The sequence below is a fragment of the Myotis daubentonii genome, chromosome 11 (genome assembly GCF_963259705.1).
Source record: "Myotis daubentonii chromosome 11, mMyoDau2.1, whole genome shotgun sequence".
Taxonomy (NCBI): Eukaryota; Metazoa; Chordata; class Mammalia; order Chiroptera; family Vespertilionidae; genus Myotis; species Myotis daubentonii.
This window is the reverse complement of record NC_081850.1, coordinates 21,083,920-21,352,936: the sequence shown is the minus strand read 5'-3', so window position 1 is coordinate 21,352,936 and position 269,017 is coordinate 21,083,920. Positions and strand designations below refer to the sequence as shown.

Genomic DNA, 269,017 nt, shown 5'->3' with positions numbered 1-269,017 from the left:
CAATCTGCTTCAAAATTTCGAAGTATAGCATCTTGAGAGACATGCCCAACAATTGGAAATGGCAACTTAGGGTAAGTGGGCACGGATTGTAAAAAAACGTCTACTCTTCATATTATATATCTCTTAAAACACTTGCAAATGTTTAATGAGCCTCTATTTCTATTTTATTTTTTTAAAAAATAATCTTATTTTATTATTTCTTTCTTTCTTTCTTTCTTTTTTTATTATTATTTTTAATCCTCACTTGAAGATATTCTTCCATTGATTTTTAGAGAGAATGGAAGAGAGAGGGAAAGACAGAGACTAATAACGATGTGAGAGAAACACATTAATTGGTTGCCTCCTCCACTTGCCCAAACAGGGCTGGGGCTGGGGAGGAGCCTACAACCAAGGTACGTGCCCTTGACTGGAACAGAACCTGGGACTGTTCAGTCTGCAGGCTGATGCTCTATCCACCGAGCCAAACTGGCCAGGGCTATTTCTACTTTTAGAAGCAGAAAGCATAACAGAAAATTAAAAAACAAAAATGCATAATAATGTGAAAAACTTGAAGCTTTTCCACTAAGATCAGGTACAAGGTAAGGATGCCCCCTCTCACCATTCCCTTTTAACATTGTACTTAGAGTTTTAGCTAATGCAATAAGACAAGAAAATAAAATAAAAGGTATACAGATTAGGAAGAAAGAAATAAAATTTTCTCCATTCACAGATGACATGATAGTCTATGTAGAAGATCCAAAATAATTGACAAAAGAATTCCTGCAACTAACAAACAATTATCACAAAGTTGGTTGCAGTTGGGGGTGTTCAGAGCTAGTCACCCCAAGATGTGCTTCTGTAGTATGTGGATTGTTTTGAGTTAAGGGCAATTTGATCTTTTGACTCTAGAGAAACTTTTGCCCCTCCCTTTAACTACTTAAAAGAATTTGAATTAGGGACCTTGCCCATAATAATTGACCCACTATACAGCAGGACAAGCTTCTATTTACTAAACATCTGCTCTTCTTATCATTCTGCAATGACCCTTTGAAGCCCCCAAGACACATTACTTCATATGTAGCTCAGAATATACCTCAACCTTACTTTCTTATCTTTGAACCTTTCGTGTATGTGGGGCCTCTGACTATCTCATGTATGTGGCATTCCCATACATATGTACATATTAAATTGGGTTATTTTCTCTCATTAATCTATCTCACGTCTATTCCATTATTAGAATAGCCAAAAGAACCTTAAGAGTAGAGGAAAGTTTATTCCTCCCACAAACAGGATACAAGGTTAATATTTAAAAAGCAGCTTGCATATCACTTAACAATGGATCACATATTACCATCATTACTTTAATGCTAGACTTCCTTGTGATATTCCTATCTTTGAGAATCCCCAATACAATCTCCAAGCAGCTGTGAGAGTCCCTGAGGAAATCTGGCAGCCCTTTACCAATTCTCTGAAGAGGTAGGAAATTACGCAGATGTAAAAATCTTGGAAAAAGTAGAAGCCCCTGGGCTTCCTTTTCCAGTGACTCATTCGCTTAGGTGTGCTGGTGCTTGTCTTCACCCATCAGATGAGCAGTTTCCCTTCAGGCCCTTGCTTACCACCACCTCCAAACACCTACTCCCACTGTCCACTCTACATCTTTCGTTTACAGTTGATTCCCCAGTCCTATCAGAAAGTGGCTAATGGCCATAGGGGGTTTAATCTAGTACTGACTGTTGGCAACAATAAATAGCAAGCTTAATCAAAGGCGTCAGGTAGAACTGGACTGTTAGGCAGACTGGAGGAAGATTGTCAGAGGTAAGGTGGGGAACTTTGAGCTCCTGGGAATACAAGGACAGATTGCCAGGAAGCCAAGAACTCAATTTCTTTGACACCCAAAAGAGCAACACACTGTATTCAAGGAGGCCCTGCCATGCATGCAGCTCTGTGCTGGGAAATACTGGGACACAACAGAAAAAATATATGACTCCTGCTCTTGAAGAGCCCAAAATATAGTTAATATCTGAGGACTTGACTGTGTTATAAAGGGACAAGGTAATATTGTTCCTTCTTTCCCTTCATCCCCACTCCCACCCCTCACTCCCTGTGTGTATGCATGCACAAGGATACACGTGCTTAAGGTGCTGATTCCTGCTAATCACCACTCTGCTTATATACACAGTTCTTTTATTTATTTATTTATTTATTTATTTTGAAGGATAGTTTGTTGAGAGGAAGGGAAAGGGAGAGAGAGAGAGAAACATCAATGAGAGAGAAATGTTGATTGGCTGCCTCCTGCATGCTCCTTACTGGGAATGGAGTTGAAACCCAGGCATGTGCCCTTGACTGGGAATCGAACTGGCAACCTCCTGGTGCATGGGATGATGCCCAACCAACTGAGCCACACTGATCATGGCTATACAGTTCTTTAAAGATATTCTTCACCACATCAAGTATTGCTGGTCAAGCTCTCAATTTGGCTCTGGCTTTGGTACTCTCCTCCTACTCTCCAGCCACACCTCTTGTCTCCATAGGAATAAATGAGCAGAAAATAAGCATTATTATGATATAGTCTGCTGTCATGAGGATTGTTTCCACGGACAGTTTATTCTAGTTGCTTCAAACTCCTCTCCACTCTCCTTACTCTCTAGCCCTCTTCCACACACCACTTAAGGGTCAATCACTCCTAGAATATTGGCCCCTGAGGGGTTCCTGCTTTCTTTCTCAGCCAAACACACTTTAGGAATGAAGGCCTAATTGTTCTGACAATTATTCTGTTTATTCAGAATGAACTCCTGATAGAGTCCTGGGAACTCGGCAAATAGCCAGCCAGATTGCGGCCAGCCAATTCCAGGAAGGACCTAGAAAAGCCTGCTGATTCCTCTGCCTCCTCCCCACCCGGTGTTAAATGGCATCCTGCTCACAGCTTACAATGCCCCCGTTCTCCGGGTGACACCAGTTCAACAGACTTAAAGAGCTTCCTCCTTAGACTAGCATTGTGGGATTTTGACATTTCCTGCGAGACTATAAGGGCAACCTACAAATGTTAGTTGTTCTGGTCTACATAAATTCCTAGAATCTCTAGGTTGGCCAGCATAATTATAAACCCTAGAGAGTTAATAAGGACAATGAAAACTGAATGCCCTAACTGGTTTGGCTCAGTGGATAGAGCGTCGGCCTGCGGACTCAAGGGTCCCAGGTTCGAGTCTGGTCAAGGGCATGTACCTTGGTTGTGGGCACGTCCCCAGTGGGGAGTGTGCAGGAGGCAGCTGATCGATGTTTCTCTCTCATCGATGTTTCTAACTCTTTATCCCTCTCCCTTCCTCTCTGTAAAAAAATTCAATAAAAATATATTAAAAAAAAAGAAAAGAAAACTGAAGCTGGGGAATGGTGGAGGACAAATGATTAAACAAAGAACAACAAAAGAAACCTCCAGTCTGCACATAAACAGCAAGCTTTGCGAACTGTTTTATAAAGTTAGTTACATAATGTAATAAAGCACCATTACATATTTGACAAGATAAAATAATTTTCATTCATATGCCTATGGAATCTGCCAGACATAATCAAATACACATAAGTATTTTTAATAATAAAGTATTAAAAAGGATAGCAAGCTGGTAGAAAAAAAGGATGGGCCTATCTGGTGACTCAAGTCGAAGTTCATGAAAAGAAAGACATTAAAAAGAGCATTTATGAGAAGCACAGCCTGGAACCACTCAGATCTGTGTTTTATGCCAAAATGGTATTAACTTGCAGGAAATGCCTCGAAGAGGAAGTGGGACAGAGCCAGGAGAGGCTGGGAGAGCCATGGGACAGATGCAGGCCTCACCAGGAGTGAAGAAGAGAGGGAAGAAAAGTTGGGCGGAAGCTTATTGGATTGGGGTGTACTCTGGGGCAAGTTCAGCAAGGCTGTTAGGGAGCACTCAAGCCAGCAGAGGAGTCCCACATTTCCAAAGAATGGGCCTGCCTCAATATCCCTAATATCCCTGCTCCACTCCCCACTGACTGGGAGCAGCCCATCCATGGGTAGCACGGCCTCAGCCAGAACACACTGATGGACTCAAGGCCTTACAGAACTCAGTCCACTGCCTCATGGAACTGGAAGGGTACCTGAAAGATGTATCTCATGGTCGTCACTTAGTTTCCTCTTCGATAAAACAGGACGAAATCCATGCCCACTTACCTCCTGGGACAGATGTGTGGCTCAAAGGAGGCAATGTATATAAGCACTGTGTAAACTATAAAATCTGGAGTATGTAATCTATTAATCACACAGGACTGTGCCCACGTCATGAGGTGCAGCGCTTCCCTCCCTATCTCCGTCTGCCTCCTTTAATGCAAGCCTGCAGCAGTGGACCAGACCTCCAGTCTACCTCCAAGCCCCTCATTCCTCTGGGCTTCCCAACCGAGTTGCTTCCCGAGCCGCAGAAATGGAAACCACAGTCCTTTGGCTCATAGCTAAAAACGTCCTCAAGCGGACAGAGCCAGCTTGTCGCTGCGGGGTTGGTTCAGCCCCACGATGCCCCAGGTCACGAAGCTGGACATCGACTTCCTTGCTAACCAAGAGCCGCACGCAGCAAGTTCTGCAACTTAACACTCACTATCCTAGCTGGAAGAGAGGCAGACTCTGAGAGCCCCCGTTTGGTTTTTTAAATTTACTTTTGAATAGGTATTGCATACTTTTCATCTGATATTCAAAACTCACAGGAGGGAACTCAATGACAGTCTCCCTACCATTTTGTCCTCTAGTCACACAGTTCCCTTCCCACAGATATTTTATGTGTACAGGGTGGGGCAAAAGTCGGTTTATAGTTGTTCATGTAGAAAATAATACAATAATAAACTATAATACAAGAATAAACTCTGTTTTGTGTACTCACAACTGTAAGCCTACTTTTGCCCCCGCCGCTGTATTTATGCTTCTAAAATAATTTCTAAAACTGCTAAGAGAAAGTCCCTCAGAGAGTACCCACTGTTCAAACGAGGCTAACGTAATTCAAATACATGCACTATGTTTGAGTTTCTCTCATTTCTACCTATGGAAACCCTCAGAGGTAGGAAGCATAATTTTTTCAACATTTTTTAACAAAGATTTTCAAATATACAGGAAAGTTGAAAGAATTTTGTTCAGTGAATACCCATATAATCACTACTTAACTTCTACAATTAATAATTTGCTATATTTGGTAGTTTAACTGAATTCACGCAGTTGACACTGCGGGTTGGTACTTTTTCCAACTCATCACACTGCCTTTCTCTAGGAGCAAGGTGTCAGCGGTTTGCTGCAGAAGTCCGACATGCTGTCTCGCCTCTCCTTCATTCCTTTTCTATCCCAGCATTTCAAGCAAGATCCAAAGAGATTAAAGTTCCTCAAGAAGCATTTACATCCAGTTTCTTGTGTCCAATTATGGCCTGCAGATAAGCCCCACAGAACTCAAGTGCTCTGTTTTACTTATAAATTCCTTGCCCTTTGGTCCTATCATCCCACGTGGTGCTGCTCTCCCTGACAGACTTTAGCCTCCCTGAGCTGGCCTCTTCCTTCTTGAAAGTTCGGGAGTATTTAGGCATGTGAGAGAAGCAGACCAGACAGCCCAGCAGACCCATCCATCTTTCTTTCTCTCAACACCCTACATGGATGAACACTTTGTTACTCACAGTGTGGTTCATGGACCAGCAGCGTGACATCACAAATGTCCATTCTCAGGTCCACCCAGACCCACTGAATTGGAGTCTGCATTTTAACAGGTCCCCAGGCGATTCCTGGGCACATGCCAGACCACTACACTCTCACTTCAGCCACAGGTTAGAAAGGAGGCCAGTGAGGTTTGCTGGATAAATCCCAGGTGGAAAAAAAAGAAAAAGAGCAATTAATGACATTTATCTTAAAGCCTACCTTTTTCTCTTTTTATTCTTGGCTCTCCTTTGTCTCTTCACTCCCTTCTTTACTACATATAATACCACCTATTGAGCCCCTCCTCTATCCCAGAGAGATTTCTAACCCTTAGAGAATTTCAAAAGGTGTATTTATTCTTAACATGAAGACATGACTTAGAGCAGCGGTTCTCAACCTGCCTAATGCCGCGACCCTTTAATACAGTTCCTCATGCTGTGGTGACCCCCAATTTCAAATTGAACATAATGAAAGCATAGTGATTAATCACAAGAACAATATGTAATTATATATGTGTTTTCCGATGGTCTTAGGCGACCCCTGTGAAAGGGTCGTTCAACCCCCAAAGGGGTCGCGACCCACAGGTTGGCGACCCACAGGTTGAGAACCGCTGACTTAGAGGGTGGCATAGCCACCCAAAGTTGAAGAGCTGTACATTTTAAGCGTGGGTGTGTCCATTTCCAAGGCTTGCTGTTCTTGCCCCACTGCATTACATTGTCTCTCAAAACCCTGGCAAATGCCCCCGCCTGGACCTTGCCCACCTGGGCCAGAGGCCTCTGTCTGCCCATCACCCAAGGCTTCTGGACTTGTCTTTCCCTCTCAATCCCCCCCCCCTCATGTTCCCTTCCCTGCAAGTTTACCTGGATCTTATTTGCTCAGCTCCCAAGCACCAACCAGGTATTCTTACCGCCTCAGAACAATGGGAAACACCTGTGCGTTCTAACTGAGGCCTTCAGCAGGCAGCGGGAGGGGAGAAGTGAGAAGATGTCAGGCAGGTGAAGACATATTTAGACAGGTAGGATGCTCTCGGCATCCAAATAAAGAGCTCATATGGCTGCTCTGAATGTGGTACTGATCTGTGCCTGTGCTGGGTGGAAAGATCTGTAAAATGGGATTTCGGGCCTATGAGGAGCACATTAATCCAGCTGGGGAACTGGGACCTGGGGACATAAAAGCTGCATGAGAAAATGACACAGGCACAGAGAGGAGACTGCTTCTGGGTACTGAAATCACAGACCATTCCACAGAGCAAGTGATAGGGAGGGGCACGGAATAGAAATAGAATCACAGTTGTTTATAGCTATGCACACAGAAAAGAGATTTTTCTTACAGAGCCTGGGAAACTGGAGGACGAGTTGCAAGAAGATAAACGGGGCTGTAAAGATAAGGCGGCCTGAAGCCCAGATGGGTCCATTACTCAGAAAAGAAGATACGTGTTAAGGACAGGACTTATCTGAAGGGAGGCAGTGTCCCGGGGTAATCTTTGCAAGGACAATGACAGAAAACAGACCCTGGGGGACGCACGTAGTTTTAAGTTTTATTCTTTTTCCCACCCTATATAAGGGCTGGCTTGAAATGTCAGAGCAGTTTCTTTCAGGGTATTTCGCTTGATGCTCTCTTGGATTGCTGGCCATCTGAAATGATTACCTTGCAGCAGGAGGTCCCAGTTCAATTCCCAGTCAGGGCACATGCCTGGGTTGTGACCTGATCCCCAGTAGGGGGTCGTGCAGGAGGCAGCCAATTGATGTTTCTCTCTCTCCATGTTTCTGTCTCTCTATCCCTCTCCCTTCCTCTCTCTCTAAAATCAATAAAAACACATATGTATTTTTTAAAAGAGCAACATAAAGATTCAACCTTGTCTCTATTTGACACGGGTAGCGACAAGAGTAGACCGTTTGTCCGATTTCACCAAGTGGAAGGGTGGGGAGGGAGGGAGAGGGCATCTCAGTCAAGGGGAGAACACACAGAAAGACAGCAGTGAAAGCATCTTTGGGGAGTATCAGACATAAAGCCCCGTAGGGCTGATCTAGATGGTATGTGAGACGCTAGTAGGGTGAGATGAAGGAGGTGGGTAGATTAAGGAATGGCTCACAGGAATCACGGAAGTTTGAGACGTGACAGGGTCAGAAGTGGGCAGTTGTATTTGGAAACATCTCGTCTGCATGTTCTCTGAAGTTCATTCTCAGTATGAAACTGTCATCTTCCTCAATCTAGCCACTGTCTGCTTTGATCCATCTTCTCCACCAAAGTAGTAATATGGGGACATTGTACATAGTGCAAAGCAAGGGGATCATATATCTTGTATCATTTAACCTGCATTCCTAGGATGCAAACTTTCCCAGGCTTTCGGAAGAGAGAAAAATATTTCAGAATGTTTGATTAAACATATCCAGCTATGTAAACAAACTGGATTAAAGTTAAATTGCTCTTGCCTAGCTGGTTTGGCTCAGTGGATAGAGTGTCGGCCTGCAGACTAGAGGGTCCCAGGTTCGATTCCGGTCAGGGGCATATGCCCTGGTTGCAGGCTTGGCCCCCAGTGGGGGGCGTGCGAGAGGCAGCCGATCAGTGGTTCTCTCTCATCATTGGTGCTTCTATCTTTCTCTTCCTCTCCCTTTTTCTCTGGAACCAATAAACATATATATATATTTTTTAAAGTTAAATTGCTCTGATTGGTATGAGTGGGAGGAAAGCACTCTGTTCTTCCCAACCCCTCATTCCCTTCTTTCTCTCCAAGCAGATTCTGAAGGGGCTTCTTGCTCAAAAATCAGGGATCAATAGGAATCAGCGAACTGTAACTAAATCCTGCCTGTCGCCTGTTTTTGCAGGTAAAATCCTATTGGAACACAGCCATGGCCATTCAAGGACATATTGTCTGTGGCTGCTTTCATGCTACATTAACAGAATTGAGTAATTAGGGCAGAGACTGAATGGCCCACAAAATTGAAAATATTTACTGCCTGGCCCTAGAGTCTGGCTACTCAAAGATGGTCCTTGGGCCTGTTGTACTGGCCTGCACACATTGTCCCTCTATACACAGAGCTCAGCATGCGAAAGATTCAGTAGTCATTACCTTGGAGGGATGTTGGAATTAGGAGTTGTGTGATATGGCTAGGGGTCCAGGGAGACAGGCCAGACAAAAAAAAGAGGGTCTGAGAAGACCGTGAGGAATACCTAGATTTAGGGAGTGGGCTGAAAGAGTGAGGAGAAATCGTTGGGAAAAGTGCTGACTCTTATTGGTATCAGTAAGTTATGACACACTGAGAGACTTTCCTATAGTTTTTATCAAACATTCTGAAATATTTCTCTCTCCTCCAAAAGCCTGGAAAAGTTTGTATCCTAGGAATGCAGGTGTTGTGCCCAGATTTCAAAGTTCCCAAGACCTCCAGGGAGCCAGTCAGTCCGATGCAAAAGCAAAGAGTCATTTATTTTCAAACCTAGGTTGGGCTCCCCTGCCACACTCACCGATGCAACGGTAAGCTCCAATGGCCGAGAGAGAGAGGCCTGATGGGACAGGAGGTTTTATAGGGGGGTGGAGTGAGGGCAGGAGAGGGGACTGTGGGCCCCGCTGATTGGCCAGGCGCGAGTCGGGTCATCTCTATGGCGCGCACGTCCCTTGATTGTCATTGGTTAGTTTAAAGAAATCCTGGGCGTGGCCAGCAGGGGCCTGGGCTTCCGGGAAGAAGGCACTCTCCTGAGCACATGGCGGCCGCCCCAAAAATGGAGGACCCAGGGCAAGATGGAGGGCGCAGTCCTAGCCCCCCCCAGGGCGAGCTGAGCCCGGGCTCCAGGGGCCAGTCCGGTTGCTGGGGGTCCAGTAGATCGACCAGTTCCAGCCCAGGCAGGAAGTCCACGTCCTCCGTCTCGTTCCCGGGGGCCTCGGCGATCGCCTCCTCCTCCATCTCCTCAGGCGAGGGCACGCGCCCCGCCGCCGCTGCTGCCGCGTGGGTCCGGTCCGGGGGCGGCGGGCGGGTGGCAGCCTGCGCCGGGCTCCCGCCGTGGGCTGGGGAGTCGGTGCCGAGGCCGCCAGCAGCGTGGTCAGGCCCCGAGACGACTCGCCCTTTCAGCAGGTTAAATGATACAAGATATATGATCCTCTTGCTTTTCACTGTATACAATGTCCCTGTATACACTTCTCTTTACCTTCTTCAAAGCAGTGTTTTTTTAGGCCATTAATATTTATTCTTAAAATGTAAACTCTTAAACTTTAGACAATAAAAAAAAACTTCAGTCAATAAAAATTATTGTAAAAAATAATTGTAAACTCTTCTCTAAAAAGAAATGTGCATGATGATGTGTTTATCAAATGTCTGAAAACGTATGGTAAATTTTTTCTCTTATTTAAAGGCATATCCTATTTTTTAAGTTGACATACATGTCAGGAAAATTACAATACAAACTCACAAATGAATGAACACCCTGTTAACGTAAAAAACCATTGAAACCTGTAAAGAATTTTGTGAGTTTATTTGAGCCAAACTGTCGACATATGCCGGGAAGCAGAACCTCAACGAATTGAGATAGTGCTCCGGAGAATGGCAGGGTTACATCCATATTTATACATGAAATTCATTGGTGACAGATTTAAGGAGGTGGGATTAAGCGAAGCGGGGGTGGGGTGGGGTGGGGGGGGGAACCTCTGTGATAGGATAAAAAGTAAAATGATGGACATGTACTTAGGTGGGTGCAGGAACAATTAACATGATAAAAGAATCTGCTGCATCTGTCCTGGGCTTAGCACACCTGGTTGTGCCCCAGGGGCTCCAGATACAGGGAAATCACAAGTTACCCAGACATTTCAAGGGTATGTTATCATAGATGCAAAAAGACAGATAGGCTCAGTTACAGTAAAGGTTGACCTTATCAGTGAAGATATCGGCCTAGGACGTAACTGCCCACCATAACTGCTTTTAGTTAAGGTTTAATTTCAAACCATCCTTTGTGGTTACTTTAAGTCTCCGAGTCTGCAAAACTGCCATGCAGGCCTCTCCTGAGCTTGTCAGGTCAATATGTGACCCCTTTCGTCCACAACCCTTTTACAATCCCAGCCTCTATATGCCTACTTTTTACTCTGTATATATTGCAAAAGGCCTCAGAGATCTGATTTTGATAATTGTTAAGTTTACTTTTAAGATTCTAATTGCTGAGGTTTTCCTCAAAGCAATTTCCAACTTGTTTTACCAAAGACTTATTTTTTTTTCTTCCTTCCCTACTGTAAACCTGGGCCACTGACCAAATGTTGAATATCCAAACGTAAAGCATTCACAGACATTCTCTAAGATGAAATTATTATCAGTGTTATCCTCATGTGCTCACAACAATGGTTTCTGAATAGATGGGTAAACTTTATTTTAACTCCACTGATCTGTACCAATGATCATTCTAGATCGATGCTGTCCAACAGAACTTTCTGCAGTGATAGAAATGTTCTGTATCTGTGCCACTCGCTCACTAGCCACTGGCCACATGTGGCTATCGAGCACTTGAAGTGTGGATAATTTGACTAAGGAAAGGAATTTTAAATAATGTTTTAAATTAATAAAATTTTAAATAGCCACAGGTGGCTATGGTTACCGATTGGATGGTGCTATTCTAGATTCTTCCAGCCACATCTGAAAGATATATAACTCTTATTAAAATGAGAAGAGTATGAGTAATATCATCTGTTGCTTTTACTTACCTCAAATACAAACAATTTAGCAAATGTTGCCTGGCATTTTTTTTTATTCATAAGAAACAGATCATTTAGGGCATTTCCAATGAACACTATGTGCCAGGTACTTGGGATATAGAAATGAAATAGATAGTGGTAGCTACCAATCTCAAGGAAAGAAGATTGTAAACAACTAAATGTACTCCATTGATGATGCAATGTGATCTAAACAGAGAATCATGAGCAGGTCTCCAGCCTGGGAGGATTCTCCCCTTTCCCTCCCCCTCCTTTCCCCCAGGCACGTGGTTACCTTTACCCTTCCTCTTTCCTGAGCTCCAAGGATCTTTCTTTTGCCTCTGTACTTTGTTTCCTGAACCCATTTCTTCTATGGCTCACTTTCACCTCTATGACTTCCTTTCCCTTCCTTCCTTCCTTCCTTCCTTCCTTCCTTCCTTCCTTCCTTCCTTCCTTCCTTCCTTCCTTTTTCCTTCCACCTCTATGACTTTCTAAGTAAATTTTCTCTTATAAAAAACAACAACAACAACAGAGAATCATGCCCCAAAGACATAGCTGAAGATGCAGCTCGTTCAAATGGGTGGAGGGATTAGGGCAGTGTTCCCAGGAAGCTCTCATAAAGGAGGTGGCTTTGGAGCAGGGTTTTGAAGAACAATGAAAACTAGGGAAGAGAACCATATCAACAAAGTGCTTGATATACTTAGGAAAAGCTTGTTGCCCAAACAATGGAGTCTCACCCCAGCCCGCATTGCCTACCTCCCCAGGCCTGTAATTCCTACCTCCCCATGTAACCTTTGTCCTACCCAATATAAGCAGCTGGTTTATGGGGGACTGCAGAGCAGATTTTTGTGGATGACCTGCTGCGCTCCCATACTGCCAGCAGTATTGGAATAAACGGCTCACTATATGATTCAACCCAGTCTCTGCTTAACTGGCTCAAGTAATGACAGGCAGCCCATCCCCATTAGCTGTCCAGCTTCAGAGGCAGAGACCAAATCAACAAGGCTTGGTGTACTGAGCTCAGGAGTTTAAACTTTATTCTGAAAGTGATGTTGGGGAGTCTATGGACAGTTTATACTGGGGTTATGTTGCCTCTGGTGATGAGGATGAATTAGAGAGAGATCAATAAGAATTCAAAAAATACTCAGAAAGCACAGCTCTTTTGGAAAAGAAGAAAGACTAATTTTGTCTGGCTCCCGTGGAAACGCTGAAGAAGTTTGAAATCCCTAGGAAGCCAGGGGTGGGAAAATAAGTATTCCACAGCTGGTCTATCAGTACATCACATTGGGGGTTGAATCATATTTGAGCATTTATTCCAATAATGCCAGCAGTATGGGAGAGCAGCAGCTCATCCATGAAAGTTACATGGGGAAGTGGGCAAAAGGAGTAAGAATGGGAATAATGGTTACAGATTACAGGCAATTGTGGGCAGTGTGGGCTGGGGGTTTGCAAAGGGAAGGGGGCATCCGGGACTCCATTGTTCCCTTTCCTCTACAAGGTTGTTACTCTTTCCATGATAATAGGCAGCTACCAGATGGGGAGGATGGGCAGCATTTCCAGGTGAGCTCCCAGGTCCCCCGCGTAACTCCCAGCCAGGGTAGAATGTGCTTTCTTTAATCAGAACAAAGTAATCCCCGTTAACAGACCATGATTAATATATCTTATAATTATTTCTTATAACTGACTAGGGGCCCAGTGCATGAATTTATGCACCTTGAAAGGAGCTGTGGGCTGGGAGGCTGTGGTGGGCACAGGGGTGGGTCTTGGCCCATCCTCTGTGCACCCACCCAGTCCCTCCCACCGCTTCCCCCAGTCCCCTGTCTGACTGCAGCCCCACTCCCACTGCCACCACTCCCATGCGCTGACACTGAGCGATTGGGACTGGCACCGGGCACCAGCAGTGGGTGAGAGCAGGGCTGGCACCAGCAGCAGGTACAAGTGCCTGCTGGGACCGCGGCGCACAGGAGAAAAGAATTTTCAGTAACCACCAGAGCACGCCCTGATGACAGTGACTGGTGCCGCACCTTGGTCTGACGCCCTTGCTCACCTGCTCCACCATCCCACCACGGCCGATGCCCGCCATGTTCCACACTCTGCCTCCTGCTGCCGACACCGGCCATGTTCTGTGCATGCCCCCTGGTGGTCAGCACATGTCATAGCGACCGGTTGTTCGGCCATTCGGTCTATTTGCATATTGGGGTTTTATGTATCTAGATAGCTAAACCCCAATATTCTATTTCTGCCCCTAACAGATTGACTTCCTTACCAGCATTTTGGTCCCTACACAAGGCCTATGGCACTCATTGAAATGCTCTTCACTATTGTTGTGGGCGGCGGGAGAGGCAACAGATGTTAGACAGGTGGGGTCAGACCAAACCTGAGTTCAGCAACCTCAGTACTTGAGTTCTGGCTAGGAAAGACTTCAGAACCAAGACCCAAACTGTAAGAGAACATTTATTTAATAAATCACAGAGATAGCCGAAGTAATTCCTAGAAAAAAATGTGCTTAGGAAATAAGTTATAGAGGTAAAGGAAGGGCATTTGGAGCTTGGGAGTAAGGAAGCTAATGGTGATTGGGGATTGATGGGAGATGTGGGTAGAAGATGGGGCATGCTCCCCAGAGGGAGAGCACACTGGGTTCTTGGTCCTAAGCGCTTAAGGGTAGAGATTTTAGGGGAGGTCCCAGGAGAAGATCTTAATAGAATATTCAGCAGTTTTCCAGGTGTGTCCTTTCAGTGTTGTGGTCTCCACTGATTGGCCGGCACCAGGGCGGGGAAAGGGGGGGGGGTCATTATTCAATGATGCTGGTCCTGAGGCTGGTTTTGTTACTTATCTGGGTCTAGAACCAAAATACAACTAAGACATAGATATTATCTAGGGAGGAAAGGTCAGGGGGTCCTGGTCCAAACCACATGACCAGCAATAAGCTAGGGGAGGAAAAGTCACCTTGGGGGCGAATTCCCACCCTGCAATTGATTGTCCTTTGCCAGGCATCTGGGACTTTCCACCCTGGTGACCTTCTGTACCTGGCCAATCGTCCTTGCTCTGTTCCTGTCTGTCGAACTGCCTACCACAGTGATATTATCATTTCCCAGTCAGAGAATGATGACATTCTGGTACATCATGGAATTGGATTACTGTATTCTGGCAACTGGTTCTCCAACTCAGCTTTGCCAATGTTTGGCTAAGAGTAGAGGGCAGATGGTTGTTAAAAGTAGAACAAAAAGACAAGAAGGGGAGGTAGAAAATGGCTGTAGCAGTAAAATAGATGGAGGGCTTTGTGTCCTAAAAAGTTCATGGCATAGTGCAGTGATGGCGAACCTATGACACGCGAACTCATTTTTTTGGTTGATTTTTCTTTGTTAAATGGCATTTAAATATATAAAATAAATATCAAAAATATAAATTTTTGTTTTACTATGGTTGCAAAGATCAAAAAATTTCTATATGTGACACGGCACCAGAGTTAAGTTAGGGTTTTTCAAAATGCTGACACACCAAGCTCAAAAGGTTCGCCATCACTGGCATAGTGGTTAAGAGTATGGGCTTCAAAGTCAGACGCCAGGGGGTCCAAGACCCAGTTTCCCTGTCAGAGTAGTTATCTTAAGCAAATTAACCTCACTGTGCTTTAATTTCCTGGTTATAAAATGGGACAATAATAATAATAGAACCCACCTCTTTATTACCTAAAGGGTTTACAATACCTAGCTTGTAGTCAGAGCTCAATAAGTAATAATTATTACTATTTCCAGAGGATGGGCAAGATAAGCAAGTGCCATTTTCTATAGCTGAGATGGAAGAGTGGTTTTAACTTCAACTGTACATGCAAATTATGTTTATATATTATTTATGTATCTAAAATATCAATAGATTTGAAAAGAATTATTAAATCCACTCAAAGTACTATTAATAATTGCAGGGAATCAGATATTTAGGTGAAAGTTCACTGAGGACTATACATCATTGCAGCACAAACTAGACCAAAGTTCAGAGTTAGATAGAGTTGCTAAGTTACTCATTTACTTTATCATAAGACCGGCACCCGCAAAGCAGAGATAAAAGCCATTTAACAGGAAATGACTGGAATCTAGAACAAAGTTAGCCCCATGCACAATGAAAAATTGAGCAAGACAAAAACAACGAGTGTTAAGTGTCATGCATGATGTGGTGACTCAGTATATTGCTTAAAGTGCTGGTGTGCAATTAGTCTTGGCAGCGGTCAGATCATCATCTCACTTTAGAAAAGGTTTTCCATCTGCCCTATACACTTTCGCTCTGTGGGTTACTTCCTAAAGTACATTTACCTTAAGCCAATGAGCAAAGAGAACCTTTCAAATACACGGAGTTTATTATCTCCCTTTTCTAGACTCTGTCATCAGGGTCATGTGAGTGTGGACGAGGCTCCCAGAAGAGATCCCCCTGAGGAGATTCAGTGTTTAGGAATTTAAGAGGTATTCAGGAGTGGCTCTGCCTGGGGCTGTAAGCTGAGTGTCACAGGGGTTCAAGACTTAAAGTATTCTTGCCTGGCCTGCGTGGTTCAGTGGTTGAGCATCGACCTATGAACCAGGAGGTCACAGTTCAATTCCCTGTCAGGGCACATGCCCGGGTAGTGGGCTCAATCCCTAGTGTGGGGCAGGCAGAAGGCAACCAATCAATGATTCTCTCTCGTCATTGATGTTTCTATATCTCTCTCCCTCCCTCTCCCTTCCTCTCTGAAACCAATAAAAATATATACAAAAAATATAATTAAAAAACAACATAAAGCACTCTCATAATTTGAGTTAGTTAAGAAGAATCATCCTCTAAAGCCAATCAATAACATATGGGGAGGCAGTGTGGCATGGAAGCTAGCTAAGTCAGACATATATCCTATATAATAAAAGCCTATTATGCAAATTGTCCCTTCGACCAGTAGTTCCACTGGGAGTTCAACCGGGAGACCAGGAGTTCGACTGCTCGCTATGATGTGCGCTGACCACCAGGGGGTGGAGCGCAACATGGTGGGCGTCAGCAACATGGCGCTGGCAGCGGGCGGCAGTGGAGTCACTGCCACGCTTTAATCGCTGGCCAGGCCTAGGGATTGCACCCATGCACGAATTTCATGTACCGGGCCTCTAGTTTATTATAATGACCAGCTTTGCAAAATGGCATCTGTACAAAGCAATTCACCTCAGTACTGTTTATGATAACAAATAACTGGAAATATACTAAGTGTCTATCAACAGGGAACTAATTAAATAATTTATGATAAAAAAATAAATAAATAAAATAATTTATGATATAACTATGTGGAAAGTCATCCAAGTGGAAAAACAAAGTACAGAGCAGTGTATAAAGTATGTTACCTTTTGTGAAAAAACAAAAAGGGGGGAAATCTTTTCTATTTTGTATCTGCTTGTTTAGAAAGTAAAATATCTCTGTAAGACCATTGAAGAAACTAAATGACTGATTGCCTGGGAAAGGGGAAGTGGATGGTTGAGGAATAAAAGGTTGAAAAAACATCAAATTTTTTTCTATTTTAAACTACATGACTTTGTCACCTGTTCAAAAATTAAAGCAACTGTTTTAAAAGACAAGGTAAGAAGCTGTACATTTGGAGAAAACTTAGAAAAAGAGAATAAAGAATTCCCATTTTCCTTTTTACTAGCTATACAACCATGAACAAGTTCTTTAACTTCTATAGGGCTCAGTGTCTCTATGTATGAATGGGGGTAACAATAGGACTTAATTGGTTTGTGTAAGGATTAAATGATCTGAAGTGTTCATTAAAGGGATAAATTTACATTAATTGTACTTTCCCTGCCATGTAAATACTAGAGATACATATTCGATATTAACATTATTATATTTGTTGGGATTCTGATTATAAAGACACTATTGAGAGGAGGCAAAGAAACAGAAGATACTGGCTATGCTGATAGGGAGCTCACAGATATATATTACACATGCCCTTCTTAGTAATCAGTAACTCCATTCTTCTAATAGTTTAGGTAAAAAATCTCAGAGTCATCCTTGAATCATTAGATATCCAGAATCCAGACCCCTCTTATCTCTTCCTACCATACCACCCGGTCCAAATATTATCTTCTCTTGCCTGGCCTTCTACAATAATCTTTTTTAACTCCTCTCTTACAAAACCTCCCACCACTACATCCCCCTTTTTATTCTCAACATAGTATCAGTGTAATCCTCTGATCAGAACTCTTCAAAGATGGCTCAACTCAGTCACAGTAAAATCCAAAGCCTTTAAGACAGTGGTTCTCAACCTTCCTAATGCTGCGACCCTTTAATACAGTTCCTCATGTTGTGGTGACCCCCAATCATAAGATTATTTTTATTGCTACTTCATAACTGTAATTTTGCTACTGTTATGAATCATAATGTAAATATCTGATATGCAGGATGTATTTCCATTGTTACAAATTGAACATAATTAAAGCAAAGGGATTAATCACAAAAACAATATATAATTACATATGTGTTTTCCGATGGTCTTAGGTGACCCCTGTGAAAGGGTCGTTCGACCCCCAAAGGGGTCGCGACCCACAGGTTGAGAACCGCTGCTTTAAGACATGATCTGGCCCTACTGCTTCTTTGATCTCAACTCCTACGCCTCTCCTCCTTATGCCTTTGAACCACCCACTGGACTCCATGCCATCCCACAAGCATGCCAAGCTAGAAGATTGTAATATATATCTTAAAAAGAGGGGCGGGGTGGGGGGGGGGGTAGAATTCAAGCCAAAAAGAAATTTCCTAAGAGTATGACATTTGTACAACACAGAACACTTCCTCAAATGATTGGTATAGAACTGTTGAGAGCAAAACAGCACCAGGTGTCAGACCTGTGGAGTTTGATCGAACCTCAGTTCAGCAACCTCGGTACTTGAGTTCTGGCTAATGAAGAATTCAAAGCCAAGACTCAAATACAAGCAAAAGTTTATTTAGAAAGTCACAGAGGTAAAAGAAGTGAGCTGTAGAAGAAATGGGCTCAGGAAACAAGTTACAAAGGAAAAAGAAGAGTCTTTGGAGCTTAGGAGAGAGAGGCAAGGAAAATGCACCTGGGGAACCGGGTGGGGAAAGGCCTGGGTGTGATCAAGAGAGGTGAGGAGCCCTAGTCGGTTTTTCTCAGTGGTTAGAGCATCAGCCTGCTGACTGAAGGGTCCCAGGTTTGATTCAGGTCAAGGGCACATACCTGGGTTGCAGGCCCCAATCCAGGCCCAGGTCGGCGCATGTGGGAAGCAACCAGTTGATGTGTCTCTCTCACATCAATGTTTCTCTCTCTGTCTCTCCTCTTCCTTTCCACTCTGAAAATCAGGGAAAAAATGTGGAGAGAATTAACAAAAAAATAAAAAATAAAAAAATTTTTTAAAAGAGAGGTGAGGAGAGGAGGGGTGAAGGGAAGAAGGGTGGGCGAGACAGAGGAGGAGAAAGAGAAGAGAGAAGCGAGAAGGTGAAGAGAGAGAAGACAGAAGAGAGAAGAGAGAGCTGTTCTGGGTCCTTCAGTCTTAAGGGCTGGAATTTTAGGGAAGGTCCGATGGGAGGATCTCAAGAGAATATTCATCAGCTTTCCACAGGTGTCCTTTCAGGGTTGTCGTCTCTACTGATTGGTCAGTGTCAGGGCAAGGGGGTCATTAGTCAATGCAGCTGGTCCTGATGTCAGCTGTGGCATTGCTTGTCTGGTTTTGCTGCTTTTCTGGGCCAGGAGCTGAAACACAACTGAGGCCTAGATGTTATCACTGGGGGTTACTGCTCAAGGGAGTGCTCATGCAAGGGCCTGCATAGAAGTTGCATGAGGCCAATCTTCGGCCCCTTGTTCCTCCTCTAAGGGGTCTACGGCATGACTAGCAACATGACGGGGAGGAAAACTCAGGGGAGCGTCCGAACCAATGACCAGCGACATAAAAGGTCAGAGGTTAAAGTGCATGACTAGTAATATGCTAGGGGAGGAAAGGTCACCCTGGGGTAAGGTCCTTATTTTCCCAGTTTTGCCCGTTGCTAGGCACCCAGGGCTTTCTGCCCTGGTGACTTTCTGTACCTAGCCCATTGTCCTTGCTCTGCTCATGCCTGTCTAACTGCCTACCACAGAACTCTGCAACCAACAATTAGAGAAAAAACATACTTTTGAAGCACATGAGGATCATTTAAAAAAACTGACAATGGCCCTAGCCGGTTTGGCTCAGTGGATGGAGCGTCAGGCTGCGGACTGAAGGGTCCCAGGTTTGATTCCGGTCGGGGGCATGTGCCTTGGTTGCGGGCACATCCCCAATGGGGAATGTGCAGGAGGCAGCTGATCGATATTTCTCTCTCATCGATGTTTCTGGCTCTCTATCTCTCTTCCTTCCTCTCTGTAAAAATTAATAAAATATATTTAAAAAAACTGACAATGTACTAATCCAAAAGGAAGGTGCTCTAAAACAAAATAGCCAATATTATATAAACCAAATCCTCAGATCACAACATGATAAAATTAAAAACAAAAAAGATACAGGCCTAAGCCGGCAGTCAAACATCTTTAGCACTGCCACGGAGGTAGGAGAGGCTCCCACCACCACCACTGCACTTGCCAGTGTGACTCCGGCATCTGGCTGAGCAGTGCTCTCCCTGTGGGAGCGCACTGACCACCAGGGGGCAGCTCCTGCATTGAGCGTCTGCCCCCTGGTGGCAGTGCACATCATAGTGACTGGTCGTTCTGCCGTTTGGTCAATTTGCATATTAGTCTTTTATTATATAGGATTCTATTTTTATTTTAGACCACTATTGTTTTAGGTCTATTGTTGAAGCAGCAAGGAATATTCAGGATGTTACTGTGTTTCTCATCTTCTGGTATCAACCATGTGAGAAGCAAATGAGAGCCTTTTGCTGAAGAGCTTTTTAAATCGGTAACAATGAGAACAAATATTAAGTAATCCAATTGTGGCTAAACAAAACCTCAAAATGTTGACATTTAGTCAAAACCAAGTTCACCATGAAACCATGATTATACTCCTGGTTCTGTACAGAGATATGGTGTTAGGCTGGAACACTTTGTAGGAAAGTCTCCAACTGTGCCTCAGTTTCCCTGTATAGGTTGTAAAATGCACAACCAACTAAAATGATTTGAAAAATGTCTCAAGTATAAACAGCAGCATTCTGGAGAAAGAGAGAGGTTGGAGGTGGTGAATACCAGGACATTTTTTCCAAAGGGGAGAAAAAGATACTATAGAGGATGCCAATTTAACCCTCTTGGGGTTGTGGGGATGACCCATAGGTATTGATGGTGTAAGTGATATCCTACCTGCCAGCTGTCATACTTACCACCACACCTCCTCCCTCAGGCCAACATTCCCTCTCCCCTACTCAAGTCTGCCAACAATGCAATCTTGCTACTGTTATTCTTCATCATCCCAAGTCTTACCAGTTCATTAACCTAGGACCTGTAAATCACTGACCTGGTGTGAACTTGTCTTCTGGTTTCGTGACATGTATCCTACTTTTTTTCCCCTAGTAAAGCCTTTACTGGAGTTTTCTGGAAAACCCATTTTTAGCTGCTTTATGTCAATAAAAGAGAGAACAGAATTGTGACTAATGAACTTAAATAATTTCTGAGAATGTTTTATGTGTAAATTTCTCAAGAGTTTTAGAAAATCAGCTCTTTTGTACGATGAGATCACAAAGGTGCTTTTGTGCAGAAGTGATATGATGAAGGAGGGAGGAATGATGATGTCAGGAAGATAAAAAAAATATATATTTAAATAATTTTGTTGATCACTATTTTAACAAGAAACAAAGCTGATAATTTGTTTTATTATATTAAGGACATGTTAGGCCAGAGAAGTTTTTATATTATTATAGGAAATAGAATGAACTCACTTAAAGATTTTATCAGGTCATGAGTAATATGTCAATTGAAGTGTATATATTAAGGATTTAGGGCAAAACCCTAAATGTTTGGTTTTTTGCTAAATAACCAGTCTAATACACCAACTTTTAGTGAGGTACTTTTTCACACGATAAAGAAGCTTGTCAACAAGGAAACTATGTTCTGCAGAGCTCTGCATCCTAAGACAATGCTCCTTTGTGAGAATCTTTTTAAAGTAGCATTATTGTTAAAAAAAAAAAAAAAGTTTTTTCAAATGGTACAAGAAGGTATAGAAAGTGGTTCTTACTGCCCACTTCACACTTGAATCACCTGGGAAGCTTTGAAAAGCCAGTGCACAGTCCCTCTTCCCGGAGATTCTCATTTAATGCACCTGAAATGCGCCCAGGCAAAAGTATTTTTTCAAGTTCTCCTTGTGATTCTAATATGCAACCACAGCTGAGAACCACTGGTGTAGAATGGAAACTTTTCTTAACCTTCAGCCCCAATTCTCCTGCCAGACGCAGTTGCCATTACCAAGCTGTTATGAATCCAGATATATATGGAGCATATATATAAACTTGATACTTATATATCACCTACACTACTACACATAGAGGTACTGTAATGACTAAGAGAAAGGACCCTGAAATCAAGACTACCTGGAATTAGATATCAGTTCTTCCAAACAAGAGTTAGAATCTGGACAAATTATTTAACTCCTCTCTGCTTCAGATTCTTTCTTAACGTGGCGATAATGCAAATGCCTACTTCCTAGGGCTTTTACAAATAGTAACTGAGAAGCTCCGTTTTAAAGTGCACCGTAAGTGTTGACTATTACATCTTCTGGTAATAATTCACTGTAAGATGTACAATTTAACCAGTCCCCTGTTGATGGACATTTAGGTCATGTCTAGTCTTTTCTACCACAAATAATTGTGCAGTGACTATCTCTTTACACAAATACGTGTGCATCTCTGTACACAGATATGTGGAAAGTACTATATATCTTTAGGGAAACATCTAGAAGAAAAATTGCTGTGTTTAACATTTTGATGTGGGAGATTGCCAAACTGTCTTTCAGAAAGCATAAACCAGTATACATTTCCAAGAATGGATGAGAATTCCTGTTACCCTAAACCAAATATATTATAAAATTGTGGATATTTGCCAAACTCTAAGTGAAAATGGCTTCTCTTTGTAGTTTTAGTGTGCATTTTCTTTATTATGGAGACTCGGATCTTTTCCAGAATGTGGGGAGACAGATTTGTAAATACACACAATACAAAGAAGTATTGTGACAAAGACTGTTCTCCAGTGCTCTGGGTTCGGAAGGAAGGCGAGATAAGGTTCCCCAGAGGAAGTGGCATTTGAACAAGGTCTGGAAGGATGAGTGGGGGTTATACTATGGAGGGCCTGAGATCCTGGTATGTAGTAAACTGGATGCTCAATAACTATATATTGATTTAAATGGCAAAATTAAGACGTTACAAAAAACACATTTTCTGGTGGCTGAGAGGATTTTTGGTTTCAAACAGCAAGACACTGATGCACAAATACCAATACATGACTAAGCAAACCACAGATTCAAACAGTGGGAATGGGGGCGGGGGAACACCCAGGACCAAACCAGAGTTTTATAATGCATGCTTGGTTTCTTCCACTTCCTGAATGTTTAGCGACATCTAATGGCCAAATAGAAAAAAGAAGTCTATATTTTCAGTATTTTATTTTCAAGGAAAAATCCCTTATAGTCTCAGAAGCACAATAAAAAAGTTAACGAGAGAGAGAGAGAGAGAGAGAGAGAGAGAGAGAGAGAGAGGGAGGGAGAGAGATACAGAATCCCTTTTTCTCTGTTAACAGAGGAGAAAAAATGAACAAAAATGAATCTGTTTGGTCTGGTGCATTGAATGATACAAGGGAAAAAAGATGTCAGAATTGGAAAAGAACTTAGACCAGAAGCCAAGCAATTCATTTTATCAATGAGGAAATTTACTTCCAGATAGATACAACTTATCCAAAGCTACACAGCTAGTGAATTATTGGTGCTCTAATATAGTTATGATTTTGGTATAACAAAGAGAATAGTGAATATTTACCCATCCATTTGCAAAAGCCCAAGACAAAAAAGACTAACACTTTTGATTACACTAACACCTATTAATTCACAACATGGGCATGTATGAAATTTAATACATATAATATTTGAGATAATGAAATAACTGGTTACTGACCAGTAGGATCTTGATTTTTCAGACCAGTCATGGATAAACAGGAAAGTTCCTATGGATTACAGACTATATTTTTAAAAATCCAACTTAAAGATTTGACCTCTATAACCTAAGAGTTGCTTCCCTAATTTTTCTCTTTGCCTTGTATCTGACACCAGGTAAAGTTGGGGTAGGAGATGAGGATCAATCCATATCATTCAGTCAACCAACCCCTAAGCTCTTATTGACCCATAGTGTATATGTACAATCACAGCGATTATGAGGAACACAATACTGTACAAAGCCAAGATGAAGTCTCAGTGAACTCACTTTTCCAACCTGTTGATCAGAATTGAATCAAGAGCACCTTCAAGATGGAAAGAAATTTACAACAGTACAACCACAACTCTGGGAAATATATTTATTAATTCATCAAATACATATATTTTTAGCCTCTACCAAAAAAAAAAAAAGGATACTGCAGGAATCCAGACTCAAAGTGGAGCTTATAACCTGGTAATTATATGCTAACAATTGTGATGAGTGCTACAAAAAAGAAAGTACAGGTACCATAATTATAAAACATAGCTAATATTTATTGAGTGTTTGCTATGTACCATGCACCACTCTTAGCATTTAATACACATTAAGTCCTTTAGTTGTCAAAATAGTGCTATAATAAAGGTCCTTTATCCTTATGTTATAGAAGAGAAAATTGAGAAATAGAGAGGTCTTTTTTAACTTGCCTAATTTCACACAGATGGATAAGGGTATCCTTGGCTGTGTATCCTTGGATAAAAAGAGAATGTCAGGGATATTTTACCTAGTTTGGAGAAGCATAATTACTACCCATCTTGCGTAAGGAAGATTGATTATGTATATGTCCAGTTCAGAACTCTTTGCTGAGCTCCAGATTCATGAATGCCTACATACTAATTCCATCGGGATGTCCCATAGGCACCTCAAAGCAATACAGCTAGAATCAGTCTTCCTTTTCCCTTTGACTGTACTTTCTATTTCATTCCTACCCACTAAGTACCCAGGCCATAAATTTTACCCAACATTGATTTAAAAAATGTATTTTTTAGTTGATCTCAGAGAGGAAGGGAGAGAGAGAGAGAGAAAGAGAGAGGAAGAGAGCGAGAGAGCGTGAGAGAAACATCAATAATGATCGGCTGCCTCCCGCACACCCGCTACTGGGGTCTGATCCCGCAACCCTGGCATGTGCTCTGACTGAGAATCGAATTGTGACCTCCTGGTTCATAGGTCAACACTCAACCACTGAAACACACCAGCCAGGCCCAACATTGATTTTAAATAATGAGTGCAAAAGTCAACACATGAACCCTAACCGATTTGGCTCAGCGGACAGAGCGTCGGCCTGCAGACTGAAGGGTCCCAGGTTCGATTCTGGTCAAGGGCACATCTGGTTGTGGGCACATCCCCAGTGGGGAGTGTGCAGGAGGCAGCTGATCGGTGTTTCTCTCTTATCGATGTTTCTAACTCTCTATCTCTCTCCCTTCCTCTCTGTAAAAAATCAATAAAATGTTTTTTAAAAAAAGTCAACACATGAAAAAGGCAAATAAAATTTTTGTGTTATTATAAAATACTTTTGATCTGGCAGACCCCCTGAAAATTCTCAGAAACTCCATGGGTCCAGAGACTACACTTTAAAAATTGCTGTTGTAGCTATTAAATGTAGTTATAGACATTGCAAGTATCTTCTCCCAATCTACTGTTTGCTCCAGGCTCCAGGTCAGGAAACAAATGATACCCTAACATGCCCCTAGACCAATGATGGCGAACCTTTTGAGCTGGGCGTGTCAGCATTTGGAAAAACCCTAACTTAACTCTGGTGCCGTGTCACATATAGAAATTTTTTGATATATGCAACCATAGTAAAACAAAGACTTATATTTTTGATATTTATTTTATATATTTAAATGCCATTTAACAAAGAAAAATCAACCAAAAAAACGAGTTCGCGTGTCACCTCTGACACGCGTGTCACAGGTTCGTCATCACTGCCCTTGACCAATCTGCATTAGAATCACTTCAGGTGCCTTCACAAATGCAGGTTCCCAGAGCCCACACTACCCCTCCTAAATTAGCGTAGAGAAGGGCGATGGGCATTTTTAACAAGCTTTGTGAAAGATTAAGCATTCTGGTCCATTGCTTTCTAAAAAGCAGTCCTTTTAGAAATGCCTATTTCTAAGGCATTTGTGAAATCTTTTTTTTTTTTTTAAACTGGGCTAAGTGGCGTTTTTAGAGAAAGCCAAGATTACAAAGAGTGGCCCTGGAGCCCTTCTTCTTGCCAAAAGTGGGCACAACACTGACGAAGCATCTGTGTACTGCACGGTCTGTCTTCTTCTTTTCCTGTGTGGCCACCTTGGGAGTCTGACCTCCCACTTCCCCAGTACAGGCCAGGGATCCAGTCCAACACCAGCACAGTCGAGAGAGAACATTGCTCTTAGCTCAGCTCCTACTCTTTCCTCTATTTCCTTCTGCAGCGACCATGCAACAGTTCCAGAAATAGCATTTTTGGGGAGTTGGACAAGGAAGGAATAGAGAGGTGAGGACAAGGGGAGACATTAACAACGTTTCTCTGCCCCAGGACTGTCTTCTTGGGCATTAGCAAGGAAGGCCTGTGAACTCTGAGTTAATTTTGTATATAAAAACCAATTGTAGTGCTTGTTAAAATCACAAATTATTGGGTGTTTCTCCAAAGGTAATTATCCCTTAACCTTTAGGATTCTAAGTGGCCCCGAGGCCGTATTTTGGGTTAAACTGGGCAAAGAAAACCTACAAGAAACCTTGAAAATGTGTGGTCTCTTTTGAAATCTAGAGGTTGGCTACTGAATATAGATATTTAATTTCCCCAACTATTGAAAATTGTCCCTGCTGGAAGGAATAGATTCTTTTTGTAAAAAGTGTGTTCAGTAATCTCTGAAGCACAGAAACATTTTTTCCATTCTTGGTGCGCAAATACACTGTTGGCCTTTTTCGGGGAAGAGGCCCAGACAATATCTCAGCAGGCCCTCTGGACAGCATTTTTTCCACAGATGAAAATTAGGTCAAAGAGCAAATTCAGAGCAGTTTGAGAAGGGGGGGGGAAAAATCCCTGAAGAGCAATGTAACCAGGGGGAGGTTGGGGGGGTGTGCAAAGAAACGCCCCACCTGCTTGGTTTGCCCTGGCGAAGGCACATGATTTGTCACATGAATCTCAGGCCTTCCTGTTATCTGCAGCTGCCTTCTGAGTCACTGTGGGCAGCAGGGGAGGGCCCTCTAACTGTCAGGGAACATAAGACCGACCGGCTGACCAAAATACTTTTAGGTGAGGCTACTGGGCTGGGCCAATTTAAAAATTAAAGAGCAACTACATCATTGCCTATATTCATTTATTTGAAGAAGTTCTTTAGTTTTGTCTATTGCTGCAAATTAGCAGAAGGCACAAAAAACAAGCCGGTGAGTGGAACTCACATCTGGTAAGGGAGAACTGGGGCCAGTCCTATTAGTCACTAAGATCATTTAAGGGTGGAGTGCACTATTGGCATAAACATAAACCAAAAGCAGCACTTCCTTGTAGCAGTTGGTTGGGGTTTCCTAAGAAATGTTGAAAACAAAAACCTAGATGCCTAGGCAGGCAAATACAATTGTTAGAAAAGTGGACCTTTTTCTGCTGTCCTCAGTTGTTGCAGAATGGTGTTGGGTATATTATACTCTGTGAAGTAAGATGTCTCTATTAAGCATGTTTACATTATAAGAAAGCCTCCCCAAATTTTAAAATATTCAGTCTTTTAAACAGAAGCTTTCAAGAATCACTCCACATAATAGAAATACCATCGAAATACAATGTATTTGGACTTGAAGTCCTGTCTCTTCCCCTCAGTGCAATACCTGGATGAAAGAAGTACTTAATAAAGACCTAACTGATGGTGTGATCATCTTATTAGTTGTAAAACAGTTGTAATGATTGATTAACTTCTCTAAGCCTCCATGTTCACTTTTGTGATCAGGGAGGAAACCTCTTCTGCCTAGATCACAGAATTTTTGTTAGGATTAAGTTTTTAAAAAGTATATTGAAGTTTTGCTTTATATATATGTATAAAGCATGTATATATATGGATAGATTTAAAAAACAGGGACTAGTGTCCTAGCTGGTTTGGCTCAGTGGATAGATTGTAAGCCTATGGACTAAAGGGTTTGATTCCGGTCAAAGGCACATGCCTGGGTTGTGGGCTCAATCCCCAGTGGGGGGAGTGCGGGAAGCAGTCAAACAATGATTCTCTCTCATCATTGATGTTTTTATCTCCCTTCCTCTCTGAAATCAATTAAAATATATTTTTTTAAAAATGAACTGCCTTAGGACCCAGTGATTACACTTCTGGGTATCCGGAGAAACCCAAACTCTAATTAGAAAGAATATATGCACCCCTATGTTTATTGCAGTGTTATTTACAATATCCAAAATATAGGAGCAACTCAAGTACCCATTAATAGACAAATGGATAAATAAGCTGTGGTACATGTATACAGTAGAATATTACTAGGGCATAAAAAGGAATGAAATCTTAACATTTGCAAGAAGATAGTATACTAAGTGAAATAAGTCAGACAGAAAAGTTAAATACCATATGAACTCACCTATATGTGGAATCTAAGGAGCAAAACAAACAAAAATGAAACAGACTCATAGATACAGAGATCAGACCGATGATTGTCAGAGGGAACACAGTCAATAATCCTATCTAATAAAAGAGAAACATGGTAATTAGCCGTATCTCCGCTACCCTTCCCATTGGCTAATCAGGGTGATATGCAAATTAACTGCCAGCCAAGATGGCGGCCGGCAGCCAGGCAGCTTGAAGCGACCATGAGGCTAGCTTGCTTCAGTGACGGAGGACTCCAATGTTCCCCGCCTGCCGCTGCTGGCCTCTGAGCTTGCAGTTTGAAACATTATTACAAATATAGAAGCTAAACAAACCCCAGAAACCTGCTTTTAGCCAGCCGGGATCTCAGAGCTGGAATTGAAACAGTGGTTTGATTATAGAACCCAAACAAAGCAGATACCTGCTTTCAGCAGCTGAGACCTCAGAGTTGGAGCCAAGCCTCAGAGCTAAAGCTGGCCCAGAATAAAAAAAAAAGAAAAAAAGGAGCGGTTGGGAGCTTCAGTCACCCACCAGCCTGAAAACAGCCCTCAGCCCCTCACCCAGACTGGCCAGGCACCCCAGTGGGGACCCCCACTCTGAAGGGGGTGTGCCCAGCTGCAAACAGCCATCATCCCCTCATCCAGGCTGGCCAGGCCCCCCAGTGGGGACCCCCACCCTGATCCAGGACACCCTTCAGGGCAAACCAGCCGGCCCCCACCCATGCACCAGGCATCTATCCTATATAGTAAAAGGGTAATTATGCCTCCCAGCACTGGGATCGGCATGACAGGGGGCAGCGCCCAAACTCCCTGATCGCCCTGCGGCTCTGTGTGTGACAGGGGACGGGCCACAACTTCCCTATCCGCCCTGCTCTGTTCATGACAGAGGAAGGCACCCCAACCCCCTGATCAGCCCTGCTCTGTGCCTGATAGGGGGGAGCTCCCCAACCCCCTGATCGCCCTGCAGCTCTGTGTGTGACAGGGTGCGGCGCCCCAACCCCCTGATCGGCCCTGCTCTGTGTGTGACAGGATGCGGTGCCCCAACGGCCCCCCCCCACAGGCCCTACTCTGTGTGTAACAGGGTAGAGCCATAACCTCCCCATCGGCCCTGCCCTGAGTGTGACAGTGGCGGTGCCCCCAGCCCCTGATCGGCCCTGCTCTGTGGGTGATAGAGGGCGGCGCCCCAACCGCCCCGCATGGGCCCTGCTCTGTGTGTGATGGGGTAGAGCCATAACCTCCCCATCGGTCCTGCCCTGAGTGTGACAGGGTGCGGAGCCCCAACCCCCTGATCTGCCCCGCTCTGTGTGTGACAGGGGGCGGTGCCCCAACTCCCCTATCGGCCCTACTCTGTGAGTGACAGGGGGGAGCTCCTCAACCCCCTGATTGGCCCTGCTCTGTGCGTGACAGGGTGAGCTCCCCAACCCCCTGATGGGCCCTGCTCTGTGAGTGACAGGGGGTGGCGCCGCAACCTCCCCATTGACCCTGCCTTGAGTGTGACAGGGGGTGGTGCCCCAACCCCCCAATCGGCCCTACCCTGAGCGTGACTGAGGGTGGCATCGCAACCTCCCGATCTGCCCTGCTCTGTGCACGACAGGGGGCGGCGCCCCAACTCCCCAATCAGCCCTGCTCTGAGCCCGACCAGGGGCTGCACCTAGGGATTGGGCCTGCCCTCTGCCACCGGGAGGAGGCCTAAGTCAGCAGGTCGTTATCTCCCGAGGGTTCCCAGACTGCGAGAGGGCACAGGCCAGGCTGAGGGACCCCCCTTCCCCCCGAGTGCACAAATTTTTGTGCACCGGGCCTCTAGTACTGTAATAACTATGTATGGTGCCAGGTGGGTACTTGAAATATTGGGGAGACCACTTTGTAAAGGATATAATTAACCACTATGCTGTACACCTGAAACTAATACAAAATAATATTGAATGTAAACTTAATTGAAAAAATTTAAAAAAAGTGATTAGTATGAAATTTAGGCTTTAATAAAATCTTCATTAAAACACAGAAAGAAGCATGTTATTTCATTTACGTTCAGATCTGTTATGTTGACTGCAATGCCTTGTAACAGAGTCTGAATTAGGTGTGCTCTATGTGAGAATTAAAATTACATGGTAGAAGGCTGCACACCTTTTAGGGTTACATTTCTTGTCTTATGAAAGTCAATGTCCTTAAACTATTTCATATGATGGAAACATTAGTTCAGAGACACTTGAAAAGGCAAGAAAGAAAGAACAGTATGAAAATTATATACTGGAAGCTGATACAGTATGTATAAATCTAAACATTTTTTATCCTGGGAAAGTCAGACATAGAGAAAACAAGACTACTGTAATAACTTAACCCAATAGAAAATATACCATAACCTTATTATGTGTCAAAAATTTCACTCATTTAGTATTTTGACATACCTACAACTTTTTTTATTAGAGATTTGAAGCTGGGGTGGGCTCACTGAAAATTAGAACTACATCAAAGAGTTGCATCATCTGAAATATACAAACTTCACCTAGATGTTTCAATAATACAGCAATAACTACTCTAAATCTTTCAAAAATTAAATCTGATTAGAAGTGATGGTGAAATTTCTCCTTAAGGTCCTCTTTCTCAATAAACTCTAATTCAGTTTGAGAATTTGAATCTTCAGTTACCCAGAAAAGGATTGGGTAATAAATGTGGTAATCACAGAGTAGACAGTCATCAGCACTGTTCAAAAGATCATGTACCCCCTTGGATAATTCAAGAGGAAACTAAGAAGGAAAAATGTGGGATTTGTTTCCCTATAAGCAAGACACAAGAATGTCCATAACCATTACTGAGCATTAATCATGTGAGGACCTCTTTCCCATTAACCTCAAGAGATTATCATGTCACTTCCTTACTGTCAGGAGAGCCAGAGTTGTCTTGGCTCTGTGCCTACAGTCATAAGTTGATCTTATCCTTAAAACTTTAACACCCTTGTCTTTATTTCAAAACCAGAATAACAGAGGGACACAGTGCTATCGTTGCAAAAATCACAGACTCTTGAGCTGAAAGAAACTTAAAAGACTACCTTGTTATGTAACTGCTGTTGTTACTGTTGAGAACTCTTATTCAAACAAAAATATAAGAAGTAAAATAAAATCTCAACAGCTTTGCTTGAAGGAGGGTTGGAGTTTGATACCTGCCTGCTGGTCTCCCATGCCCTCCTTCTAGTCCTTTTGGAGAACCCGAGGGCTCCACAATACAACTTAAACCATTGACCTAACTAGTCCAACTTCATTTCACAGATAGGTAAAACCGAAGAGTCTTCTGAAGCCTTTGCAAATTAATAGCAGACTCAGGACCCCTAGTTCATTGCTGTATCCATATTCATAACAACAAACATTTATTGAATGATATATTTGGGCTAAGCACTGCTCTAAGCTCTCCAATTGCATTATCTCACATTCCTTACAATATACCCTCTGAGGTCGAGGTACTGCTAAGATCAATTCAATAGATAAGAAAAGTAAGGCAAAGAGAAAATAACTGCCCAAAGTCAAACAGTCACCATGTTATCTTCCCAGGTGTTGCAGCTGTTTCCTCTGTAAGGAGCCGGATAAGATAATTTCTGAATTGCACACTACTGTGCACCTCTAAAATTCTATAACCTTGTGATTCCAAGATCTAAGACTGGTTCTTCTTCTATGAGTTGTTCCTTCAGATTTAATTACATTTCTCTGAGACCCTTAAATATTTGAGGCTCACAGAAGGACATTTTAAGATGCAATTGTTTCAATTCACCAGTCCAGTGAGTCTGATAATCTTCTACCTGTGAGCACCTGTGAGCAAGTACTGCCGTTGGCCCGGCGTTTGTTGAAGCAATAAGTAGTATTGTGGTGGTACTTTGTTCTGGTCTTGATCTTTGTGCTCAGAGAACAATGAGGTGGTGGGAAGAGGTGAAACAAAAAGCTTCCTTTGAGACGATTATCTGGCAGTAGAAGTGGCAAAGAAAGTTGCAGGTGGGGCGGATAAACAGGGAATTGTAAGAGAAGTTTAAAAATAGGCAAGTGGCAACAACAGCTGGTAATGACCAAATCAATGTGATAATGGTAAACTGGAGAGCAATGTTTTTTAATGAATGCTCAAGTGTTGTTGTTCTTTAAAAATATGTTTTCATTGATTTTAGAGAGAGAGGAAGGGAGAGGGAAAGAGAAACAAAGATGAGAGAGGAACATCAACATCATCAGCTGCCTCCTGCAAGCCCCCTGCTGTGGAGTAAGCCTGAAACCCGGGCATATGCCCCAACCTGGAATCGGACCAGTGCATGGTTTGACAGTCAACCAGTGAGCCACACCAGTCGCGTGGGGATCAACTGTTATTACGCAAATGGACATAGTTCATTAACAATATGCAAAAAAATATTTACAATCAACTTGGCTAAAAACATCACTTTTTGCATGGGAAACAAGACTTATCTAAATAATTCTGGAACCGTTGTGATGGCCTTGTAAAGAGTAGTATTTTTATAAAGATAACCAGTTCTTGAACTTTCACCGATGTATCTGACATCAAAGTAGCATGACTCATTAATCTTCCTTATTTTATTGTTTCAAGTAACATTTAAACTTAAGGATAATTCACGACTTCCCTTGGTTTGAATTTCCTGCAAACAGGGTTAGATTTCTCATCTCTCCGTGTATACATGCCAACCTAAAGAATGTGTTTTTCACTCAAAGAGTAAAATTACTGTGATTTTTAAAACAGGAATTAAATTTTGTTCTGCCTCTGACCTTTTCCTCCTTTCCAGCCATGTCCTCCCCACCCCTACTCCACCCCCTTGCCCCATTAACAGTATATCTTTTACTCTAGTTATTCCCGATTTCTTACATGTTGTAAACGGTTCCCTCCACGTCCCGTGTGGTTCAGGGTTCGGGATCTGGAAGAGGAGCCCACACAAATGAAAGAGAAGAGACAAAAGATAATTTGGGAATATTGGGGGCCAGACAGGTAAGTCCAACTCAAGGGGAGGTGCTCAGGACCCACCGACCTTTTATAGTCAGAGGTAAACAAGGCAGTGGTTACCATAGTTACAAAGTTCTTGTGAGTTTCACCTGTTTTGACCATAGTTACACTTCCTGCACTTCCCTCAGCCTATTAGCTTCCCAGGTAAGATCTGGGGAGTGTTATAAGGTCAAGCCTAATTATGCTAAGAGAACTGAGCCCTCTAAGCTGGGACTTGTTTGCGACTTTGCCAGCAGGTCAGTCCGAGGCTCAACCCTATATCGGTTCCCCACACTTACAATTCCTCAATGCACCAGACTGTCACATCTCTGTACCTTGGTACACGCTGTTCCCCATAGCTGGAACATCTCCTCTTTCTACTCCCTGCCCAATAAGCCTGGTTAATTTCTATTCACCCTCTAAGGTTCAGCTCAGATATCTGATATCCCTTCCTCTTGGATTTTACTGTTACAAAACTGCAATGAATACCCTTGCATATATTGTTGTTGTTGTTGTTCTTGTGTTTGTCTTTACTCACATTTCTGATTGTGCCCTTAGTGGAAATTATTAGAAGTGAAATTACTGTGACAAAGATTATTCACATGTATGAGGATCTTAATACAAACAAGAGCTTTTTCCTTTAACAGTCAGGAATGATACCATGTTTATAAAGTCGATCCGTTCCTGGCTGGCAGGTGACGGCACAAACCAGCGGCTCCTCTGCTTCACTCCTCTGGCCCTTGAGTGCTCCGGTGCTGATACTGCTTCCTTTTCATAAATGTCCCCGTTTCTATTTCTAGGGTGGCCTCTAACATCGGGCCAGCGCCTTTTCTTGTGCTATAAACTTCTCCCTCCGCTTCTGTTGCCCGGGAGCTGTCCACCTGCCTTACCCAGCTCCTACTGCTCATGCCAGAGGAAGGCTCCAGGCTGTAGAAGAGCAGACTAAGAGAAGCCAAATGGTCAGAGTTCAGGGACATCAGGGGGCACTGAAGCGATGATTTACTACATCAGTGGCTTCCAAGATAATGCCCTAGGATTCTTCAGAGATGCTTTTGGGGCCTCTAAAGGAAGAGAGGGAAGGGAAGACAGGGCCAAAGCTCCAGGTGCAGCTTCCTGCACATCAACCAGGGACTGGTTTGTTTTATATGCACTGTGCTCAAGTAAGGTTTCATTTAAAGAAAAAACAAAAACCACAAACAAGCAAACAAACAACTCCAAGGAGTAAAAAAGTTTTAACAAGAGTTATGAGTTTGCCAAGCATTGATGGGCTGACCTAGGAATATCATCTCACTGTTATGTTTCAACTTCAGTCTCTTTTAAAATTTTATTATTATTATTCCTCACCCAAGGATATTTTTCCATTGGTTTTTAGAGAGAGTGGAAGAGATAGGGAAAGACAGAGAGAAATATCGATGTGAAGCGAGAGAAATACATCAATTGGTTTCCCCTTGCACTTGCCCCAACCAGGGCCTGGACCATTGAGGAGCTTGCAACCGAGTTACATCCCCTTGACCTGAATCGAACCCAGGACCCTTCAGTCTGCAGGTCAACGTTCTATCCACTGAGCCAAACCAGCTCGGGCATGGTCTCTTTTGGAAAATGCATTAATTCACTTATTCCTAAAGTGACCAATTTATCCTAGTTCACCTGGGAATTTCTTGGTTTAATACTGAAAGTTCTGTGTCCTGGGAATCCCATTGGTCCCAGGCAATGTCATCCTATTCCATTTATTCTTTACACCCATTTTTTTTTTTTCAAACCTCACTCGAGGATATGTTTTGTTTTATTTTTTTAAAAATTGATTTGAGAGAGAGAGAGAGGAAGGAAGAGGGAGAGGGAGAGAGAAAAAAAACTCCAATGTAAGAGAAAAACATTGGTCTGTTGCCTCCTGTGAATGCCATGACCAGGGATCAAACCCGCAACCTAGGTATGTGCCCTGACTAGGAATCAAGCCCTCAACCTTTTTGGTGTACAGGATGATGCTCCCCTGAGCCACCCAGCCAGGGTCACCCATTTATTAAAAAAAAAAAAAAAAAAATCACAGAGCCCTGGCCGGTTTGTTCAGTGGTTAGAACATTGGCCTGCAGACCAAAGGGTCTCAGGTTCAATTCCTGACCAAGGGCACATACCTTGATTGCAAGTTCAATCCCTGACCACAGTCAGGGTGCGAATGGGAGGCAACCAATTGATGTGTCTCTCTCATGTTGATGTTTCTCTCTCTTCCCCCTCCTCTTTCCCTTCCACTCTGTCTGAAAATCAATGGGAAAATATATCCTTAGGTGAAGCATAGGAAAAAAAATCACTGAACAGTTACCATGTGCCAGGCACTATATTAGGCACCTACACTAATAAAAGAGAAAGATGCAAGTTGATCATACCTTCATGACACCCACCAGCCAATCAGGAGTGAGTATGCAAATTAACCCAACAAAGATGTCAGGTTAATTTGCATACGCAGGTGCCAAGTGGCTGGGGGCGGGGCAGGATGCTTGCATCGCCATGGTGACGATGGAGGCGTTCTGCACTACCCCAGCCGTTCTGGGCCTCTGAGCAGTGTGGGAAGGCGGAGAGGCAGCTCCGGCCTGAGCGAAGGCGGTGCTGGCAGCCAGGAGAAGGAAGGCCCATTCTTGCATGAATCTTTGTGCTTTGGGCCTCTAGTTGGACTATAAAGAAAAACTTTGACCAAGTCCCTGACCTTGAGGAATTCAGAGTAGTGGGTCCAGAAGAACACTAACACTGAACCAAATGACACTGAAGAGCAGTCTTCAAGTATTGTATTCTCCATCATAAAGAAAAATGGAGTTCACACCCAAATATATTCTTTCCATAAATTATATTCATGTTCATAAAAAGGAGCTAAAACTATATGGCACAACTAAGTGCCTAGCATTATTCTGAGCACGTCACAAGTCCTAAAACAATTAATCCTCACAACTCCTCCCAGGTAGGGAGTATATTATACCCAAGGTGGATTAAAAATGACTGCAATTTCTTTGACATGCCTCCTATCAGGAGGTCTTGAAGTATGACTGACAAGCCTGGGCAACCAATTAGATAGCAGATATATGAGAGAGGACACCCTCTAAAATGACTTAATGTCTCTAGCTTGGCTGACTGGTTGAAGCTTTACCTGTAGCTCAGTGATGCTTCAAGAGTCAGAATGTCAACTCCTTTTTGAAGACAAACAGGTGTTCAAAGCAAAACAGGTGTTGAGAACAGAGTTACAACTCAAAGGGGGTCTGTGAACCAAACTATTTATGAAAAGACATCTCATGTTCATGGATTGAAAGATTTAATATTGTTAAGATAGCAGTACTCTTCAAACTGATCTACACATTCAACAGAACCCCTAACAAAATTCCAATTGTCTTTTTTGCAGAAATCAACAAGCTGATCCTAAAAATTGTTTGAAAATGCAAGGGACCCAGAATAGCCAAAACAACCTGAAAAAAGAACAAAGTTGGATGAATCACATATCCTGATTTTGAAAATTAATACAAAGCTATAATAATCAAGACTGTGGTACTGGCAAAAGGATAGACAGCTCAATAAAATAAAATTGATAGTTCAGAAACAAACCCTTATATTTACAGTTAATTGATTTTGGACAAGGATGCCAGACAATTCAGTGGAGAAAGAAGAGTCTTTGTAACAAATAATGCTGGGACAAATATATATCACATGCAAAAGAATAAAGATGGACCCATACCTCGCAGTATACATAATAACTCAATTATTATTGAGCTGAAACCATAAAACTCTTAGAAGAAAACATAGGTGTAAATTTTCAGGACCTTGGATTAGACTATGATTTTTTTTAGATATGACACCAAGAGCACAAGAAACTAAAAAAGAAATAGATATATTGGTATACAGATAAATGTATAACTTTTTGCTTCCAAAGAAAATGAGAACACAAACCACAGAATGGGAGAAAATATTTGTAAATCATATGTCTGATAAGGGCATTTTTTATATATCCTAGATATGTGGTGAGAATGTGGAAAAATTGGAACTGTTGTACATTCTTACTGTGAATGTAAAGTGGTGCAGCCACTGTGGAAAACAGTTTAGTGGTTCCTCATAAAGTTAAACAGAGAATTATCATATAACCTAGCAATTCTATTCCTAGGTATATACCCAAAAGAACAGAAAACTGGTACTCACATAGTTGTACGTCATTGCTCATGGCAGTATTATTCACAACAGCCAAAAGGTGGAAATTCAAATGTTCATCAATAGATAAACAAAATGTGGTATAGCCACACAACAGAATACTATTCAGCCATAAAAGAAATGTAGCAATAATTCTTCAACATGGATGAATCTTGAAAACAATGCAAAGTGAAAAAAGCCAGATACAAAAGACCACATATTGTACAATTCCATTTATAGTAAATATCCAGAATAGGCAATGCAGAGAGAGAAAGTAGATTAGTGGTTGTTAGGGGTTGGGGGATAGGGAAATGAGGGTGGCTGCTAATGGATACAAGGTTTCTTTTTGGGGTGATGAAAATATTCTGAAAGTAGATAATGATGATGGTTGCACAACTCTATGAATCGACTAAAGTCATGAATTCTACACTTTAAATAGGTGAATTATATGGTGTACTAATCAGGATTCTCCAGAGAAACAGACTATATATCTATAACAATAAAAGTATAATATGCTAATTAGACTGGATGACCTTCCGGATGAAGCCTCGGCTGCAAGGGCCGAGCCCCTTGCACGAATTTCGTGCATCAGGCCTCTAGTATATATATGATACATTCCTATAATAAACATATATATATGAATTGGTTCACGTGGACTTGGCCCATGTAGTTACGGGGGCTGAGAAGTCCCACAATCTGATATCTGCAAGCTGGAAAACCAGGAAAGTAAGTGGTATAATTCATTGAGTCTGAAGGCCTGAGAATGAGGGGAACTGATGTTTAACCCCTAGTTTGGACAGTCCAGCTCAAGAGAAAGGGAATTCAGCTTTTCTTCCTTTTTATGTATTAGTTCAGCCCTCAATGGATTGGATGATGCCCACCCATATTGAGGGCAGATCTTTTCTCAGTCTACTGAATCAAATGCTAATCTCTTCCAGAAATATCCATGCAGACACACCCAAAAATAATGTTTTGCCAGCTATCTAGGCAGCCTTTAGCCCAGTCAAGTGGACACATAAAACTGACCATCACATATGGTATGTGAATTATATCTCAATAAACTTACCAAGATTTGGGTGAAAATTTAAGTGGAAAAAAGCCAGATACAAAAGACCACATATGCATAATTTCCAATGTAAGGGTTGGAAAATGTCATGAAAATATAACAGAATTTGGATGGGATAGGGCAAGTTCTATCTTTCTAAGTATAAAATTTATATTTTCATAGCATGAGTTAGCATGAGACTAATATAAAATTCCCTTATTAAGTATTTAAATATTACATTTACATGTTCTAAGTGTCAGACTTGCTTTCCTTAGCTTTTCTACAGATATAGAATTTTAGCCCTGGCTCAAACTCTACCATTAAAATGGGAATACAAAAATTTGACTCTCTTAAACTGTAGATATGAAATTAAGATTCATTTGCAGGCAGCATGGTGAAATGGTTTAAATTTTTTTTGTAGATATAAAACTCACCCTTCAAATAAGACCTAAGTTGGAACAGATGAAAATATTATAAATGGAACTTCTCTGGTTGAGATATGAGAGGAAGGAAGCCTCCAGTCCCCCAGATACTCAGTGCAGCCAGATCTAAGCAGCTCCTTGGTGTGCCCTGGAACACAGTGTAACGGCATGGGACTCGGCATCCCAATCTTTGGCAAAATACAGAAACTCCACGGGCTTCTGTTTTCTATCTGTCAGATGAAGGGGTTGAACTAAAACTATTGAAAACCCCTTCCTCTTCTCAAAGTCTACAATTATGTAGCCTGAAAACAGCTAACCCAAAACCTAGTAGGGACTTGCTTCTAAAATGTTTACCAATAACCCCAGGGCTTAAGGAATTTCGAGATCAAAACAAGCCTTGAGCTATAACCACTTCCCCTATAAAATAAACAGCAAGTTTGGATGAAAAGAGAGTGAGGGGAAAGGCTTATTTATATCAAAGCCAATGAAATAGTCTGAGCAAAGGGCAGCTGGTTTCCAAGGATCTTTCTTATCTTTTAGATAAAGGTAGCTAATGGGCCATAAATACAAACAGAGAATCTGGTTTCCCAGGAAGAGGGAGGGGAGACCTTCCCTCCCTGGGTGGCAGCACCTCAAGGAGAAACAGAACGAAGGGTCTCTACTGGGACCTAGAAGTGGCTGCAGGTCAGACAGCTGTGGGTCCTGCACTTGAAGTCCTAAGAACTAGAAACCAGTTGAAGAGCTGGGGGGGGGATGGAGGGGTTTGAGGGGGTGAAGCAGTGATTGTGCTGCCAATAAGGGGAGAGGCAGACTTCACACAAACACCTGAGGGAGAAAGCAGATTTACTCCTAGACACGTGGTCTCTTTAATAGGCAAAGTGGAATCCCAGGACCAGTGGCGTGGGCAGCACTATTGAGTTTACTAGAAATGAAGAATCTCAGGACCAATCCACACCCATTAAACCACAGTCTGCATTTTAACAAGGACCCTGGTGATTGTGCATCAAATTCATACACTCATAGTAAGATGAGAGTATTTGGCTAAAGTCATGCTAAGTAAGCATATGCCGATGCCTCATGCATTCACTTGTTCACAGATATACCTGGGCTGATGAGTGGTGACAGAATCAGAAGGGTTTTAACAGTGAAATGACACACCAGAACAGAACTAAGGAACAAGAAAATCAGCTCATTCTAATAAACTATCCATGAAGCAGAATGGCTATTGAGCAAATGTCTGTATCTGGGAGGTAAATGAGGAGAATATTAAATGAAAGACAGGTCTCAAGTGTGTATCACATGGATGCCTTTTCTAACTGACAGATGACAACTAGTCTAGCAGGTTCTTCGTGTTCTGTTGGGGGAAAACCTGTACAAACAGATAACTCTTGCGCAATGTTTTGAGGATGAACACATTTTGGGTTTTATGTGAGGACCCTCCATCTCAGAAGAGATTATATCTAGAGATCATCTTTTCTAGCTGAGTTAATATTTCCCCTGTGGTTCAGTCTCTAGGAATTAGGAAATAATATCTCAGTTTAAGAGGTGTGTGGGTGGAGCTTGGGGGGTGTCAAGTTCAGGAATTTGAGTTGGGACACAAGTTCAGGATGGAACAAAAGTTAAGAAACAGCCCTGGCCGGTTTGGCTCAGTGGATAGAGCGTCGGCCTGCGAACTGAAAGGTCCCAGGTTTGATTCCAGTCAAGGGCACATGCCCGGATTGTGGGCTCGATCCCCAGTGGGGGACTTGTAGGGGGTAGCCGATCAATGATTCTCTCTCATCATGGATGTTTCTATCTCTCTCTCCCGCTTCCTTCCTTTCTGAAATCAATACAAATGTAAAAAAAAAAAAAAAAAAAGTTAAGAAACATACCAAAGGTAGGATCCAAAATATGAGAAACCAAATAAACTAAAATCAGAATCCAAAGCTAAGTTCACAAATCAGTGTCATGGCAGAAAAAGCCAACAAGTAGGATTTATAATACAAAGAAAGTACAAGAGAACTGGTATCAAATAATAAGCTTCTATACATTTTTCTAAAGAGGACTAAAAATGTAAACAGTTGCCAGCTTTGAGGGGGATGAGGTTAATTCATCCTTGATGAGGCCAAAGTCTCATATCTGGCAACCAATCTTGACTATATAGTATGTTATCAATTAAATCAACTAGTATAGGCATTTAGCAAACAATGTTAAGCAAATAAATTAATATTCCTTACATTTGTTTAAGTTGTTATAATGAGAGGAGGTCCTGAGGATTACTTTTCAGTTATGATGTCTTTAGGTAGAAAAGATTGTGTGACTCAGTTGAAAAGTCATCACTTACAAATTTATCAGAGAACTAGAGGCCTGGTACATGAAAATTCATGCACTGGAGGGGGGGGGTCCCTCAGCCTGGCCTGCCCCCTCTCACAGCCTGGGAGTCATCCAGGATGGGAGGCAACCCGGTGATCAGGGGAAGGCGACGCCCCCATCACACCTCTGCTGCTGCCACTGCCAGCAGCGCAAGCCTTGGCTAGCCCTGGTTACCTGAGCCTTGGGTGGCCCTTGGCGGCTGAGGGGCTGGGGGACTCCAGAGGCAGGTGTGAGGCGGGGCTGAGGGGACTGGGTGCCACCATCTTGTGGCTGTGGGCACCGCCATCTTTGAGGGCAGGGAAGTCAATTAGCATATTCCCACCTTATTGGCTGTGGGGCCACCATCTTTGCGACGGCATGAGGGTCAATTAGCTTATTCCCTATTTATTAGATAGGATTATCAGTTGTATGCTATAACAATCTATTGCCAAACAACCTAAAAACAATAGCTCAATCTTACAAAAGTCACTTACCCATTAATTGTGGGCTTAATAGTTTTGCTGGGTTTGATGTTCCACTATAGCTTTAGGTTTCAAATTCACTCTCCTGGTCACTGTTCCTTTGGTTTTCATAACTGTAAATTATATGTGGTGCTATCTTGATTAGGGTCACATTGTTCAAACAACTGGACTTTAAGAGCAGGAATGGTTAACCAAGAGGCAGATTAACACATTTTTATACTCTTCTTCTCTCTAATATAAAAATACATACGGGGCTATTGCTAAACACTCTATTTAGATATAAAAATCTATCAGGCAGGATTTTATTGAAAACATACTCCATAGGCTAAATACAATACTTTTACCACATTTCAAAATACATCACATCTTGGTTTTATGCCCAGACCGAATAGGAAGGCTTCTCTGTAATAGACCCTAAAGGTAAGTCTTATAAAAGGTCTTCTGCCAATATGGTCTCCACAGTTCAGGCCAATCTAGTCTCACAATTCCTTTGGTAATAAGAGCTCAATGAGGTTTTTCTGTAGCTTCATCAAGTCCAGACTATGTTCTTGCTACAAAAAATTACTTCAAGAGTTCATTGAGGTTTAGTTTCCTTAGTTCCCCTGTCCCCACCCCCATCTGTTAAGGGTCCCGATCAGTTTCTTTTAACTACTTTGTTCTCTTTCCACTTGGCTTGAGAATAAAGACATGACAGTCACAAAGACACATCCTTATATTGACAGAGAAAACTCCAATCCACAGGGAGCCATTTGCTATTCTCCAAAATAGAGAGCAAACCTTCCTTACCAGCAGCTCTATTTGCTTTTTTTTCCTTCACAGTCTAATTCTGATAGACTGCCTTATTTTTTAATTTATACTAATGCATATTCTTTATTAAACAGTTTGTAAAAGCTTTCATTAGATGACTGTAATATGCATTCATTGGAAATATGATTAATCAAATTGAAAATAACTTTTCCATAACCTCACCAATCTTAGTGGCAGTATTTTTGTATACATACCACGTATATGTAAGCATATGCGTATTCACAGTAATTTGAAAAGCAATCATCTGTACTTATAATTTACTAGAGGCCTGGTGCACGAATTCGTGCATGGGTGGGGTCCATCAGTCTGGCTGGCGATTTGGGGGCCGGGGGAAGGGACTGCGGGAGGTTGACCAGCTGCAGAAGGTTGGCTGTGGGAGCTCACTGACCACCAAGGGGCAGCTCCTGCATTGAGCATCTGCCTTCTGGTGGTCAGTGCGCATCATGTCGACTGATCGACTGGTCATTCGGTCGACCGGTCGTTAAGGTTGCTTAGGCTTTTATATATATAGATTAGCCTGCACTATTCCATATAAAAATATTTCTCAATATCAGTCTTAATATGATGCATGCAGTCCCTCTCACAGATGTCCTAAAATTCAGTTGTTATTTTATTTCATTTTATTTTTAAGGGTGAAATTTAATCTTTATTTACAGGATACTGCAAGATATGAAATTGCACACAGGAATAAGAAACCTATTGGGAGAGGAAGCTTCATATAGTATCTATAGTTTGGAACTGTTCAAGTATAGTATTATTGTAAAAAGTGCTACAATAATCAATCACATTTAAAAGAGAGCTCTTAGTAGAGAAACAGTAAGGCAAACTTATACCAAACATAGTCTACAACAACTTTTTGTCCTAGTAAAGTTCCCAGGAGTGCCACCTGAACTTGGAATGTACAGCCTTCAGAGGTAGTTTCTGGCACAACACTTTGATCTTCCTCTCCTCTACAAAGAAACACTTCTCATACACAGACTCATTTTCATGCTTTTGCAGAGCTTCCATTTCGTCCAAATCTCCACATTCTTCAATCATTACACTGTTTCTCAGTTTCACCTAGTTTCTCAGCAGCCTGCAAGATCTTTGAAATGGCATCCAGAATAACCAGAATAATTCTGGTATCTTTCACAGCTACGATATCACAGGTTCTATAATGCCACAATGAACAAGGTATACAATCTGTGCAACTGTTCCATCACTTGTAGAGTTGGTCACAGCCCACAGCTCCCTTTTCTGCCTTAAAGGCTGCCTTAGAGAGAATTCCAGTGAGGAATGGGACTAATCCATGATTCACAACTTGCTGTATCTGGTCCTGGTGGCCAGCTGTGATTTTTGACATTGTCCACACAGCTTCCTTCTGGAGTTCGTAGTACAACCTGAGTCTGTTCATTGGCTCATAGGTAACAATATTTCCTATGGCTCTTAATCCATTCATTTGGACCATCAATAAAGTAGGAAATGGCTCCACCACTATCTGCTAATAAATACTCCTGGATCACGTTGCAGGAGACAAATTAAAATAGGAAGAATTTGCTCAGCACCATCTAACAGGGCTACAGATTTCTTGTTGCGTCAAAGGTTTGAAAGTGTCCAAGTAAAGTTACTAAGTATCCACATGCTAAAGATGACATATCAGGGACTGTAAGAAGAGCCAACAGTGGGTCAACTGCACCCTATGTGATAATTAAGTCTTGGAAAACTGAACCATCACCTGCAATGTTTCCTGGAGCTCATACAGCTTGTTCACTGATGTGAGCATGGGGAGATGCCAGCAGAGAAATGAATGCTGGGATAGCAGCTGCATCTACTACAGCCTTGGTCTGTTCTGAGGTCCTGGAAGCAGTGATAGTGACGGTCTCAACAGATGCAAACTGAATGGGACTATAATCAGTTTTGCCCAAGAAGGACAGAAATTTTGGAATCAAACCAGCCTGGATTATGTTGTCTATTGGTGGCTGTTTTTCCCCTAGAAGCAGTGTCCTAGCAGCTTGAGTAGTTTGGAGCTGGTTTTCCAAAGTGTTGCTATTTATGCCTTTGACAATGTCCTCAACAGACCAAATTACTGTGCCCTGGTTGTTGCTGATTTTTGGAGTGAATGAGAGAGGGAGAGACACAGAGAGACAAACATCAGTGTAAGAGAGACACATTGATTGGTTGCCCCCTGGATTGAGCCTGCAACAGAGTATGTGCCCTCGACTGGAATCGAACCCAGGACCCTTTAGTCCAAGGGCTGATGCTGTCTAGCCACTGAGCCAAACCAGATAGGGCATTGCTGTTTTTTGTTTTCTTTTGTTTTCCTCCCTCAGTGGAGAAGTAGCATCATCAGGAAACGAGCTTACCTGTCTCCTATTTAGCCTCTGGTCATCCTTCTTAGCTCAGCTTCAGATTTAACTTCTATTCGGCACCACCTCATGGCTATACTGTCTTTTGCCTTGTTCTTGAATCTGTTAAGGTGGGCAGCTGGTGAATTAGCATTCCCCTTGGTGGACATGGTTATGAGACAGAGAGAGGAAGCTACCCAGCTGGCTCAGGTTTCACAGACCGGGAGGGGTGGGTGCACAGTTTGTGGGTCCACTGCTCTGAAAACATCCACCACAGACTAGCCTGAAGATGCTGTGCAAATATTTGCTACTTTAAACTATAGGATTTAAACAATCATATAATGACCTTAACTAAAAATTAACTAAGAAGTAGCCTGAGTTATTAAAATTTCTATAGATGAACTAATTGAATAAAAAGCTATGCATAGTTTTAAGGCATTTAATAAACACTCATACTGCACTGTTGAAACTAGGTATGAAATAACTCTTCTAGATTACTTTGTAAAAGTACCTTTTTCCCCAACACCAAAACTTCCTTTTTTTTTCTTTTTTTTTTTTTTATCCCTCTTCGCTGATGTGCTGGATAAAAGGCAGTATCTCAGTTTGCAAATATTTATTTTTTTTATTGCCTTTGCATATATTTATTTTTATTGCCCTTCATGTTACTGTCTGTCCATTTTCCCATGTAAGTATAATTTTTATGTCATTTCTTATGTAAATGTGCCATTTGAATTTTTAATTGATTTGAAAGAGCCATTTATATAGATTACTAATAGTAAACCTTCATATATTTATTATAACTTTCTCTGTAATAAAGTCTTTCAAACTGGAAAAATCTAAAACATTAACAAATAGATGATTGATTTAAATACATTGTCATTCATTCATGTAATAGAATATACAAGGCTAATGTTAGAAAAAGTAAAGTAGCTCTATATGTGCTGACAAGAACAAATGTCCATGATACACTATTGAGGGAGAAAGACTAGGTGCAAAGTATCACTCAAAATGATTCTTGTTTGGAAAAGGTTGTGTATTTAGGCACACACAATATACGTGTATTGAGAAAGGTCTGGAAATATATGAACTAATTATTAAAAATAGTCACCTATGGAGGGAGGGGTTGAAGAAAGTAAGGGGACACTAATTATTTTTTACATAAAATAACTAGTTTGACAATTAGTATTGTTCGGTGTTTTTATATCAATATACAATGAATTCACGATGAATATGTATTACTTTCCCAAATGAAAAATGCTAATCGATAAAAATGGAACACATTTTAATTTTTGTGTAGCTATATCTTATCTTGTATGGTTTTTACCTTTGGCTTCAAACCTAGAAAGATCTTTCTTGAGCCAAAATTATATTGTTATTTTTTATTTTAACATTTTTATAATTTTGCTTGTTGACACTTATAACTTTAATCAATTATAATTTATTTTGCTGTGGTATGACTCACAAACAACAATAAAAATTCACCTTTCTCCAACTTTATCTTGTTATAAATTATTTTGTATATATATTATCTGTGTCTGAGTTAAATATTCTGTTCTACTGATCTATCTTTCTAATTAAATAATAATATCACACTTGTTTTAATCTTTATACCTTTAAATACATTTTATTTTTATTTTTAAAATATTTTTATTGATTTTAAGAGAGAGGAAGGGAGAGGGGGAGAGAGAGAAACATTGATGTGAGAGTGCAATGTGGATTGGCTGCCTCCTGCACTCTACCCACCCACTGGGGATCAAGCCAAAACCCAGGCATGTAACCTGACCAAGAATCTAACCTGCAACCTTTTGGTGTGAGGGATGACGTCCAATCAACTGAGCCACACCTGCTGGGGCTTAAATACATTTTATTGTCTGATAGGTAAACAAAAGATAACCTATGGTCTGAAAGGAAAATATTTACAACACATATAATGGAAACGTTGTAAAGACCCTAAATATGTCAAGAATGCCTTTAAGAGGCTTTTAGCTGCAAGTATCAGACATTTATCTGATATGGCTTTAAAAATAAAAAAATTTACTGACACACAAATGGAAGTCCAGAGGTGGGTAGGGCTTTAGCTTCCGTTTGATCACTCTGGCTCCATTTGGCTGTTATTTTCTCTGCCCCACCCCCTCCCTTGTAATTTGGCTTTGTCTTGAAGACTGACTTCCCTCAAGAAAGCAAGCTGGCGTCCAGCAGCCCCTAGGGTGTTTCCTCCCAAACCTTCTCTTCCAGATCATTTCCTTCAGTTCAATTGTGCCAAACTAGGTAACGTGCCCAACCCTGGGCCAAAAACTGTGTCCAGGGTTAATGCTTTGTGAGCATGAATTACTCCCTGGCAAGAGATGAGTTTTCTGTAGCATTGGCCCTTTAATGCCTGTCCCAAGTTACTTCCCTATAGAATTCTTCTCTCGTAAGCAAAAATCTCCAGAACTCCAGAATATGGCCCAGTTTCATGATAGACCTGTTTTATTTTATTATAGTATTTTTATAATAGTTTTGTTTCTATGGCTAAATTACATTAATGTGATCTATGACATCAAAAAAACAGATATATTTATTAATAATTTCCTTTTAGATATTATAGCCAATGCCTAACAACATAGCCTCACTTAAAGGTGCAAGTTGAGGGAATGTCAATGAATATAGGCCAACATATTATCATTTTGAATCTTCAGTTAACTATTAAATGAAATTTATTCAGCATACTACTTGAAATTTACTGGGGAGGAAAAACCAACTTAGAGAAAAATTTAAATTATAAAATATGTCATGTAATGTTCCAATTTTTGTCTGTATTCAATAACCTGGAACTAACAATAATAACCTGCATGAGAAAAGGTAAATACTATTAAAAACCAAAACACTGAGAAATACATAAATCCAAATAAAATAAATTAGAATAATGTTATCTAATGTGCTTTAGGTATACTATTATTGGATAATAATGTAAAGGCAAAAAGCTATATTACAATTTGTTTGACAGTTTTATTTAGTTTTTTTAATAGAAGTTTGCATGTATTATGTGAATAGCCTAAAATTAATGATCTGTAATCAGAAGAACATATTGAGGATTCTCTTGCATCTGTCAAAGTTAATGAATATTCATTTATTATCATTACAGCTAATAATATTTTTAATTTAAGTAAGGAGTGACTGATCCAGGTATATAAACTTTGGGGTAGATGGGGGTGACTGGAAGTCATCTGTTCAAAATCCTTGCTTTCACACACAATGCACTAAATTCTCCCCTAATCTTCTCTTGGCAATTTCTTCTGCCTGCGTTTAGCCCCTTCATAAGAAAATGTTCTTGGGAGAGCTATACTGATAATAAGCCAGGGCTCCAGAATCAGATAGACCTGGGATCCAATTTACTCTCAAGATCTCTGTGGACTTGAGCAAGTTATTTAATCTCTCTGAAATACAGATTCCTAATCTATAAAATGGAGGAAATAATAGCACCTACCTCATGGGGTTCTTATAAGTCATAACTAAGTTAATATACATAATACACTTACTAAACCTCCTGGCAGCTATTATAATTATCACTAGAGGCCGGGTGCACAAAAAATTGTGCACGCAGGGGGGGTCCCTCAGCCCAGCCTGTGCCCTCTCGCAGTATGGGACCCCTCGGGGGATGTCCACCTGCTGTCTTAGGCCCGCTCCCTGGGGGATCAGGCCCAAGCTGGCAGTCAGACATCCCTCTGGCAGCCCGGCAGCCCTCGGGGGATGTCCACTTGCCAGTGGGGAGCAGGCCTAAGCTGCAGTTGGACATCCTTAGCGCTGCTGAGGCGGGAGAGGCTCCTGCTACCACCACTGTGCTGGCAGCCGTCAGCCTGGCTTGTGGCTGAGCAGAGCTCCCCCTGTGGGAGCGCACTGATCACCAGGGGGCAGCTCCTGCATTGAGTGTCTGCCCCCTGGTGGTCAGTGTGTGTCATAGTGACCAGTCGTTCTGCTGTTAGGGTCAATTTGCATATTACCCTTTTATTATATAGGATAGAGGCCTGGTGCACAGGTGGGGGCCGGCTGGTTTGCCCTGGTGTCCTGGATCAGGGTGGGGGTCCTGCTGGGGTGCCTGGCCAGCCTGGGTGAGGGGCTGAGGGCTGTTTTCAGGCTGCCCACAGCCCCTTCAAGATGGGGGGTTACCGCTGGGGTGCCTGGCCAGCCTGGGTGAGGGGCTGATGGCCGTTTTCAGGCAGGCCACACCCCCCAGTAACCCAAGCGCCCAGCTTCTCCTTTTGGGCTGGAAGCAGGTATCTGGGATTTATTTATCTTCTATAATTGAAACTTTGTAGCCTTGAGTGAAGCCCAGGGCTGGCCAGGGCAGGTGGGAAGCTTGGCTTCCTCCATCGCCGGGGGCAACCCAAGCCTCCTGCTCACTGCAGCTCTGTGGCGCTGCCATCTGGGTGGGTTAATTTGCATACTCGCTCCTGATTGGCTGGTGGGCGTGGCTTTGGGGTGTAGTGGAGTGGTGGAGTGATGGTTAGTTTGCATGTTTCTCTTTTATTAGTATAGATTATCAAGTTTTTATTCATGTATAAAGCAATGCAATACCATGTTCCCTAAAATGTTGCTCTAAATTGACCTTTTATAGCCCTTGTTGGTTTGCTCAGTTGGTTGGGGCATCATTCTATATATCAAAAGATTTTGAGTTCGATTCCTGGTCAGGGCACATACCAAGTTTTCAAGTTTGGTCCGGGTCAGGGCACATACAGGAGGCAACCAATCGATGTTTAACTCTTTCTCTTTCTCTTTCTCTCTCTCTCTCTCTCTCTCTCTCTCTCTCTCTCTCTCTCTTTCTCTTTCTTTCTCAAATCCTCAGGTGAGGATTAAAAAACATTAAATTGATCTTAATATAAATATTCTAATATTTATTTTCAAATATTTCTTTTTTTTTTGAAAAGGGTTTTTTTTTTAAAATATATTTTATTGATTTTTTACAGAGAGGAAGGGAGAGAGATAGAGAGTTAGAAACATCGATGAGAGAGAAACATCGATCAGCTGTCTCCTGCACATCTCCTACTGGGGATGTGCCCGCAACCCAGGTACATGCCCTTGACCGGAATCGAACCTGGGACCTTTCAGTCCGCAAGCCGACGCTCTATCCACTGAGCCAAACCGGTTTCGGCTATTTTCCAATATTTCAATGCCATTTTCTATAGAAATAGGACAAACAATCCTAAAATTTCTATGGAACCACAAAATACCCTAAAGGGCCAAAGCAATCTTGAGAAAGAAGAACACAGTTAGAAGCATTACAAAACTATAGTAATTAAAACAGTATAGCATTGGTATAAAAATAGACATATAGCCCTAACCGGTTTGGCTCACTGGATAGAGCATCGGCCTGAGGACTGAAGGGTCCCAGGTTTGATTCCAGTCAAGGGCATGTACCTTGGTTGCGGGCATATTCCCAGTAGGAGGTGTGCAGGAGGCAACTTATCAATGTTTCTCTCTCATCGATGTTTCTAACTTTCTATCCCTCTCCCTTTCTCTCTGTAAAAAAAATCAATAAAATATATCTAAAAAAACAACAAACAAAAAACGAAAAATAGACATATAGATCAATGGAACAGTATACAGAGTGAAGAAATAAGCACACTCATTTATGGTCAATTAATTTATGACACAGGAACCACGATTATAAGGGAAAAGGACAGTCGCTTCAATAATTGGTGTTGGGAAAACTGGACAGCCACATGCAAAAAAATCAGACAGGACCATCCTCTTATAGTATAAGACTTATACCATATACAAAATTAACTCAAAATGAATTAAAAACTTGAACATAGGCCCTGGCCAGTTTGGCTCAGTGGATAGAGTGTCAGCCTGGGGACCGAGGTGTCCTGGGTTTGGTTCCAGCCAAGAGCACATGCCCAGGTTGAGGGCTCGATCCTCAGTGGGGGGGGCGTGCAGGAGGCAGCTGATCGGTGATTCTCTCTTATCAACACTAATAAAAGAGAAAAATGGTAATTGGCGTACGACGATACCCTTTTCATTGGCTAATCAGGGCTATATGCAAATTAACTGCCAACTATGATTGGCAGTTAACTGCCAACTAAGATTGGCAGTTAACTGCCAACAAGATGGCGGTTAATTTGCATATGGAGGCACAATGCAGGGAGGCGAAAGGGAAAGCAGGAAGAAGCCCCCTGCCACTGACAGTGATCGGAAACCCAGGGGGGAGCTAAGAGCTGGGGGGCAGGGCAAAGGCGGCCCCAGGGCCCCAGCCATGATCAGAGAATCAGGTGCCTTTGCCGCCCTGGCCAGTGATAGCAGGAAGTAGGGGTGGAGCCAGCGATGGGAGCTGGACACGGTCGAAGCTGGCAGTCCCAGGAGCTAGGGGTCCCTTGCCTGGGCCCTAAAGCGGGGCCGCTGCAGCTGCGGGTCACCGCTGCCCGGGCCGGACGCCTCAGCCAGAGGCGTTAGGCCTGGGCAGGGGCGGAGCCTGCAACCGCGGGGAGCTGGGGGTCCCCTGCCCAGGCCTGACACCTCTGCCGGAGGCCCCAGGCCTGGTCAAGGGGCCGATCCGGTGATTGGTGATCGGAGGGTGATGAGGGTCAACTCCTCTGGCCGAGGCATCAGGCCTGGGCAGGGGGCTGAGCCGGGGATTGGGGGGATATGATGGTCCCCTTGCCCAGGCCTGAAGCCTGGGTCAGAGGTGTCAGGCTTGGGCGGGGGTGGAGCAAGCGATCAGAGGGAGATGGGGGTCCCCTGCTCAGGCATGATTCATGGGCCAGAGGCCTCAGGCCTGGGCGGGGGCCAGAGCCAGTGATCGGGGGGAGATGGGGGTCCCCTGTCCAAGCCTGACACCTCTGGCGGAGGCGTCAGGCCTGGACAAGGCGCCGATCAGGTGATCGGAGGGTGATGGGGGTCTACACCTCTGGCTGAGGCATCAGGCCTGGGCAAGGGGCAGAGCCAGCAATCGGAGGGGTCTGGGGGTCCCCTGCCCAGGCCTGATGCCTGGGCCAGAGGCATCAGGCCTGGGCTGGGGGCAGAACCAGTGATGGGGGGAAATGAGGGTCCCCTGCCCAGGCCTGACACCTCTGTCAGAGGCATCAGGCCTGGGCAAGGGGCTGATCCTGCAATTGGAGGGTGATGGGGGTCAACGCCTGAGGGCTCCCAGTATGTGAGAGGGGGCAGGCTGGGCTGAGGGACACTCCCCCCCCACACACACCCAGTGCACGAATTTCGTGCACCGGGCCCCTAGTCCTATATAATAAAAGCATAATATGCAAATAGACTGAACAGCAGAACAACAGGTTGGTGGATGGTGGAGCTGGCCATGAGAAAGTGGCACCAGGCCAGCCAAGGTATGTGCCAGTGGGCAGAGAGAGGGGATGGCGGCGACCAGTGGCGGTGGAGGGGCTATCTGGGGGGCAGTGGGGAGATAGGGGGCCGGGCCAGCTGATCACTGCCAGTGCCTCCCCTGATTGGTCCACTGGTTGCCTCCCACAGAGGGAGGCCAGACTGTGGCTTAGGCCCACTCCCTGTGGGGAGCGAACCTAAGCTGTCAGTCGGACATTCCCTGAGGGCTCCCGGACTGTGAGAGGGCACAGGTCGGGCTGAGGCTCCCATTCCCCGCTGAGTGCATGAATTTTCATGCACTGGGCCTCTAGTATGTAAATAAAAACAAAACAAAAAGAAAGAAAGAACCTCAAAGGTACAGAGAACAGATCTGTGGTTGCAAGAGGTAGGGGGTGGGCACCCTAGCCAGTTTAGCTCAGTGGATAGAGTGTCAGCCTGTGGACTGAGGGTCCCATGTTTGATTCCAATCAAGGGCACATACCCCAGCTGGATCTCCAATTGGTGGTTGCAAGAGGTAGGGGGTGTGCAGGAGGCAGCCAGTCAATGATTCTTTCTCATCATTGATGTTTCTATATCTCTTTCCCTATTCTTTCCTCTCTGAAATCAATAAAAATATTAAGAAAAAAAAAAAGAGGGTGAGGGATGAGAGAAATGGGTAAACTTTTTTTCTTTAAATTAGTGAATAAAAATTTTAAAAAATATATAAATATTCTAGTTTTCTAAAGCCATTTAAATTTTAATCAAAATTGATATTAACTTACACAAATTACTTTAATCTTTTCTATATTTTAAGATCTACCTTGATGTAAAATATAAATATATTTAACATTCTGATACATGTTTCTAATGATAAACATTCCTGGAGATCAAAGACTCATATAAATCAGTCATAAGGTCCACATTCTATTTATTCATACACAAAACCCAGCTTAATCTTTTTTGTCACATATATTCACTTCCTGAAAAAAAAGGGAAGCTTTATTTTACCTAGGTTTATGTAATTAATGACTTGAATTGATTAAAAGCAAAAATCACACCACATTTTACAGTTCTCAGATGAGGAATGGGGACCTAAAAAGCTAAGTGATCTATTCAGGTTTCACAGGTAGGCAGTGGCATATCTGATACCAAAAGCCCAAAACTTTTAACTCATTTATTTCCAGGATACTGTGCTATATTTCAAATGAAAAAAAAATTCTAAAGTGGATTCAATCACTAGTTTATCTGGATAGCAAAAACTAGGGGACTTTTGCTTTTACATGGTTTCTATTTCTCGAGCGCATTAGAATTTATATTTTTTAAAAAATGCATCAGGCTTAAAATAGAAGCCAAAATAGTGTTTTAAAAATTTTATTGATTTCATAGAGATGAAGGGAGAGGGAGAGAGAGCTAGAAGTATTGATGAGAGAGAAACATTGATCAATTGCCTTCTGCATGCCATCCAAGGCATATGCCCTGTCCAGGAATTGAACCTGTGACTTGCTCATGCATGGGACAATGCTCAACCAACTGAGCCACACAGGCCAGGAAGTTTTGAGTTTTATTTTATTTCTTTTTTTAACCTTAATTAGGTATATAAAAAACAACTGGCAGGGAAGAAGTAGTAGTGGGGGTGGAAGAGCCAGGGAAGGCTGGGTATGAAATAATGTTCTGGCTATGCATAAGGTCTTAAGTAATCTGATGATTGGGCAAGCCACCACTAGTCCTAATTCCTGTCTCTTGGAACCCTCTTCAAGATTCTAGCTAAGTGTCTAGTAAGTCCCAAAGAATTCTGAATAAATTAAGAGTGCTCAAAGCTGACTATAGTTCCTACTGAGAATTGCAAGCACGCCATCTGCAAAAGCCCCCTTTCCACTTCCTGGCATAACTGCTTTTCTCACATTAACCTTCTTTTGTCATATTATATATTTTTCCTATTTATTTTGTTTATTGTTTAACTTTCCCCACTAGAATATAAGCTCCTCAGGGCAGGAATTTTTGTCTGTTTGTTCTTGTTCTATCCCTAATAACTAAATAGTGTAGGCAAGCAGCATTCAATAAATACTTAATTTAATGAATGAAAAATCACTGGCCCTTTGCCTTCACCTTACTTAATATGAATGGTAATTTAGGCTAGTTTCCTGGCTAAGTTATATACATAATTTTGGGTCTTTCTCCAAAAGCAAAATCCTTTTCTAACTTTTTACTAAAACACTCACCTTCAGCATACCAGGACATTACTAATAGTGTTTTGGTTTTATTTTATTTTTAAATATTTTTATTATTTATTTTTTTTATATATATAATTTTTCTTCTTTACTGATTAAGGTATTACATATGTGTCCTTATCACCCCATTGCACCCCCACCCCCGCTCATGCCCTCACCCTCCTGGTGTCTGTGTCCATTGGTTAGGCTTATATATATGCTACAAGTCCTTTGGTTGATCTCTCCCCCTTGCACCCACCCTCCCCTACCTTCCCTCTGAGGTTTGATGGTCTGATGGATAGTGTTTTGATTTTAGGTGCCTTCTGAGCAAACCAATCTATAAGTCCAGTTTTAAAATAACATTTATATGTTTAAAAAGTGAAACAGCTAAGGAATATTAAGATCAAAGTTAAAAAGAAAATAAACTGTTATTGAACTAAATCTAAACAGATAAACTTAAAAATACTTCTGAGTTTTGTCCCAAAATAGGATGGAGTCTTCAGAAAAGTTATCCTAAGGTACTGACTCTATGAATATTAAACAAGTTAGCACTCTGCTTGAAAATTCTTGTGATGCCATGACTTGCCAAATATGTAGTGAAAAAGGCTGTGACACTAAGTGATTAAAAAAATCTAGTAGAGATGAAAGGAGAGTACATATTCATGAGTCAGAACCCTTGAAACAACCCTGGAGATGGTTGCTTGTTTTTTTTTTTTTCCTTAAGCTTTCCAAAAATCACGATACTTTTACACGACTTTCCTACAATTAAAAAAAAGTACTTTAAATGATGATGCTATGTTAAAAAATAAAAAGAAAAAACATACCAGAAGACAAGATAATAAGGTTTTACTTTCTTTTTCCTTTTTAACCACTCATATATTTTAACTCACCTCTCTGCAATCTGGCATATTGATTGCCATAATTCCAACAGGTTAAAGAATGAAAAGAGCCCTAGCCAATCTGCAGGCCAACAATTAGTGGGTAGAGCGTTGGCCTGCAGATTGAAGGGTTCCAGGTTCAATTATGGTCAAGGGCACATACCTTGTACCTAGGTTGCAGGCTCTATCGTGTGTGCAGGAGGCAACCAATAGATGTGTTTCTCTCACATCAACGTTTCTCTCTCTGTGTCTTTGCCCCTTCCTTCCACTCTCTAAAATGGGAAGAGAGATGTCAGAGAATGGCGGTGTAAGGGCGCATCTTTTCCTCTCCCCCTGACACTTCAAGAAGTTAACCACCTGTAATTCAACAAAGAAGTCCCTGATCAACACAAACTCACGCCTGAGAGACCTGAGCACTCAAGACCTAAAGGTGGGCATCTGGGAATAAATGGGTAAATGAGACGGGAGGAACGTGCAGACGGTTTGTAGATGCAGCCCTGCAGCTGGGAGTTGGTGGGAGAGGGAAGAAAGCCAGTGTAGCAGGCACTTCCTTTGACCGGGAGGAACAGAGAGGAGAGCTGGGGCGTGGGAGGCGAGAGAGCGAACACTATCTGAGTCAGCAGACACCTGACAGATCATGGGGCTCTGCCATGCGGGCCAGGCTGTGGTATTTCAAACAGAACAGAACCGCAGAACCCTGCTGCTGCTTGGACTCCCAAAACTCGCTTCCAGTTGCCCTTGGAGTTGGCTCCAGGAGCATGACATTTTACTGTGAACCAAGAGCTGTTGCAGTAGAATCGCCGTTTCCCTCTGTGACTGATCCCCAGAAGCAGTACCTGGAGCAGGATCCCTCGGAGGAAAGGGGTTGCCATTATGGTGAGGCCAAAACAAACCGCATCCCCAAGCAGCGGGGCTACTGTCTTACGGAAGCCAAGAAGGTTCAAAACTGTGAGACCACAGAGGTAAAACTCTTGTAACTCAGCACCACCTACTATAATACAGTATAGTAGAAAGATCTCTTCAAAGATAAATGGGAAAACAAAGGAGGACAGCAAACACCATGAAGAACCACAGTAGCGATGATGACCAGAAAGAAAACGAAAAATCCCCAGAAAGCAGGCTGGTACACATGGGAATATGTGATATAAATGACAGAGGTTTCAAGATTGCAGTTCTGAAAATACTCAGAGATGTGAGAAAATATTGACAGGCAATTCAGTGCACGCAGAAAACAAATCAATGAATAAAATGAGTATTTCTCCAAGGAAATTGAAACTTTAAAAAATAATCAGAAATCTTGTAAATGAAGCATGCAATTAAGGAGATTAAGAGTAAACTGTTAGGATAGAATACAGAACCAACCAGTTAGAAGAAAGAACTAGTGATATCAAAGATAGGAATCAAGAAATAACTCAGAGGGAAGAAGAGAGAGACCAGAGAATAAAGAAAAATAAAAGAGCTCTGCAAGACCTATCTGATTCCATCAGGAAAAGCAATATTAGAATAATAGGCATTGTGGAGAAGAAAGAAAGGGAGCATGGAATGGAGAATATATTAAAACAAATAGTGCATGAGAACTTCCCAAATCTATGGAAAGAACTAAATCCTTGAATCCAAGAAGCTAACAGAAAAAAACCTAGTTACTTCTATCAAAAAGGCCCACTTCAAGGCACTTGATATTAAAACTGTCAAAAATTATTGTCAAAGAAAAAGAAAAAATTCTCAAAGAAGGAAGTAACCTACAAAGGAAAACCCATCAGAATTTCATCCAACTTCTCAGCAGAAACTCTACAAGCCAGAAGAGAGTAGAACCAAACACTCAAATGTCTGAAAGAGAGAAATTACCAGCTATAAATAACATATCCAGAAAAATTATCCTTTAAATATGAAGGAGAAAGAAAGACATTCCCAGACATACAGAAGCTGAGGGATTTTTATCACAAGAAAACCTCCATTGTAGGAAGTATTCAAGGAAGTTATTCTACCTCAAACAAAGAACATAAGGTCACAACACTACAAGTAAGATCACCATAAAATTTAAAACAGGGATAATTTGTGACAACAAAAACATACACGGGGATGGGAGAAAGGTCTGAACTGGCAAAGGAAGATGAAGATCAGATGCACACAAAAGGGAAAAAACTATGGTATATATGCAACTTCATTTTTTATAAACTTAATAGTAACCACACAAAAAAATCTCCAAACCAGGTCATATAGCTTAAAAAAAGAGGAAACAGAGGAAAGATGTATGGAATAACACCAAATAAAATCAACATATAGAAACATAAAGAAAAGAAAAAACTAATGGAGGCATAGAGCTACCAGAAAACAAAAGATAAAATGGCTATAGGAAATCTTCATATACCAATAATTACCCTAAGCATAAATGGTCTGAATTCACCAGAAAAGAGGCACAGAGTAGCAGAGTAGATCAAAGGAAAAAACATAACACTTCTTAATATATATGCATCTAACCAGGGAGCACTGAAATATATAAAACAACTACTCCCAGAACTAAAGGGAGAAACAGATCAAAACACAATCATAGTTGGAGACCTTAATACTCCAGTGACAGCTCTAGACAGATCAACTGGACAGAAAATCAGTATATATATATATAAAGCCAGTAAAGAAATAACAGTCTTAAATGAAACACCAGACCAAATGGACATAATTGACAATTACAGAACATTTCATCCCAGAACATCAGATTATACATTCTTCTCCAGTGCACACGAACTTCTCAAGGATAGACCATATGTTGGGTCACAGAACTAGCATTAACAAATTTAAGAAGACTGAAATTATACCAAGCATATTTTCTGACTATGATGCTTTGAAATTAGAAATGAACTGCAAAAAGTAAGTAAAGAAACCCACAAATACGTGGAGATTAAACAACAAAGTACTGAAAATGACTGAATCAAAGAAAAAGATGAGGTCAAAAGATATATAGAGACATATGAGAATGACAATACAACATATCAAAACCTCTGGGATGCAGCGAAAGCAGTAATAGGGAAGTTTATATCACTACAGGCCTATCTCAAGAAACAAGAGAAATCCCAAGTAAACAACCTATCATCAAATCTTAAAGTACTAGAAAAAGAAGAACAAAGGCAACCAATGCAAAGTCAGTAGAAGAAAGGAAATAACAGAGAACAAAAAGACTATAAAAAATTAATAAAACAAAAAGTTGGTTCCTTGAAAAGATTAATAAAATTGACAAACCCTTGGCTGGACTCACTAAGGAAAAAAGGGAAAAGATCTAAATTAAAAAAATCAGAAATAAGAGAGAAGTCACCACACACATCACAGATACACAAAGGATCATACTAGCATATTATGAAATAATATTCAATAACCTAGAAGAAATGGATAAGTTCCTAGAAATATATAACCTTCCTAGACTAAATCATAAAGAATTGGAAAATCTAAATAGACTGATCAGCAGTGAGGAAATTGAAACAACCCTCAAAAACCTCCCAAAAAAGAGAAGTCTAGGATCAGATGGCTTCACCAGTGAATTCTACCGAGCGTTCAAAGATTTAAAACCTATCCTTCTCAAATTCTTCCAAAAAATTGAAGAAGAGGCAATACTTCCTAACACATTCTACAAGGCCAATATAACCCTGATACCAAAATCTGGCAAAAATAATACAAAAAAAAAAAAAAAAAACTACAGACCAATATCTCTGTTGAGTACAGATGCAAAAATCCTAAACAAAATACTGGCAAGTCGAATATAATAGTACATCCAAAAAATAATACATCACAATCAAGTGGGGTTCATTCTGGGGGATAAGGATGGTTCGACATACACAAATCAAAAAATGTAATACACCACATTAACAAAAGAAAGGATAAAAATCATATGATTTTATCAATAGAGCAGAAAAAGCATTTGATAAGATAAAACATCCATTTTTGATTAAAACACTCAATGAAATAGGAATAGAAGGAAAGTACCACAACATGATAAACTCTCAGCTAATATCATACTCAGTGATGAAAAACTGAAAACTTTTCCTTTAAAATCAGAAACAAGACAAGGATGTCCACGCTCATCACTCATTTAAAAAAAAATTTTTAAATTGATTTCAAAGAGGAAGGTAAAGGGAGAGAGATAGAAACATCAATAATGAGAGAGAATCATTGATAGGCTGCCTATTGCACGTCCCACACTGGGGATCGAGCCTGCAACCTGGGCATGTTCCCTGACCAGGAATTGAACCGTGACCTCCTGGTTCATAGGTTGACCCTCAACCACTGAGCCATGCTGGCCAGGCCACTCTTCACTAATCTTACTCAACATAGTGCTGGGAGTCCTAGCCAGAGCAATAAGGCAAGAGAAAGTAATAAAAGGCATCCAAATAGGGAAGGAAGAAGTTAAACTGCCACTTTTTGCAGACAGCATGATTCTGTATATAGAAAACCCTAAAGACTCCACCAGAAAACTATTAGAAACAATAAACAAATACAGGAAAGTTGCAGGATACAAAATCAATGTGCAAAAATCCATTGCCTTCCTGTATACTAACAACAAAACTTCAGAAAAAGAAATGAAAAAAACAGTTCCTTTTGCAATTGTAACCAAAAGAATAAAACATCTAAGAATAAACTTAACAAAGAACGTGAAAGACCTATATACTGAAAATTGCAAGGTGTTACTAAAAGAGACTGAAAAAGACACAACAAAATGAAAAAATATCCTGTGTTCATGGATTGGAAGAATCAACATAGTTAAAATGGCCATATTACCCAAAGCAATCCCCATCAAAGTCCCAATGTCATTTTTTAAAGAAATAGAATAAGAAATCATCATATTTGCATGGAACCAGAAAAGACCCCGAATAGCCAAAGCAATCCTGAGAAAAAAGAACGAAGCTAGAGTTATCATGCTATCTGACTTAAATTTATACTATGGAGCTATGATACTCAAAACAGCATGGTACTGGCAGAAGAACAGACACACAGATCAATGGAACAAAATAGAGAGCCCAGCTATAAAACCACATGCATATGGACAGATAATTTTTGAGAAAGGAGCCGGAAATGCACAATGAAGTAAAGATAGTCTCTTCAATAAATGGTGCTGGGGAAACTGGAAAGCCACATGCAAATGAATGAAACTGGGCTACAGTTTGTCCCCATGTACAAATATTAATTAAAAAATTGATCAAAGACCTAAATACAAGACACAAAACAGTAAGTTACATAGAAGAAAATATAGGTACCAAACTTATGGACCTAAGTCATAGAAAACATTTTATGAACTTGACCCCCAAAGGCAAGGAAAGTAAAGGCAAAAATAAACAAATGGGACTATATCAAACTACAGGCAGTCCTTGGGTTATGTCGGAGATCTGTTCCTACGGCACGATGTAACTCGATTTTCTCTGTAAGTCAAACCTACATAAGCACCTATATCACTCACATGGAGCACATACACAGCAGTAATGAAGTGAAACAGGAAAAAAAATTTAAAAGAAAGATAACAATTCCTGATCTTTACTTGTGGTAAATAAATAATAAAAAACATAAAGCACATACGCCGAAATGACGGAACATGTTTTTTTTTTTTTAATAAATAAATGGGAGATGGCAACGTAACCACAAAACGATGTAAGTTGAGTCCGACGTAACCAGAGGACTGCCTAAAAAGCTTCTGCACCAAAGGTGTAAAACCTGGTCACTTCTTGCCTACAGTTTATAGATCAAGCCATCAGCTTCACCAGGCTACTGATTCTACTAGAGCCTGAGCTTCCCCCCAAGCTAAAGCAAGCATATAAGAATCTTTTTGTAATTGTGAAGCCAGATTATTCCACTATGTTTATAGTTCCCACCTTCATCTTCAGTCACTGTTCAAAATTTAAGTTCTTTTTTGTCATGCTATTTGTGCTGCTCACATCTTTGCTTCCCATTCCCATTCCCATTCCCATTCCTGACCTCTAGTGGAGCATACCAATGGGGCTTTCGGGAGTGGCTGCAGATCTCCCATGATCTCCTTCAGCTACATCCTTTCTTTAGTATGATGAGTGATATTTTTCCCAGCAATGATACACCCAAGTCCCTTCTGTTACAGACATTCTGGAGCCATCACTGCTCTCTCTTCTTTTACAAACCTTTCCCCTCTGGCTTCTGAGATTTTCCATGATGAACAGATTTCCCCTCTACATCCTTAACCTATTCACTGAATACTTTCCACCTGGCTCTTACCCTGAGGACTCCTAACTTAATGAGAATTCTTCCATGAGCACATTGTTTGTGCCTGTCTGTAGTGGAAGCTGTTCACTCTGTAGTAGGCAATGTATCTGGAATTAGGTAATATATCAGAAATTAGGGTCTCTATTTACCTACATTTCCAGTATTTATTCATTCATTTTTGGTAAAAATCTTTGCTTCCGTTGGACTTCAGTCATTTGTGATCCACTCTCTAGCCATGAATATCTGTTTTATTTTTTTGGCCTCCTCCCTGGATGGTAGAGTAAATCCAACTAACTTTTGTTAGTTTCCTAGTGGAGGAGTTGATAAACTTTTTCTGTAAAGGATCACATAGCATATATTTTTCTTTGCTGGCCATGTGGTCTCTGTTACACTCTTCAATTCTGCTACTGTAGTACAAAAGCAGCTACAGACAGTAGTAAACAAATGGGTATGGCTGTGTGCCAACCCCTGTCCAAATATATGCCAGTCAATATGACAGAGGCTTTGCATATATTATCTCATGAGAAACTACAACGACAATTTCCCTAAAGGGTTGGAGTAGTAAACAATGAAAGTTAAGCACCTAGCATAGTGACTGGCCTATTGTAGATGCCTGATAGATAGTTGCTGCAAATGATAATAATCTTAAATGACTCTGCAAGATGGATATATTATGCATGAGGAAATGGAGACTCAGGAACATCAAATAACTTGTGCAGAGAGAAAGTAAAAAACACTAGGATTCAAAAGCCTTGTCTGCTCTATTCTTTCCCAATTAATGCAGTTTTTAAAAATATATATTTTTATTGATTTCAGAGAGGAAGGGAGAGGGAGAGAGATAGAAACATCAATGATGAGAGAGAATCATTGATTGGCTGCCTCCTGCATGCCCCCACTGGGGATCAAGCCCGCAACCCAGGCATGTGCCCTTGACTGGAATCGAACCCAGGACCTTTCAGTCTACAGGCTGATGCTCTATCCACTGAGCCAAACCAGCCAGGGCCAATGAATGCAGTTTTGATTGAGTTAAATCTAACTGTATAAATCTAGGTGAAATGAATAGTAAATTCCAGGAAATATGGATCTGGAACTTAAGGGAGTAATGGTAATAGATTTAAATTTTGTCTTCTCCTTTTAGTTTCTTAATAATGATCCTCATCAGAGTTATTAGCACATCAAAAGAGTATTAAAATCACAATTGACCTTTGTTACTAATATAAACACAAACACAATTTTTTCTTTGACAAAGCAAAAAAAGCTCTAATAATTCTTAATGAAGGTAGCAGGCATAAATACACACACACACACAACTATTAAATTGAGAATTAACATGTTATTCAAGTCAGTTAAGACAGAATTGCTGGTCCTGGCTGGATAGCTTGGTTGATTAGAGCATTGTCCTCATACTTCAAGATTGTGGGTTTGATCCTCAGTAAGGGCACATGCAAGAATCAACCAATGAATGCATAAATAAGTGGAACAATAAAAATTGATGTTTCTCTCTAAAATAGATTTAAAAAATTTTTTTTTGTTTAAAGAAAGGCCTTCTTGCCCTGGCCAGTTTGGCTCAGTGTATAGAGCGTTGGCCTGCGGACTCAAGGGTGCCATGTTTGATTCCAGTCAAGGGCATATGCCCCGGTTCAGGGCTCGGTCCCCAGTGGGGGGCGTGCAGGATACAGCCAATCAATGATTCCCTCTCATCACTGATGTTTCTATCTCTCTCTTCCTTTCCCTTCCTCTCTGAAATCAATAAAAATATATTTAAAAAGGCCTTCTCTTCTGGCCCTGTCTAAAGTAGATTTGAATCCTGTATTAACCAATGTCACCCCAATAAATTCAATTAAAGAAAAGAATTTGCTAATTTGTTCTCTTTTAAGCATTAATCATTCCATGGTTATTGCTATCATAGAATTGTTCACAACCATATTTAATGCTGTAGACTCAATTCAAATAATTTTCTTACATCCATTGCACAGGGAAAAAATACAGATAAGATTCCCAGAGATTTGCAGATGTGCTCAAGCATATCTTCAGGATTGGAGAGGGGGCCAGCTGGGGTTAACTGATTCTAGGATTTAGAAATCTCAGGGATGGAACAATGACCAGGAACACGAAGGCTGAAAATTGGTGAGAACAGACTCGTGAAAATGCTGCTTAATTATTTGATTCACTAACAATTATTTACTATTACTATTGTCTAGGTACCAGAGGTACAGTAGTGAATAAAGTAAATTTCTTGTCCTTATGGAGCTTCTATGCTGGCAGGGAAGATGGGTAGGAAGCACATAAATAGACAGTAAATGTCAGTGGCTAGAGTATGGGAAAATTTTAAAACGGGCCAAGATGATATAATGTGAGTTCTGTTTTAAACAAGGTAGACAGGGAACACTGAATTAACAACACTAACCATTGCATGTAGCAGAAATAAAGTTAGTTTTCTGAGAGCCTCAGTTCACATTTGTGTCAATTGATCAACACAACCTTTTTTTAAAAAATATTTTATTGATTTTTTTACAGAGAGGGAGAGGGAGAGGGATAGAGTTAGAAACATCGATGAGAAACATCAATTCAGCTGCCTCCTGCACACTCCCCACTGGGGATGTGCCCGCAACCAAGGCACATGCCCTTAACCAGAATCGAACCCGGGACCCTTCCAAACTGGTCAGGGTAACACAACCTTTTTTAATGTTTTTTTCTGTTTAGACACCTTATTTAATACAGTATATGTCATTGACTCATTAACATTGAACTCATAGCCAAGAGCTCTACAGCTCATGCCTGAACACGGCTTATTGTAACACGTATTTTCTCCAAAAGGCAGTGGTTTCACCTCTGCTCTGTCCACCCAAGTGTTAGTGCTAAGTCTTTCCCTCTGGGTGTCAAGGTCACCCTGGCCTATATCCTGGAAAACTAAGAAGGGCAGGTATTTATATGAGCAGAATTACATTCTTTAGGTCAAAAGCCACAGCTATGTGCAGTGCTGTCACTAGAAAGATCACACCCCTCAATGACCAGACACACAACTAAGGTGACTGCTTCATATAACTTCACGTTGTGCACCAATGAATGGCAATCAATGGTCTGTAGGCCTTGGCCCTTATGTGGCTCTCTGGCACTGGCCCCTGAAAGTGCTGGGCAGTTCTCCCAATACTGACCCCTGCTCCATTTCTCCTCTGTCTTGCAAATGATGTCCTCCTTAACTCCCAGTTCTTTTTTCTTTTTAAAATATGTTTTTATTGATTTCAGAGTGGATGTTTCATTAAAAATTTAATATTTAATAAAACATTAAAATCTTTAAATGGTGAGAATAGCCTTGTGGTTACGGTTTTGTTTAAAAAAGATCTTTAGAAATACATGTTGAAATACTTACAGATGAAATGAAATGCCAAGTATTTGCTTCAAAATACTTGGGGAGGCCCTGGCCAGTGTGGTTCAGTGGCCTGCCAATCTAAGGGTCTTGGGTTCAATTCCTGGCCCAGGGCACATACCGGGGTTGCAGGTTCAATCCTCGGACCTGGTCCAGGAGCGTGAGGGAGGCAACCAGCCGATGTGACTCTCTCGCATTGATGCTTCTCTCTGTCTCTCTCCTTCCCTTCCACTCCAAAAATCAATGGAAAAAATGTCCTCAGGTGAGGATTAACAATAAAAACAAAATACTTGGGGAGGAGTGAGAGTAGGTATGGGGTTACATGAAACAAGATTATGAGTTGAAGCTGAGTGATGGATGCAAAAGAGTTCATTATACTACTATATTTATGTTTATATTTTGTTGTATATATGTGTGATAATGTTTTTAAAAATTAATCTTTGGAATAAAGAATGCAGGTATTTTTAAAAAAATATTTATTGTTTTCAGAAAGGAAGGGAGAGTTAGAAACATCAATGGTGAGAGAATCATTGATTGGCTGCCTCCTGCACATTCCCCACTGGGAACTGAACCCGCAACCTGGGCATGTGCCCTGACTGGGAATCGAATCTCCTGGTTCATAGGTCAATGCTCAATCACTGAGCCACATCCGGCCAGACAGATGCAGGTATTTTTGATCTATGGTCAGGACGATTTCCTCTGATGTGGGGAATACCAACACAGAGGCCCACAAAAAAAGAGTTTGAGGGAAGTAGGCAAGAGCTGAGCTCTCGTCAGGATAGCAACATTTCTGTGAGTTGGGAAACTAGGAAGTTATCTAGATGGATGGATACGGACAAGTGCCAATTCAGGAGAATGCCCATATTTGGACATGTTAAGTGCTAAAGTGGTGTTCAAGTTGGCACAGACAATGATCCCCAATAGTGGGGAAAGACTGAGGATAGCCTATGCCCTCTACTTAAAATACTGTAGGAAACTCATGAAAGCCAGCCATGGGTAGCGGGTCTTGGGTCTCAGATATTCATTTAGACTATCTTCCTGCTCAATCTCTCTACCCTTTATTTTTTCCTGTTTTTCTCCTTCTGCTAATCCCTACTCTTCTTTTTTTTTTAAAATATATTTTATTGATTTTTTACAGAGAGGAAGAGAGAGAGATAGTTAGAAACATCGATGAGAGAGAAACATGGATCAGCTGCCTCCCGCACATCCCCCACTGGGGAAGTGCCCACAACCCAGGCACATGCCCTTGACCGGAATCGAACCCGGGACCCTTCAGTCCGCAGGCCAACGCTCTATCCACTGAGCCAAACCGGTTTCGGCCCTACTCTTCTTTATGATCCTTAGGACACTGTTCTCAGAATCACTTACTCTCCTCTGACTCAAAACCAAGAGCTCTGCGTCAGTCCTTTCTACTCCTAGTTCAGCCATGTTTGGCCTATAGGTTAGAAACAGCAGCCGGATAAAGAATGTGCTGAGTAACCCCAAAAGGCTGTAGGAGAGTGCATTCTAATAATGCTGAGGCTGAGACCCAGCCAGAGAAGATATTGGAGTGGAGAACAAAGTACAGAATGTGCTTACACTCCCTGTGGGGAGTAGAACACACTGGCTCCTTTAGGTATTATATGAGTAAAGCAGATTCAATGTTTGTTGATGTCATTCTTACTTAAAACTATTTCTCAAAGAATAACTAAGAGCACCCATAGGTGTGAAGCACCAGGCCTTCAAACCCTGTTTTCAAAAATCGATGGAACCAGATAACTTGCCAGTCTGCAACAGGTGGCAGTGAAGAGCAGGCTCAGATTTTCATGTTGTGGAAGCGGTCCCAAGGAATCTGGAGCAAGTTATTCTGTTTGGGAAAATAAAGAGCTATGATGAATTTAGCAGTTTCTCCTCAATACTCAACTATGAAATCACCGAAACGGAGACTGGGAGACTCTAGGTGAGTCCTTAAATGTCACTGGGCCTTAAATTTCCCATCTAGCAAATGAAATAATTAAAATAGATCATCTCTAAAGATCACCCTCAGCTCCAAACCTATGATTCCATGAAATACTTAAAACAACTATTTATTGGAAAATTTCAAAAAGGCATACGAAGTAGGGAACAACATAAGAAACCCTCAAGCACCAATCACTCTACTTTAATATATGTCCAATTGTGTTTTACCTAAACTCCTACTTACCCTCTCATCCTTTTTTTCCCAATTATAAGAGAACATTTATTTAGAAAATTACAGAGATAGAAGAAGTAATTCATAGAAGAGGTGGGGTGAGGAAGTGAGTTATGGAGGCAAAGGAAGGGCCCTAGGAGCTTGGGAGTGAGGAAGGTAGTGGTAATACACAAAGGGAAAGGGGGAGGGGGAGGGGGACGGAAAGGGGCGTGGGGGAGGGAAAAGGCAAGGCAAAGCCTCCTGGCATGCTCCCAGGAGGGAAAGCCTACTGAGGTATCAAACCTGTGACCTTCCAGTCCACAGGCCAAAGCTCTGTCCACAGAGCCAAACTGACCAGGGCATGTATAGAAGTTTATGATAAGAACAAGTATAAGATAAAAATAATATGGCATGCTGCAGCATTGAAGATGACTGTCAAAAATCTCTTAATTGAAAAATAAAATTAAAAAAATAGAATTTTAAGAAAATTTCAACATTTCCATTCAACTCTTTTTCACTGCTGATCCACAAAAACCTGCAGTTACTATGCCCAGTCAGATGTCTGTATTGCCTTCTTTAAATGATGATTCTTTTATCTTTTATTTATATAGGCTCAACTGAAACTGCGATATTAAAGTGATTATGACAATTATGTTGTTATTGGACTCTCCAGCTCCCCTCCCACTTTTTAGACAAATATTTATATGTTAGCCCAGCTGGTGTGGCTCAGTGGTTGAGTGTCCACCCATGAACCAATTCCACTCCCACTCAGGCACATGCCCAGGGTTTGGGGCTCCATCTCCAGTAGGGGGCGTGCAGGAGGCAGCTGATCTATGATGATTCTCTCTCATCATTGATGTTTCTCTCTCTCTCTAAAATCAATAAAAGTATTATTTAAAAAAATTAAAAAATAGTTACATGTTAAAAATTAAAATGAACTATTTTAGTTCTGGATATATGAGTGCAGTTGAGAAGGTTGTTGAATCAAAGGCTTTTAGACTTAAGAATAGCTGCCTTAGACAAAAAATTAGGCCCAAAACATACAAATTCATTCTATAAAATTTGGGGTGGAAAATGGCAATGAAAATTTTATGGTAAATCTATAGGACAATTAAAATAATGAAAATAATTAAAGAAATTCTTAAATCTTACATTGCCAATTGAGAGAAATCCATCAATCAAATGGGAGAGATATATTGGCTTCTTTCATATTAATTCCTGTGGGTGCAAAAAAACAGGGAAAGGGGAAGAAACCTCTCAACCCATGAATGTCAATGAAATGTACCCATTAAGCCCAGTTGATTGAGTCTAGTCCCATGCACCAAGAGCTGGCCAGTTCGATTCCCAGTCAGGGCACATGCCCAGGTTGCTGGCTTGATCACCAACGGGAGCGTATAGGAGGCAGCTGGTGGATTATTCTCTCTTATCTATGTTTCTAACTCTCTCTCTCTATCCCTTCCTCTCTCTGTAAGATCAATGAAAACATATTTTAAAAAGAAATGTATCCATTAAAAATTTTGATCTATATTAGATGTTTCTAAACTATTAATTTCACCTTGAGAAAGGAACAATAAGGCCACAAGCTAAATTCCTAAGCATTAAACTTGTCTAGATTGTCACTATCAAAGATTGGTTTTCGATGGGCTCAAACTGCCTCCAAAATATGACTAATGGGCTCAAACTGCCTCCAAAATATGACTAAATAAGCTTTATTTCTATTGCTGTGCATTTCAACTGAACTGATTCTAACTGCTAATGTGGTTAGGAAAGCAGTTTCTGCTGTTGGCTACAAAATTCAAATTATCCATATATGCAACAAACTTCAGAAGTTGACAACAGGGCCTTCATGACCGAGTTCTAATCTCATACTTTTTGCCAGAAAATGCAGATTGAGTGAGAGATTAACTCTCAAGAGAAAAATGGTCATTATATATGAATACTCATTAGATATGCACAGATCTTACCAGTTCTAATTTTGACCTGCCATGGAACCTGTGAAGTCACTCGAAATATTTCTTAGTGGGGGGAAAGGTTAGTTGGCAGGTAAAAGTTCTCCAAATTCCAATAATTAAAAAAAAAAGTTCTCCTAATTTGTTTCAAACCATTTGCTTCTTACCAGATAACCATTCTTTTTCATTTACTGTAAGACCTTCACACTGTTGTCAAAAACAAAAACCTCGCCAAACTTGCATTCAGGCGAAACGACAGTGCCTGCGTCCCCGTAGATAAGGAAGCTGCACTTACTCAGGAGACAGGAGAGCACTGATTAGTTACATGAGCCATTTCCACATTCGCGGTTCCCATTCCGAAATCTCGGCCGCCGCGGCCACGCGGAGCGCAGCCCAGGACTCTCCTGGGGCGCTGCGGCCGGGAAGGGACCTTCGGGAGCGCCAGTCGGCGGGTCTCTCTCGGGTCTCGGAGGCCCATAGTCACGAGTGGAAATTCCAGCTCCCGCCTCGGGAAGGAAGGGAGCTCCTGGTCCGGGGACCTGCATCCCGCCCCGCACGCTCCTCTGCGACTCTGAGCGCCTGGGCGTCCCTTTCCCCGAGGAGCCGCCGCCGCCACCTGCCCGAGGCCAAGGCAATAACCCGCGGCAAACGGTGAGTCTGGGCCCCGCAGGGAGGGGTGCCGGGGAGCGCCCTGGGTCCTTTCTGTCCCACTGTTGCTGCTCCGACTGCAGCTCCGACGCAGAGCCGGGGATTGCAGGCTGGCTGGGCGGGTCGGCACCGCGCACCCGCGGGGGTCCCGGCGGGCGGGGGAGGAGCGCGGGCCGCGGCCTCGGCCTCCCGGGGGGCGTGGCTCCGCGGCGCCCCGCCCCCGCATCCTCCCCGCCCCGCCCCTCCCCCTCGCCCTTCCACCCGCCCCCGCAGTAGGAAAAGGAGAGGGAGGAGGGTAGGAAAGTGCTGTTCTGTGGAAAGGGGCGGAAGGAGGGGAGGAAAAAAAGAAAAAGGGAACAGAAACATGGCCGTCGGCGGTCTGGACGGCCGCGCCGCGGACAGCTCCTAGCCCGCACGGCCGGCCTCGGTGGAGAAGAGGCGCCGCCGCGAGTCCGCGCTCCTGGCCGTTACCCGCGCAGCGCGCGGCGCCCCCCAAGACCCAGCCCGGAGGCGGCGCAGGCGCAGAGAGGGCCGCGGCGGCCGCGAGAGCCAGTCCCCCGCCCGGCCCCGCCAAGGGCGCCCAGGCCGCGAAGCCGGTGCGTCCATGCCCCAGGAAGGGGCCGTGCCCGGGTGGCGCTGAAGGAGCGGCGGCAGGTGAGCGGCGGCGGAGGGCCTTTTGCAGAGGCTCCCCGCGCGCGCCTTCTCGGGGCCCGCGCTCCCGTGCGGGGAGGGCGCGGGGCAGGTAGCCACGCGGGGTGGGGAGCTCGGGAGGCCGGCCTGCGGGGGGTCTCCGAGGAGGCGGAGAGGGGTCGGGGCCGGCGTCCCGGCCTAGTTTCTCCGCGGTTTCCGGGGGCGGGGAGTCCCCGGAACCTGCGGGGCGTGATGGGGGGAGAGGCTGGGCCAGGAAGGGCCTCCCCACGCCACCGCCCGGGCTCCTGAGAACCACTCGCGGGGAAGCCCGGGGATCTGGGCCCTCGGGACTCCCGGGGCGCCTGCCGCCTGGGTGGGGGCAGGGTGGGGCGGGGATGGGGCGTTCGGGCGGGCGCTGCAGCCGGGCGGCGGGAGCTGGGGCTTCTCCGCGGCGAGAACGGGGCGCGCGCGGGCAGGTGTCGCAGGTAAATGGAGAGCATTTCCTCCTCTGCCTGCCGTGGCCGCTCCTGGCGACGTCTTTGTTGGGGAAACTTTTAGAAAGGCAGGTTCCATTCATCGCCGAGTGACTAAACACAAAACCAAAGAATGAGCCCCTAGTGCTGGCTGACTTTTGTAAAGAGCTGTAATGTAACTTTTCTGTATTGAGGATGCTGTTGTTTTTTCTCCCACCTCCCCCCCTTTTTTTCCTGCTTCGTAGACCTTTTCCCTCCCTAAGGCCGTGCCTCATCAGAACAAATAAGGAATGACCCAGTTTCTAAATAGCACCCCCCCCCCCATTATTTGAGTGTTTCACACGGCAAACTTTAGGGCAAGTTATCTCAGCTACGTGTGCGAACGAGAGGGAAAGTGTCACGTCCAGTAATGAACCTCCAGCCGTGTTTGACTTTTGCCTCGGAGAGATTGTCAAGCCTCGTAGTCTGGGAAATGGGCTGCTTCATTGAAGCCGCCTGCTTAATTGTGTGCAACCCCGCGCGGAGGCGTTCTCCCCAGGCCCCTGTTTACGGTGGAAGTCGGCCTTCCCTTTCCGACTCTTCGGAAGGTGAAAGGTCTAGTAAGAAAGGGGAGGATGTGGGTGCTAAGGCGCCAAGTTTTCAGGTATTTGATTCGAGGTGATCATGTGTATGAAGCAGCTCTCTGCAATGCAGAGCAGTGTTGTGTGTACACGTGATGAGAGCAAAATTAGCTAGAGAAGGTAAACATTTCTGAGCTTTAGTCCCTCTCTTCTTGATCAGTATAACCATGAACACTCCCCCCCCCCCCCCCCCCGCTGCATTTTATTTTGTTGGTACTTCAGCCGAAGAGTTGGTGAAGTGCCTTCTTGGTGTGGGACTGGGAACTCGGAAGTGAACATGGGTTTGTATTCACGAGGAAGCCTCTCCTGTATGGAGGCTGCTGTGACTCGTTTCTCTAGGGATGGCAAACTCAGGCCACGCTTTCCCCTCGTCGGTGTCTCCGGTGGACATACAGGATTACCCAGCTGATCTTTTGTATTACCGATGTTAGCGGACTGATAATGTTTCACTAGTGCACTACTGTTTAGAATTGTTAATTTGGATAATAGAAAATCCACGACGGAAATGTTGAAGTTGTATTTTGGAGCATTTTACTCGAGAACCATTTGTAAATTAGTGCGTTCTGTTGTGGAAGTACGTATAGTATTTTGTAGTAGAAACTGGAACTTTCAGCTGAAGAAATCGGCATGTGAGGATTGTTCTTAAAACGCAAATGTTTTAAATTACAAGGAACTGCAGTGGTGTGTAGGTTATAACAAGTCCTGGTGCCAGACTTGGAAGTTACTTGTTTGAAGTATTCTCTATAAAGAAACATGTTAAATATCTCTGATAAAAGCTAATTTGTAGCTACACATAGGATTTTGCATGATGAATAATAACCCAACCAGGTACCTTTGCTCTTTGTATATCTGTGAGTTAAAGACCAAAACATTTTGTATTTTCGTTGGAGTTTCTTGCCAAGACAGATATTGATTTCACATTGGCTTTGCTGCTCAGTTTTATCCTTGCAGCTTAAGTACAGGTTGTATGTAAAAAGAAAGCTGCTGAGTCAGAGACAGGTTGTCTCACTTGGTCTTTCTGATTTGCAAAACGCAATTTCTGTTCTAGTTTGAATTTCCAATATAATATGTTTACTGAAACTTAGGTAGTAAGGACAAATAAGCTTTCATAATAATACATAGATTAAAATTTTATCTTCTCTATGCTGGTGCCACAATTTATACCTCTTTCAGATTGTCAGTTTGACAGACTTGTAATAATGGGGTGCTTTGTTGGAATTGAAGATACCTTTATAAGAGTTAAAACTGGGAGAAAGAGTTGTAAATAGTACAGCTGGTGTGGAACAGTAGGTCTTTGGCATTATTATTTGAAATAAAAAATGTGGTGAAGGCCTGGGGTGGGGGGTCTTGTTAGAGGGTGGGCAAAAGTAGGGAGAATGGGTAACATCTGTAATACTGTCAACAATAAATAAATTAATTTAAAAAATTAAAACTATTTTTGTGCGACAAAGTTAGGTAGTTTATAAAGTTTAATGTTTTTCTACTTATACTTGACATAGTACTGTACTTATATAAATAGGAGTAATAGAGCCAAAATTGGTATTTGAAAATCTTTTTATTGGAAAAGAATGTAACATGATTAAAGGAAATTTAGAGGAAAATAATTAGTTCTTATCTTTACATTTTTCTGTATACTTTAATTCTATTGTACTTGCATTATATGTATTTTTTACGTTTTAAAAAAATTACTGCTTTTAGAGAGAGGAAGGGGGGAGACAGAGATAGAGACAGATAGACCGATCAACATTGATTTGTTGTTTCAATTACTTACGTTCATTCATTGGTTGATTCTTGTATGTGCCCTGATCAAGGATTGAACTGGAAATCTTGATGTGTCAGGACCAGGCTTTAACCAACTGAGCTACCTGGCCAGGGCTGTATAATATATATGTTTAATATTGTTCATTTATTTTATTATTTCTCAATATTATTTTGTATTAGTTTCAAGAGTGCATTGTAGTGGTTAGTACACGTGCATAATATATTAATTGGTATAATATTACTACTTCTATCTATACTTGTTTATAATTCTGTTGTTAATGTTCATATTGTTGTCTTTTTAAGCATAACATGTTTTACTGTCACAGTTTATTTAACCCTTTTCTATCTTTGACATTTTAGTAAGTCTACTTTTTATTCTTAAAATAATGCTATAATGAAATCACTTTGCTAACACGATGGTCCAAGCCAAATTACTTTTTACATCTTTGAAAAATAAAGATTTTTTTTTGCTGGAGTAGTCTTTCTAAAATTTTTCAATTACAGTCAGTATTTTCAAATACATTCAGTATTATTATGTATTAGTTTCAGGTGTACATTTTAGTGGTTAGACCAGTGGTTCTCAACCTTGGCTGCACATTAGAATCACCTGGGAATCTTTTTAAAATCCTGACTTCTGGGTCTCAATCAGGATTTTAAAAAGATTCCCAGGTGATTCTAATGTGCAGCCACGGTTGAGAATCACTGGGTTAGATAATCATATGCTTACTTTAAAATATGTTCCACCTGATGTTTCTGGGACTCATCTGGCACCATACATACATAGTTGTGGCCTGGTGCACAAATTCTTGCACATTGAAAGGAAATTAATTAGAAGAAATATTTTAGTATCTCTATTCGCCCTTTCTCTATAATAGAAGTGTCAACCAAATTCACAATCGACAATGACAAATGCACAAATCAATTTTAGCCTTTTATAGATATAGAATAAACTTGCTTAATTAGACCTGCTTTCTGATTTAGCTAAACTTTTTCCAGTCCAGTGAAGCACCCCAACTTCTTTTTCAGGTAATTGTCAGCAACACAGTAGTAAATATCAACATGAAGCAGATTGTTATTGTAGATTACGCAGGGAGAACAAAGGGTAAAATATTTAACTGCAGCAGTGTTTGACTATATTGTACGCAGTGAAAAAACCTGAAGTCATTTTCAAGGTCCACCATTTCTTCTTTTCAGTTGGGTCAAGTTTCTATGCTTTCTAAATCTCCATTTTCCAGCTAATGAAAAGAAAATAGGATTCTATTGAGCCTCCTATCTACCTACTCCAGGACTTCTGTGAGAATCAAATGAGATGAGGCATGGGAAAATGCTTCACAAACATTTGGTTAAGTGTGAAATGTCTCCACCTGGCTATACAGCAAGTTGTGTTCCTGGGCTGAAGAAACTCCAAGGAGGCTAGTTGCTAGGGAGAGGAAGCCGGATGTTGCTACATGACATCGTTACCCGAGCGCCCACAGCCACCATTTCTGGGCTGGCCTGGCTATGGGCGGCATTTTGTGCCATGGCAGCATCGGCTGCGATTTGGTGGGGTGTTGCTCTGGGCTGGTGGTGGGGCCTTGTGTCCCACTTGGGGGAAGCCGAGTGTTGGACCTGGCGCCGTTTATTTTTAAACTAGTTTTTTAAATTTGTGCACTCGGGGGCTAGGGGGAGTGTCCCTCAGCCCAGCCTGCACCCTCTCCAATCTGGGACCCCTGGAAGGATGTCCTACTGCTGGTTTACAGGGATCGGGCCTAAACTGGCAGTCGGACATCCCTCTCACAATCTGAGACTGCTGGCTCCTAACCACTCACCTGCCTAACTGCCTGATTGCCCCTAACCACTCTGCCTGCCAGCCTGCTTGCCCCCAACTTCCCCCCGCCACCAGCCTACTCACCCCCAAATGCCGCCCCCCCCAGCCTGATCAGCCCCAACTTCCCCCTGTACCAGTGTGCTCACCCCAACTACCCCCCCTGCCAGCCTGCTTGCCCCTAACTGCCCTCACCCCCTGCTGGCCTGCTTGCCCCCAACTGTCCCCTGCTGGCCTGCTCACTCCAAGTGGCTCCATATTCTATTCCATTTGTGTCCTTTCCACTCCTAAGTTAATGCCATGTCCTTAATATGTGGTTATGAGATGTCTCTGTGACTGAGCTGGGAAACCTTTCATGTTTCTCTTTTCTTTCCTTTCATCTCAGGATAACTGAGCTCTGCGGTTTGTATGGGACAAAAGGCCCTGGGACTACAATGCTGAGCCCCCTGAACTCATTTTATTCTTATTGTATTATTTGATTCTTGGGGCTGAATTAAACATGAAAACAGAAGAAAATATACCCTTAGATATAGAATCTGAGTCATTACCCGGAGATTTCTGTGGTAGTTAACACTGAGGCAAGAGACACCTGTGTTTATTGGTCAATTTCCTCAACTATGGAAGGAAGGTTGATCCTGCCCCTTGGATCCTATGGAGGTTGGATATGATGCATCAAGAGGGATTAACTGGCAGCTCTGAGAATAAGATCAGAAATCCACAGACACTTGTTTCCTTTACCCAGACAGAGTTAGAAAAACACAACTCCTTTTATCATAACAGCAGCCAGGGCCATGCCTGTGGGAGGAGGAGCAGGGAACCAGGGCTTCCCCCTTGCTCCTTCCCCGCCCTCCCTCCCTCTATCCCTGCACTGGTCCAGCTGCTATGCTATGGTGGAACCCCTCAACTCAGGCTCTCACCCTGCCCATGTCACAGGGAGGAGCATGCGCACTTCTTGCAGACACAGAAGCAGCTGTGGAGTAGGGAGGTGGTGGTTATTCCCCTGAGCAGGCTCTGAAGTCCTTGTTGAAGTCTCCACTCCGGAGCCTGCGAGTCCCAGTCCTGGGAGGCTGCGCAGTGGAGGCGCCACATTCCTTTCAGTAGAAACTGAAGATTGATAGGAGCCTGCCAGCTGAGGGGAAGGACCAGGAGGTCTGCCTTGTGCCCATTCCCAATCCACAGTCCCGCTTTGCTGGTGGAGCCTCCTGAGCCCAACACCCATGGCCTGGGCGCACAGGGGGCGGGGCTGCCGCCATCACCATGTTCCATCTGAGCCCTGCACCCATGGCTGGGGCTGCACTCAGGAAGGCTGAACACAGAGCGATGGCCTGGCCTTACATGGAGCGGGCTGCACACGGGGCGGGGACCCCTGCCATCGTTCAGCCTGAGCTGCCTGCCGATGGATGGCCTGGCTGCACACGGAGCAGGCTGCACACGGGGAGGGGGGGCCCTGTCATCCCCATGTTCCGCCTGATCTCCGTGCTGATGGCCTGGCCTTACCCAGAGCGGGCTGCACACGGGGCGGGGACCCCTGCCATCATTCAGCCTAAGCTGCCTGCCAATGGCCTGCCGGCACTCGGAGCGGGCTGCACATGGGGCAGGGGCCCTGTCATCCCCATATTCCGCCTGATCTCCATGCCGATGGCCTGGCCTTACACGGAGCGGGCTGCACACGGGCAGGGACCCCGCCTTCGCCGCTTTCCCCCTGAGCTCCACGCCAATGGCCTGGCCATACACAGAGCGGGCTGCACACGGGATGGGGACCCCTGCCATCGTTCAGCCTGAGCTGCCTGCCGATGGTCTGCCCGCACTTGGAGCGGGCTGCACACGGGGGACCCCGCCTTTGCCGCTTTCCCCCTGAGCTCCCCAAGGATGGCCTGGCCTTACAAGGAGCGGGCTGCACGGGGGGGGCGGGGCTGTTATCACCTTGTTCGGCCTGAGCTCCGCGGGGATGGCCTGGCCTTACACAGAGCGGGCTGCACACGGGCGGGGGGCCCCCTGTCATCCCCATGTTCTGCCTGATCTCCGCACCGATGGCCTGGCCGCACAGGGGGTGGGGCCCCACCATTGCCTCCTTCCGTTTGGGCCCCAGGGCCACTTTTACCTTGCCACTTCGGTTTCCAATCACCGTGTGGCAGGCGGCTTCTTCCCCTTTCACCTCCCAGCATTGCGCCTACATATGCAAATTAACCGCCATCTTTGTTGACAGTTAATTTGCATATCGTCCTGATTAGCCAATGGGAAGGGTAGCGGTTGTACACTAATTACCATGTTTCTCTTTTATTAGATAGGATGGCCAGTGTGCGTCATGGCAGCTCCTGCGTTGAGCGCCTTCCCCCTTGTGGTCAGTGCATGTCATAGGTACCGGTCAGATGGACACTTAGCCTTTTATAGATATAGATTGGCTTATTAGCTCTACATCTTTTTTTAAGTAGGTGCCCAATACAACTACTTAACTATTATATGGGTTTATATTTAAGTTACCAGAATTCAGCCTATATAATAAAAGGCTAATGTGCAAATCGAATGGCAGAACGACCAGTCACGATGATGCGCACTGACCACCAGGGGGCAGACACCCCCTGGTGGTCAGTGTGCTCCTTCAGGGGGAGCGCCACTCAACCAGAAGCTGGGCTCATGGCTGGCAAGTGCAGAGGTGGTGGCGGGAGCCTCTCCCGCCTCCGTGGCAGCGCTAGGGATGTCCAACTGACAGCTTAGGCCCACTCCCAAGCCGTCAGTCAGACATCCCCCAAGGGCTCCTGAACTGTGAGAGGGCGCAGGCTGGGCTGAGGGACCCCTCCGAGTGCACAAATTTTGTGCACCGGGACTCTAGTCTTTAAATAGTACTATAACCAGGACTCTAAATTCAGTACACTCTGTTCTCTATTCTCTTCCATTCTTCCTCATCATTAAAAATATTGAGCTGCTATGAATATAAAATTAGTTAATGCATGTAAAGTACTTTTAACATAGCTCATGCTTTTATTTATATTGGGAATAATAGTTGAAAACTTCATTAGAAGTTCTTGAATCTGCAGATTGCAAGTTTCTTTTCCAACCTGCCTCAGCTTCTCACTTCCATGATCACACCCAAGACTATTGGTTCTTAATCTGACTGAACATTACAATGGACTGGGCAGCTAAAAAATATTGATAGTTGTGTGCCATCCTCCGAAATTCTTATTTTATTGGTCTGATATTTTTAATGTGTTCCAGCTGGCTCTAATGTGTAGTCAGAGTGAAGAACATTGCCCTAGACCTCATTACCCACTCTATAACTTAAAAACTATAAGCATCTAATTTTGACTTCCGTCTCTTCTTTTGCCAACTCATATATTCTAGTTCCCTATTTTGACATTTCTGGCATTCCATCGAGACCTCCAGGCCATTAGCCAAACCACATTTTCATTGTCTGTCATCCTCTTATATATAATTCTTTCCTTACCCAATTACATTGATTCATTGAGTGAGAATTTTAATACCTGCTAGTGCTCTGTACTATTTTGTGGGGTCAAGTTATCAACTCTTTCTTTCATCTCTTCACTCTAATCAGGGCAAAACTTCAGAACTGATTAAATCCAATTCTTTGCCAGTTCTATGGTTCCTTGAACCTGAGCAGCTGAATGTGACTGGAGAAAGCAAGTAACAGTACTGACTGGTTTCACTTTAAGCTTATGGCCCAAAATATAAACATGTACCCTTAGCATTATCTAGTCATTTTTCTCTTCCAGTTTCATTACCAAGAAGTCTGTTTAATTTTTTTCCCTTTCTTACTGTTAGCCACATATATATGGCCCCTCCATCTGTGCTGTTGCCTCTTGTCTATTTAAGGATTTTGCTTCCGGTGTTATCCTTTTTCTCTTCTGTATCATCTTTTCTTTCCTGCTGAGTCATTTTTATAAGCATGTGAACATACTGTACCATCTCTGTTTTCTTTCTCACACACACATCCACTTTTCTTTCTCATTTACAGCAAAAAAATGTCAAAAAGAATTGCTCATACTCATTTTCTCTACTTTATCACTTTGTCTTACTCTACCTCTCATCAACATTTGACAAAGTTAATTGATTAGTCCCTATTATTTAAAAAACCTCAATAGTTTTCTGGATGCTATATCATCCTGACTTGTTTTTTTCTGAATTATGGCAGTTGCTTCTCAGTCATGTTTTCTAGATTCTCTTTCCTTACTTCTAAAGGTGGAGTGCCCTAGGCTTAGGCCTTATACCTTTTCTTTGTGTTATCAGAGAAATGTGTGGATGGTCTTTCTCCATTGCTAGTGGGAGTGGGGTTCTTGGGGTGCCATTGGAATAAGCATTTCCAGAGGTCCCTACGGGAGGATAAGATGTGCTAGAAAGCGTTATTTGTGTGGAATTACATCCCTGGTATTGCAAAATCTCATTTCCCTTAATCCAGTCCTGGAAGAGGTGCAGCTGGGGATTCAGCAGAGCTAAAAGTAAAGCCAGTGTCCAGAGTCTCCATTCCAGGGTGGACCTGGGTTTGGTTTAGCTTTAGGCTAGTTGCAGTCCATTAGTTCATTGTGTATGGCAGCGGTTCTCAACCTGTGGGTTGCGACCCCTTTGGGGTTGAACGACCCTTTCACAGGGATTGCCTAAGACCATCAGAAAAACCATATATAACAGTGGTTCTCAACCTTCCTAATGCCGTGACCCTTTAATACAGTTTCTCATGTTGTGGTGACCCCCAACCATAAAATTATTTTCGTTGATACTTTATAACTGTAATTTTGCTACTGTTATGAATCATAATGTAAATATCTGATATGCAGGATGTATGTTCATCGTTACAAATTGAACATAATTAAAGCATAGTGATTAATCACAAAAACAATATGTAATTATATATGTGTTTTCTGATGGTCTTAGGCAACCCCTGTGAAAGGGTTGTTCAACCCCCAAAGGGGTTGCGACCCACAGGTTGAGAACCGTTGGTGTATGGGGACTGCGCAAGATGGTGGAGCAGGTGAGTGGGTGGTGCCAGGCCAAGGTGGGAGCAAGTGGGGGCCAGATTGCCCCACAGACAGCGACCAGTGGTGGTGGCAGGGGGCAGGGCCGCATCCCGGCTCCCAGGCCCTGAGGGAGCAGGCAGGTGGGATGGTGGAGCATGTGAGGGGGCAGCACCAGGCCAAGGCGGGGTGCCAGGCAGGGCTGCAAGGCTGGGGGCTCGAGCTGGGGCCTGATCCCCTCAGGCCACCCTAAGGGACCCCACCTGTGCATGAATTTGTGCACTGGGACTCTAGTTTGAGAATAAGTTTAGCATGTATTTCTGAAGGACAAGGACATTCTCTTACACAATACAATAATCACATTAGGAAAATTAGCTTTGTTACAAAATTATCTGATATATAGTCTACATTAAAATTTTTCCAATAATATACATTACGGCATTTTTTTGTTTTTCTGTTTCCTGATCCATTCTAGTATCACTGATTCTAGTATCACTGATTACGTTTAGTTGTTACTTATTTGGTAGATTACTTGGAGTTTCTACATAGAGTCCTGCCAGTGAATAGGGAGAGTTTTATTTCTTCCTTTTACCTGTAAAAAAATGTTTATTTATTGATTGATTTTAGAGAAAGAGGAAGGGAGAAACAGAGACAGACATTGATTTGTTATTGATTTGTTGTTCCACTTATTTATGCATTTATTGGTTGATTCTTGTATGTACCCTGACCAAGGATCAAACTGGAACTTTGGTGTATCAGGACAATGCTCTAACCAACTGAGCTACCCGGCCAGTTTTTCTTCAATGTTTTTTATTTTCTTTCTTTTTTTTCTTGGGGTTTATTTTTGCTGTGTGCTCTTTTTTCTTTCTGTTTTCTTACAGTTGAAGGAATAAACTGTTTTGCATATTCACAACTGTAAACCTATTTTTGCTCACCCCTGCATTTCCCTGTAAGTGCTGCTTTAACTGCATTCCACAAATTTTTATGTTGTCTTTCCTTTTTGTTCAATTCACAATATTTTGTAATTCCTTAAATTTCCTCTTGAACCATAACTTATTTAGAAGTGTGTTTAAATTCCAAGTGTTTAGAGATTTTCCTGTTATCTTTTGATTCTCAGATTTTAATCTTTAATCTAGAATAATACCTTGGACTTTTGTTCTTCATGATATTGACATTTGATTTTTTAGAATTCTGCCCTTTAGTTTGAGTTTGTCTTCCTCATCCCTCATGATTAGATGAAGGCTATGCATTTTTATCACTATATAACTAATGTGATGTCCTTCTTAGTGCATCACAGAAGGTATGTCATATCAGTTTGACAAATTATTAGTGATGTTAAATTTGATTACTTGGCCGAAGCCGGTTTGGCTCAGTGGATGAAGCGTCGGCCTGCGGACTGAAGGGTCCCGGGTTCGATTCCGGTCAAGGGCATGTACCTGGGTTGCGGGCACATCTCCCAGTGGGAGATGTGCGGGAGGCGGCTGATCGATGTTTCTCTCTCATCGATGTTTCTAACTCTCATCTCTCTCCCTTCCTCTCTGTAAAAAATCAATAAAATATATATTTAAAAAAAAAAATTTGATTACTTGGTTGAAGTGGTGGCCACCAGATTTCTGGTGATACATTTTATTTCTTTGTAATAGTATCTCTAGGGAAGAGTCTGAGATTGTATAAATATCCTATTTCCAATCCCCTTCTACTCAGTGGTTTTAGTACCCATTGATAATTCTCAAATCTAAATACTGTGACAATTGTAATGTGGTTTTTATAATTCACTGATGAGAGACAGAGAGACATCAATTTGTTGTTCCACTTAATTAATGCATTCATTAACGCATTAATGTGCCCCAATGGGGGTGGGGTGATGGTGAATCAAAAACACAACCTTGGCCTGTGGAAATGATGCTCTAATCAACTGAGCTAGGGTGTAATATGGTTTTTGATCTTTACTATTATGTTTATTAGTTGGCATTCTATTGTAAGGAGTATTCCTTTCCTTCCCTCCTCTTCTTTCACTTTTTATAATATCAGTATGGACACAAGGCTTAAAAAAATCAAATGTGTTATATACTCCATAACTGTCATTCATTTTGATGCTGAATTATTCACAGACTGGCCAATGGGAGACTCTTCAAGCTAGTTCCTGTGTCCTTTTGATAAGCCCCCATTAGTCTTTGAGCAATGGTTTTGTTTTGTTTTCTCCTTTGCATAAGATGTTCTAAGGGTATCTTGTACTCTTCTTGCCCAGTCTTGCTATTATTGGCCATTTTTCCAAGCAGCTAGTATCCTACGGTGGAGGTTGGTTTTAAAAAATAAAGATTTAGTTGTAGCCAGTTTGGCTCATTGAATAGAGCGTCGGCCCATGGACTGAAGGGTCCAGGGTTTGATTCCGGTCGGGGGGGCACGTGCCTAGGTTGCAGGCTTGATCCCTGGCCTTGGTCAGGGTGCGTGCGGGAGGCAACCAATCAATGTCTCTCTCTCACATCGATGTTTTTCTCTCTGTCTCTCCCCGTCCCTTAAAAAAAAAAAGAGAGAAATAAAAATTTAGGTGCTGCATTTGTTTATTGCTTGTTGGATGACACTGCTTCTGGATTTTATTTTTAGCAGAGAGAAGGAGGAGATACACATACATGCATTGTTAACAGCTTTATTGAGCTATAATTCACATACTACACAATTCACTGATTTGAAGTATATAGTTTGTTGGTTTTTAGCATACTCACAATTGTTCAACCATCACTATGATCAATTCTAGAACATTTTCATCACCCCCAAAAGAAACCCTATACCTATTAGCAGTCGCTCCCCATTTCCCCCAACCCCCTAGCTTTAGGCAGCCCACCAGTCTACTTTCTCTTCTATTTTGAACATTTCATATAAATAGAACCATACAATATGTAGTCTTTTGTGACTTCTTCCACTTAGCATAATGTTTTCAGGCTTCATCCAGCTTGTAGCATGTAGCAGTACTTAATTTCTTTTCGTTGCTGAATGACAATCTGTTGTATGGATGTACTACTGTGTTTTCTTTATCTCTTCATCAATTGATGGTCTTTTGGACTCTCTCCACTTGTCTATTATCAATAATGTTGAATACATATATATATATATTTTTAATATATTTTATTGATTTTTTACAGAGAGGAAGGGAGAGAGATAGAGAGTTAGAAACATCGATGAGAGAGAAACATCGATCAGCTGCCTCCTGCACATCTCCCACTAGGGATGTGCCCGCAACCAAGGTACATGCCCCTGACCGGAATCGAACCCGGGACCTTTCAGTCCGCAGGCCGACGCTCTATCCACTGAGCCAAACCGGTTTCGGCTGTTGAATACATATTTAAAATATTTTATTTTTTGCCCTGATTGGTGTGGCTCAGTTGGTTGGAGTGTTGTCCTGTGTACTGAAAGGTCATGGGTTTGATATCCAGTCAGGGCACATACCCAGGTTGTGGGTTCAATCCCTGATTGGGTGGGTATGGGAGACAACTCATTGATGTTTCTCTCCCCCCCCCCCCTTTCTCCTCCTCTTCCTCCCCCTCTCCTAAAAGCAATAAAAACATATCCTCAGGTGAGGATTAAAATATTTTACTTTTTAATTAGTTTCGTTTTACAGAAATGTTGAAAAGGTGCTAAAGAGTTCTTTATGTCTTTATGGTTAATGTTTTGTGTTACCATAGTACATTTGTCAAAACGAGGACATCAATATCATTACATTGCTATTAATTAAAATACAGATTTTGCTTTAATTTCACTAGTGTTACCATAAATGTGCTTTTTCTTTTCTCTGACCCAATTCAGGGTACCCCGTTATATTTAGTATATATGTATTTTTAAAGCTATGAATTCATTTAATACCTCTAATTCAATTCTAATACACTAGAGGCCCAGTGCCCTCTCATAATCTGGGACCCCTCGGTTCGGGGTTCGGGGATGTCGGAGAGCTGGTTTTGGCCCGATCCCCACAGGCTAGGCCAGGGGTGGGCAAACTTTTTGACCTGAGGGCCACAATAGGTTCTTAAACTGGACCAGAGGGCCGGAACAAAAGCATGGATGGAGTGTTTGTGTGAACTAATATAAATTCAAAGTAAACATCATTACATAAAAGGGTACGGTCTTTTTTTTTTAGTTTTATTCATTTCAAACGGACTGGATCCGGCCCTCGGGCCGTAGTTTGCCCACGGCTGGGCTAGGCTGAGGGACCCCACTTAGTATGCATATAAGATCTTTGGTTAATCTCTTCCCACTCTCCCCTCTTCCCTCTGAGATTCATCAGTCTGTTCCATGTTTCCTTGCCTGTGGTTTCTGCTTCTGTGTTGAGCGTCTGCCCCTGGTGGTCAGTGTGCATCATAGCTATCGGCTGGTCGCTTAGATAGATAGATTTTACTTGCCTTCTCCATTCTATATTTATATCTCCCTTTTCTCACAACAAGAACTCTGGTTTCCAACAGTTGTTCCATCACAGAATACATACAGAATAATGTTATAATTGCTACAGCCATTCTATATAATAAAAGGCTAATATGCAAATTGGCCAAACGGCAGAATTATCGATCGCTATGATGCACACTGACCACCAGGGGGCAGACGTTCAACGCAGGAGTCAGTGTGCTCCCACAGGGGGAGTGCTGCTCAGCCAGAAGCCCTGAGCTAGGCTCACAGCTGGCAAGCGCAGTGGCTGTGGTGGGAGCCTCTTCCACTTCTGTGGCAGCTCTAAGGATGTCCAACTGCCAGCGAGTGGGCCTAAACTGTCAGTTGGACATCCCCTGAGGACTGAGAGGGTGCAGACCAGGCTGAGGCACCCCCCCCCAAGTGCACAAATTTTGTGCACCAGGCCTCTAGTATCACTGTAAAAAGCAAGCTTTCTAAGTAAAGCTCAAGATTTCTTTTCAGTTCTTAATGTTAAAATAAATTGCTCAAAAGTTACTTGGATTAGTTCTGTTTTCATTCCCTTTTATATGATTACTAGAGGCCTGGTGTACAAATTTGTGCATGGGTGGGGTCCCTTGGGGTGGCCTGCGGGGATCGGGCCCCGGTTCGTGCCCCCAGGCTCACAGCCCCAGCTCACGCCCCCAGCCTTGCAGCCCCACCTGGGACCCCGCCTTGGCCTGGTGTAGCCCCTTCACCTGCTCCACCATCCCGACTGCGGGGTGACTGATGGGGGCTGGGCCCCCGCGCCCAGCTCCCTCAGTGCCTGGGAGCCTTATGGCAGCCATCCCCCCATCCCCCCCACTTGTCGTAGTCTGTGAGGTGATTGGCAGGGTGGTTGGGCTCCCACTCACACCCACCTTGGCCTGGCATCTCTCACTCACCTGCTCCATCATCCCGCCATGGTCCAGCTCTCATCAGGGACCATCAGGGCTGGCAACACCTCCACTGCTGCCCATTGCCAGCACAGCGTCACTGACGCCCGCCCTGTTATATGTCATCCCCTGGTGGTCAGTACACATCATAGTGAGCGGTTGAACTCCCAGTTGAACAATTTGCATATTAGGCTTCTATTATATAGGACTAGAGGCCCAGTGTACAAATTTGTGCATGGGTGGGGTCCAGCTGGCCTGCCCCAATCGGGGCTGATTGGGCCAGGCCTGGCTGAAGGGAGGGGACGTGAGAGGTTGGCCAGCCGGCCCCACCCCCAATTGGGGTGCGGGGGGGGATAATTGGGGGCAGGGGCCGTGGGCGGTTGGCTGGATGGCCCTGCCCCCTGGTCGAACTCCTGGTCCAGGGTACAATTTGCATATTAGCCTTCTATTATATAGGACTAGAGGCCCGGTGCACAAAAATTTGTGCACTGGGGGGGGGGGGTCCCTCAGCTCTACCTGTGCCCTCTCGCAGTGTGGGACCCCTTGGGAGATAACGACCTGCTGGCTTAGGCCTGCTCCCGGGTGGCAGAGGGCAGGCCCAATCCCTAGGTGCAGCCCCTGGTCGGGCTCAGAGCAGGGCCGATTGGTGAGTTGGGGCGCCGCCCCGTCATGCACAGAGCAGGGAGATTGGGAGGTTGTGATGCCACCCTCAGTCACGCTCAGGGTAGGGCCGATTGGGTGGTTGTGGCACCGTCCCCTGTCACACTCAAGGCAGGATCGATGGGGAGGTTGCGGCGCCACCCCCTGTCATGCACAGAGCAGGGCAGATTGGGAAGTTGCGATGCCACCCTCAGTCACGATCAGGGTAGGGCCGATTGGGGGGTTGGGGCACCGTCCCCTGTCACACTCAAGGCAGGGTCGATGGGGAGGTTGCAGCGCCACCCCCTGTCATGCATAGAGCAGGGCCCATCAGGAGGTTGGGGCACTGCCCCCTGTCACTCACAGAGCAGGGCCCATCAGGGGGATTGGGGCTCTGAACCTTGTCACGCACAGAGCAGGGCCCATCAGGGGGTTGGGGCACTGCCCTCTATCACCCACAGAGCAGGGCCGATCAGGGGGTTGGGGCGCCGACACTGTCACACTCAGGGCAGGGCCGATGGGGAGGTTATGGCTCTACCCGTCACACACAGAGCAGGGCCTGTGGGGGAGGGGGGTTTTGGAGCTCCCCCCTATCAGGCACAGAGCAGGGCTGATCAGGGGGTTGGGGCGCCTTCCCCTGTCACGAACAGAGCAGGATGGATAGGGAGGCTGTGGCCCTACCCCCTGTCACACACAGAGCCGCAGGGCGATCAGGGGGTTTGGGCACTGCCCCCTGTCACGCTGATCCCGGTGCCGGGAGGCATATTACCCTTTTACTATATAGGGTAGAGGCCTGGTGCATGGGTGGGGCCGGCTGGTTTGCCCTGAAGGGTGTCCTGGATCAGGGTGGGGGTCCCCACTGGGGTGCCTGGCCAGCCTGGGTGAGGGGATGATGGCTGTTTGCAGCTGGTCACACACCATTCAGGGTAGGGGTCCCCACTGGGGTGCCTGGCCAGCCTGGGTGAGGAGGGGATGATGGCTGTTTGCAACTGGTCACACACCATTCAGGGTAGGGGTCCCCACTGGGGTGCCTGGCCAGTCTGGGTGAGGGGCTGAGGGCTATTTTCAGGCTGGGAGTGACTGAAGTTCCCAACTGCTCCTTTTTTTCTTTTTTCTTTTTTTTTTCTGGGCCAGCTTTAGCTTGAGGCTTGGCTCCAGCTCTTAGGCCTGCCTCCACGGCTGAAAGTAGGTTTCTGGTCTTTGCATACAATGTTGTGAATCTGCTGGCTGAAGTCCCGCGGTATCTGTTACAATGTTTGAAACTGCCCGCTCAGAGGCCTGCAGCTGCAGGTGGGGAACGTTGTTTCCTCCGTCACTGAAGCAAGCAAGCCTCATGTTAGTTTCAAGCTGCCTGGCTGCCAGCCGCCATCTTGGCTGACAGTTAATTTGCATATCTCGCTGATTAGCCAATGAAAAGGGTAGCGGTCATACGCCAATTACCATGTTTCTCTTTTATTAGTGTAGATATTATCAATTTGATACACAGCTTGGTTCATCGACTCATATAAGTTTAATTTTGAAGTTAGATATTTAACCAGGTTAAATTTTTTAAAAAGAGGTTTTTATTGATTTTTAGAGAGAGAGGAAGGGGGAGAGAGAGAGAGAGAAACATTGATAAGAGAAACATCATCAATTGGCTGCTTCCTGCACACAACCCAGGCACGTGCCCTGACCAGGAATTGAATGCAATCTCCTGGTGCATGGGTGATGCTCAACCAACTGAGCTACATTGGCCAGGCTAACCGGGTTAATTTTTTAAATGGAATTTAGAAATTGTTCTTTTGTAGACTTAACCTTTTAGAACAGGGGTAGCCTGTGGGCTGTATAAGGCCTGCAAAATCATTTGGTCTGGCCCTGCCAAGGCAAATTCAGATGGGACTCGAAATTCAATAAACGTAGGAGCTTTTTTCATAGCAACATACATTTATATTAAGTGAATTATGTTAAGTGAATGCTGTTATAGATATCCGAATGGCCCCGGCAGAAAATAAGTTCCCCACCCCCGCTTTAGAGTGATATACCCGGCTTACGTGTTTGTTTAATCTTACTAGTGTTTAAGAATTTTGATTTAGTTGCTGACATTTTAAAAATTGGAGATTTACATAGAAATCCTGGGTTCTAGCTTCTCTTAAAAAGGCAAAAAGGGAAGTTCTGGTTTTGCTAAGTTCATTTGACAACAATTGGATGGATTTGACTACTAGTGGCAGCCTATGTTTTCTGGTTCTCACGACTGGCATTTGTGTTTGCAAGTTCTCATCATCATCTCCTCCTCCTCCTCCTCCTCCTCCTCCTCCTCCTCCTCCTCCTCCTCCTCCTCCTCCCCCCCTCCCCTTCCCCCCCGTCCTCCTCCTCCCCCCTCCTCTCTCTCCCCCCCCCCTTAAATTGTTTTTATTGATTTTATAAAGAGGGAGAGAGGGATGGAAACATCAATGATGACAGAATCATTGATCGGCTGCTTTCTGCATGACCCCTACTGAGGATTGACCCCACAACTCAGGCATATACCCTGACTGGGAATTGAACTGTGATCTCCTGTTTCATGGGTAGATGCTCCAGCGAGCCACACCGGCTGGGCACAACCCTTCTTCGTTATAAAACTTTCAGTGGCAGGTGTAATAGTAGAGAATTGCACTGCTTTGTGTTCTGAAAAAGGAACTGATTTTATCAGAGATGACTTACTTTTTCACTTGTGTAGTTTCATGACCCAGCCAGCTTAACTGATGTTGATAATGTCTTCTAAATGGAATCACCAAGGACCTATTTTAAATTGCTTGTCTGTAGCAAATAACTTTGATAAAACTGTACCCTCTTTGTTGTTTAAACAAAGTTCATCATTCATTTTGCATGGTTTGGAACACACAGATATTATTGAAGCTTAAAAAAAGTCTTTTTGTTACAGTGAGAGGAATTGTGTAAACTACATTTAGCCTTGTAAATTGAAGTTAATATAACAGTTTGCTGATGTCAACAGCATTTATTTATTAAAATGTATGTCATTCTAAACAGTAAGGTGAAATGAAATTGATTGCTAAAGGTTATCTTAGCTATAGCTGGAAAAAGTAATTTAATTATTAAATTATAAATCTAAGTTTTTACAAGTATTTTAATTATTTTCAAAAGCTTTTCTTAATACACAATAACATTTACCAGAGATAAAGAAGATCATTTCATAATGATAAAGGGGTCAGTTAATCAAAGAGACATAACAGTTCTAAATGTTTATGCCCTTAATAACAGAGCTTCAAAATACATGAAGCAAAATCTGATAGAGTTGAAAGGAGAAAGAGACAAATCTTCAATTATAGTTTGAAATTTCAAAACCAGTCTTAATAATTGATGGAATAAGAGGACAGAAATCAACAAGGATATAGTAGACTTGAACAACATTTTTAACCTCCTTGACCTGATTGGTATTTGTCGAGTTCTCTGTCCAACAACAGAACACATATTTTGCTGAAGTCCACATGGTATATTTAGTAAGGTAGACCATATTCTTAGCCATAAAATGTCTCAATAAATGTAAAAGAATTCAAGTCATACACACGATATTCTCTTACCACAATGCAATTAAATTAGAAATCAGTAACTGAAGATTCTTGGAAAATCCCCAAGTATAAAATTTGGAACCTGGAAAACACATATATATGTATGTATGTATGAATGAATGTATGTATGTATTTTTAAATCCTCACCCGAGGATATATAAAGAGAGAGAAAAGAGGGGGGAGAGAGATAAAAGAAGGGAGAGAGAAACATTGATCAGTTGCCTTCCTCAGTTGCCTTCCGTACATGCCCTAATTGGGAATTGAACCCGCAACCCTTTGGTGTATGGGACACCACTCCAGCCAGCTGAACCACTCAGCCAGTGCTTTTCAAACATTTTTTTTAAATTGACTTGAGGGACAGAGAGAGACAGAGATAGAGACAGACATCAATTTATTTCACTTTTTATACATTCATTGGTTGATTCTTGTATGTGCCCTGACGAGATCTGACCTGCAACCTCAGTGTACGCAATGACTCTCTAACCAACTGAGCTACCCAGGCCAGGGCTGACAAACATACTGTTAAATAACCTCTTGGTCAAAGAAAATATATTTCATGAAAGGGAAATTAAGATATTTTGAACCACATGAAAAGAGAACATGATATCTAAATTTGTGGGATGCCACTAAAACATTGCTTGGCGAGGGATTCATAGCACTAAATACCTACATAGAAAAGAAGATCTGAAGTTAATGACCTCAGCTTCCAGCTTAAGAAACTAGAAAAAGAAGAGCAAATTAAATTTGACATAAACAGAGGAAAGAAAATAATCAAGATAAAAGTAGAAATTAATGAAATATAATACAGAAAAGCAATAGAGAGAAATCAGTGAAATAAAAAACTAGTTCTTAGAGAAGATCAATAAAATTGATAAATTTCTAGCCAGACTGATAAGGAAAAAAAGAAAGAACACACAAATTAATAATATCAGGAATGAGAGGGATGACATCACTACATAGTCTACTGATATTAAAAGGATAATAAGGGAATATTATAAACAACTTTCTGCCAGTAAATTTGATAACTTAGATGAAGTGGACAAATTCTTTGAAAGACACTTGGTATAAGACTGAATGTCGAGGAGAGAACCAAGATGGCGGCATAGGTTAACGCCGGAGTTTGCTGCTTTGAACAACTACTTCAAAAGTGAAACCAAAAAACGGAAGGGACATCACCCAGAACCACAGGGGCGCTGGCTGAGTGGAAGTCCTACAACTAGGAGGAAAGAGAAACGCATACGGACACTCAGAGGAGGCGCAGTGCTGAAGTCAAATTCTGAGGTGCGGAGTGCGCGGAGCGGGCTGGCGGCGGAGGGCGCGGTTGTTGTTTTCAATTGGGAGGGAGTCGCAGACTCTGAGCTCCAGATCCGGGCGAGTCTTTAGGGACCCAGACTCAGGCAGGAGAAGCGGGACTGTCTGGCTTCGGTCAGAGCGAGTGCAGCTTTCTCTCCGAGCTTTGCAGCGGGTGCTGGGACTCAGAGAGGCAGAGCCCCTTGGGACAGGACTGAGAGCCGCCATAACTGCTCTCTCCGGCCCACGCTGTTGATCCTGTTCGACCCGCCCTGCCCAAGCCCTGCACAGAGGCATTTGCCGGATAGCCTCAGGCAAAGGCTAGATTAGCACCTCCCTAGAGGACAGAAGTTCTCTCACCACCGACACAGCTGAATCTCATAGCCACTTGGCCTGGAGGTCAAACCCTCCCTGGAATTAGCTACAGCAATCAAGATTTATCTATAAGACTGCGAACAAAGACCACTAGGGGGTGCACCAAGGAAGCATAACAAAATGCGGAGACAAAGAAACAGGACAAAATTGTCAATGGAAGAAATAGAGTTCAGAACCACACTTTTAAGGTCTCTCAAGAACTGTTTAGAAGCTGCCGATAAACTTAATGAGATCTACACGAAAACTAATAAGACCCTCGATCTTATATTGGGGAACCAACTAGAAATTAAGCACACACGGACTGAAATAACGAATATTATACAGACGCCCGACAGCAGACCAGAGGAGCGCAAGAATCAAGTCAATGATTTGAAATGCGAGGAAGCAAAAAACATCCAACCGGAAAAGCAAAATGAAAAAAGAATCCAAAAATGCGAGGATAGTGTAAGGAGCCTCTGGGACAGCTTCAAGCGTACCAACATCAGAATTATAGGGGTGCCAGAAGATGAGAGAGAGCAAGATATTGAAAACCTATTTGAAGAAATAATGACAGAAAACTTCCCCCACCTGGTGAAAGAAATGGACTTACAGGTCCAAGAAGCACGGAGAACCCCAAACAAAAGGAATCCAAAGAGGACCACACCAAGACACATCATCATTAAAATGCCAAGAGCAAAAGATAAAGAGAGAATCTTAAAAACAGCAAGAGAAAGAAACTCAGTTACCTACAAGGGAATACCCATACGACTGTCAGCTGATTTCTCAACAGAAACTTTGCAGGCCAGAAGGGAGTGGCAAGAAATATTCAAAGTGATGAATACCAAGAACCTACAACCAAGATTACTTTATCCAGCAAAGCTATCATTCAGAATTGAAGGTCAGATAAAGAGCTTCACAGATAAGGAAAAGCTAAAGGAGTTCATCACCACCAAACCAGGATTATATGAAATGCTGAAAGGTATCCTTTAAGAAGAGGAAGAGGAAGAAAAAGGTAAAGATACAAATTATGAACAACAAATATGCATCTATCAACAAGTGAATCTAAGAATCAAGTGAATAAATAATCTGATGAACAGAATAAACTGTTGATTATAATAGAATCAGGGACATAAAAAGGGAATGGACTGACTATTCTTGGGGGGGAAAGGGGTGTGGGAGATGTGGGAAGAGACTGGACAAAAATCGTGCACCTATGGATGAGGACAGTGGGTGGGGAGTGAGGGCGGAGGGTGGGGCGGGAACTGGGAGGAGGGGAGTTATGGGGGGGGAAAAAAAGGAACAAATGTAATAATCTGAACAATAAAGATTTAATTAAAAAAAAATAAAAAAATAAAAAAAAAAAAATTAAAAAAGACTGAATGTCTTTGTCCCCTTCTCAAATTCTTGAGCCCTAAGCCCAAATGTGATGGTATTTGGAGGTGGGGCTATGGAAGACAGTCTTCTGTGAAGTAGGAAACCAGCCCTCAACAGACACTGAATCTGCCAATGCCTTGATCTTGGACTGCCCAGCTTCCAGAATTATGAGAAATAAATTTCTGCTGTTTATAAGCCACCCAATCTACGGTATTCTGGTATAGCAGCCTGAATGGATTAAGACAGATACGAAGTATGAAAATTTACTCAAGAAGAAATTGAGTAAACTTTAAAGGAATTGAATTTATAGTTAAAAATCCTACCCACAAAGAAAACTCCAAATCCAGATGATTTCACAGGTGAATTCTATCAAACATTTGAGGACACAGTAATACCATTCCATACAAACTCTTTTAAGGATTGAAGAGGAGGAAGTTCTTCTCAACTCATTGTCTGAGACTAACATTACTTTGCTACCAAAACCAGATAAAGACATTGCAAGAAAAGAAAACTACAGACCAATAGCCCTCAGTAATATAAAATTTCAAATGAAATTTTAACAAATAGAATTCAGAATATAGAAAAAGGAAATATATCATGATCAAGAGGTATTTATCTCAGGATTGTAGGGTTGGTTAATAACTTGAAAATTAATGTAATTCACCATATTAAAAACTGAAACATGAAAAACCATATAATTTCAGTAGATGCAGAAAAAGTATATAAAATCCAACATCTGTTCCTGATAAAAATCTCAGAAATAGAAAGAAACTTCCTTAACTTGAAAAGAGCATGTATGGAAAACCTATGAGTAACATCATATTTAGTGTAAAAGAAATAATGCTTTCCCGTAGGATTAGGAATAAAAAAAGATGTCCACTCTCAATATCCCCCCCCCCCTTTTTTGATCAAAGAAATGTGTATTTAAACCCTTATGCAGCATCTTTACTTTTAACACCATAAACATAAATATAATTACAATACTCATTGGACAATAGATACATTATTATTGTCACGGTAAATTGGCATATTCATTTCAAAAGGTAAGAAAGTAACATATAACAATAGTTACACAGGCATTTATATATTCTGAATTAGGAAGCTGACTCCAGGCATTTATAACTTAACAGAAGCCCAAAAGTTTAATTTGGAGAAATGATTATGCATTCTCTCTTTTTACTGTGGTAAAATATATATATATATATATGTAATATGTGTCATTTTAACAGTTTGTAAGTGTACATTTCAGTGGCATTAAATACAAATCAGTGTTGTGTGACCATTGTCACTGTCTACACTTAAAACTTTCTCATTATCCTCAATATTAACTGTATACCCATTAAATAATAATTTTTCATTCTCCCCTATCCTAGCCCTTGGTAATCTGTTTTACTGAAATGGAATCATATAATCTTTTTCCTTCTCTGTCTGGCTTATTTAATTTAGCATAATGTTTTCAAAGTTCATATTGTAGCATTGATCAAATTTAATTCCTTCTTATGACTGAATAATATTCCATTGTGTGGTTATATGCATTTTATGTATTCATTCATCTGTTGGTGGACACTTAGGTTGTTCTCCCTTTTGGCTATTGTGAATATTGTTGCTGTGACTATGATGTTGAGTATTTATTAATGTGTTTATTGGGTTATTTGTATATCTTCTTTGCTCACCATTTCTCTTAAACATTGTACTGGATGTTCTAGCCAGCACAGTGGAGGCAAGAAAAATAAAATAAAAGGAAACTACATTAGAAAGAAAGAAGTAAAATTGTCTTTATTCACAGACACATTATTATCTGTGTAGAAAATTTGATGGAACTTAGAAAAAAAGCTCTGCAACTCATAAGCAACTTTAGCATGATTGCATTATATAAGATCAATAGATAAAAATCAATTGTAAAAAATGCTCAGAGTCACTAATCATCTGAGAGATACAAATCAAAACAACAGTGAGGTACCATCTCACACCTGTCAGAATGACTATCATCAACAAATCCACAAATGACAAGTGCTGGCGAGGATGCAGAGAAAAAGGAACCCTTGTGCACTGCTGGTGGGAATGCAGACTGGTGCAGCCACTGTGGAGAACAGTATGGAGTTTCCTTAAAAAACTAAAAATGGAACTCCCATTTGACCCAGTGATCCCACTTCTAGGAATATATCCCAAGAAACTAGAAACACCAATCAGAAAGGATATATGTACCCCCATGTTCATAGCGGCACAATTTACCATAGCTAAGATTAGGAAATAGCCTAAGTGCCCATCAGCAGATGAGTGGATCTGCTGTGGTACATCTACACAATGGAATACTACGCTGCTATAAAAAGGAAGAACTACCATTTGCAACAGCATGGATGGAACTGGAGAGCACTATGCTAAGCGAAATAAGTCAGTCAGAGAAAGATAAATATCACGTGATCTCACTCATTTGTGGAATATAATGGACAACAAAAACTGATGAACAAAAACAGATCCAGAGAAAGAGAAGCATCGATCAAACTGTCAAACCTCAGAGGGAAGGTAGGGGAGGGTGGGGGTAAGGGGGAGAGATCAACCAAAGGACTTGTATGCATGCATATAAGCTAACCAATGGACACAGACACCAGGGGGGTGAGGGCATGAGCGGGGAGTGTGTGGGGGGGGAGGGGGTGTTAAGGACACATGTAATACCTTAATCAATAAAGAAAAAAATACATGATTTTAAAAAACATATGTACTACTAGCAGCCAGGTGCACGAAATTTTGCATGGGTGTAGTCCCTAGGCCTGGCTGGCAATGAAAGCGCCGGCGTCTGGCGTGGAAGGGCAGGTCCCAGCTGACCTCAGGCCCCCACGTGCCCCCCCCTCCGCCTGAGTCACAGTGCCTGAGTCCCCATCCGGAGATGCAGTGAGCATGGCTGGATGCTGCGGGCCAGGGCGCAGCATGGGCCTCTGGGCTGCCCAGTGGTGCTGCATGGAAACTGGGTGGGCAGTGCGCTCTCTCCTGGCCGGCCTTGCAGCTCCTGCCCAAACTCACAGGGAGCCCGACTGCCCCCTGTGTTCCTGGTGGCTGCAGCCTGGCTCACTGGGAAGAGGCTGTGCGGGTGGAGGGGTGGGCTCCTTGCGGGTGCCTGGCCCCTGAGCGAGGGGGCTTCCCCTTTGCACGAGCCCTGGCGTCCCAGGGGACGGTAGCAGGGGGAGTGAGAGCGAACTTGAACTCGGCGGACACACTGCATTCTCACCGCACCTCTGTCCCTGTCACCCCCGCCCCCAGGTAGCCGGTGAGAGGTTGCAGTGCATCACCTACACCTGCCTTACTCCACGCCGCCCCCTGGTGGTCAGCGCACATCACAGCAAACGGTCAAACTCCCGGTTGAACAACTGCCCGAGGGGACATTGCATATTAGGCTTTTATTATATAGGATTATTACTATAATGTCTTTCCTCAACCTAGGCCTCCGGTTTTATTTTATTTTGTAATGAAATTTAAAATAGAAATTTGGTGAATTAGTTATGTATTGCTGAATACAGTAGGTCCTCTCGTTATGTTGGAGATCCATTCCTACGGCATGACTTAATGCGATTTTCGCTTTAACTTGGAACCCACCTACATAAGCACCTATGTCACTCACATGGAGCACATACACAGCAGTAATGAAGTGAAACAGTAAAAAAAATTTAAAAGAAAGATAACATTTCCTGACCTTTACTTGTGGTAAGTAAATATTAAAAAACATAAAGCACATATGTACATAGGTCGAAATGATAGAATTTTTTTTAAATATATTTTTTATTGATGAAGATATTACATATGTGTCCTTATCCCCACATTACCCCCTACTCCCCCCCCCCCCCGCGCTCATGCCCTCACCCCCCCCGTTGTCCATGTCCATTGGTTAGGCCTATATGCTTGCATAAAAGTCCTTTGGTTGATCTTTCCCCCTTACCCCCACCCTCCCCTACCTTCCCTCCAAGGCCCGACAGTCCAATCAACGCCTCTCCGTCTCTGGATCAGTCCTTGTTCATCAGTTTATGTTGTTCATTATATTCCACAAATGAGTGAGACCATGTGGTATTTATCCGCTCTCCAGTTCCATCCATGCTGTGGCAAATGGTAAGAGTTCCTTTTTCTTCCTCTTCTTAAAGAATCCCTTTCAGCATTTCATATAATGCTGGTTTGGTGGTAATGAACTCCTTTAGCTTTTTCTTATCTGTGAAGCTCTTTATCTGACCTTCTATTCTGAATGATAGCTTTGCTGGATAAAGTAATCTTGGTTGTAGGTTCTTGGTATTCATCACTTTGACTATTTCTTGCCACTCTCTTCTGGCCTGCATGGTTTCTGTTGAGAAATCAACTGACAGTCGTATGGGTATTCCCGTGTAGGTAACTGACTTTCTTTCTCTTGCTGCTTTTAAGATTCTCTCTTTGTCTTTTGCTCTTGGCATTTTAATTATGATGTGTCTTGGTGTGGTCCTCTTTGGATTCCTTTTGTTTGGGGTTCTCTGCGCTTCCTGGACTTGTAAGTCTATTTCTTTGACCAGGTAGGGGAAGTTTTCTGTCATTATTTCTTCAAATAGGTTTTCATTATCTTGCCCTCTCTCTTCTTCTGGTATCCCTATAATTCTGATGTTGGTTCGCTTGAAGTTGTCCCAGAGGCTCCTTACACTATCTTCATATTTTTGGAATCTTTTTTCTTTTTTCTTTTTCGATTGGGTATTTTTTGTTCCTTTGTATTTCAAATCTTTGACTTGATTCTTGGGATCCTCTTGTCTGCTGTTGGATCTCTGTATATTATTCTTTATTTCAGTCAGTGTATGCTTAATTTCTAGTTGGTCCTTTTTCATATCCTCGAGGGTCTCACTATATTTCTTGAGGGTCTCACTAAATTTATCGGCGGTTTCCATAAAATTCTTGAAAAACCTTATAAACGTGGTTTTGAACTCTATATCCAGTCGTTTGCTTTCCTCCATTTCTGTCATTTGTGACCTGTTTCTTTGTCTCCGCATTTTTTATGCTTCCCTGTGTTGGTAGAGTGGTTTTGTGTGCTAGGTGTCCTGTAGGGCCCAGTGGCTCAGCCTCCCCAGTTACCTGAGGTGGACACTCTTGGTGCACCCCCTTGTGGGCTTTGTGCACAGTCTTGTTGTAGTTAAGCCTTGATTGTTGTAGGATCACTGGGAGGAATTGACCTTCAGGCCAATTGGCAGTGAGAATCGGCTGTGTCTGCAGTGGGAGAACTTCTGTGCTGAAGACACCCTTCTGGGGCAAGACTTTCTTCAATGGGGCTTTGGTGCTCACTGAGTCTTCCCCCTGGGTGTGTCCCTTATGGATCTGAGGAGTTGTAATCCGGATGGTCCCCCTCTGACTACTGGGTACACTGGCTCTTGGAGGTTACCCAGCAGGAGCTATGAAGAGAACTGCAGATTCCCCTTCCTTTTTTGGAGTTTGGAGGTGCCCTGATGTGGCCCAGCTGTGAAGCAATGCAAGCTGCTGTGGGGCCTTGGGCCTTCTCTTGGAAGTTCTGGGTCTGTGGCCCAGCTGCAATTTGTTAGGTAATTTTTAGGTTGCAAAGGGCCAGGGCATTCATATGCAAAAGCCTCTGCCGCTGCCTGGGTGGGGCGGGGTCTCAGGGAATCAAAGGGCGGAGCAAGGAACTATGGCGGATTCTCAGCCCTGCCCTAAGGGGCCACGCGCTTCTCAGTGTCCCGACAATCGAATTGCTACAAGCACCTCTGAGGGAAAGCCGCCCTCGAGTTCCAAGTTCTGCCTGCTGCCAGTCAGAGCAGTTTCTCCCCGTAAGAGTCCTGGGTCCCCAGAGACTTCCCGGAACCGGAGTTCAGAGCTGTCGGGAGCTTGTGACTCCCTCCCGATTCAAAAAGACAGCCGCGTCCTCAGCTACTAGCCCCTTTCCGCTCACACGAGCCTCCGTACCTTTGCACTTTACTTCCGCAGCTCCTGACCCTCAACGTGCTTTTCTCCTTCCTTCTAGTTGTAGAATGTCCACTCCGCCAGCCTTCCTGTAGTTCTGGATGATGTCCGTTTTGTCTGTTTATTCTGTTTGAAGTTGTTGTAGGAGGCAGCAATTTCGGTGTTTCCCTATGCCGCCATCTTAGTTTCTCCCCCAGAATTTTTTTTTTTAATAAATAAATGGGAGATGGCAACATAACCATGAAACCACATACGTTGAGTCCCATGTAACCCGAGGACTGTCTGTACATCAAAAGGAACTTTAAAAATACAAAGAAATGATAAAATTATAAAGATATTTTAATAACATGGGAAAGGAATAAATCAGAAGCCAAAAAAAAATCAGTTATATTTCTGTATAGTAGCAATGAACAATTGGAATTGAGTTAAAAGAAACATTGTCGTTTACAGTAGCATCTAAAATATTAAGTACTTAAGGGTCAATCTTAGAAAAGAAATGAGACTTATTTGTTGTAAACCATAAAATATTGATGAGAGAAAATTTAAAAAATCTACATTAATGCAGAGTTAAACTTTTTTCATGGGTTAGAAGACTCAATATTGCCAATCCTCCTTAAATTGACCTACCAATTCAACAGTCTCAGTTAACATTTTACTAGGCTTTTTTTTTTTTTAAGAAATTGACAAGTGGATTCTAAAATGCTTATTGAAATGCAAAGGATCTTTGCAAAGACAGTTTTGAAAAAGAACAGAGTTGAAGACTAATACTGCCTGTTTTCAAGATTTATTGTAAAGCTACATTAATCAAAACAATGTGGTACTGAAATATAAACAAATAGATCAATGGAACAGAATAGAAAATCCAGAAATAAAAACAAATATTGGAAATGAATCTTTGAAAATGGGTGATATGGTGTAGAAAAGATGGTCTTTCAACTAGTGGTGCTAAAAAAAAAAAAATGGATATGTAAATAATGAATCTTGACTCATACCTTACACCATATACAAAAATTTACTCCAAATGGATCATAGATCTAAGTGTAAAACCTAAATTCATAAAACTTTTAAAAGAAAACCTGGGAGAAAACTGTTGTGATCTTGGATTAGACAATGATTTCTTAAATATGACACCACAACCATGGTTCATAAAAGAACAGATTGACTAATTAGACCTCATTAAAAGTAAAAACTTATTTTCAAAAGGCAGTATTAAGAGAAAAAGACAAGCCACAGATTGGGAGAAAATATTTGTAAAGCATATGCCTGGTAAATGACTTGTATCTAGAATATATAAAGATCTTCAAAACTCAATAATTAGTAAACAAACAACCCAATGAAAACATGGGCAAAGATTTGAACAAACTTCACCAAAAATATATGAATGGGAAATAAGCACATAAAAAGATGGTTCTCATCACTAGTTATTAACATGCAAATTAAGACTATAGTTAAGCCCTAACCGGTTTGGCTCAGTGAATAGAGCGTCGGTCTGTGGACTGAAGAGTCCCAGGTTCGATTCCGGCCAAGGGCATGTACCTTGGTTGCGGACACATCCCCAGTAGGGGGGGTATGCAGGAGGCAGCTGGTCGATGTTTCTCTCTCATCGATGTTCCTAACACTCTATCCCTCTCCCTTCCTCTCTGTAAAAAATCAATAAAATATATTTTTTAAAAAAGACTATAGTTAAGTATCACTATTGATGTATTAGAATGTCTAAATTTAAAAGATGGCCTAATAGAGTGTTGGAGAGGATGTGGAACAACTGGAACTCTCATATACTGATGGTAGGAATGTAAAATGGTACATCACTCTAGAAAACAATTAGTTTGTTAGAACTACATACACTTACCAGGTGATCCAGCCATTTCATCTTAGAAATTTACCAACAATAAGTGAAAGCATATGTCCAGAAGGCTTGTACACTGGTGTCCATGACAGCTTTAATAGCCCTAAACTGAAAATAACTCACATGTCCTCTACATAGGTGAATGAATAAACATATTTTGGCATATTCAACAGTGGACTATTCAATAAAAAAATAACGATATATTGATACATAAGATAGGATGGACAAATCTCAAAATATTTATGATGAGTGAAAGAAGTTAGGCAAAGAATACATACTATAATGATTCCATGTTTATCAATTCTAGAAACCAGCCTATAGTAATAGAAAGCAGATCATTCATTCTCTTGGTGGGGAGAAGGATAATGAAGGGTACAGGTAAATTTGGGGTGTTGATGGATATTTTTACTGGTTTGACAGGTATATTTGTGAAAGCTTACCAAATTGTACAGTTTAAATATGTTTATTATATGTAAACTAGGGGCCTAGTGCATGAAATTCGTGCACGGGGGGTTGTCCCTCAGCCTGACCTGCACCCTCTCCAATCTGGGAGCCCTCAGGGGATGTCCTACTGACGGCTTAGGCCCGCTCCCCATGGCTCTCTGCTCTTTGCAGGGCCTGCCTGCTTCACACTGCAGTGACTGCCAAGCGGGCGGTGCTGGGAGGTGCCTGTGGGCTGTGCTTCCCTGCTCCCGGTCACCACAGCAACAGCCAAGCAGGCCGTGCTGGGAGCTGCCTCCTACCTGCTATCAGTCTCCACAGAGGCGATGAAGTTAATTTGAATACTCACTCTGATTGTCTGGTGAACATAGTGGAGGGATGGTTAATTTACATGTTTCTCTTTTATTATATAGGATTATACCTCTCAAGAAAGTTGTTTTTGAAAAGCATATAAAATCTGGAAATATCCAAAACCTCAGAAGCTTAATTTTATTTTTTGAGGCACTGAGTTTAAAGATAACAGAAATCTTGACTCAAAGTTCCTATTCTCTAGGTTTTTACCATGTAGTACCCAAGGCAATGTGTATTGTATGTAATTTTATCTTCTTTGGTTATAGTTTTTTATGCTCTATCTGGTATTTACATATGGAATATTTAATGATTCCTAAATATGGTTTATATGGTGTTTACATAAAGTTTCTTCACTATAAGGGACTGACTCCCAACTGGATTAATATACTGATTTAGTTACACTTATTACCATTATCTTTATTTTTTGTGTGTTAGACCTTGACTAATTCATGATGAACTCTTCTTAAATGTAAAGTGTAGCTATAGGAATTGTGTAACTTCAAAGAGAATGATTTTTTAAATGGCCTAAATATTGTTTATTATGTGCATTTTGCTCAGAGGAAAGCACCAGAGCCCACCTCTGATAGTTTGATTATTTATTTTCCATTGATTTTTAGAGAGAGTGGAAGGCAGGGAGGGAGTGGAGGAGAGAGAGCGAGCGAGAGAAACATCAGTGAGAGAGAGAGACATTGATACATCAATGTGAGAGAGACACATCGATTGGTTGTCTCCCACATACACCCCAACCGGGCTGGGGATCAGGGATCAAACCTGCACCCAGGTATGTGCCCTTATTGGGAATCAAACCTGAGATCCATTGGTGTGCAGGTTGGCACTCTAACCACTGGGAAATACTGGCTAGGGCCAGTTTGATTATTTTTAACAGAGGCTTAGGCACTTGAAAGGATTATAGTAACCTTACAAATGAATTTATGCTGCAAATTTGTACTTTGTTGGCGGTAAAAGCTCATAAGATGATACTAACACAGGCTTCAATAGAATGACAACAATTTGATTATAAATCCAACTGGCAAGTGGGTTAGTTGATCACTGTTAACTCAGAAATACTTTAATTTTAAAGAGCCAGGATAAAGTATTTTATTTAATTGCTTTTTTTCCCTCTTCTAGGAAATATAATAGCAGCCATGATAGAAGACAAAGGGCCAAGAGTGACCGACTACTTTGTCGTGGCAGGTCTCACTGATACATCTACTCTGTTGGATCAAGAAATAAATCGTTTAGATACTAAGTCAACTGGACCTAAAGCTCCAATTATAGACATTGCAGTTATTAACAAATCAGCTGGGGAAACAGTACCTGAAGGTTATACTTGTGTTGAAGCCACTCCATCAGCTCTCCAAGCAAACTTGAACTATGGAAGTCTGAAAAGCCCAGAACTTTTCCTCTGTTATAAAAGAGGAAGAGATAAACCACCCCTTACCGACATTGGGTAACATGACTAATTTTCTTTTGCTATAATGAAGGGAAAAATTTTTATTTAAGGTGCATGGGAATAGGGATTTGAAGTCCTTGATAGTTCTATTATTATTTTTACTTCAGGTTCAAGTATTATATTACATACCTCTGTCCACCCTGAATTTCTTTGCATTGTACTTAAATCATTAGATCAATTCCTTTCAAAAGTTTTGAAATGAAGGGAAGGCATAGAGCCTGAAATGTGATTCCATTTCTGTTGTACTTATCAGATAAGGTTATTAATTAAACATAAAAGAACAAGAAGGTACAATAAAAGAGTTTTTTTTTTTTTTAAAGGAGCTACTTGGGTTATGTGATGAGTTTTTTCAAAGCCCTGAACTTATTTAACAAAGGAGTATTCCTGTTTAAAAAAATATAATTGTGCTTTGTGGTTTTTAGTACCACAAGGAGGGTATTTACAGTTTAGAAGGAGAATAGTTGTTATGAGATAGTTACTATCTGATCCACAGCTAATGAACAGTTTTCTCTGCAAAAGCATTTTATCCAAATATATTTTTAGGATAGCTATAATATTTTTTCATATATACATGTCATGTATTACACTGTTAAGTTTATTACAATTGCCATCAGTTAGTAAAAACATAGGTACTTGAGTATCTTGGAAAGTATTTAGGATCAGCTTGTCCCTTTATACAAAAATTCTGTTGGAATTTTGATGGGGATGGCATTTAATCTGTAGATCTATTTGGAGAGTATTGCCATCTTGAACCCTGCAAGTTTGCTGAATCTATTGGCTCTAGTAGCTTTCATTTGGATTTTTAAAAATGATAGGATCAAGTCCTCTGCAAACAGATGATTTTCTATTTCTTCCTTTGCAATTTGCTTTATTTGCCCCCCTTGTTTTATTGCTCTGGCTAAAACTTAGAGCACAACATTGAACAGCAGTGGTGAAAGCAGGCATCCTTGTCTTATTCCTGATGTTATGTGGAAAACTTACCATCTTTCACCATTGAATATGATGTGAGCTGTGGTTTTTCATAAATGCCATTTATTATGTTAAGGAAGGTTCCCTTTACTTTTGTTTTTATGAGAGAGTTTTATCATGAAAGTGTGTTGGATTTTGCAAAATGCCTTTTCTTTGTTAATTAAGATCATCATGTGGATTTTTTCCTTCATTCTATTAATGTGATGTATTACATCAATTAATTTTCTTATGTTGAAGCTCTCTCTTTTAATGTAACTATAATACCACATCTCAAAAAATTATTAATTACTTAGTATCATCATGTACAAATTTCCCTGAATATTCCATGGCTTATTTTTGTTTTGTTTTTAATATATTTTTATTGATTTCAGAGAGGAAGGGAGAGGGAGCTAGAAACATCAGTGATGAAAGAGAATCATCGATCAGTTGCCTCCTGCATGCCTCCTGCACGCCCCCTACTGGGGACTGAGCCCGCAACCCTGGCATGTGCCCCTGATGGAAATCAAACCTGGGACACTTCAGTCCGCAGGCTGACACTCTATCCACTGAGCCAAACCTGCTTGGGCTCCATGAATTATTTTTAATCAGTTGTTTGCTGGTTATTCTGTTGATAGTTGTTCAGATACTGTACTAAGAAAGGTAACAAGCTGCCGCATTTGACCACCACTTAATATGCTCATTACCTCCTCCAGTGTTGCAGTAGAGCTCTGGTGAAATTATCCCAAGGCAGTGGTCGGCAAACTCATTAGTCACCAGAGCCAAATATCAACAACAGTACAACGATTGAAATTTCTTTTGAGAGCCAAATTTTTTAAACTTAAACTATATAAAACTATATAGGTAGGTACATTGTTATTAACTTAATTAGGGTACTCCTAAGCTGGCCATTGCTAAAAATGTCCTCAATCTGATTGAGGTACGTTCGCTGAGGTCGACCCCTTCCAACTCTCTCATCCACACTCGTCTTGTATACTTGTTTCGTCTATCTCCTTTCGTTCATCCTTCCTATATGTCCAAACCCTCTCAACATACCTTTCTCAATCCTCAACACTACATCTTCTTTCACTCCACAGTGTTCCCTAAAATTAACTTAATAAACTTTACTTAAAGTTTTAAGTCTTAGTTAAACTATAGGTACTTTGAATAAAACTTGATATCATACTTACTAACGATATTATTTATTGATAAAATTAAATTCCTTACAATTTACCTTACAATATCCATAAAATTAAATCATGACAATGACTGGCCCAGGCCGAAAACCGACTTGTGCGCATGGGCCACGAAGTTTCAATCGCACTGTACATGTGCGCCCGCACGTGGTATTTTGTGGAAGAGCCACACTCAAGGGGTCAAAGAGCCGCATGTGGCTCGCGAGCCGCGGTTTGCCGACCACTGTTCTAAGGTCTTCATTTTTTTATTTATTGATTTCAGATAGAGGAAGGAGGAGTCCTTACTCTGAAATCAATAAATAAAAAAATGAGAGAGAGAGTGAGAGAGAAACATCAATGATGAGAGAGAATCATTGATCAGTTTCCTCCTGTATGCCTCTTACTGGGGACCAAGCCCGTAACCTGGGCATGTGCCCTGACCGGGAATTGAACTGTGACCTCCTGGTTCATAGGTCTACGCTCAACCACTGAGCCACGCAGGCCTGGCCTAAGGACCTCATTATGTTTAAATTTCAAAAGCTAAAAGATTGACCTTTCAGCAGCACCCTTTCAACGCCTTTAATATCCACCCTGTTTAGCCTCCATTTTCCTTCAAGTCAGTGCAATTAGAATGGTAGTCATACAACTTTATAGGATTATTGGTTACAGGAGCCAGGTTAGAAAGGGTTGAGAAATGATTGGCACTTGGAGTTTTTGAAAGCTTGACTTTAAGGAAAAGAGAAGATAGTTATGGATCTTGCTATTCATGGTGTATTGTCCATAGGGCCTGTGAGCATGTTAGATATTCAGAATCTTAGGCACTACCCAGATTTACTGAATCAGAATCTGTATTTTAACAAAATCCTCAGAAGCAATGCTTTAGGACACCTGAGGGGCAAGGGGATGCAGAGTCAAGGACTGTTTTTTAACCTTTCTCCCAGGGGATAAATAACTTAGAACATCTTTATATTGAAGGAAAGAACCAGTTGAGAAGGAAGAGCTGATATATAGTAGTAAGAGATAGTATTTGACAGAACAAAATTATGAAACAGATGAAAGGGGTAATAGCAACAGCATAGATGACTGGATTAGCCTTTAATGGGAGGGGCTTTCCCATTGAGAAGGGAAAAGGAGGTTAAAAAGAGTGTGAACACCAATTATTGATTGAGGTAGAGTCGTTCTGGACATGTAATGGATTTACTCTCAGTTTTTAACAATTTTCTCTATGGGTTGTGTTAAGAACATAGGTAATATATAAAGAAGGATGGCTATAGAATAAAATTTTGATAATATCCATGTCAGTTGAAGGATAACCAGGCAGAGACTTAGGTTCTAGCCCTCACTGTTCCCTCTGTTAGCCATTCTTTAAAGGCCATCTTTTCACATTCCCCCCCTCCCCCCACTCTACAGTCATAATAGAAAGGATGCGAATCTCTAAAAGATTGTTGTTGCTTGTGGTTCAGTGGCACAACTTAAAAAGAAAATGATGACTTAGATAATTATACTTAGGTGCTTTCAGGTTGCAAGTAGCTATATACATCTTGCAGTTCCCTAAGGCATCTAATTTCTTTTTATTTTTTTAATATTTAAGGAACCATATTCTTTTTTACTTTTTTAAAAATATATTTGTTTTCATTGATTTCAGAGAGAAAGGGAGAGAGATAGATAGAAACATCAATGATGAGAGAGAATCATTGATTGGCTGCTTCCTGCACACCCCCTATGGGAAATCGAGCCTGCAACCAGGGCATGTGCCTTGGGCAGGAATTGAACCTGGGACCCTTTAGTCTGCAGGCCGACGCTCTATCCACTGAGCCAAACTGGCTTGGGCAAGGCATCTAATTTCTGTTACAGTATTTTACTGATTGAGGTTTATTAGAGTGTATGGTTGTCTTTTAGCTAATCATGATGGTAAATATTTCTCTCCAGATCAAATAATTGTTAATATCTGGTGACCTAAATGTTTTAACCTGTTCTGTCCCCCCGACCCCCCTCGCCCCTTAAGCACCTTGGTGAGGTTTGGAAAACCTATTAGCCACTATAAGTCAAGCACCTACCTCATTTAAATATGGAACACTGTTGTCTAACTGTTGACCTTTATGACTGATTTATAAACTGAGATAAGATATTTACAAAAATAATACTTTTTTTCCTGAAAGTATGTTAAGTTAAAATAAGATTTGACAGTCCCTCATAATGTTAAATACTTTACAAAGTATAATTTAATAGGATAATATATTCTCTTTTTAAGTTATTCTTATTCTGCAGTTCATTTTTAAAAAATACATATTTATTTATTCCTGAGAGGAAGGGAGAAGGAGAGAAAGATAGAAACATCAATGATGAGAGAGAACCATTGACCGGCTGCCTCCTGCATGCCCCACACTGGGGATTGAACTTGCAACCTAGGCATATGCCCTTGACTTGAATCGAACCTGGGACCCTTCAGTCTGCAGGCTGATGCTCTTTCCACTGAAAACTGGCTAGGGCAGGATAATATATTCTTACTAGTAGCCCTGCGCACGCATCCGTGTGCCAGGAGCTCTCTGCGGGGCCTGGCCGCTCTGCGTCCACGGCCTAGAGGCTCCCCGCGGCCTGCGGCCGGGGTGAAACACTTGCCTTGTCGCCGCGGCAATGAAGCAAGCATTCTGGCAGGCTGCTCATGCGGCCTGCTCTCAGTGGCTGCTCCCCCAGGACTGGGGGACTCCTGCGTGACTGAGAGGTCTGGACGCCACCATCTTTGTGACAGAGTGGTGGTTAATTTGCATATTACCCTTTTATTAGCTAGGATATGTCAGATATGTTTATTAAGATAAAGAATCAGACTACTATCCAAAGTTCTTATCTTCTCCACTGATGAGATTCATTGACTTTTAAATGAATGTTTTTCTCCAGCATTTTTTATTTTGTGTTCAAACATGCAGAAAAGTTAAGTTTTGAAATGGGGAGTACGAGTCTTTCTAATTTGTCCTGCTTCCCTCCCAGATTGCTTTGCCTGTATGGGTTCCCTTCCATTCCCATTTGAACTTGGACACATTACTAATTTCTACATAAAAAGGCAACTAGGACTTAGATAGGAACTGTGTTGACTCTGTAGATCTGTTTGGGATATATTGACATCTTACCATATTAAGTTGCTGATTCATGACCTCATGAGGAGATATATTTTTATTAACTCATCAAATAAATGAGTTTTAAGGGAAAAATTTTGATAGGAATTATGAAGGAAAATTTTGTGAAAATACCTGAAGACTTGTACTCTAGGAATTAACCTGAGCATGTTTGTGGTGTAGCCCTTTTCTTGTTTCATATGCTTCTTGTAATAAGCAATAAAAAAATCAAGTTATTTGATCCTATTTATACTGCTAGCTGTTGAAAAATAGTAAAGAGATAATTCCCAAAGTAATAATTTTAGTTTTGGTTTGCAATTAAGATTTGGGAAACAATGGAAGAGACCAATTATTTTTTCCAGAATTAAAACCAGCATTAAACTGAACTTTATTTACTTTTCTGTTCCTCTCCTCCCTGTCATGCAGAGTTCTATATGAAGGAAAAGAAAGGCTTATTTCAGGATGTGAAGTGATCCAAGCCACACCCTATGGTCGCTGTGCCAATGTCAATAATAGTTCACCTACTTCACAAAGAATCTTTATCACTTATCGAAGGGCTTCTCCAGTTCGGCCCCAGAATTCCTTGGCTGTAACTGATATCTGTGTTATTGTAACCAGTAAAGGAGAAACCCCTCCTCATACTTTCTGCAAAGTTGACAAAAACTTAAATTGTGGAATGGTAAGAATAAAGTTTCATATTTTAAAAAAAGGATAATTTTTGGATTTCCATTGATTATTGGGCATATAATTTACTCTCAGTTTATATTTTCATGATTTTTAGCTTTCTAATTTTTATGATACATAATAATTTAAAAATCTTTAGCTATCTGATGTTTTAGAATAATTCATTCAGAAAATAGATCCTTAAAACCAGGATTATTTGGGGGGGGGGCACATGCTAATGTTGCTTTTGTTATGATAATTAGAGGTTTAATTAGCTTTTGGGTTTCAGTGGTGTGTGGTTTTTTTTTGTTTTTGTTTTGTTAAGGACAACTGCAGGGAGTCTGGATGGGGACTTTCTTATATGTATTTATTTTAAACTAGAGGCCTGGTGCATGAAATTCGTGCACGGGTAGGGTCCCTAGGCCTGGTCAGCCATCAGGGCCGATCGGGGCCTTCAGGCTACCGGCCAGGACCTTCCTTCATTCCACGCCGCCCCCTGGTGGTCAGAGCACCTCAGCAAGCAATCGAACTCCCAGTCTCCTGGTCAAATCCCGAGGGGACAATTTGCATATTAGCCTTTTATATAGAGCGATATTTATAAACTTATTTTTTTTTAAAACACTTTTATTGGTTTCAGAGCAGAAGGGAGAGAGATCATTGATGGGTTGCCTCCTGCGTACCCCCTACTGGGGGATTTAGCCCTTAATCCAGGCATGTGCCCTGACTGGAAATTGCACTGTTGACCTCCTGGTTCATAGGTTGAGGCTAAACCAGTGAGCCACACCAGCCAGGCTTTACATATATATATTTTTTTAACAAGTTTATTCTTTTTTTTTTTTTTAAATATATTTTATTGAGTTTTTACAGAGAGGAAAGGAGAGAGATAGAGAGTTAGAAACATCGATGAGAGAGAAACATCGACCAGCTGCCCCCCGCACACTCCCCACTGGGGATGTGCCCGCAACCAAGGCACATGCCCTTGACTGGAATCGAACCTGGGACCCTTCAGTCCGCAGGCCGACGCTCTATCCACTGAGCCAAACCGGCTTCGGCAGTTTATTCTTTTTTAATCCTCACCCAAGGATATTTTCCCATTGATTTTTAGAGAGAGTGGAAGAGAGAGGGAAAGACAGAAATATTGATGTGAGAGAAACATTGATTGGTTGCCTCTGACATGTGCCCCGACCAGGGCCCAGGCCAGGGAGGAGCCTGCAGTCGAGGTATGCGCCCTTGACCAGAATTGAACCCAGGATCCTTCCGTGTATAGGCCGACGCTCTATGCACTAAGCCCATACATACTTATTTTTTAAAAGGGTTCTAATGAAGAAGAAAATTGAACATATACATTTGATTTATAGTTTTATAAGACTAAAGTTTACTATTGGATCAGATTTATTTTGAAAAGTATGTTTATATCAAACTAATATTAGCTTAAATGTGGTATAGGTAGAGAGGTTTGATGCATCTATGGTTATTAGGACAGGTTTGCCTCTGGAGGTAATGACTTATAGCACCCCAGTGACCCCAATCTTTTCTCGTTTGGACTCTGGTGTCCACTCTAGTTTTTTCTGTCTCTTTCAAATATAGGTAATTCTGGATGACTACAGAATTCTGAACTTTTTTTTAACACATTGTTTGCGGGTAGTTTTTATCGCGTGCTAACAGGTGGCACGGGCCATTTTTGCTAATTTTTTGCACAAATGGCAACGTTCAGTAAAATTACGATAACTTTAGTTTTACATATTTTTTTCAATGAAACTTTTTGTGATTTACTATAAAATGTATACTGAATTATTTTTCTTAGAATTGCACTGAATGCGTGGCGAGGCAGAGAATTGTGTGCAGGGATGACTCTACGCAGTTGAATAGATTACCGTTATACCTGGAAGTACATACATAATTGACCATTGTATGTGTTAGAGACTCACATTTTGTCCTTTGGAATTCGTATATCTGCATGTTAGCATCCCTTTAGAGCAACAAAAAAGTATAAAAATAAACGTATTTATACATTACCCGCATTCTACCGCTAGTCTATAAAAAACGTATTAATACGTGTCCCGCGCTCTACTACCAGTCAACGTAAAACGCATAAATACGTTTCCCGCATACAATGTGTTAAAAAAATATATTTTATTGATTTTTTACAGAGAGGAAGGGAGAGGGATAGAGAATTAGAGACATCCATGAGAGAGAAACATCCATCAGCTGCCTCCTGCAGACCCCCTACTGGGGATGTGCCCGCAACCAAGGTACATGCCCTCGACCGGAATCAAACCTGGGACCCTTCAGTCCACAGGCCAACGCTCTAGCCTCTGAGCCAAACTAGTCAGGACAGAATTTTGAACTTTTTGAAATTGTCTTCAAGTCAGTTTAATATTGGTGGCAATGATATTTTACTCTTTTCTTCTAGTGTTCTCAACTTCATGTTTTGCTGTTATTTTAAACTATACTAGAGGCCCGATGCACAAAATTCGTGCAAGAGTAGGCCTGCCTTCCCTCAGCTGCCAGCACCGGCTTCCCTCCAGCACCTGGGACCCGGGCTTCCCTTGCAACCCCACCTTCATCCGGAAGGTCATCCAGAAGGATGTCTGGTCTAATTAGCATATTACACTTTTATTATAGATCGTCTGTTTTGATAAACATATGCTTTAAACAGACTCCCTGAATAAATAATCAGAATCTTTAAAAGATATTCAACAAAATGAAATTTTTTTCTATTTTGTCTTTTTTAAAACCTAATTTATATTTTACAGTGGGGTTCCAGTGTGTTTCTGTGTTACAAGAAGTCTGTACCTGCTTCTAATTCAATAGCGTATAAAGCTGGTGAGTAAATTTTAAAAAATTATCTCTATTACTGTAGTTATTGTTGCACATTAATATTTGGTTAGGAAAGGCAGTGTATGCTCCCTTATGTAGTTTGTGGAATTGACCTATTCATAAATGGAATTACCTGTAATTTTAGCATGTAAAGGCATAACTTTTCTTAAATACATTACACATTATAAGATATATTAATATTGTCTCCCCCAAAAGTGTTGTTAATTAAATAGAAAGTTTCATCTCAAGCAGGCATTTGTGGAATAAACATGCAAGTGTTTAGTCTATACTGATAGATTTAACAGTTCAGTGGAAAAGTGCTTACTCTCTGATCTTTTATATTTTGGCAATCAGAAAGGTGTCAAATTGCATCTTTACTTCTTATATTTCCTTCTCTTATCTCTTTGTGTCTGATTTGAAACCACATGTTACTTGCCATGAAAGGTGGACTTGCTTCCTTTCTCCCTTGTTGCAAAGAATCAGCTATATGGAGGACAGGAGGGCCTGAGAAACTTTTCTGCCATGAAGTGTTTGAGAAATCTATCGCCACATTCTTACTGCACAGTAAAGTGTCAAGGGCTGTAAAGATTTAAGTGTGACCTCTTCATCCCGCTGGTATGGTGGGATAAAAACTGAAAATACAGGTATGCTCCAGTTGTAAATAGAAGAGAAATACTGGAATACTTCTTTGTGAAAATAAGCAGTATCAAATACATTTTGATCATGCACAATATTTTTAAGTTTTACTTAAAAGAAATTAGGCAAATTTATATCTGAAAAATGTTGATTTTCCTCATAAAGACATATTAATGAATTAAACTATTTAATTTATAATATAAAGATTACAAATTCAGTATCATTTAAAAATGTGATACTGTTAACATTGCTGTAATGTGTTGATTGTGTGTGATTTTCTTAAAAATATTTTTTTGGTGGGGAGAGAGTGTCACTTTAAAAAATCTTACAGAAACAAGCGTGAAAGTATTCAGGTATTTTATATAAGACATGTATTTTAAAATACAGAGTTTTGAAGATTGAATATGCACTCAAAAATCTGCTACTGATTTTCAAGTGTTTATCTTGGATGTGGTCTGCTAGAGGCTAACGAACTAATGACATGTAGTTACTTGATTATGAAGGGCCTATGTTATGCTTCTCAGAGTATCCGCTCCTATTCCTACTTCCTTGGTCTCACATACTCTGTACTCAGTCACAAAGAGTTTCTATCTCATTTACTTTTCATGTTGCATGCCTTTTATACTGCTTCTCTCTCAAGATGAGTTTAGGGACTGTGATAATTTCTGTCTCCTTGGCATTCTTTCATAATACTTGTTCCTTCCCTGAATTTTTTATAGAAGACTAACTGAAATAGTTGGTAAATATTCCCGTGTGTTTCTTACCATTCCTATAAGATGTTGGCAGTACGTAGAAGAAAAAGCATTAAGATTTGTGATCCTATAGAGTTTTAACTAGTATATTTAGTATATTTTATGAACTAAAAGTCCATAGTTCAAAAAGTACAGGGTAATTTGTTAAATTAGTAAAATTTCTGATATGGCAAGAGAAAAGTTGATTTTGAAATTTCACACAAATATTTCCATGAAGTTTGCTTTTAAAATATCCTAATAATATATCACATATACTTTATGAAAAAGTAGCTATTTAGAAAAATTTATCATTGTCTCCTTTCTCCAAAAGGTTTAATTTTTAGATATCCGGAAGATGATTATGAGTCATTTCCACTCTCAGAATCTGTACCTCTCTTCTGCCTTCCTATGGGAGCTACTATTGAATGTTGGGATCCCCAAACCAAATACCCACTTCCAGTTTTTTCAACTTTTGTCCTGACAGGTTCTTCTGCTGAAAAGGTATAGTTTTTTCCTCTTTTATTTGACCTATTTTGTTGATGTTTTAATCCTATTAAATGATTAATATGCCCTAATTTAAAAAAATACTTTTATTGATTTTTAGAGAGAGAAAGGGAGAGGGATAGAGAGAGGAAAATATTGATGAGAAACATCATTGATTGGCTGCCTCTTGCATGCCTCCTGGGGATTGAGCTGTAACCTGGACATGTGCCCTGACTGGGAATTGAACCAGTGACCTTTTGGTTCATGGGTTTACACTCAATCACTGAGCCACTCTGGCTGGGCCTAACTTTTATTTGAATGTTAGCATTATTTGGACAAAATACATTTTGGATAAATTTGTACTGCAGTAAAAGGTGAAAGGTCAACATGAAAATTGGTATCAGGATGTTGATACCCCTGAAGCTTCTACATTAAGTAATATAAAGTCTTTCTGGAGAGACACCCCAAAAACTAAGGCCTTAAGATGAGATTATAGCCCAGCAGGTGTGGCTCAGTGGTTGAGTGCGGTCATATGAACCAGGAGGTTACTGTTCGATTCCCAATTAGGACACAAGCCTGGTTGCTGACCCAATCTCTAGTAGGAGGCGTGCAGGAGGCAGCTGATCAATGATTTTTTCTCATCATCGATGTTTCTGTCTCTCTCCCTTTTCCTTTTTCCCTGAAATCAATAAAAAAATATTTTTAAAAACATAAATCAAATAAAATGACACTATAATAAAAGCTAGAAGATGTAGGAAGAATCAACAAGACTCGTAATACAAAGCTGGATTAGACCTTTTAAGATATTGAAATGAAAGAATAACAATATGAAGGATATTATAGGTTGAATATATAATTGAAATGATTCAAGACCCCTAAAAGAGGGGCTCAAAGCATCAACGAAAGATCAGGATATTTTGAAAACTGAATAGACAGATTAGGAAAGAATCAAATGTGTAGGAATAAAAAATATGTTCTTAAAATTGAATTCAATGAGTAGTTTAAACAACAGAGAAGACATACATGGAAGGAGAATTAATGAAGTGGAAGAAGATATGTTACTTCAAATGTAGTACAGAAAAACATAAAGCATAAAAGAAGTTTAAGTATGTACAGGATAGAGTCAGAACAACCAATAGACATTTAATGACGTCTAGAAGGAGATATCAGAAAAGGGAGAGGCAGCATGTAAAGAGCTAATGGTTGGTTGAGACTTTTCCAGGCTTGATGAACAATTGAGTCTAGACTCACGATATGCTCGGAACCTTCAGTAGAAAAAAAGTAAAAATAATAAACTACCTCTATTCGTATAGGGAACATCAGAACACAAATCAACAGAAAGAAGAGACATTTACTTTCAAAGGAACAACTATTAAATTGGCTAATTTCTTAACAACAAGGATCCATAGAAAAATAATATATTAAAATAGAGGGAGTAAGCAAAGATAGTTTAAAAGCATGCAGAAAGCACTAGCCATAAGAGAGAAGATGAATAATAAACCTCACTGGAGTTAAAAATATTTATCCATTCAAAGATATCAGTAAGAAAGTGAAAAAGCAGGCCCAAGCTGAGAGAAAATAATGTGATATATGTTTTCAGAATGGGTCTTATATCAAGTAAATGTAGAACTTCTACATTATCAGCAAGGAAAAGAAGCAACCCTGTAACCCAGCTATTACACTCCTGAGCATATCCCAAGAGATGTGAATGTATACATTTTCCAAAAACAAGTACATGCTTTATTTGTAATAGTAAAAAATTGAAAAGATCTATAAACAATAATAATGACATAGAATGATAATCCTATCTAATAATAGAGAAACATGGTAATTAACCGTAACTTCGCTACCCTTCCCATTGGCTAATCAGCGAGATATGCAAATTAACTGCCAACCAAGATGGCGGCCTGCAGCCAGGCAACTGAAGCGAACAGGAGGCTTGCTTGCTCCAGTGACAGAGGAAGCCAAGGTTCCCCGCCTGCCGCAGCCCAGCTCTGAGCTCCAGATGCAACAATGTTGCAATTATAGAAGCTAAACAAACCCAGAAACCTGCTTTCAGCCGCCCGTGGGCTCAGAGCTTAGAGCACCAGTGATGGCAACAGAGTTTCAATTATAGAAGCTAAACAAACCCAGATACCTGCTTTCAGCCAGCCATGGCCTCAGAGCTGGAGCCGGCTCTCAGCACCAGTGACAGCTATAGAAGGCAAATAAATCCCAGAATAAAAAAAAAAAAAGAAAAAAAAAAAGAGGCTGGGAGCTTCAGTCACCCGCCAGCCTGAAAACAGCCCTCAGCCCCCTCACCCAGGCTGGCCAGGCACCCCAGTGGGGACCCCCACCCTGAAGGGGGTGTGACCAGCTGCAAACAGCCATTATCCCGTCATCCAGGCTGGTCAGGCACCCAAGCGGGACCCTCACCCTGATCCGGATCACCCTTCAGGGCAAACCAGATGGCCCCCACCCGTGCACCAGGCCTCTATCCCATATAGTAAAAGGGTAATATGTAAACTGACCCTAACAGCAGAAAGACTGGGAATGACTGGTCACTATTACACACACTGACCACCAGGGGGCAGACGCTCAATGCAGGAGCTGCGCTCTGGTGGTCAGTCGCTCTCACAGCGGGGAGCTCTGCTCAGCCACAAGCCAGGCTGATGGCTGCCAGTACAGCGGTGGTGGTGGGAGCCTCTCCTGCCTCCTCAGCAATGCTAAGGATGTCTGACTGCAGCTTAGGTCTGCTCCCTGCTGGCAAGTGGGCATCCCCCAAGGGCTGCCGGGCTGCCAGAGGGATGTCTGATTGCCAGCTTAGGCCCAATCCCCTGGGGAGCAGGCCTAAGCCTGCAAGTGGTCACCCCTGAGGGGTCCCAGACTGCGAGAGGGCACAGGCCGGGCTGAGGGATCCCCCTACCCCCGAGTGCACAAATTTTTGTGCACCGGGCCTCTAGTTTAAAATAAAAAAGGTATCCGGAATAAATATTTTTTTGAAAATAAAACTGCAGATGTAGTAGAAATTTAAAAATTTCTTAGGAAATTTGATAAAATAGGCAATTTTATTGAAAACTAGAAGCCCAGTGCACGAAATTCGTGCACTGGAGTGGAGGTGGGGAAGGGCCCCTCAGTCTGGCCTTCACCCTCTCCAATCTGAGACCCCTCAGGGAATGTCCAACTACCTGTTTGTGCCCACACTTTTAACAGATAACAGCTCCATTGTTGTTTCTTTCTTATGCTTAAAACCATTGGAATTAGTAGGTATTCAAAGTGTGTATACATTTTGCGGGGACACCCTATATATCTCTAGTCAGTGGGGAAAGAAACCAACAGCAGATTTGGAACCCCCAGACAGGGAACCTCACTCACTCCCCACATGACTCCCCACTTCACTTTCCACCTTCGTGGGCAGCAGGAGAATCAACATTTTCTCTTAATTCAGAAAAGCACGTCCTGTCACCTGCTGCCCGGCAGGAGTGCGCTAGGCCCCAAGCAAGCAAGGCTCAGTCAGGGCAGCCTTCGTTCATGGGTGCTGGCACCCAAAGTGCACATTCCTCCTCTACAGTCGCCCCAACTATCCCACTGTTTCACTGAGAGGACGGAATTCCTCTGGGTTCTTGATCTTGAACGCTGACCGAAGGCACCTCAACGAGGGCCGCCTGTGCCCACCAGGTGTGCCTATCTGCACCTGCTCCTGCCTCAGCACCTGCATTAACCCCCCAGAGGTGATCTCGTAGCTGCACTGGCCTCCGTGGGAAGAGGGCATCACCACTCCGCCCTCTCACTGTCATCTCACAGGCGCCCACCCTCAGCACCCAGAACACCCAGACACTCTCCAAAGGACGTGAGCGCATCAGAGGGGATGTGTGCACATCCTGTGGGGGTGTTAGGCATGCTGGGTTGATGGAAGTGCGGTGGAGAAGCGGGGGAACTTGTGCACGCCTTGGTTTGCAACTGTTGCAGGCGTGGGAGGGTGACAGTGTGCTGGGGGATGTTCGCACGCCAGGGGTGGATGTGCGCACCAGAGGCCTCTGGCTTTGCAGATCTGCAAACCTCCGTGGTGCGGCCAGGAGGATGTCAGTCTGGTCCGCCATGGTGGCTGTCCCTGTGATCCTGCACCTTGTGGGCCAGGAGGTGGATCTTGCGCAGCCACTCCTGGGCGCTGATGGCCTGCAGGCGCTACTTCAGCTCAGCCTGAAGGCTTCGCTTGGCGCGCTCACAGCTGTCACCACCACCATGTGGGGAGTACGGGCCACCCTCCTCTGGCCTGCCTCCCCTGTCCAGAGGCTCTCTGCGCTGCTCACCTGCCCAGAGTGACTGGGGCTGGGCGGAAGCCAGGCGTCCTGCCCTGCCCAACCCGGCTATTCCGCCCCTGTGAGAGCTGCTGCCCCGCCGGGAAGGGTCACAGATCCAGGTCCCAGGACTGCGGACAGCCTCAAGCACTGCTGCCCTGCCCGCCAGGACATGGATCCGGGTCCCAGACCGTGGACAGCCTCAAGCACTGCCCCCTGCCCGGTAGGGTCACAGATCCGGGTCCCGGACTGCGGACAGCCTTGCCCCTGCCGCCCGCCTTCAGTATGCAAATTAGCCACCATCTTGTTGCTTCAGGGTGGGGGTCCCCACTGGGGTGCCTGGCCAGCCTGGATGAGGGGATGATGGCTGTTTGCAGCTGGTCACACCCCCTTCAGGGTGGGGGTCCCCACTGGGGTGCCAGGCCAGTCTGGGTGAGGGACTGAGGGCCGTTTTCAGGCTGACGGGCGACTGAAGCTCCCAACCTCTCCTTTTTTTCTTTTTTTTCTTTTTATTCTGGGATTTATTTACCTTCTATGGCTGTCACTGGAGCTGAGAGCCCGCTCCAGCTCTGAGGCTCAGCTCCAGCTCTGAGACCTCGGCTGCTGAAAGCACGTACTGGGTTTGTTTGGATTCTATAATTGAAAAACTGTTGCGGTCCTGCTGGCTGAAGCCCAGCTGGCTGAAAGCAGGTTTCTGGAGTTTGTTTAGGTTCTGTAATTGCAACATAGTTGCTTAGAGTGGAAGCTCAGAGGCCGGCAGCAGCAGGTGGGGAACCTTGTCATCCTCCATCACTGGAGCAAGCAAGCCTCCTGTTCGCTTCAGCTGCCTGGCTGCTGGCGCCATCTTGGTTGGCAGCTAATTTGCATATCGCCCTTATTAGCCTATGGGAAGGGTGTCGGGGTTATGGTCAATTTGCATGTTTCTCTTTTATTAGATAGGATTATAACTAACCAAAGCTGTCTTGCGGCTCAAACAAAATACATTGGCAGTCTCATTCTACAAGTTTGCACCCTCTGTATTAAAGATAATGGAGGGTTAAAATCAAGTGTAGTATCTGAAATATAGTGAAACACTCACTGAATGAAGGCCATATATTAACTGTATTGCTTACAACTAAGCTAACTTTTTAACTTAATAATCATTTAACGATTTTGTTATTTGAAAGCTGTAAATAAAAATGAACATTTTAAGATCTCCAAACACTTGAGTTACCAAATTTGACAAGTAGAGAACAACAAAGCCTCATTGAGATGCTTGTAAAAAACCTCTGAGATCACTTTGAAATAATTGTATCTGCGAGTGTTATATCTATAAAGACAAGGGTTTGGCTCAGTGAATGGAGCATTGACCTGTGGACTTGGTCCCAGGTTTGATTCTGGACAAGGGCACATACCCTGGTTGTGGGCTAGATCCCCAGTAGGAGGCATGCAGGAATCTCTCTCATCATTGGTGTTTCTCTCTCCCTCTCCCTTTGTCTCTGAAATCAATAATATATTTTTTAAAAAAGGACAAGGGTTAATATGATATATATTACTAAGTAGTCATACAATTTATGTAAGTATTACTCTCTGGTTTGAGAACTTTTTCATCACCCTAAACAGAAGCTTTCCTCACCTCACCCCAAATCCCTGGTAACCTCTATTCTACTTTTTGTCTCTATGAATTTGCTTGTTCAATTAGCTCATATACATGGAATAATATAATATTTTGTGTCTGGCTCATTTCACTTAGCATTGTATTTTCAGGGTTCATCTATGTTGCTGTAGCTATCAGAATTTTATTTATTTTTAAGGACGAATAACATTCCATCACATGTATATAACTATATTTTGTTTATCCATTCATCTGTTGGTGGAGATTTGGGTTGTTTCCACCTTTTGGCTGTTGTGAATATTGTTCTATGAACATTGGTGTACAAATATCTGTTTGAGTTCCTCTTTTGAATTCTTTTGGGGATACAGGTTTCCCCTACTCTCCAAAAGTAGAGCATTCCTATGAAATCGTTTGCAGGCCAAAGTGATGTAAAGTGAAGAAACAATTACCATTAATTTATATAGAAAAAATTTTGAGCATTCCCAAATCCCCAAAATAACCTATCAAACCATACCAAATAACACATAAAACCTAAAGCAACACTAACATATAGTAAAAGCAGGATGACATGATAAATACACACCATGCTTTGTACACCCATCAATCCACTCAAATAATAGACTTTCCATTGTATCCATTACTGGATGCCAACTAAAGGAGACCACTTTGCTTCTAACAGAACCAATAGTAACTTTGGCAGCTTTCAAATTTCTTTCTCTCTTTGTGTAAATAGTACAAATGGACTAGGCAAGTTCAACACACGTAGGATGTCTTTAGTTCACGATCAGAACGCTTAATCATGCCATTTTATGTTAAGCATAATACCCTTATGAGCTCTCTTAGGCTGATACCTTAGGACACATCTTGGAAACAGAAGCACAAATAAGTCAAAATAAAGCACAGATACAGTTCAAAGTGTGGGGGCTTGATGTGGAGATGATGAGTGTGGTTCCCCAGGAAGGAGCTTGGTGATACTACTCTCACGCTGGGGTGCATACTGCTTCTATATTGCTGGCTGCCAAACAAATGCTGAATGCTATTTTTTTTTCCTGAATGCTATTTTTGCTTTTTGCCTTCTTTCATAAAAGTGAAAATCCTCTTTGTATTAATTCTGTTAGTGTAAACAGGTGCTAATATAGGTCTTTTATAAAAGGGAAGTGGCATAATGTGAACTTTCAAAAAGCAGGGAATACTTGTATACCTAAGAGTGGAATTGCTGTGTCATCCGGTTATTCTTTTTTGTTTGTTTTTTTCTTGGTTATTTTTTATTTAACTTTTGGAGGCACTGCCAAACTGTTTTCAGCAGCAGCCACACCATTTTATATTCCCATCAGCAATGTCAAGGTACTTCTTTTCATTTATCTGTCATGCATTCTAAGCAAATATTTCTGTGGAATAAGAGAAAAAGAGAAATTAATTTTTAACAACCCTGAAACCTTATAATGGAATTCTATTGCTCTGTAGGTATATGGAGCTGCCATCCAGTTTTATGAGCCTTATTCTTGGGAACTTCTAACAGAGAAACAGCTTATGCAGCTGGGCCTATTGACACCTGTGGAGAGAAAAATGGTCTCCAAATCCATCAATTCAAACAAATGCATTTGTTTACTCTCACACTGGCCTTTTTTTGAAGCTTTTAGAAAATTTCTCATGTTTATCTACAAACTTTCTGTGTCTGGACCACATCCTCTTCCCATTGAAAAGTATGTATAATGACGAAAGAGATGTCTGCGGGAAAAACTGTGTGTGTGTGTGTAGATATATATTTATTTCATTCTTTACCTGACTTTAAGCAGCAAAGTTGGAAGGGGAGTCACAGTCACCCTACTTTTTACTTGCTCCCTTTTCATTTGAGTCATTGACTGAATTTAAAATTGAGGAGTGGTGGGTGAGGATGACCAAATTTTCTTTTGAGATTTCAGCTGAGGAAGAAACTTACATACATTGTACTGTGTGTTCTTCCTATTCATTTTCTAATAACCAAGAGAAAAGTAGCTGTTGATATACACATATATACACAGTCATACCAGTGGCCATTCCAAAGTCTAACTGTAAAACATCTCTAAGCTTATTTAGAAATTTATGTTAAAAGTGAGGTTTCGGTTTTAGTGTTGGCAGAATTCTACATGTTTTCCCTTTTATTTAGAATTCCCTTTGTCATAGAAATCTTTTGTGAGTAAGAAAGATATACGTGGAGCCTCTGTCTTTTGAAAGCCATGTCTTTTCTGACTTCTGGTGGCACATTGACCTTTGTTTATTATAGTAAATAATTTATGTATCCTACTAACAAACCAAGAGGTGTCAAGAGCTTGGTGGAAATCTATTATATATACGCGTAGACATAGATTTTTGTTACAATTTGAAAATTTTTCCATTATAGCAGATAGAGTACCATCAAAATGTACTAGTTTAGTGGATAAGTTGGGAGTAAAGTACTGTGCATAAACTTATCACACCTTGGTATAGAAATATGGTTTCAACTTTCAGATTGTACTCGTGGAATGACAATCTAATGATTCATAATTCTAGATTTAACTTTCAACCTTCAGATTATCTTAAAATAGTTTGAATGAAAATTTAATGTGAGTGAAAATATAGCAGTCTTTTGAAAAATTAAGTTTTCATAAATAGTTTTTGAAAATAAAATCCATGTAGTGATGTTTTATCAATTGAAGTAATACTTTGCATTTAATTTTTTATATCAGTTAGTTGATTCCCATATTGGCACTGATAATCAGGGAAATATAAATTTGCTTCATTCATGAAAATCATATTCATGTTACTCTTATTTTTCTGGCAATAATAGAGGATAATGTGGACTTTAAGAAATACGTTGTGCATTTCAGAAGTAGTAGGATGAGTACATTTATTTACACTAAATTTATTTGGTTAGGATAAGTTTTAGGTAAGCGGCTTTGTCATATTTGGGAAGATAATATAATGATATTTAAGATTTTAAAAAAATCTATGAAGCATTTTAGCAAAGTAATTATGACTTTTATTTCCAATTTTTTTCCAGGCACATTTCACATTTTATGCAAAATATTCCCTTTCCTTCACCACAAAGACCAAGAATCCTTGTACAGGTAATCAAAAAAGAGTATATTTGAGGGGAGCCCTGGATATGTTCATTATTGTCATTGCAGAGTGGGGGTTCTGTGGCTCTTTGGGTTTGAGTTGGAGTAGTATGCATTCATAAAGTCTTTGAATTTCCAGTATTTTATATCTTTACTAAACATCCTTTGTACTGTTTTTTTTTTTTTAAATTTTGGGTGTACAGAATTGGAATAATTTTAATTACTGATTCATGACATTATCAACGTTGGTTCATGTATAGACTTGATATAGCTGATTTTCATAACTTAAAACCCAGAATTATGGGCATGTTTTTAATATGGGAGTGACTGATATTAAATATGAAATGAGTTAAGGTTGGAAAGTAAAAGTGAAATAGTCTATAATAGTGCTCTTCAAACTATCTATGTTAAAGGACTATGTTTTTTTAAATTTCCAGTCTGTGGCAGACCTACATAAGTATACAGCTTGTGACATATGGAACTTACTATGTAAGATCTGTATAGATATGAACAAGTCTATATCCCGTTCAAAGACATAAGTTCACTGATCGTGATATTGGATGTGTGGGCAGTGTCAGATTGCCATAAAAATTTCTTAATGGCTTGCTCTCCATTTATATATTATCTCTTCCTGGACCCATAATGGTTTGCAAATTGGCACTTTGAGTAGCACTGATCTATAGAAGCAAGCAATTAAAAAAGTTTTTCTAAGATGTTACCAATATTTTATGTGATATGATAGCATTAAGTCAAATATTAATCTTGAATGTACTTGTATTAATAAGTTTTAAGTAACTTCCAACTGCTTACCAGCATGTAAATTTGAGGCTTTTAAAAAGCAATTATTTCATAATTTTAAGGTAATTACATTTTCACTAATTAACTGAATCAAAATTCAATTGAATTAACAATTTGGTTAAAAAGAACTACTACAGTACTTCTGAGTAAATACAGCTATTGTTTTATATCTTAGTACATGTTTCCAAAACTGTTGTTTTAGTCTGCAAGGAAAGTGTTTTCCATTTTATCCATGATCTAAATGTTTAGGTTTCAAAATTGGCTTGGTTAATTTATTTATCTTTTTTTTTTAAGCTATCAGTCCATGATGCGCTAATATTATCGCAGCCAGTTTCCACACCTTTACCATTAAGGTAACTAATGCTATCTAAAAGAATATATTTGTTCATTTGGAGCAGAATGCTTTAAAACATTTTAAGGGTTAGGATAAGAGTGCTATTTTTTCAAACTATGTAAGGATAGCTGTAATGTTTCTAACTTTGAAAGCTTGATGAATGGTGGGGCCATTTAAAAAATAGAATACTTAAGAGAGTTGCAAGATTAGATGTAAGGAATACCTTCCTTTTCTTCTCACCTCCTCTCCCCATATTCAGTTCATAACTGCATGTTCAGGATGAACTGATTGTAACCTCCTGAAATGTCTTAAATCTATTAGCTTCTCTTCGTCTGCATCACTTGTCTAGGCTAGCATGATCTTTCACCTGGACCACTTAAGTACCTATTAATGGATTGTCTTTGTTCCCCCCCCCCCCCTTTAATTCTTTATTCATACTGCGGCCACTGTATTCTTTTGTGAATGCAAACATAATTGTGTTATTTTTATTTTGGCATAATCTCTTGCTATTTTCATCCCTTCCCTTACTATGTTTTAGTGACAATAGATTTATTTCAATTTCTTGAATCTGACAAACCTTTGTATTTGTTCTTCCCTCCCAACCCCCAAACCCCTATCTCCATTCTTTTGAGTCTGTTCATATGGTTCATCTTCAGGAATATATTTCCTGATAAATACCCCTTTGTTACCAAGGGATGAATTTGAATCATTCTGTTAAACTGTTTCATTAGATTTGCTACTTTTCAGTGATAACTAAATCAGAATTTGAAGTTAACACTAGATTCTAACTCTGTTAATATATAGGAAATAATTTAATAAGCATATCTTAACATGTTTTAGCAAAATAGTTCATAATCATCACTTTTTCTCTTTTTCTAGTGGAGCCAACTTTAGCACCTTGTTAATGAATCTGGGTCCTGAGAATTGTGCAACATTGCTGCTCTTTGTTTTACTTGAGAGTAAGATTCTGCTGCATTCTCTGAGGCCAGCTGTGTTGACTGGAGTAGCCGAAGCTGTTGTAGCTGTAAGTATAGTATTTTTCCTTTTAGCACAGAATTATTGACAGAATTTTTACTCTGAAGATAGTTTCTTTAACGAAAGCAACTTTGGAATTACCAGTATAAGTCTAACATAAAATAATAGTTTGGCAAAGAGAAATTTTCTCTATTTGAGAGAAACTTTCAAATTCTAATTGTTCACATTCTAGAGTTTTTCAGAGAATCTATGTGATTATATAATAATAAAACTTGTGAATGAAACTTACTATGTTAAATGAGAGGCTCTGGCCAATTTCAGCTGATCTAATATTAATGGAAATAAATTACACAGTTACCTTGTCCCAATTTTAAAAAAAAATCTTTATTGTTTAAAGTATTACATGTCTCCTTTTTCCCCCATTGACCTCTCCCTGGCCACTCCCAGCTCCCCAACACATGCCCTCACCCCCTGGTGTCTGTGCCCATTGGTTATGCTTATATGCATGCATATAAGTAAGTCATTTGGTTGGTCTCTTAATGTGCACGCCCGCCCTCCCACCCCCCCGCCTTTCCTCTGAGGTTTGATGGTCTGTTCAATGCTTCTCTGTCTCTGGATCTATTTTTGTTCATTGGCTTACATTGTTCAACTTTCTTCCAATTTTAACTTTTAATCTTTTTTTTTTAAATATATTTTATTGATTTTTTACAGAGAGGAAGGGAGAGGGATAGAGAGTTAGAAACATCAATGAGAGAGAAACACTGACCAGCTGCCTCCTGCACACCTCCTACTGGGGATGTGCCCGCAACCAAGGTACATGCCCTTGACTGGAATCGAACCTGGGACCCTTGAGTCCGCAGGCCGACGCTCTATCCACTGAGCCAAACCGGTCAACTTTTAATCTTTGTGAGCCATTAACATGTAGAAAATTCTAAGTGATTTTGAAATAGGATAATGTACAAATGCTTGGTAGCATAGAGTAAGCACTGAATTAATACTTGTTAAATCAACAAATGGAATATGTCTCCAAGATCTTAATCTGGTCTGAGAAATGCTTCGAGGACTGAAAACAATGATCTATGAGAAGCAAATAACTTCATTATGTACATATTAGAAGCCCGTTGCAGGAAGATTCCTGCAAGAATAGGGCTTTGCTCCCGTCTCTGCCGCTGCTACCCCGCCCATCTCTGTCACTTCTCTCCCGCCAGTCTCTGATGCTTCTCTCCCGCCCGCCTCCGCTACCTCGGCACCGTTGCTTGGCTTCCTTCTACGGTGTCTTCAGTTTTCGCTCCCAGCCGGTATATGCAAATTAGCTGCCATCTTTGTTGGCAGTAATTTGTATATCACGCTGATTAGCCAATGGGAGGCTTACTTAGTGAAGGTATGGTCAATTACCATGCTTGTCTATTATTACATAGGATTAATGTTCAAGTTTCCACCGTTGCATGTGAAAGTAAAAGTCATTATAACATGAAAATATTTGTTAATGAACTGACCAATTTTAGCAAGTTCCCACTCAAATATTCCTTCCTATAAAACATCCATGCCCCTTTGTCAGAATCTTTGTGGCCCAGTCTCTTGATTAATTTTAGCAGTGTAGTTCAAGAACAGGTGGAAAATTGCAACATAAAATTAGAAATTTTATGAAAAATGCAAGATTGCATGGAATTGATGTCACTAATGTTGGAGAGTTCCCTGAATTGCATGCAGTACCACTGGTAAATGAGGATTTAGCAGTTAAGCAATTTGAAGAAGAGAAAATAGAAAAGAATGGTGACAGGATAAATTCTTCAAAAGGAGAATGATTTGAATATCAAAGAATATAAAATAATCAATGGAGCTCTGTAGCAAAAATTAATGAAACAAATGAGTATTTTTATAACAGTGACCCTGTTTAAGGTTGCGCTGCATAAGTCAGAGGTGAAGACAAGGGTGTCATATTTTGCTGTCAGAAAGCTTTATACCAAAATTTCTTATGTAGTTGCAGGTGAACAGAAGACAGTTTTCACTGAAGGAACTCTGAAGTCCTTACAAGTTTTCTGTGCTAGTGGCTCTATCTCTGTGTCCTCTGATCTCATTTTCTAATATTCTCCCCCTTGATTACTCTGTTCCAGCCACACTGGACTCCTTGCTACCCCTGAAGCATATTCGGCAGGCCCCATACCTTAAAGCCTTAAAGCTATTCTTTCTCTTTGAAGCCCCCTTCTGGATATCCTTGTGGCTAAATCCCTCCTTCACGTTTTTCAGGTTTCTGTTCAGTTGTCACTTTCTTAAGGAGGCTTACCCTATTTGCCCTATTTAATAATACAACTCATTTCCTTTTCTTCTCTTCTGAACTCTAATCCTCTTCACTTGACTTTTTCATTTTTCTGTAGCGCTTAGCAATTCTGACATGGTCTGTATTTCATTTATTATGTCTTCTGTTTATTTTCTGTCTCTTCCTGCTAGATCAGGAATTGGCAAGCTATGGTCCAGGAATCAAATCCTGCCTGCCACCTGTTTTTGTAAAATTTTACTAGGACATAGGCCATTTATTTACATATTACCTATGACTGTTTTCATGCATGAAGACAGTTAAGTATTGTGACAAACAATATTGCTCACAAGTCCTACATTTCCTATCTTTTACAGAAAAAGTTTGCTAACTCTTATGCTAAACTGTATACCTCATGAGGGCAGGGATCTTTGTTTTATTCACTGTTATGCTCCATCATCTAGAACAGTGCTTGGCACTTATTAAATACTCAGATATTTGGTGAGTAAATAAATGAAGATAAAATCCCATCCTATCTAATAAAAGAGTAATATGCAAATTGACCATCACTCCAACACATATGATGACCACCCCCATGTGGACACAAGATGGCTGGCAGGGGAGGGCAGTTGGGGGTGACCAGGCCAGCAAGGGAGGGCAGTTTGGGGCAATCGGGCCGGCAGGGGAGCAGTTAGGAGTCGATCAGGCCGGCAGGGGAGTGATTAGGGGGTGATCAGGTTGGCAGGCAGAAGTAGTTAGGGGCAATCAGGCAGGCAGGCGAGCGGTTGGGAGCCAGCAGTCCTGGATTGTGAGAGGGATGTCTGACTGCCCGTTTAGGCCCAATCCTGGACATCCTTCGAGGGTTCCCAGATTGGAGAGGGTGCAGTCTGGGCTGAAGGACACACACACACCACACACACACACACACACACACATGCACACCTCCCACCGCCGTGCACGAGTTTCGTGCACCGGGCCTCTAGTTTTGAATAACCACCTGGGATAACTGGCAGAGATAGTAAATGCTAAGGGCATTTGTTTGGAGTGAGGGATGATGGATATGATAGGAATTAAAGTAGACCTTGAAAGACAGCAAGAATTTTTATAGTAGAGGAAAAATTTTATCATCAGTAATTAAAAATTTAATATTAGCTGATCATTAAAATTTTGATCTGGATTTTTAATTAACCTTATCTTTTAAAAAAACACATAAGCATATGTGATACAATTAAGGTAGAGCTTTGTAAAGCGAACCTGGTAAAGATTCTTAAGGTATGTTTTATTTTATTATTTATTGTTGACACTGTTACAGATATCCTCCATTCTCCCCTCTTTAGCCTCTCCTACCCAGCCCTTACCCCATCCACCACTCCAGCCATCACCACAGTTGTCTGTCTGTGTCCATGGACCATGCATATATGTTCTTTTGCTAATCTCTTCACCTTTATTTTTATGATGTCAAGCTTCACTGAAGTTGGATAATTTTGTTATTTGAGTGGTTAGGAAATTTTTTTTGTTGAAATTTTCAATTGAGTATTACCATTCCCAAGGGAATCATTTTAATTTTTTTTTTTTGATTCCTTGGTGCTTTTAGTTGGATTTTAGTCAAAGGTTATCTTGAGACTTAATATGTAGATGAAATGCATGAGATTTAAAGATCATGAGTTTGTTTTATAATTTTTTAGGCAATACTATACTTTGACTTTTTCTGTAAAACTGAATGTGGGTTTTATATAGACATTAGAAGGACTAACATCCAAAGAGCTGTTAGCATTTTTATTGTGCTTGTGATCATTGTCATGCTTAAAGGTTTTAATTACATTGGCTCATTGTATTGTTTAATAATATTTTATAGTCATTTAGTTTTTGAAATGATGTTTATGGTAAAAGAAACTAGACTTAACTGCTTCTTAGTGATCCCTTTCATTAATATTAGTTAATTACATAATTTTATTGCAAATTTCTAATTTGGCTAATTTTTAAAAACTTTTTCCCCAGATGATCTTTCCATTTCAGTGGCAATGCCCATATATTCCCCTTTGTCCTCTCTCACTGGCGGCAGTGCTTAATGCACCTGTACCATTTATAGTTGGAGTTGACTCAAGGTATTTTGATCTGCATGACCCACCACAAGATGTTGTTTGCATTGACTTGGATACAAACATGTTATATATGTAAGTTGATTCTTTTTATGTTATCTCCCATTTATATTTTTCCTCATATTTAGATATAGCTCATTGACAGCATCTAGAAATATGCTATTTTTAAAAGTTGTTAATAAGTCTTCATCAGCCCTAGCCAGTTTGGCTCAGTGGGTAGAGCATTGGGCTGCGGACTGAAGGGTCCCAGGATCGATTCCAGTCAAGGGCACATGCCTGGGTTGCGGGTTCGGTCCAATGTGCAGGAAGCAGCCAATCAGTGATTCCTTCTCATCATTAATGTTTCTGTCTCTCTTCCTCTCCCTTCCTCTCTGAAATCAATAAAAATATATTTTTAAAAAGTCTTCATCAGTGAGTCACAACCAGAACAAAGTATCAGAATCCTGGAAAGCTCTATGGTTTTGAAAAGAACATCTCTACATTATAGTAGTTTATATTTGCATAGTAATGTTAATGGCAGGCAGTAAATATTTATGTTTATCAAAAGAGAATAAGGATTTTTTTAAAAAGGTTAAACACTGCTTTCACAGCTGAAGAGTTATATACTTTCTAGGTTTAATTCAAAATCCATGTGTAAGCTTTTAAGGAATGGGTTTACCTGTTTGAGTTTAGTTACAATATAGGGTAATATGTCATTTCCTTAGTTGTCAAGATTTAAATTTTATAAGGGTGTATTTTTTAAAAATATGTTATTATTGCCCTAACCGGTTTGGCTCAGTGGATAGAGCGTCAGCTTGCGGACTGAAGGGCTCCAGGTTCAATTCTGGTCAAGGGCATGTACCTTGGTTGCGGGCACATCCCCAGTAGGGGGGTGTGCAGGAGGCAGCTGATTGATGTTTCTCTCTGATTGATGTTTTTAACTCTCTATCCCTATCTCTTCCTCTCTGTAGAAAATTAATAAAATATATTTTAAAAAATGTTATTATTAATTTTAGAGAGAGGGGAAGGGAAAGGGATACAGAGATAGTGAGAGGAACAGAGAGATAAAAACATCAATCGGCTGCCTCCTGCAGGCCCCCTACTGGGGATTCAGCCTGCAACCTTGGCATGTTCCCTGACCGGGAATTAAGCGATGCCTTCTTGGTTCATGGATTGACCCTCAACCACTGATCCACACCGGCCAGGCTGTAAGGATGCATTTTGTGCAGAGAAATTGATATTAAAAATCAGTGATAGTTTTCCCTGACTGGGTGACTCAATTGGTTGTTCATCCTATACACCAAACCATTATGGGTTTGATTCTCAGTCAGGGCACATGTAAGTTGCAGGTTCCATCCCTGGTAGGGGCGCATCAGATAGGGGCATGTATGGGAGGCAACCAATTAATCTTTTTCTCTCTTTCTCTGTGTTTCTTTCTCTCCCCCTACCTCTCTCTCTAAAGTCAATAAAGGAACAACAGATCATTGGGTGAGGATTAAAAAAATATATTAGCCGAAACCGGTTTGGCTCAGTGGATAGAGCGTCGGCCTGCGGACTGAGGGGTCCCGGGTTCGATTCCGGTCAAGGGCATGTGCCTTGGTTGCAGGCACATCCCCAGTGGGGGCTGTGCAGGGGGCCGCTGATCGATGTTTCTCTCTCATTGATGTTTCTAACTCTCTATCTCTCTCCCTTCCTCTCTGTGAAAAATCAATAAAAAATATATTTAAAAATATATATATATATTAGTCATAGTTTGTGTTTACTGGAGGTGATAAATATATACAGTAGTGGTATAACGAGTTCAGAGAGTAGTGTACCACATTAATAAAGGAAGCAGCTCTGATAGATGCCTAAAAGCAAACTGCTCCACACTCCCCCATTCCTTAATGGAAAATGTAGTAAGTATGGAAAATTTCTTCATGTTGGTGCCAACTTCTAGATCTTGGAGTACTTATTCTATACTGTTTGAGATTAGGAGAAAATCTAAATAATAAAAGAGAAAAATGGTAATTGGCGTACGACGATGCCCTTTTCATTGGCTAATCAGGGCTATATGCAAATTAACTGCCAACTAAGATTGGCAGTTAATTGCCAACAAGATGGCGGCTAATTTGCATATGTAGGCACAATGCAGGGAGGCGAAAGGGAAAGCAGGAAGAAGCCCCCTGCCACTGACAGTGATCGGAAACCCAGGGGGGAGCTAAGAGCTGGGGGGCAGGGCAAAGGCGGCCCTGGGGCCGCCTTTGCCCTGCCCCCCAGCCATGATCGGAGAATCAGGTGCCTTTGCCGCCCTGGCCAGTGATAGCAGGAAGTAGGGGTGGAGCCAGCGATGGGAGCTGGACACGGTCGAAGCTGGCAGTCCCGGGAGCTAGGGGTCCCTTGCCTGGGCCTAAAGCGGAGCCCACGATCGCGGGGCCGCTGCCACTGCGGGTCCCCGCTGCCCGGGCCGGACGCCTAGGCCAGAGGCGTTAGGCCTGGGCAAGGGCGGAGCCTGCAACCGCGGGGAGCTGGGGGTCCCCTGCCTAGGCCTGACACCTCTGCCGGAGGCCTCAGAACTGGTCAAGGGGCCGATCCGGTGATTGGTGATCGGAGGGTGATGAGGGTCACCTTCTCTGGCCGAGGCGTCAGGCCTGGGCAGGGGGCAGAGCTGGGGATTGGGGGGATATGATGGTCCCCTTGCCCAGGCCTGAAGCCTGGGTCAGAGGCGTCAGGCTTGGGCAGGTGGTGGAGCAAGCGATCAGAGGGAGATGGGGGTCCCCTGCCCAGGCATGATTCCTGGGCCAGAGGCCTCAGGCCTGGGCGGGGGCCAGAGCCAGTGATCGGGGGGGGAAATGGGGGTCCCCTGTCCAAGCCTGAAACCTCTGGCGGAGGCTTCATGCCTGGGCAAGGGGCCGATCAGGCGATCGGAGGGTGATGGGGGTCTACGCCTCTGGCCAAGGCATCAGGCCTGGGCAAGGGGCAGAGCCAGCAATCGGAGGGGTCTGGGGGTCCCCTGCCCAGGCCTGTGCTGGGGGCAGAACCAGTGATGGGGGGAAATGAGGGTCCCCTGCCCAGGCCTGACGCCTCTGTCAGAGGCATCAGGCCTGGGCAAGGGGCCGATCCTGCGATTGAGGGTGATGGGGGTCAACGCCTGAGGGCTCCCAGTATGTGAGAGGGGTCAGGCTGGGCTGAGGGACACTCCCCCCCCCCCACCCAGTGCACGAATTTCGTGCACCGGGCCCCTAGTGAAAAGAATAAGAACTTTGATGAGACTTTAGTGGTTACAGCAATAGAATTGGTTGGAAAAACATCCCAAAGTGAGCCAAAGGAATAACTTAAGGAAAGAAGAAAACATTTGCTGTAACTTTTTTTTTTTTTTCAATCCTTACTCGAGGATATTTTTTCTATTGATTTTTAGAGAGAGGGAAAGATGAGAAACATTAATGTGAGAGAAACATCTCAATTGGTTGCCTCCTGCACTCACCCTGACCAGGGCCTGGGCCTGGGAGGAACCTGCAACTGAGGTATGTGCCCTTTACCGGAAATGACTTGGGATCCTTTGGTCTGAAGTCTGACGCTCTATCCACTGAGCCAAACCAGCTGGGGCATTTGTTGTAACTTTAAAAATAATTTTGAAGTGGATCTACCATTGTAGTTAGAAACTATAATTGTGGTGGCTCTTTACTAGGTATATGTAAATTTACTTATAGCCTGGAAATAAACTACTTGTATGCACTAAATATTTCTTTTAGCAACATTTTGTTGTTTTTTAGCTGCTATCCCTGAAAAACAGTTATTTCAGGATTGTATACATTGTGATGCTTTTGGAAATGATTTTTTATGAAGTTGTATCTCACATGTTTACTTTTTTTATTTACTCTTTTGAATAACATGGAAATTCTTTTTTTTTTTTTTGAAATTCTTAATTTTGCCATTTTTAAGTAACTTCTAAAAATGTTTATTGATTAAAACATTTTTTTAAAATAACTTTAAATTCTTTGCTTAATTGTACTTAAAGAATAATGAGATATTCCAGATACCCAAAAATTATAGAGGATAATGTAAATAACTCCCATGTATCCACCATGCAGTTGGAAAAAATAGAATATTACCAAGAAATCTGAAACCCTGTGTACATATCTTGCATCATCTTGAATTTTGTGTTTATTACACTTCCCATTCTTCGTGAGACTCATCCATGTTGATACACGTAGCTCTACTTCAATGTCAGTGTGTATAGTGTTGGTGGATATTTAGATTGTACCTAGATTTTTACAGTTATGAACAAGGCTGCTGTGATCATTATTGTGCATATTTCTTTGAGTTCATGGGCAAGAATTCCTCTGAAGCATATACCTTAAAGAGCCAATGTTGGTTGGTAGGCTTTGTTAATCTTCCAAGTTTACCACCTCTTCAGCAGCAAATGAGAGTTCTGTGTGTTTCATTTCTTTGCTAATACTTGTTATGGTCAGAATTAAAAATTTTTGCCAGTTTGATGGTAATGGAATCTCACTGTGGCTTTAATTTACATTTCCTTAATTAGATGCAAATAGTAGATTTATATTTCTTTTTGCCCTTTGGTTTTCCTGTCCTGTTAATTGGTCCCCCCCGCCCCCCCCCTTTTTTTGTAAATTTTCTTGTTTGGTTGTTTGCCTTTTTCTTTCAATTTGTGTAAGTTGGTTGTATAATTTGGAATTAATTCTTGGTTTGTGCAAGTAGTTCCTCCCACATTGACTTGTCTTTTCATTCTATTTATCGTGTTCTTTTGATGAATAGAAGCTTATTTTAATCAATCAGATTTATTATTTTCTTTCATGGATTGCTGTTTTTGGTTCTTATATATGAAATTCTCTGCTCGAGGTCATAAAATACTATCCTGGATAGTCTTAAAGTGGTCGGGTTCTGCCTTTCTCTGTAGGTCTTTAATTCAGCTAAACTTGGTATTAGTGTATGACATGACATAGACATACCATTTTATTTATTTATTTATTTATTTATTTATTTATTTCATGGACAAACACTTGTCACATAGCACTATTTATTGAATAGTGAGTTCATCTCTTCCCTACTGGTCTTCAGTGTCAACACTATTACATATCAGTTTCTATATTAGCATGGAATATAGCATGCATGCTTATTATTCTGTTCCTTTGTTTTAGTCTCCTGCTAGTATAACACTATCTTTTAAAATTTTATTTTAATTCTTTATTGTTTAAAGTGTTACATATGTCTCCTTTTCCCCCCATTGATCTCTTCCTGGCCACTCCCATCTCCAGCACATGCCCTCACCCCCCTACTGTCTCTATTCATGGAACACTATCTTAACGAATTTACTAGTAAAATTAAGTTGTGCATAACATGGATAAACCTTGAAAACATCATGGTCCCATTTATATGAACTATCCAAGGCAAATCTATATACATAGAAACTAGGTTGGTTAAGATGGGGGAATCAGAGATTAGTGACTAAGGGGATGCAGGGTTTCTTTTTGAAGTGATGCAAATATTCTAAAATTGATTATGGTGGTGATTACACAACTCTGTGAATATACTAAAAACATCAAATTGTACACTTCAGGAAGATGAGTTGTATGGTATGTGAATTATATCTTAACGTTGTTTTGAAAAGTTGTGATGTGAGCCTGGCCAGTGTGGTTCCGCATTGACTCATGAAGCAGGAGGTCACAATTCGATTCCCAATCAGGGCACATGCCCAGGTTGCGGGATGATCCCCAGTGTGGGGCATGCAGTAGGCAGCCTATCAGTGATCCTCTCTCATCAATGGTGTTTCTATGTCTCCTTTCTTCCTCTCTGAAATCAATAAAAATAGATTAAAAAAATGAGTTATGATGTGATATAGCAAGTCCCTTTACTCCTGTCCTTTACAATTGTTTTGATATATTTTGTCCTTTCTTTAACATATAAATTTTAATATCAGTTTGTTAAGTTCCACACAAAATTATGTTGTGATTTTGGTTAGAATTCTATTGAATTTATAGATTAATTTGGGAACGAATGGCATCTTTTTGACATAGTCTCCCTACCTATGCATGTGGCATTTTACTTTATAAATCTTTTAAAATTGTTCAATAAACTTGCATTTTTCTCAAAGACCATGCACATCTTTTGTTAGGCTTACTTATCCTTAAGTAAAACTTATAAAAACTTATAGTTTTTATCGTTACTATAAATTGTATTTTAAATTACATTTTGTACTTGTTAGTTGCTGGATATAGGAATGTTATAGTACTTTTGTGCAACTATTGAGATGAGCATTAAAATCTTCTTTAATCTCTGTACGGTATATTACATTATAAAACCATGTAGTTGTAAACAATTCTTATATTCCTGATGTAAACATCATCTTGCTCTGGTTTTTTACACACTAGTGGATTAACCTTTCTAAGAATTTAAGATGCTTGCATTGATGTTCATAAATGATATTGGCCTAATGTATAGCAGTAGGTGTAGCCCGTGGTTTGTACATAGTGCTTTCATCTTTGTAGAGTTTTAAATGTTTCTTATTCTATTAAAATATTTCATTTGACTCATGCATTATTTAAAAGTGTTCTTTTTGGCCCAGCCAGTGTGGCTCAGTGATTGAGCATTGGCCCAGGAACCAAAAGGTCACTGTTTTGATTCCCAGTCATGGCACATGCCAGGGTTTCAGGCTCTGTTCCCAATAAGGGGTGTGCAGGAGGCAGCTGGTTGATTCTGTCATAGATGTTTCTATCTCTCCCTCTCTCTCTAAAAATCAATAAAAATAAAAAGTGTTCTTTTGAACTTTCAAAGTTTTTTTTCTTCAATGCTAACTCAGTTGAATTGTGGTGAGAACATGCTTCTATATGTCACTGATGCTGTAATATTTGTTGAGATTTACTTCTAATAGGTAATTTAAAAATCTCAAGTCAATTAAGTTCGACACTTAAAATGATTCTAAAATACTGTTGAAGCAAGAATTTTATGTTGTATTCATAACTCATATTCATAACTCTAGTATTGGAGGGTTAGTATGAGATGACCAAATTTGATTCAAGATAATTGAAATGAAAAGAGAAGCTCCTTGAAAACCACTTATTCAGACTGTCTATATCAATTGTAACTTCAGTAAAAATACACTTTCTATATTCCTTTTTAGTTTGACATAAGAATTTTAAGTAAAAGCAGATTGAGATGTTTTATTAGTTATATTTTTATTTAATAGATCTGATGAAAAGAAGAACATGAACTGGAAGCAGCTTCCCAAAAAGCCATGCAAAAATTTACTTAGCACCTTGAAGAAATTGTATCCCCAGTTATCTTCAGGTAAATGTGAGGAAAAAGGAATATTTTAATGAAAATTCTTCTTACTTTAAACACAATTTTGCTCTGCTTAAAAGAAGTTTAATTACAAAACAAAATTCCAGTAATAAGAAATTAATATTGTGTTTCATGATTTTTTAAGCGTGTTGTCTGTGCTCTGTCTGCTTGAGCATCTCTGTTAGCCCGGGCCAATGATGCCATTGCATTAATGGAGAGAGGCATTTCGGGAAGTCACAGGCTTTATTTTGATAGTTTCCTTAATTGCTCAGTCATTATATATATGTACATATATAACATTATATATTAACTAGAGGCCTGATGCACAAAATTCTTACAAGAGTAGGTCCTCCCAGCCACAGCTGCCTCAGCCCTCACCCAGGCTTCATCTGGAAGATCATACAGAAGGTCATCTGATGGTCATTCCGCTGTTCAGCCGTTCGGTCAATTTGCATATTACGCTTTTATTATTATAGATGTCATTTTCTTGTTTTATATGCTAGTTCACCAAAAAACTCAAGAAGGTTCAGCAATTGAGATGACTCCAATTGAAGCAGATTTCTCCTGGCAAAAAAAGATGACTCAACTTGAGATGGAAATTCAAGAGGCATTTTTGCGCTTTATGGCATCCATTTTAAAAGGATATAGAGCATATCTCAAACCAATAACAGAGGCTCCTTCAAATAAAGCCACAGCTGTTGATTCATTGTTTGACCGACAGGGTGAGTGGCATTGAAAATACAATTACTTTATATAGAAAAGAAAAATACTTTGTATATGGTATTGCTACCAAAAAATATTTACTACCTAAATTTTTAGAAATTAAAATATACTTCTGTGTGTTTGTAGTCTGATGATACGAATATAATTTCTTTTTGTTTTTACAAATATATTTTTATTGATTTCAGAGAGGAAAGGAAAGGGGGAGAGAAAGAGAAACATCAATGATGAGAAAATCATTAATTGGCTGCCTCCTGCATGCCCCTTACTGGGGATCGAGCCCACAACCCGGGCCTGTGCCCTTGACCGGAATTGAACCTGGGACCCTTCAGTCCGCAGGCCAACCCTCTATCCACTGAGCCAAACCAACTTGGGCTGAATATAATTTCTTATACCCCATTTTTTTCCTGAGAAATCTGAAGCTGTAGGACATTAATTATAAAAAGTCAAAGATGTTGCTTGTATTTATAATACTACCTAGTCATTTTAGTAAAATGTAATTTGCTTTAGATGCTTCTTTAGTTTTGCATAATATTTTGATTTATATACTCTTTGCTTTAAAATATTTCCTAACAATTAGTTTTTGGAATAAAGCCACCAGTTTTAAAATTAAAAAAAAAAAAAAATACAGCCTTGTTCCAGGGGGAAACACTATGCTCATCTTTTTTAGTATTTATTATTTTAGGGAGTTATAAAGCTTTTTGTTATTATTCAGCTACTCTTATAATATAATATATAGTAGCAACCTTTCATTTTCATTAATATTTATATAAAAATTATATTACATTTCTATACTTTTATCTAGCAGTTACTTAAAAATAATCTGTATTTTCCTAGCAACCTTTTTGTCTTTTATCATTTCTGTTTCATAATAACTTCTCTCTCAAATATTTAGCCACTACTTACCAAGCTCAACTAATTATTATGTAGGGATATAAAGAAGAATTAAATCTAGCTCTATGGGATACTAAATAAGAAACAATCTAAAATGATTTTTTAAAATAGAGCAAGTACTGGAGAACACAGATTTTATACAAGTCAGTGAGAAGCTCTAAAAATTAAGAAAAAAGAAACGTTCTTTCAAATGAATATTGGAAGATTTTATAAAGGAAGAGCATGACTTTGAAGAACTTAGATAAATGAGATGAGCAGGAAAGGATTTCTAAAAACAATAGGCATTAAAAATTAAATCTGAATTAGAACTTCTTTGCTGCTTATGAAACCTTTCTGGGGTTCTGTTTTTTCATTAATAAGATGGGAATAATACCTAGATTATGCATGGTAGTGAAGATTAAGAAAATATATGTGGAGCAACAATAAAAGTACTTTACAATATTCAGTACTCATGATAACAGCTCTTAGTGTTAGTGGTATTGGAATGGAAGAAACCTCAACAACAAAAGCACAAGGCATGTGTTTTAGTTCGTCAGGTCTATCATAACATAGTACCGTGGATTGGTTGGCTTAAACAACAGAAATTTCCTCATAATTGTAGAAGCTAGCTAGAAGGTCAAAATCAATGTGTTGGCAGGATTGATTTCCTCTGAGGTCTTTCTCCTTGGTGTGTCATTGGTTGCCTTTATTGAGCAGGAAAACAGCTGAAAAGAGAGAATCTGATTATTTGTTAAGAAAAGGGTTTGTTTGTTTGTTTTCAATGAGAGAGACTTGAGTATGCTGATAAGTAGCGAGTAGAGAGAGGAAGACTTTTCTGAGAATATTGAAGGGGCTGGAATCCCAGGCTGATGTTGTAGGCTTGGCCGTAGGAGTACTGGACATATCCATTGTAAAAAGAAGGAAGGAAGGAATGATAATTGCAGAAAGAGTAATACATTTTGTAGTGAGATAATGAAGGTAGTTCTCATTTAATGATTTTCATTTTTTTGGCAATATAAGGTATGGCCTTTTGAGAATGGGGGAAGGAAACATGGAGGAGGACATTTGAAAACTGCAAATAGCTGTGAAATAATGGGTAAAAGGAAATTACGTTTATTCCAAAAATGTAGTAAAGTTGTTGGTCAGGGACAAAGGTACAGTATTATATAAGTGATTCTGATCCACTTAATTGTGGAGCATTTTCCCTCCTTTTAACTTGTGCTCAGCCACACTGATGCAGATCCAGAGAAAGCAGACAAATACATTCCTCCAGGGCTAGGCTATACTAGATGGATTTGCCAAAAAAGACAAGGGCATAAGAATTGAGAGTGTTGACAAGAAAGTAATTGAAATCAATGGACATGGAATCAGTATTGGATAGATAGAGAAGTGAAGACAGGGAGGGGGTAGGTAGAATGGAAAAAGGGTAAAAGGTTTGTAGATTTCAATGAGCTTACCTTCTATCTTCCTCCGCCCCTCTTTCCGGGTCTTCCCCCTGCCCCCCCCCCCCCCCCGCCCCCGCCGGGAGCCGGTCCATCCTTGCTGTTTCAAGGGACCTGGCATATATAGATACGGTTCTTAATATGTTTGCTCCCCTTAGCGCTGTGTGTTTTTAACCAAGGTCACCTCTCCGAGAAAGGTTGTTTCCCCAGGTAGGAATTTTTCCCTGAAGTCAGGGAGGGGATGAAACTCCTTAACTAAGTGCCAGGCGGGTAGTTAATCACTACAAACAAGGATGCTTAAACTACATAATCTTTACTCCCTGGAATGGAGATAAGAAACGCCCTAACCTTTGTAATAGAGATTGATAGGATTGAATCAACTGGTATAAATACAGATGTAACAAGACAGAAACAGACAGAACTCAGAACACAGAACTAAGAAGAGAGAACCTACAGACAGAACCTACACAGAACCTACAGACAGAAGAACTTCTCTGGAGAGAACATGGCAAAAGATTCTGGACTGAACCTGACTACAGAAATTGGCAAGAGAACCTGACTAGAACCTGGTGACTGAACCTGGCTGGAGAACCTAGCGAGGGAACATGGCTAGAGAACCTCGCTGGAGATCCGAAGCAGAACCTCTCTGGAGATCCAGACCAGAACTTGGCTGGAGATCCTGGCTGGAGATCCTGGCTAGGCTGCTGATCAACTGAACACTGTCTCTGTGTCATTCCTTCTTCGCCGACTCCATCCACACCTTTGGGGACCCCTGGACCCGCTGGGGCTGTACCCCGGCATATGGTGCCCGAACAGGGACCCCTTAGGTAAGCACCCCCACACTCGGGATGGATAGGACTCCACCATAGGAAGAGGGTGGATAGTCTTCGCCTACTCCGTCCACACCTTTGGGAACCCCTGGAAAAGGATTCCCCTAGGTAAGCCCCCCCCATTGAGAACCCCCACATTCGGGATGGATAGGACTCCACCAGGGTGCTACAGACCCCCCTATAGAGGATAAGTAGGGTAAGAAGGTGGATAGTACAGAACTTAGATTGAGAAGATGTGCCATACTGAGTCCAAAGAAAGAAGACTCTGTATTGATCTTTAGATTAAGAAGATGTGCCATACTGAGTCTAAAGAAATAAGACTCTGTATTGATCTTTTAACACATATGCTTGCTAGCAGAGGAATTAAGGTTACTCCCAGTCAGACAGAACGTTTTATACAAGAAGTATGTCCATGCTTTTCTGAGGAAGGAAAGGTAAATGTAATGGCATGGGAGAAGGTAGGCCCAAGGAGCCTTATCCTTAACCCCACTGCAGCCTTTCTACCCTGGGAAAGTGCAGGATTAGCAAGCTCTGCCTGGGATGATAGATCAGGACTCAGGTAATAGCAGAAAGCGCCAATCCTACTCTTAAAATGGATATAAGAGAGCATTTGAGGTTTTTCTTTTTAATGCCTGCCTTTAAAAAATAAAAAAGGGGGAATTTGCCGGGAGCCGGTCCATCCTTGCTGTTTCAAGGGACCTGGCATATATAGCATACGGTTCTTAATATGTTTGCTCCCCTTAGCGCTGTGTGTTTTTAACCAAGGTCACCTCTCCGAGAAAGGTTGTTTCCCCAGGTAGGAATTTTTCCCTGAAGTCAGGGAGGGGATGAAACTCCTTAACTAAGTGCCAGGCGGGTAGTTAATCACTACAAACAAGGATGCTTAAACTACATAATCTTTACTCCCTGGAATGGAGATAAGAAACGCCCTAACCTTTGTAATAGAGATTGATAGGATTGAATCAACTGGTATAAATACAGATGTAACAAGACAGAAACAGACAGAACTCAGAACACAGAACTAAGAAGAGAGAACCTACAGACAGAACCTACACAGAACCTACAGACAGAAGAACTTCGCTGGAGAGAACATGGCAAAAGATCCTGGACTGAACCTGACTACAGAAATTGGCAAGAGAACCTGACTAGAACCTGGTGACTGAACCTGGCTGGAGAACCTAGCAAGGGAACATGGCTAGAGAACCTCTCTGGAGATCCAGACCAGAACTTGGCTGGAGATCCTGGCTAGGCTGCTGATCAACTGAACACTGTCTCTGTGTCATTCCTTCTTCGCCGACTCCATCCACACCTTTGGGGACCCCTGGACCCGCTGGGGCTGGACCCCAGCACCCCCCCCAAAAAAAAGCCTTTGTAAGAGTACTTAAGTAAGCACACCAGACAGATAGGGGTAATGGTCAGAGAATAACATGCAAATTAAAGATTTGGGAGGCAGAGCTTTTTTTAAAAATTTAAATTCTTTATTGTTTAAAGTATTACATAAGTCTCCTTTTTCCCCCATTGACCTCTCCTCAGCTGCCCCCACCCCCCAGCACATGCCCTCACGGCCCCATCTATGTGCATTGGTTATGCTTATATGCATCCATACAATTCCTTTGGTTGATCTCTTACCCCCTCAGCTCCCACCTTCCCTCATAGGTTGGATGCTTCTATGCCTCTGGTTTTATTTTTGTTCATCAGTTTATGTTGTTCATTATATTCCACAAATGAATGAGATCATGTGATATTTATCTTTCTCTGACTGGCTTATTTCGCTTAGCATAATGCTCTCCAGTTCCATCCATGCTGTTGCAAATGGTAAGAATTCCTTCTTTTTTTTTTTTTTTTTTTACAGCAGCTTAGTATTCCATTGTGTAGATGTACCATAGTTTTCTAATCCACTCATCTGCTAATGGGCACTTAGGCTGTTCCCAAATCTTAGCTATGGTAAATTGTGCTGCTATGAACATAGGGGTGCATATATCCTTTCTGATTGGTGTTTTTGTTTTCCCAGTAATCCCATTTCTAGGTAGAGCAATTTTTAATGATAGCAAGAAAAGGCCAGAGTGTGTGTGTGTGACTTTGTGTACAAGTTGGTGGTAGAGGTGGAATAGATCACAGATCATTGACAGGGTTCAATGGTTTGTGCTTAGTGGGTGTTGAAGAATGATGATGGTAGGTGTTGGAGAGGAGAAAGTCTTCAGTGAATGAAGGAGAGTGTCCCTAAGACAGTAGATATCTACAGTTGTTAGGAGAAAGGGTAGAATACCAGATGCTTGAACCTTCAATGAGCAGAAAGTTTTATAAGACGATACAGAAGTAATTATCTGGTGGCATTTCAGAATAAGGCCATAGACACTTCATGTTTGAGAATATGTAGAATATCAGAAATTTCTACTTGAGAGCTGTAGAACTAGAGCTTTCTTATAAGAGATTTAGATTTCAGTGAAAGTTTAATGGTATAAATTAAGCATTTTTGTAGTTGAATCAGGCAGAAGGAGCTATGGTTACTAGAAGGTTCTGTATGTAAATATATATGCCTTATATTGATATGAACAAGTTTAAAATAATGTTTAATATAACGTCTAGTTCCACTTTAAAATTTGAACTTAATTGTAATTTTATTTCCTTCAGGGTTTTTAAAAAGTCGAGATCGTGCCTATACAAAATTCTACACCTTTTTAACCAAAACACAGATTTTTATTCGTTTCATTGAAGAATGTAGTTTTGTAAGTGATAAAGATACTGGATTGGCATTTTTTGATGACTGCGTAGAAAAGGTAAAAGTTTGTCCTATATAGCAATGTTAAGGAAAAATTTTAACAATTTGGCTAGCTGTGTGTATAATCATCATCATTATTATTATTAGCCCAAATGATCTGAAGGAGACAGCATAGGGTGTGTGTGTGTGTGTGTGTGTGTGTGTGTGTGTGTGTGTCTCTGTCTGTCTGTCTGTCTGTGGGTGCATGCACTTACATGTACATGCAAGTGTCTGACTCTGGGCTTAATATGAGTCATTTTCCTGTGTCTAGTTTCTATCATACACAGCAAATTTTTCTCTTTGATTCTCACTTTGTAACTATGAAGTACTAAATTGACCCTCCTAAAACTTATATATTTAATTTATATGAATAAAATAAGATTTAGTAATTAATTTACAAAATTTAGTTTTTTTGGATAAATCGAGTCCTGTGTTCTTTTGTTTAATGTCTGTCCAGGTACTTTTGCTACTATATTTCTTTTGTCCTAATGGAGGTTATTTGGAAATATGTTAAGTTTTTAAGCTTTACTCACCCATCCTAAGGAAATTCAAATTGATTCTTCACAATTGATGACTGACTTAGATATATATTTTTTTCATTTTTAATAGAATTCTTATTTTTGCTATGTGGATCTTGGGGCTGATTATTTATGCAAACTATATATTATATAAAATTTAAGATTATATTCAAAGAAATGTAGAATATTATAACATTGTATTTTTTATGGACTCCAAATGATTCATATGCCTTAGAAAACTTGATTAACTTTCTCCCATTCTATCACTGTAACCTAATATTTCAGGGATACAATCAAAATTATTTAACATTTTAGTTTACTTATAAAAGTGATAGTCCAGTATCATCCAGTTAGAGGGATGCTTAGATAATGTCAATCACTAATGCAGGGGCTTAATAATAATTAATTTTTTATTTGAGAAGCCAGATTCCTCTTGTGATTAGCTATCTTTTGCTAGTGAAGGATTTATGAAAAAACTAATAAAAATAAATTGTTTTAATAGCCTCAAAAGACGTATTATACTTCGCCTAATATAGAATAGGGTCCCCAAAATTGTGAAGTGTTTTTTATTTGTCCAGTATTAAAAAAGGATAGTTTTTTAAAATAAGAATTTAAGATAATCTCTATTAAATTCACAATAGACATTTTCACTAAGAATTTTTTATTTTTTTCTAGTTGTTTCCTGATAAAAGCACAGAGAAAACAGATAAGGTATTTTTTTAAAGTTTTTGAAAGTTCAAAACTAGGTCTTGCTTATATATAAATTAACTGGAAAAAATAATTATTTTTCAGATTGATTTTGATTCAACAGATGATACCAAATTGATTGAGCTAGATGATTCACAAAAAAGTGAGCACACTGTATTTATAATGCCACCAGAGCCACCTCCTGATGATGCAAAGGACCTGTCACCAAAGTACAGGTAGCAAGAATTCTTTAAAAGAGCTCTTTGGGCACAGCTTTAATGATTTATTTTTATTATTTCTGATTATTAGTAGATACATATATTAATCATTTGTGAAGGTCATTTTCAAAATTTATTCAGTGAACTAATGGAGATGAATATTTTATAATGTCAGTGGGTAATGTAAATTAAAACTTGGACAACCTTGTTTGAAAATAAGCCAGATGTTGATCAGTAGTCACCTAAAAATTCAACCATATTTTAATCTTTAAAAAATTTACTTAGTTTTGTGAGGTTCTGCCTTCCTTTGGGGGTGTTTGTTGTCAATATAAAGACTGTATAATTCTTATTCATTAGTAAGATGTCAGAGTAAGCCTAAAAGTAGAGGGGCAGGAATCATTCTTTATTAAAATAAATGTAAAGAATAGGATTTGGGTGGAATCTTTTGAGAAATTAAAATGTAGTTGATTGTTATTGTTATAATTGTGATAAGATACAATTTAATAAACTTAGAAAAGCAAACAATAAAAAAGAAAATGAGCACATCATTTTAGCACCAATACTTAGTCTGTTAACAACTGTATGTATATCTTTCTTGTCTTTTAGTGTATAAATTTGCACTTATTATACTTAAGACAAATATGGGTTCATCTTACATATATTCTTTGTAACCTGTGTTTGCCTTTAATGGCCTGAACATGTTTCCATGCCAAAAAATATTTTTTGTGCCATATCATTTTGAATAACCACATTACATGCATTTATTGTGATTTGTTTCACTAGTCTCCTGTGGATTGTTTGTAGTTCTTTGCTGTTTATATCTTTGTGTATATACACAGTTATTTTCTTAGGCTGTTTTCTTAAAATAATGTCAGGAGCAAAGAAAATATAAAATAACTCATAAAACTATGGAATTAACATATAATCTAAGAATGAAGAATATATACCATAGGGATTGAGTGGCTTAATTAAGTACCATTTTGATTGCATATTAACTATAGAATTCTATTTTACTTTGGTTTAATCACTATGCATTTGGACTCCGGTATTGACAAACAAGATAAATAGAGAAAGGCAACACCTCCCAGAAGAAAATTGGCCAAAGGAGGCAATTTGCAAGAAGAAATCCCAATAGGCAGTAATATGAAAAGATAGTAAGCTTTCTAGTATTCAAAGAAATGCAAACCAAAATGATGAGTAAAAGCATTTTTAATCTATCATATTGAAGATAAGCTATACTACCAGGTAAAGTGTATGTTAGAGTATATGCAAGTATAGCCTTTCTGGAAATAAATTTGTAGTGATTTATAAGAATTTTTATTCTCTTGATAAATATGGACCATAGCAAACCCTGATATTGGGCATTATCCTAAGAAATTAAGCAAAAGTATTTACAAAGATATATATACCAAGATATTTAATTACAAAAATTTAGAAATAACCTAAAATGTCCAGCAGTAAAGAATTGGGTAAATTATTGTATATCCCTAAAATGAAAATATTTTTTTAAATATATTTTATTGATATTTTACAGAGAGGGAGAGGGATAGAGTTAGAAACATCGATGAAAGAGAAACATCGATCAGCTGCCTCCTGCACAATTCCTACTGGGGATGTGCCCGCAACCAAGGTACTTACCCTTGACCAGAATCGAACCTGGGACCTTTCAGTCCACAGGCCGACGCTCTATCCATTGAGCCAAACCGGTTACAGCTAAAATGAAAATATTAGGAATTTTTTTCTTTTAGATACCAACGCAAGGTACTTTTATGAAGAAAAACAAAATTACAAATTATACTAAATATTATTTTTACATACAAATTATTGAACACATTGGTTCTGTTGCAAGGGTAATTCCTCTATCAAGTAAGATATCAGGGTTTTCTGTTTTCCATGGATTGGTTGAGAAAAACAAATAGAGTGGGGAGGAGCCAGAGTTTCTATGTAGGTGGTTTATGTATTTCATAACTACGTCATCTTACATTTTTGAAAAAAAAAAATTTTCTGTATAAGGATTTTGGGGAATAATATTGGGTACTATGTAAGGTTTAGAAATAGTCACCTAAATTCTGGAATAATATGAAGCGTATTTTAAATCAGCAGTTCTAATTTTGCTTTTTATTTTAGTTACAAATACTTTCCAAGACTGGACCTTAAGCTTTTTGACAGACCACAGGAATTGAAACTTTGTTTTAGTAGACACCCTACTGGGAATAGCATTACAAACAGTCCAGCTCTCATGGCTAAGAGAAGTAAACAGGTCAGATATTCTTTATCTAATACATGCTAATTAAAAATGTAAAATATGTATATGTGATATGCAGCTCATAGTTTAGAATTATCACCCACAGCAACCATTTGAAGAACTACTGTGGTTGATAATGAACTAAACTAGATTTCTTGCAATCCTACTTCCAATGTTGAGTGAGGCTGAAGTTTTTGAATGCTTACTAGTATGTTTAAAAGAATTCTTTGGAACCAAATATACTTTTTAAAAAACTTTATGGATATACTAGAGGCCCAGTGCATGACATTCGTGTACTGGGGGGTGGTCCCCCAGCCCAGCGTGCACCCTCTTGCAGTCCAGGAACCTTGGGGGATGTCTGCCTGCTGGGCCTAAGCTGGCAGGCGGACATCCCCCAAGGGGTTCTTAGCACTGCTGTGGAGGTGGGAGAGGCTCCCACCACTGCCGCTACACTCACCAGCCATGAGCCCAACTTCTGGCTGAGTGGTGCTCCCCCTGTGGGAGTGCACTGACCACCAGGGGGCAGCTCCTGCATTGAGCACCTGCCCCCTGGTGGTCAGTGTGCATCATAGCAACCAGTCATTCTGCCGTTCGGTTGATTTGCATATTAGGGTTTTATTATATAGGATAATTCACATACCATACAATTCACCCATTTAAAGTATACTCAGTGGCTTTTAGTATATGCACAGGGTTGTGCAACCACACCACAATCAACTTTAGAACATTTTTGTCACCCTTAAAAGAAATCTCGAACCCTTCGCTGTTAACTTCCAGGTTTTCCCCCCACAGCCTCAGGCAACCCCTAATCTATTTTTTGTCTCTATAGTTTTGTCTATGCGGGGACATTTCATATAAATGGAATTGTATAACATGTAGCCTTTTGTGACTGGCTTCTTTCACTTCTACTGTTTTTAAGGTTCATCCATGTTGCATCAAGTGTCAGTACTTCATTTATTTTTATTGCTGAACTAGGGGCCCGGTGCACGAAATTCGTGCACTGGGTGTGGGGCGGGGGGGAGTGTCCCTCAGCCCAGCCTGCCCCCTCTCACATACTGGGAACCCTCAGGCGTTGACCCCCATCACCCTCCAATCGCAGGATCGGCCCCTTGCCCAGGCCTGACGCCTCTGACAGAGGTGTCAGGCCTGGGCAGGGGACCCTCATTTCCCCTCATCACTGGTTCTGCCCCCAGCCCAGGCCTGATGCCTCTGGCCTAGGCGTCTGGCCCAGGCAGCGGGGACCTGCAGTGGCAGCGGGGGGTGCTGCGATCTCGCGGGCTCTGCCCCTGCCCCTGCAGGATGCCTCTGGCTGAGGCGTTCGGCCCGGGCAGCGGGGACCCACAGCTGCAGCGGCCCCGCGATCATGGGCTTCGCTTTAGGCCCAGGCAAGGGGCCCCTAGCTCCTGGGACTGCCAGCTTCGACCGTGCCCAGCTCCCATCGCTGGCTCCACCCCTACTTCCTGCTATCACTGGCCAGGGTGGAAAAGGCACCTGATTCTCCGATCATGGCTGGGGGGCAGGGCAAAGGCGGCCTCAGGGCCGCCTTTGCCCTGCCCCCCAGCTCTTAGCTCCCCCCTGGGTTTCCGATCACTGTCAGTGGCAGGGGGCTTCTTCCTGCTTTCCCTTTCGCCTCCCTGCATTGTGCCTACATATGCAAATTAACCGCCATCTTGTTGGCAGTTAACTGCCAATCTTAGTTGGCAGTTAATTTGCATATAGCCCTGATTAGCCAATGAAAAGGGTATCGTCGTACGCCAATTACCATTTTTCTCTTTTATTAGTGTAGATAATAATTCCACTGTGTGGATATATACCACATTTTATTTATCCATTCATGGACATGTGAGTGGTTCCTACTTTTTGGCTATTATGCATAGTGCTGCTATGAACATTTGTGTGTTTTCACTTCTCTTGGGTATATGCCTAGAAGTGGAATTGCTGTGTCTTATGGTAAATCTGTTTAACTTTTTGAGGAACTGTCAGACTGTTTTCCACAGTGGCTACACCATTTTTCATTTCCCACCCGCAGTGTATGAGAGTTCCAATTTCACTACATCCTTGTCAGTTCTTATTATTATCTGTCTTTTTTATTATAGCATCCTAGTTGGTGTGAAGTGATGTGATTTTGATTTGCGTTTCCCTCATGGTTAATGAAAATGTACTTTATACTGCATACTACGTTCAAAAGGGAGTGCGAGTGTATTAACTTAGAACATCTTACTTTAATACCACATCTGATTTAAGTGTAAAGAGTTAAACTATAATTAGTTGTGAATTAAAATTAAACATCTTTTATACATATACTGACATTTTGGGAGTCTACAAAACATGGAAAATTTCAAAATGAAATTCTTAGTTCAGGTTTTACCAATCCTATACAATAAAAGGCCAGCAACCATCACGGCATCATGACCATAATGACCATCGACCAGTTGCTATGAGGTGCATTGACCACCTCTCGGTCCCTCCCCCCCGGGGTGGTGGGTCGGAAGTGGGGACTGTTGAGCAGCGGCAGGTGGTACGCATCCAGCGGCGAGCATTGTGGGGTGGGGAGTGTTGCAGAGCTTCACGGGGCGGGGAGCTTCGCGGAGCTTTGTGGGGTGTCATGGGGAGTTGCGGGGGCAGGGAGCTTCGTGGAGCATCTCGGGGTGGCAGAGGCGAGTGTCGTGGAGCTTCGCGGGGTGGTGGAGGCAAGCATTGAGAAGCTTTGCGGCGTGGTGGGTGTCATGGGGCGGTGCAGAGCAGGGACGTGGCCCTGATCGAAGACTAGGCCTAGGGACCCTACTTGTGCATGATTTCATGCTCTGGGCCTCTAGTTCTTATATAATCCCCCAAATCTGAGATTAACCTGAGGTGTTCCTTAATTTCATATAGTACACATTTCTCTCAATGTTGTCTGAAGGGAATTTTTTTTTACCCTAACAGCTTACTAAAGGCAAGTTTTTAAAATGGGAAAATTTTGTTACTAAGTTTTTTTTTCCCCCTGTTTTTGTTTTTTTATTTTGTTTGTTTTGTTACTAAATCTTTAAATCTCATCTTCATCATCTTTTTCTTTTTTCCAGGCTAGTTGGAAGGAACTGTATTTTCAAATACGTCTTCAAGTCTTGTACAAATAAAGATCATGAGAAAATTAATACACCAGGATATTTTTTTTTAGAACACATCCCAGTAGAGGGATCTTTAGTGCCAGGCACACTAGAGCAGTTTAATTTATCTGGAAGGCTCTATAGTATCTAGCGTGAAAGCTCATTTTTACATATATATGTAAAAAAATATATATATATATTTTTATTGATTTCAGAGAGGAAAGGAGAGGGAAAGAGAGATAGAAACATCAATGATGAGAGAGAATCATTGATCGGCTGCCTCCTGCACGCCCCCCCACCGGGGATCGAGCCGCAACCCAGTCATGTGCCCTTGACCAGAATCAAACCCAGGACCCCTCAGTCCACAGGCCAACACTCTATCCACTGAGTCAAACCAGCTAGGGCTCAGTGGTGATTTTGATACCTATTCTCTCTTTCATTCAAATCAGAATGAAAATCAGAGGTTGAAAACATGACTATTGAACAGTTAGGTAGGAAGGTCAATGATCTTTCTCAGACTATGTTGACTTCAAAGGAGTAGGGCTTTTTATGTAATCACTCAGTGAAGGAATTAACACAGACTGTAGTGAGGGAGGTTAAAGTGGAAATCTTGGCAGGAAATAGGGCATTTTCACTTTTTAGCAGGGAGAAGAGTGAGAAGACTAACTTTTCAAAAATGACTTTGAAGAACTTATAAGCTATCAATGGTTAAATTCTTTCATCCATCAAACATGAGTGCCTTCTATGTGAAGGGCACCTAATTAATCATTATATTATAAAAATATTAATGATCTCTGCTTTTAAGGAATTTCTAGTGTATTATGTTCACCAACAAATAGTTACAGTACAATATAAAACGCTTCTGTAGGTGAATGTTGAAAGACCATGTGGCATTAAGTAGGAAGCCACTCACAAAAGTAAAACTATGAAATACTTGATTTTAGAGTAAAATTTGACATTATATTCTTTTTTTCCCTTTCTTTTTCACTTTCCCCATCATAATAAATTTTAGTAAATACCATAATGTTTTATTCTCTTTCTAGGAGATAAAAACAGCTCATAAGTTGGCGAAGAGATGTTATACAAATCCACCACAATGGGCCAAGTGTCTCTTCAGTCATTGTTTCAGTTTGTGGTTTATTTGTCTCCCGGCCTATGTTAGAGTTTCTCATCCTAAGGTCAGAGCACTTCAGCAGGCATATGATGTACTTATTAAGATGAGGAAAACAGACGTGGATCCACTAGATGAGGCAAGTATAATGAATTGAGAATGTTACTAAGTTAAATTTTATTTTTGTATTTTTAAGAAAAGTTATTTCTCAGTTGCTTTAAAGTGTCCTCAGGTATTTTCATTATAAGCAGGAAAGGTAAAACATTTACTCTGTTTCATAGAGATAGTACTTATTATTTATTTTAAAATATATTTATTTTAAAAATTACTGCTTTGGAATGAAGCTGAGACTTATTATTTAGACCAGATTGTTTGTCCTTGATAAATAGAAAATAATATTTATTTCATTTTACTTTTGATATAACTTTGTTAGGAAGCAAATAGGGAGTAGGCTTTCCACTAGGACCTATGTGCTAGGGTGCATTATAAAATCAATTTGTGTTTCAGATTATGTATCTGAAATGTAGTTCCAAGTTTCTCAATCTTGGTACCACAGACATTTAACATTTTTTTATTTATTAGAGAGAGTTATTATTCCACTTATTTATGCATCTCTTGGTTGATTCTTGTGTGAGTCCTGGCCTGGGATCAAATCTGCAACCTTGGTGTATCAGGATGACACTAACCAATTGAGCTACCCGGCAGGGCACTAATGACATTTTGACCTGCATAATTATTTATTCTGGGGGCCTGCCTTGGCCTGTCTTGCACATTGTTGGATGTTTACCAGCATACCCACTAGATGCCAGTAGCAAACCCTTCCTGCCAGGGCAATCAGAAATGTCTCAGACATTGCCAAGTGTCTCCCCTGGAGGACAAAATTGCCCCACTGGTGTTGGTAATAATAGTACCTTCCTCATAAGTTTAGTTTGAGGGTTAAATCAGTTAATGTACATAATGTGCCTAGAATAGTACCTGGCTCCTAGTAAGCACTGAGTGAAAGATGTGTTACATGTTTTACATACAATCTCTCTCTTTAAAAAAAATTTTTTTTAATTTATTTTGGAGAGAGGAAGGGAGAAAGAGAGAGAGAGATGGAAACATTAATGATGAGAATCATTGATTGGCTGCCTCCTGCATGCCCCCTACTGGGGATCGAGCCCACAACCTAGGTATGTCCCCTACCAGGAATCAAACCGCGAACTCCTGGTTCGTGGGTTGATGCACAACCACTGGGCGGGCGACACTGGCCAGGCCATACAATCTCTCTCTTAAGCTTTAGAAGCATCCTAAGAGATAGTTGAAGAAGCTGAGTCACTTATTTAGTCTTTCTCTGTTCTCTTTTCCCTTTAAAATTATTTTTAGTGTTAAGATAATTATAAATGATATATAGAACCAGATTAGAATTTAAAATGAAGTTGAAATAAAAATTCAGTAATAGATGTCTGGGAGGAAGGAGAGAAAGAGTGAGAGCACAAGGATAGAAGAGAAATGGGATTGAAGAGAGCACATTATAGCTTGAGCGATAGCTATATATTTTTTTTCCCTTTAAAATACAAAGATCTGAAACTATTACCGCATTTATAGTATTAAGATTTGATAATGCTGTGGGCATACTAAAACTCATTTTTCTCTAAGTATTATCTGTATATTTATAAAAGCTTTTAAAATAAAAAGATATGCCGAGACCGGTTTGGCTCAGTGGATAGAGCGTCGGCCTGCGGACTGAAAGGTCCCAGGTTCGATTCCGGTCAAGGGCATGTACCTGGGTTGCGGGCACATCCCCAGTGGGAGATGTGCAGGAGGCAGCTGATCGATGTTTCTCTCTCATCGATGTTTCTAGCTCTCTATCTCTCTCCCTTCCTCTCTGTAAAAAATCAATAAAATATATTTTAAAAAATAAATAAATAAATAAAATAAAAAGATGTAAAGCAAGTATTAATATCCATTCTCATATTTTATTACATTTCCTCTCATCTAATGTTTATAAAACGATTTGGAAATTAAAAGTACTTGACCATAGCCTTGACCGAGTAGCTTAGTTGGTTAGAGTGCTGTACCAATATGCCAAAGTTGCGGGTTCAATCATGGTCAGGGCACATACAAGAAGTAATCAATGAATGCATAAGTAAGTGGAATAACAACTAAAAAAATTTTCATGTACTTGATCAGAATCAGTGCTTTGTATTTCATACATTTTAGTGTTTTTAAAAATTCTGGTAATTTTTATATCTAAGAAGCATTTCAAGATGTTTTAAGTTTTTTGGAAAGTATACATTTAAAGTGTTTTAAAGTATTCTGTAAATATTATGTTATTGTACTCTAAATTGAAAGCATAATTCTTGATTATTTCTTTGATAAGTTAAAAGTTCACAAGACATACCAGAATTGCCTAAAAACGATTTTCTTCCAAAGGTATTAAAGTTCTATGGTAGTCTCTGGTACAAATAATGATGTTCTCTTATTTTCTAACATGCAGCAATTAGAACCAGTAAGCTAAGAATTTTTTTCTATTTCAACAATAAACAGCATGATAGGTTTAAAATTTCAAGGTTGATTTCTTCTATTTCAACTTCTAACAAGTTATATTGAGAGATTTGTAGTGTGCTGAAGTAATTGCATCTTTACTGCTGGAAGAAATGTTTGTTTAATACTTAAGAATGCATATTTGATGCATTTTATCTGTTTATTGATTACACATAGAATAGCACATTAAAGTTTTTACAGTATTTTCATGTATATTATTTCCTTTGGTATTCCCAGCAACTCTGTGAGGCAGTTTATATATTAGCTACGTTTTAAAAAGATAGAAGTTTGGCCCTAGCCAGTTTGGCTCAGTGGATAGAACACCAGCCTGTGGACTGAAGGGTTCAGGGTTCTATTTCGATCAAGGGCACATGCCCTGGGTGGGGACTCGATCCTTAGTAGGGGGCATGCAGGAGGCAGCCAATCAATGATCTCTCCCATCATTGATATTTCTATCTCTCTCTCCCTCTCCTTTCCTCTCTGAAATCAATAGAAATATCTTTTTTTTTTTTTTAGAAATATCTTTTTTTAAAAAAGAATGATACTGTGCCTTATTCATCTTAAAAAATAATAATAAATTAATAAATAAAAAGAAATTTGAAACAGATGAATTGACACACACATAGCCCCCCTCCCACCCCCCCCCCCCCCACCCCTCCAGCAAGTAAATAGTGTGCATGTTCAGGTCCATATTCCATCAGAACCCACAGTTTCTCCCCTCCCCTCGCCTTATCCAAGGATATTTTTCCCATTATTTTTTTACTTTATTTCATTGTTTTAGAGAGAGAGAATGGTACGGGTTGGGGTGGCGGGGAGAGAGAAAAAGAAACATCAATTGGTTGCTTCCCGCATGCACCCTGAACAAGGCTGGGATGGAACCTGCAACCAAAGTACTTGCCCTTGACCGGAATTGAACCCGAGACCCTCAGTCCACAGGCTGATGCTCTAATCATTGAGAAAAACTGGCTTGGGCCCCTCTGTTTAATTTATAAGCGTAATGTTTTAATTTGACAGCTTTGTGCTCTACATTTTATGTTTGTAAAAGTTGTAATAACCTAGATTTTATCATAAAACTTTAGAAGACCCAGAAATAGCACATGCCACTGAGGCTGAATTAAAATTAAAATGTATAATGCATTTTGCTTTTTATACTACTTACTGAATTTTAAATGAAAGTGAAATATTTGTGTCATGCTTATTTCTAATATTGTCTCGTTAGTCTAACAGATATTTTTGAGTAACCATCCCAGACCTTAGTGGCTTAAAAGAGCTATTTTATTAAGTCATAATTTTTTTGGCCAAGAACCTAGGAAATATTCTGTGTAGTTTTTCTGTTCCATATTGCTTTAACTGGAATCACTTGGTTATAACCAGTTGCTTGCTGGTGTGGTCTGGAGGGTCCCAGACAACTTAACTCAAAGGCTTGCCAGGTACCTTGGCACGTTTGACTGGAAGGCTGGGCTCAGGTGGGACCCTCTCCCTCCACATAGTCTCAGGACCTTCCCATGTGGTATTTGGGCTTTTTCCATGATAGCTTAGAGAGCTCCAAGCGCATTTGTTTCAAGAGAGAGGAAGTAGAAACTGGCAGTTTCTTAAGTCTTAACCCTGGAAACTGGTACAGTGTCACTTCAACTGAATTCTGTTAGTCATACAACAGAATTACGCCCTTCCCCCTCAATTCAAAGGGAGGGACATAGACCTTTCAATGTGAGGAGTAGCAGAGTTGTTCGCCATCTTTCTCTACCACAGATATCCAGAAGATAATCAAGTTGTAGGCAACAAAATACTGCAATTGGCAATGATATCTCTGGTGTTATTACTATTTATTTAATTTGATGCCTGTGTCTTACACAAGTATACCTAGAAGGTTAGGGGAACACTCTGCAGACCCCGAATAAATTCATCTAGAATCATTTTAGAAAATTCAGATTAATCCCAATTTGATATAGAAAATGATTTTCTTAGAGTTGAATAGGACTTTAAGGTATTTTAATATAACTTTAACCTAAAACTGAGATGCTCTAGAAATTTTGAAATATATGGGATCTTGCCTATGTTTGAATTGGCCCTACTAGTTATAAAGTGTGTGTGTTTTGCCCTGACCAGTGTTCACAATGGTTGGAGCGTTGGCCCTGGTCAAGGGCACATACCTGGGTTGCAGGTTCGATCCCTGGCCCCAGTTGAGGGTGCATGTGGGAGGCAACCAATCAATGTGTTTCTCTCACATCGATGTTTCTCTTGTCCTCCTTTCCACTTTCTCTCTTTAAAAAAATCAATGGCAAAAATATCCTCTGTTGATTAACAAAAATAAATAAATAAAGTGTGTGTGTTTTATGATGAGCTCAGTTCCACCTCTCTATAGCTTTTTGGAGTTGCACAAACTGTTTACTCCCTCTTTTATGTGACAATTCTTCAGATATCTGAAGTACCCTCTTGTGTCACATTCTTCTTCATTCTTTCATACATCTTACCTAGTTCCTTCAGTTGTTCCTAATTCATGTAGTTTCATAAAACATCTTTAACCTGGTCATTTATAGAGTATCTCTGACAGTTTCTGACCTTTTGCTCCTAAGTTATACCGTGCATTTCTAGCTTCATAGTACTCATCCTAATGATGCTCTGCCTCTTCAGCTCTCTTTTCACATTTCATCTCTTCTGTTCTCTCTTTTTTTTTGAAAGGGATTAAACTCTTTAATGTCCTTTTTAAATTGCTGCCAGGCATCTAAGGAACTAGTTTGTAAGTTTGCCTGGGACAATTATACAATATACTGTTGTAATTCTAAAATATCAAGGGTTGTGTTACCTTTACCCCAAGCACCAAGAAGGTGATTTTTTATTGATTCCCAAGGGTGTAAGGTACTGTTATAGGGAACGGGGGTAACACAAATCTGGGAAAAATTATAATGACACTGTAAGGACATTCTTTGCTCTAAGCTGTGGATTTTATCACCCATCCATAAAACTGTAGATTTTAGTGCCGATAATTCTATTTCAGCTGGCTGTTAATTCTTTTTTGTATAGACAAGGTCTTAGTTACATTTTCCTTAACTTGTTGTACAAACTGAAAAGTTTGAACAGTTTGTACCATGGGTGAAGCAGCAATTCCCACAGAAGTAAGTAACAATACTAGATCAAAGAGTCCTACAATTAACATTCCAAGAAATCTTTTTTGTCTTATTAGATTTTTACCAGGTCATGGAACAGTTGGTAGGTTTGATGAGATTCCCGAGGCTCGGTTAGGTTAGTAGGAACCCAAGTGAAAGCAGGTTTTAAAATCATGAGGGAATCTTTTTGGAATGTAGAATTAATACAATGGGGTAGTGTGCTGGGGTCCAACCCCAGCAGGTCCAGGGGTCCCCAAAGGTGTGGACAGAGTCGGCGAAGAAGGAACGACACGGAGGCAGCGTTCAGTTGATCAGCAGCCTTGCCAGGATCTCTAGCCAGGATCTCCAGCCAAGTTCTGTTCAGGATCTCCAGCAAAGTTCTGGTTAGGATCTCCAGCCAGGTTCTGTCCAGGATCTCCAGCCAGGTTCAGTCACCAGGTTCTAGTCAGGTTCTCTTGCCAATTTCTGTAGTCAGGTTCAGTCCAAGATCTTTTGCCATGTTCTCTCGCTAGGTTCTGTCTCCAGTTTCTGTCCAGGATCTTTTGCCATGTTCTCTCCAGCGAAGTTCTTCTTTCTCTAGGTTCTGTGTAGGTTCTGTCTTCTCATCTCTTCTGTTCTCTTGAATATAATTCCTTCCTCAAAATTTGCTTTCTCCTTTAGTAGAAAGAGCAGCTTGGCTTAATGGTACAGTTGTTAAGCAACTCTGTCACAAACAGAGCACATTTTATGAGTCTCAAGAAGAATATCTCCTATGTGTACATATCCTTATTCTAGTCACAAAATTGTGTGTCATCCTTGCGCAGGGCAGGGGCCATGCTTATCATTTTAATTTTAGTATATGTGCTGCTGAAGCGAGCACTCCTTATTCTCAGAATAAACTACTTATTTATTATAAATAAGTTTGTGACTGCCCTGTCACTGTTTGTATAAACTGGCTCACCTCTTAGCCAAGGATCATTGAGATTCCTGTTTCATTCTTCATGTTTTCTGCCATCATCTTTTAATATATAAGATTCTAACTTTTAGAGGAGTAACCAATTGACTTGTCCTCTTATGATAAAATCTGGACCCCCTTGGTAAACACATGCCAAGAAAAGCCTTTGCTAATTATAGTTATTTTTCTATCTTTTTTCACATACTTTTTAAAGACATGGTTTTACAGAATTCTTTTTATTATATTGGCATCCTAGAGAATGCTGTCTTTAATTCCTTTTGCACAGAATATAAAACATTATTTAGGAGAGAGCTATTTTAATCATACTTTATTTTAAAAACGAATTTTTTAAATTATGGAGAATAATAGTCATTCTCTTTGTGCATACTTAGTTACTGAAACAAATGGCACACATGCACATAGATCTTAAGTTCAACAGTCAGTAATCCTGGTACTTCTATTAATGAATGAGTTTTACAAATAATTTACTGAGACACTCAAAGCACAACAATAGAAAAAGTAGTGCTTAATAACTTTGAGAAGAATTGGGTAAATCATTTAAAAATCTCTACAAGTCACGGATGGACTGTGTGCTAACTACTACTAATGCTTTGATGTTATTTTTTGCTAGGTGTGCTATCGAGTAGTAATGCAGCTTTGCGGACTTTGGGGCCATCCTGTTTTAGCAGTCAGAGTCTTATTTGAAATGAAAACTGCTAACATAAAGCCAAATGCTATTACTTATGGTTATTATAATAAGGTAAGTAGGATTGACATTGGGCAATGTATGCTCCTTATTAAGACTGATAATTCTTTAATACCTTCTTTTAGAGAGTTTGGGGTATAATTTTTATATATGTACTATATATGTATGTATATTTTCAAAAGTCAAATATTTCTAATAACTATTACTTTTACCTTTATTTTACTTTTAGGTAGTTTTGGAGAGCCCGTGGCCTAGCAGTACCCGCAGTGGTATCTTCTTATGGACGAAGGTACGGAATGTGGTACGTGGCTTGGCACAATTTAGGCAGCCGCTTAAAAAATCCGTGCAAAAGTCACAGGTCTCCTCAATATCAGGTAATACATGTGATTGGAAAGATACTTTCTTGCTGAACCATAAGCTTCATAGTTTTATGAATTTTAATTATATGAAGTATAATTTCTGTGGTTTGAAGTATAATTATATGAAGTAGAAAACATAAATCAAATTCTAGTTGATAATTTTATATATAACTAAAGATATATTACCTTAGCCCAAAATTCTCTCCCCACACCCATATTTAGAAAGTGTTCTGCAACTTTAAATGAACTATGGGTCATTGATGTTTAGTTTGTTATTGTCAGTGCATGAATTATTGAACTGCTGTTGTCCTTATCTTTAGCTCCTCAGAATGCCACAGGTGGAAGTGATGGGGACACGGTGAGCCACGGTAGCGTGGATAGTTCTAATGATGCTAACAATGGGGAGCACACAGTCTTCGTCAGAGATTTAATCAGTCTTGATTCCATTGATAATCACTCTAGCACAGGTACTAAATCTGGATTTACTAACCCTTCACTTAATCTCATGTTAAGTCTTTCCTTTTTTAAAAAGCTTTTACACCCCTCTCGAGTTTGGGTAATAATGAGCTTTATGTACTTTTAAAATACTGTTCTCGTATATAAATAAAGGAAGGAATTATACCTTTGATTGTTGTTCACTTCTCTCTGTTTCCTATAGTTAACTTTGGAGTGCTGTGCAAAAGGCTCTAGGCATGGAACTTCTCTGTATTTGTTCATCATTCGTTTGTGAAAGTAGATGATATAATTGTTAGTGAATGTGCAATGAGGAACTTGAATGTTAATGACAAAACTTGCAAATCTTTTTTTGAGATTATGAATATTAAAGAGGAAAGAATAATTTGCACACCATGAGAAAAAGTATTTTCTGCGTAGTCATTACTTAAATGACACTTTTAAAAATCTGAGAAATTACTGAAGCTACTTTTACATACAAATCTATGGGCATAACCTCTGTCCTCTGAAGGTAGAATTAAGCATAATTAAAGGAGCACATTGAGCAGATATATATGTGTTGCACATCATTCTTCTTATTTGTTCTTTTTTTTTGTTAATATCTCAGGCTTTTCTTTAAAAAGAATTCTAATTCCTGTGCTTCATCTGATATCTTGAATCAATGACTGAAGTTTGCTTTCTCTGCTCTTTGTTGCTTTGCTTTTTGCTCTGTGCTGTTTCTTGGTGCTGCATTTGTCCTTGGCTGTCATGGTGTGGGGGTTCAGACAGACTTGTATGACGTGAAGCTATGGATACACGTGTGCGTTAATTCTACTCTTGAATATTAACCACTTCAGGTAATTTCCCATTAGGTTAAATTTTGCTGACATGCAAGGGTTGGGAGAGACCTTTTGTATTTTAAATTTTGTTACCAGTGGAAAACAATTATAGTTTTTTGGGCTTCTCCTTCAGATAAGTGTAATCATATATGCACTACTGAAAATATTCAACTAAAATTTGATGATCAATTTGCAAACTTATTGTTATCTTATTTGTAAATACACTGTACCTTATGATAATTCTTATTTTGTGGTTGGTTTATAGCATTATTGTGTCCAATAGTTTTATAGTCATTAAAGCTTTCAGTGTTCCACCTGTTCAGGTGGTTTTTGCTTGCTAAAACTGATCTGAATTCTTTTTTTTTTTTAATTTATCTTTATTGTTGCAAGTATTACAAATGCTCCCCCCTTTTCCTCCATTGACCACCCCCCTCCTCTCTATTCCTGTCCCCACCCCAGGCCTTCATCCAACTATTGTCTGTGTCCATGGGTTATGCATATAAGTTCTTTGATTGATCTCTTCTCTCCCCTCCCCCCCTTCCCTCTGAGGATCCTCAGTCTTTTGCATGCCTCCATGTCTCTGGATCTATTTTGTTCATTAAATTCCACATATAAGTGAGATCACGAGATACTTGTCTTTCTCTGACTGGCTTATTTTGCTTAGCATAATACTCTCCTGGCCCTTCCATGCTGTCTCAAAGGGTAAGAGATCCTTTTTTATTGCTGCACAGTATTCCATGGTATAAATGTACCCCAGTTTCTTTTATCCTTTCATCTACTGAGGGGCACTAGGGCTGTTTCCAGATCTTAGCTATTGTAAATAACCCTGCTATGAACATAGAGTGGTTTATATCCTTTCTGATTGGTGTTTCAGGCTTCTTCAGATATATTCCTAGAAGTGGGATTACTAGGTCAAATAGCAGTTCCATTTTTAATTTTTTGAGGAAACTCCACACTATTTTCCAAAGTGGCTGCACCCGTCTGCATTCCCACCAGCAGTGTACTAGGCTTCCTTTTTCGCCACATCCTCAACAGCACTTGCCATTTGTTGATTTATTGATGGTAGCCATTCTGGCAGATGTGAGGTGGTACCTAATTGTTGTTTTAATTTGCATCTTTCTGATGATTAGTGACTGAGCATTTTTTCATATGTCTCTTGGCCATTTGTATGTCCTCTTTGGAGAAATGTCTATTTAGGTCTTCTGCCCATATTTTGATGGGATTGTTTGTCTTCTTTTTGTTGAGTTGTATGATTACTTTATATATTTTGGAGATTAACCCCTTATCAGATGTTGGCAAATATGTTCTCCCATACAGTGGGTTTTCTTTTCATTTTGATGCTGATTTCTTTTGCTTTGTAGAAGCTTTTTATTTTGATGTAGTGCCATTTGTTTCTTTTTTCCTTTGTTTCTCTTGCCCTAGGAATTGTATCAGTGTAAATTTTACTACGTGAGATGTCTGATATTTTGTTTCCTATGTTTTCTTCAAGGATTTTTTAAAAATATATATTTTATTGATTTTTTTTCAGAGAGGAAGGGAGAGGGATAGAGAGTTAGAAACATTGATGAGAGAGAAACATCAATCAGTTGCCTCCTGCACACCCCCTACTGGGGATGTGCCCTGCAACCAAGGTATATGCCCTTGACCGGAATTGAACCTGGGACCCTTGAGTCCGCAGGCCAACACTCTTTCCATTGAGCCAAACCGGTTAGGGCTCTTAAGGATTTTTATGGTTTCACGATTCACATACAAGTATTTTATTCATTTTTAGTTTATTGTTGTGTATGGTATAAGTTGGTGGTCCAGTTTCATTTATTTACATGTAGCTGTCCAGTTATTCCAATACCATTTATTAAGAGACTGTCTTTACTTCATTGTATGCTCTTGCCTCTTTTATCAAAGATTATTTGGGCATAATGGCTTGGGTAGATATCTGGGTTCTCTGCTCTGCCCATTGATCTACATGCCTATTCTTGTAGCAGTACCAGGCTGTTTTGATTGATCTGAATTCTTATGTGAAAAACTACCTGCATAGTTACAGAAGCATGTGTGAATCATTGAAAGTCAACATAAGTATAAGTAACAATCCTCTTTGTAATTTAACTTTCTTTTATCAAGTAGGAATTTTTATGAGACTTTCATTTTAAAGCCACCTTATTTTATTTCCTCCTGTATGTTTTCTAATACTTATAAATGAGATGGATTTCACTTATGAAATATCAAGAAAATAATGTGGTATGGAATCATTTCACCAGGAATAATAATAATAACAATAATAATTACTCTCCTTATTCCTCTAAATTTTTTTTAATTTGATCTTTTTTTTTTTGCATTTAAAGCTACTTAATTTTTTTATTTTTTTAAAATTAAATCTTTATTGTTCAGATTACTACATTTGTTCCTCTTTTTTCCCCCCCATAACTCCCCTCCACCCAGTTCCCACCCCACCCTCCTCCCTCACTCCCCACCCACTGTCCTCATCCACAGGTGCACGATTTTTGTCCAGTCTCTTCCCGCATCCCCCACACTCCTTTCCCCCCCAAGAATAGTCAGTCCACTCCCTTTCTATGCCCCTGATTCTATTATAATCACCAGTGCATTCTGTTCATCAGATTATTCACTTGATTTTCAGATTCACTTGTTGATAGATGTGTATTTGTTGTTCAAAATTTGTATCTTGCCGAAACCAGTTTGGCTCAGTGGATAGAGCGTCGGACTGCGGACTGAAGGGTCCCGGGTTCGATTCCGGTCAGGGGCATGTGCCTGGGTTGCGGGCATATCCCCAGTGGGAGATGTGCAGGAGGCGGCTGATTGATGTTTCTCTCTATTCGATGTTTCTGACTCTCTATCTCTCTCCCTTCCTCTCTGTAAAAATTCAATAAAATTAAAAAAAAAAATTGTATCTTTACCTTTTTCTTCTTCTTCCTCTTCTTAAAGGATACCTTTCAGCATTTCATATAATTCTGGTTTGGTGGTGATGAACTCCTTTAGCTTTTTCTTATCTGTGAAGCTCTTTATCTGGCCTTCAGTTCTGAATGATAGCTTTGCTGGATAAAGTAATCTTGGTTGTAGGTTCTTGGCATTCATCACTCTGAATATTTCTTGCCACTCCCTTCTGGCCTGCAAAGTTTCTGTTGAGAAATCAGCTGACAGTCGTATGGGTACTCCCTTGTAGGTAACTGACTTTCTTTCTCTTGCTGCTTTTAAGATTCTCTCTTTGTCTTTTGCTCTTGGCATTTTAATTATGATGTGTCTTGGTGTGGTCCTCTTTGGATTCCTTTTGTTTGGGGTTCTCTGTGCTTCCTGGACTTGTAAGTCCATTTCTTTCATCAGGTAGGGGAAGTTTTCTGTCATTATTTCTTCAAAGAGGTTTTCAATATCTTGCTCTCTCTCTTCTTCTGGCACCCCTATAATTTGGATGTTGGTGCGCTTGAAGCTGTCCCAGAGGCTCCTTACGCTATCTTCATATTTTTGGATTCTTTTTTCATTTTGCTTTTCTGGTTGGGTGTTTTTTGCTTCTTCATATTTCAAATCTTTGACTTGATTCTTGTGCTCCTCTGGTCTGCTGTTGGGAGTCTGTATAATATTCTTTATTTCAGTCATTGTATGCTTAATTTCTAGTTGGTTCTTTATCACAACATCGAGGGTCTCATTAGAGTTCTTGTAGATCTCATTAAGTTTGTCGGCAGTTTCTAGAAAATTATTGAAAGACCTTAAAAGTGTGGTTTTGAACTCTATATCCTGTAGTTTGCTTTCCTCCATTTCTGTCATTTGTGTTCTTTTTCTTTGTCTCCGCATTTTTTATGCTTCCCTGTGTTGGTAGAGTGGTTTTCTGTGCTAAGTGTTCTCTAGGGCCCAGTTACCTGAGGAGGACATACTTGGTGAACCCCCTTGTGGTCTTTGTGCATAGTCTTGTTGTAGTTAAGCCTTGATTGTTGTAGGTATCACTGGGAGGAATTGGCCTCTAGGCCAATTGGCTGTGAGAATCAGTTGTGTCTGCAGTGGGAGAACTTCTGTGCTGGAGACACCCCTCTGGGGCAAGACTTGCTTCAATGGGGCTTTGGTGCTCACTGAGTCTGCCCCCTGAGTGTGTCCTTTATGTTTCCACGGAGCTGCAAACTGTATGGTCCCACTCTGACCTCTGGGCTTCCTGGCTCCTGGATCTCTAGGGAGGTGCTTATCTAGCCTTTGCCTGAGGCTATCCAGCAAAAGCCTCCCTGCAGGGCTTGGGCGGGGCGGGTCCCACGGGCACAACATCGCGGGGCTAGCAGTTATGGCTGCTCTCAGTCCTGCCCTCAGAGGCTTTGCTTCTCAATGTCCCGGTAATCGCTGCAAGCCCCTCGGAGAGAAAGCTGCCCTGGAGTTCCGCTGCCAGACAGTCCCGCTTCTCCTGTATGAGTCTGGGTCCCTAGAGACTCGCCGGGAACTGGAGCTCAGAGCCTGAGACTCCCTCCCAATTGAAAACGACAACCGTGCCCTCAGCCGCCAGCCCTCTCCGCATGCACCTCCACACCTTAGTATTTTACTTCTGCACTGCGCCTCCTCTGAGTCTCAGTATGCTTTTCTCTTTCCTTCTGGTTGTAGAATTTCCACTCAGCCAGCCTTCCTGTGGTTCTGGGTGATGTCCATTCCGTCTTTTAGTTGTATTTTTGAAGTGGTTGTGCGAGGCAGCAATCTCCGGTGTTTACCTATGCCGCCATCTTGGTTTCTCTCTCCTCTAAATTTTTAAACTTGTCTCCTTTAATAGAAAAAAATCTCCTAGTAATCCTGTGTAATTGACATAAAGATTCCAGTAGTTGGAGAAGAAACGTCAGATCCCTTTTTCATGTTTCTTTTAAGCTGCATTTCAAGTAGCTAAAGACCCAGTACTGAATTTACAATTAATATATATCTCTGTAGAGTTCTGGTGATGTCATTTTATATTTTTGGAAACTTGTAGCCCAGATGCTTAAGTTACTGTTTTCATTAAGAATTATCTTGTAGAATCTTTTCCACTTGGTACCTGATACTGAGTCACTTGTTCGGGAGCATATCTGGGCTTGATCAGTTTACTCAGTTTCCAGTCTAGTGTCCTTTCACTGCACCACGGTGTTTGTTTTAGCAGCCTTTCTGAGAGAGCCAATCAAAACGTGACTGAAATTAGTCATTCTAATGGCATTTAAAGAAGTTTAGTTCTTTTGTTACATATTGGGCAAACCCTATGTTTAAGCAGCAGTGTAACAAGTGCTAGTAGAAAGTATAAGACACTGTATTTTTTATTTTATGTGTTTTTCATTGATGTCCTTTATAAAAGGACTATCTAGTAACTGGCCTTAGTTTGGTTTTAAATGATACAATTTTAAAGCCAAAATAAACTTTCAAAAAACTTCAATTTAAATAATTTCAAACTTATAGAAATGTTGTAGAATAATAGAGAACTCTTAAGTAACTTTAATTTAGATGTGCTCACTTTTAGTTTGTCACATTTGTTTTATTGTTTTCTTTCTATATGCATATTTATTTTTTGTAATCATGTGCAAGCAAGTCAATATATCTTGCCCTGTTACCACTTAATACTTCAGTCGTATTTTCTCTTACATAACCACAGTATAGTCACCAAATTAAATTGATAAACTGCTTTAATCTGTAGTCTGTGTTCCAATTTTGTCAATTATTGTGATGTCCTCTGTGGTACTTTAACTCCCTCTCTGTAGTCTCCTTTAACCTGGCACAGTTCTTCATCCTTTCTTTGTCATTCATGACTTTGAACCTTTTGAAGAATTCAGTCCAGTTATTTTGTGGAATGCTCAGTTTGAGCCTGCCTGATATTCCATGTGATTAGATTAGGTGATGCATCCATGGCTCTGCTACAAAAGTGATATTGTATCCTTCTCAGATTTTCATGTGGCAGAGGCACACAGTGTCCCAGAGGCACACGGTGTCTGTCTGCTCCTCATTGGTGAGGTTAATTGTGATCACTAGTCTCAATGTTTGGTTTCTCTGAGTTACTGTTATCCCCCTTGCAGATAATAAGCTATCTGTAAGGAGACACTGAGAGGCTGTGCAGTAATAGCCTCTTTCTTATCACATTTTCTCGTTTAAATTTAGCACCCATTGAAGATTCTTGCTTGAACCAGTCTTTACTGTGATGGTTATAAACTGGTGGTTTTACCAACTCTATACTCCCTCCACATTTATAAGATAGTATTCTATCATATATCCTTTAGGCATGTTTCCTTCATGTTGTTGTGGTTTTGTGTGTGTGTGTGTGTGTGTGTGTGTGTGTGTGTTTTAATATGTTTTTATTGATTTGAGAGAGAGAGAGGAAGGGAAAGGGATAGAGACATAGAAACATCAATGAAAGAGAAACATCCACCAGCTGCCTCCTACATGCCCCTACTGGGGATCGAGCCCACAACTGGGCAGGTGCTCTGACCAGGAGTCGAAGCAGTGACCTCTTAGTTCATGGGTCGACGTTCAACCACTGAACCACACCGGCCAGGTCTATCATGTTTGGAGCACTTCCTTTCTTGCATAAGAAAATGTTCCTGACTTACTCTTATACCTTCCCAGCCTGAGCTCTGGAATCAGCCATTTCTTCGAGGATCCTAGGTTTCTTTTAATGGGCAAATATTTTAGAAACCAAGGTCTGGGCTGTAGGTGTGTTTACTACTACCAAGGTGTTACTGCTTCTTGACTTACTCAGCAGAGCTAGAAAATATGTTTTTATATAGTAGAACTACTTCTGATTCCAATCAAGCCCACAGGTTTTTCTTTGCCTTCCTTCATTATTTTTTTTTAATTCTCTCTTCCACACTAAGAATCTTGGCTCCCAGAAATATCATCACATTTACTCATTTGCTCAGACCTGAGTAATAAATAATTTCAGAATTGCTACATCCATTCCCCTGTGAAAAACAAACCCCCTAAGGAGTTCAGGATTTGACTGTTACCCCCAGGCTTAGAATATATATTCAAAATAAAGTGTTCCAAAGTTACTTGTATGAGTCCTCCCATCTTTCCAGTGTGGTTATGGTATTCATATGAAATAGAGTTGGTTTCATTTGTTTCTGTTTGTATTCAATTTTAGTTACTTCCCCTCCCATATCCCCACTTTATTGATCTAATTTTTAAGAATATTTAGAAATTAGTGTTTTCCAAAAATAAAGACTATAACAAACTATATTTAGAAAAGTTTCTCTGTCCCTTCCATCCTATTTTTTTTAAAGATTTTCTTTTATTTTTTAAATATATTTTAATTTATTTCAGAGAGGAATAGAAGAGGGAGAGAGAGGTACAAACATCAATGATGAGCAAGAATCATTGATAGGTTGCCTCCTGCACGCCCCCCTACTGGGGATCGAGCCCACAACCTGGACGTGTGCCCTTGACCGGAATCGAACCTGGGACTTTCAGTCTGCAGGCCAACGCTCTATCCACTGAGCCAAACCGGCTAGGGCCCTTCCATCCTATTTTGCCCCACCCCATGTAGGTAACAGGTTTTGTTTTTGTTTTATTACTCCTTCATTTCTTTTTGCAAAAGTAAGAAGATATATGTTTGTTTTATTTCCTCTTCTTACACAAAAAGTAGCATTCTATAGATACATTCCAAAAGACATCTTGTCCAAATCTGTTAATTTACAGATAAGGAAATTAAGACTCAGTGCTTTCAAATGTGTAATGGGTTTTTATTCTTCGGTATTCCTGTACCTACTGTCCTTTGCTTCTTACTATTTTAAAATGTTCTGTGTGATTTGTAAGTTTTCTTGTTTTCCTTTTCTTAAGTTTAATTATGTAGATCAGTGTCATTTTCTTTTGCAATGTTATAGCTGGACTGTAAGTATATGAAAACATTTCTATGTAAGCCTGCATTGTTTTTTCACAGGTGGTCAGTCTGACCAAGGCTATGGGTCTAAAGATGAACTTATAAAGGATGATGCAGAAATTCATGTGGCTGAAGAACAATTAGCAAGAGAATTGATAACCAAAACAAAAGTGCAAATAGAAGGTTAAGTACTGATATTTTCTAACTTTACTTAGAAAAATACCTGTGCTAACTACAAGTATTATTTGATAATTTAGTTCAGGGGTCCTCAAACTGCGGCCCAAGGGCCACATGCAAATACAAATATTGTATTTGTTCCCGTTTTGTTTTTTTACTTCAAAATAAGATATGTGCAGTGTGCATAGGAATTTGTTCATAGTTTCTTTTTAAACTATAGTCCGGCCCTCCAACGGTCTGAGGGACAGTGAACTGGACCCCTGTTTAAAAAGTTTGAGGACCCCTGATTTAGTTGATAATTTTTAAAAATGTAAGGTCTGAGCTTATAAGATACTATGTACCATTATATATGGTAGGTTTTGATAGTATCTGAATTTTAGAATTTAAGAGGTCTTTAAAGACTCAGTAGGTCAGCCCTCAGTTTTGTTGTAAACTGTGACCCATTAAAGTATTTATTTGTCAAATATATATAGCTACTTTGTGACAGAACCAAGACTAAACTTTGAGTCATCAAACTTGTATTCTAGTGTCCCCTTTATTTTAAAATGCTAAGTCCTTCAAATATCTAAGTGGATATTTTTTATTGGTAGTTTAAATATAGTCTTCGCGATTTCTTGTTTTTTTATGGAACTCATTGAGGTAGAAATTATTTGTGGTAATCATTTTATAGAAATATGGAATAATATTTTGGCTTTATGGTAATAAGATGTTCTTCCTATCTTTTTACACTAAAGTATTCTTTCTTCGCCCTGGCCAGTATTGCTCAGTGGGTTGGGTTATCATCTTGTACCCCAAAATGTGGCGGGGTTTGAGTCCCGGTCAGGGTGTGTATGGGAGGCACCTGAATCATTTTCTCATTTCCAAATCATTTGGAATCATTTTTTTTTAAGTATACTTTCTTCATTGATGTCACCTTTTTTATGCTCCACTTATACAGAAGCAAGCCCATCTCCTACTTGACAAGTGATGAGTATAACTGAAGGCCTGAGCCTTACTTAAGAATGCTCAAGTTAGGATTATTGAATGCTAAAATAAAACTTTTATTTCAGTCATTACTGGCAACATTTATGGCATAAAGTAAATCAGACATAATTAATCAGTAATAAATTAGTTATATATTCATCCTCACTTGGAGGTGGAAAACTACCTAGAATGTATTAAAATCAAATATATGGTTTCTGTTCAATATTGGCATAATTAGGAACTATAACATTCAAATGTTTTTTCCCCAGAGGTGTGTGATGTCTCTGCTGTGGTGGCAAAACATTCACAAGTTAGTGGAGAGCCACACAGTCCAACTGAGCCTCCTGCGTGGGGCAGCAGTATTGTGAAAGTTCCATCTGGTATATTTGATGTCAACGGCAGGAAAAGCAGCACTGGTGAGTCTTTATGTGTTGGTTATTAAATGTTTAAAATATACTTCTACAGATATACATGTGTTTAATGACATTCAAGTGTTGACTTAATTATAATGAACATGCTGAAGAGCCAGAAGTAAGTTTAAATCCTGTAAATGAACTAAAATAGTTATTTAAAGATATTTAACTCTTAAAATGAGAGATATTTATAGTGTTTAGTTCAGGGGTCCTCAAACTTTTTAAACAGGGGGCCAGTTCACTGTCCCTCAGACCGTTGGAGGGCCGGACTATAGTTTAAAAAAAACTATGAACAAATTCCTATGCACACTGCACATATCTTATTTTGAAGTAAAAAAAATGGGAACAAATACAATATTTGTATTTGCATGTGGCCTGTGAGCCGTAGTTTGAGGACCCTTGCTAAACATTTGGATTACCTTTTCTTATTGGGGTGCCTGTTCAGTTTGGTCCCACTTTCTCATAGTAGGTAATGAGAGGTGACTATAGGGCCTCCTATACTCATCAAGAACAGAGATGAAGCCTGGGTGGGTGTCTCAGTGGTTGGTCATCGACCCATGCACCAAAAGGTTGCCAGTTCTGTTTCTGGTCAGGGCACATGCCCGGGTTGTGGGCTTAACCCCAAGCAGGGAGCATACAGAAGGCAGCCAATCAATGTTGATGTTTCTCTCTCATTGATGTTTCTATCTCTTTCTCTCCTTCTCCTTTCCTCTCTCTCTAAAAATCAATTAAAAATATTTTAAAAAAACAGAGATGCAGTGATGTGATCAAATTCAAGTGCGCTTATGTGTGATAGGGTAATGCCTGTCATTGAAGGGAAATGGAAAAAAATGATTGACATCATTTACTACCTACACAAAATGCCAGTGAGCCTTTAATTTTGGCCCAGTTGTTATAAGCACCCTGAGCCACTTATTTGTGATTAAGTATTTATAATGAATAATTGTTATGTGTGACTATCTTGAATTTGAGTTTACTAATTTCAATTATGTTATAGCCTCCAAAGTACTCTTTTATTTTTGGTGGGGTTTTTTGTTTTTGTTTTTCAAAATACTCTTAAAGCATACATCTAAGTGTAGGATTTTAAAGGATAATGAAATTAGCCTGTATTTTGTGCTCCTTGTTAGTAGCTATAGTTCACTTCTCTAAAGTCAGCTCTCTTGTCTGTAAGTGTATCTATTGTTTGACTTCATAGAACTTAATTTGCCCAGCTTTTTAAATCTGTGTAGGAATAACTTCTTATTCCTAAAGTCTTTTTATTTTTGTATTTACTGTGACATGAAGTCAGTTCATTCTTGTGTGTATGGGGGGGCGGGGGGCGGCAGTACACATGAGGTGGAGCTAGAAGTTTTTTGAACAAATAATTTATATGTATGTTCTGTATCCCATTTTCCTAACCTATTGATAGCAGGTTAAAAAAAAAAAGGAGGGCAGAGTTTTCTTCATCAAAGGGTTAGAATCTTCTCAGAATATTGAAATGGACATGGTCTATGTGTTTCCTTCCCTTTTTACTCATCTTATTTCCATGTTACATCCTGATCTGGGAAGATTTATGTTATTAAGAAAGAAAGAGGTGGTAATGGGGCTTTTGCCAGTACATCAAACAGTCAAATTCATTTTAAAATTGAACAAAATGTGCCACTAAATTTCTGCAGATACTATGAGAACCAGTAAATTTGCAAAGATCTATTTCTCAAATATTGGTAAAAGCTTTCACAGCAGGTACAAATTTGTAAAATATGCTTATGATTCCCATAAAGGTTAAAAAATATCTCTAAATGCTTATTCTTAGTTCTGTTTAATTGGTATGATTATAATTATTAGTTGGTACCAATTTGGAAGATTAAAAAGAAGCTTGGGCCTGGCTGGTGTGGCTCAGTTGATTGAGCATTGTTCCATGCACTAAGAGGTTGCTGGTTCAATTCCTGGTCAGAGCACATGCCCAGGTTGTGTCTCAGTCCCCAGTAGGGGCCATGTAGGAAGTAGCCTATCTATGTTTCTATCTTTTTGATGTTTCTATCTCTCTCCCTCTCCCTTCCTCTCTCTAAAACCAATAAAAACGTATTTTAAGAATCAAAAGAAAAAGAAGCTTGAAATCAGAGTGGAAAATTAAAAACCCTTATTAAAGACTTTTCCTTCAAATCTCTCAAATCATAATGTTTTTTTTTTGTTGTTAATCCTCACCAAGGATATTATTTTTCCATTGCTTTTTTAGAAAGAGAGGGAGGGAGAGAGGGAGGGAGGCAGGGGGAGAGGAGAGAGAGAGAGAGAGAGAGAGAGAGAGAGAGAGAGAGAGAGAGAGAGAGAGACATTGATGTGAGAGAGACATATCAATTGGTTGCCTACTGCATGCATCCTGACCAGAGCCAGGGATCAAACCGCAACCCAGGTACATGCCCTTGATGGGAATGAAACCCTTTGGGTCAGGGGCCGGTGCTGAGCAAAACTGGCCCGGGCAGTCATGCCTTTTTTTAAAAAAAAAATGTTTTTATTGATTTCAAAGAGAGGGAGAGATAGAAACATCAATGATAAGAATCACTGATAGGCTGCCTCCTGCATGTCCCCTACAGAGGATTGAGCCCACAACGTACATATGTGCCGTGACCCTGAATCGAACCGTGGCCTCCTGGTTCATAGGTTGACGTTCAACCACTGAGCCACATCGGCCAGGCCAGAATATATTTTTTAAATTGTATATTAAACCCTTAAAATGTAAGCTGTAGATCTATATTGACAAGTGAGATATAGTTTAGTAAACAAGTACATATTGCATGATTTTGTTTTAAAGTGTGTGTGTATTGCATAGAAGATGAAAGGCAGATTATACATTAAAATGTTATCTCTGGGAGGCAGGGTTGAATGGAGTTTTTTTGTACTTTTTTTTTCTGTATGCTTTCTTTTTCCCTCTAAATATTCTGAATCTTTTACAGAGTATGTGTAACTTTCAAAAAATCAGAAAATTTTAAAATACTATTTTAGTAAACAGATTCTTTTTTAATACTGTACATTCTCTTTTAGGTAGTACATCAAATATGCTATTTTCTACTCTGGATCCAATTGAAGATACAGTCTTTGGTGAAGTTACTAATCTCAAGAATGGTGATAGAGGAGAAAAGAGACAAAAGCATTTTCCAGAGAGGAGCTGTAGTTTTAGTTCTGAAAGTCGAGCAGGAATGTTGCTAAAGAAGAGCAGTTTGGATTTGAATTCAAGTGAAGCAGCTATCATGATGGGAGCAGATGCCAAGATTCTCACAGCAGCACTGACATATCCTAAGACTTCTCCACTTCATATTGCAAAAACCCATAGCTTGGGGAGTGTTGGCTGTCATCTAGCTGATACTAGGACTCGTGGGCCTGAAAGCACTTGGGATTCTGAGCACAGATCTTCAGTGTTAGAGATGCTTGAGGAAAGCCAAGAGCTCCCAGAACCTGTGATTGATGACAGTGTAGTTACAACTGCTATAACAAAGGATACACATGACAGTCTACAAAATGATAGTGACAGTAATCAGTCCAGAGACTTAAAAGCAGAGCCCAAAGATCTAATAAATAAAAGAAGTAGTTTATATGGTGTTGCTAAAGCTGTTGAGAGGGAAGATGTTGAAACTGGACTAGATCCTTTGTCTCTTTTAGCCACTGAATTTATAGTAGAAAAAACTGATTCTGAAGATAAGTTGTTTTCTCCAGTTATTGCACGTAATCTGGCTGATGAAATCGAAAACTATATGAACCTAAAGAGTCCCCTGGGTAGCAAGTCGTCTAGTATGGAATTACACGGAGAGGGAAACAGAGAGTCTGGAACTACCACTGCATTTATTCACCCTTTAGAGAGGAGATCAAGCCTACCTTTAGATCATGACCCACCAGTGCAGGAAAAGCCTGAAAGTGGAAAGAGCTCCCTCGCAGTGTCTAGGTCTAAAACTTTTACTGGGCGTTTCAAGCAGCAGACTCCCTCTCGAGGTCATAAAGAACGTCCAACTTCTTTATCAGCACTGGTGCGTTCTTCACCACATGGCTCATTGGGTTCTGTGGTAAATTCTTTGTCAGGACTAAAGCTGGATAATATACTCTCAGGGCCCAAGATAGATGTCATAAAATCGGGTATGAAACAAGCAGCGACAGTAGCCAGTAAGATGTTGGTAGCTGTAGCGACTGCCTACAGCTACTCAGATGATGAGGTAAGAGTGTTTTATGTGTGTAGTCTATCTGATATTAGAATGTTTATAGTATTTTTAATATACTTATTTAGAGATTTCTGTAACTTTGGTGTTTATATTTTAAAACTTCGTACATACCTTATTTCTTTAAATGACTTGAGCCTATATCTAAGGAAATTAATAATGAAGAAATAGAATATCAGGACTATATAATTCCATAGATCAATACATTAAGTTCATTTCTTTGAAAGCACTAATGATTAAGGTTTTAATTTAATAATGGTGCCATGTTATATTTGCATAGCACTTCACTTTTTAAATAAATTTACCTTTGTTATCTTTTTAATATATATGAGCTCTGTCCACAGCTTGATCCATAGATTTCATACTGCATAACAAAAACTGGTAATTCTCTTAAAAATAATTTTAAAGAGAATTAATTGTTAGATCTTATGAAAATAGAAGTGGGGAAATTTTGCTTATTTGTTTCATAGAAAACTTTAAAATTTTGCCATTGTGTTTAAAGAATCATAGTATTTTAGTAGAAAAAACAGAACTATAAATGTTTATTATTATTATAGTACTATGTTCTAGGTATTGCCATACGTTATATATTATTTTTATACATGAATATATATGCACACATATGTTTATTTAATTTTTGTAGCAATCTCATGGGTTGGCACTACTATTATCCCAATTTTATAAATGAGGTATCTGATATTCAGGTTAATTAACTTCCCCAGGTCATACAACCTAGTGAGTGGCAGAACTAGAATTTGAAGTCTTGGAGATTCGCTCTAGAATTCATGCTCTTAACCACTCTAGTAGCAAAGAAGGGAACAGTATCTTAGAAAATGTTCCTGTGGGGACTGTCCAAAAAGAGCAAAGCAGATGATACCTAAGTTGGGTTTTGATAGATAAATTGAAAGTTTTGGGTTAGTCAAAGTGATCAGAGGACAGAATGTGTATTTGAGAGAATAATGGGAAAAGTATGGAGGCTTAAAACATGCATTTTCAAGGTAATATAATCAATTTCAGGTTGCTAAAGTTCTAAATAGTAAGTAGAAGCAGGAAATTAAATTGGACAGATAAGACTTGTATACTGTTTGAAGGAAATCTATAGGCAAACTTAATTGAATTAAAAGTACAGTATTATAGCACAAATTGTATGTTGTATTTAAAGAGCTTACAAGGTCAGTTAAGGAAAGACAAAATAAGGTAGTTTCAAAAGTATCTTAACTTGGCATTATTTTAAAAAAAGATGAGCCATTTTATATTTGAAATTTTATCTAACAGTGTTTTTAAAAAGCTTTATACAGAGTAATTTGGACTTGGAATATATGATTGTAAATTCCACATGGTCACAGAACTTCATCTTTCTTTTCTTTTCATTGCTATAGCCCCAGTACCAGTGCCTGGCAAAGCAAATAAGATATACCTAATAAATAATTTCAAAGGAAGAATAAAAAGTCTATAAAATGTTTATAGTGTAAAAGTAGCTCAAGGGAATTCATCAGTAGCTTATGTAAAATTTAAAGCATTCTGAACGTTTAAGATGAGCCAAATACATAATAGTACATCAGTAAATTGAATCAGTATGGAGGGGTTTAAATAATGTCATTCAATCTTATTAAATCTTCTACAAAATGAATTGCATAAGAAGAATAGATTAAAAAACAATAGGTTAAAAACAATTTCTATTTCATAAAAATTTATTATACATATTTTAAAATTAGGATATACATCAAGTTTTGATTGTACTCTGGGTATTGGTATAATAAGTGCTTTTATTTCCTGTCATGCATATCTGTATTTAAAAATTTTTATCATTTGATATGGTTTTAAAATACAGAAGATACAAGTCTTCTTTAAAGCAAAAAATTAAAAAGACTGCTTATTGAAATGTTTTTTATTTAAACTAAAGCATTGATAATCACAATGGTGAAGAACTAGTATTTGGAACTTTATTCATAATATCTCTACTATTGATGGTTGTTACTCTGAACAATCATATTCCCAGCTGAAAGTCTCAAAACAACCTTATTTTATTTTTTAAAATATATTTTATTGATTTTTTTACAGAGAGGAAGGGAGAGGGATAGAGAGTTAGAAACATCGATGAGAGAGAAACATCGATCAGCTGCCTCCTGCACACTCCCTACTGAGGATGTGCCCGCAACCAAGGTACATGCCCTTGACCAGACTCGAACCTGGGACCCTTGAGTCCACAGGCTGACGCTCTATCCACTGAGCCAAACCGGTTAGGGCACAACCACCTTATTTTAAATGACTCATATTTTCAGATGATAAAATTAAATGTTAGAGAAGTAATTTTTGTAAGGTCAGATACTTAATACGTGATGGGGAGCCAAGATTTCACTCTGGCTCTGTCTGACTAAAGCTCCTACTCACTTGTGTTGCCATCCCCGATCCCACTGGACAGTGAACTCCTAGAGTCCCTTCATTTTATGATACTGAGTATTGAGAGGCATCCGATACCCCATACATAACCAGGGGCCCAGCAAAATCTTAGAAAGTATTAAATAGGTCATTGCCTGAATGTTTGCGAGTTTGGAAGGGAAATTACAAATAATAGAAGAAGTTCATCGTTTTGAAAAATACGGGGCAGGGGAGTGTGATTTATTTAAGGATTATAAAGGAGTTTAATTCTGAAAAAGGTGGAATAAATATATTCTCATTGGTGAAGGTATTACTTATGTGTGTGTGGTTTTGTGTTTTTTTGGTGTTTTTTTTTTTTAATTAAAGGAGGAAACTAATAATAATAAAGATTACAGCTTCCCAGCTGGCCTTGAAGACCATGTTTTGGAGGAGAATATGTCGCCTAACACAAGTATCTCAGCATTGGTCCCCAGTGAACTTACCCAGAGTAACACAAGCCTTGGCAGTAGCAGCAGCAGTGGAGATATAGGAAAATCCCATTACTCGGCAGGTATGGGGAAGGACTGTCCTCTCCTAATATATGCCCTTACTTTCCCTTCTCCCATGACACGTACAGTAAGCCTCATTTGATGAGATGATCTCAACAAATAGATTTTGAATATAGCCACACCATACTGTCACTGTTATTTTATGTGGTCTACAAATACTTCAGCTAATGATTTTAGTTGTGTATATTTGTGGATTATATCATTCGTTCTTAAACTTCAGTGTGTATCAGAATCACCTAGGTGGAGAATATATGATCATTCACTATATGATTCTTTCAACTTCTCAGGACATTTGAACTTTTTCATAATAGAAAGCTGGATAAAATAGAATTATAATTTTAAAAAATAACAGCTAAGATTTCACTGTTTCAGCAGAGGAACTCTCAAACTCTGGTATTCAAGCAGAAAGCTGGTTAAAAATACACAGTTCTAAGGCCCTATCCCACAGACTCAGTCTCAAAAAATATTAGCCTAGAGCTTGAACATTTGTATATATTTTTAAGCAAATTCCCCAGGTGATTCTGATAATATATATAAAATACATACACCTTTTTATATTAAGCCATTTGAAAATAAATAGCAAATGTCATATACTTCCCCCCAAATGCTTAAGTATGCATTTGCTAAGAGTAAGGACAGCCTCTTACATAATGTGTTATAATGGTTACTTCTTTCTAGGAGAACTTCTACTTCCAAGAGGCATAAAAGGACAGGATTTTGAAAAATCAGATCATGGTTCTTCTCAAAACACCAGCATGTCTAGCATCTTTCAGAATTGTGCAATGGAGGTAAAGTTCTATTTCTGCTCATGATAAAGTGACTGTGACAATACTTTTATTTCAAAGTGACATTTAACAGAATCCTATGATACCCTTGTCAACAGAATAATAAATCATTTTGTCGAATTTCTTTGATATCTTTGTAAGCAAGGCAATAAACTGGTAGATTTACCTGTAAAGTAATTGAACTCCTAATTCCAAATTGGATCAACAGAAGAAATAAAATTCTATGTTTATTAAGGTAGAATGGTCTCTTGAGGTCTTCACTGTGGCGCTTTTCAGTGTCTGCACGTTTCTGCTCTTAGGTTTTGATGTCAAGTTGTTCACAGTGCAGAGCTTGTGGGGCCTTAGTTTATGACGAAGAAATTATGGCTGGATGGACAGCAGATGATTCAAATTTGAATACAACTTGCCCGTTCTGTAAAAGCAACTTCTTGCCTCTTCTCAATATAGAGTTTAAAGACTTCAGAGGCTCTGCAAGGTTAGTATTGTAAACGCTCCCTTAAAAGGTAAGTGCCCCCCAACCATCTTACTCCTGGGGAAAGAGTGAACTATTCATGGTACGTCCCAGGTGTTCTTTTCTTTTCTCTCCATCACTTTCCATATTTGAGTAGAAAATAGTAGTAATATAGGAGATTACTTTTCCATTTTATTTAACATATAATTAGCAGTTAATTCTTACAGCTAAACTTTATAGCTAATTGAAAACTCCAGTGTTAGTCATTACTATAAACTTTCTGCCAGAGTGACCTTAATTATGTCTTCTAGCAACAAACAAAAAAATGGAGGGTGGGATGCTTGAACTCTTCTTCTTAACTGGTAGTCCTCTGTACAGTGAAATGACCAAATTCTGAACAATGAGGAGTCTAGCTGATCTATAATCAGCCATTAAGTAATTGAGAGTTTGTAACTATGCTGACCTAAGTAATTATACTTAATATTCTATTTATATTATGGAGCACTCCATATTGTCCACTTTTAACTGCTTCTTAAAAATATCCGATTGTATAGGTGTTTCCTCTTCATTTTTCCCTTTGGCTTCAGGTGTGGAGCTGAGTGAAATCATACTCTAGTTCCTGATGTAGTATCAGTGGTTGTGTAAGGGCCCTCTTTTATCATCTTCCTCCCCCTGCCCATTTCCATTCCCATTGCTTTATCCAACAAAGACATTGTTCTGTCTGTGGTGTATCCTTGAATATATATGCTTATAAAATATGTTTTGCAGGATTATGTATTTTTAACTTACATAATTAGAATAATGCTGAAAGTCTCTTATTTTTGTAATCATTCAGTTTAAAATCTATCTGAGTTGCTATATGTAAATCTAGTTAATTTCTTTTCTCCTGTTGGAAGTTAATACCTCATTTTACTTATCTGTTATCCTTGTGTTGGATATTTCAGTTGCTTCTAGTTCTTTGTTGCTATAAATATCACTGCAATGATACAGTACAATGTAAAATACATTTCTACTTCTGGACTTGTGAAGTAGTTTCTCCCAGAATAAGTCTTAGGAGGGTCGTTTCATACATGATTTCAATAAACACCAGAAGATTGTTTCCTAGGTGGCAACACTCCCAGTACTACTTTCTAAGGATTTTCATTTCTGCACCTCCTTACCAGCATTTGGTATTACCACTTTTCTGATTTTTATATTCTAATGAGTATTAGTGGTATCTCATTTTTGTTTGAATTTCTTTGAATACTAGAGAGTTTGAATGCCTCTTATACTTGTTATTCCAGGACTTTCTATGAATTGCCTGTACCATTGCCCTTTTTTATATTAAGCTTTCTTTTTCTTACTGATTTCTACCTTGAATATTTTTTTTTCTAATTGTTCCTTTTTTTTTAATATTTTATTGATTTTTTACAGAGAGGAAGGAAGAGAGATAGAGAGCTAGAAACATCAATGAGAGAGAAACATCGATCAGCTGCTTCCTGCACATCTCCTACTGGGGATGTGCCCGTAACCCAGGTACATGCCCTTGACCGGAATCGAACCTGGGACCTTTCAGTCCGCAGGCCGATGCTCCATCCACTGAGCCAAACCGGTTTCGGCTACCTTGAATATTTTTGAAATTAATTCACGGAAGAGCAATAATTAATTTTGCTGTCCTCATCCATTAATTTTAAACCTTATGATTTGTGCTTTTCGAGTCTTGTTTTAAAAGTTCCTTCCCATCTGCAGGACATGAAAATTTTCTCCTGAACATTGTTCTGATGTTTAGGTCTTTGATCCCACATGCACTTCAAATTCCCATGTAAACACTGTTCTCTTCTTTTTGTCAAGATCATATTATTTTTATTATTCTTCGTGTTTCTATAAGTTCCCCCATATAGAATTATTTTTTTGCTTATAGTTATACTTATTTTAAAAATTTTAGAGTAACTTTAAGTTCCTTAAAAATATTTCATCTGGAGTTTTTATTGGATTTGCATTAGATTTGTGGATTAACTTAGGAAAATAGACATTTTCAGTATTCTCATCTGTGATCATGGTATATAGCTTCATTTTTTAAAGATCTTTTTTATGTACTTTTATTCTCCATAAATCTTGTACTTTTTTGTTGAGTAACTGTGTTTCTTTTTTCTTTTTTTAATATATTTTATTGATTTTTTACAGAGAAAGGGACAGGAATCGAGAGTTAGAAACATTGATGAGAGAGAAACATCAATCAGCTGCCTCCTACACACCTCCTACTGGAGATGTGCCCGCAATGAAGGTACATGCCCTTGACCAGAATCGAACCTGGGACCTTTCAGTCCGCAGGCCGACGCTCTATCCATTGAGCCAAAGCAGTTAGGGTGTAACTGTGTTTCTTAAGCTATTGTGGAATCTTATTTTATATTTTCTAATTGAAAAGGAACATTATTGATTTTTCTTTCCAGTATGTCAGTATGGAAAATTTCAAACTTAGAATTGTTTAAAGAATTTTTTTTGCAGTGACACCCTACATTCTACAATTCACATTTTACTGTACTTGCTTTATTACCTATTTATCCCTCCAGCCAAAAGTAAAATGTAGACATGTATATACTTCTCCTCCAAAGACTTCAGCATGCATATAATTACTGGATTTCAGTATTTTTTCTTTTGACGTAAAGTTGGTATACAGTAAAATGTACAAATTATGAATGTATTCGTTTGTATAAATTCAAACCTTTATTGAGATACAGGACATTACTGTTACTTCAGAAAGTTCTCTTAATGCCCCTTGCAAGGCCCGGCCCTCACACTGTCCCCTCCCCCCAAAAAAAGAGAAGGAGAGACATATAAGAGGAAAATAAAATACTGAATTAATAGAGGGGAGAGGAAAGGACTAGAGACAAAATGGAGATTTTATAAGGGGGGGGAAAGAGGTATTATAAATTACAGCTTGAAACATGTTAAAATGCTGCTGTTGCTTTTTAAACTCAAAATTAATGTAATATTTTGCATTTTATCTTCCTTCATAGTGTTCTTTAATGGTTTTCAAAAACTGAAGGAATCTTATATTGAACTATAATGACCTCCTCTAGACCTTTCATTTGAATAGTTTAGGACAGGAGGGAAAGAATGAAAGCAGGAGCGTATGAGTTTGTGTGTTTGAAATAGGCAGTATTTCTGTGGGTTATATAATTCATTAATTACTGCTTTACCATAAAGTGATTCTAAATATGAAATTTAGAAGACTTTAGCATTTATGAAGATTTTTTTATTTGGACTGCTCCATGTTTTTTAGCTTTTTCCTGAAACCAAGTACCTCTGGTGACAGTTTACAAAGTGGCAGCATTCCATTGGCAAATGAACCTTTGGAGCACAAACCTGCACCCAGTTCAGCAGAACCTGACTTGATCAACTTGATGGATTTGCGGAAACATAACCAGACCATAACTGAAGAAACAAGCACTGCAGTTGAATCAAGGTACCATATGATATAGAGACTTCCTCACAATAAATTGGATATCCTTGCAAAAATTCCATCTTTAAAGATAACCTGACTCCTGTAGGCATTATTCTGGCATTTAGAAAAATTAATCTTAACTGTTTACTACCATACATTGCTTAAATATTTGATGAGTGCATCTGATGATTAACCATTTTTTAAACTATGTTTAATGTTTTACACAAAATGAACTTCTTAACCAGTAAAAAGTATTTTCCCCTTTAGTATAGCGATTGCCAGTTTCAAAAGACATACTCTTAAATATTTATTGAATCAAATATTTATTGAGAGACTATTGTATGCTAGGCATAAATACTAAAAATAAAAAAGTAAGTTCTGGTCTCTATCCTTAGGTGGATCATAGCCTGGTAGAAATTAAATACTTGTCAGTGAATCTACATGACTTATTTGCATGCAGCACAGTTCTTCTAGGTGATTTTGTTTAATAAAGATGAAATAATGTTTGAATAGAGCAACTAAATGGGTACTTAATCTTTTTTAAATGAAACCTGTTGTCTACTATATGTCCTTTTCCAGCCTTCACCAGAGTCATTTACTCTATCCTAAGAATGCCTGAAGAAAATTTTATTTAAAAAAATATATTTTTTAAAAAATTGATTTTAGGGAGAGAGAGAAACATTGATGGCTGCCTCCCCATGCCCCTTACTGGGGATGGAACCCATAGCCCCGGACATATATCCTGACTGGGAATTGAACTGATGACCTTTTAGTGCATGGGCTGATGCTCAACCAACTGAGTCACACTGGCCAGGGTGAAAATTTTATTCTTATAAGTCAGTACTGACTCCTCTTAGATATATTCAATAGACTAAAATTCATTGTAGAAAATACTCTAGCTCTACAGATTTAGATTGTTTTACAGAACCAGTTTTAATTTTTTTTAAAGTGATGAAATAAAGAATGCCAGTGGAGATGTTCAAACTGTGGAAATTTCACCTGTGCCTAATACTTTATCAAAGCGGAACGTATCTTTGACTCGAAGTCACAGTGTTGGAGGTCCATTGCAAAATATTGACATTTCCCAGCGACCATTTCATGGCATTTCAACAGTTAGTCTTCCAAACAGTCTGCAGGAAGTTGTGGTATGTAACAACATTATAATTATCTATACTAATAAATTATCTATATTAATTATCTGTGCTAATTAAACCGGACATCTTCTGGACAAAGCCACGGTGGCAGGGGCCGAGGCAGAGGCACTTAGGGGCGATCAGGCCGGCCGTGGGGAGCAGCTAGGGGGTGATCAGGCTGGGAGCGGGGAGCAGTTAGGACATGGTTAGGCCAGCAGGGGAGGGCAATTAGGGGGGCAATCAGGCCGACAGGGGAGGGCAGTTAGGGGGTGATCAGGTCGTTAGGGGAGAGCAGTTATGGGCAATCAGGTCGACAAGGGAGGGCTGTTGGGGCAATCAGGCCGGCCGGGGAACAGTCAGGGGGAGATCAGGCCGGCAGGCAGAGGCAGTTAGGGGTGATCAGGTTGGCAGGGGAGCAATTAGGAGCCAGAAGTCCCAGATTGCGAGAGGGATGTCTGACTGCCAGTTTAGGACCGATTTCTGCAGTCGGACATCCTCCGAGGGTTCCTGGATTGGAAAGGGTGCAGGTCAGGCTGAGGGACTCCCCCCCCCCCCCCCTTCGGTGCACGAATTTTGTATTTCATGTAAGTATGTATTAGCACAGTACATAATTCTTATGTAGAAGATTTAAATGACATAAAAAGTGATTAAGAATTTTTCATAAACAGAATGTTTTAAAATTTCAAATATGTACAAAAATAAACAAGAGTAACATAAGTGAGTCCCTTTGAATCATCAAGATTCAGTAATTTTAAACTTATAGCCATTCTTCTTTCATATATACCCTTACGTCCCTACAAATTATTTTGAAGGAAATTTCAAACAACATATATTCCATTTGTAAATATTTCAGTATGTATCAAACTAAAAATAATAAATAACATCAAGTTATTCAGTTTTTGTTCAAATTTCTAATTGTTTCAAAAATGTCAAGTATGTTTGTAGTTTGAGGAATCAGGATCAAAGCAGGCCCATGCATTGCAATTGGTTGAACTTTTTTTTTAGTCTGTCTTAATCTGTACACTTTCCTTTTTCCTCTTGCAATTTATTTGTTGATTACAACCCTATAAATTGGTTATTGTACCTAGAAGCTTGGTCAAATTCAGGTTTTTGTTTTGTTTTGCTATTCATTTGTTTGTTTATTTTTTTTTAATATATATTTTATTGAGTTTTTACAGAGAGGAAAGGAGAGAGATAGAGAGTTAGAAACATTGATGAGAGAGAAACATCGACCAGCTGCCTCCTGCACACTCCCCACTGGGGATGTGCCCGCAACCAAGGTACATGCCCTTGACCGGAATCGAACCTGGGACCTTTGAGTCCGCAGGCCGACGCTCTATCCACTGAGCCAAACCAGTTTCGGCCATTTGTTTGTTTATTTTTATAAGACAACTTCATTAGTGGCAGTATGTTCCTCCAGTATAGACATGAACTATCTTTGTGATTTAGTAGTTATTAATGTCCCATTGCCTAGATCAGGTTATTCATTTGGAGCTTAAATAATGATGATAGTCTGTTATCTTTATTATATGGAATACATCTATGAAGAGAAACTTCCCCCAGGTCTTCTGTTTGGTTTTCTAACGATGCAGTTTATATTGGAAAGGCAGTCCAGCCCCCCCCTCCCACCTTTTTTTCATTAACCAATTTTCAGAATAGCAAGTTGGGTTCTTAGCATTCTCCAAGGTGACCCGTTAATTTGGGGAAATAAGGTGTCATTATGATTTTTAACATTTATGTTTACATCCATTGCTGTCGTTATTCTTATTGATGTTAATTGCATTATCCCATCTTTGCTCAGCTAGAACTCTCTACAGGTTGGTGCCTTATTCCTTGTGACACAACTCTAGTAGTCTTTAAAAAAATTGTTAAGTTTTCTTGCTTTCTTTTATGACAAGATGTTTCATGCTCATGTTATATATATAGTCAGCCATTTCTCTAAGACACACTGGTTCCTTTTAGAGGGAGGTGATATTTAGATACCTCAGACCGTGTACTAGGGGTATTTATTACTTATTACTGAGTTAATCATAAGCATTTTATTCTGATTATATTATATACAACTTATAAAGTCTAGGTTTTTGTTTTTTCATTCATTGATTTATAAAACTGCTTTTTGTTGCAATCAAATGTAAAAATAATTTAGATATAATTTTAAAAGGAGTCTAAGAATATTAATACAAAAAATTTCCCCATCTCCTTAGAGTTGTAGGAGGAAGATAAAGTCACACATATTTTTTGGTATCATTATACAACATCTGAAATGTAAACATTTATTTTTAAAAATTGACCAAAAAAATCAATCATACACAGACCATTGCTCTTATCAACTTGATAGAAAAACTCCATCATGTTTAAAATAGGGTCTATTATATGGGTTATAAATTTTATCTTATTTAACTGGAAGGTAATTATGATTAAGTATTTTTTGTTAGGTTTTCATTAGGATGTTCTACTGCATGTATCAATGGCCAGGAAATAACTGACTTTGAAGGGATAGATAGAGAAACATAATCTCATTGAGAAATACCTTTTTATTTATTTTTATTTATTTCAGAGAGAGGAAGGGAGAGGTAGAGAGAGATAGAAACATCAATGAGAGAGAAACACTGATTGGCTGCCTCTGTAAGCCCCACACTAGGGATCGAGCCTACAACCCAGGCATGTGCCCTAACTGGGAATCGAACTGTGACCTCCTGGTTCATAGGTTGATGCTCAACCACTGAGCTACCCCAGCAGGCCAGAGAAGTACTCTTAAACATACAGAATTAAATAGATAATATTCACTTTTTTGTATTTTTATTTTTTTAAGGATCCTTTAGGAAAAAGACCCAATCCTCCCCCACTTTCTGTGCCCTACTTGAGTCCTCTAGTGCTTCGTAAAGAACTTGAATCTTTGCTAGAAAATGAAGGCGATCACGTGATCCACACATCCTCTTTCATCAATCAACATCCGATCATTTTCTGGAACCTTGTATGGTATTTCAGACGTTTGGACCTTCCTAGTAACTTGCCAGGACTTATCCTCACATCTGAACATTGTAATGAAGGTATACAGGTAGAGTGTCAACTTCTATACTTACATTACATTGGTGTTGGTTAGGATGAGGCTTAAAGTAACAGAAAGTATGCAATAGTGGCTTAACAAAATGTAGGTTATTTCTCTCACTTAAAAGTTTGGATAGGTGGACCAGGAATGTTACTGTTAGGGACCTGAGATGCTTCTGTCTTTTTGCTCAGCTGTATATGACCTCCATTTCCAAGTTCTACACCAGGATGGCTGACTCTTCTTCTAAGCTATCACATTCACATTCCAGTTAACAGTAAGGAGAAAAAATGGATAGAAAAGAGTATGTCTTTCCTTCTTTAGGGACAGTTCCTGCAGTTGCACATAATATTTCCATATGTAGTCATTTGTCCTGATCTTAGTTATATGGTAATTTCTAGTTGCAAGGAGGCTAGAAAAGGTAGCTTTTATTTTGAACTATCATATTCCCAGATGAAATTCTCACAGCAACCTTATTTTAAAAGGCTCATATTCTGTACACCTGAAATGAATACAAAATACAATTGAAAGAAGAATAAGGACCCATATTATCCTTATTTTTCAGATGATGTAATTAAGCTAAATAAGTAATTTTTGCAAGGTCATATAGCTAATATGTGATGGGGAGTCAAGATCCCACTCTGGCTGTGTCTAGCTCTAAAAGCTCCTACTCAATTGTTCTGGGAATCCCAATCCCACTGGAGACAGTGAGCTCCTAGAGTTCCTTCCTTCATTTTGATATTGAATATTGAGAGGCACCCACACCCAAGCATACACCAGGGTCGCAACACAGTCTTAAAGTAGTACAAATTCTATGTTGACCCATTAAGTAGTAGTCAGTACAAGATAGTAGAAACTTTTGCACTTACTCTTGCCTTAAAATTTGTTGTAATAGCACTTAATCTTTCATATAGCCATTGTGCTAGTTACCATGTTGTAACTGCTAGTTACAGTGTATCCTTGAAATTTAGAATGCGAAACCTGTACTTCAGAAAATAATAAGAACATAAATCTTCAGATTTAAATAAAAATTGCTGCACAAAATTTTAGGTTCAGAGTTTTGAAAGAACTCATTTGTTTTATATAATCAAGTTTTGCTAGATCCCCGGGTAATTATGATGGTAGGGGCACTAATGCTTTCTATTGATCTTTTTTAGCTTCCTCTATCATCTCTGTCCCAGGATAGCAAACTTGTGTACATTCAACTGTTATGGGATAATATCAACCTTCATCAGGAACCAGAAGAGCCTCTGTATGTCTCATGGAGAAATTTTAGTAAGTAAAATAGAATTAAAGACATAAAAGACTTAAACTGGAAACAACTCAAGTATCTATCCACACATGAATGAATAAGCAAATTGTGGAATAAGCTACCCATACAGTAGAGTACTATTTAGCAATAAAGAAGAATAGACTACTGGGAGTTGGGAGACTAGAATTAGTGTGAAGAGAGAAACAAGTCCTTTTGCATTATTTTTTTTTATTATTCATTTCTAGTATCTCTTTAAGATTCTATTTTGATTCAAATTGATTTGCTATTATATTGAGCCATTTAAGTATGGCAGGTCTCTCCATGAGTTTGGTTGGATATTTGTAGACTAAATGTTATATAGTGGGAGAGTAATCTGGATGCATTGGAATAGTATCATTTCAGTTATATGGATATTAGTCTCAAAGATTCTAGCTTATTTTTAGTCTTTTATATTTAGAATGTATTTTTACAGGAGGTTTTATTGTTGTTAATCCTCACCCAAGGAAACTTTTCCATTGATTTTTAGAGAGAGTGGAAGGGAGGAGGAGCGAGAGAGAGAAAAACATCAATGTGAGAGGGACACATCGATTGGTTGTCTCCAGCAGGGCTGGGGATAAGCCTGCAACCGAGGTACGTACCCTTGACTGGAATCGAACCGGGGAATCTTTCAGTCTGAGGTCCAACATTCTCCACTGAGCTAAACCGGCTAGGGTTGTAAGGGGTTTAATGGGTTATCATCCAGTTCAGAAACTCTGAGTAAATAAGAAACCACAAACAACAAATAAGTGAGCAAGTGCTATCAACAGGCAGTTCATGGAAGAAACATTCAATGGCTTATATAAACTGTGTTAGTTTGCTAGGGCTACCTTAACAGAATATCACAGACTGGGTATCATGAAATAGACAAGTGATTCAAAATATTCTCTAATTTTTGGTGGGATGACATTTAGAGCTCTCAAGAATGGACTTATTTATTTAATTGGTGCTATATATGAAGATTGGCATATAAATAATCAAAAGACATATAAGAATTAAGTGAGTGATGACTTCCAGGAATGGCAGTATGAGGAGTTCCGCCACCCACTTCTCAGCAAAACAACCATAATTGGTGAAAATTATTAAAGGGACAAAAAGTCTAAGGCTATAGAGCAAATGAACAAACATTCATTCAAGAAAATATACTAAATTTCAGTAAAATTAATGTGCTCTGTGGCACTTGAGTTAGAACTTGCTGCTCCCTTCCAGCTCCCAGTCAGGGCTTCAGCCAGCCATTCTCTTTCTCAGCTGTTACCACAGAGGCGAAACTCCTCCATCCAGCTTCCATTCATTGGGCAGCCATTCTACCCCGGTTTGGGCAAGCCAAGAGTGCTGGGGTCCCATTTGTTCGTACTGCACCTTATAGGCCAGAAGTTTTATGCCAAGAAAGGCAAGCTGAAAAGATAGAGACTATGGCTCCAACCCAACACCCTGTCCACAAAGCAGGAGAGTCATTCTAAGAGAAGGGCCACTGTTCTGAGCCCAGCTTCAGAGCAGTGGCTCAGAGATTTATCCAGGAGGAGAGGTAGGTCATAAGAACAGAGAGCTCTGAAATTCTCTCAAAAGGTAATTGTAGCCCTAGCCGTTTTTGCTCAGTGGATAGTGTCGGCCTGTGGACTGAAGGGTCCCCGGGTTTGATTCTGGTCAAGGGCACGTGCCTGGGTTGCAGGCTTGGTCCCCAGTGGGGGGCGTGCAGGAGGTGGCCAATCAATGATTCCCTCTCATCATTGATGTTTCTATCTCTCTTCCTCTCCCTTCTCTGAAATCAATCAAAAAAATTTTTTTAAAAAGGAAATTGTATTTGGAACTGAGAACACTCTTGGAAACTGTGGAGATTTAGGTGAGAAGGGCAGTATCACGTCGATATAAAAACCAAAGACATACGTAAGAAAACTAAAAATCTATATCACTTATGAATATGGACATAAAAATTCTCAACAAAATAACTAGCAAACCAAATCTAACAATACAGAAAAAGGATTGTACAGCCTTGATCAAATGCAGTTTATCCCAGGCATGCCATGTTCATTTAACATTTGAAAATCAATTAATGTAATACACCATATATCCTATACTAGAGGCCCGGTGCACAAAAATTTGTGCACTCGGGGTTGGGAGAGGAGGTCCCTCAGCCTGGCCTGTGCCCTCTCACAGTCTGGGATCCATCAGGAGATAAGGACCTGCTGGTTTAGGCCTGCTCCCGGGTGGCAGAGGGCAGGCCTAATCCTAGGTGTAACCCCTGGTCGGGCTCAGAGCAGGGCCCATTGGGGAGTTGGGGCCCCGCCTCCTGTCATGCACAGAGCAGGGCGGATTGGGAGGTTGCCATGCCACCCTCAGTCATGCTCAGGGTAGGGCCGATTGGGGGGTTGGGGCACCACCCCCTGTCACACTCAAGGCAGGGTCCATAGGGAGGTTGCAGCGCCACTCCTGTCATGCACAGAGCAGGGCCGATCAGAGGGTTGGGGCTCCGCACCCTGTCACACTGATCCCGGTGCTGGGAAGCCTCGCTGCTCCGCTGATCCCAGGGCCAGGACGCCTCTCGGCTCCCCTGATCCCTGGCCGGAGGCCTCTCGGCTCCGCTGATCACCGGGCCGGAAGGCCTCTTGGCTCCCCTGAACGCGGGGCCGGAGGCCTCTCAGCTCCTCTGTTCACCAGGGCGGGAGGCCTCTCTGCTCCGCTGATCGCGGGGCCTCCGACTCCGCTGATCACGGGGCCGGGAGGCCTCTGGACTCCGCTGATCACCGGGGCTGGGAGGCCTCTCGGCTGATCACCGGGCCGGGAGGCCTCTGGACTCCGCTGATCACCGGGGCTGGGAGGCCTATGGACTCCGCTGATCACCGGGCTGGGAGGCCTATGGACTCCGCTGATCACCGGGCTGGGAGGCCTCTGGACTCCGCTGATCACCGGGGCTGGGAGGCCTCTCGGCTGATCACCGGGGCTGGGAGGCCTCTCGGCTGATCACCGGGCCGGGAGGCCTCTGGACTCCACTGATCACCGGGGCTGGGAGGCCTATGGACTCCGCTGATCACCGGGCCGTGAGGCCTCTGGACTCCGCTGATCACGGGGGCCGGGAGGCCTCTGGGCTCCGCTGATCACCGGGGCCAGGAGGCCTCTGGGCTCCGCTGATCACCGGGGCGGGAGGCCTCTCGGCTCCGCTGATCGCGGGGCCTCCGACTCCGCTGATCACCGGGGCCGGGAGGCCTCTCGGCTCCGCTGATCACCGGGGCTGGGAGGCCTCTCGGCTCCGCTGATCACCGGGGCCGGGAGGCCTCTCGGATCCGCTGATCACCGGGGCTGGGAGGCCTCTCGGATCCGCTGATCACCGGGGCTGGGAGGCCTCTCAGCTCTGCTGATCCCTGGCCCTGAGGCCTCTCTGCCCTGCTGCTTCAGGGCTGTTTGGCTTCGCTCTGCTTGGAGCCTGAGTATGCAAATTAACCGCCATCTTTGAGCTTCTATAATTGAAACATTGTATCTTTTGGAGTTGTTGCTTCAGGAGCTCAGAGCCCCGGCAGCTGCGGGGATCCTTGACTTTCTCCATCGCTGGGGCAACCAAGCCTCCTATTCTCAGCTGCCTGGCTGCCAGCCGCCATCTTGGCTGACAGTTAATTTGCATATCTCGCTGATTAGCCAATGAAAAAGGTATCGGTTGTACGCCAATTACCATTTTTCTCTTTTATTAGTATAGGATAATAAAAGGCTAATATGCAAATAGACCGAATGGTAGAACAACTGGAAAACCAGTCGCTATGATGTGCGCTGACCACCAGGGGGCACACACAGAACATGGCTGGCATTGGCAGTGGCAAGATGGTGGAGCAGGTGAGCAGGGGCACCAGACCAAGGCAGGGCGCCGGTCACTGTCATCGGTGTCAGCCTCTGGTGGTTACTGAAAATTCTTTGCTCCCACGCACCGTGGTCCCACCTTGCACTTGCACCTTATTGCTCGGCACTGTCAGTGGGTGTAAGCAGCAGCTGCTGGCCCTGATTACCCCTCAGGGCTTCTCCACCTTCCCCTGCTCCTTATGGGCGATCAGGGCAATAGCCATGGCTCACACTCGCTGCTGCTGCTTGCGCCGGCCCCAATTGCTCCACATCATCAATGGGTGCGAGCAGGGCCAACTCCTTCGGTGTGTGGGAGTGGCGGTGGCAGGAGCAGGGCTACCGGCAGACAGTGGACGCGGTGGGAGGGGCTGAGTAGGGGCACGGAGGATGGGCCAGACCCACCCCTGTGCCCATTACAGCCTCGCAGCCCACAGTTCCTTTCAAGGTGCACGAAATTGCGAACTGGGCCCCTAGTGTGTGTGTGTGTGTGTGTGTGTGTGTGTGTGTGTGTATCTATATCTATATCTATAACTACATCTATATCTATATCTATATCCTATCTAATAAAAGAGAAACATGGTAATTAGCATACAACCGCTACCCTTCCCATTGGCTATCAGGGCGATACGCAAATTAACTGCCAGCCAAGATGGCGGCTGGCAGCCAGGCAGCTTGAAACTAACATGAGGCTTGCTTGCTTCAGTGACGGAGGAAACCAACATTCCCCACCTGCCTTGCTGGCCTCTGAGCCAGCAGTTTGAAGCATAGTTACAAATATAGAAGCTAAACAAAACCCAAGAAACCTGCTTTCAGCGAGCCGGGATCTCAGAGCTGGAGTTATACATTGTTTCGATTATAGAAAGCAAACAAACCAGATACCTTCTTTCAGCAGCAGAAGCCTCAGAGCTGGAGCCAGAGCAAAAGCTGGACCAGAATAAAAAAAAAGAAAGAAAAAAAGGAGTGGTTGGGAGCTTCTGTCACCTGCCAGCCTGAAAACAGCCCTCAGCCCCTCACCCAGACTGGCCAGGCACCCCAGTGGGGACCCCCACCCTGAAGGGGGTGTGACCAGCTGCAAACAGCCATCATCCCCTCACCCAGGCTGGCCAGGCACCGCAGTGGGGACCCCCACCCTGATCCAGGACAACCTTCAGGGCAAACCAGCCAGCCCCCACATGTGCACCAGGCCTCTATCCTATATAGTAAAAGGGTAATATGCCTCCCAGCACCGGGATCAGAGTGACAGGGGGCAGCGCCCAAACCCCCTGATCGCCCTGTGGTTGTGTGTGTGACAGGGGGTGGGGCCACAACCTCCCTGTCGGCCCTGCTCTGTTCGTGACAGGGGAAGGCGCCCCAACCCCCTGGTCAGCCCTGCTCTGTGCCTGATAGAGGGAAGCTCCCCAACCCCCTGATCGCCCTGCGGCTCTGTGTGTGACAGGGTGCAGTGCCCCAACCCCCTGATCGGCCCTGCTCTGTGTGTGACAGGTTGCGGCGCCCCAAACCCGTCCCCCAATGGGCCCTGCTCTGTGTGTGACGGGGTAGAGCAATAACCTCCCCATCGGCCCTGCCCTGAGTGTGAGAGTGGCGGCGCCCCAACCCCCTGATCGGCCCTGCTCTGTGGGTGATAGAGGGTGGCGCCCCAACCCCCCCACCCCACGGGCCCTGCTCTGTGTGTGATGGGGTAGAGCCATAACCTCCCCATCAGCCCTGCCCTGAGTGTGAGTGGCGGCGCCCCAACACCCTGATTGGCCCTGCTCTGTGCGTGACAGGGGGTGGCGCCGCAACCTCCCCATCGACCCTGCCTTGAGTGTGACAGGGGACGGTGCCCCAACCCCCCAATCGGCCCTACCCTGAGCGTGACTGAGGGTGGCATCGCAACCTCCCGATCCGCCCTGCTCTGTGCGTGACAGGGGGCGGTGCCCCAATTCCCCAATCGGCCCTGCTCTAAGCCCAACCAGGGGCTGCACCTAGGGATTGGGCCTGCCCTCTGCCACCCGGGAGGAGGCCTAAGCCAGCAGGTCGTTATCTCCCGAGGGGTCCCAGACTGCGAGAGGGCACAGGCCGGGCTGAGGGACCCCCCCTCCCCCCGAGTGCACAAATTTTTGTGCACTGGGCCTCTAGTGTATATTTGTGTGTGTGTGTGTGTGTATACACACACATGTATATACATACACACACACACACAAACATGATAAGTTCAGCAAAATTGCAGGATATAATATCTCTATACAGAAATCGCTTTCAATAAATAATCAAAAAATTTAATTAGGAAAATAACCCTATCTAATATAAGAGAAACATGGTAATTGGCATACGACCGCTACCCTTCCCATTGGCTAATCAGTGAGATATGCAAATTAACTGCCAGCCAAGATGGCGGCCGGCAGCCAGGCAGCTTGAAACTAACATGAGGCTTGCTTGCTTCAGTGACGGAGGACTGCAACGTTCCCCGCCTGCCTTGCCGGCCTCTGAGCTTGCAGTTTAAGAAACATTGTAACAGATACAGAAGCTAAACAAAACCCCAGAAACCTGCTTTCAGCGGGCCGGAATCTCAGAGCTGGAGTTATACATTGTTTCGATTATAGAACCGAAACAAACCAGATACCTGCTTTCAGGAGCGGAGGCCTAAGAGCTGGAGCCTCAGAGCTAAAGCTGGCCCAGAATAAAAAAAAGAAAAAAAGGAGCGGTTGAGAGCTACCGTCACCCGCCAGCCTGAAAACAGCCCTCAGCCCTCACCCAGACTGGCCAGGCACCCCACTGGGGACCCCCACCCTGAAGGGTGTGTGACCAGCTGCAAACAGCCATCATCCCCTCACCCAGGCTGGCCAGGCACCCCAGTGGAGACCCCCACCCTGATCCAGGACACCCTTCAGGGCAAACCAGCCAGCCCTACCCATGCACCAGGCCTCTATCCTATATAGTAAAAGGGTAATATGCCTCCCAGCACCAGGATCAGCGTGACAGGGGGGAGCTCCCCAACCCCCTGATCGCCCTGCAGCTCTGTGTGTGACAGGGTGCGGCGCCCCAGCCCCTGATCGGCCCTGCTCTGCGTGTGACAGGGTGCAGCGCCCCAACTCCCCCACCCCCCACGGGCCCTGCTCTGTGTGTGACAGGGTAGAGCCATAACCTCCCCATCGGCCCTGCCCTGAGTGTGAGAGTGGCCGCGCCCCAACCCCTGATCGGCCTTGCTCTGTGGGTGATAGAGGGTGGTGCCCTAACCCCCCACCCCCCACGGGCCCTGCTCTGTGTGTGACAGGGTAGAGCCATAACCTCCCCATCGGCCCTGCCCTGAGTGTGACAGTGGCGGCACCCCACCCCCTGATCGGCCCTGCTCTGTGAGTGATAGAGGGCAGCGCCCAGCCCCCTGATCCACCCTGCTCTGTGTGTGACGGGGCAGTGCCCAAACTCTCCTATCGGCCCTACTCTGTGCGTGACAGGGGGGAGCTCCCCAACCCCCTGATGGGCCCTGCTCTGTGCGTGACAGGGTGCAGCGCCCCAACCCCCTGATTGGCCCTGCTCTGTGCATGACAGGGGGTGGCGCCGCAACCTCCCCATTGACCCTGCCTTGAGTGTGACGGGGCGGTGCCCCAACCCCCCAATCGGCCCTACCCTGAGCATGACTGAGGGTGGCATAGCAACCTCCCAATCTGCCCTGCTCTGTGCATGACAGGGGGTGGCGCCCCAACTCCCCAATCGGCCCTGCTCTGAGCCCGACCAGGGGCTGCACCTAGGGATTGGGCCTGCCCTCTGCCACCCGGGAGGAGGCCTAAGCCAGCAGGTCGTTAACTCCCGAGGGGTCCCAGACTGCGAGAGGGCACAGGCCGGGCTGAGGGGCCCCCCTTCCCGCCCCCCCCCGAGTGCACAAATTTTTGTGCACCGGGCCTCTAGTTCCATTTATAATAGCATTAAAAACAAAATTTAGGGGATGGTGGGGAGAGGTAGAAAGGGAATAGGGAGGATAAATGATGATGGAAGGAGACTTTGACTTGGGGTGGTGAACACACAATACGAGATGATGTATTATAGAATTGTACACCTGAAACCTGTATAATTTTATTAACCAGTCACCTCAATAAATTCAATGAAAAGAATAAAATATATAGGAACAAATTCGCTGCAAGAAGTAACAAAACTTATACTTTAAAAACTGAAGTCATTGTTGAAAGAAATTAAAGAGGACCTAAATAAATGGAAAGAAATACCGTGTTTGGAAGAATTACTATTGTTAAGATGGCAGTACTTCCAAATTGTTCTACAGATTCAGCAAAATCCCTATCAAAATTCCAGGTGGCTTTTTTTTTTTTTTTTTTTTTTTGCAGAAATTGAAAGGCCTATCCTAAAAATCACATGGATATTCTAGGGACCCAGAATAGCCAAACAGTCTTGAAAATGAAAAACAAAGCTGTAGGATTTATACTTCTCAATTTGAAAATTTAGTGCAAAGCTATAGTAATCAAGAAAGTGGAATGCTGCATAGAGATAGACAGTATAGGTCAGTGGTCGGCAAACTCATTAATCAACAGAGCCAAATATCAACAGTATGATTGAAATTTCTTTTGAGAGCCATATTTTTTAAACTTAAACTATATAGGTAGGCACATTGTTATTAACTTCATTAGGGTTACTCCTAAGCTGGCCTTTGCTAAAAACGTCCTCAGTCTGATTGAGGTACGTTCGCTGACGTGGACCCCTTCCAACTCTCGCATCCACACTCGTCATGTATACTTGTTTCGTCTATCTCCTTTCGTTCATCCTCTATATGTCCAAACCATCTCAACATACCTTTCTCAATCCTCGACACTACATCTTCTTTCACTCCACAGTGTTCCCTAAAATTAACTTAATAAACTTTACTTAAAGTTTTAAGTCAACTTTGCACTGTACGTGCGCGCCCGCATGTGGTATTTTGTGGAAGAGCCACACTCAGGCCAAAGAGCCGCGTGTGGCTTGCGAGCCGCAGTTTGCCAACCACTGGTATAGGTCAATGGAATAGAGTTGAGTTTCCAGAAATAAGCCCTTACAAGTATTGTCAGTTGCCTTTCAATAAGGGTTTCAAGATCATGAAACTGGGATAGATGGTGCTGGGACAACTAGAGCAACATGCAAAAAAAAAAAGTGAATTGCTTCCTCAAATTATACATAAAAATGAACTCAAAATGGATCCTAGACTTAGAAGGAAACATAGGAGTAAATCCTCATAGCCTTGTATAGGGCAAGTTCTTAGATACTATACCACCAAAAGCACAAGCAACAAAAGGTAAAATAAACTGGACTTCATCAAAGTGAAAAACTTCTGAAAAATAACCAATCATGTAAGTGCAATGTCAACCCAGAATAGGGGAAATACTATACAAGTAATATATTTTAAGAGCATATATAAACTCTTACAACTCAATAATATAACATTTAAAAATGGGCAAAGGATCTGTATTAATCCATTCGGACTGCTGTAACAAAATGCCCCAGACTGTGTAGCTTCTTAAAAATGGAAGTTTATTTCTGTCAGTTCTGGAGGCTGAAAGTCCAAGATGAGGATGGTATTTGCCTGGTCAGTTAAGGGCCTTCTTCTGGATTGCAGATTTCTCATTATATCCTCACATGGTAGAAGGGGTAAGGGATCTCTTTGATGCTTTATTTTTTTTTAAAGGGCACTAATCCATTCATGAAGACTACCCTCATGACTTTATTACCTCCCAAAGGCACCGGGCATTAAATTTTCAACATATGAATTTTTGGAAAACACATTCAGACCATAGCACGATCTGCCAGTTCTTCAAAGATGGTTAAAAGCAAATGAAAAGATGCTCAGTATCACTAGATGTCAAGGACATGCAAATAGAGAAACCACTTCACATTCACTATATTGGCTGTAATCAAAAGGACAGATAATAACAAGTATTGGTGAGGATATAAAGAAATTGAGACCCTCATTCACTGCTGATTAGAATAAAAAACGGTGCAATTGCTTTAGGAAAGTTTCACATTTCCTCATACTAGTAAATACCATATGACACAGCACTTGCTCTTAGTGTGTGTGTGTGTGTGTATATATATATATATGTATGTATATATATATATATATATATATATATATATAGTTAAAACATGTGTTCACATAAAAACTATACACTGTTCTTAGCAGCATATTTCTTAATAGCCAAACAGTGGAAACAACCTCTATGTCTATCGGCTGACAAATGGATAAAGTTTGGTATATCCAAGCAATGAAATGTTATTTGGCAATAAAAAGTACTGAATACTGATATATATGCTACAGCATGGATGGATTTAAAAACATTATAGAAGAAGCCAGTCACAAAAGAGCATAGAAAGTATGGTACCACTTATATGAAATATCCAGAATAGACAGCAAATCTGTAGACAAAAGTAGTGGTTACCTAGGGTTGAAGGGTTGGGACGATAAAGGAGTGACCCCCTAGAGGTTTCTTTTGGTGGTAAACAAAAATGTTTTAAAAGTTGATTGTGATGGCTGCTCAACTCCCAGAATATATTCAAAACCAGTTTTGTAGTTTAAATGGGTGAATTGAATGGTTTGAGAATTATACTAGTATCTCAGTAAAGGTGTTATTTTTATTTTTTAAAAAATATATTTTATTGCCGTAACCGGTTTGGCTCAGTGGATAGAGCGTCGGCCTGCGGACTGAAGGGTCCCGGGTTCGATTCCGGTCAAGGGCATGTACCTTGGTTGCGGGCACATCTCCAGTGGGGAGTGTGCAGGAGGCAGCTGATCAGTGTTTCTCTCTCATCGATGTTTCTAACTCTGTATCTCTCTCCCTTCCTCTCTTTAAAAAATCAATAAAATGTATTTTAAAAAAATAAATAAATACATTCATACATTTTATTGATTTTTTACAGAGAGGAAGGGATAGTCAGAAACATCGATGAGAAACATCGATCAGCTGCCTTCTGCACACCCCCTACTGGGTATGTGCCCGCAACCAAGGTACATGCCCTTGGCTGGAATCGAACCTGGAACCCTTGAGTCTGCAGGCCGATGCTCTATCCACTGAGCCAAACCTGTTAGGGCGAGGTGTTATTTTTAAAAACTGAATTAAAGGAGAAGCCGTGAAGTTATATTTGGGTTAGGCTCTAAAATCACAACAGCATGAAAATCAAGTACTTTTTAAAACAATGTTTCCTATTCCAAGGAAACATTTAGCAGGTAGAAGAGCTAGGATAGAAACCTACAGCAGCCAGTATTTTCTCTTGTATTTTAACAGAGAACTTTGCTATTTATTTGGTTGAACACAAATGAAGTATTACTAGTTACCTTTATTAAGGGGCTATGTTGTATGAAAAATACAAGTTTACTTCATGGCAGGCACTTAGAATGAGGCTAGACTGGGAAATTACTGGATACATATTCCCATCTCAACTAATTGTAAATAAAATTATATGGCTGCTGGGATTACAGTATTAAAGTTTTCCCTTTTTGTCGGCCAACCACACTGGTGATCTTACTTTTCATGTTAGTATGATTCAATTCCAGTGTATCACTGAAGCACTTTTCTATCTATGAAATCTATATAAATGTTTGTTCTTATTTCTAGAATTAGCCTTTATCAATTAGGATTATATTCTGCTACGTTTAATAGAAAATAACAGAAATTTAAACACTAAAGATTACTCTCTCACATAAAGTATGAAGTAGACTCTCTAGGACTGATAGGCAACTGCTCTGTGGTCAGGGACCCAGGCTCTTTTTGTTGTGTCTACTTTTGCATCAGTAAAGGTTCCTTTGTAGTCACAGGATGGCTCCTGGAGTACCGGCTGTCACCCCACCCCCCCTAAGCCTCTGACCCCACCTCAAACACAAAGTCTTAAGTTCAGGGAAAGGGCAAAGGGGCAGGTCTCTTCTATCTGAAGAAAGCAAGAAAATATTTCTTAGTGGTCACATTGCCACATAATTTTACTAGTGAAGGGCAAGGTGATGTTGAATAAAAAACTAGAGCCCTAACTGGTTTGGCTCAGTGGATAGAGCATCGGCCTGCGGACTGAAAGGTCCCAGGTTCGATTCCAGTCAAGGGCATGTACCTTGGTTGCTGGCACATACACAGTAGGGGTTGTGCAGGAGGCAGCTGATCGATGTTTCTCTCATCCATGTTTCTAACTCTCTAGCCCTCTCCCTTCCTCTCTGTAAAGAATCAATAAAATATATTTAAAAAAATAAAAATTAAAAAAATTAAAAACTAGAAAATGCTACAACTCTGGAAAAACTTTAATAGAGTGGATAAAGATATTCTCAATTACTGTGTTTTTATTATTAGATTCTGAAAAGAAGTCATCTGTCCTGTCAGAGGAACAACAAGCAACAAGCACTTTAGTAGAAACCATCAGGCAGAGTATTCAACGTAATGATGTTCTTCAACCCATCAACCTGCTTTCACAGCAAATGAAGCCAGACAAGAAAAGACAAAGGTAATAATTGTTTACCACTCAAAATAATGTCATGTTAAAAAACTATTTAAAATATCTCTAGTTGTAAAAGAAACACATACTCACTGTAGAACATGTTTTAAAAAGTACTTATTTGAGCACAAATAAGTATCGGTTTCGGGGATAGATTAAATTTTAGGAGGTAATTCATATCAAATGTGTATGAATCTTTGGGAAACATGAATGCTATTCATGGAAACCCTCTTGTGAATTTGTTAGCATTGATGTTATACATATGTTCTACTTGGTTCAGGCCCTGTCATATCCGTACGTCTTTTCCTTACTTGAAAAAAAAAGTGGGTTTAGGAGTAGAAACAATTTAGGAAAGTGATGGAAGCAGTGAATTACAAAGGATATGGAGCTCTCTTGATCCTCTTACTATTGTCTGTGAACATGCTTGGATCAGTACTCATCCCAATGTCAGCATAAGTGAATTTTGCAGAGGAAGCTTCAGAAAACCTTAGTATGAGGATAATGAAATGGATGGATCCTCTTATTGAGGTACAGATGACCTCCTTTACAGTCTAAAAAGCACCTAGTTTCAAGCATCTGTGGTATAAGGGCAGGGAAGGAATATTAGAAATGACCTGCTATGGCTTTTGAAGCTTCTAAAGAAAAGCTACATGGAGCATCATCAGTCAGCATTACTAATTTTTTCATTGTGTATAAACATTCAAATCAGTTTACTTCCTAAGTTATTTTTAACAACTGAGTTATGAAGCTTATTTTTCAAATTTCATTTGTGACGTTTTTATGCCCACAAATCAAAGGTGATTTATCTTTTATGGTTGGGTTAGATAGTAGAGACCACTCCACCTTTCACTCTATGTCCAAGGGTTTTAGACTCCTTAGAAATTATTACTTTGTCAAGTGGGAAAAGATGACACAAGACCCTGCCTTTGTAAATTTTAATTAGGAATTAGAACAGTTATATTGTTAAAAAAAAATTGTAAAAAAGTTAAACCATTTTTTGTTTTTGGGTTTTTTAAAAAAATATATTTTATTGATTTTTTTATAGAGAGGAAGGGAGAGGGATAGAGTTTGAAACATCGATGAGAGAGAAACATCGATCAGCTGCCTCCTGCACACATCCGATTGGGGATGTGCCTGCAACCAAGGTACATGCCCTTGACCGGAATCGAACCTGGGACCCCTCAGTCCACAGGCTGACGCTCTATCCACTGAGCCAAACCGATCAGGGCTGTTTTTGGTGTTTAACTTGAAATGGATATTCAAAGGTAGTAGTTGCAAAAATAGTTAAGTACCCTTCCCCCAAAGGTGACATCTCATATAACTCTGCCACATATCAAAACCAGGACATTGTTAGGCCAGAGAACTTAATCCTTTTTTTTAAACAATTAAAAATACATTCACATATTTATTTGTATACTCTTAGCCTATTGACTTAAAATATTTGTTTTATAGGAGTTTATACAGAGAAATCCTCTTCTTATCATTAGTGTCTCTTGGAAGAGAGAATATTGATATTGGTAAGTTGGTTAATTAGGCACTTTTTCCTGTTTTCTTACATTTTACTATTTTCAAATGTAATTTTACACTTTATTCTCAAGGAATTTTATTTCCTAAAGTAATTTTTAAAATTGTAGCTGGTATGGATAAATACTCCACTTGCCTTTGAATATGTGGTGTATATATGATTGGACTACCATATATAAATGCATAAATTTTTTCTTTAACAAATAACTGCATTTTTGAAATTGTCTTTTCCAGAGGCTTTTGATAATGAATATAGACTTGCATACAATAGCCTATCTTCAGAAATCCTTGAAAAGTTGCAGAAAATTGACGTTCCACCAAGTGTCAGTGTGGAATGGTGCAGGAAGTGTTTTGGAGCACCTCTCATTTAAACTACATTTCAGACGCACAAAGCTGGGGGAATAGACTCAGTCTGGAAACTTTCAAGGTTCTCAATGCTAAGAATTGGTGAAAACCGAAATGATCTCTTGGGACAGCATATGAAACGTTAACATACCAAATCACCTAGAAATGAAAAAACACCATTAAAATGCCCCAGGATTTATTTATGTTGAAAATTTGTAACTTCTGAATGGTTTATCTGCCTCTTCTGAAAACTGTTTGGATTTCTTAATGTTTGCAGTAGTTTGATAATGAGAAACCGCATTCATCATTGACATTGTTTATATTTGAAGCTAATTGGGTTTGGGGAATGACAAATTAAACTTGCCTAACCCCAATACAAATGAAATATCTCTGAAGAGCAACTCTATGTGTGTGTATATATGTGGCTGTGTAGGTATGTGTATATACAGCCATATTATATTTATTAAAATTTATAGATTATGTATTGCAGTTTTCTGAAAGGGGTCTAAGTGACTACTACTAAATTCATCTGTAGTCATTAATCTCAAAATTACCTGCAAAGTCCGATGACAACTGCCTTGACTTTAAATTTAATATATATCTTTACCCTTCTATTTTATTTTCCTTAATGGATTTTATCTTGAACATCCAGTCACTTCCATCTACTTCCCAATAGCATGTTAATATACAACAGCTTTATAATTGAATAATACATGAGTCAGTTTAAATGAAATTAAATTGGCCTTATATTTCACAAAATTGGAACATGCCTAAAATGCCTGTGTATATATATATATATATAGTCTTTGGACCTGAAATGGTTCAGGCACAGTAAATGGTTGCTATTGGTCACTTTTTAAAACCTGTGGGATAAACTTGCACTGCAGTTTTATTCTTGTATAATATATAGATTTGTATGCTTGTGCATTTGTAAATAGTTTTTTTTTAGGATAAATCAATTAAGTCTTAATACTTTAAAGCTATTGAGCTTGTTTGCCAGACTTAAGAAAATCATGACCTCACATGCCTGACAATTATGCCTTTTGTTAAAAGCCCTTAGGAACAGTAAGATTGCCTTAACTCTCTGCGTGGTGTAAAACACCAGTGGTTGTGTTTTATAGTAATTATACATGACTAAATCACTGGTACAAATTATTTACTGGTAGTTAACAGCACAAATCTCCTACCTGGTATAATCTTTTACATGTTGTTGCTGTACCAATCTTTCATCGTTTAGGGTTAACCTGACCTTTGCAGAATTCTTGTTTCAGTTTATAGTGAAAGAACTTCTCAGAAATTATGTACAATTCTCTTTACCTTAAAAATGGATCTTTTGCACTAACTCAGAGTATATATTTTTGCAACTAAGACTTGGTACTAGTTTTTAATACTTAACACTTATTATCCCAACAGAAAGTTTGTTAATTACTCTTGTATATAAAAAGATGGAGATTGAAAGGAAAAATTGTTGCCTTTTTAAGCCTCCAGAAATGTACACAATTTGAACCTTTGTGTGATCTTTAGAATTCCAAAATTATCTTTCTCTCCATTTCTTCTCTGTAGCCTGAAACTAAATTACCACTAAACAAAGAAAAAAATCTGTAATGAATACCTCCTTACACAGTAAAGAGTATTTAAGTTTTCTAATAACTTTTTGTAACATTCTAAGTAATAGCCATTATATATTGGAAACTTGAGTCTGCTGAAATAGAAGTGGATTTATTTCTAAAGGCTTTTTCTAGCACCTACCACAGAAAGGGTACCACTAAAAGCTTCTAACAAAAAAAAAAAATCTCATTTGAATTATCTATAGGAGTTGTAACACTGTATGAAACGTATCCTCCTGTTAACTTCTGAAAGCAGTCTTTCAAATTAGTCCAGATTATTCTAAAATGTTAACACGTTAAGCGCCAAGCCTGTTTTGTCTTCCTTTCCATTTAGCCTGCGATATCTGATTTCACCGATATGCTGGCAGCACCAGTAACTGACCTGTCTGGACTGAAAGTATAGTGGGCTCAACGTGTTAAACTATTTTTGGATTTGGTAATCTAACATTTTTGGTACATAATACAAGATTGAAGATGCTTGTTATCTCAGTAACTCTTGAAATCTTAAATCTGCCAGAACTCATGAGCTAAAATAGTGTAGGCAAGCCATGTGTCCGCTTTAGAGAATGCACTTAAAATCAGCAATGTGATTCATGGTTTGTGTTTAGGGTCAACCACGTACGTACTGGTTAATACAGACCTATACACCAGACTTGCCTTGTGGCCTTGTTATCCCCACTATAGTATGTCCTTTTTGTTATCTTTAAAAATGCTACATTTTCCCTTTTAATTTCTATAGTCAATTGCCAATTAAGGCTTTTCATGTTATATAACTAATACCATGTATTAAGAGCAATGGGGATCTCTTACTGTTATCTAAGAATCTTGCTTTTCACAGAATGATCCAGGAACTGGCATTGGTCGCACACGGGAACTTATCTGTGTAAAAACTACTTCAAAATTTTACAAACTGTGGTTAAACTATACTTCAGCAAATGAGCCTCTTCTTCATCCTTAAAGCCTAATGTGCCTTTTTAAGATCCTTCTACCCTGTAAAGGATAGTTTTGACTGTAATTACCAGAGATTAGATATGGTACATCAGAAAAAGTGTACTACTTTCTCTTTGTGCATCCTTTATTGATGCAAGTTTTTAATCATAAAACAGACATAGTCAACTCCTTTTCAGTGTGAAATAGAAAACATGAATAATTCACTGGAGTTGAAAGCTTTCTGTTAATGTAGTACATTTGCACTGGGTTTAAAAGCTTTGTGAACTTTTGCAAAATGGTATCCACTATGGTTTTAACAAGTAATCTTTTTCATCACATATGACAAATGTCCATCTTCACAAGGGCACTTTTCATGTACTGTGCATAGATGTTTAAGAAAACCTGTATTCCTAAAAATAAAGTGTATAAAAGATTAATAATCCTAGTCATTTATTTTCCTGAAATTATTGACTTACTGAAAATGCCTTATGCTAAGAATTTTTTCCTGAGCCACCCAGATTCCAAGAGAAACCGTATCCTGCACACATCCTTCACCATCACAGTGCACTTCTAAATGTGAAGGACATGTCACTTTTAAGTTTTAGCCATTAGATTATTGTACACAGTATTCCTTTTTCTATGACCTCAGTTTCTCTCCGTTTATCTAATTTCTATCATCAATGAATAGTCAGTAAAGGGGCTTTGATGTTTGCTCTCCTTTATTTGTTAGTTACAAAATCTCATTTTTGACTGGACTCAGACTTAGAGGTAGAAGCTCTCAGAGAGGACAGTCTACGTCTCTTCGCAATCTGTTCCTGGCGTTTTTCTTTGGCCTCCTAAACAAAACAAAAAAGCAGTTAAAGCCTGTCTGTGTTGAAAATCTAAACCCAAAGTAAGGCCTGACTCCTCCCCCTGTCCACCCCAATCATCTTAGACTGACCTTCATTCTCTTAGCCAAAAGCTTAGCATATTCTGCGGCCTCTTCCTTGTTTTTCTTAGTACGTTGTTTCTTCAGAGCAATACGCCTGCGTTTGTGTTGCAGGACACGTGGAGTAACAAGACGCTGAATCTTGGGTGCTTTAGTCCTAGGTTTCTTACCTAAAAATTTAGATAATGGCTTAATCACTTCTCAATACCCTTGTTCATTAGGACCCATACCTACATTTTAAAAACTAGCAACAGACACAAACCTGAGTTAGTATCTACGAAAACTCATTCGTATGAGGCCTTTTAAATCAATTTTGAAATATTTTACAACTTAAAAATACCACCACTTTGCCAACAAAAATACAAGGCAGGCTAATACTATACAAATATAAGGAGAACTGAAGTCCTTTTAAAAAGTGATGAGGCTAATACTTGCTACCAGTTTTCCTAATTAGCACATTTAGCCCTCATTAAGACAGCTCATTAAATCAAGCCTATTCGGATGTCAATATATATATAAATTTACGTTTTTTTAACAATGAAGTCACACTCAGCTTTTTTCTATCACTTTGATTTCCTGCCAACTACTAAGGCAGTGGTTCTCAACTTGGATGCACATTAGAATCACCTGGGAATCTTGTTAAAATCCTGATTTTTGGGCCTCATCATTAGTAACAAAAACAGAATATCCGGAGGATGAGGCCCAGAAATCAGAATTTTAACAAGGTTCCCAGGTGATTCTAATGTGCAGCCAAGGTTGAGAATCACTGCCTTAACATAAAGACACAAGAATCATCTTAAAAACACCTGCGAACACTCACTCACTACACTGATGGGGTTTCCAAAGGTGTGATCATGGGGAACTCCTGTGAATTTGCCAATTATTTTTTAAAGCATAAGTTACAGGAACCTAACACAGTGGGGCCTTGACTTACGAGTGTCCTGACTAACGAGTTTTTTGAGATACCAGCTGTCTCTCAGCCGATTTTTTGCATTGAGTTGATAGAGTAATTTGAGTTAACGAGCTCGGTCTCGGAATGAATTAAACTCGTAAGTCAAGGCCCCACTGTACTATACTTTATCCTCAACCTTTAAAATAGTATCCGGCACACAGGGTGTGTGGGATATTTGGAATGAGTGACCAATGAACTTAAGATAAGCCAGGTATAGGTTTACCTGGAAAAATAAAACCCAACCAACACCCTCCCCCATAATTTGCCAGAACCCAACCTGAATATGCTATTTATTCCATTTAATGTAAATGTTCATACATTTCATACAGAAATATTAATGTTATAAAATATTGCAGCCACAGACTAGAGTCGTGATGTTGCTTAACAAGGTACCTTCTAAAAATATAAAACTACCAAACACCCATTCCCTAATATTCTGGATACAGTATAAACCTAATTCTCATAACTCTTACTATTGCTACTCATATCCCATAGATGAAAATGCAAGTTCAACTGATGAAAGCATTTTATTTCTTTTGTAAACTAAAAAAATTAGAACCTCTTATGATAGCAGAGCACAATCAATCATAGCCCTAGAATTTCTATCGTTTTTCCAACTTCTAACCTAAAAGCAATGAACTTAGTGTCTGCTAAGTTATTTTTGGATAAACATCAATTACTACCAGGAAAATTTTCAAGAAAAATTATAACTCTAGATAGAAGGCACTGGATATAACAAGGATTAATGACCCTCAATATTTTCTAAAGTCCTCAGGTAAGTTGTGGGCACAGATTTTGTTCTAATGAGCACTCAAAAACACAGGTGACAGGCTAATAACCAAGTTAAACAAGCCCTAAATGTCATAATATCCCCTACCTTCTTTGTTTAGAGGCTTTCTCACAACATACTTGCGGACATCATCTTCTTTAGAGAGATTGAAAAGTTTGCGGATCCTGCTGGCTCTCTTGGGCCCCAGGCGACGAGGCACGGTGGTATCAGTGAGACCAGGAATATCTTTCTCCCCTAAGAGACATGTGAACAATGACTCTTAATTCACCTTCCTTTTAAATAACCCTAAATTACTGCTTTCATTGGTAAAAACCAAACAACCCCACTGGGTATGGCAAATGAGAAAGCATTTGGACAATCAGCTTTAAGTCAATGTCAGCAGTAACTGAATGCAGGAGCACAAGCCTCACCCTTTTTGACAATGACCAAGTTGAGAACACTGAGGTTGGCATCCACAATGCAGCCGCGAACAGATTTGCGCTTTCTCTCCCCGGTCCTCCTGGGCCTGTAACAGGAGTGGCCCTTGCTCAGCAGCAGGCGGACCCGGCCGTGGGTCAGGACACCCTGCTTCATGGGGAAGCCTTGCTTGTCGTTCCCGCCGCTGATGCGAACCACGTAACCCTGCGGAATACAAGGACACCTCACAAAGGGCGGGCTGTGGCCTCCTCCACCTACACTCTCAATTCTAGCAGGTGCAACTCCTTAAAAATACAATTCCTCCGCTCACTCATGTCTGTCTGCATGTGCCAACCTCCTAGGTTCAAGCAGCGAATTCCTTGCAATCAAGCCCGACTTCTGGCCTAGCCTAGGCTTTCCCAGAGGGAACAGTTCTAGGGAAAACAGATTACAGATAAGAGACTAAAGTATCCACAAACAACGAAGAAACCAGAAACACCCTTTCTCGGCACTTTTAAAAACACCCTTTGGAGACCATTAGCTTGCAGCCCAATTAGGGAGGTACGCTTTCCCATCTGAGCTACAAAACCCCGCCAGGTGATAGCTCTACCTCACCTGGGTCCCCTTTGGCGGTGGAACGACCCTTTCACAGGGGCCGCCCAAGACCATCCTGCATGTCAGATATTGACATTACGATTCATAACAGCAGCAACATGACAGTTATGAAGTAGCAACGAAAATAACTTCCTGGTTGGGTCACAACCTGAGGAACTGTATTTAAAGGGCCAGAAGGCTGAGAACCACTGCAAGGTCGGCAGACAGAACCGAGTTTGAAGCCAATTACACAGCCAATTACCACCCCGTTTACCACCCCCCCTCAAAGAGCGGCAGCCGGTCCGCTCCGCGACCAACGCGCACCTTCCATTCTTCACCCAGCGCGTCCGCGGCAACCTCTGTGGCCATCCGCTTCTCATAAAAGGTACGGAGTTTGCGCTCATCGTCCACTTCAATGAGTTTCTGGCAGCCAGTGGCTGGGAAAGAGATGTTGAGCTAAGGATTAAAGGGAGGGAAAAAGAGCTTAATGAAAACGACAGAGCCACCTGCAAAGGCATTCCACTGCAGAAAGCCTTCCATGTCAAACCCCCACCCGCAGCCAGCAGCAAAATGGAGATAATCGCTTTTATTCACTATGAAGCACGTGTGTGCAATAACGCGCGACCAGCCCGGCGCTAAAAACAGGCCGTCACTCAAGCCCCGCGCAACGACGCCGGGGACGAGGGGCTCCGCAGCCGTGCACCCGGGAGTAAGGAGCCCAACCAACAGCAGAGCCGTATCTGCCCGGCTAGGCCCGAGGACGCCGCCACCATGACGCTCCCGGCCCCACGCAACTCCAGCGGCAATCGCTCGCCATCCCCTCTCCCAAGGAGCTCCAGCCCCACAAAATAGAAGCTTTCTCCTACCTCAGACCCTCTTCTACCTAGAACCGGGGTTTTGGAGAGCTACAAAAGCAGCGACGCCGTGTCCTGGGGCTCGATTCATGCCCCCCAAGCCTAAGCCAGCACCCGCCATCTCCTCCTACCTTCATCCTGAAGCAGCCGACAGCCTCCGAGGCGCCACGAAAAAGAGGCTCAACTTCCGCTTAGGCCAGATCACATAGGCACTTCCAGTTCTCGCGAGATTGGCAAAAGCCTGGGAGAGCGGAAGTGATCATGGGCAGTCGGGGGTGGGGCTAATCTGCGGTCCGGAGGTGGATTTAGCAGCCTAGCCGCACCTGTGGCGCGCGGCGGCGGGTTTTGCCCTGAAGGTTAGACTCCCAGCCTGACCTTTCTCGCGTTACCCTTGACCCGGAAGCACCCAGCTCTGTCTCGGACTCCGCCTCGGATGCTGCCAAGGAAGGAAGGCGGCCCCGAGTTCAGCTCTCTTGGACTCTCCTGCACCTCGGACTCGGAGGGAAGGTTTACGGTCCGGGAGCGCACCGTGCCCTGCTTCCGCGGTTCACAGCAAGACACCCTGACCACCCTGATTTGTTTTTATCTCAAAATACTCCATCTGCGTAATCGTTGTTCTGTCGCAGAACAACACTCCTAGCCACGCATTAGCCAATAATCACAATTACCCCAAGGCCCGGCCACCATCGGTACCTACGAAATAGTCTCCTTGCTTTCCGTCTTGCCTTCGCGATCTTTCTAAAACGAGAAATTATATCGAACTCCTCCTTGTCCTTGCACGACATGCTTCCCACAGCCCCAAGCTCACCAGCTGCTATGGGCTAACGCCATCGCAGGTCCCTCCTGAGAGAAGCCGGTCCTGACCTCGTCCCGCACGGTGTCCGTGTCGTTCTCTGGTACAACACAGCCCCTCTTGCAGGACTTGGTCATGGTACAGAAGGGGCTGTTTAGGGCCCGTCTCCTCCACTAGGTGAGAGCTTAAACCGCCGCTCAGGTCTTAACCTTACCAGGGTGTGTGTGTGTACCAGGACACAGCGAAGTGCATGGCACATAATAAGTGCTCAGTAAAAATTTTTTTTAAGTTTTAAATTGATTTTAGAGAGAGAGAGAGAGAGAAAAACATCAATTTGTAGTTCCACTTATTTATGCGTTTATCGGTTGCTTCTTGAATGTGCCCTGACAGGGAATCGAACCTGCAACCTTGGCCTATCCGGACAATGAATGCTCTAACCAACTAAACTACCCAGCCAGTAAATATTTTTAAAGGAGTATAACCCTAGCGTTGGTATGTTTTAGTCTGAGTGCAGTATAGTGTGGAGGCAGCCATCAGAAGAATAAGTGGAACTATTACAGTAACTCTTGAATCAGCATGGTGCAACTTTAAAAAAATATATATATATATATTGATTTCAGAGACTAAGGGAGAGAGAGATAGAAACATCAATGAGAGAGAATCCCTGATCAGCTGCCTCCTGCACACCCCCTACTGGGGATCAAGCATGTGCCCTTGACTGGAATCGAACCCGGGACCCTTCAGTCCACAAGCCAATGCTCTATCCACTGAGCCAAACTGGCTAGGGCAACAATGGTGCAACTTTTAATAGTACAGAAAGATGTGAGAAAGATACAGTTTATTTGATAGTCCTCCTGAACATTCTGGGAGAACAAGAATGAGAACCCAGGCCCTAGCCGGGGGCTCAGTGGTTAGAACGTGGATCCACAGACTGAAGGTTCTTGGGTTCAATTCCCGCCAAGGCACCTACCTGCATTGCAGGTGTGACCCTTGGCCCAGTGGGGGCATGTGCAGGAGGCAACCAATCAATGTGTTTCACATCAATGTTTCTCTCTCTTGTCTCTCCCCCTTCCCTTCTACTCTGTGAAAATCAATGGGGAAAAAATACTCTCAGGTGAGGATTGACAACAAAAAAAGAATGATGCCCTAACTGGTTTGGCTCAGTGGATAGAGCCTCCGCCTGCAGACTGAAGGGTCCCAGGTTTGATTCTGATCAAGGGCATGTGCCTTGGTTGCGGGCACATCCCCAGTAGGAGGTGTACAGGAGACAGCTGATGGATGTATGTTTCTCTCTCATCGATGTTTCTCTCTACCCCTCTCCCTTCCTCTTTGTAAAAAATCAATAATATATATATTTTTTTAATTAAAAAAGAAGAATGAGAACCTAGATCAGGGGTGGGCAACCCCTGGCACGCGTGCCAAACATGGCACGCCAGTAAGTTGCTGGCACACGAAACCCTCTCTTATAATCTTCTATTTACAATTTTTTTCTTAATACCGACTTTTTTATTTTTCAGATAAATTCAGTGTAGGTACGTCTTAGATAAATAAATAATTTTACGTAACAAGTTATCTTAAAGACCATAGAAATGGATTGACGAGAGAGGGGAAGAGCAATTTCTATGCCTCTGCCTTCCTACATCCGACCAGTGTTTTGGTTTCATCCACATACGCTTGTGAATCTTTGTTCTCAGTAGATGAATTTTGTTAAGTCTCGTAATAGGAGTAGCCTGACAGATGAAAGTAGTAGCTCGTGCATATCTCTGAAGGTCACGAAATATAAACCTAATGTAAAATCTCTGTCATCAGTGATGCAGCAGCAAAAGTTCCACTGATACCAAACGGAGTAATAAAGTTTTCTGTTGGACTATCAGTGTACATGTATACATTAAAAATAAATGTATTTTTCATCATCATATACTGTGTTTTTGTTGCTCGAATGAATTTTATTATTTCTTCAAGGTTCTTCACATACGTATACCTTAAGAGATACCAAGTAGGCGTAACATGTTATAAAAAAATTAGGTTGGCCCTAACTGGTTTGGCTCAGTGGATAGAGGGTCAGCCTGCGGACTCAAGAGTCCCAGGTTCAATTCCGGTCAAGGGCATGTACATTGGTTGCAGGCACATCCCCAGTAGGGAGTGTGCAGGAGGCAGCTGATCGATGTTTCTCTCTCATCGATGTTTCTAACTCTCTATCCCTCTCCCTTCCTCTCTGTAAAAAAAATAAAAAATAAAAAAAATTAGGTTGGCATGCAGAAGAATTTTGAGTCAGAGATTTTGCTGGTTTTGGCACGCACTCACAAAAAGGTTGCCCACCCCTGACCTAGATGATCTAACTCTGAAACCCACACTCTATACCCTGAAAGGAGGAACATTTATTGTCTACTACATAATTTTCTCCAAGAAAAAACTCGTGCATTTCAAGTTAATAAAAATAATTTTTACTTTCCAAAATTATTAATCCCATCTTCCACTGTACTATCACAAAGTTGTTGGGGTGTGTTTTTTGTTGTTGTTTTTTAGGTTTAAACAACATTCATTTATTAGCTCACTTTGGGGGTCACAGGTCCAGACAGGCTTGGCTTGGTTCTCTGCTTAGACTTTCACAGGCCAAAATCAAGGGCAGGGCTCTTATTTAGAAGCTCTGAGGAAGAATCTGCTTCCAGGCTCATTTAGGTTCTCAGCTCCGGGAGACCACACATCAATAACTGCATGAAATCCTTCACACACTAGGAATGTCTCTATTTCCACGTCTGTGACCAGCTGGAGAAAACTTCCCTGGCACAGAGGGAGGACCCATGGCTGCAGTTCTCGCGCCATTCTCTCCCACCAGATGCTGTCCTTTCACCACGAGCAGGGAGGACACAGACAAGGCTGCCACCCTCCTCTGCAGACACAAAGTTTTGAGTGTAGGCCTGCTTCACATTCAAAGTGGATTCTACTAAATCCTGTTTGATCATCTGATGATAATATAATAGAATGTTGGTGAAATGATGCATTTAAAACTATGTACTTTTTAAGTAAATAATTCAGTGGCATTTATTATATTCACAACGTTTTGCAACCACCACCTCTATCTAGTTCCAAAACATTTTCATCATCCTCAGGGGACACCCTGTACCCATTGTGCAGCTGCTTCCCAGTCCCCTCTTTCCTCAGTCACTAGCAACCACAATCTGTTCTGTTGCTATGATTTACTGATTCTGTATAGTTCATATAAGTGGAATTACTTAATATGTGGCTTTTATGTTTGGCTTCTAAATGTTTTTGAAGTTCATCCACATTGTATCATGTATCAATACTTTGTTTTTATAACTGAATAAAATCTATATTTGGACCACATTTTTTTTTTTATCCATTTACCCATTGATGGATTGTGGACTGTTTCCAATGTTTGGCTATTCTGAATAGTGCTGTTATGTTTGAGTGCCTGTTTTCAATTCTTTCATTCTCTCTCATCATTGATGTTTCTATCTCTCTCCTCCTCCCTTCCTCTCTGAAATAAATAATATATTTAAAAAAAAATAAAAAAGTTGTCGTACATTTACACTATGGAATACTATGCAACAGTAAAAAAGAAGGATCCCTTTGAAACAGCACGGAAAGACCTGGAGACTATTATGCTAAGTCAGTGGTTGGCAAACTGTGGTTCGCGAGCCACATGGGGCTCTTTGGCCCCTTGAGTGTGGCTCTTCCTAAGCCTTAGGAGTACCCTAATTAAGTTAATAGCAATGTACCTACCTTTATAGTGTAAGTTTAAAAAATTTGGCTCTCAAAAGAAATTTCAATCGTACTGTTGATATTTGGCTCTGTTGACTAATGAGTTTGCTGACCACTGTGCTAAGTGAACTAAGCCAGTCAGAGAAGACAAGTATCACATGGTCTCACTCATATGTGGAATCTAATGAACAAAATAAACTGATGAACAAAATAGATCCAGAAACATAGAAACATGGAACAGACTGACGAATCTCAGAGGGAAGGTAGGGATGGGAGGGAAGAGATTAACCAAAGAACTTATATGCATACTAGAGGCCCAGTGCACAACATTCGTGCACTGGAGGGGGAAGGGCCCTCAGCCCAGCCTGCGCCCACTTGCAGTCCGGGACCCCCGAGCGGTCCTTAGTGCTGCCACAGAGGCAGGAGAGACTCCCACCATTACCACTGCGCTTGCCAGCCATGAGCCCGGCTTCTGGCTGAGTGGCGCTCCCCCTGTGGGAGCACACTGACCACCAGGGGGCAGCTCTTGTGTTGAGCATCTGCCCCCTGGTGGTCAGTGCACGAACCGGTTGTTCCACCGTTCGGTTGATTTGCATATTAACCTTTTATTATATGAGATATGTATAACCCATGGACACAGACAATAGTGTGGTGAACCTGGGGCAGGGTGTGGGTTAGAAGGGGTCAGTGGGGCGGGGGGGGAGAACATCTTTAATATTTTCAACAATAAAGATAAATTTTTTAAAAAAGAAAGCTTTTCACATCTAATTAATCCTGAAATCTATTAGATAAGGATAAAGCATATTTTGTTTAATTCTGGAACTATATGAAATAGACTAAGCATACATAATTTAAAAGGGGGGGCTGCTCTAGTGGACATATACATGATAAGAAAGTGAAACAGCCCTAACTGGTTTGGCTCAGTGGATACAGTGTCAGCCTGCAGACTAAAGGGTTCCAGGTTCGATTCCGGTCAAGGGCATGTACCTTGGATGCAGGCACATCCCCAGTAGGAGGTGTGCAGGAGGCAGCTGATCAATGTTTCTCTCTCATTGATGTTTCTAACTCTCTATCCCTCTCCCTTCCTCTCTGTAAAAAATCAATAAAATCTATTAAGAAGGAAGGAAGGAAGGAAGGAAGGAAGGAAGGAAGGAAGGAAGGAAGGAAGGAAGGAAGGAAGGAAGGAAGGAAGGAGAGAGAGAGAAAGAAAGAAAGAAAGAAAGAAAGAAAGAAAGAAAGAAAGAAAGAAAGAAAGAAAGAGAAACAGCCTTATTGCTGATAAGGAGATTTAATGGTCTGGATAGAGGCTTAAACCAGCCACAACATTCCCTCAAACCACAGCCTAATGCAGAGCAAGGCAAAACTCTTCAATTCTCTGAAGCCTGAGAGAGGCAAGGAAGCTGCAGAAGAAAAGTCTGAAGCTAGCAGAGGGGGTTCATGAGGTTTCAAGAAAGAGCCAGTTCATAACATGAAAGTGCAAGGTGAGAAGCCGCAGGTGCTGATGTAGAAGCTGCAGCAAGCTTCCCAGAGGTCTAGCTAAGATAGCTAATGTTCACGGCAACACTAAACAACAGATTTTCAATGTATACAATGCAGCCTTATCCTATATAATAAAAGGATAATATGCAAATTGATCCTAATGGCAGAATGACCAACCAGAAATGACCAGTCGCTATGACGTGCACTGACCACCAGGGGGCAGATGCTCAACACAGGAGCTGCCCCCTGGTGGTTCAGTGCACTCCCACAGGGGGAGCTCCACTCAGCCAGAAGGCAGGCTGATGGCTGCAAGCGCAGTGGTGGTGGCAGGAGCCTCTCCCGCCTTCTTGGTAGTGCTAAGGATGTCCGACTGCAGCTTAGGCCCGCTCCCCATGGGCTCCCGGGCTGCCAGAGGGATGTTTGACTGCCAGCTTAGGCCCGATCCCCCAGGGGCTTAAGCTGGCAGGTGGACATCCCCTGAGGGGTCCCAGACTGTGAGAGGGTGCAGGCCTGGCTGAGGGACTCTCCCCACCCCCACAAGAATTTTCGTGCACTGGGCCTCTAGTGTTGCAATAAGATACCACCTAGGACTCTCCTAGCTAGAGAGGAGAAGTCAGTGCCTGGCTTTAAAGCTTCAAATGACAAGCTGACTCTCTTAGGAGCTGATGCAACTGGTGACTTTTAAGTTGAAGCCAGTGCTCATGTACTATCCGAAAATCCTAAGGTCCTTAAGAATTATGCTAAATCTACTCTGCCTGTGCTCTATAAATGGAACGAAGCCTGGATCTCCAGTGGGGGGCAAGCAACATGGATAGACCTTGAGGTCATTATGCTAAGTGAAATAAGCCAGACAGACAAAGACAAATACTGGATGATCTCACTTATATGTGAAGTCTTAAAAAACAAAAAATCCAAACTCAGAAACGGAGATTAGAATAGTAGTTGCCAGAAACTGGGAGTCGGGAAAGGGGGAGATGTTTTAGACATACTGAGTGTGAAGTGTCTGTGGGATATGTAAGTGGAGACATCCAATAGGCAGGTTTGGGGGCCATTTGACACAGTAAAAGAGGTGGATGAACAGTGGGGGAGGGGGCCTGTATTAATTTGCCAGGGCTCCCATAACAAAATGCCACAAACTGGGAAGCTAAAGAGCAGAAATTGATTTTCTCACAATTTTGGAGCTCAAAGTCTGAGACCAAGATGTTGGCAGGATTGGTTTCTTCTGAGGCCTCTCTTGGCTTATAGATGGCAACCTTCTCTGTGTCTTCGCATGGTCTTTCCTCTGTGTGACTCTGTCCTACTCGCCTCTTCTTCTAAGGACATCAGTCATGTTGGAGGAAGGCCCATCCTATTCGGCTCATTTTAAAGATCCCATCGTCTGAAGTACTGGGGGTTAGCACTTTAATATAAGAATGGGGGTGGGAGGGGCTAGCTGGTTTTGCTCAGTGGTTAGTGTCAGCCTGTAGACTGAAGGGCCCTGGGTTCGATTCTGGTTAAGGCACATGCCCAAATTGCAGGCTCGATCCCCAGTAGGGGGCGTGCAAGAGACAGCTGATTAATGATTCTTATTATGGATCTCTCTCCTCTCTTCCTCTCTGAAATCAATAAAAATACATTAAAAATAAAAAGAACTGGGGGGGGGGGGGCAGGGAGAGTATGGGGAACAATTCATCCCATAACGGGTCCCAAAGGTAGAGTCTCTCAACTACAAGGATCTTCACTAAACAGAACACATTTTTGTATTCAACAACATTAAGTTAAAGTAATCCTAGAAGCAATCAGTAAAGGTAAAAATTTCCCTAATTCACTGGCAAGTGAATTTTTCAAGTGTGTTTGAGAAAAGGGAAGTTTTTCAAAGGGAGGTATAAATACAGAAAGAAAGAAAACTAGTAAGAGAGGAAATGTGTTTGTGCATTTTAGTAAGCTGTTTCATATTTGGCCAAAGTCAAGGAAACAAGAAAAAGGTCGTTTTAGACACACACAAAAAACTAAAATTCAAGGGCAATTTCTACTTGTAGGAAGAAACTAATTTTAAAACATGCCACACTGTGTTTGGGAAAGGAAGTTAAAAAAAAAAAAAAAACTAGGAAAATTCCTTGGCATTTTTTTCTGTAACTATATTCAAGAGCAAGAATTACAATGGATTTCTTACCCCGGGGGTCAGGGACTAAGGGATGTTTTGGCAGAGTTTTGAAAAATAAGCTCTGGCATACATTTTATGAAGTAATTGGTGGTGGGCAGGAAGGAAAGGGGATGACAGGAGAAGTACAAGGACAAACCTGGTTGTTGTTTTTTTAATCAAATCAAGTCACTATTTCAAAGCAATCTTCTTTTTGTCCCATGTAGGAGTAGGAATGCCTGGTCTAAGTGTACATACATTTGTAATTTTGATGGGTAAATACTGCTAAATTTCTCTTCATAAGCAGTTTTTCCAATTTACCCTCCACTAGCAATTTATTTATTTATTTATTTTTAAATATATATATATATATATATATATATATATATATATATATATATATATATATATATATATATATAATTCCTTTTATTGATTTCAGAGAGGAAGGAAGAGAGATTGAGAGATAGAAACATCAATGATGAGAGAGAATCATTGATTGGCTGCCTACTGCACGTCTCCTACTGGGGGGTGGGGGGCAGGGATCAAGCCCGCAACCTGGGCATGTGCCCTTGGCTGGAATTGAACCTGGGACCCTTAGTCTGCAGGCCGATGCTCTATCCACTGAGCCAAACTGGATAGGGCTCCACTAGCAATTTATGAGAGTACCTGCTTCCTTAAGGTCTTGCCAAATGTTATCAAAATTTGGCATTTTATCAGTCTGATAGGTGAAATAAATGTTATATGTATAGCTCTACTCCTGTGGGTTAAGCATCTTTTTATATATTTTTCTGTTTTTTTAAAATATATTTTTATTGATTTCAGAGAAGGGAGAGAGAGATTGAAACATCAATGACGAGAATCATTGGTTGGCTGCCTCTTGCATGCCCCTACTGGGGATCGAGCCCGCATTCCAGGCATGTGCCCTTGACTGGAATTGAATCCGGGACCCTTCAGTCCCTAGGCCAATGCTCTATTCACTGAGCCAAACCAGCCAGGGTTATTTTTCTGGTGTATCTTTTACCATTTTTGTTGTTGAGTTGTTAACACTATATAAAGGAAATTAGTTGTGCCCTGGCTGAGTGATTCAGTTGGTTGAAGCATTGTCTCATACACCAAAAAGGCTGTGGGTTCAGTTCCTGGTCAGGGCACATACCTAGGTTTTGGGTTCGATTCCCGGTAAGGGTGCACAGGGGAGGCAACTAATTGTGTTTCTCTCTCTTTTTCTTTCCCTCCCTCTAAAATCAAACATATCCTTGGGTGAAGATTAACAAAAAAACTCAGAGTTGTGCAACAATCACACAATCTAATGTAAAAAGGTTTCCATCATCCCGCCAAAGAAACCTCATATCCATTAGAAATCATTCCCCATCCCCACTCCCCCAAACTGCTGCACCACCCCAGCCCTAAGCAACCACAAACTTACTTTTGTCTCTATAGATTGGTCTATTCTGGATGTCCTATATAATAAAAGGCTAATATGCAAATTGACCAAACGGTGGAACAACCGGTCACTATGATGCGCACTGACCACCAGGGGCCAGAAGCTCAACGCAGGAGCTGCCCCCTGGTGGTCAGTGCGCTCCCACGGGGGGGGGCACCACTCAGTCAGAGCCAGGCTTATGCCTGGTGAGCGTAGCGGGAGCCTCTCCCACCTCCCCAGCAGCACTAAGGATATCCTACAGCCCCCGAGGGCTCCCAGACTTCGAGAGGGTGCAGGCCGGGCTGAGGGACCCCCCCCCCCCAGAGTGCACGAATTTTGTGCACCAGGCCTCTAGTTTTATATAAATGGAATCATATAATATGTGGCTTTGGTAACTTGCTCCTTTCACTTTGTTCCCATTCTTTTTTTCTTAAGCCATAATCCATAAGTCAGGATTATGTCCCCATTTAAAACTATCCTTTTAAAAAGGTAATTAACAGTAGTCATCTTATTTTTCTTCCTTCCTCACAAGCTGTGCCTTCTTAACTTTCTTGCTAGTTTCTCCTCCTCTTCTCTCTAGACATGGGAGTCCCCAGGACACAGTTCTCCTCCTCTTCTCTTTTCTATCTGCATCCCCTCTCAGCCACTCATCTGGTCCCTTGGTATTGGAGAGACCACTAAAAATCTGCTCCCATAGAATTCTGCTACTAGCAATATGGAATAGACATACTTTCCCCATTCCTCCTGCTAAGTACAACTAAAAAATTTCAGACATTATACATAAAACAGCATCTGAAATGGGGAAAGAAGAAGGCAGGCTGGCGAGAGACCTCAGGACCTCAGTAATGTCATGGTGGTGAGTTCCCTGGGTTTTTTTTTTTCCTCATACATCCCAGACATGGAACTGAAGAAGCCAGCAACTCAAAGTGCCAACAGGCATAGACCAAAAAATCCTCAACAATAGCCTGCTTTCTCCAGTCAGAGGACCAGGAAAGGGCCAGCTTAGCAAGACAGAAATTTAAGATAATAACATTTTTTTTTTTTTAATTTTATTTCTTAAAGTATTACAAAGAGTATTACACATGCCTCCTTCCCCCCCCCACCCCCCCGCTTGACATTCCCCTGGCCTCCCCCCCACTCCCCAGTGTCTTGTGTCCATTGGTTATTCTCATATGCATGCATACAAGTCCTTCGGTTGATCTCCTACCCCCACCCCCAACCCTCCCCAGGCTTCCCACTGTAGTTTGACAGTCTGCTCAATGCTGCTCTGCCTCTGTATCCATTTTTTTTTCATCAGTCTATAATGGTCCTTATTATCCATAAATGAGTGCGTTCACGTGGTATTTTTCTCAGCTTCCCAGGGGCCGTCTCAGTCTCACAGGGGCCATCTCAGCCTCACCGGGACCGTCTCAACCTCACCGGGGCCATTTCAGCCTCACCGGGGCCATTTCAGCCTCACCAGGGCCGATTCAGCCTCACTGGGGCCGTCTCGACCTCACCGGGGCCGTCACGACCTCATTGGGGCCGATTCAACCTCACCGGGACCATCTCGACCTCACCAGGGCCATCTCGACCTCACCGGTGCCGTAAGATAATAACATTTTATGCTAGCTAAACACCACAGGAAAACAAACAGGGAAAAAACTACCGCCTAACTGCACAAACAAAGGTTGAATGTAAACCTAGACTTTCAACCTTATTAGGCTGTCATAATATTTCCCAATAATCCTGCCAGGTGGTGACAGAGAAAGCCAAGTAGGGAGTTGAAGTTTCATCCCAGCTGGCCAGTGATGAGACTCTCCCTATCTTCTCTGTGGTCAGGGGAGACTACATGCAGAACCTGGACTTCCACTCGCACCATCAATAAAGAAGAGTCTCCCCTCAGGTGTCAATTTGGCAATCTGGACATCTACCTCCGCCTGGCAGAAATAAGGCAGTATCTCCCCCACCTTCCCTACCAAAGCAGTATCGGAGATAGCCAGCTAAAACAGAAGGTTTCAATTAAGACCCAGAGTTGCATAATATAAAAGGTCAAGGTTCCAACAGAAAATCACTCATCATACCAAGAAGGAGAAAGATCTCAAACAGAATGAAAAAAAGAAATAGATGCAAACATGGAGATGACAGAGATGTTAAAATTATCTGGCAATAACTAAAGCAACCATGATCAAAGGGCTTCAAGGAGCAATTAATATTTAGCTTGAAATAAACAAAAAGTAAAAAGACTTAGATAAGAAATAGAAAGCCTCAGCAAAGTACTACACACTATAAAGAAGAACTAAATAGAAATTTTAGAACTGAAAAGTATAACAACAAAAAAGCTCAGTGGATGGACTCAAAACCAGAAGTTATGTATACAAAGTGTAATATCTAGAGCAACCGCTAGGGAATATATGAAAGACTCAATGAACTAACAGATAAAATAGAAATTACCTAATCTGAACAATGGAGAAAATAGATTAAAAAAAAAAAAGATCAGAGCCTAAGGGAACTAGGAACTTAAAAAAAAGACCTAATATTCATGTTATTCATGTCATTGGAGTCCTGGAAGAAGAAGAAAAAGAAAGGCGGAAAAAGAGAAGTAATAATGGCTTGAAGACTCCCCAAGTTTGGCAAAAGTTATAAACGTATAGATTCAAGAAGCTGAGCAAACTCGAAATGGGAAGACACAAAATAACTAAACTTCTGAAAACTAATGACAAAGAAAATCTTAAAAGCAGCCAGAGAAAAACAACATTTACTTAGGGGAGAAAACAATTTGAATGAGAGTGGCTTTCTCATCAGAAGAACCTGGGGAAAAGAAAACAGAAAAACAAAAAGCAGAGAGAACAAACACAAAGAAAAAAATAGAAGAGCATAATTAAGCCCTGACATATCAATAATTACACTAAATGTAACTTTATTTCAGTTACATATTTATATATACGATATGTTGATATTTCATCTAAAATACTTCTTATTGTGCACTGTGGTGAAAAACTTTTTCCAGCCCTAACCGGTTTGGCTCAGTGGATAGAGCATCGGCCTGCGGACTCAAGGGTCCCAGGTTCAATTCCGGTCAAGGGCATGTACCTGGGTTGCGGGCACATCCCCAATGGGGAGGTGTGCAGGAGGCAGCTGATCGGTGTTTCTATCTCATCGATGTTTCTCTCTATCCCTCTCCCTTCCTCTCTGTAAAAAATCAATAAAATATATTTTAAAAAAAACTTTTTCCAATTCATTGTCCTAAGGAATCACTGAGGGAAGAGCTTTCCTGGTCACTCTGATCACACACATGAAATTCAGGTTCCGATCCCCTTAGGAAAACAAAGACTTTGTTAACTAGAGCCTGGAGGATGTCCCTTCTGGGCCTGACAGGCTCAGGTAGCAATTCTGGCAACAGTTGGCACTGGGATTTTGGCAGTTTCTTGCATGGTTGGAAGTTGAGAGTGGGATGTAATTTGGTCGAACTCATCATCCAGGAGGAAATCACAAAGATCCAAGGGGCACCACAAAGAGGGCTGTGGCTCAGAGCTGACCTGGATCCCACCTGCTTCTTATTCCTAACTAACTGGCTGGGAAGGTGGCCACTCTGTTTGTAGGTAGTTGGAATATGCAAGAGATGCCCAAGTAGTTCTCTAAAATTGTCACTACAAATCCTATCAAAAGGCTTATTCAAAATGCTCAACCTAAAATATACTGGTAGATTTTTCATGTGAAGAGAAATCTTAAAAGCAGCCAAAAGTCTTATGGTTCTGTCCATTCACTTTAGGAATTGTCAGATATTTTTTAGAATTAAATTTCTACGAATTTCCATACTTAAGAGGAGAGTGAAGTTTCACCTAAATTGTGTATCATTTGTTCCCCACACTGCATTGCTAATGAGTAATATTAAAGGTCTGAGGCTCTTCTTCGTGTCTACTCTGGAACTTTCCCCATCTACAGAATACCCAACACATCAGATACTTGTCTCCATGTTACAATAATTAAAAAATTTAATAAAAAAGGATGATGTTCTCACTAGTCCCAATCTTTTTTACTTCAAGGCCTCTGACCTCATACATGGACCTCTCAATTTCAGGAGACAACTTTCTCTCCCACTTTGTTCAGAAGTATTAAGTGGTTTAGTCTTCTCTCATTCTAAAGACTAGAGGCCCGGTGCACAAAATTCATGTACTTGGTGGTGGGGGGGGGGGCCCAGCCTGGCCTGTGCCCTCTCACAGTATGGGAGCCCCGTGATTGATTGCCCCAAAGAGGTAGGCCCTGCCCACCCATCCGGGGCTCCTCAATGGATCACCCCAAAGAGGTAGGCCAGAGCTGGGGGTCCTGCCTCCTCTGTGCCACGCAGAGCCGCAGGACCCCCAGGCCTCACTGCCAGAGCTGCCGGGCCCCACCTCCTCCGCACCGCACCGCACCGCACAGAGCCGTGGGACCCCTAGGCCTCACTGCACGGAGCCGCTGGAACCCCCGGCATCACCTGGCACATGCAGCGTCAAGTCCCCATCCACCCACACGCGCCTCACTGTGCACACAGCTCCGCCCACCTGCGCGCGCCTGCAGCCTTCTGGTGATGGATTGTGACAGTATGAAGGCATCATGGTGTGACAGCATGAGGGTGTGACTACCATTTGCATATTAGCTCTTTATTATATAGGATGTGTCTAGATCAGGGGTGGGCAAACTTTTTGACTTGAGGGCCACAATGGGTTCTTAAATTGGACCCGAGGGCCGGAACAAAAGCATGGATGGAGTGTTTGTGTGAACTAATATAAATTCAAAGTAAACATCATTACATAAAAGGGTATGGTCTTTTTATTTTTTTAGTTTTCTTCATTTCAAACGGGCCGCCCGCAGGCCGTAGTTTGCCCACGGCTGGTCTAGATGTCCATATGTACTCTTCTCCTCCCCCTCTTTTTAGCATAGAGTTCTGTTAGGACACTTGGTTTTAAGTCACAGAAACCCTACTCAAACTGGTTTACACAAAAATGTGAGTCTACTATAAAGGTCCTGGAACATCTGCATGTAGCCAGAGGCCTGGGCATAGCTGGAACCAGGGGTTGTTCAGTTGGACTATCTCTTGTCTTTACAGCCCTCTTTGGGGCTGCTTCAATATTCTTGTGCACTGTTGACCAGTTCTGCCTGCTCCTCCAACCTTCTGGTAGAACAGGTCACCAACAGTGCCCCTCTTCACATCTCTATTCCATAAGGCAACCGGATGGAGGTGGGAGAGCTCAATTCTGATTCCAAATTCTCACTGATGCATTCTGATTAGCCCACTTGGATCATGGACTAATGAACTCTAGCCACAGAGGTGGGTCACAGTGTAGTCCTATGGCTGTTCCTATGAGAGCCCTCTGAATGGAGTTGGGGGCAAGGGAAAGTGGGAGGTGGGCAGCCCCCATCGAAGAATTAGCAGAAGGTCCCAGAAAAATAGGGGATATTACAACAGACAAAACAATATCTCTACTCCACACCATTCCTTCTCTCCAGGCAAACTGTAAGAACTTGAGTTTTCCATTCCACTTCTTCTCATCTCCTTCAGTATCTTTACCCTTTTTTTTTCTTTTATATTTTAAATCTTTCCTCCACCTGAGTGTCTTTCCCTTCGGCTCAAATTTGCTCAATGCGCTCCTCTTCTCAAGGAATGTCCCATAAGCCTTCTTCCAGTTCCTGCTCACTCCACTTACCTTCCTTCTCCACCAAATCAATTTCATCTGCCCCTTACTCGTATTGTACCTCAATCTGGCCTCCTCTCTCCTGAATCCCCCTGCCTCCATTTCCCCAAGTTGTTTATTGGTCTCTGAAAGGCTGAAGATAAGGCAGAGTGAAGAAAGCATGAGGTTTACAGGCCATCATGACGCAGCCCTTCCCCTGGGTATGATGTCTCAGATGTACCAGGGCCAACTTCCTCACAGCACATCTCAGGAACCACAGAGCCGACCCCTGGATTGTGAGGCATGGCACTGACCAGTCCCTGACCTTTCTGGCTTCCTGGTTCCACCTGAACCCCGGCTGATAGTCATCTTGTTTACCAAGGCCTCCCTTGGTGAAAGGGCATTCTCATGCACAGCCTGGGAGGGTGGCCTCTCTCACTATTTGCCATTTGCTTCCTCAGGTGAGGAAAACCTCCCCTCTGGAATGAAGGGGAAAGGTAACAACCACAGGTTCGACCAGAACTGCTGCTTTAAGTGTGCCCACTCCTAAAGGCAGGGCCCTTGGCACTAGCTGAGCCAACCCACCTTCTGGTATTCTTGGCTACGTGAGTACGTGTGGGGACACTTACTTAACGAAACCCTTTGCTTCTTTAGTTTAAAAAAAAACACAACACAACTTTTAAACATACACAAAGTAGAAAGACTAATTTAGTGTGTCTACCACCCCATTTCAACAGTTATCCATTTAAGTTATTCCATCTATACCACCAAAACAACACTCTCCCTTGTTATTCCAAAATAAGTCCCATATATTTTGTCTGTAAATATTTCAGTATGTATCTCTAAACAACAATGCTCCTTTTATGGATTGTTTTTTGTTTTGGTCACATTTATAGGCTCATTTAGTCACATAACCATCAGAATCAGGACATAGAACAGTTCTGTCACCCCTCAAAGTTCTCCCTTCCCCACCTCTAAGTAACTTGACAGCAAATGGCACCAGATGTTAGACCTCGTTCCTTGAGTTTGGCTAAGAGAAGAATTCAGAGCCAAGGAGCTCAAATACAAGCAAGCGTTTATGTAGAAAGTCACAGAGATAGAAGAAGTGAGCTGTGGAAGAAGTGAGCCAGCTAGGCGGCATGGACTAAGGAAAGCAATTACAGAGGCAAAAGGAGGACCCTTGGAGCTCAGGGGAAAGGAAGCAAAGGCATGCACCTTGAGGGAAGAAAGGGGGAAGGAAAGCCAAGAGAGAGAGGGAGAGAGAGAGGAAGAAGAGGAGGAAGAGGAGAAGGGAAGGGGAGGGAGGGACGGAGGGAGGGGAGAAGGGAGATGGGGGGCGGGGGAGGGAGACTGGGCCCTTAATCTTAAGGAGTTTTATCGGCTTCTCTAAAGGTGGGGAGACTAGGGAAGATCTTAGGGGAGGATCTCAGCAGAATATTCATCAGCTTTCCAAGGGGTCTCCTCAGGGTTGTGGTCTCTACTGATTGGCATTAGTCATTACAGCTGGTCCAGATGTTATCCACGTGTCACCCCTCCTGGCCTTGCTGCTTTTCTGGACCTGGGTCTGAAGCACAACTGAGGCCTAGATGCCATCTCATGTTTGATGAAAACTCTTTCTCTGTGGTCAGCAGACCTGAGGCCTTGTTCCTATGACTATTTGATTTGGGTGAGAACCTCAATGTATTGGGGGCTTAATGATTAAGGGAGTGGTAGTGCAAAGGGGTGGTATGATGCTATTCTCCAGCCCCCTTGTTCCTCCTCTAAGGGGGTCTACCACAGGACCACTGACATGCCAGGGGAGGAAAGGTCAGGGGAGGGTCCAAATCGCATGACCAGTGATATGAAAGGTTAGGGGATCTAAACCGCATGACCAGTGATATGCTAGGGGAGGAAAGGTCACTCTAGGAGTGAGTCCCACCCTACAGTACTTGTATTCCCAGTTTTACCTGTTGCTACGCACCTGGGCTTTCTGCCCTGGTGAACTTCTGTGCCTGGCCTATCATTCCAACTCTGCTCATGTCTGTCTAACTGACTACTGTATCATAACCACAGATCTATTTTCTATTACTTAGTTTTACCTTTCCCAGAATATAAAAACAGAATCATAAAGTAGCCTTTTGTAGACTTGTGTTTTAAAACAATCATCACACATCATCAGCATCTCCTCCAATCAACAAAAATTCCCCAATATTATCAAATATCCAGTGTTTACATTTCCACAACTGTCCTGAAAAGTATTTGTTGACACTTTGACTTAGGAGCTAAACAAAGCCTCCCCACTGCAATTGGTTGTTATGTCTCTATGGGAAATGTGTAAGTTTCCTCCCCATCTTTTAAGAAATTTTTTGTTACAAAGAGTTTCCCTTATTCTGGATTTAGTGATTGTATCTGCTTGTCATTTCTTCTGTTCCCTCTAGTCTTGCAACTAAAATATGGCCCATGGCCCTAACCGGTTTGGCTTAGTGGATAGAGCACTGGCCTGTGGACTGAAAGGTCCCAGGTTCGATTCTGGTCAAGGGCATGTACCTTGGTTGTGGGCACATCCCCAGTAGGAGGTGTGCAGGAAGCAGCTGATCGATGTTTCTCTCTAATTGATGTTTCCAACTCTCTATCCCTCTCTCTTCCTCTCTGTAAAAAAAAAAATAAAATATATATTAAAAAAAATAAAATAAGATCAACCAAAGGACTTATATGCAAGCATATAGGCCTAACCAATGGACACGGACAACGGGGGGAGGGGGGTGTGTGTGAGGGCATGAGCGGGGGGTGGGGATAAGGACACATATGTAATATCTTAATCAATAAAAAATATATTAAAAAAATAAAATAAAATAAAATATGGCCCATGGACCAGCAGCATCACCTGAGGGCAGTTTGTTAGAAATGGAGAATCTTGGACTCCACCCAAGACCTATAGAATCAGAATCTGCATTTTAAACAAGATTCCTAGGAGATTCGCTTCTGTGAATTGGCAGTGAGAGCTAGGTTTTGATCTAGTTCAGGTGCTATGCTTTTTGGCGAGACTTTATGGTTTTTTTTTTTTTTTTTTTTGTGGGGGTGGTGTCACATCCCTTATTATTTTCTATTTCTCTCTCCTCTCTGATCGCTTTTGTCTGCCAGAACTGGTGCCTCCTTGTCACTTAGGTTTCTGTAAATGTAGGCACGCCCAAGGAGCTGCCCTTCACCCGCCTTCATTTGCTTCCCTACGGTGCTTTAGTGAGCTCATTTACCCCCAGGGCCTTCAAGTACCACTTTGTTGTTGTGATTCACAAATCTTTCCAATCCTGACCTCGCCTGGATGTCCGGACTTGCCTTTTCAGTTGCTGAAAGAATATATTTTCTTGGATGTTCAGTCTGCCCCTTTAACTCAACAGATCAAAGCCTATTTTCCCTTCTATCTTCCCTTTTGGTTAGTAACTTAGCCATTCTCTGATCACTCAGGCTAGACTATTTGAAGTTGCCTTCTATTTTTCCCACCCTTCCATGTCCTACCTTTAATCAGTAGTTAACCTCTATTAATTCTCCTTCTGTATTTATCAGCCTTCTTTAGGCTATGCTGCAGTAAGAAACCACCCTCCCCACCCTGCCCCCAAATCTCAGTTTATTTTTTTGCTCACGTTATAAGTTGCCTGGGGGTTGGTTGCAGATCTGCTCTGCTCTATGTGTCTTCATTCCAGGATCCAGTCCCAATTTGAGATACAGCCGAGGGTCAAGAGGAATGGCAGAACTCGGAATCAATTTCAAAGCCTCTGATCAGTCATGGCACAATCACCTCCATTCACAATCCATTGGTCACAGCCAATGACAAGGTTAAGTCCCATGTCATTGGGGTAGGAAAGTATGTTCAAACATCTGGATTCAATAGTACAATCTATCATGACTCCTATTTTATACCTCAGTCATATATCTTATTTCAATTCCCTTTACCCCTGCCTCCACCCCTCAGCTTAGAATCCACATGCTCTGGGAAGCCTTCCTAATAGCCTCAGACAAGGTCAGATCCAGCAGAGATTGTGGTTGAGTGACATGGAGGCTGCTGGAGTCCCAGGCAGTTCCTCTTAAAGGGCCAGCACACGAACTTACATGGTCCCACTCCCTTTAAGCTCCAGTGTTGGGCTGTGGCATTGGGGAACCAGGAAGATATGGGGAGAAACTGGATTGTCTGACATTGGGGCAGGAACTCAGGGGCAGCTTTCTCCCTGACTGGGGTGCTTGCAGGAGTCATTGTTCCTGTGCTGGGACCCCCGCCCCCCCATTGCAGAGTTGACTGGCAGCCATATCTGAGTTTCTTTCTTTTCTTTTTTTTAAAAAAGTTATCTTTATTGATTTCAGAGAGGAAGGGAGAGGGAGAGAGAGATAGAAACATCAATAATGAGAGAGGATCATTGATTGGCTGCCTCCTGCACGTCCCCCACTGGGGATCAAGCCCACAACCCAGGCATGTGCCCTTGACCGGAATTGAACCTGGGACCCTTCAGTCCACAGGCTGATGCTCTCTCCTCCGAGCCAAACCAGCCAGGGCCATATCTGAGTTTCCATCAGCCTAGCTCACACTGTTCCCTCCACCCTGATGATTCCTTGGAATCCCATCCCATTTAATTTGCAGCCCCATCCAAACTATATGCAGTGGCTTTTCCATATGAATGGCCTGTCGTGGCTCAGGCTTCAGACTTTCCTAAAATCTCTCAACCAAGCAACAGCTTGCATCAGCATGCCCCATACCTAAGAGGCCAGCCTGCCTTGCTTCACAGCCTGCCTTGTTTCACAGCTTAGCCTTGCCTGGGCCCTTTCAAGCCCAATACAAGTAGAAGCCATTTGCAGATCTCTCTGTAGCTCCTGCTGGGTGGCCCCAGGCAGTGGCTGACTTTGCACCTCCTGGGAGGCCCCAGAACCAGTGCATTGGGTGGACAGTTTCAGACCATACCAGATTACAACTCTACACATCCACAAGTGACACACCCAAGGGGCAGACTCAGTGAGCACCAAAGTCCCACTGAAGCAAGTCCTGCTCCTAGGGGTATCTCCTGCTTAGCTCTTCCTCTGTAGTCGCAGCTGGTCCTCACAGCCAATTGGCTTGGAGGCCAGCTCCTCCCAGTGACGCCAACAGCAATCAAGGCTCAACTACAATAGGACTGTGCACACAGCCCACACAGGGGTGCACCTAAAGTGCCCAGCTCAGGTGATTGGGAAGGTGGAGCCACTGTGACCTATAGGACACCTACTACATAAGGCCACTCTATCAATTCCAGGAGACATAGCAGCTCTACCTAACACATAGAAACAAACACAGGGAAGCAGCCAAAATGTGGAGACAAAGACACATGTCACAAATGAAAGAATAGAAGAAATCTCCAGGAAAAGAAATAAATGAAATGGAAGCAAGCACACTACTGGATATAGAATTCAAAACAATAATTAGACAAAAACTAACACCATTTCCCCTAAGAACAGGAACAAGACAGGGATGCCCCCTCTCACCACTCCTGTTCAACATAGTACTGGAAGTGTTAGCCATTGCAATTCGGCAAGAAGAAGAAATAAAAGGCATCCAAATTGGAAAAGAGGAAGTAAAACTGTCCTTATTTGCAGACGACATGATATTATACATACAAAACCCTAGAGATTCCATCAAAAAGCTACTAGACTTAATACATGAATTTGGCAATGTAGCAGGATACAAAATTAACCCCAAGAAATCTGAGGCATTTCTATACACCAATAGTGAACTTTCAGAAAGAGAGATTATAAAAACAATCCCGTTTACCATTGCACCAAAAAAATTAAGCTACCTAGGAATAAACTTAACTAAAGAGGTAAAAGACCTCTACTCAGAAAACTACAGGACGTTGAAAAAAGACATAGAGGAAGACATAAACAGATGGAAGAACATACCGTGTTCATGGATTGGTAGAATCAACATCATTAAAATGTCCATACTACCCAAAGCAATCTATAAATTCAACGCACTTCCCATTAAAATACCAACAGCATACTTCAGAGATCTAGAACGAACTTTCCAACAATTCATCTGGAATAAAAGAAGACCCCGAATAGCTGCAGCAATCCTGAAAAAGAACAAAGTAGGTGGGATCTCAATACCAGATATCAAGTTGTATTACAAAGCCACTGTTCTCAAAACTGCCTGGTACTGGCACAAGAATAGGCATATAGATCAATGGAATAGAATAGAGAGCCCAGAAATCGGCCCGAACCAATATGCTCAATTAATATTTGACAAAGGAGGCAAGAACATACAATGGAGCCAAGATAGTCTCTTCAATAAATGGTGTTGGGAAAATTGGACAGATATATGCAAGAAAATGAAACTAGACCACCAACTTACACCATATACAAAAATAAACTCAAAATGGATAAAGGACTTAAATGTACGACAGGATACCATAAAAATTCTAGAAGAATCCAAAGGCAAGAAAATTTCAGACATATGCCGAAGCAATTTCTTCACTGATACAGCTCCTAGGGCACTTGAAACTAAAGAAAAAATGAACAAATGGGACTACATCAAAATAAAAAGCTTCTGCACAGCAAAAGAAACCATCAACAAAACAACGAGAAAACCCACTGTGTGGGAAAACATATTTGCCAATGACATATCTGATAAGGGCCTAATCTCCAAAATTTATAGGGAACTCATACAACTTAACAAAAGGAAGATAAACAATCCAATCAAAAAATGGGCAAAGGACCTAAATAGACACCTTTCAAAAGAGGACATTCAGAAAGCCAAGAGACATATGAAAACATGCTCAAAGTCACTAATCATCCGAGAGATGCAAATCAAAACAGCAATGAGGTACCATCTCACACCTGTCAGACTGGCTATCTTCAACAAATCAACAAACGACAAGTGCTGGAGAGGTTGTGGAGAAAAAGGAACACTTGTGCACTGCTGGTGGGAATGCAGACTGGTGCAGCCACTATGGAAGACAGTATGGAGTTTCCTTAAAAAACTGAAAATGGAACTCCCATTTGACCCTGTGATCCCACTTCTAGGAATATATCCCAAGAAACCAGAAACACCAATCAGAAAGGATATATGCACCCCTATGTTCATAGCAGCACAATTCACCATAGCTAAGATCTGGAAACAGCCTAAGTGCCCATCAGTAGATGAATGGATTAGAAAACTGTGGTACATCTACACGATGGAATACTATGCGGCTGTAAAAAGGAAGGAACTCTTACCATTTGCAACGTCATGGATGGAACTGGAGAGCATTATGCTAAGTGAAATAAGCCAGTCAATAAAGGAAAAATACCACATGATCTCACTCATTCATGGACAATAGAGACCATTATAAACTTTTGAACAATAATAGATACAGAGGCAGAGCTGCCTCAAACAGATTGTCAAACTGCAGCGGGAAGGCCGGGGAGGGTTGGGGGGCAGGAGGTAGTGGGGTAAGAGATCAACTAAAGGACTTGTATGCATGCATATAAGCATAACCAATGGACATAAGACACTGGGTGATAGGGGAGGCTAGGGGACTGTCTAGGGCGGGGGGATAAAATGGATACATATGTAATACCCTTTGTAATACTTTAAGCAATAAAAAATATATATATATAAAATAAATAAATAAATAAATATGGCATTGCAAAAAAAAACAAAAAAACAAAAAAACAAAACAATAATTATAAGGTTGCTCAAGGATCTTAATGAGACCTTCAATGAGAGCTTTAAGGGACCCTGAGAGCTTCAAGGGTCTTAGTTAGAATTTCAAAGACATGAAAAAGGACCAGTCAGAAATTAAGCATGCACTAATTGAAATAAAGAATAATTTATAGGGATTCATCAGTAGAGTAGAGGATTCTGAGAATCAGATCAATGATTTGGAATATGAGGAAGCAAAAAACATCCAATCAGAAGAGCAAAAAGAAAAAAGAATCCAAAAATATGAAGATAGTGTAAGGAGACTCTGGGACAACTTCAAGCATACCAACATTCACATTATGGGGGTGCCAGAAGGAGAAGAGAGAGAACAAGATATTGAAAACCTATTTGAAGAAATAATGAAAGAAAACTTCCCCTACCTGGTGAAAGAAAAAGACTTACAAGTCCAGAAAGCACAGAGAGTCCCAAACAAGAGGAACCTAAAGAGGCTCACACCAAGACACATCATAATTAAAATGTCACTTGTTAAAGACAAAGAGATAATCTTAAAGGCAGCAAGAGAAAAGCAGTTAGTTACCTACAAGGGAGCACCCATATGACTGTCACCTGATTTCTCAACAGAAACTTTGCAGACCAGAAGGGAGTGGCAAGAAATATTCAAAGTGATGAATAGTAGGGCCCTGCAACCAAGATACACAGCAAAGCTGTCATTTAAAATTGAGGGTCAGATAAAGAGCTTCACAGACAAAGAAAAGCTAAAGGAGTTCATCACTACCAAACCAGTATTATATGAAATGTTTAAGGGTATTCTTTAAGAAGAAGAGGAGGAAGAGGAAGAGGAAGAGGAAGAAGAAGAAGAAGAAGAAAGATAAAAAATATGAACAATAAAATGGCAACAAATATCTATCAACAATTGATTCTAAAAATAAAAATAAATAAACAAGGAATCTAATGAACAAAATAAAGTGATGAATAAAATAGAACCAGAGGCATGGAAACATGGAACTAACTGATGATTCTCAGAGGGAAGGGGAGAGGTGGGAGAGGGAAGAGATTAACCAAAGCACTTATATGCATATATGCATTACCTATGGACACAGACAATAGGGTGATGAAGGCCTGGGGCAGTGCGGGAACCAGGTGGAGGGGAGTAATGGGGGAAACGGGAACATTTGTAATACTCTCAATAATAAAGATTTTTTTTTTTTTAAAGAAGCTGTCCTAGCCAGTTTTTCTCAGTGGATAGAGCATTGGCCTGCGGACTGAAGGGTCCCAGGTTTGATTCTGGTCAAGGGCACATGCCTGGGTTGTGGGATCAATCCCCAATGTGGGGCGTGCAGGAGGCAGCCAATCAATGACTCTCTCTCCCTCTCTGAAATCAATAAAAATATATTTTAAAAAAAGAAGAAGCAAAGAATCTTACCTATAGTTTCTGATGTCTGCTTTATTCTTCTGCCATTGAGATTTCCTTCCTAAGGACCTACTCTTTTCATATCATCTATTTGTCTTTTAATTCAGCCTCTACTTCTGCCACTTTTGCAACTGAAACATAGAATCTGACCTTTCCTGAATTATTACCCTTTCTCTGACTCCCATCTTTTGCACATGCTGTTCCTGCTGGAGAATTCCCTCTCCTCAGTGCTCTGCCTGGTGAAATCCTATTCATCTGCACATCTCAGTTCTGATACTACCTCCTCTGCTGAGAACCCTGGCTCTCAATGCATACTTGGGCCCACCCTTTGCTTCCACATTCTATGTACGTACCTCAATTTTCGCAGTTATCATGTAATATTCTCATGGCTGTGTGCCTCTACTAAACTCAGGTCCATGAAGCCAAGAATAATACTTTGTCTTTATGTGGAGCCTTGCACAAAGCAGGTGCTCAAAATTTCTTACACCTTTGCCAGCTATAGTTCTATCAAAGAAACACCTCCTCTATCCAGAAGCGGGACTCAAAACACATGTCAGTAAATCCCATGCACTTCAGGCACAGGCACAGCCTCAGACTTCCAATCAGAATCAACCTACTCTTATTATACACCCAGTCCTAACACTGTTTGTGGTTTTCCAGCACAGACGAAAGAAAGGAGAGAGGCAATTCTAAAGAGAGCCCAGTGACAATAGCAGGAAGTGGTCTGGGACGGATCATCAGGAAACAACCAGCAAGCAGCAAATGTGGCCACCTTCTTGGAGTGGCTGTAATTCTGTTTCCCTGTGAGGCCCTGCTTCCTACAGCCCTCTCCCACACTTCTAAGCCTGGAGACTTTGTCTTAGGTTAAAAAACAAAAACAAAATAAACCCCTTACATTTCTTGTTTCCTTCTTAGCTGATGAGGGTCCAGTCCCTGAGCCCCTGGTTTCCTGGTGATAAGCCTGATGGAAGGATGACTTCCTTGATGGCAGTAGCAGTCTTGACTTGGATTTTTTTTTTTTTTTTGGAAGCAAAGTGTCCAGTCTACAGCAAATTTCTACCCCACCACACATTGGCTAAAACAAGCTTGAGTGCAGCTCAGAATTCGCCGGGGGTGGGGTGTGGGGGGGCTTTTTAAGCCAGAGACTGTTGAACTCCGACCCCAGAATTCCTGATTTAATAGGTCTGGGCTATGGACCTCAAATTTTGCATTTCTAACAAGTTCCTAGGTGATGTGAATGCTGCTTCCCCTTGCTTCATTTGCACAGGTGCCTGCATTTTTTTTCCTAAGGAAGAGTTGGTAATTTCCAGCGGAACCAGTGGCACTGGATATTTATCATAAGGTACAGTATTTACTTAGACCAAATAAACATTGTTATAAACTCTAAAAACAGAAGATGCTGGTATCCTGACTTTCCTGCAAGGCTCTCTGAAACCTGCTCTCTCTTGGATCTGTATCACTGACTCATATTTAGACCCAAAGCACCTCAAGCAAACCCACTGTCAGAATAGAGCAGTGCTCTGTTCTCTCCTGTCACCCACCCCCTGCCTCACTCTCCCCAAACTGTTTACACCAGATAACACTTAAAAAAATTTTTTTTAAAATTGACTTCAGAGAGGAAGGGAGAGGGAGAGATAGAAACATCAATGATGAGAGAGAATCACTGATTGGCTGCCTCCTGCACGTTCTCTACTGGGGATCAAGCCCGCAACCTAGGCATGTGCCTTTGACTGGAATCGAACCTGGGACCCTGTAGTCTGCAGGATGACGCTCTATCCACTGAACCACACCAGCCAGGGTCAGATACCACATTCTATATCAAAACATTAACAGTAGTCACCAAGTATATGCATAATCCATGGGAACAGACAATCGGGTAGTGAAGGCTTAGGGTGGTCGGTGGGGATGGGCTAGAAGAGGTCAATGGGGGAAAGGAGGGGGCATATGTAATACTTTCGACACTGAAGATTTTAAAGAGAGAGAAAAAAACAGCAGTCATCAAGGCATCATACTATTAATATAAATCCATTTTAAGAGTAATTACCTAATGATAGGTATAAATAACTAAGTTTATATGCGTTGAGAAAATGTTAACAGTGGAGCCATTCAAAAGTCGCAGTTGCAAGACCAACACACCGGTGACTTTGGAGGAATGAAACTTGTGTCTTTGACTCACCAAAGGCTTGAGCACTCTCTGTGCAGTTGTAATTAGAACCCAAGGGGTCGGTCTGAATTTTTAAAAAGAATTGTCATTGACAATAGGAGTTCCTGTGCAGGAAGAAAACTCCCTATCACTTTTTTGTCAGGACTTGGAGAGAAGGATGAATTCTCTCCAGTGACTTCCATATTTCACTGGTGCTAAAATTCACATTGTTTTGCACTGTAACATCACTGAAGTCCACACACATCTTACAATGAAAGGCATTTTATAATCGTGGCTGGCCAGATGGAAGTTGAGATGTGCTGTCACTGCCTGAACATGCACAAACTTAGTGGTAATTCCTGGTGGGATGACTTGGCAACTTGTAATCTCCATGTTTCTGTCAGCAAATCATATAAGAACCGTCTGGGAAAGATACATGCTACCTGTTGTCTAAAACCTTCCATTGACGCCTTCAAGTAAGATAAGAATGTGCCAGCATCAAAACGTGTACACTAGGGGTCAGTGTCTTGAGAGCTAACACTGGAGGACTCGTCAGACATCTGCATCAGCAGCACCTGGCAATTAAGGACACCAGTGGCCGAGTCGAAAATGATTGAGAAGAATAGAGATTCTGACTGTGAAGGAAAGAGAGCAATTCCTTCATGTATTTATTTTGCTTATATTTTCCTTTTTATGTTTGCACAAGATGACATATGATAACCATGAATGTGTATGTGTAAAAGCTCACATTCAATACATATTTTAATAATTCTAAATGATAAAAAACAATTACAAATAGTTTAATTGGGAATATCTTTCTTTTTAACAGAAGCTCTCAACCTTTTTGATCTGAGGACTCCATTTATTTATGGAGGACCATAAAGAACTCTTGTTTATGTGGTACTATCTATCAACATTTTTGATATTAGAAATTTAAAGAGACTTTGAATACTGAAGAATGCACAAGCACACCTTCCATTCGCAGTCGGAGAGATGACACACAGTCTCTGTGAAAATGCCAATCAATGTACACAGGTGAGAGAACGAGAGCAAAAAGGGGCAGATAATGTCATAGTGTTAACAGGAAAAGAGTTTTGACCTTGTGATACCCTGAAAGGGGGGACATCATTTGGGGAGCCACTGGCATAGAAAATAATGGTGTATTTTACACCATTCGAGTTAATGAATATGGTCTATGTCCACCTAAAATATTAGAAGGAGCAAAATCTTGGAGAACTATTGTTGGACAGCTGGTGCAGCACTCTGAGACACTGGGTATCCTGTAGGCCTGGGGACTTCTGACTTAGGAGAAGGTACCAGTGTGCCTAGTGGAACTGGCTGTCGAGGAGGAGGACTGGATAGAAGTTGGGGCAAAGATGAGAGGAGTGTGTTTGGTACCCAGGGGAGAGAGCTGGATTTCCTGGAGACTAGGAGGGGAGTTCCTGCCAGTGATGGAGATTTGGGGAGACATGCAAAAGGCTGTAGAAGATGGACACTGGGTACACAGGGCATTGGAGCACCAGCCAGGTTCCCACTGTCCAGGCAGCTGCTGGTATTCAGGGCCCCATCCATGTAGGCTTGAGCAAGGAGATCCTGGGGAAAGCCACCAAGGATTGCTGACCAGGGCCTCTTCTGCCACCTCCCTGACCGGAGATCCTAAAACTGCCCAAGGAAGGAGGAGCAGGGGAGAGGGAGAGAGGGAGAGAGAGGGAGGGAGAGAGAGAGAGAGAGAGACACTTACTCCAGGAATTGCTGAGACCAGATTAGCTTTGATTTAGAAACTACAGAATAGTTACAGCTGCAAAGCAAAGTCCTTATGAGCAGACCTGACATCATCCTGACTTTGATTTCTAGCTCTGCCACTTTCTATCTGGAAAGGCATGGCCATAGGATCCCCGCTGGGAGCACCAAATGAGCGATACCTGGAAGCTCTTCAAACACATAGTGAGTGTCATCGTGTCTTGCACCTTAGATGTCCTGGAGATGTCAGACCTGCCCCACACATCCTTGGAGGGTTGGGATGGTTGAAGTTTGACCCCAGGTCTAGTGGGAGACTAGATTACAGCCTAACCCCGAGTCCAGGGGACCGAGGACAGGAACACATTCGAAACTGCATTGGTGCTCCATCGGGAGTGGGCGGCAGAGGCCGCGTGGGAGCGTCCTGCAGCCTGCCCTCCAGCCCCCCCCAGCCCTCAGGTCCCCCAGTCCCAGCCCTCCGGACCAGGCCAGTCCTTACCTGCTTCGGAAGGACCCAGGGCCTTTCTCAGGTGGGAGCGCGGGTGCCCACGAGCGGAGCAGGGAAATCGGTACAAACTCCCCAAGCCTCCGTAGGGGTCGGGGTACCCCACTCCTGAGTTCCCCTCATGTTTACCTTTCGCCAGGGGGGGCCTGGCGCTCTTTGCACTCTTGGGGTTGGGGGAGGGGTGGAGTCTGAGCCGGGAGGTGGGCGTGGGCCGAGGCCTTTGACACCTGGGGGAGTGAGAACGCTGGAAGCTTCGGAGGCCCGGCTCCGCCGCCCACACCCCGTCCCACGCCGGCCCCCCCCGGAGTGGGCGTGGCCGCTCGCCGCCCGCGGGCGCCCGCAGGGGGCGGGGCCGGGGCGGGGCCAGCGAGCGAGGTAATCCCACAGGCCGAGCGGAGCGCGGGGAGGAGGCCGGCCCGGGGGCGCCACATCCGGCGGCCGCCGTTGTGCATAAAACCGTCGCTGCCGCCGCCGCCGCCGCTGTCGGCGAGAGCTGCCGCTCTGGCTTCCTCTCGGCCGCGGGAGCGGCTGCTCCAATGCTCCGGGGCGGCCATGAGCACCCCGCACTGGTGGGATCAGCTGCGGGCTGGCAGCTCGGAGGTGGACTGGTGCGAGGACAACTACACCATCGTGCCTGCCATCGCCGAGTTCTACAACACGGTGCGGGGCGCGGGAGCGGGGCGCCGGGGGCTCGCGGGCGGGAGGGGCTGTCCCCGGCGCCGCGGCGCCTGGAACCTGACCGGGGCTCCGCGTGGACCGTGGGGCATTCTCTCTCCAGGGCCGGAGTCCACCTGCGCCCCTCCCCGCCCGCGCCTTCCAGCTCCCCATCTGTCCCTCTCTCCGGCCCGGGCCGCGCCGGCTGGGCTCCGCTTCCTCCTCTTGTCGTTTCTGCTGACTGTTGTGTGGTGCGGTCCCCATCCGTCCCGGAGCCAGTGCTCCGTGTCGGCCCGTCTCCGAGTTGGGCCAGTTGCGGGCGGGGACCCTGCGGGGGCAGCGCCCGCGCGCCCCTGGGATCCCCGCGGCGTGACGCACTTGGGTGGCATTGTGCGGTTTTGCGCCGAACACCTGCTCGGGAGGCCCAGGAACGCGGTGGCGCGCCGGCAGGTCTCCGGAGCGGGGCCCAACCCGCGTATCCATCAATAGTAGGTCGAGTTACTTTGGGCCAGAATGAAGTTCATTACCACCAGTTCTTATTTCCTCGCCTTAACTTCGTGCCCCGTCTAATGCCAGCTCCAGTTCAACTCCCCCAGGCCGGTGCGCTCTCCAGTGATGAAGTCCGGGGAGGGAAAGGGAAACTTGGGAGCGATTGGGTACCTGATTTCTAGGTACGGAACGTCCCCACTGCCGAAGCCTGTGTGCTTTTTCCTCTTTGTGGGAGGGAAAGCTTTGCAACTGGGAGGGAAAGACCTCTTTTCGCTGTGCCCATGGCTCAGGATTCTGGCACCAAATGTAAGCCTTGGCGTGGTCATTTCAGTGGTTTGTCTTTTCACTGCTCCGACGGGGAAAACAGGAATTCCTGGTTGAAGGTTCATTGAGAAGTTGAGGTTGTTCTTTAGAATTTTCACCTTAGATTTGCTGGCGAGAACGTTGGCATCAGCCAGTGCTTACTGCCTGGAGGGATCTCTGCTGAGCTGGTCCCTGCCCTCCTAGTCACCGATGAGCACACAGCTCTTGAGAAGGGAGCTGTCATGCTCTCATTTCTGGTGGGTCGGGGCCACAATTCGGAAGTGTGCACCCTCGGTCCTCTTATTGCTGAAACCCACGGCTGCGGCTGCCCTCTCTCCAAACACTCCTGCTTCGTGTATGTGCCCAGGTTAGTTCCTCAAGAACACCTCGTCTTCTGCTCTTCGTAGATACAGTTAGTGGAGGGGGCCGCACCTCACCTGCTGTACCACCTTTTCCAGCGCACACTGTCCGTGTGGGCGGGCGCCCACACCTGTGGAGCAGGGCTGGTGCTTTCCGCAGCGGCCACTCGGTTCTCCAGTTGAAAGCGGAGAATACTACTAGGGATTTCACCGGAGTTAAAGAAGAAATGACAGCCTGGGGACAGGCTCTCATACTCTCTGCAAAGTCATTATCGGTAGAATCTGAGGCCAGCAGAAAGTCAGGCCTGGTTATTTGGCCAAAAAGTGTATAGCTGCCCTGAGCCTGCCTTGAAAAGCCACGGAGTGCTGGAGAAAGGGGAGAACTTGTTTGGTGTTCACTTTTAATCTGGTTCCTTTGGAGCAGTTACGTGGTGAGTGCCAAAATCTTTTTTAGAACTCAACTGCGGATCTTTAGCTGTAGCGTCTGTAGCTGATTAGCCCAGCTGGTCTGCCAGACAGACCTTTTTCTTAGAAATACTTATAAACCACAACATTTGCTTCAGCAGTGCGCAGAGTGAAAGGGAAACTAGGGAGCGACTGTCTCAGAGAAGTGGTTGGTCACCAAACTTTGTTGGTCCAAAGAGTTCAGCAAAAACGATAGCTTCTCTGTCCCCGCGCCCTGGTTATCGGCGGTGCTTGTAGGTCACTGGACAAACCTCTTACTCCTGTGCTGAGGAAGGCAGTGAGCCTTTACTGGGAGATTAACATCTGATTAAATCCTCACAGGAAGGCAGCAGGTCTAGGTATCAGTTATACAAGAAAATAATAATTATTACTAATCTGGAGAAGAACTTGTTTAAGGAATTGAAGATGTAAAGTCAGAAGCCTGGGAGAGGGATCCAGAAGCTTCTTAGTAAGTCTTTGGGGTAGCACATCACAACTACAACTTCAGTTACTGCTGGTTTCCATTCATTGTTCGCTGTGTGCTGAAGCTCTGCTGGGCCACGCTAGGAAGTGGGTGCTATTTTCTATGCCCATTTTATAAAGGAGGAAACGGGCCTAGAGAGAGTATGCAACTTGCTGAGGTCAAGAAAATGGCAGAGCCCGGCTGGTGTGGCTCAGTGGTTGAGTGTTGACCTATGAACCAGGAGGTCATGGTTCGATTCCTGGTCAAGGCACATGCCTGGGTTGTGGGCTCGATTCCCAGTGGGGGGCGTGCAGGAGGCAGCTGATCAGTGATTCTCTCTCATCATTGATGTTTCTCTCTCCCTTCCTCTCTGAAATCAATAAAAATATACTTTTATTTTTATTTTTTTATTTTTTTTTATTGCTTAAAGTATTACAAAGGGTATTACATATGTGTCCATTTTTTCCCCCCGCCCTTGACAGTCCCCTAGCCTCCCCTATCCCCTAGTGTCTTATGTCCATTGGTTATGCTTATATGCATGCATACAAGTCCTTTGGTTGATCTCTTACCCCCCTCCCTGCCTGGGTTGTGGGCTTGATTCCCAGTGGGGGGCGTGCAGGAGGCAGCTGATCAGTGATTCTCTCTCATCATTGATGTTTCTCTCTCCCTTCCTCTCTGAAATCAATAAAAGTATACTTTTAAAAAATGGCAGAACTAGAGTTAGAATTAGGTCCATCTGACTCTGCTAAGGTACAACTTGTGAAGATACAAGTGCCATTGTAGCACCTTAGATTTATTTATGTGGCATAATACATCCATTTATTATTCAGTTGTTCTTTAACTTAAACTCCTGCTTTGGGACCATTTGATCTGTAGGCCAGCCATGATTCTTGATATGAAAAGAAAAGTTTGTTTCAAATAGTTTATTGTTTTGGTTGTTGTTTATTATAACAGTAATACATGATTATGCTAAAAAATTCAGAGTATTCATGTTATAAAGTGAAAAATACCCTTTCTTCTGTATATTTGTTGTTGTTAGTCCTCACCGGAGGATATTTTTTCCATTGATTTTTAGAGAGAGAGGAAGGGAGAGAGGAGGGGTAAGAGAGAAAGACATATTGATTGGTTGCCTCCCACACATGACCTAACCAGGGCCAGGGATTGAACCTGCAACCCAAATACTTACCCTTGACCAGGAATCAAAACTGTGACCCTTTGGTGCACGGGCTGACCTCTAACCACTGAGGAACACTGGCCAGAGCCCTTCTGTATCGTTTTAGACTTTTTCTAGGCATATAAAAAGCACTTGTATTATTTGTGTGAGTATATAAAATATGTATGTATATTGCATACACAACCCAATCTAAGTTTTTTTCAACCCAATTGAGATACTACTACACAAACTCTTCTGTACCTTGTTTTTTTTCACATAATATGTCTTGGAGATAGTCCTATATTTGCTCTTATCTTTCTCTTTACAATGTCTACACAGTATTTCATTTAATGGGCTAGCCATAATTTATTTAACCAGTTAATTCCTTATTGATGGACATTTAGGGCAGTTTCTGTTTGTTGTATTGGTTTCTGAACAGTGATGCACTGACTATCCTCACACATGCATCTGGATATATTTTTCAAGGACCAATCCTAGGTTGGGAATTGCTGTGTCAAAGGGAATATTCACTTTAAAGCAGTGGTTCTCAACCTTCCGGCCCTTTAAATACAGTTCCTCATATTGTGACCCAACCATAAAATTATTTTCGTCGCTACTTCATAACTGTAATGTTGCTACTGTTATGAATCATAATGTAAATACCTGATATGCAGGATGGTCTTAGGCGACCCCTGTGAAAGGGTCGTTCGACCGCCAAAGGGGTCGCGATCCACAGTTTGAGAACCACTGCTTTAAAGGCTGGTAATTATTGCTAATCTGTTTTTATTTTCAATTACAGTTGACATAGTACTTTATTATATTAGTTTGAGGTGTACACACCCCAGTGATTAGACATTTATAACTTACTAAGTGATCATCCTAATAAATCTCATCTGACACCATACATTAGAATATTACTTGACATTATTGAGTATTAGATATTGCCTATGCTGTATTTTACATCCCCATGACTATTCTGTAACAACCCATTTGAACTTCATCTCTTCACCTTTTTTCACCCACCCCTCCAACCCCCCAACCCCCCAACCCCCCAACCCCCCAACCCCCCAACCCCCCAACCCCCCAACCCCCCTCCCATCTTGCCCCAAATCTTATCATCCTTTGCTTCAGCCAAACCCAAATATCTTCTCTAAGAACACAGCCTTTTGCTTGAGCACATTTTGTACTATTTCTTCTATATACAAGTTTTATTAAATTCAGTTTCTTTTTAAAAATATATATTTTTATTGATTTCAGAAAGGGAGGGAAACAGAGAGAGAGAGAGAGAGAGAAACATCAATGCTGAGAGAGAATCATTAATTAGCTTCCTCCTGCACATCCCCCACTGGGGATCAAGCCTGCAACCCCAGCATGTGCCCTGACTAGGAATTGAACTGTGACCTCCTGGTTCATAGGTCAACACTCAACCTTTGCGTTGCACCAGCCAGGTGAATTCAGTGTTTTGTTTTGTTTTGTTTTTTTTTAATGTTTTAAGTTTTAAGGCCCCAGTCACACTGAAGAGGAAGACTCCAGACCTAGCTGCTTTGGAGAAATGGGGAGGGTGTCTTTTAACCACTGGACTTAGCCTTTGGGGACTCTGTTGCTGGGCAGTGACTCAGGGGGACAGAAGGAAATCAACTGGTGCTGAAAAAAGTCTTGAAGCAAAACATATGCATAAAACCAATCCATGATCTGTTACCTCCCCCAGTCAGATAAGGAAAGTAGAGTCCTCTTTATATGCCAAAAGCCCACATCCCATTACTTGTAGGGCATAATTATCCATCCATCCGTCCATCCATCCATCCATCCATTCATTTACTAGGCAACTACTGTGTGCCTTCACAGAGACCAGACCCACAGTCACCTGGGTGGTGAAGGCCATAATAAAAGTGTTCGTAAGTCACCTAGGTGTTAGAGCTCTGCATGGGGTTGGGGTTCTGTGGAGGGTGGAGTGGGGGGATTTTGCAAGAAGACTTCTGTATAGAGTGATCAACTTGTCCTGGTTTGCCAAGGACAAAATTGGACTGTCTTGATTTTAAAAGTGAAAGTTCCATGTCCTGAAAACCCTCCTTAGTCCCAGGCAAACCAGGACAGTCGGTCATCTCAGAGGCTGGAGGGGAGCCATGGGATGGATGGTTAGGAATGTGCATACAATGAAGACACGCAGAGAATTTTCTTAGTCAGGGTATTGACCCTTGTCTGCTTATGAACTTGTTGAGAAAAACTCAGAGCTTCTTGCTTTGTCAGTATTTACCCTCTGCTGGGGAAGTGCCCATTCACATGCATCAGGATGAGTTTGCAGTGTGTTCCTGACATTACTATGGTGCAGATGTTATGTGGGAATTCATAGAATGAGGAAGTTTCTAAGGAAATAATACATTTCAAAAGGTTTGCTTTCCTTTCAATTAAAATAATCTGTTTTGCAGGCATTAAATAATCCAGTTCTCCAAAGGATAATCCAACAATAGGCTTTAAAAAATACCTCTTGTCTGAACTATTCTTCAACTTTAGTGACCCCATACGATTTTGAGAGGAAGTTTCATTTCTCAGTAGATATGGAGCCATTGAACCTGTCTTTTAACCACAACTCATTTGCTTTCCGTATTTCTTTGGGAGTTCCTTCCTCTTTTTGTCTTGGGGAGCGTCTCCCTCTAATTTGATCTTTTCCTTTTCATAGACTGACTTGTTTAAAAGGCCTGGTGGAGGCCAGCAGATGTTGCTAGATGGTCTGTGCAGAAGTTAATAATATGATTTCATATTATGTGGGTGTATCTGTTAAAATGGTGCTTCTAAACTGAACTCTCTAATACGTGCAATGAAAAAAAAGTGTTTGGAAGTATCATAATGTTACTGCAGGTATAATAAACGACTCATGCTTTCGTGAGTAATGTGTAAATACATTTAAAAGTGATCCGTGTGTACCTTGCTAGTGGTAATATAAATTGACAGCCATTTGGGGGCAGCTTGGCAGCAGTTAGCTGCACTTGGCTGATGCAAGGGAGACTGAGAGAGAGGACTCGAGGCAATAAAGATATATTGGGGATAAAAAACAAATGTGTTATATTTTCCAACATTGTAGGTGGGGCTGTAAATTGGTGTCCTTCCACTGGGGAATGGCTAAAAAAACCCACAGAAAACCAAAAAACTCGTGCCAACCGCAGCACTTATCGCAAGTGAGGAGATAAATCTATACGAACTAAGTTGAAAAAGATTTATAAAGCATGTTGTGAAATGAGAAGAGAAAGTTGCAGCCCTGGCTGGTGCGGCTCAGTTGGTTGAGCTGTTGTTCCAGGCACCAAAAGATCGCCAGTTTGATTCCTGGTCAGGGCACTTGCCTGGGTTAGGGGCTTGGTCCCCAGTGGGAGGCATGCAGGAGGCAGCCGCTCTCTCTCTCCCTCTTACTTCTCCAGCTCCGAGGGTGATTTCCTCGTGACCTTGGCCAGCTGAGGAGTTTTTCTGGGCCCTCAGTTATATCCCTTTGTAAAACAAGGGATGATTAAGAGCTCTCATTTTAACTCTTTATTTTTTATTTATTTTTTCCTCTCACTTTAACTCTTAAAGATCTCTAACTCTTTAAACAAGTTCATAGAAAGTTAAAGGCTGTGATCATAACAATGAACAATAGCCTACTGCCTGTCTGCTTCTTGGTGAATGAGTATTGGCATTTCTAGGACTGGAGACTGTGTACCTGGAACACCTGACACAATTTATCCATACACTCCGCCAGGGTCACCAGTAGCTCATAGGGCTCCGATGTGGGATAGAGATAAAGATCCCCATCAGAGTAGACCACCTAGAAAAAGGTACCCTGTTCTCCAGAATGATGCAGCCCGCTAGGGATTTCAGCCTGGGATTTTACCCCATCCCGTCCCCGATGAAAAATCTTACCTGTCTTTCCTTCTATTATTTCTCTCCCACCTTGTCTTTCTCCTCTTGCTGAAAATGGCGTCACTCCTAATCTCTCTTGTTCCCAAATGGTGATGGAGGCCTATGTTGGCCACTGGTGTTGCCAATCCTTATCGGTACTATGCCTCAAGTTCTGGGGTTTGCTGAAGCATTTTGTATAGTTGTGCACCAATGTGACTTTGTAAGTCTGGAAAAAGCCTTCTACCTTTCCTGGCCCCTTCAGTTCAGTTCAGGCACTCACTCATAGTTCGTTTGAGGCCCCCTCTGTATTGTGTTTTAAAAGCCCCCATGCCCTTGGCTTTTCAGACTTCATCTGCCCCATTCCATCTCTGAAAGTACTCTCCTTAAATCTTTCTGTGTGTACCCCTCCCACCCCATGCCCACTGGGGTTGCTCATTTAGACTTAGCTGTTGTCTTAACCTTCTTCACTGTTCCTCTGTATACATAGTCCTGTATGAGGAGCCCCTCACTCCACACTTAGAGATGAAATTTAAAAAGCTGGATATTCCTACCACTTCATACCTTCTAGGATGGCCTTCATAAGGCAAAACAACCCCCAGAAAATAAGTGTTGGCAAGGATATGGAAAAATTAGAACCCTTGTGCATTGCTTGTAGGAATGTTAGATGGTTCAGCCACTGTTGAAAAGAGTTTGGTGGTTTCTCAGTAACTTACACATAAAATTACCTTATTGTCACTGGAAAGGGGCCAGGCTGAGATGGGTCTGCCCCAGCACAGTTACTCTGTCTAGTATGGCGGTCCCTGGCCACATGTGGCTACTGAGCACGTGAAGTATGGTCGGTCCTGAAGGAGATGTGTGGTCAGTGTGGAATTCACACTGGGCTTCAAAGCCTGGATCTGAACAAAGAGAATGGAAAATATCTTATTAATGATACTTAAATAGTGATTACATGTTGAAATGATAATATTTTAATGTTACATTAGATAGAGTATATTTTTTAAAAAACCAAATGCTGCCCAGACGGTATGGCTCAGTGGTTGAGCATAGATCCAGGAACCAAGAGGTCACTGGTTCAATTCCTGGTCAGGGCATATGCCGGGCTTGTGGGGTCCGTCCCCAGTAGGGGGTGTGCAGGAGGCAGCCGATCAATGATTCTCTCTCATTGATGTTTCTTGCTCTCCCTCTCCCTTCCTCTCTGATATCAACAAAAATATATTAAAAAAAAAAAAGCCAAATGCCTTCTGGAGAGATAACAGAGGCTTAAATCCACACTGAAGTCTGAAAGATAAAATGGTATATCATTTTTCGCCCAGTCGGCATGGCTCAGTGGTTGAACCAGGAGGTCACAGTTCAGTTCCCGGTCAGGGCACATGCCTGGGTTTCATGCTCAATGCCCATAGGGGGTGTGCAGAAGGCAGCTGATCAATAATTCTCATCATTGATGTTTCTATCTCCCTCTCCCTTCCACTCTGAAATCAACAAAAAAATATATATATTTTAAAATATATTTTATTGATTTCTTACAGAGAGGAAGGGAGAGGGATAGAGAGCTAGAAACATAGATCAGCTGCCTCCTGCACACTCCCTACTGGGTATGTGCCTGCAACGAAGGTACATGCCCTTGACCGGAATCAAACCTGGGACCCTTGAGTCCACAGGCCGACGCTTTATCCATTGAGCCAAACTGGCTAGGGCAACAAAAATATATTTAAAAAATAGATAAAATGGTATCCTTTTAAAGCTGGGAAAGAACCTACACATTTGATCTTCACCTGAAAGTAGGTTTTAGATAGAGTGAGGAAGCGACAAAGGGCGACAGGGGACTCTAGGAAGAGTCTGCCTTCTGTGGGCCTGGAAGAAAAGGCTGGCCTTGCTGACAGAAAGTTACTGGGGGCTCCAGCTTGCCTAGTCCTCCTCACCTGTATTAAACTTTATTTTTACCATTATTTAGTATGGATCTTATCGTAAGAAGTGTATGTGCTAGTAAACTAGAAGGCTTCTTAGTTCGTCTGTGCAGGAAAAGAACAAGTCCCCGATTCTTAGAATCCAGGGGGAGCCTGAGCAGCTTTCAGATGGCAGTGCTGGTACTGCCGCTGCTCTGACCAACGCGGCGGTAAGGAGCCCGCTACATGCGTATCCAAGGAGTTTTACGTTTTCCTGTTGTGGATCTGCAGGAAGAAAAGTATAAGTGCTTAGACAAGATGCATGGCCACATTGATCTCAGTTTGCAAAGGACATACTGGAACAAGCTGCTTTGTGTTTTGTTTTGTTTTTTGCCCTTTTACTTAATATTTATCTTTTCATTTTACGTTTCCCCCCAGATCAGCAACGTCTTGTTTTTCATTTTACCTCCCATCTGCATGTGCTTGTTCCGCCAGTACGCAACGTGCTTCAACAGTGGCATCTACTTAATATGGACTCTTTTAGTTGTAGTGGGTAAGTGGACCCGTTTGGGAGCATGGGCTGAAAGGGAGGAAATGGAATTCCAACACTTCCTGTCTCCTGTGAACATTATGTTTTATAAACCAAAGTCGCTCTGACGTCTTAGCACACTTTTATGTTGCTTGCTTGAGGCCAAAAGCACTCTTTCAAATATGGGCTTGATAACAAGGTTGGCTGTAATTATCAATTGTATTTGAGAGTTCATTTATGTCACTGCCATTGGTGTTATGCCAATGCAGTTTCTGAGAACTTCTGAAGAAAGTCATGTGGAACAATGGAACTAACTCTGATGAGACTGGTCTCTAATGGACTAAAGGTAAAAACAAAACAAAACAAAACAAATTCTAGTTGTTTGATCCTTCATTGTTTTGGGAAATACTTGGGTAATTTCCATTTCCTTCCACAGGCAGATTGGGAACTCTTAGCAGGGAGAGAGTGTTGACTTCTTTTTACTGCCTATTCCCATGAAGGCTAGTGGATGAAGAGAGACCGTGCTCACCTGTGGAACCATTAAAGTTCTGAAGTGCTGATATTTAGGCCCGCCTTGAAATCCTCTTTCTAGACTTGAAGTCTGCATGCCTAGGTGGTGTGAGTTTCTTCCTTCGGTTTCTTTTTTCAGAGAGAGCGAGCTATCTGGTGATTGCGACAGTGGTTCGTGAAAGGGCTCTCCTTAAGCAGTGTATTGAATTTGTGAGTCTTTTCTTCTTCGGTGACACTTTTTATTGGTTGTAATTGATTCTAGGAATTGGATCCGTCTACTTCCATGCAACTCTGAGTTTCCTGGGTCAGATGCTTGATGAACTTGCAATCCTTTGGGTTCTGATGTGTGCTCTGGCCATGTGGTTCCCTAGAAGGTATCTGCCAAAGATCTTTCGGAACGACAGGTAAGCTTGTGCTAGGCACCTGCTAGGTGCAATACCCAATATAATGTAATATATCAAGAAAAACGGCACACGATGAAGCCCAGCCTAGTGACGAGCTCATCATACTCCTGTTTAATACCTCCTGATTGTTTAGCGTCTGACAGTATAAATGAACTGACAGGTAATAGAGAGGATTCTATATGCCTGGAGAAGAATTTATATAACATTAGGGACAGAACGTCAAATGTCTCCCTTATTTGATGTGAGAAAAAGTGGAAAGATTATCAGTGGGGGGGAAATTCTTGAATGGCAGTTCAAAGACCTTTGATTTCCTGTTAGAATATTTCCTTTAGTCCAACCTACTCCACCATTTTATAAATTTACAGTAGAATCCACTAAGGAATTGGTTCTTGGAGCCATAGCTACTGTAGTTGTTCACACACACACACCCCTCCAAACTGGAAACCCAGAATTTCAGGAAAGGATGCATTTTAATATCCATTGTGTTATGCTTATATGCTTGAGTATTCATCCAGTAAATACTTTTTGAACACTTACTATTTGCTATGCATTTTCCTAGGCTTCTAGGCACTGAGATGTAGCAGTAAATTAAACAACAGAACCTCTGCCCTGGATGACCTTACACTGAGGTTGGGGAGATTGTCAATCAACAAACAAACACATAAATACTATTAGGGAGAGACAAATCTATGATGGAAATGAAGCTGGTAAGGGGTCGTGGTAACTTCGAGTTTGGTCAGGGATGCCTTCCTGAGGAGCTGTATAAGGGTGTTAATATCTGAAGGAACAGAAGAGAGTCACCCTCATAAAGATAAATGTTCCCAGAACATATTACTCATGTTTGTCAAGGTATGTATGGATAGTCTAAAGATAGGGATTCAGTTAAGCAAGCTGGTACAGGGACAGGAGCTATGCAGCTATTAACTGTTGTGTAGGGACTGAGGTGGAGGCGTGTCCATGAAATATGATGGCTGCAAAAGCACATTGTAGAACTGTGTGTGCAATATTCTAATTTTAGAATGAATGAAATAGCCTCTTGTTGAGTACATGTCTTTGCACGCGCACAAAAATGCCTGGGAGGATGAGGATAGCCACTGCCACTCTTAGGAATTGGTGTGGAGAGAGAGCTTTCATTTTTACCTTTTTAAAAAAATATATATTTTTTTTTATTGATTTCAGAGAGGAAGGGAGAGGGAGAGATAGAAACCTCAATGATGAGAAAGAATCACCGATTGGCTGCCTCCTGCACGCCCCCCACTGGGGATCGAGCCCGAAACCCAGGCATATGCCCTTGACCGGAATCAAACCTAGGACCCTTCAGTCCTCAGGCTGATGTTCTCTCCACTGAGCCAAACTGGCTAGGGCTCATTTTTACCTTTAATCTGCACTGTTTTTCTTTTTACAAAGAGCACATGTTAATTTTTAATATGAAAATGTATTTTTAAATGAGGCAGGGAGAAAACACTATAAATGGATTAGCTGTAGAATCTTCATCCTGGGTAGTACGATTTGCATTAAATAGTGTTATCTCTGAGTATAATCAAATAGAAAGAAGTATCCTTAAGGTTACTTATCAAAAAGTGAGAGAGAGAGAGAGAGGGGGGTAGGGAAGGAGGGAGGGCGAGAAGGAGAGAGGGAGCGGGAGGGGGAGGGAGAAGGAGAGGAAGAGAGAGAGAGAGAGAGAGAGAGAGAGAGAGAGAGAGAGAGAGAGAGAGAGAGAACCACCTGTTTACCAGTGGAAGTGAAAAGGAGGTATTCCCCGTCTTAGATGAAATAATGAAATCCAGTCTCCATGTGGCTGAGCCTTCTCCTCAGTGGAGGAAATGCACATTAAACCACGCAGGTTGGTTTAGCTGCCTCTGGTTTCTAGTCTTGTCCCGTTTCCTTGTTCAGTTTCAGGACAATGAATGAGAGTGATCAGAAAGCCTCCTGAGCGGGGTGGGGGGAGGGGAGGGAGGAAGGCGATGGCACCAGGCAGGGTCATGAGGTGAGTTTGCAGGCGGACTTTCTGACTCTGCCTGATACACACACCATTTCCTCTCGGCTTTTCCTGTTGTCTCCGAAGGTGCCCACAAGCCCCTCCGTCCTTTCCCGAGCCTGGCGTGTGTCAGGTTGAGAGCTACGGTACTGTTTTGCTCTTGGATCTCATCTTTCAAGTCCTGGGATCGGAGGGAGAAGTGGAAGACATGGGAACAGGGTTCTGTTTGTTTGCGGCACTCTGGAGGCCTGGGTTGAAATTCCAAGTGACATGTTTTAATGTACTCATAAGAGAGGACCTTTTTCTTTTCTCATTTCTTGAATGTGTGAGATAATGTTGTTATGAGCAGGAGACGAGAATATGGGGCAATGGCTGTAGTAATTCACACTTACCACCTTTATTTTTATTTTTATTTTTTTAAATATATTTTTATTGATTTCAGAGAGGAAGGGAAAGGAAGAGAGAGATAGAAACATCAATGATGAGAGAGAATTATTGATCGGCTGCCTCCTGCACATCCCCTACTGGGGACGGAGCCCGAAATCTGGGCATGTGCCCTTGACTGGAATCGAACCTAGGACCCTTGAGTCTGCAGGCCAACGCTCTATCCACTGAGCCAAACCAGCCAGGGCACCACCTTTAATAATGAAAACATAGCCCGAGGCAGGGAAGTCCCTGACCCTTGGGACTTTTCGGTCACCAGCGCCATTTCTCTGTGGAAGCTGGGACCCCTTTCAGTTTGAGCAGAGTCCTTTGGCAGCACTGACCACCATGTATGTATATATCCCTGGCCTTGGAGAATACCTGGATTTGAATCCTAGCTTCCCGGTTTATAAACGGTATAACTTGTCTATACTCTAACTTTCTATTTCTATTTCCTCATCTATAAAATTAGGTAGTTCTAGGGTTTTTGCGAGATGACTGCAGCACTCCGTATGGTACCAAGAACAGGGTGAGCGCTCAGTCAGAGTTAGCTCTCAGGACTGCCCATGGCACGGAGAGATTGCTGCTGGCATCTCTGAGATAAGCACACAAATGGAAGGAGAGAGTGGGCATTGAGGATTTTAATGAGCAAAGAAAGAAAAGGTGTGTGTTACAGGAAGTCGCTCACTCTAAATATAAGGGTGTCGATTCCACTTGTCTGTCTTCAATTTCCAGGGATGGGGAGAGCGAGGAGAGCAAACCCCTCCATGGGCTTCAGGGCCCCTGACAGGTGGCAGCTCTACAGGAAGTGGCAGGCCACACCAAAGACTTCAGGTCAATACCAGGATTTCTGAAGATCGGGGTTGCGTGATTTAGCTGCCTGCATTTACCAGATAGTTAACATCGATCTCTCCTTTTTGTTTGTTTGTTTGTGATCTAGACTTTGCTGGACTATTTTCAAAAACCAGTTCAGAGTAGTTCCTGTGTGAGATTCCTGGAGAGGAGACAGCATAGAGGCTAAGTGACTGGGTCAGACAGATATAGATTTGAATAACGATCTACCTTTTTTTTTTTTTTTTTTAAGCTCTGATACCTCATTTTGCTCATGTAAATTGTAGATAATAGCAGCATCCACCTCTTGGGGTTAGAAATATATGATAAAATCTTACAAAGCATATTAAGGACTCACTCAGTGCTAGCAGTAATTATGAATGACTAATATGGGTAAGTGTTTGAAGATAAGGATGACTAGAACAGCAGGCATTATGTAAATAATTGGTGGGTTTAAAAAAAGAAGGGTTTTCTTTCATCTTGCCTAGAATGTTTTTACGAATTGTCAGGACACACACTTCACTATAGATGGTTATTAATAATTTTTAGACATTTTTGTTTTGAGAAAAAAAAAACAAGAACAAAGAAATATTATAGACTTAATTATATCCATTTCTAAAATAATTTATCCTGCTGTGATTTTTAAGAGTTTGCCTCTACAAAGTCTAGGGACAGAGCTCACTTTAGAATGCAGTTCATTCTTTGACTCCTGAATTGCAAGGGTGCAGGCTGGGGTCTGCGTGTCCTGCTCTCACGCTGACTAGATGACTTGGGGTCACCATCTCCGACTCTCTGGGCCTTATCCGTTCCTCACTTATAAAATGACAGGCATGAGCCTTCCAAGACCAAATAAATGCTGTAGTCCTGTGACTCTCAGGGGCTTGTCCTAACTAGGTTGTTTGAACCCTAGAGGGTAGTTTAAAGCAGTGGGTCTTAACCAGGGACATTTCTGCCTCTTAAAGGACATCTGGGAAGTTTACAGTGGTCACAATGATGGGATGTTTTCTCATCCATAAATTGCATTTGACTTCAGAGGAGTAAAAGGGCCATTACAACTATTTGATTTTAAAAATGGGCAGCGGGTCTGACAGAGTGAAAACCACTGCTTTAAATGGTAGCCGATGATAATAGTAATAGCTTTGTTATAATCATAATATGATGATGGTGCCGGGTGGCTAGATTTTGGTTTGGGGAGCACAAGAAGAAGAAGGGGTGCTAAGAGTTCCCTGACCTGGTGTTCAGTTGGAACCCACAATGGGCTGGACAGTTGACAACAGGACCAGCGCCGGCAGTAGCCATCACTGCCCAGAAAAAGCCTGGGGGGCCCTTGGCTCCTGGAGAGTGCTAGCTCTCTTGCACCCAGGGCCTCCGGTCACTCTGGGTCGCTGGGCTGCCATGTGACTTCTGTTGCCTTCTGCTGGCTGCAAAATCCTGCTTTCACAGGACGTCCTAGTTGGCTAAGTGGCCTTCCCAAAGCACATTCCACACGCCCACCGGGCTGACATGGGAGGTGTCTGCCCCTGGTCAGAAAGCATGTTGTGTCAGGCTTGCTGCCTTTGAACTCTGGCAGTGCTATCTAGAGTCTTTGGTGATTGCAACACCAGCTCAGTCAGATTTTCCCTGGGAGTGTGCTGTTATTAACAACAATAATATTTTAAAGAGCATTTATTCTCAAGCGATGGCAGTGATTGTGGATTTGATGAGCAGACACCATGTACCAGGCACTGTACCAGTATGAAATGCTGCAATGCTTGCAGGAACACCCTTAGGCGGGTGTCTTCACTCCAAAGCCTGGGGGGAGTCCCGTGATTTGCCAGAGATCCCACAGCCACCGAGTGCAGAGGCAGAATGTGAGCACACAGGGGTCGCACGGGAACACCCGTGCTGAGAATCCCTGTGGCTCTCTCGAACCTGAGTCTGAATCCTAAACCATTGGATACAGGGAGGTGATTCCTTGTGCAAGTTTTAATTATGTGTTTCCCCACTCTAAAAAGGCCCAAAGCCTGAGTATGTGTCACACCACCTCAACCCAGGAAGAGAGTTGTTGTGGGTCCCCAAGGGTTATGCACACGTTCGGGCTGGGAGAGCAGGCAGCCTTTTACCCAGTAGCTGAAGGCTGCCAGCCAAGGTCAGGAGAAAAACACGATTCTCCCGGGGATTTGCCGCCTGGATCCTTTCCCAGACATATTTTTTTTCCTCTGGTCGAAGTTCAGGGCTACCATTCCTGTTCATTCCGCTCAGAAAGTTGGCAGCTTGATCAATGATTTCCTGTGCCTTGAAGATAAATGGGTTTCCTCTAAGAGATAAATTTGTATTTTTAAGGTTTCAGTGAACTTTGATTTTTTATGATGGAATTTCATTTAAATTAGTTTCCCAAATGTGACCTGTTCCAGGGCTCATGGCCAAAGTAAATGGTGCTCATAACAGAAACTTCAGGAATATCACGAGCTCTTAAATTTCAGTCATAGATGAGGCCTTAGAGACAATCTAGTTCGGACTTTTCATTTTCTAGATAAGGAAGTGGGGTCCCGAGGAGAGAGGAAGGAGCGTGGTCAGGATCACGTCGCCGATTCTGGCTCTTGCTGCTGAAAGCATCTCCACTCGAGTGAAAGGGGGCTCTCAGTTATTTCTCTAAGATCTGTCGTGTCAAAAAACTTGTCAACACAAAAGGCCAGTGCTTCCCAGACCGTGGATTGTCAGTAAATACAGACACTATTACAGTGTTTTAAAGACTTTTACTCGCCGAAACCGGTTTGGCTCAGTGGATAGAGCATCGGCCTGCGGACTGAAAGGTCGCAGGTTCGATTCCGGTCAAGGGCATGTACCTGTGTTGTGGGCACATCCCCGGTGGGGGATGTGCAGGAGGCGGCTGGTTGATGTTTCTCTCTCATCGATGTTTCTGACTCTCTATCTCTCTCCCTTCCTCTCTGTAAAAAATCAATAAAATATATTAAAAAAAAAAAGACTTTTACTCTTGTGTGCTGGACACAGGAGGTTTTTTCCGTGCACACACACACACACATACATATAATTGATATTTAGAAAGAGGAAGGGAAAGAGAAACATTGATTGGCTGCCCTCTGCACGCCCCCTCCCTGGGGATTGAGCCCGACACCTGGGCACGGGCCCTGACGGGGAAACCGACTGGCAACTTTTCCGTGCATGGGACAACGCCTAACCAACTGAGCCACACTCACCAGAGTGATGTTTTTCTTTTAAACCAGGAAGCTTACAGAACGGGGGTTGATAACACTGTTCTGTGGGCCAAATTGGTCCACTGCCTGTCCTTGCAAATCAAGTTCTGTTGGTGCACAGCCCTGCCCGTTCCCTCCCTTACTGTCCACAGCGGCAGTGAAGTAATTGTGTGACTCACAAAACCTAAAATATTCACTGTCGGGCCCTTTCCAGAAACGTTTACCAAATCCTGCTGTAAAACATGTGAAAAGAAAAAGAAAACAAGTATCCATATCTCACCCTTACGGGCTGAAGTTGATTCTAATGTTCTCGTGGCTAAGTATTTAGAATATTTCTGATTATTCCCTAAGGATAGATTCCTAGAAGTGGAATTACTGAGCCAGTGAGAGTGAATGGTGTTTAGGCTCTGGGTACTTGGTGCACAATTTCTTCTCAGCTTCCACACCCACCAGCAGTGCCTACACCTTGTCCACATTTGACAAAAAAACCTCCTTAGCTAATGGGTTTGGTTTGCTTTCACCGATTCAGGGGCAGGTTCAAGGCGGTGGTCTGCGTCCTGTCTGCAGTTACAACGTGCCTGGCGTTTGTCAAGCCCGCCATCAACAACATCTCTCTGATGACGCTGGGGATTCCTTGCACTGCGCTGCTCATCGCAGAGCTGAAGAGGTGGGTGCCGTTCCCCCTGCCCTTCGCTGTCCCTGTGACAGGGACGCACCAGCTCCTCGTTCCTTTACTCCCCTGAGTGTGGAGGAGGAGTTGGACTTTTCGTGAAGAGTTAGTTCCTGACTGTTGTTTGAGAGCAGGTTCAATCTCATTTTCCCAAAGAGGGAGCAGCTCTTTTGTGGGTGCAGCTGTTTTGTGGGTGCAGTACATCCGAGGGGTCCAAAGCTAGATTAGCGGAAACATTTCGAGGACCTAATGTGCCCCTAGACCAGTGATGGCGAACCTACGACACCTCTGACATGCGAACTCATTTTTTTGGTTGATTTTTCTTTGTTAAATGGCATTTAAATATATAAAATAAATATCAAAAATATAAATCTTTGTTTTACTATGGTTGCAAATATCAAAAAATTTCTATATGTGACACGGCACCAGAGTTAAGTTAGGGTTTTTCAAAATGCTGACACGCCGAGCTCAAAAGGTTCACCATCACTGCCCTAGACCAAGGGGCCCAGAGTGAGTGAACTCTATAGAAAGGAGAATAGGTTTGTTCATATGACAAGAATAAGGAGAAGAGCCCTAAAGAGGCAGTTGCAGTCACACACAGAAGGAAAAAGAAATGAATTTCTGTGTACAAGGTACAATGTGACTTCTGGTGTCATACTGTCAACGGCTACTTTCTCTGAGATCTGGTTTCTTATTTACAAGCTACCAGGAAAGCCTTTTGTCCTTGGGTAAGCATTTTCCTTTGGGAAGTTGTGTACTCAGAGTTCAGGTTGATATGGAGAAACATTTTAGCTTCGCTCTTTTGTGTACACGACTGTCTTCTTCTAGCCCTAGTGCTCTTAGAAAATGCTTCTGCTTTGTGCGCCCACTTGTAGAAATGCAAGATTCTCTCATTGCTGTGGACATGGGTGTCTTGGTGGAAGTCTTCTGTCTGTCCCACTTGGTGAAAGTCGCTCTGTGTAATGTGTCAGTCAGCTCTCTCTCAGTCTTTGTTTTGAGAGGAGACATGTACTTTTCTATCCTCTGCCCCACCTCTGGGGGTTGCGTTGATTGTCAGCAATAACAGGCAGGGTCAGAGGTGGCTGAAGAGGTAGGTAAGCCTGCCAGCTGGCCATGGAGGGACGCTGTCGGGCTTGTCTCATTGGCTTCTTTGAGGAGCCTTCAAGGACCAGGGAATTAAGATACCTATTTCAGACACTAACAGATATTTTTTTTAAAATATATTTTTGTTGATTTCAGAGAGAAAAGGAGAGGGAGAGGAAGTGAAACATCAGTGATGAGAGAGAATCATTGGTTGGCTGCCTCCTGCACTTCCCCCCACTGGGGATCGAGCCCGCAACCTGGGCATGTGCCCTTGACCAGAATCAAACCCGGACCCCTCTGTCCACAGGCCGACGTTCTATCCACTGAGCCAAACCAGCTAGGGCCACTAACAGATCTTGAAACTCTTTGAAAAACACACACAGTTAAATAGCTGTAAGACATCTGAAATGGATTTGTAATAGTCACTTTTTCTCTTTCTCATTAGCCTCAATCCTAGAGCTTGTTTCTAGTCTTTTCATACTTTCATTGTCCTTTCTGAGCCTTCTCTCAGACCATGAGGAAATAACATTCATTATGACTTGGGGTCATGATCTGACATTTGCTGAAATTTGGGTGGTGTTCTCACATTATCGAGTGACTCAGCTACATCTAAAATATTGTAAAATAGACTCATTTTTTCTGATCATAAGAGAGTTGATTAAGGAAAACTTTGAGAATGCAACAGAGGGTCAAGAAGAGAAGCAACAGTAGACATCTGCTCAGATTTTTCTATCCTAAACTTGGGTCCTGCTTTTGCACTTAACCTCACATTGGCATTTTGATTCAAGCCCTGAAAAGTGGGACTATACCCAATGGAGGTCAGGTTTGGATAAGCCCCAAGTGCAAATAAGCCTGGTGTGCAGCATCTGGCAGGGTCTGCCCCCTCGCCAACAGAGAAAGGGACAGTGCAGGCTGCCCTGGACCCTGACTCTGCAGTGCTTCCCTCCCAGCATTCCAGGTGCCAGCCCCGCCCACCCCAGGGGACTCGCCCATGTGACATTCCACCTCTTCTTGCCACTCAGCACACACACTGCATCTCCAGCTCTCTGTGCTGGGGTGTTCCGTAAGCCAAACTTTCTGGGGTCAATTAAATTGAGTGTATAGATCCTCCAGTACCAGACCAATTGCCTGTATATTTGTTGATACTTGCTTCTGTCCATTTTCATTTTACCTTTAAAAATGGCAAGGCTAGAGGCCTGTTTATTTTGCCTTTTAGAGTGCAAAATAAATTGTCTATATATTTGACTTAAGCTTCTGAAATGGAATGACTTATTTTCCTGAGAGGGCTGGAGAAGACCAGGTTTTGGTTGGGGGAAAGGTTAGGAGTTCATTATGGACATGTTAAATGTGGATCTATCTGAGACCTCGGTGGACATGTTTAGAAGGTAGTTGGGTTTGGAGTCTGGAGTCAGAGAGGGGCCTGGGTGAGAGGTATGGCTCTGGGGCTCATCTGTGTACATATGGGATTCACATCCACGAGCTGGCGGAGTGACGGTATGTGGGGTAGGAATTCCAGTGCCAAGGGGCTGGGGAGATGTGAGGAACCAGACCAGCGTTCAGGGAGGTGGGCGGAACCCAGGACTGATGGCACCTGGATCCCGTGCAGGTGTGACAACGTGCGTGTATTTAAGCTGGGCCTCTTCTCGGGCCTCTGGTGGACCCTGGCCCTCTTCTGCTGGATCAGTGACCGAGCCTTCTGTGAGCTGCTGTCGTCCTTCCACTTCCCCTACCTGCACTGCGTGTGGTAAGCCCAGCCCGTGGGGGGCTGCACTCTCCTTTGGCTCCGTTCTTCTTCCAGGTGCCCAGGTGTGCCCAGGGGACAGGGCAGCCCGAGTGCCCCCTCTCCTCGGACACTGTCAGACTTTTCAGAAGCAACAGAAACTACTGTCCAAAGCAGAATGGGCTCCAGGGAGCTGGCTCAGCCAGAACAAAAAGACCTCATTGTTTATGCTTCAAGTCCGGGTCTCTGACCTCTGGCTCCATTATTAAAGCATAATGGAGCCTGAAAACCGAAGCCGTCACCTGAGCTCTGGCTAGACCGCTCGGGTGGGGGAGGTGGGGAAGGCTTGGGACAAACGTCGGGACCAGTCCAGGGATGTCCAACTGGGGACCAAAGGAGGTAAATATGACCTCTTTCAAGATATTGTACATTTTTGTCAACCCAACTTCCCTTTTGGGTTTGAATGACGAGGTGAACACTTGGGCCTCAGGTCATCTAGGGACAGTCTCACCCATTCATGTTACAGGTGGAGACGGAGGCCCAGAGAAGTAAAGTGAATTGTTCACAACACCAGCTGGTTATGTAAAACCAGCCCAGGTGTCCATAGGGGGACTTGGAGCATCTATACCTGGATGCTCAGGAGACACTGTGAGGTCAAACAGTGAAGCAGGTTGCGAAGTGGGCAGCATCCTTCTCTCAGAAGCTGAGGAGGAGGCCGAGTGGCTGCCTAGGAACCACTTCCGCTCCAGACCCAGTCATCTCCCCCTCGCTGTCCTCCAGGACTTGTAATTGCAAGCAACGAGGACCAAGGGAAACATGAAGGATGTCTCCTGCAAATTGAGAGCCTCCAGGAGGGAATTCCATTGGTAACGAGTTGGAAAAACTGTTAGATCTGAATCAGATGAAGCGTGACTTGTCAGGAAATGCCTAAAAACCACATGGTTTAGAAGAATTTGCTTACATTTCCTTGGGGGAAAAAAAAAAGGCTTGGGGACTTCAGAACTCTTTGCAAAAGGTGAAATAAAACAAAACAGCTCAAATTGGGATTCCAGCCTTAGGATCCATTGCCTGATGTTTCTTAGGTTCAACCTTGACTCACACTAGTGAGTTTATAAACACTTTATATATTTGCTGAGTTATAATCGACAGATAATAAAACACGCAGATTAATACTTACCTGGCAGGGAGATACCGTTATCACGACGGTGGTTTTCCCAGGGCGAGGCTTATCCATTGCGCTCTGGTGTGCTGACCCCTGCGATTTCCTCAGATGTGGGAAACTTGGCTGCATGGTTTGTGGTAGTCGGGGACTGCCTTCCTGCTCTCCCCTAAAAAATAAAACAAAACGCACAGATGTAAATGTATGGCTTGATGAGTTTTGATAAATATATACACCTGTGTAAATATGACCTTATTCAAGATATAGTACATTTTTGTTGATCCAAGCAAGTTCCCTGGGCACACTAGCAATGTAAGTAAAATTTGAAGATTATACTGTAACTAGAGGCCTGGTGCACGAATTCGAGCACAGGTGGGGTCCCTCCTGGCCAATCAGGCCGTCTCGCCAAGTCCCAATTGGGGCTGGCCCTGGGGAGGGACTGCGGGAGGTTGACCGACCAGGGGAAGGGACCACAGGAGGTTGGCTGGCTGGCCAAACTGGGGCCATCAGGGCCAGCCACCCAGGGGGAGGGACCGCGGGAGGTTGGCCAGCCACAGGAGGTTGGCTGTGGGAGTGCACTGACCACCAGGGGGCAGCTCCTGCATTTAGCGTCTGCCCCCTAGTGGTCAGTGCACGTCATAGCTACTGGTCGGTCGTCTGGTTGTCCAGTTGTAACGGTCACTTAGGCTTTTATATACTAGTATATAGATAACTTTGGTTTAAATTCAGTTTGTTTCTAAATTTGGTGTACTTTCTGCTTTGTCAAAATGGACCATCTTTTTGTCCCAGTTATAAAATGGCTTGCTTTTTAATAGTAAGTTTAAACAACAGAGAAATATAGGAAGAGAGAAGCTCTGATAATTCCATCTACCAAAGGGAGAACCGTTGTTAATGGCCTGAAGTATATCCTTCTTGATTATGTATATATATATTTCTCCACTATGCTTTTTAAAAACAAAAATAGCATCATTCTGTACATGATGCAAACTGGTCCTTTTTTCTCCCTTACACCAAATACTAGGTCCTGGACAACTTTCCTTACCAAGGCCTGTCCGTTATCTTAATTAACTTTGTGTGTGGCCGATCAGTACTTCACAGTGTGCTTTCTAAGTCCGCCCTCTTAGCCCCCGTTTTAAACCCTGGGGCTCAGTCTTCTGGGTTAGACTCCAAAGGCATTTGCACGGTGGTTCCTGTTATCAGGCTGGAATATTAGAACATCCTAAAACAGGCCTTTTGCTCCAGATTTATCATTCCCCTTCTCCCCTTGCTAATTAGAAGCCCGGAAGGTCATTGCGCCAGGAAGGGTGGGTCAGGCCAGAAGGGGGCGGGGCGGTGGGGGGAGGCACCCCGCAGCAGGCGCAGCCTCTGCCAGGGCAGGACTCACCTCCCGTCCTGTCTCCCTTCCAGGCACATCCTCATCTGCCTGGCCGCCTACCTGGGCTGCGTGTGCTTTGCCTACTTTGATGCCGCCTCCGAGATCCCTGAGCAAGGCCCGGTCATCAGGTTCTGGCCCAGCGAGAAGTGGGCCTTCATCGGCGTGCCCTACGTGTCCCTCCTGTGCGCCCACAAGAAATCCTCAGTCAAGACCACGTGACGGAGGGCGGGCTTCTTGCCAGCCAAGACCCCTGGGGGGTCTCAGAGTTGGGGGTGGGGTCTATTTTCTTAAAAATGCTGTTTCCTTGGGCTCTCCCTGGTGTGTGTGGACCCCGGACGCCACTGCTCCCGGAGATGGAAAGTAGGGGGCTGAGGACTGGCTACAGCGTCACTTTCGAGGCAGTGGCTTGTGGTCCGCGTCCCTGAGCAGCGGGGGACTCAGTGCCTCCTTCCTGCGGGTCTGTGGGCCCCAGACCCCCAGACCCCCAGTTCCTGCTGACAGTCAGATCCTGCCACAGACAACGCCCTCCACCCGTCTGATGGAGGACGCCAGGTTTCCATTTGGGAAAACCACACACACACACACACACACACACACACACACACACACGCGCGCGCGCGCGCTTGTGGCTGTGGCTAGGGAAGCTAGCTCTCTGCTTGCCGTGCTCAAACACCCGGGTTTTACATGCATTTGTGGATCCTTTCACTTCTACCTCTGCTGAGACATGGAGACCTGACAGGTGAGGGTAAAGCTAAGGAGAAAACCCCTCTGTGCCAAAACGACTGTCCATTATAAGCCATTACTGAAGAAGACGAAGTGTTTAAATATGGACACTGTTGCCCCCACCCCAGCCCAGTAGCCTCAGACACACAGAGGAGTCGCTGGGTCCCTCCCCAGACCCCTCCTCACTGCCTGACCTCTAACATCACCCAAGGGCTGTGACAACCGTGAGGGCGGGGGCCCGGGCTCAGAGCTGGGAGCAGCCACGAAGTTTTGGAGACGTGTTCTCATTGGACACCTCCTGTGAGCTGCCTGGATGTTACCTCAAGAACATCCCCGACCTTTCTCTGGCTTTTGCTGGGGTAATTATTCTCCACGCTCGCACTGGGAGGGGCTTCCTGTAGATTCTCCGAGCATTTGGGCCGCAGTCCCCAGTGCTGGCAGGAACCACGCATTGGCTGGTGGGTCCTTGGCTGTGTAGCAGGGCAAAGCTGTTGCCTCTGAGTTTTTCCCACCTAAAGTGACACTGGCTACCACTGAATCTCCTCTTCCCTGGGCTGGGATGGATGGGAGACTCCACAAGCCCTGAAGGTGTGAGGGGGGCGGGGGCGATTCGCAGCCTCAGGGATACTCATTCTCACTCAGGCGCTTCCTGCTTTGCAGCCTACCCTGTGAGGGCAGGGCAGGCCGTCCTTGCGCGGCCAGGAGTCTCGCCACTGTGCGAAGCGCCTCAGAGTTGGGCAGCAGCAGTGAGGCCTGGCCGGGAACTGTTTCTGTGGCTGGAATTTGCACAGGACCTAAGGCAAAACCCCATGAAAGAACGGAATTCGGAGTTTAAAAATGAATGACTACCTTCTGTGGTTTTCAAGTTATTTTAGCAGCAGAACCCTGTTTTCAGTAAGAAATCTTTATGGAACCCCAATGTGTGAAATGGGTTTTATTAGCTTAAATTTACTTTGAGGTTAAACTTATAGCAGTTCTTAAATATATCAGGCAGTGAAAATGCAAATTAACGATTTGGCGGTTTTCAAGGTAGAAAAATTGGGTATTGAATGAGTGTACATACTGCTATATTGTAGTGTAAAAGTATATTCTAAAAACGATGTTTGAATTAAATATTTCAAGAACCTCTAACCCACCTCTATGCGACCTAGGTGGTTCATGAAACAGAATTTGAAAACTGCTAAGTCCTTTGGGGTTCAAGTCTAGCATTTTTAAAAGGGAGTTACCAGACTGCCCTCTCTTCTGGTTGGCTCAGCAGGCACGGATCCTGGTTTCATCCATTCTGCACAATAAAAATGCCCCCAAGTAAGGGGTTTGGTGTGCTGTAAGCTCACCTGTCTTAGCGTGGAAGCGTAGATCAGGAGACGCAAAGAGAGGAGGGTAGGACATGCTTGTGCGTGTGTCTGTCTGGAGGGTTCCTTGGTGAGGGGAGCATTGTCAAGGACGGACCATTTACTCCATCAGATGCAGGGCTGGTTCCCTGGGGAGCACTACCTTCAGCTCCCAAGGCTTTGACCTCCTGGAAGGTTCTGGGTGTCTTTGGAAATAGGGATGAACGGTGACTGCTGGAAGGAAGGAAGGATGTGCCCTGACTCTCGGGCTATTTCCATCCCTCTAGCACAAGAAATGATGTGAATAAGTTCATCTGAATAAGTTCAGATGTCAGGAGGAATGCTTCTGATAGGAACACAGTGCCCTACTAGGAACTGGTTTTAATGCAATGAGGGCCAAGAAAAAGGTGGGAAGTGGGGTATACTGAGGAGGGCAAACATAACCCGTTTGAACAGCAATCACTATGGCTTGTCAGCATGGGATGGCAAGTCAAGAGAGTATTTAAGTTAGGTTGATGGTTTCATTCATATTTGTAGTTACATATTTATAATGCTTTGATAGCACTACTTGCTCTTTAAAGAAAATTGGGATACTACAAAAACGTCAAAGAAGTAATCTATTTCTGTAGCTCAAGGGCAACCATTCATATTTTGGTATATTTCCTCCTAGTCTTTTTTTCCCCTACTACATTTGTAAGTAGATGTCTTTTAGAGCTGATGGTTTGTCCTGTGGCTTGAGTGGAATGAAAGTGTGAGTTGGGTATTTTGCATGAAGAGCAGGCTTTGAAGTGCACTCGCCTTAGCGAGACGCTGGAGAGCTCATCACTGGATTCTGAGCCCGACTACTGAGTCTTCCCTGCTGATGGAGCCGCGCGTGGACTCATGGACTGGATTCTACTCCTAGATATGCTTCTGCTCTTGGACTGACGAGTAATAGGAAATAGTGTTAAATATGTGGCTCTAAGGTTTTGATGTTTGCCGATGTAAAGTGAGTGAAGGGCTTATTTCATTAATGAACGTGCAATCAAGAATCGTTCTCCCTGCTGCCACGGAGGGAAGTGGCGATCCCACACTTGGGAGCTAGGTCACGGCAGTTGCTCTGCTAGCTATCAGATTTCTGCTCTGGGTAGAATTTGCCCCAAATCAATATCCAGAAGGAATGCATTTTGCATATTAAAAAAAAAGTTACCATGTTATTAAGTGAATGATTCTTATTGAATACTGTTTGGTTGCTTATTGATTTTTCGGAAAAGAAATATTTATCCCCTTGATGAGCATATTATAAAACAAGCACTTCAGTGAACATATTTAAGGTGCATGGGAGCAGATATCTGAACCTATTTGGTCACATGCTACATTTTGGGGGAACACTGTCCCTCTGGAGAGCGCCTAAGCTCGAGGGTCATCAAACACAGGCTTTGTGAAATGCCATCACCTATTCTGTTTATTGGGTTTCTCAGGTGTGTAAAGCATCTCACCAGTCCATCATGCTTATATGAGCCAGTGCCGTCTTGGCGGCCCCAGGACTGGATTGGAGCCCTCCCTGGCTCTCCCTCCCTCGGGGCTGACATGGGACCCCCTGTGAGGGACAGGTGAGGGCTGAGGCTAGCCCAGCCAGAGCCCCGACCAGAGCTCCTTTTCTCCTAATGGACTGGGACCTTTCATAGCCAGCTCTTTGCCCTGGGTGCTGCCATTCTAGCTGGCCAAAGAGAAGGCTCGGGCCAGGTTGGGATTCCCCATGGCTTTTATAACATCATTCTATGGACTTCTTTTTCTTGAATGGCCCCTACTATAAGGGGCTAATTGTTTGAATTGTATCTCTATATGTTAAGCCAGATTTAAGAGTATTTTATAACCACAGTTTGTAATTAGAACAAATATAGTATTTTCAGATACATTCCTTCTAGAGTTTATACTTTATGCAGGGTGTGCTGTGTAAGGCGTGTGCCCACTGGCTGTGGTGGCAGTTAACCTCCATTGCTTTGGGAGTAGCGTAAGGCCTTTTGAAATGGAGCTCTTGCACTTTATGCTCTTTCTGTGAACTCTGACAGCTATGTTTCATATTAAAGCCGTGATGGCATTTTCTGTGACTAAATATGTATGTATGTGGTTATTTCCACAATGACTTTGAAATGCCCATGTTAAAAAAAAATGCATTAAATGGATTTATAGCAAAGCACATTTGCCCAAATTCATTTAAAAAAATATTTTTTATTGATTTCTGAGAGGAAGGGAGAGGGAGAAAGAAATATCAATGAGAGAGAATCATTGATCGGCTGCCTCCTGCATGCCTCCTATTGGGGATTGAGCCTGCAACCCAGGCATGTGCCCTGACTAGGATTGAACTGTGATGGCTTGGTTCATAGGTCGATGTTCAACCACTGAGCCACAATTGCCAGGCCCAAATTCATTTATTAATGAATTTGGATTATCATTGTTATGAAACGTACTTAAAATTAGTGTAAGTAATTGTTAGTTTCTGCTCCGAGCTATGAAATCAATACACCTAGACGTTTCCAATATAAAGTACCTAAAAGCAGATTACTTTTATTAAAAGTTCTATAATTATGTTAGATGGATATAAAATCTCAAATATAGAAAATAATTCATCTGTGCTGCATTTCATCCAATCACTGGGAGGAAGATCATACGACATTTCAAAATAGTAAATGATTGTAGGAGGACTATTTTTCTTAAAATTTTTGTGTTTTCAGTGAAAACATTCAGAGGCCATCATATAACGGGTAATATGACCATTAGAGATGAGCGACTGGATTAGCACGATTAATACATTACAGTGGCTCTGCTTTTCCTGGCAGGGGCGAGGGGACCAGGAGCCTTTGGACAACCTGTGGAAGCAGTGCATCCTCTCCCTAGGAAAATGCCCACGCATGCCATTCTCTGGGCATTCAGATATCCCTAGAAGCAACCCAGGTTTAAAAGCAAACAAACAGCCCTCCTGCATGACAGGACGCTAAGCCAGCATTCAAGTCCTCGTGCGGAAATTGCACAGCTCAGCGTTCTGACCGCCCTCTGAGACCAGGGCTCCCCACACCCTCTTCTCTTGTAAAGACTTTACATTATGAGGGGCCAACAGGGGTGGGGAGGGGGGTAGGAGGTGGTGGGGGGAGGGGTGACAAACACGGGCCCTGAACTTACATCCGAAGTGTTCTCAACAAACCAGGAACTTCCATTTTCCTCACAGCCTCTGTCATGGTTTATAGTTTCAGACCCACCTTCAGATGGTATCTGAGCCTGGCATAGCATCTGTGTACTTTTGCATGGTTGAAATTTTCCATACTAAACATTTTTTTTTAAAGAGTAGCATTTGGGTTTTCATTCTCCGCTCTTGCTGGAGCCGGCTCCGCCTCACCAGCTTAAGGAGTTATCTTGTCTCAAGTGGGCCCTTCCGTCTCTGACCACCTCCAGGCCTGGCCACACCCAGCTTACCTGGGAAATAGCAACCTCCTGTGAGGCTTGTTTGTTTGTTCATTTTGTTTTCTCATTAAAATCACACTTTTGATTTAAGCTGCTTTTACAATTGAGATAGATCATAAACCTGTGTTTAAAATGGAACGAATAACCATGAAGTCAGTAGGTAGAGTTTATTTTCGTATCAGGACTGGTGAAGGGACAGTGGCTGAAGGTGAGGCCAAGAGCACGACTTTCCGACAGAAAGTGCACAATGCCATTAATGACATTAGCTAGGCAGGGGTGGGGAACCTTTTTCTACCGAGGGCCATGTGGCTATCTATAACATAATTATCAACTTAAAAGTTAGCCTGCTATAATTGGTCAGACATTTAATGAACTCACCCCTAACGCCTTGGCAAGGCCAGACCAGACCACATGATTTCTCCAGCCTTACACCGCTGGCGGGCCTCACATGCCCCACCCCAGAGATTAGAAAGCAGGAGCCACTGGGTGGGCGAGACCGGAGAGATTCCTGGAATAATATTGCCATCGTGTGGACTTTTTGGGTATTGCTACCAGTGGCACACGAGAAGCCCATCTCCATCGCTACTCATCCCAGAACTCAATATTATTGTTTTAAAACTCCCACAAGTTATGCAACATCTTTCTGGGTCCAAATACGTTTCCTTAGATTTTTTTCTTTTTTTTTGCTTGGATTTTTACAGAGCATCTCTATGCCTTTATATCCCTCTCCTCTTTCCATATAACCTCATTCTTCATCCCCTAGGCTTTTTATTTATTCATTTATTTTTATCTTATTAGATTTTTTAAAAATCTGAAAAATATCATAAAACAAATATTTTCCTGCATATAAAACCAACCTAACAGAAATGCGATCTAGAGGAGTTTTTTCTTAATCCACAGGAGTTAAATTTAACTTTGGGGATTCATAGTTTCACAAGTCAAATGCCAGTACAACCCACATCTTTAAGACATAATACAGTTTGAACCAACACTTAGCAAATGCCTGCCTTGTATTCGGTGTAGGCTAGCTGCTGAGGGCTCTGTGATGCGTGTGGAGGAGAAGGAGACCTCTAGCTTTGCTGAGATCTTTGCACAGAGAGAGCTGTGAGGCAGACAGGAGAGAGCGCGGCTTGGCCAGGGGGTGTGGGGTTTGAGAATTCCAACCTTTAACTGATGGACCATGAGCCATCCTATATAAAAAAAGGCCAATATGCAAATTGTCCTCTCAACCAGGAGTTTGACTGGGAGTTCGGCCAGGGGCGGGGCAGGCTGGCCAACCTCCCACGTCCCCTTCCCACAGCAGGCCTGGCAGATCAGCCCTATCAGATCAGCCCCACCCATGCACAAATTTGTGCACTGGGCCTCTAGTGTTTAATAATACCCAGTTTTAGCCAGTGAAAGAATTGGTGTTCTTCCTCAGATTATTGTTATTTTCGTAAAGCAAACCTTACTTGAAAGCCCATCCGGTAAGTTATCGTTCACATAAATTGTCCTATTGACTCCTCATGACTATTTTGTGAGGTGATGATTATTATGATTCGTTTTGGATGATAAAACTGAGGCTCAGAAATGTATTTTGACTTTGATATTAGGTGGAGAATCAGGATTTGAACCCAATACTTTTAAGTCTTAAATTTAATTCTCTTTTTACAAAGGATGTGGATGTGGTGTCTGGAGCTCAGGCTGCCCTCTGGGAACATGAGGACAAGCAAGCATCACCCCTTTGGGGTGACAGGGTGATGGACTGGAAGGAGCCTGGGTTCCTGAAAGTTCTGTGGAGCTGCCGTACCAACCCTGGACCGCCTGTGTCATAGAGAAAACCTGTTATCTTGTTTGATCAACTGTTACTTGGCTTTTACATACTATCTGATTACACCCTTCGCCAAGTGCCCGGGCGCCTGGAGGGGCTCAGCACCCTGGTAAATGCCTTGAGTATTCAATGCTGGGGTCACAGCAGACAAGCAAATCTCACAGCCTAGATGTGGAGGGTGAAGGGAGGACCAGGATGGCGGAGAGAGCACTGGGGCCAGGAGACCTGGGTCACACTGTGGTGGGCAGTTAGTCAGACATGAGCAGAGCAAGGAGGATGGGCCAGACACAGAGGTCACCAGGGCGGAAAGCCCAGGTGCCTAGAAACAATCGCAGGTGGGACTCACCCCCGGGGTGACTCTTCCTCCCCCAGCATATGCCGTTTGGACCCCCTGACCTTTCCTCCCTAGAGATAACATCTAGGCCTCGGTTGTATTTCAGCTCCAGGCTCAGAAAAACAGCAAAACCAGACCAGCAACCCATGGCTGACCTCAGGACCAGCATTGGATAATGACCCCTGGTGCAGGCCAATCAGTGGAGACCACAACACCCGGGGAAACTGCTGAGTATTCTATTATCTTCCCCTGGGCCCTCCCCTAAAATCTCCACCCTTAAAACCCTCAGGAGAAGAGCCCAGTGCAGGCGCCCTCCCAGGAGCAGGCCCTGCCTTTCCCTTCCTCCCCCTCCCCCGCCCCCACCCCAGGCACATTACCACTACCTTCCTCACCCCCAGGCTCCTAGGGCCCTCTGCCTCCATAACTCACTTCCTCTGCCCACCTCTTCTATGAACGACTTCTTCCACCTCCGTGATTTTATAAATAAATGTTCTCTTATAATTTGATTCTTGGCTCTGAAATCTTTCCTGCCCAGAACTCAAGCACCGAGGTTGCTGAACCCAAGTCCAGTCTGACCCCGATCCTGCCGCCTCCAATACCTTCAGCTCTTCTCTCTCAGGCTTCATTTTCTTTAATGGAGAGAGGCCGGACTAGCCTTGGACTGTTTAGCGGCAGAAATTGTTTTTCTGATAGAAACCGTACGTAAAACAGATACAAGCAGAACTTCTGACCCATCCAGTCCTTTAGGTTCCGTCCCCAGATGGAGGGGGGTGAGTTCTGAGGTTCCCCAGGAGCACGGTCTGAAGGCACAGGACCCACCCCTCCCCCAGGTGGTGTCCATGGGCGGTAGGAGGGCCCGGCCTGGATTCCTGAGGCCGCCAGGCTCCAAGTGCTTCTTCTAGTGCAGGGAGCGCAGGAGCTCTGACAAACCCAGTGCTGTGGTCTGGAACCTACTCATCTGGAAGAGCGATGGAGAGGAAATGCTGACGGAGCAGTGTCTGCCCCCTGACTTCCGCTCCCTCAGCCCGGAGGCCAGGACGGCACCCCAATGCCTTTCAAAGCCGCCCTCAATAGACACACTCTTCTCTACCTTTACTCTGGGGTTATCAGCCAGCCAACCACTGGCCTGGGCTGCTGGCTGTGGAGCAGAGGCGGGAGCTCTGCCTGGCACTCGCAGCCCCGGCCGGGCTGGGAACCGCTTTGTGAGTCCGGGCGGGTGAAACGGCTTTGTAAGCCACAGAGGCCGTGTGTGAGGGCACAGGGGATGTTCATGGCGCTCTTCAGAGGGTGACATCTCAAGCTGGTGACAGGTGACCTTGCCGATGTGCATACTCAGCAGTGATGTTGGCCATCGCCCATCAGCAGCACAGTTTAGCGACTGTCCAACAACAGCCTCTGAGTCATGGGAACACTTCTCTCCTTTCAAACGGCACATCGCCACACGCAACACCCCCCCTCTAGGCTCCGGCACTTCTATTCCTGTTGCCCAGTGTGTCCTTCTTCCTCTCTAGATTTTCAACGCTCTGACTTCGTGCCCTTGAGGGCTCTGTTCACCTATCACCTCCTCCAGGAAGTTCTCCCTGATTACTCCCCTGCTACCCTTCCAAGGTTGATTTATGTGCCCTTCCTCTGTGTAGCAAGTTCTGTTTTCCTGCCTGGGGCATGTCACACGGTGTCTGTCTTTTCCACTGGAAGAGTCTGGGGCTTGTGTGTTTCCTCTACCCGCAGAGCTACAGGGCCTTCCTAGCATCCTAGTATCACCGAATAGTTGAACAGGGAGGGCTCTCAATTGACCCTTGGCATTACCCCTTCATTCTACAGAGGGGAAATGAGCCCAGAAAGAATTCGTGATTATTCCGAAGGCCACTCAGAGGCCTGGTAACAGAATTGAGCCTGGAACTCAGTCACCTGACAACCTGCACTTTTTCCCTACCAGGTGGCGTCAGCGAGACCAGGGCTGCGACGCTGGCTCCTCCCTTCACCAGTGCCGGCCCTGAGCACCTTGCTCCAACTCCTGAGGGTGTTTGCACCGATGGGAGTTGAGAGTAACCGTACCTGAGGCCCAACACAGCTGCTGTGGGGGCTCGCTGGCCTCTGGTGAGCAGAGAGCTCAGTGCTTGGTACAGGATAGGGATGGGGAGCCCTGGCCCGTGTGGCTCCATTGGTTGGAGCATTGTCCCAGGTACTAAGGGTTGTGGGTTTGATACCTGGTCAGGATACATACAGGAGGCAACCGATCAATGTTTCTCTCTCACATCAATGTTTCTCTCTCTCTCTCCCTCTCCCTTCCCCTCTCTCTCTCTCTCTAAAATAAAGACAAACATATCCTCGGGTGAGGATTAAAAAAAGAATAGGGATGGGGACAGGAATTCAGAACGAGGCAACTGCTATTATCGTATATGGCTCACCTGGATCCATTATACTTATGTGGCACCATTCTTTACATTGTGGGTCACCCCTCCCCTGTCAGCCCTATCGCGGAAGGTCCGTGTTGAGCTCATGGCTGTACCCTGGCACATAATAAATGCTCAGTAAATGGTGGTGGAATGAGCGAATGAATGAAGTACCAAGACACCCTGGGATGGTTGCGTCTTGGTGGCCAGTCCAGCCGCCCCTGGTTCAGGACTTCTTTTTTGCCGTAGAACCTGGTGAGTCCATGTCCCGAAAGAGCCTTCCTTCGTCCCACGGATACCAAACATCTCCGCCAGCATCTTTCCCTTGTTAGACACGCGAAGGGAAAGGTGTTCCTCTCAAAGAGAAAGCAGGAAGGGAGAGGAAGCAGGACTAGGACAAATAAACCTCCAGCGACAAATGGAAGGCGAAACGCCCACGCCCACGCGGCTCATGTTCCCGGGAGAGGACACAGTAACGCGGCATCTGGAAAAACCCCCGTTCAAGCCAAATTTGTGTCAACCAACTCCTCTGTCAGTC

General features: G+C 42.0%; 3 protein-coding genes, 3 long non-coding RNA genes, 1 other non-coding gene and 1 pseudogene across 15 annotated transcripts; 5 read left to right on the top strand and 3 right to left on the bottom strand.

Annotated features, from left to right (window-relative positions):
* Positions 1-42,854: 42,854 nt before the first annotated feature.
* On the bottom strand, positions 42,855-44,758 carry LOC132212753 (importin subunit alpha-1-like; annotated as a pseudogene).
* Positions 44,759-68,992: 24,234 nt separating this feature from the next.
* DENND4C (DENN domain containing 4C) lies at positions 68,993-202,283 on the top strand. 7 transcript variants are annotated; one of them, XM_059656565.1, is made up of 33 exons: positions 68,993-69,231; positions 101,656-101,977; positions 107,637-107,889; positions 110,630-110,699; positions 112,392-112,561; positions 119,879-120,117; positions 121,434-121,500; positions 122,584-122,642; positions 123,503-123,647; positions 127,851-128,026; positions 135,114-135,214; positions 135,712-135,930; positions 141,705-141,850; positions 143,025-143,060; positions 143,142-143,272; positions 145,382-145,514; positions 149,629-149,835; positions 156,892-157,020; positions 157,196-157,340; positions 157,646-157,792; positions 166,461-166,583; positions 167,810-167,956; positions 170,972-172,131; positions 174,880-175,063; positions 175,740-175,849; positions 176,146-176,321; positions 179,560-179,742; positions 180,671-180,866; positions 183,667-183,912; positions 185,058-185,175; positions 197,296-197,446; positions 198,890-198,954; positions 199,196-202,283. In XM_059656565.1, exons 2-33 carry the CDS (start codon positions 101,673-101,675, stop codon positions 199,330-199,332), a joined length of 5,874 nt encoding a protein of 1,957 aa, XP_059512548.1. In that variant the 5' UTR covers positions 68,993-69,231; positions 101,656-101,672; the 3' UTR covers positions 199,333-202,283. The 7 variants fall into 7 exon arrangements, with proteins under 7 accessions (XP_059512548.1, XP_059512552.1, XP_059512551.1 ...); XM_059656569.1 differs by lacking the exon at positions 68,993-69,231 and adding an exon at positions 69,537-69,882 and having other exon boundaries at positions 101,722-101,977; XM_059656568.1 differs by lacking the exon at positions 68,993-69,231 and adding an exon at positions 69,537-69,882.
* On the bottom strand, positions 174,154-179,561 carry LOC132211885 (uncharacterized). The gene is made up of 2 exons (XR_009447587.1): positions 177,900-179,561; positions 174,154-177,650 (listed from the first exon to the last, which is right to left on the bottom strand). It is a non-coding gene; the product is annotated as an uncharacterized LOC132211885 (long non-coding RNA).
* On the top strand, positions 193,981-197,284 carry LOC132211886 (uncharacterized). The gene is made up of 3 exons (XR_009447588.1): positions 193,981-195,047; positions 195,106-195,589; positions 196,059-197,284. It is a non-coding gene; the product is annotated as an uncharacterized LOC132211886 (long non-coding RNA).
* A 261-nt stretch (positions 202,284-202,544) lies between the features above and the next one.
* On the bottom strand, positions 202,545-206,616 carry RPS6 (ribosomal protein S6). 2 transcript variants are annotated; one of them, XM_059656575.1, is made up of 6 exons: positions 206,489-206,616; positions 205,828-205,959; positions 204,924-205,134; positions 204,601-204,747; positions 202,784-202,941; positions 202,545-202,679 (listed from the first exon to the last, which is right to left on the bottom strand). In XM_059656575.1, the coding sequence occupies exons 1-6, from the start codon at positions 206,492-206,494 to the stop codon at positions 202,584-202,586; spliced, it is 750 nt and encodes a 249-aa protein (XP_059512558.1). In that variant the 5' UTR covers positions 206,495-206,616; the 3' UTR covers positions 202,545-202,583. The 2 variants fall into 2 exon arrangements, with proteins under 2 accessions (XP_059512558.1, XP_059512559.1); XM_059656576.1 differs by lacking the exon at positions 206,489-206,616 and adding an exon at positions 206,370-206,483.
* Positions 206,617-235,376: 28,760 nt separating this feature from the next.
* ACER2 (alkaline ceramidase 2) lies at positions 235,377-262,599 on the top strand. Of its 2 annotated transcripts, XM_059656563.1 has the most exons (6): positions 235,386-235,619; positions 245,013-245,127; positions 245,876-246,017; positions 252,973-253,110; positions 255,803-255,940; positions 258,483-262,599. In XM_059656563.1, exons 1-6 carry the CDS (start codon positions 235,512-235,514, stop codon positions 258,667-258,669), a joined length of 828 nt encoding a protein of 275 aa, XP_059512546.1. In that variant the 5' UTR covers positions 235,386-235,511; the 3' UTR covers positions 258,670-262,599. The 2 variants fall into 2 exon arrangements, with proteins under 2 accessions (XP_059512547.1, XP_059512546.1); XM_059656564.1 differs by lacking the exon at positions 252,973-253,110 and having other exon boundaries at positions 235,377-235,619.
* LOC132212926 (U1 spliceosomal RNA) lies at positions 257,086-257,247 on the top strand. Its single transcript, XR_009447861.1, has one exon. It is a non-coding gene; the product is annotated as a U1 spliceosomal RNA (small nuclear RNA).
* A 1,048-nt stretch (positions 262,600-263,647) lies between the features above and the next one.
* Positions 263,648-268,364, top strand: LOC132211881 (uncharacterized). Its single transcript, XR_009447586.1, has 3 exons — positions 263,648-263,974; positions 265,598-265,861; positions 266,193-268,364. It is a non-coding gene; the product is annotated as an uncharacterized LOC132211881 (long non-coding RNA).
* The last annotated feature ends 653 nt before the right edge of the window (positions 268,365-269,017 follow it).

What these genes read in the sequence shown, in the direction of transcription:
- DENND4C (XM_059656565.1), top strand. Translation starts at nt 101,673, where the DNA reads ATGATAGAAGACAAAGGGCCAAGAGTGACCGACTACTTTGTCGTGGCA. An exon ending in TTCAATAGCGTATAAAGCTG is followed by an intron (nt 110,700 to 112,391) that starts GTGAGTAAATTT and finishes TTTCTCCAAAAG; the next exon opens with GTTTAATTTTTAGATATCCG. An exon ending in AACAAAAGTGCAAATAGAAG is followed by an intron (nt 166,584 to 167,809) that starts GTTAAGTACTGA and finishes TTTTTTCCCCAG; the next exon opens with AGGTGTGTGATGTCTCTGCT.
- RPS6 (XM_059656575.1), bottom strand. An exon ending in CTTGGTCATTGTCAAAAAGG is followed by an intron (nt 204,748 to 204,923) that starts GTGAGGCTTGTG and finishes CATGTCTCTTAG; the next exon opens with GGGAGAAAGATATTCCTGGT. An exon ending in AAAGCCTCTAAACAAAGAAG is followed by an intron (nt 202,942 to 204,600) that starts GTAGGGGATATT and finishes CTAAATTTTTAG; the next exon opens with GTAAGAAACCTAGGACTAAA.
- ACER2 (XM_059656563.1), top strand. Translation starts at nt 235,512, where the DNA reads ATGAGCACCCCGCACTGGTGGGATCAGCTGCGGGCTGGCAGCTCGGAG. An exon ending in GACTCTTTTAGTTGTAGTGG is followed by an intron (nt 245,128 to 245,875) that starts GTAAGTGGACCC and finishes AATTGATTCTAG; the next exon opens with GAATTGGATCCGTCTACTTC. An exon ending in CTCATCGCAGAGCTGAAGAG is followed by an intron (nt 253,111 to 255,802) that starts GTGGGTGCCGTT and finishes GATCCCGTGCAG; the next exon opens with GTGTGACAACGTGCGTGTAT.